The sequence below is a fragment of the Cherax quadricarinatus genome, chromosome 100, assembly GCF_038502225.1.
Source record: "Cherax quadricarinatus isolate ZL_2023a chromosome 100, ASM3850222v1, whole genome shotgun sequence".
Lineage (NCBI taxonomy): Eukaryota > Metazoa > Arthropoda > Malacostraca > Decapoda > Parastacidae > Cherax > Cherax quadricarinatus.
This window is the reverse complement of record NC_091391.1, coordinates 9,425,590-9,631,760: the sequence shown is the minus strand read 5'-3', so window position 1 is coordinate 9,631,760 and position 206,171 is coordinate 9,425,590. Positions and strand designations below refer to the sequence as shown.

At 42.0% G+C, this 206,171-nt stretch overlaps 1 protein-coding gene across 1 annotated transcript; it reads left to right on the top strand.

The window, feature by feature from the left end:
• The first annotated feature begins 35,618 nt into the window (after positions 1-35,618).
• On the top strand, positions 35,619-154,511 carry LOC128704700 (cytochrome P450 3A41-like). The gene is made up of 6 exons (XM_070079646.1): positions 35,619-35,798; positions 50,534-51,335; positions 55,562-55,780; positions 95,828-95,888; positions 125,726-125,916; positions 151,001-154,511. Exons 1-6 carry the CDS (start codon positions 35,619-35,621, stop codon positions 151,177-151,179), a joined length of 1,632 nt encoding a protein of 543 aa, XP_069935747.1. The 3' UTR covers positions 151,180-154,511.
• The last annotated feature ends 51,660 nt before the right edge of the window (positions 154,512-206,171 follow it).

Sequence of the window (206,171 nt, the reverse complement as noted above, 5' to 3'; positions counted from 1 at the left end):
ACTCTGGTAACTTACACTGTTGCCAGAACAACACTCTGGTAACTTACACTGTTGCCAGAACAACACTCTGGTAACTTACACTGTTGCCAGAACAACACTCTGGTAACTTACACTGTTGCCAGAACAACACTCTGGTAACTTACACTGTTGCCAGAACAACACTCTGGTAACTTACACTGTTGCCAGAACAACACTCTGGTAACTTACACTGTTGCCAGAACAACACTCTGGTAACTTACACTGTTGCCAGAACAACACTCTGGTAACTTACACTGTTGCCAGAACAACACTCTGGTAACTTACACTGTTGCCAGAACAACACTCTGGTAACTTACACTGTTGCCAGAACAACACTCTGGTAACTTACACTGTTGCCAGCTGGTATAACTTGCACTGTTGCCAGAACAACACTCTGGTAACTTACACTGTTGCCAGAACAACACTCTGGTAACTTACACTGTTGCCAGAACAACACTCTGGTAACTTACACTGTTGCCAGAACAACACTCTGGTAACTTACACTGTTGCCAGAACAACACTCTGGTAACTTACACTGTTGCCAGAACAACACTCTGGTAACTTACACTGTTGCCAGAACAACACTCTGGTAACTTACACTGTTGCCAGAACAACACTCTGGTAACTTACACTGTTGCCAGAACAACACTCTGGTAACTTACACTGTTGCCAGAACAACACTCTGGTAACTTACACTGTTGCCAGAACAACACTCTGGTAACTTACACTGTTGCCAGAACAACACTCTGGTAACTTACACTGTTGCCAGAACAACACTCTGGTAACTTACACTGTTGCCAGAACAACACTCTGGTAACTTACACTGTTGCCAGAACAACACTCTGGTAACTTACACTGTTGCCAGAACAACACTCTGGTAACTTACACTGTTGCCAGAACAACACTCTGGTAACTTACACTGTTGCCAGAACAACACTCTGGTAACTTACACTGTTGCCAGAACAACACTCTGGTAACTTACACTGTTGCCAGAACAACACTCTGGTAACTTACACTGTTGCCAGAACAACACTCTGGTAACTTACACTGTTGCCAGAACAACACTCTGGTAACTTACACTGTTGCCAGAACAACACTCTGGTAACTTACACTGTTGCCAGAACAACACTCTGGTAACTTACACTGTTGCCAGAACAACACTCTGGTAACTTACACTGTTGCCAGAACAACACTCTGGTAACTTACACTGTTGCCAGAACAACACTCTGGTAACTTACACTGTTGCCAGAACAACACTCTGGTAACTTACACTGTTGCCAGAACAACACTCTGGTAACTTACACTGTTGCCAGAACAACACTCTGGTAACTTACACTGTTGCCAGAACAACACTCTGGTAACTTACACTGTTGCCAGAACAACACTCTGGTAACTTACACTGTTGCCAGAACAACACTCTGGTAACTTACACTGTTGCCAGAACAACACTCTGGTAACTTACACTGTTGCCAGAACAACACTCTGGTAACTTACACTGTTGCCAGAACAACACTCTGGTAACTTACACTGTTGCCAGAACAACACTCTGGTAACTTACACTGTTGCCAGAACAACACTCTGGTAACTTACACTGTTGCCAGAACAACACTCTGGTAACTTACACTGTTGCCAGAACAACACTCTGGTAACTTACACTGTTGCCAGAACAACACTCTGGTAACTTACACTGTTGCCAGAACAACACTCTGGTAACTTACACTGTTGCCAGAACAACACTCTGGTAACTTACACTGTTGCCAGAACAACACTCTGGTAACTTACACTGTTGCCAGAACAACACTCTGGTAACTTACACTGTTGCCAGAACAACACTCTGGTAACTTACACTGTTGCCAGAACAACACTCTGGTAACTTACACTGTTGCCAGAACAACACTCTGGTAACTTACACTGTTGCCAGAACAACACTCTGGTAACTTACACTGTTGCCAGAACAACACTCTGGTAACTTACACTGTTGCCAGAACAACACTCTGGTAACTTACACTGTTGCCAGAACAACACTCTGGTAACTTACACTGTTGCCAGAACAACACTCTGGTAACTTACACTGTTGCCAGAACAACACTCTGGTAACTTACACTGTTGCCAGAACAACACTCTGGTAACTTACACTGTTGCCAGAACAACACTCTGGTAACTTACACTGTTGCCAGAACAACACTCTGGTAACTTACACTGTTGCCAGAACAACACTCTGGTAACTTACACTGTTGCCAGAACAACACTCTGGTAACTTACACTGTTGCCAGAACAACACTCTGGTAACTTACACTGTTGCCAGAACAACACTCTGGTAACTTACACTGTTGCCAGAACAACACTCTGGTAACTTACACTGTTGCCAGAACAACACTCTGGTAACTTACACTGTTGCCAGAACAACACTCTGGTAACTTACACTGTTGCCAGAACAACACTCTGGTAACTTACACTGTTGCCAGAACAACACTCTGGTAACTTACACTGTTGCCAGAACAACACTCTGGTAACTTACACTGTTGCCAGAACAACACTCTGGTAACTTACACTGTTGCCAGAACAACACTCTGGTAACTTACACTGTTGCCAGAACAACACTCTGGTAACTTACACTGTTGCCAGAACAACACTCTGGTAACTTACACTGTTGCCAGAACAACACTCTGGTAACTTACACTGTTGCCAGAACAACACTCTGGTAACTTGCACTGTTGCCAGAACAACACTCTGGTAACTTACACTGTTGCCACAACAACGCTATGGTAACTTACAGTGTCGCCAGAACAACACTCTGGTAACTTACACAGTTGCCAGAACAACGCTCTGGTAACTTACACTGTTGCCAGAACAACGCTCTGGTAACTTACACTGTTGCCAGAACAACACTCTGGTAACTTACACTGTTGCCAGAACAACACTCTGGTAACTTACACTGTTGCCAGAACAACACTCTGGTAACTTACACTGTTGCCAGAACAACACTGGTAACTTACACTGTTGCCAGAACAACACTCTGGTAACTTACACTGTTGCCAGAACAACTCTCTGTTAACTTACACTGTGGCCAGAACAACACTCTGGTAACTTACACTGTTGCCAGAACAACACTCTGGTAACTTACACTGTTGCCAGAACAACACTCTGGTAACTTACACTGTTGCCAGAACAACACTCTGGTAACTTACACTGTTGCCAGAACAACACTCTGGTAACTTACACTGTTGCCAGAACAACACTCTGGTAACTTACACTGTTGCCAGAACAACACTCTGGTAACTTACACTGTTGCCAGAACAACACTCTGGTAACTTACACTGTTGCCAGAACAACACTCTGGTAACTTACACTGTTGCCAGAACTCTGGTAACTTACACTGTTGCAAACTTACACTGTTGCCAGAACAACACTCTGGTAACTTACACTGTTGCCAGCACAACACTCTGGTAACTTACACTGTTGCCAGAAGAACACTCTGGTAACTTACACTGTTGCCAGAACAACACTCTGTTGACTTACACTGTTGCCAGAACAACACTCTGGTAACTTACACTGTTGCCAGAACAACACTCTGGTAACTTACACTGTTGCCAGAACAACACTCTGGTAACTTACACTGTTGCCAGAACAACACTCTGGTAACTTACACTGTTGCCAGAACAACACTCTGGTAACTTACACTGTTGCCAGAACAACACTGTTGCCAGAACAACACTGTGGTAACTTACACTGTTGCGAGAACAACACTCTGGTAACTTACACTGTTGCCAGAACAACACTCTGGTAACTTACACTGTTGCCAGAACAACACTCTGGTAACTTACACTGTTGCCAGAACAACACTCTGGTAACTTACACTGTTGCCAGAACAACACTCTGGTAACATACACTGGTAACTTACACTGTTGCCAGAACAACAAACTTACACTGTTGCCAGAACAACACTCTGGTAACTTACACTGTTGCCAGAACAACACTCTGGTAACTTACACTGTTGCCAGAACAACACTCTGGTAACTTACACTGTTGCCAGAACAACACTCTGGTAACTTACACTGTTGCCAGAACAACACTCTGGTAACTTACACTGTTGCCAGAACAAACTTACACTGTTGCCAGAACAACACTCTGGTAACTTACACTGTTGCCAGAACAACAACCTGGTAACTTACACTGTTGCCAGAACAACACTCTGGTAACTTACACTGTTGCCAGAACAACACTCTGGTAACTTACACTGTTGCCAGAACAACACTCTGGTAACTTACACTGTTGCCAGAACAACACTCTGGTAACTTACACTGTTGCCAGAACAACACTCTGGTAACTTACACTGTTGCCAGAACAACACTCTGGTAACTTACACTGTTGCCAGAACAACACTCTGGTAACTTACACTGTTGCCAGAACAACACTCTGGTAACTTACACTGTTGCCAGAACAACACTCTGGTAACTTACACTGTTGCCAGAACAACACTCTGGTAACTTACACTGTTGCCAGAACAACACTCTGGTAACTTACACTGTTGCCAGAACAACACTCTGGTAACTTACACTGTTGCCAGAACAACACTCTGGTAACTTACACTGTTGCCAGAACAACACTCTGGTAACTTACACTGTTGCCAGAACAACACTCTGGTAACTTACACTGTTGCCAGAACAACACTCTGGTAACTTACACTGTTGCCAGAACAACACTCTGGTAACTTACACTGTTGCCAGAACAACACTCTGGTAACTTACACTGTTGCCAGAACAACACTCTGGTAACTTACACTGTTGCCAGAACAACACTCTGGTAACTTACACTGTTGCCAGAACAACACTCTGGTAACTTACACTGTTGCCAGAACAACACTTAACTTACACTGTTGCCAGAACAACACTCTGGTAACTTACACTGTTGCCAGAACAACACTCTGGTAACTTACACTGTTGCCAGAACAACACTCTGGTAACTTACACTGTTGCCAGAAAAACACTCTGGTAACTTACACTGTTGCCAGAACAACACTCTGGTAACTTACACTGTTGCCAGAACAACACTCTGGTAACTTACACTGTTGCCAGAACAACACTCTGGTAACTTACACTGTTGCCAGAACAACACTCTGGTAACTTACACTGTTGCCAGAACAACACTCTGGTAACTTACACTGTTGCCAGAACAACACTCTGGTAACTTACACTGTTGCCAGAACAACACTCTGGTAACTTACACTGTTGCCACAACACTGTTGCCAGAACAACACTCTGGTAACTTACACTGTTGCTAGAACAACACTCTGGTAACTTACACAGTTGTGGTAACTTACACTGTTGCCAGAACAACACTCTGGTAACTTACACTGTTGCCAGAACAACACTCTGGTAACTTACACTGTTGCCAGAACAACACTCTGGTAACTTACACTGTTGCCAGAACAACACTCTGGTAACTTACACTGTTGCCAGAACAACACTCTGTTGCCAGTAAACTTACACTGTTGCCAGAACAACACTCTGGTAACTTACACTGTTGCCAGAACAACACTCTGGTAACTTACACTGTTGCCAGAACAACACTCTGGTAACTTACACTGTTGCCAGAACAACACTCTGGTAACTTACACTGTTGCCAGAACAACACTCTGGTAACTTACACTGTTGCTTACACTGTTGCCAGAACAACACTCTGGTAACTTACACTGTTGCCAGAACAACACTCTGGTAACTTACACTGTTGCCAGAACAACACTCTGGTAACTTACACTGTTGCCAGAACAACACTCTGGTAACTTACACTGTTGCCAGAACAACACTCTGGTAACTCTGGTAACTTACACTGTTGCCAGAACAACACTCTGGTAACTTACACTGTTGCCAGAACAACACTCTGGTAACTTACACTGTTGCCAGAACAACACTCTGGTAACTTACACTGTTGCCAGAACAACACTCTGGTAACTTACACTGTTGCCAGAACAACACTCTGGTAACTTACACTGTTGCCAGAACAACACTCTGGTAACTTACACTGTTGCCAGAACAACACTCTGGTAACTTACACTGTTGCCAGAACAACACTCTGGTAACTTACACTGTTGCCAGAACAACACTCTGGTAACTTACACTGTTGCCAGAACAACACTCTGGTAACTTACACTGTTGCCAGAACAACACTCTGGTAACTTACACTGTTGCCAGAACAGCACTCCGGTAATTTACAAAACTGCCAGAACAACACTCTGGTAACTTACACTTCTGCCAGAACAACACTCTGGTAACTTACACTGTTGCCAGAACAACACTCTGGTAACTTACACTGTTGCCAGAACAACACTCTGGTAACTTACACTGTTGCCAGAACAACACTCTGGTAACTTACACTGTTGCCAGAACAACACTCTGGTAACTTACACTGTTGCCAGAACAACACTCTGGTAACTTACACTGTTGCCAGAACAACACTCTGGTAACTTACACTGTTGCCAGAACAACACTCTGGTAACTTACACTGTTGCCAGAACAAACTTACACTGTTGCCAGAACAACACTCTGGTAACTTACACTGTTGCCAGAACAACACTCTGGTAACTTACACTGTTGCCAGAACAACACTCTGGTAACTTACACTGTTGCCAGAACAACACTCTGGTAACTTATATTGTAGCCAGAACAGCACTCTGGTAACTTACACTGTTGCCAGAACAACACTCTGGTAACTTACACTGTTGCCAGCACAACACTCTGGTAACTTACACTGTTGCCAGAAGAACACTCTGGTAACTTACACTGTTGCCAGAACAACACTCTGGTAACTTACACTGTTGCCAGAACAACACTCTGGTAACTTACACTGTTGCCAGAACAACACTCTGGTAACTTACACTGTTGCCAGAACAACACTCTGGTAACTTACACTGTTGCCAGAACAACACTCTGGTAACTTACACTGTTGCCAGAACAACACTCTGGTAACTTACACTGTTGCCAGAACAACACTCTGGTAACTTACACTGTTGCCAGAACAACACTCTGGTAACTTACACTGTTGCCAGAACACTGTTGCCAGAACAACACTCTGGTAACTTACACTGTTGCCAGAACAACACTCTGGTAACTTACACTGTTGCCAGAACAACACTCTGGTAACTTACACTGTTGCCAGAACAACACTCTGGTAACTTACACTGTTGCCAGAACAACACTCTGGTAACTTACACTGTTGCCAGAACAACACTCTGGTAACTTACACTGTTGCCAGAACAACACTCTGGTAACTTACACTGTTGCCAGAACAACACTCTGGTAACTTACACTGTTGCCAGAACAACACTCTGGTAACTTACACTGTTGCCAGAACAACACTCTGGTAACTTACACTGTTGCCAGAACAACACTCTGGTAACTTACACTGTTGCCAGAACCACACTCTGGTAACTTACACTGTTGCCAGAACAACACACTGGTAACTTACACTGTTGCCAGAACAACACTCTGATAACTTACACTGTTGCCAGAACAACACTGTGGTAACTTACACTGTTGCGAGAACAACACTCTGGTAACTTACACTGTTGCCAGAACAACACTCTGGTAACTTACACTGTTGCCAGAACAACACTCTGGTAACTTACACTGTTGCCAGAACAACACTTTGGTAACTTACACTGTTGCCAGCGCAACATTCTGGTAACTTACACTGTTGCCAGAACAACACTCTGGTAACTTACACTGTTGCCAGAACAACACACTGGTAACTTACACTGTTGCCAGAACAACACTCTGGTAACTTACACTGTTGCCAGAACAACACTCTGGTAACTTACACTGTTGCCAGAACAACACTCTGGTAACTTACACTGTTGCCAGAACAACACTCTGGTAACTTACACTGTTGCCAGAACAACACTCTGGTAACTTACACTGTTGCCAGAACAACACTCTGGTAACTTACACTGTTGCCAGAACAACACTCTGGTAACTTACACTGTTGCCAGAACAACACTCTTACACTGTTGCCAGAACACACCAGAACAACACTGGTAACTTACACTGTTGCCAGAACAACACTCTGGTAACTTACACTGTTGCCAGAACAACACTCTGGTAACTTACACTGTTGCCAGAACAACACTCTGGTAACTTACACTGTTGCCAGAACAACACTCTGGTAACTTACACTGTTGCCAGAACAACACTCTGGTAACTTACACTGTTGCCAGAACAACACTCTGGTAACTTACACTCTGGTAACTTACACTGTTGCCAGAACAACACTCTGGTAACTTACACTGTTGCCAGAACAACACTCTGGTAACTTACACTGTTGCCAGAACAACACTCTGGTAACTTACACTGTTGCCAGAACAAAACTCTATTAACTTACACTGTTGCCAGAACAACACTCTGGTAACTTACACTGTTGCCAGAACAACACTCTGGTAACTTACACTGTTGCCAGAACAACACTCTGGTAACTTACACTGTTGCCAGAACAACACTCTGGTAACTTACACTGTTGCCAGAACAACACTCTGGTAACTGTTGCCAGAACAACACTCATGTAACTTACACTGTTGCCAGAACAACACTCTGGTAACTTACACTGTTGCCAGAACAACACTCTGGTAACTTACACTGTTGCCAGAACAACACTCTGGTAACTTACACTGTTGCCAGAACAACACTCTGGTAACTTACACTGTTGCCAGAACAACACTCTGGTAACTTACACTGTTGCCAGAACAACACTCTGGTAGAACAACACTCTGGTAACTTACTTACTTACACTGTTGCCAGAACAACACTCTGGTAACTTACACTGTTGCCAGAACAACACTCTGGTAACTTACACTGTTGCCAGAACAACACTCTGGTAACTTACACTGTTGCCAGAACAACACTCTGGTAACTTACACTGTTGCCAGAACAACACTCTGGTAACTTACACTGTTGCCAGAACAACACTCTGGTAACTTACACTGTTGCCAGAACAACACTCTGGTAACTTACACTGTTGCCAGAACAACACTCTGGTAACTTACACTGTTGCCAGAACAACACTCTGGTAACTTACACTGTTGCCAGAACAACACTCTGGTAACTTACACTGTTGCCAGAACAACACTCTGGTAACTTACACTGTTGCCAGAACAACACTCTGGTAACTTACACTGTTGCCAGAACAACACTCTGGTAACTTACACTGTTGCCAGAACAACACTCTGGTAACTTACACTGTTGCCAGAACAACACTCTGGTAACTTACACTGTTGCCAGAACAACACTCTGGTAACTTACACTGTTGCCAGAACAACACTCTGGTAACTTACACTGTTGCCAGAACAACACTCTGGTAACTTACACTGTTGCCAGAACAACACTCTGGTAACTTACACTGTTGCCAGAACAACACTCTGGTAACTTACACTGTTGCCAGAACAACACTCTGGTAACTTACACTGTTGCCAGAACAACACTCTGGTAACTTACACTGTTGCCAGAACAACACTCTGGTAACTTACACTGTTGCCAGAACAACACTCTGGTAACTTACACTGTTGCCAGAACAACACTCTGGTAACTTACACTGTTGCCAGAACAACACTCTGGTAACTTACACTGTTGCCAGAACAACACTCTGGTAACTTACACTGTTGCCAGAACAACACTCTGGTAACTTACACTGTTGCCAGAACAACACTCTGGTAACTTACACTGTTGCCAGAACAACACTCTGGTAACTTACACTGTTGCCAGAACAACACTGGTAACTTACACTGTTGCCAGAACAACACTCTGGTAACTTACACTGTTGCCAGAACAACACTCTGGTAACTTACACTGTTGCCAGAACAACACTCTGGTAACTTACACTGTTGCCAGAACACCACTCTGGTAACTTACACTGTTGCCAGAACAACACTATGGTAACTTACAATGTTGCCAGAACAACACTCTGGTAACTTACACTGTTGCCAGAACAACACTCTGATAACTTACACTGTTGCCAGAACAACACTCTGGTAACTTACACTGTTGCCAGAACAAAACTGTTGCCAGAACAACACTCTGGTAACTTACACTGTTGCCAGAACAACACTCTGGTAACTTACACTGTTGCCAGAACAACACTCTGGTAACTTACACTGTTGCCAGAACAACACTCTGGTAACTTACACTGTTGCCAGAACAACACTCTGGTAACTTACACTGTTGCCAGAACAGCACTCTGGTAACTTACACTGTTGCCAGAACAACACTCTGGTAACTTACACTGTTGCCAGAACAACACTCTGGTAACTTACACTGTTGCCAGAACAACACTCTGGTAACTTACACTGTTGCCAGAACAACACTCTGGTAACTTACACTGTTGCCAGAACAACACTCTGGTAACTTACACTGTTGCCAGAACAACACTCTGGTAACTTACACTGTTGCCAGAACAACACTCTGGTAACTTACACTGTTGCCAGAACAACACTCTGGTAACTTACACTGTTGCCAGAACAACACTCTGGTAACTTACACTGTTGCCAGAACAACACTCTGGTAACTTACACTGTTGCCAGAACAACACTCTGGTAACTTACACTGTTGCCAGAACAACACTCTGGTAACTTACACTGTTGCCAGAACAACACTCTGGTAACTTACACTGTTGCCAGAACAACACTCTGGTAACTTACACTGTTGCCAGAACAACACTCTGGTAACTTACACTGTTGCCAGAACAACACTCTGGTAACTTACACTGTTGCCAGAACAACACTCTGGTAACTTACACTGTTGCCAGAACAACACTCTGGTAACTTACACTGTTGCCAGAAAAACACTCTGCTGGTAACTTACACTGTTGCCAGAACAACACTGATAACTTACACTGTTGCCAGAACAACACTCTGGTAACTTACACTGTTGCCACAACAACACTCTGGTAACTTACACTGTTGCCAGAACAACACTGTTGCCAGAACAACACTAACTTACACTGTTGCCAGAACAACACTGGTAACTGTTGCCAGAACAACACTAACTTACACTGTTGCCAGAACAACACTCTGGTAACTTACACTGTTGCCAGAACAACACTCTGGTAACTTACACTGTTGCCAGAACAACACGGATAACTTACACTGTTGCCAGAACAACACTCTGGTAACTTACACTGTTGCCAGAACAACACTCTGGTAACTTACACTGTTGCCAGAACAAGACTCTGGTAACTTACTGTTGCCAGAACTGTAACTTACACTGTTGCCAGAACAACACTCTGGTAACTTACACTGTTGCCAGAACAAACTTACACTGTTGCCAGAACAACACTCTGGTAACTTACACTGTTGCCAGAACAACACTCTGGTAACTTACACTGTTGCCAGAACAACAATGTTGCCAGAACAACACTCTGGTAACTTACACTGTTGCCAGAACAACACTCTGGTAACTTACACTGTTGCCAGAACAACACTCTGGTAACTTACACTGTTGCCAGAACAACACTCTAGGAACTTACACTGTTGCCAGAACAACACTCTGGTAACTTACACTGTTGCCAGAACAACACTCTGGTAACTTACACTGTTGCCAGAACAAAACTCTGGTAACTTACACTGTTGCCAGAACAACACTCTGGTAACTTACACTGTTGCCAGAACAACACTCTGGTAACTTACACTGTTGCCAGAACAACACTCTGGTAACTTACACTGTTGCCAGAACAACACTCTGGTAACTTACACTGTTGCCAGAACAACACTCTGGTAACTTACACTGTTGCCAGAACAACACTCTGGTAACTTACACTGTTGCCAGAACAACACTCTGTTGCCAGAACAACACTAACTTACACTGTTGCCAGAACAACACTGGTAACTTACACTGTTGCCAGAACTGGTAACTTACACTGTTGCCAGAACAACACTCTGGTAACTTACACTAACTTACACTGTTGCCAGAACAACACTCTGGTAACTTACACTGTTGCCAGAACAACACTCTGGTAACTTACACTGTTGTAAACAACACTTGGTAACTTACACTGTTGCCAGAACAACACTCTGGTAACTTACACTGTTGCCAGAACAACACTCTGGTAACTTACGCTGTTGCCAGAACAACACCCTGGTAACATACACTGTTGCCAGAACACTGTTGCCAGAACAACACTCTGGTAACTTACACTGTTGCCAGAACAACACTCTGGTAACTTACACTGTTGCCAGAACAACAGAACAACACTCTGGTAACTTACACTGTTGCCAGGTAACTTACACTGTTGCCAGAACAACACTCTGGCCAGAACAACACCCTGGTAACTTACACTGTTGCCAACTTACACTGTTGCCAGAACAACACTCTGGTAACTTACACTGTTGCCAGAACAACACTCTGGTAACTTACACTGTTGCCAGAACAACACTCTGGTAACTTACACTGTTGCCAGAACAACACTCTGGTAACTTACACTGTTGCCAGAACAACACTCTGGTAACTTACACTGTTGCCAGAACAACACTCTGTTAACTTACACTGTTGCCAGAACAACACTCTGGTAACTTACACTGTTGCCAGAACAACACTCTGTTGCCAGAACAACACTAACTTACACTGTTGCCAGAACAACACTCTGGTAACTTACACTGTTGCCAGAACAACAGAACAACACTCTGGTAACTTACACTGTTGCCAGAACAACACTCTGGTAACTTACACTGTTGCCAGAACAACACTTACACTGTTGCCAGAACAACACTCTGGTAACTTACACTGTTGCCAGAACAACACTCTGGTAACTTACACTGTTGCCAGAACAACACTCTGGTAACTTACACTGTTGCCAGAACAACACTCTGGTAACTTACACTGTTGCCAGAACAACACTCTGGTAACTTACACTGTTGCCAGAACAACACTCTGGTAACTTACACTGTTGCCAGAACAACACTCTGGTAACTTACACTGTTGCCAGAACAACACTCTGGTAACTTACACTGTTGCCAGAACTTACACTGTTGCCAGAACAACACTCTGGTAACTTACACTGTTGCCAGAACAACACTCTGGTAACTTACACTGTTGCCAGAACAACACTCTGGTAACTTACACTGTTGCCAGAACAACACTCTGGTAACTTACACTGTTGCCAGAACAACACTCTGGTAACTTACACTGTTGCCAGAACTACGTTTGGGTAACTTACTCTGTTGCCAGAACAACACTCAGGTAACTCACACTGTTGCCAGAACAACACTCTGGTAACTTACACTGTTGCCAGAACAACACTCTGGTAACTTACACTGTTGCCAGAACAACACTCTGGTAACTTACACTGTTGCCAGAACAACACTCTGGTAACTTACACTGTTGCCAGAACAACACTCTGGTAACTTACACTGTTGCCAAAACACTCTGAACAACACTCTGGTACTTACACTGTTGCCAGAACTGGTAACTTACACTGTTGCTGGTAACTTACACTGTTGCCAGAACAACACTCTGGTAATTTACACTGTTGCCAGAACAACACTCTGGTAACTTACACTGTTGCCAGAACAACACTCTGGTAACTTACACTGTTGCCAGAACAACACTCTGGTAACTTACACTGTTGCCAGAACAACACTCTGGTAACTTACACTGTTGCCAGAACAACACTCTGGTAACTTACACTGTTGCCAGAACAACACTCTGGTAACTTACACTGTTGCCAGAACAACACTCTGGTAACTTACACTGTTGCCAGAACAACACTCTGGTAACTTACACTGTTGCCAGAACAACACTCTGGTAACTTACACTGTTGCCAGAACAACACTCTGGTAACTTACACTGTTGCCAGAACAACACTCTGGTAACTTACACTGTTGCCAGAACAACACTCTGGTAACTTACACTGTTGCCAGAACAACACTGGTAACTTACACTGGTCTGGTAACTTACACTGTTGCCAGAACAACACTCTGGTAACTTACACTGTTGCCAGAACAACACTCTGGTAACTTACACTGTTGCCAGAACAACACTCTGGTAACTTACACTGTTGCCAGAACAACACTCTGGTAACTTACACTGTTGCCAGAACAACACTCTGGTAACTTACACTGTTGCCAGAACAACACTCTGGTAACTTACACTGTTGCCAGAACAACACTCTGGTAACTTACACTGTTGCCAGAACAACACTCTGGTAACTTACACTGTTGCCAGAACAACACTCTGGTAACTTACACTGTTGCCAGAACAACACTCTGGTAACTTACACTGTTGCCAGAACAACACTCTGGTAACTTACACTGTTGCCAGAACAACACTCTGGTAACTTACACTGTTGCCAGAACAACACTCTGGTAACTTACACTGTTGCCAGAACAACACTCTGGTAACTTACACTGTTGCCAGAACAACACTCTGGTAACTTACACTGTTGCCAGAACAACACTCTGGTAACTTACACTGTTGCCAGAACAACACTCTGGTAACTTACACTGTTGCCAGAACAACACTCTGGTAACTTACACTGTTGCCAGAACAACACTCTGGTAACTTACACTGTTGCCAGAACAACACTCTGTTGCCAGAACAACACTCTGGTAACTTACACTGTTGCCAGAACAACACTCTGGTAACTTACACTGTTGCCAGAACAACACTCTGGTAACTTACACTGTTGCCAGAACAACACTCTGGTAACTTACACTGTTGCCAGAACAACACTCTGGTAACTTACACTGTTGCCAGAACAACACTCTGGTAACTTACACTGTTGCCAGAACAACACTCTGGTAACTTACACTGTTGCCAGAACAACATTAACACTGGTAACTTACACTGTTGCCAGAACAAGATTCTGATAACTTACACTGTTGCCAGAACAACACTCTAGTAACTTACACTGTTGCCAGAACAACATTCTGATAACTTTCACTGTTGCCAGAACAACACTCTGGTAACTTACACTGTTGCCAGAACCACACTCTGGTAACTTACGTAACTTACACTGTTGCCAGAACAACACTCTGGTAACTTACACTGTTGCCAGAACAACACTCTGGTAACTTACACTGTTGCCAGAACAACACTCTGGTAACTTACACTGTTGCCAGAACAACACTGGTAACTTACACTGTTGCCAGAACAACACTCTGGTAACTTACACTGTTGCCAGAACAACACTCTGGTTGCCAAACTTACACTGTTGCCAGAACAACACTCTGGTAACTTACACTGTTGCCAGAACAACACTCTGGTAACTTACACTGTTGCCAGAACAACACTCTGGTAACTTACACTGTTGCCAGAACAACACTCTGGTAACTTACACTGTTGCCAGAACTTACACTGTTGCCAGAACAACACTCTGGTAACTTACACTGTTGCCAGAACAACACTCTGGTAACTTACACTGTTGCCAGAACAACACTCTGGTAACTTACACTGTTGCCAGAACAACACTCTGGTAACTTACACTGTTGCCAGAACAACACTCTGGTAACTTACACTGTTGCCAGAACAACACTCTGGTAACTTACACTGTTGCCAGAACAACACTCTGGTAACTTACACTGTTGCCAGAACAACACCAGAACAACACTCTGGTAACTTACACTGTTGCCAGAACAACACTCGGGTAACTTACACTGTTGCCAGAACAACACTCTGGTAACTTACACTGTTGCCAGAACTTAACTGTTGCCAGAACAAAACTCTGGTAACTTACACTGTTGCCAGAACAACACTCTGGTAACTTACACTGTTGCCAGAACAACACTCTGGTAACTTACACTGTTGCCAGAACAACACTCTGGTAACTTACACTGTTGCCAGAACAACACTCTGTTGCCAGAACAACACTAACTTACACTGTTGCCAGAACAACACTCTGGTAACTTACACTGTTGCCAGAACAACACTGGTAACTTACACTGTTGCCAGAACAACACTCTGGTAACTTACACTGTTGCCAGAACAACACTCTGGTAACTTACACTGTTGCCAGAACAACACTCTGGTAACTTACACTGTTGCCAGAACAACACTCTGGTAACTTACACTGTTGCCAGAACAACACTCTGGTAACCAGAACAACACTCTGGTAACTTACACTGTTGCCAGAACTACACTCTGGTAACTTACACTGTTGCCAGAACAACACTCTGGTAACTTACACTGTTGCCAGAACAACACTCTGGAACAACTGTTGCCAGAACAACACTCTGGTAACTTACACTGTTGCCAGAACAACACTCTGGTAACTTACACTCTTGCCAGAACAACACTCTGGTAACTTACACTAAACTTACACTTTTGCCAGAACAACACTCTGGTAACTTACACTGTTGCCAGAACAACACTCTGGTAACTTACACTGTTGCCAGAACAACACTCTGGTAACTTACACTGTTGCCAGAACAACACTCTGGTAACTTACACTGTTGCCAGAACAACACTCTGGTAACTTACACTGTTGCCAGAACAACCTCTGTTTACACTGTTGCCAGAACAACACTCTGGTAACTTACACTGTTGCCAGAACAACACTCTGGTAACTTACACTGTTGCCAGAACAACACTCTGGTAACTTACACTGTTGCCAGAACAACACTCTGGTAACTTACACTGTTGCCAGAACAACACTCTGGTAACTTACACTGTTGCCAGAACAACACTCTGGTAACTTACACTGTTGCCAGAACAACACTCTGGTAACTTACACTGTTGCCAGAACAACACTCTGGTAACTTACACTGTTGCCAGAACAACTCTGTTAACTTACAACACTGTAACTTACACTGTTGCCAGAACAACACTCTGGTAACTTACACTGTTGCCAGAACAACACTCTGGTAACTTACACTGTTGCCAGAACAACACTCTGGTAACTTACACTGTTGCCAGAACAACACTCTGGTAACTTACACTGTTGCCAGAACAACACTCTGGTAACTTACACTGTTGCCAGAACAACACTCTGGTAACTTACACTGTTGCCAGAACAACACTCTGGTAACTTACACTGTTGCCAGAACAACACTCTGGTAACTTACACTGTTGCCAGAACAACACTCTGGTAACTTACACTGTTGCCAGAACAACACTCTGGTAACTTACACTGTTGCCAGAACAACACTGATAACTTACACTGTTGCCAGAACAACACTCTGGTAACTTACACTGTTGCCAGAACAACACTCTGGTAACTTACACTGTTGCCAGAACAACACTCTGGTAACTTACACTGTTGCCAGAACTTACACTGTTGCAAGACAAAACTCTGGTAACTTACACTGTTGCCAGAACAACACTCTGGTAACTTACACTGTTGCCAGAACAACACTCTGGTAACTTACACTGTTGCCAGAACAACACTCTGGTAACTTACACTGTTGCCAGAACAACACTCTGGTAACTTACACTGTTGCCAGAACAACACTCTGGTAACTTACACTGTTGCCAGAACAACACTCTGGTAACTTACACTGTTGCCAGAACAACACTCTGGTAACTTACACTGTTGCCAGAACAACACTCTGGTTGCCAAAACAACACTCTGGTAACTTACACTGTTGCCAGAACAACACTCTGGTAACTTACACTGTTGCCAGAACAACACTCTGGTAACTTACACTGTTGCCAGAACAACACTCTGGTAACTTACACTGTTGCCAGAACAACACTCTGGTAACTTACACTGTTGCCAGAACAACACTCTGGTAACTTACACTGTTGCCAGAACAACACTCTGGTAACTTACACTGTTGCCAGAACAACACTCTGGTAACTTACACTGTTGCCAGAACAACACTCTGGTAACTTACACTGTTGCCAGAACAACACTCTGGTAACTTACACTGTTGCCAGAACAACACTCTGGTAACTTACACTGTTGCCAGAACAACACTCTGGTAACTTACACTGTTGCCAGAACAACACTCTGGTAACTTACACTGTTGCCAGAACAACACTCTGGTAACTTACACAGTTGCCAGAACAACACTCTGGTAACTTACACTGTTGCCAGAACAACACTCTGGTAACTTACACTGTTGCCAGAACAACACTCTGGTAACTTACACTGTTGCCAGAACAACACTCTGGTAACTTACACTGTTGCCAGAACAACACTCTGGTAACTTACACTGTTGCCAGAACAACACTCTGGTAACTTACACTGTTGCCAGAACAACACTCTGGTAACTTACACTGTTGCCAGAACAACACTCTGGTAACTTACACTGTTGCCAGAACAACACTCTGGTAACTTACACTGTTGCCAGAACAACACTCTGGTAACTTACACTGTTGCCAGAACAACACTCTGGTAACTTACACTGTTGCCAGAACAACACTCTGGTAACTTACACTGTTGCCAGAACAACACTCTGGTAACTTACACTGTTGCCAGAACAACACTTACACTGTTGCCAGAACAACACTCTGGTAACTTACACTGTTGCCAGAACAACACTCTGGTAACTTACACTGTTGCCAGAACAACACTCTGGTAACTTACACTGTTGCCAGAACAACACTCTGGTAACTTACACTGTTGCCAGAACAACACTCTGGTAACTTACACTGTTGCCAGAACAACACTCTGGTAACTTACACTGTTGCCAGAACAACACTCTGGTAACTTACACTGTTGCCAGAACAACACTCTGGTAACTTACACTGTTGCCAGAACAACACTCTGGTAACTTACACTGTTGCCAGAACAACACTCTGGTAACTTACACTGTTGCCTGAACAACACTCTGGTAACACTACACTGTTGCCAGAACAACACTCTGGTAACTTACACTGTTGCCAGAACAACACTCTGGTAACTTACACTGTTGCCAGAACAACACTCTGGTAACTTACACTGTTGCCAGAACAACACTCTGGTAACTTACACTGTTGCCAGAACAACACTCTGGTAACTTACACTGTTGCCAGAACAACACTCTGGTAACTTACACTGTTGCCAGAACAACACTCTGGTAACTTACACTGTTGCCAGAACAACACTGTTGCCAGAACAACACTCTGGTAACTTACACTGTTGCCAGAACAACACTCTGGTAACTTACACTGTTGCCAGAACAACACTCTGGTAACTTACACTGTTGCCAGAACAACACTCTGGTAACTTACACTGTTGCCAGAACAACACTCTGGTAACTTACACTGTTGCCAGAACAACACTCTGGTAACTTACACTGTTGCCAGAACAACACTCTGGTAACTTACACTGTTGCCAGAACAACACTCTGGTAACTTACACTGTTGCCAGAACAACACTTTGGTAACTTACACTGTTGCCAGAACAACACTCTGGTAACTAACACTGTTGCCAGAACAACACTCTGGTAACTTACACTGTTGCCAGAACAACACTCTGGTAACTTACACTGTTGCCAGAACAACACTCTGGTAACTTACACTGTTGCCAGAACAACACTCTGGTAACTTACACTGTTTCCAGAACAACACTCTACTAACTTACACTGTTGCCAGAACAACACTCTGGTAACTTACACTGTTGCCAGAACAACACTCTGGTAACTTACACTGTTGCCAGAACAACACTCTGGTAACTTACACTGTTGCCAGAACAACACTCTGGTAACTTACACTGTTGCCAGAACAACACTCTGGTAACTTACACTGTTGCCAGAACAACACTCTGGTAACTTACACTGTTGCCAGAACAACACTCTGGTAACTTACACTGTTGCCAGAACAACACTCTGGTAACTTACACTGTTGCCAGAACAACACTCTGGTAACTTACACTGTTGCCAGAACAACACTCTGGTAACTTACACTGTTGCCAGAACAACACTCTGGTAACTTACACTGTTGCCAGAACAACACTCTGGTAACTTACACTGTTGCCAGAACAACACTCTGGTAACTTACACTGTTGCCAGAACAACACTCTGGTAACTTACACTGTTGCCAGAACAACACTCTGGTAACTTACACTGTTGCCAGAACAACACTCTGGTAACTTACACTGTTGCCAGAACAACACTCTGGTAACTTACACTGTTGCCAGAACAACACTCTGGTAACTTACACTGTTGCCAGAACAACACTCTGGTAACTTACACTGTTGCCAGAACAACACTCTGGTAACTTACACTGTTGCCAGAACAACACTGATAACTTACACTGTTGCCAGTAACTTACACTGTTGCCAGAACAACACTCTGGTAACTTACACTGTTGCCAGAACAACACTCTGGTAACTTACACTGTTGCCAGAACAACACTCTGGTAACTTACACTGTTGCCAGAACAACACTCTGGTAACTTACACTGTTGCCAGAACAACACTCTGGTAACTTACACTGTTGCCAGAACAACACTCTGGTAACTTACACTGTTGCCAGAACAACACTCTGGTAACTTACACTGTTGCCAGAACAACACTCTGGTAACTTACACTGTTGCCAGAACAACACTCTGGTAACTTACACTGTTGCCAGAACAACACTCTGGTAACTTACACTGTTGCCAGAACAACACTCTGGTAACTTACACTGTTGCCAGAACAACACTCTGGTAACTTACACTGTTGCCAGAACAACACTCTGGTAACTTACACTGTTGCCAGAACAACACTCTGGTAACTTACACTGTTGCCAGAACAACACTCTGGTAACTTACACTGTTGCCAGAACAACACTCTGGTAACTTACACTGTTGCCAGAACAACACTCTGGTAACTTACACTGTTGCCAGAACAACACTCTGGTAACTTACACTGTTGCCAGAACAACACTCTGGTAACTTACACTGTTGCCAGAAGAACACTCTGGTAACTTACACTGTTGCCAGAACAACACTCTGTTGACTTACACTGTTGCCAGAACAACACTCTGGTAACTTACACTGTTGCCAGAACAACACTCTGGTAACTTACACTGTTGCCAGAACAACACTCTGGTAACTTACACTGTTGCCAGAACAACACTCTGGTAACTTACACTGTTGCCAGAACAACACTCTGGTAACTTACACTGTTGCCAGAACAACACTCTGGTAACTTACACTGTTGCCAGAACAACACTGGTAACTTACACTGTTGCCAGAACAACACTACTTACACTGTTGCCAGAACAACACTCTGGTAACTTACACTGTTGCCAGAACAACACTCTGTTGACATAACAACACACTGGTTACTTACACTGTTGCCAGAACAACAGTCTGGTAACTTACTCTGTTGCCAGAACAACACTCTGGTAACTTACACTGTTGCCAGAACAACACTCTGGTAACTTACACTGTTGCCAGAACAACACTCTGGTAACTGGTAAGAACTCTGGTACACTGTTGCCAGAACAACACTCTGGTAACTTACACTGTTGCCAGAACAACACTCTGGTAACTTACACTGTTGCCAGAACAAACTTACACTGTTGCCAGAACAACACTCTGGTAACTTACACTGTTGCCAGAACAACACTCTGGTAACTTACACTGTTGCCAGAACAACACTCTGGTAACTTACACTGTTGCCAGAACAACACTCTGGTAACTTACACTGTTGCCAGAACAACACTCTGGTAACTTACACTGTTGCCAGAACAACACTCTGGTAACTTACACTGTTGCCAGAACAACACTCTGGTAACTTACACTGTTGCCAGAACAACACTCTGGTAACTTACACTGTTGCCAGAACAACACTCTGGTAACTTACACTGTTGCCAGAACAACACTCTGGTAACTTACACTGTTGCCAGAACAACACTCTGGTAACTTACACTGTTGCCAGAACAACACTCTGGTAACTTACACTGTTGCCAGAACAACACTCTGGTAACTTACACTGTTGCCAGAACAACACTCTGGTAACTTACACTGTTGCCAGAACAACACTATTGTAACTTACACTGTTGCCAGAACAACACTCTGGTAACTTACACTGTTGCCAGAACAACACTCTGGTAACTTACACTGTTGCCAGAACAACACTCTGGTAACTTACACTGTTGCCAGAACAACACTCTGGTAACTTACACTGTTGCCAGAACAACACTCTGGTAACTTACACTGTTGCCAGAACAACACTCTGGTAACTTACACTGTTGCCAGAACAACACTCTGGTAACTTACACTGTTGCCAGAACAACACTCTGGTAACTTACACTGTTGCCAGAACAACACTCTGGTAACTTACACTGTTGCCAGAACAACACTCTGGTAACTTACACTGTTGCCAGAACAACACTCTGGTAACTTACACTGTTGCCAGAACAACACTCTGGTAACTTACACTGTTGCCAGAACAACACTCTGGTAACTTACACTGTTGCCAGAACAACACTCTGGTAACTTACACTGTTGCCAGAACAACACTCTGGTAACTTACACTGTTGCCAGAACAACACTCTGGTAACTTACACTGTTGCCAGAACAACACTCTGGTAACTTACACTGTTGCCAGAACAACACTCTGGTAACTTACACTGTTGCCAGAACAACACTCTGGTAACTTACACTGTTGCCAGAACAACTCTCTGGTAACTTACACTGTTGCCAGAACAACACTCTGGTAACTTACACTGGGAACTTACACTGTTGCCAGAAAAACACTCTGGTAACTTACACTGTTGCCAGAACAACACTCTGGTAACTTACACTGTTGCCAGAACAACACTCTGGTAACTTACACTGTTGCCAGAACAACACTCTGGTAACTTACACTGTTGCCAGAACAACACTCTGGTAACTTTGTTTGTTTCTTTGTTTGTTTGTGTGTGTGTGTGTTTGTTTGTTTGTTTGATTGTTTGTGTGTGTGTGTACTCGCCTATTTGTACTGACCTATTTGTGGTTGCAGGGGTCGAGTCACAGCTCCTGGCCCCGCCTCTTCGCTGATTGCTACTAGGTCCTCTCTCTCCCTGCCCCTTGAGCTCTATCATACCTCGCCTTAAAACTATGTATGGTTCCTGCCTCCACCACATCACTTTCTAGGCTATTCCACGGCCTGACTACTCTATGACTGAAGAAATACTTCCTAACATCCCTTTGATTCATCTGAGTCTTCAACTTCCAATTGTGACCTCTTGTGTCTGTGTCCCATCTCTGGAACATCCCGTCTTTGTCCACCTTGTCTATTCCGCGCAGTATTTTATATGTCGTTATGATGTCTCCCCTGACCCTCCTGTCCTCCAGTGTCGTCAGGCCGATTTCCCTCAACCTTTCTTCGTAGGACAATCCTCGTAGCTCTGGGACTAGTCTTGTTGCAAACCTTTGCACTTTCTCTAATTTCTTGACGTGCTTGACTAGGTGTGGATTCCAAACTGGTGCTGCATACTCCAGTATGGGCCTGACGTAGATGGTGTACAGAGTCTTAAACGAATCCTTACTGAGATATCGGAACGCTATCCGTAGGTTTGCCAGGCGCCCGTATGCTGCAGCAGTTATCTGATTGATGTGCGCCTCAGGAGATATGCTCGGTGTTATGCTCACCCCCAGATCTTTTTCCTTGAGCGAGGTTTGCAGTCTTTGGCCATCTAAACTATATTGTGTCTGCGGTCTTCTTTGCCCTTCTCCAATCTTCATGACTTTGCATTTGGCAGGGTTAAACTCAAGTAGCCAGTTGCTGGACCAGGCTTGTAGCCTGTCCAGGTCTCTTTGTAGTCCTGCCTGTGGAGAAATTTTCTCCAGGAGGGGGGTATCAGCCCCCTTCAGCCCTTTCAGCCCTGAGGAGCCAAGCCCTCTCAGAAGGGGCGAGCGTCTTGTTTATTGCTAGAGTGAGTAATTGATCAGAGATGCTATGCCACGTAGTCAAGTGACTTCTGCTCCTTGCAACGGTGTTGCAAAGTGTATTTTTATAAGAGACAGTACATCTCTTACTTAGCAGGACAATTAAGGAAAATCCTGCTCCCACTTTATTACCATAGTAAAGATAGTGTACATTGTTGTCTATGATTAAGACAGCAAGAAACAAACATTCTGCTTTGCTTCGCACGTGCAGCGCACGTGCAAATAAAGATGTAGCAAGTCTTAATGACTGTCTGATGACCGGACCCTCACTAACTGAGAAGCTTGGAGACGTGCTTATGAAATTTCGCACAAAATTTCCAAGGCTTTCTTAAGAGTAGGACTACAAGAAATAGATAGAGATTATACTCGATTCTTGTGGCCTGAAAATCCACATGATTCTCAAAGTCCTGTGAAAACTTATCGTTTCAAATCAGTATTATTTGGTGCAACATCCTCTCCATTCTTACTAGAAGCTACTCTAAATACACATTTGAAGAAATCTGAAAGTCCCTTCAAAGAAATCTTAAAGAAAAGTTTCTATGTGGACAATCTTCAAGGTACTGTGAATAAAGAGGAGGATTTGAAATCCTTATACAGAGAAGCTAACAAGGAGATGAAAGAAGCAAATACGCCTCTAAGGATGTGGAATACAAATTCAAAGCAATTAAGGGAACTTATCAAAGAAGATTTCCCTGAAACTGAAATTCCTGATTGCAACAATATGCTGGGACTTAATTGGAACACACAGGAAGATACTCTGAGTCTCAAAAGGATAAACAATAAATCATGCAGTACACTCACTAAACATAGTTTACTGTCAGAGGTATCACAATGTTTTGCTCCTCTAGGACTCGTCTCACCAATTACCATAAAAGGTAAAATGCTTATGCAAGATGCATGGAAACTCAAAATTGGATGGGATGAGAACTTGCCTCTAGAAATGAGTCAAGCATGGGATGAAATATCCAAGGAGTTTAAACAACTTCATCAAATTAAACTTCCCAGACAAATAGGTCAAGAGGGAAACAAGTACACATTACATGTGTTCTGTGATGCGTCAACCAGAGGTTATGGCGCTGTAGCTTACATGAGTAATGCTGAAGGAAGTACACTAATTACTTCAAAGGCCAGGGTAGCACCCTTGAAGGTCAGAACAGTACCACAATTGGAACTGACAGCACTCTATGTAGGTACAAAATTAGCTGTCTATCTCAACAACGTACTTGATCATCTCACTATTGAGAAAACCGTGATCTGGAGTGATAATGAGGCAGTTCTCCAGTGGTTAAGAAATAATAAGAGTAAGTTGGTCTATGTACAGAACAGAGTAGCAGAAATAAAAGAGATGCAGAGAAATTATCTCTTTCTCCACATCTCTATCCAAAGGAATCCAGCTGACATGTTGTCACGTGGTGTCCCACTCTAGAAATTTGTGGATAATAAATTATGGCTCCACGGACCGAACTGGCTCTCTAATGAAAATAACTGGCCTCAGCAAAACGCTCACATTATGCCAGAAGAAACAGTCTGTTTGAACACAGCAGAAGTAAGTTGTGTAAATACTGCAGACTCACCAGAAATAGTCATTGATGGATCTAAATACTCATCTTTGGGTAAACTATTAAGAGTTACAGCTCTTGTCTTTAAATTCATTAAAGGAATGAAACCTGATTATGAATGTCTTGAACTCATTAAATACTGGGTGAAACTAATACAGAAAGACGTTTTCTCTACAGAATATAAATTTCTAGAAACACAAGATAAATCCCCAAAGAAACCTGTTATGATTAATTCTTTAGGACTTTATCTCGACTCAGAAAAGATTATAAGATGTCGAGGAAGAATTCATAATTCTTCACTACCTAAAGAAGCCATACAGCCAATATTGATCCCCAAGAATCATTGGCTAACAAAACTGATTGTGCAAAACGCCCACAGTAACGTGTTACATGGTGGGGTAGCTGACACACTTTGTCATATACGACAATCCTACTGGATACCTCAAGGTCGACAAAGTGTGAAAAAACAAATAAAAGACTGTATTACTTGTCGTCACTACGATATGCGAGTATGTCAGTAACCAGGTCCACCTCCATATCCCTCTGAAAGAGTTTGTCATATCACTCCATTTGAGGTGACAGGTGTAGATTACACTGGACCAATAATTTTAACCAAAACAGTTGACAAAGTTCCCATCAAGGTGTACATCTGTTTGTTCACTTGTGCTACAACTAGAGCAGTACATCTAGAAGTAGCCACTGACATGTCTGCTGAAACCTTTATCAAATTATTCAGAAGGTTTGCAGCCAGAAGGGCATGTCCCAGACTGATGATATCAGATAATGCAATGAACTTTGTTGCTGGTGCGGCTTATATAAGCAAGATCTTTGATCAACCAGAAGTACAACAGATGCTGAATCAACGCAGATGTCGTTGGAGATACATTCCTCCTAAATCTCCATGGCATGGCGGATTTTATGAAAGAATGATCGGCATTGTAAAACGTTGTTTAAGGAAGACTCTTCATCGTCAAAGAATCGACTTAGAAGAATTCCGTACAGTTGTGACTGAAATAGAAAATAGAGTCAACAACAGACCTCTAACTTATGTTACCGATGATCTGGACAATTTAGAAGTGTTAAGTCCATCTCATTTATTCCATGACAGAAGGCTCGAACCTGTTCCTCCCATGAATGATAAAGAAATCATAGAGGATCCTACTTATTTCGAACCTGAGCAACTCAGACGTAAATTCAAACACCTTAATAAAGTGATTGAACACTGGGAGAAAATTTGGCGAGAAGACTATCTCACCTCATTGAGAGAACACTTCTATGGAGCTGGTGTTCCTGAAAATCATAAGTCCTTAAGACCTGGTGACATAGTGATTATCGACAATGATGGTCCGAGGTCCCAATGGCCACTTGGAAAAATTGTGACCATATATCCTGATGCAAATGGAATCATCAGGACAGTTGATGTTTTAAGCAAAGGTGTAGTGAATAAGCGGACAATAAATAAACTAGTGCCGTTAGAATTACACATCAAATTAATGTTAAGTGATGAATAGTTCACCTGCAGCTAACCTCCGCCGCCCCCCAGTGTGGAGAAATTTTCTCCAGGAGGGGGGTATCAGCCCCCTTCAGCCCTTTCAGCCCTGAGGGGCCAAGCCCTCTCAGAAGGGGCGAGCGTCTTGTTTACTGCTAGAGTGAGTAATTGATCACAGATGCTATGCCACGTAGTCAAGTGACTTCTGCTCCTTGCAGCGGTGTTGCAAAGTGTATTTTTATAAGAGACAGTACATCTCTTACTTAGCAGGACAATTAAGGAAAATCCTGCTCCCACTTTATTACCATAGTAAAGATAGTGCACATTGTTGTCTATGCTTAAGACAGCAAGAAACAAACATTCTGCTTTGCTTCATCGAGGAGGTGACAAGGATGCAAGGTACTAGGTCAGCGTTTTTTTTGTGTATTAGGGCAGTGACGGCTTGGGGCGCTGTGGCATCGCCAGACTATCTTTGGCTCTAGGGAGAGTGACACTGACGCCAGGATAACTAGCAAAGAACACTGATCTGTGCGTTAGTGTGAACAAAGTGTCTCAAACACAATAAACATAAGAGAAGTGTGATCAGCTTCTCTTGTGATACATTGTGAACAATAAAGACAAATCTTGTGGAACATAGTGTACCAGTGTGCGTTTCCTAGACAATGGAAGACGTGGACATCCAAGGACACTTCAGCTTCTATCAAGTCACCGATACCTGTCGAAGGTGTTGAGAACACCATAGCTCACGTTACAAAGAGCAAGGTATGTTACGAATTTCTTGTAGATCGGGGGATTGCGCAATTCTTGAGTCACAAGGAGTTTGTAATCAACCTATAATCGGCAGTAAGGTGTGGACTTTTGAGTCCAAACAAGTAGGTATTTCGTCAGCCATCATCGAATGAAATATGCTGACATAACACCCCCTAGGGGTAATTTATACTTAAAAATTGTATCTCTTGACAGCCCAATGTTGTGATGCCTTCGACAGCTTCTAGACCTCGTCTGCAGGGGCGGCTGTGTAGACGATTTGCTGTCATTTATCAGCTAAGTGTTCATTATATATAGTTATAATTTAAACACAGCAGGTAAGGCCAAAATCTTCAACACTGCCTGATCCTCATCCGATTTGATTCTTCTCATTAACTTCGCATCATCTGCAAACAAGGACACTTCTGTGTGTGTGTGTGTGTGTGTGTGTGTGTATGTGTGTGTGTGTGTGTGTGTGTGTGTGTGTGTGTGTGTGTGTGTGTGTGTGTGTGTGTGTGTGTGTGTGTGTGTGTGTGTGTTGTGGTGTCAGGGGTCGACAGTCATCTCCTGGCCCCGCCTCTTCACTGGCCGCTGCTCAGTCACTCTACCAGCGTGTGTGTGTTAGAGAGAGTGGGTAACATCGCTGCGTCACTTGGAGTGGAGAGTGCGTGTGAGAGAGAGAGTGAGTGGGTAACGTCACTTGGAGTGGAGACTCAGAACACAACAGTAGTCACAAAGTCACCTGCCAGATTAGCCTTCAAACACAAGGTGACGTTTGTCTGTTTGGAAAAGTTATTGAATGAATGATTTCTTCAGAGCTGAAGTTGAAAGTGTGAGAAACATTGTAAAGTGTTTGAGAATTATTGTTAAGATAATGGACGTCGATGATCAGTTTCCTGTGTGAGAAACATTGTTCATGGTGAGAGTTTTTGTAGTGTGTACGCTGGCTGAGTGTGAAAGTACGGTGCTTCAACCACTGTAGAGCGGGCGAATGTACAGTGGGCGAGAGTGAATGTACAGTGGGTGAGAGTGAATGTACAGTGGGTGAGAGTGAATGTACAGTGGGTGAGAGTGAATGTACAGTGGGTGAGAGTGAATGTACAGTGGGTGAGAGTGAATGTACAGTGGGCGAGAGTGAATGTACAGTGGGTGAGAGTGAATGTACAGTGGGTGAGGGTGAATGTACAGTGGGTGAGGGTGAATGTACAGTGGGTGAGGGTGAATGTACAGTGAGTGAGGGTGATTATACATTGTGTGAGAGTGAAAGTACAGTTGATGAGAGTGAATGCAGAGTTGGTGAGGGTGAATGTACAGTGTGGAGAAAATTTCTCCAGGAGGGGGGTATCAGCCCCTGTCAGCCCTTTCAGCCCTGAGGGGCCCAGCCCTCTCAGAAGGGGCGAGCATCTTGTTTACTGCTACTGCAAGTAATTGATCCCAGATGCAATTCAAGTATGTGACGTGGTCAAGCGACCGACACTCCTTGCATGAGTCCAGTGTTGCGATGTGTAGTTTAATAAGAGACAGTCCATCTCTTACCTTAGCAGGACAATTAAGGAAAATCCTGCTCCCACTTTATTACCATGGTAAAGATAGTGGACATTGTTGTTTATGCTTAAGACAGCAAGAATCAAGCATTCTGCTTTGCTTTATAGTGGAAGTTTAGCAAGGTGGGAATAGCGGGAGCTGGACTTACCCTACCTTAACAAGTAGCCAGCAATGAAACTATTGTTACTATATATTCCCTCGCTACTCCTATTTATTGAACTTTTCCCTCACAGGGGAGACAGGGCAGGTGGAGTCAGGTTAGTGTTGTCACCATGCTTTAGGCCTTGTGCTAGGTGATGACAGGATAGTGTTATCACCTAGCACAGGGACATGTGCTAGGTTGTGTAAGGTTTGTTTTATCACCATGCATGCATGGTGATATGTGGTATTTGTAGTTAGGTTAGTGTTACCGCAATGCATTAGGACATGAGGTATGTTGAGTCAAGTTAGAGTTATGACCATTCATGCATGGTTATATGTAGAAGGCACAGTCAGACTGGTGTTATCATCATGCATGTGGACATGTGGTAGGTGGAGTCAGGTTAGTGTTGTCACCATGCAATGGGACATGATGTGGGTGGAGTCATGTTAGTGGTATCACAATGCATAGGCATATGTTGTAGGTGGAGTCAGGTTAGTATTATCACAATGCACGAGGACATATGCGATGTGGAATCAGGTTGGTGTTATCACCATGCATAAGGACATGTGGTAGGTGGATTCAGGTTAGTGTTATCACCATGCATGAAAGGTGATATGTGGTTTGTGGAGTCAGGTTACTGTTATCACCATGTATGCATGGTGATATGTGGTAGTTTCAGTCAGGTTAGTGTTACCATCATGCATGGTGATATGTGATAGGATGAGTCTGGTTAGTATTATCACCATGCATGGGGACAAGTGGTAGGTGCAGTCAGGTTAGTGTTATCACCATGCATGCATAGTGATATGGTGTAGTTGGAGTCAGGTTAGTGTTTTCACGATGCATTAGGACATGTGGTAAGTGGAGTCAAGTTAGTGTTATTACTATGCAGGCATGGTGATATGTGGAAGATGCAGTCCGGCTAGTGTTTTCACTATGCATGCAAGGTGATACGTAAACAAACCATACCACGTGCCGGATTTGAACCCGCGGTCAGAGAGTCTCAAATCCCGCCCGTGGTATGGTTTGTTTGCAACCGTGTCATTACGATTTCGTGAGTCAAGGTGATATGTGATAGGTGGTGTCAGGTTAGTGTTTTCATCATGTCTGCATGCTGATATGTGGTAGATGGAGTCAGGTTAGTGTTATCATTATGCATGGGGACATGTGGTAGGAGGAATGAGGTTAGAGTTGTCACCATGCATGGGGACATGTGGTAGGTGGAGTCATATTAGTGGTAACACCATGCATGGGGGCATGTGGTAGTTGGAGTCAGGTTAGTGTTATCCTCATGCACAGGGACATGTGCTAGGTGGTGTCAGGTTAGAGTTATCACAATGCACGCATGGTGATATGTGGAAGGTGTAGTTAGGCTAGTGTTACCACAATGCATGAGGACATGTGGGAGGTGGAGTCAAGTTAGAGTTATCACCAGTCATGCATGGTGATGTATGGAAGGTGCAGTCATGATGGTGTAATCACCATGCATGGGGACATGTGGTAGGTGGAATCATGTTAGTTTTATCACCATGCATGAGGACATGTGCTAGGTGGAATCGGATTAGTGTTATCAACATGCTTGTGGACATATGGTAGGTGGAGTCAAGTTAGTGTTATCACCATTCATGGTGATATGTGCTAGGTAGTGTCTGGTTATTGTTATCACTGTGCATGGGAACTTATGGTAGGTGGATTCACGTTTGTGTTATCACTTTGCATGGGGACATGTGTTATCTGGAGTCAAGTTAGTGGTATCACCATGCATGGGGACATGTGGTAGGTGGAGTCAGGTTAGTGTTATCACTGTGCATGGTGACACGTGGTAGGTGGAGTCAGGTTAGTGTTATCACCACGCATGGTGACATGTGGTAGGTGGAGTCAGGTTAGTGTGATCACCACTCATGGGGACATGTGTTAGGTTGAGTCAGGTTAGTGTTATCACCACGCATGGGGACATATGGTAGGTGGAGTCAAGTTACTGTTATCACCAGGCATTGGGACATGTGGTAGGTAGAGTCAGGTTTGTGTTATCACTGTGTATGGTCACTTGTGGTAGGTGGAGTCAGGTGAGTGTTATCACCTTGCATGGGGACATGTGGTAGGTCGAGTCAGTATAGTGTTATCACCATGCATGCATGGTGATATGTGGTAGGTGGAGTCAGGTTAGTGCTATCCCAATGGATTCATAGTGATATGTGGTAGGTGGACTCAGCTTAGTGTTATCACCATGCATGGTTATATGTGGTAGGTGTAGTCAGGTTAATGTTATCAACGTGCATGCATGGTGATGTGTGGTTGTTGTACTCAGATTAATTTTATAACCATGCATACATGGTGATACGTGGTAAGTGGAGTTAGGTTAGTGTAATCATCATGCATGCTTGGTGATATGTGATTGGTGGAGTTAGGTTAGTGTTATCACCTTGCATGGTGATATGTTGTATTTGGAGTTAGGTTAGTGTTATCACCATGTATGGGGACATGTGGTAGGTGGAGTCATGTTAGTGTTATCACCATGCATGGGGATATGTGGTAGGTTGAGTCATATTAGTGATATCACCATCCATGCATTGTTATATGTGTAATAAAGTTGGTAGAATTACCGACAATATGTAAAGTAAAAGGACACAAGTGCAACTAATGTGACATTTATTGTGGCAACGTTTCGCTCTCCAGGAGCTTTATCAAGCCATTACAAACAATACATGGACACAGAGGGTATATAAAGGCTCAGAGTGAGGTGAATACTAGTGAGGTACCATTTCGATGTTCACTAGTGGTAGTAGTAGTAGTAGTAGTAGTAGTGGTAGTGACAAAAGTAATACAATATGGTGAACACTGAAACAAGCTGCCTCATTCCAGTTTATATTTGTCCAACCTATTTTTATGTTACCCAAGTAATAGCTTTTATATCCTTTTACTCATGTACGAATTAATTGCTCTACCATATTGTATTACTTTTGTCACTACCACTACTACTACTACTACTACTACCACTAGTGAACATCGAAATGGTACCTCACTAGTATTACACCTCACTCTGAGCCTTTATATACCCTCTGTGTCCATGTATTGTTTGTAATGGCTTGATAAAGCTCCTGGAGAGCGAAACGTTGCCACAATAAATGTCACATTAGTTGCACTTGTGTCCTTTTACTTTACACATTGTTATATGTGGTACGTAGAGTCACGTTAGTGTTATCACCATGCATGCATGTTGATATGTGGTAGGTGGAGTCAGGCTAGTGTTATCATCATGAATGGGGACATGTGGTAGGTGGAGTCAGGTTAGGGTTATCACAATACATGTGGATATGTGGTACGTGGAGTCTGGTTAGTGTTATCACCACGCATGGTGACATGTGGTAGGTTTAGTCAAGTTAGCGCTATCAGCGTGCACGGGGACAAATGGTAGGTGGAGTCAGGTTAGTGTTATTACCATGCATGGCGACATATGGTAGGTGGAGTCAGGTTAGAGTTATCACCATGCGTGGTGACATGTGGTAGGTGGAGTTAGGTTTGTGTTATCACCATGCATGGTGACATGTGGTAGGTGGAGTCAGGTTAGTGTTATCACCATGCATGGTGACATGTGGTAGGTTTAGTTAGGTTTGTGTTATCACCATGCATGGTTACATATGGTAGGTGGAGTCAGGTTAGTGTTTTCACCATGCATTGGGACATGTGGAAGGTCGAGTCAAGTTAGTGTTACTAGCATGCATGTCGACATGCGGTAGGTGGAGTCGGTTTAGTGTTATCACCATGCATGGGGACATGTGGTAGCTGGAGTCATGTTAGAGTTATCACCATGCGTGGTGACATGTGGTAGGTGGAGTTAGGTTTGTGTTATCACCTTGCATGGTTACATATGGTAGGTTGAGTCAGGTTATTGTTATCACCATGCATGGGGACATGTGGTAGGTGGAGTTTGGTAAGCGTTATCACTATGCATGGCGACTTGTGGTAGGTGGAATCAGGTTAGTGTTATTAAGATGCATGGGGACATGTGGCAGGTGGAGTCAGGTTAGTGTTATCACTATGGATGGGGACATGTGGCAGGTGGAGTCAGGTTAGTGTTATCACTATGGATGGGGACATGTGGTAGGTGGAGTCAGGTTAGTGTTATAACCATGGATGGGGACATGTGGTAGGTGGAGTCAGGTTAGTGTTATCACCATGGATGGGGACATGTGGTAGGTGGAGTCTGATAAGCGTTATCACTATGCATGGCGGCATGTGGTAGGTGGAGTCAGGTTAGTGTTATCACCATGCATAGTGATGTGTCGTAGGTGGAGTCAGGTCAGTGTTATTAAGTTGCATGGGGACATGTGGTAGGTGGTGTCAGGTTAGTGTTATCACCATGCATGGTGACATGTGGTAGGTGGAATCAGGTTAGTTTCTTCCATAAATGTTCCCATATCTTGTAAGTGTCTCAATCTTCAACATTTCGGTTTTAAACCATTTATCACATCTGGAATTATCTTCCCCTTGTTTGGTACTATATATGACCACTATGGTCTTGGTGCATCCATCTGAATAAAATGTAACAATCCTGGAGTTCATTAATCTTAAATAGTTGATATAATGAAAATGGATGGAACGTTACACGGGTTTATGCTGTGGTGCCACAAATTTTGTTGGATTTCGAGCAATATCTGTGAAACTAACATTTTGTTCAGCTTTAAGATTTTAGTGCTGATGAGTTTTTCTCTAAGTAAAGAAACTCTTGGTGTTGTGATAATTGGTAAAAAAAAAAATACCCGACAATTGAAGATTGAAACACTTATGTTATATATGGGAATCTTTATTCAGGAAACGTTTCACCACACAGTGGCTTCATCAGTCCAATACAAATCAGAAGGGTGTAAGGAGAGGAGGATTTTGAGGTAATCAGTCCCTCAACCTGAAATCGATGTGTTCAGTCCATCAGTCTTGTACAAAGTACAGCATGGGGCTGTATACATGGCTTATATACTGTAGTCAGGCGAGGCGAAGCAGGAGGAGGCTTGGTCATAGTGGTACCACTAGTCTAAGTGTTGTTAGAGTTATTATGTGCTAATTCTGTTAATTAAATTAATGTCTGATATATATAATTAAGGACTGTTCATTCTGATCAGAAATAAGTCACAGAATATGACTTTATTTTGTAATTCTAGGTAGTCCTTTTATGTGTCTATAACTTCTATGTTTCCTCAAGGTCATTCTTAAAACTTACTGACTTACTGACTTAATTTCTTAAAGCTGCTCAATCTTTCTGTGAGAAAAGTTTTCACTGACTTTGGTTTGTATTCATGACTCACGAAATCGTAATGACACGATTGCAAACAAACCATACCACGGGCGGGATTTGAACCCGCGGTCAGAGAGTCTCAAAACTCCAGACCGTCCAGTGGCTAACGCGACGGTCTGGAGTTTTGAGACTCTCTGACCGCGGGTTCAAATCCCGCCCGTGGTATGGTTTGGTTTGTATATATATTTTTCATGCAACATTTCTGATTGCCTCATCTGATTAGCTTTAACACTTCAGTGCTGATTACTTGATGATGCAAAAATCTGTCCTGAGTCGCTGGGATATGGTGTGTATATACCCTAAATTACCATTTTATTTAAGAAATATGAATATTAGTTCTCCATATGATGACTTGTTAATGTCTGCTCTGATTCCCTTCAGATATTCAAACTGCATTATCAACTTGTGATGCAAGGTGATAATGCAACAATTGCAATAACTGGAGAATAACTAACTATCTTCCAGCAATTTTGCGTAGTGATTAGTGAAACTATTTTAATAGAAACATAATACTGATAAATTTAATAACTAAACAATGTCTATAAATCTAGTTTACTGATGCCATTTAGGATAAGATAATTATCTTTAAGTTTAAGCTTTGAAGGTGCAAATTTGCTTTGTTGTTTCTTTTTATCAATTTAGGAGGAAAATCACTTTATCTGATACCTATTACAAGTTGTAACTGCTGAGCTTAATTGTATCATTTTTCTTTCAGTAACTTGGTCTAGTATGTGTCATGCATAGGAGAATAAATTTTGTGATTTTTTCTCAATAATCTATTGGTTTAGGTAATATGAGAGACTCACTAGCCATGGGTTCAAACCCCACCCGTTCCATGGGTTTCTTCATCGGTTATGCTTCTTGCACCTCTTAAGGGAGGTTCCTCGACGCTGGTGAGGGGCTCTTGATCATGGAAATTGGATCTGTGATCCAGTTCCCTGAAGTGAGCCCCATAATTATAATTATAACTAAGCTTCTTGCATGCCTCGAGGTACAACCAGCTTTAGTTATAACTTCAGCTCTTAAATCTGACAGCAGTCGAGATAAGTAGCTTTATTTTGGCTACAGGATGAGTGTGGAGGTGTGGTTGTTGGTGGCAGGACTGGTGTTGGCAGCCTGGGTTTACTCTGGTTGGCGCCACAGTTACTGGTCATCCCGTGGAGTGACAACACCTCCTTGTTTACCAGTCCTCGGCCACATGCACAAGCAATTATCACTCTTCCAATCTCGGATGGCTTATTATGATGAGGTTTGTACTTAACACTTAATGTTCTTTATTAAAAGTATTTTCAATAAAAATTCAGACTTTTAAACCATGTCAGAGCAAAATAATCAAGGGTATTACTGTAGTAAAACCTGTGGACTCATGCAGAGAAGTTTTCTCAAATCAAGTGATTTTAATTTACGTATTTTTAGAACATAAGAAAGAAGGAACACTGCAGCAGACCTACTGACCCATGCGAGGCAGGTCTATGTTACTCCCCAGCTTATACCAGTGACCCACCTAGTCAGGCCACCTCCACTTAAGGAAGGAGCACAGCATAAGACCTAGTAGCACAAGCTAATTATTTCCCACTCACACCCACTCACACCCACCCACACCCACCCACACCCACCCACACCCACTCATGTATTTATCTAACCTATTTTTAAAACTACACAACGTTTTAGCCTCAATAACTGCACTCGGGAGTTTGTTCCACTCATCCACAACTCTATTACCAAACCAGTACTTTCCTATATCCTTCCTGAATCTGAATTTTTCCAACTTGAAACCATTGCTGCGAGTCCTGTCTTGGCTGGAAATTTTCAGCACACTATTTACATCCCCTTTATTTATTCTTGTTTTCCATTTATACACCTCAATCATATCCCCCCTAATTCTACACCTTTCTAGAGAGTGCAGATTCAGGGCCTCAGTCTATCCTCATACGGAAGATTCAGGGCCCTCAGTCTATCCTCATAGTGCAGATTCAGGGCCCTCAGTCTATCCTCATAGAGCAGATTCAGGGCCCTCAGTCTATCCTCATAGTGCAGATTCAGGGCCCTCAGTCTATCCTCATAGTGCAGATTCAGGGCCCTCAGTCTATCCTCATAGTGCAGATTTAGGGCCTTAGTCTATCCTCATAGTGCAGATTCAGGGCCTCAGTCTATCCTCATAGTGCAGATTCAGGGCCTCAGTCTATCCTCATAGTGCAGATTCAGGGCCTCAGTCTATCCTCATAGTGCAGATTCAGGGCCTCAGTCTATCCTCATAGTGCAGATTCAGGGCCTCAGTCTATCCTCATAGTGCAGATTCAGGGCCTCAGTTTATCCTCATAGTGCAGATTCAGGGCCTCAGTCTATCCTCATAGTGCAGATTCAGGGCCTCAGTCTATCCTCATAGTGCAGATTCAGGGCCTCAGTCTATCCTCATAGTGCAGATTCAGGGCCTCAGTCTATCCTCATAGTGCAGATTCAGGGCCTCAGTCTATCCTCATAGGGAAGATTTCTGATACATGGGATCATCTTTGTCATCCTCCTCTGTACGTTTTCCAGAGCATTTATATCCATTCTGTAATACTAGTACCAGTACTAGTACCAGTACTAGTACCAGTACTAGTACCAGAACTAGTACCAGTACTAGTACCATTCTGTAATACTGTGACCAGAACTGAGCAGCATAGTGCTACTAGTACCAGTACTAGTACCAGTACTAGTACCAGTACTAGTACCAGTACTAGTATCAGTACTAGTGCCAGTACTAGTACCAGTACTTGCACCAGTACTAGTATCAGTACTAGTACCAGTACTAGTACCAGTGCTAGTACCAGTACTAGTACCAGTACTAGTACCAGTACTAGTACCAGTACTAGTACCATTCTGTAATACTGTGACCAGAACTGTGCAGCATAGTACTACTAGTACCAGTACTAGTACCAGTACTAGTACCAGTACTAGTAACATTCTGTAATACTGTGACCAGAACTGTGCAGCATAGTACTACTAGTACCAGTACTAGTACCAGTACTAGTACCAGTACTAGTACCAGTACTAGTACCAGTACTAGTACCAGTACTAGTACCAGTACTAGTACCAGTACTAGTACCAGTACTAGTACCAGTACTAGTACCAGTACTAGTACCAGTACTAGTACCAGTACTAGTACCAGTACTAGTACCAGTACTAGTAACATTCTGTAATACTGTGACCAGAACTGTGCAGCATAGTACTACTAGTACCAGTACTAGTACCAGTACTAGTACCAGTACTAGTACCAGTACTAGTACCATTCTGTAATACGGTGACCAGAACTGAGCAGCATAGTACTACTAGTACCAGTACTAGTACCAGTACTAGTACCAGTACTAGTACCAGTACTAGTACCATTCTGTAATACAGTGACCAGAACTGAGCAGCATAGTCTAAATGAGGCCTAACCAAGGATATATAGTGTTGAAGAACAACCTGAGGACTTCTATTATTTATACTTCTAGATATGAAGCCAAGAATTCTGTTAGCTTTATTGCGAACACTAATGCACTGTTGTCTTGGTTTCACATTATTGGTTACCAAAACTCCTAAATTCTTTTCACAATCAGAAGTATTAAGATCTACATTATTTAGTTTATATGTGACATGGTTATTTACTTGTCTAACATTTAGAACTTTGCATTTGTCTATATTAAACTGCATCTGCCACTTCTCCGACCATTGCGTCAGTCTATTCAAATCATCCTGGAGTGCTCTAGTGTCCTCATTAGAATGAATTGTACAGCCTATTTTGGTGTCATCAGCAAATTTGCTTGTGACACTATTTATTCCCTCATCTATGTCGTCTATGTAAACTGTGAACAACAACGGGCCCAATACTGACCCCTGAGGAACACCACTTGCGACGTGCCAACATTCTGTTTCTCCCTTTTTATGCAAACTCTCTGCTGTCTATTTGTCAGCCACGCCTCTACCCAGAAAAAAATTTCTCCTTCTATTCCGTGTGCCTTAAGTTTCCTCAATAGCCTCTGGTGTGGAACTCTATCGAAAGCCTTACTGAAGTCCATATACACAATATCATATTCATTACCATACTCTACCTCCTCAAACACCTTAGTAAAAAAGTCAGTAAATTCGTAACACAGGAACGCCCCTTTGTAAAACCGTGTTGAGATTCATTAATCAGTTTATTCCTTTCAAGGTGGCTACGAATTGCCTCTGCAATTATTGATTCAATAAATTTTCCCACTATGGAGGTAAGGCTTATTTGTCCATAGTTCGAAGCCAAGGACCAGTCACCTGCCTTGCCAATAGGAATTACATTTGCTCTTTTCCACTTATCAGGCACTATGCCAGTTTGTAGTGATATGTTGAAAAGATTAGTCAAAGGTATGCTAAGTTCCTCTTTACGTTCCTTTAACACCCTTGCAAACAGTTCATCAGGACCTGGGAATTTGTTAGGTTTTAATTTCTCTATTTGCCTGAGGACAATGTCACTAGTTACTGCAATCGTGCAGAGTTTATTATCATCCTGTTCTGCATAACCTATTATTTCAAGAATTTCGCTAGTATTTTCCTGGGTAAAAACTGAGAGGAAGTAGGTATCGAGAATTCCACATATATCCTTATCACTGTCAGTTATCTGACCAGAGTTACTCTTAAGTGGGCCTATCTTGTCCCTAATCTTACTTCTGTATACCTGAAAGAACCCTTTTGGGTTAGTCTTTAAATCCCTTGCGACCTTAGCCTTATAATCCCTTTTTGCTTTTCTTATTCCTTTTATAATTCTTTAATTGAATATATTGATTTCTTAACTACCTATTTTCTCTTTTGATAAGCTAAATATGCCTCTCCTTTGACCAGTGAGATGTTGTAATCTATTATTCGTCTATTTGGGATTATTTTTCTTAGATCTAATTTCCCTACTTGGAACAAAAGTTGTCTGGGCAGCTAGTACTGTGCTCAGAAAAAGTCAAATTGGCAACCAACACCACCTACCTGACCAACAGCAGGTCACCCCAATTTAGCCCACCGAGGTAATTTCTAAGTCCAATGAAATCGGCCAATGTTGTTAGGTAAGACACATATGCAACAGTTAGACAACTTTATTCCGAAACGTTTCGCCTACACAGTAGGCTTCTTCAGTCGAATACAGAAAGTAGGCAGGAACAGTAGAGATGTGAAGACGATGTAATCAGTCCATCACCCTTAAAGTCGTAGAATTTGAGGTTGTCAGTCCCTCGGCCTGGAGAAGTTCAGTTCCATAGTCAGGAACTATCTGAAGATTAAGCGACAGTGCGGAGACTTAAATACTGTCGGAAGGAGAGGTGCAGGGTAGTAGTAGTAGTAGTAGTAGTAGTAGTAGTAGTAGTAGTAGTAGTAGTAGTAGTAGTGAGAGGCAACTGAGAGGTCATGTCCCTCTCAGATCCAACCCTTCTCACTTGAAAAGCTTGTCCAAGGTGTTTTCTGTACCAAGATGCCACGTGTTGCAGTGTCTGACAAGATGAACATCAAAATGGTATACAATACCGACAGGTTGTTAGGTAAGACACATATGCATATGTGCATATGTGTCTTACCTAACAACCTGTCGGTATTGTATACCATTTTGATGAAATCGGCCAAGCAGAAGTCTGGGACAGAGACTTGATTGCAGTTCACTGGGTAATTCCATATTATATTGAAACTAAGTGATTTTTGATCACTTTCCCCAAGCTCATCATTAACCTCAAGCTTACTAATTAGTGACTTTCTGTTGGCAAAACCCAAGTCAAGCAGATTGTTTCCTCTAGTTGGTTCTGTTACAAACTGTTTCAAAAAACAATCCTGAACCATATCAGGAAAGTCACGAGACTCAAGATTTCCTGTCATATTGTTCCAATCAATTTGTCTAAAGTTAAAATCTCTCATTAACACATTTTCATATCTAGATGCCATTTGAATTTTGTTCCAAAGCAGCTTACTGCATTCCCTATTAAGGTTTGGGGGGGCCTATGAATCACAGCCAAAAATTAGTTTTTCACACCACTGGGGAAACTGTAGCCAAACAGATTCTGTGTCTGATGTTTCTAGTCTTATATCATGTAAAACAACATTTTAAATGATCTCTGACATATATCATCACTCCACCACCCTTCCTGTTGACCGTATCAGTGTGGAATAGTTTATAACCCTCTATGTTGCATTCGGAAGGCATTTCTCTATCTTTCAGGTTGTACCAGGTCTCTTTTATAGCAATAATATCTAAATTACCTCCACTTGCAAGTAATCTTAGCTCATCTATCTTATTTCTTAGACTCCTACTACTTGTGTAGTAAACCTTAAGGGAGCTAGTCACTCGTTGCCATCTACTATCTCTCTTTATTTGTTGATCATTTGCTTTGACTTTTGCAACTTTATGTTGAATATCGTCTTTTAAACATATCCCTGAGGTATCCTGGTTATATCTGCTGTTTCCAACCCTAATACTGCAGCCTGACTGTTTCCCACAAACACCCATACCTCTGTAATCTATGTGGAGTTTACCTTGAGAGAGTTCCGGGTGTCAACGCCCCCGCGGCCCGGTCTGTGACCAGGCTTCCTGGTGGATCAGAGCCTGATCAACCAGGCTGTTACTGCTGGCTGCACGCAATCCAACGTACGAGCCACAGCCCGGCTGGTCAGGTACCGACTTTAAGTGCTTGTCCAGTGCCAGCTTGAAGACAGTCAGGGGTCTATTGGTATTCCCCCTTATGTATGTTGGGAGGCAGTTGGACAGTCTCGGGCCCTTGACACTTATTGTATTGTCTCTTAACGTGCTAGTGACACCCCTGCTTTTCATTGGGGGGATGTTGCATCGTCTGCCAAGTCTTTTGCTTTCGTTGTGAGTGATTTTCGTGTGCAAGTTCGGTACTAGTCCCTCTAGGATTTTCCAGGTGTATATAATCGTGTATCTCTCCCGCCTGCGTTCCAGGGAGTACAGGTTCAGGAACCTCAAGCGCTCCCAGTAATTGAGGTGTTTTATCTCCGTTATGCGCGCTGTGAAGGTTCTCTGTACATTTTCTAGGTCAGCAATTTCACCTGCCTTGAAAGGTGCTCTTAGTGTTCAGCAATATTCCAACCTAGATAGAACAAGTGACCTGAAGAGTGTCATCATGGGCTTGGCCTCCCTAGTTTTGAAGGTTCTCATTATCCATCCTGTCGTTTTTTAGCGACTGATACAATGTTATGGTCTTTGAAGGTGAAATCCTCCGACATGATCACTCCCAGGTCTTTGACGTTGTTTTGTCGCTCTATTTTGTGGCCGGAAATTGTTTTGTACTCTGATGAAGTTTTACTTTACTCGTGTTTACCATATCTGAGTAATTGAAATTTCTCATTGTTGAACTTCATATTGTTTTCTGCAGCCCACTGAAAGATTTGGTTGATGTCCGCTTGGAGCCTTGCAGTGTCTGCATTGAAAGACACTGTCATGCAGATTCGGGTGTCATCTGCAAAGGAAGACACGGTGCTGTGGCTGACATCCTTGTCCATGTCAGATATGAGGATGAGAAACTAGATGGGAGCGAATACTGTGCCTTGTGGAACAGAGCTTTTCACCGTAGCCGCCTCGGACTACTACTGTTGACTACTTCTCTTTGTGTTCTGTTTGTGAGGAAATTATAGATCCATCTACCAACTTTTCGTGTTATTCCTTTAGCACGCATTTTGTGCGCTATTACGCCATGGTCACACTTGTTGAAGGCTTTTGCAAAGTCTGTGTATGTTACATCTGCATTTTTTTGTCTTCTATTGCATCCAGGACCTTGTCATAGTGATCCAATAGTTGAGACAGACAGGAGCGACCTGTTCTAAACCCATGTTGCCTTGGGTTGTGTAACTGATGGGTTTCTAGATGGGTGGCGATCTTGCTTCTTAGGACTCTTTCAAAGATTTTTATGATATGGGATGTTAGTGCTATCGGTCTGTAGTTCTTTGTTGTTGCTTTACTGCCCCCTTTGTGGAGTGGGGCTATGTCTGTTGTTTTTAGTAACTGTGGGACGACCCCCGTGTCCATGCTCCCTCTCCATAGGATGGTAAAAGCTCGTGATAGGGGCTTCTTGCAGTTCTTGATGAACACGGAGTTCCATGAGTCTGGCCCTGGGGCAGAGTGCATGGGCATGTCATTTATCGCCTGTTCGAAGTCATCTGGCGTCAGGATAACATCAGATAGGCTTGTGTTAACCAAATTCTGTGGCTCTCTCATAAAAAATTCCTTTTGATCTTCGACTCTCAGTCTGGTTAGCGGCTTGCTAAAAACTGAGTCATAATGGGACTTGAGTAGCTCACTCATTTCCTTGCTGTCATCTGTGTAGGACCCATCATGTTTAAGTAGGGGCCCAATACTGGACGTTGTTCTCAACTTTGTTTTGGTATGGGAAAAGAAATACTTTGGGTTTCTTTCGATTTCATTTATGGCTTTTAGTTCTTCCCACGATTCCTGACTCCTATAAGATTCCTTTAGCTTAAGTTCGATGTTTGCTATTTCTCTGACCAGTGACTCCCTACGCATTTCAGATATATTGGCCTCTTTTAGCCGCTCTGTTATTCTTTTCCGTCGCCTGTAAAGGGAGTGCCTGTCTCTTTCTATTTTACATCTATTCCTCCTTTTTCTTAAAGGAATAAGCCTTGAGCATACATCGAGTGCCACCGAGTTAATCTGTTCTAGGCATAAGTTGGGGTCTGTGTTGCTTAGTATATCTTCCCAGCTTATATCGGTTAGGACTTGGTTTACTTGGTCCCACTTTATGTTTTTGTTATTGAAGTTGAATTTGGTGAATGCTCCCTCGTGACTAATCTCATTATGTCGGTCTGGGGCTCCACGCATACATGACTGAACCTCAATTATGTTGTGATCTGAGTATATTGTTTTTGATATGGTGACATTTCGTATCAGATAATCATTGTTAGTGAAGATGAGGTCTAGTGTATTCTCCAGTCTAGTAGGCTCTATTATTTGCTGGTTTAAGTTGAATTTTGTGCAGAGATTTAAAAGCTCGCGTGAGTGTGAGTTTTCATCAGAGCTGCCTCCTGGTGTTATTACTGCAACAATATTATTTGTTATATTCCTCCATTTTAGGTGCCTTAAGTTGAAATCCCCCAGGAGCAAGATGTTGGGTGCAGGAGCTGGAAGATTTTCAATACAGTGGTCAATTTTTAACAGCTGTTCCTGGAATTGCTGGGACGTTGCATCCGGAGGCTTGTAGACTACCACAATGACTAGGTTTTGGTTCTCGATCTTTACTGCTAAAACTTCCACTACATCATTTGAGGCATTAAGCAGTTCTGTGCAAACAAGTGACTCTGCGATATACAGGCCAACCCCCCCTTTTGCCAGTTCACTCTGTATAGGTTGTAACCTGGGATCCATATTTCGTTGTCCAAGTGATCCTTTATGTGGGTCTCCGTGAAAGCCGCGAACATTGCATTTGCCTCTGCAAGCAGTCCACGGATGAAAGGTATTTTGTTGTTCGTTGCTTGCTTTAGACCCTGTATATTTGCAAAGAAGAATGTCATCGGACTGGTGGTATTGGTGGTACTGGGGGGGACTTTTTTTTCTGGCATTAGTATCTGTATCTGTTGGTTTGGAGTGGAGGCCATCGACTGTGGTTCCACTCCAGGAATGACTGGATTTGGTGTACGATTTCTGCCATTTCCTGCCAGTTTTTTTTCCTTCCTGGCACTAAAAAAAACCTCTCCCTCTTGAGTGGCTGTGGCTACCCAGGTTTTCCCATGGCCTGGATGTTTTGTATCTTTTTGTCCCCTTTAGATGGTATGCCTGGCAATTTAAGTTATAGCACAGTCTTTCCTGTACTGAAGAGGGACACATTTCAGGGTGAAAAAGTTTACAGGACAGGGAATTTGCATTTTCCTGTTGTCATATGGGCACGGCATTTTCTAGGGCTATCAAAGTTGCACGTCCTATCTGTTTTTCCAGATTTCCCATGCCTACAGATACCAAGTGCATAGTATGTGCACAGGCTTGGTTTTCATTTACCTTGGGTTTCTGTGACTGTATTCCCTGTTGGTGCATGTTTACCTGTCTCTTTCCTATCCTCACTAGCACTAACAATGGGGCCCTCACCAGTTGGTTTTGGTAATGTATCCTCACTAAGGCTAGTGGAGTCCCCTTGTTTGCTATTTCCTGTGGTATTACTAGCTTGTAATATTGGTTTTATTTTGTCCTTCACTACACTTGTTTCCCCACTACAGCTCCTGTCTCCCTCGAGGTCATTTATATGTATTCCCTCCTGCGTACATTTACTGACTACCTGGACAGCATCTCCAACCTCACCATTACTGTCTCCCAGGACAGCACTGTCAGCCCCATATTTACTGACTACCGGGACATCACCTCCAGCCTTACAGTTTCTGAATACATGGCCAGTATCAAGGGCAATACCATCCAGCCCAGACTTTTTATTTTCCCATTTGTTATAGAATGCTTCCAGGTTTTCCATGAAGGCTGTTTTGATGTTATCCTCTTTTAATACCAATGTCTACAGATTGCTCTCATTTGGGCATACCCAAAAACACAGTTTAAAGTCCTAGACAAGTCCTCAATTACCTCCTCAATTGAACTGACTAATGCAACTGCTCTAGCCCCAGAGAGATGAACCCCATCCCTTGCATACATATCACGTTTGCCAAAGAATTTGTCCCAGTTATCAATGAATGGGATTGCAAGTTTCCTTGAAGTACCTGTCCAGCCAGCAATTTATACCAATTGCCCTAGACATCCATTCATTGCCTACTCCCCTTCTAGGCAAAATGCTACATATGACTGGGATCCCTCTCTTAGACCTGACTACTACTATGGCTGACCTGTACTTATCCAGTAGCTCCTGTCTCTTGCCCTCCCCAATGTCTTTTCCACTGGCACTAAGACAGATACAGAGTGTGTTCCCATTACCTCATGTAATATTATCCAACCTGCTGACTATGTCACCAGCACCAGGTCCTGAGAGGCACACCCTCTGTCTGACCTTTCTATCTCTGTTACAAAAAGCATGGTCCATATAACTTACCTGAGAGTCTCCCATACTCAGAATATTCTTACCTTGATTAGTATGGGAGTCAGTGGTATCTTTAACCTCACTAACCACTGAAGTACACTCATCCAGGAGAATAGAAAATCGATTTCCCACCTTCACAACTTCTCTGTTAACCTTCCTTATCTTCCTTCTACCTGAATTGTGAACCACTTGCAACTTAAGGCCAACCCATGACTACGTAGCAGACTGCTCGTCTCATCGTTATCTCTAGTGTTATCCCAGTGATTTCTCAGATAATTTTTAAAACTGAATTCTTCTAACTTGAAGCTTTTTTTCTAGTTTTCTTAAATATTCTTAGTATCCTATTCATATCAAATTTGTTTAAGACAGCCTATCCCCAACATTCTTCAGTCAAATTTACATACGTTCTTGAATGTTTTAGTTATCTACATAAAATAATATTTAATTATTGGAAATTATTTAATTATATAAATTATTTAATTATTTAAAATATTAAAATATTTAAAAATTTAAATTATTTAATTATTTAAAATATGTCAATATTCGAAAAGTTGAAAAATTACCTCAAGCAGGTAGAGTATGGTGATAAGTATGAGTGAGGGAGATAAGAGTATGGTGATAAGTATGAGTGAGGGAGGTAAGAGTATGGTGATAAGTATGAGTGAGGGAGGTAAGAGTATGGTGATAAGTATGAGTGAGGGAGGTAAGAGTATGGTGATAAGTATGAGTGAGAGAGGTAAGAGTATGGTGATAAGTATGAGTGAGGGAGGTAAGAGTATGGTGATAAGTATGAGTGAGGGAGATAAGAGTATGGTGATAAGTATGAGAGAGGGAGGTAAGAGTATGGTGATAAGTATGAGTGAGGGAGATAAGAGTATGGTGATAAGTATGAGTGAGGGAGGTAAGAGTATGGTGATAAGTATGAGTGAGGGAGATAAGAGTATGGTGATAAGTATGAGTGAGGGAGGTAAGAGTATGGTGATAAGTATGAGTGAGGGAGATAAGAGTATAGTGATAAGTATGAGTGAGGGAGGTAAGAGTATGGTGATAAGTATGAGTGAGGGAGGTAAGAGTATGGTGATAAGTATGAGTGAGGGAGGTAAGAGTATGGTGATAAGTATGAGAGAGGGAGGGAAGAGTATGGTGATAAGTATGAGAGAGGGAGGTAAGAGTATGGTGATAAGTATGAGTGAGGGAGATAAGAGTATGGTGATAAGTATGAGTGAGGGAGGTAAGAGTATGGTGATAAGTATGAGTGAGGGAGGTAAGAGTATGGTGATAAGTATGAGTGAGGGAGATAAGAGTATGGTGATAAGTATGAGTGAGGGAGGTAAGAGTATGGTGATAAGTATGAGTGAGGGAGATAAGAGTATGGTGATAAGTATGAGTGAGGGAGGTAAGAGTATGGTGATAAGTATGAGTGAGGGAGATAAGAGTATAGTGCTAAGTATGAGTGAGGGAGGTAAGAGTATGGTGATAAGTATGAGTGAGGGAGGTAAGAGTATGGTGATAAGTATGAGTGAGGGAGGTAAGAGTATGGTGATAAGTATGAGTGAGGGAGGTAAGAGTATGGTGATAAGTATGAGTGAGGGAGGTAAGAGTATGGTGATAAGTATGAGTGAGGGAGGTAAGAGTATGGTGATAAGTATGAGTGAGGGAGGTAAGAGTATGGTGATAAGTATGAGTGAGAGAGGTAAGAGTATGGTGATAAGTATGAGTGAGGGAGGTAAGAGTATGGTGATAAGTATGAGTGAGGGAGGTAAGAGTATGGTGATAAGTATGAGTGAGGGAGGTAAGAGTATGGTGATAAGTATGAGTGAGGGAGGTAAGAGTATGGTGATAAGTATGAGTGAGGGAGGTAAGAGTATGGTGATAAGTATGAGTGAGGGAGGTGAGAGTATGGTGATAAGTATGAGAGAGGGAGATAAGAGTATGGTGGTAAATATGAGTGAGGGAGGTAAGAGTATGGTGATAAGTATGAGTGAGGGAGGTGAGAGTATGGTGATAAGTATGAGAGAGGGAGATAAGAGTATGGTGGTAAATATGAGTGAGGGAGGTAAGAGTATGGTGATAAGTATGAGTGAGGGAGGTGAGAGTATGGTGATAAGTATGAGTGAGGTAGGTGAGAGTATGGTGATAAGTATGAGTGAGGGAGGTAAGAGTATGGTGATAAGTATGAGTGAGGGAGGAAAGAGTATGGTGATAAGTATGAGAGAGGGAGATAAGAGTATAGTGATAAGTATGAGTGAGGGAGATAAGAGTATGGTGATAAGTATGAGTGAGGGAGATAAGAGTATAGTGATAAGTATGAGTGAGGGAGGTAAGAGTATGGTGATAAATATGAGTGAGGGAGATAAGAGTATAGTGATAAGTATGAGTGAGGGAGGTAAGAGTATGGTGATAAGTATGAGTGAGGGAGATAAGAGTATAGTGATAAGTATGAGTGAGGGAGGTAAGAGTATGGTGATAAGTATGAGTGAGAGAGGTAAGAGTATAGTGATAAGTATGAGTGAGGGAGGCAAGAGTATGGTGATAAGTATGAGTGAGAGAGGTAAGAGTATATTGATAAGTATGAGTGAGGGAGATAAGAGTATAGTGATAAGTATGAGAGAGGGAGATAAGGGTATGGTGGTAAGTATGAGTGAGGGAGGTAAGAGTATGGTGATAAGTATGAGTGAGAGAGGTAAGAGTATGGTGATAAGTATGAGTGAGGGAGGTAAGAGTATGGTGATAAGTATGAGTGAGGGAGGTAAGAATATGGTGATAAGTGTGAGTGAAGGAGGTAAGAGTATGGTGATATGTATGAGTGAGGGAGGAAAGAGTATGGTGATAAGTATGAGTGAAGGAGGTAAGAGTATGGTGATATGTATGAGTGAGGGAGGTAAGAGTATGGTGATATGTATGAGTGAGGGAGGAAAGAGTATGGTGATAAGTATGAGTGAAGGAGGTAAGAGTATGGTGATATGTATGAGTGAGGGAGGAAAGAGTATGGTGATATGTATGAGTGAGGGAGGAAAGAGTATGGTGATATGTATGAGTGAGGGAGATAAGAGTATAGTGATAAGCATGAGTGAGGGAGGTAAGAGTATAGTGATAAGTATGAGTGAGGGAGGTAAGAGTATGGTGATATGTATGAGTGATGGAGGTAAGAGTATGGTGATATGTATGAGTGAGGGAGGTAAGAGTATGGTGATAAGTATGAGTGAGGGAGGAAAGAGTATGGTGATAAGTATGAGTGATGGAGGTAAGAGTATGGTGATATGTATGAGTGAGGGAGGTAAGAGTATGGTGATAAGTATGAGTGAGGGAGATGAGAGTATAGTGATAAGTATGAGTGAGGGAGATAAGAGTATAGTGATAAGCATGAGTGAGGGAGGTAAGAGTATGGTGATAGTATGAGTGAGGGAGATAAGAGAATAGTGATAAGTATGAGTGAGGGAGATAAGAGTATGGTGATAAGTATGAGTGAGGGAGATGAGAGTATAGTGATAAGTATGAGTGAGGGAGGTAAGAGTATGGTGATAAGTATGAGTGAGGGAGATGAGAGTATAGTGATAAGTATGAGTGAGGGAGGTAAGAGTATGGTGATAAGTATGAGTGAGGGAGATGAGAGTATAGTGATAAGTATGAGTGAGGGAGATAAGAGTATGGTGATAAGTATGAGTGAGGGAGATGAGAGTATAGTGATAAGTATGAGTGAGGGAGGTAAGAGTATGGTGATAAGTATGAGTGAGGGAGGTAAGAGTATGGTGATAGTATGAGTGAGAGAGGTAAGCGTATGGTGATAAGTATGAGTGAGGGAGGTAAGAGTATGGTGATAGTATGAGTGAGGGAGATAAGAGAATAGTGATAAGCATGAGTGAGGGAGATGAGAGTATAGTGATAAGTATGAGTGAGGGAGATGAGAGTATAGTGATAAGTATGAGTGAGGGAGGTAAGAGTATGGTGATAAGTATGAGTGAGAGAGGTAAGCGTATGGTGATAAGTATGAGTGAGGGAGATAAGTGTATGGTGATAAGTATGAGTGAGGGAGATGAGAGTATAGTGATAAGTATGAGTCAGGGAGGTAAGAGTATGGTGATAAGTATGAGTGAGGGAGGTAAGAGTATGGTGATAAGTATGAGTGAGGGAGATAAGAGTATAGTGATAAGTATGAGTGAGGGAGATAAGAGTATAGTGATAAGTATGAGTGAGGGAGATAAGAGTATAGTGATAAGTATGAGTGAGGGAGATAAGAGTATAGTGATAAGCATGAGTGAGGGAGGTAAGAGTATGGTGATAAGTATGAGTGAGGGAGATGAGAGTATAGTGATAAGCATGAGTGAGGGAGATAAGAGTATAGTGATAAGTATGAGTGAGGGAGATAAGAGTATGGTGATAAGTATGAGTGAGGGAGATGAGAGTATAGTGATAAGCATGAGTGAGGGAGATAAGAGTATAGTGATAAGTATGAGTGAGGGAGATAAGAGTATGGTGATAAGTATGAGTGAGGGAGATAAGAGTATAGTGATAAGTATGAGTGAGGGAGATAAGAGTATAGTGATAAGCATGAGTGAGGGAGATAAGAGTATGGTGATAAGTATGAGTGAGGGAGATAAGAGTATGGTGATAAGCATGAGTGAGGGAGATAAGAGTATAGTGATAAGTATGAGTGAGGGAGATAAGAGTATAGTGATAAGTATGAGTGAGGGAGATAAGAGTATAGTGATAAGTATGAGTGAGGGAGATAAGAGTATAGTGATAAGTATGAGTGAGGGAGATAAGAGTATGGTGATAAGTATGAGTGAGGGAGATAAGAGTATAGTGATAAGTATGAGTGAGGGAGGTAAGAGTATGGTGATAAGTATGAGTGAGGGAGGTAAGAGTATGGTGATAAGTATGAGTGAGGGAGGTAAGAGTATAGTGATAAGTATGAGTGAGGGAGGTAAGAGTATAGTGATAAGTATATACACGTTGTAATGCCAGGGTATATTTCCAGGTATACCACAAGTATGGAGGAACAAGACTGTGTGGATTATATGATCTGTTTCGTCCTGTTTTGATGATTGGAGATCCTAAGCTTCTCAAAAACATCTTGGTTAAAGACTTTGATCATTTTGTTGACATACGAAAATTTCTGGCTGAAGAAGGAAGCATTACGAACGAAATGCTTGGTAACAAGTCTGGAGATGAGTGGAAGGCTCTCCGGGCAGCACTGAGTCCAACTTTCACCTCGGGCAAGATGCGTGGGATGTTTCCTCTTATTTGTGACAAGGCCGATGCTCTAGTTTCTTTTTCTCTTAAAGAAGCTGCTAAGAAACCTTATGTTGATATGAAAGTAAACTTTGGAAGATTTACTATGGACACAATTGCTTCGTGTGCTTTTGGTATTGAATGTAACTCCTTTGGTAACGAGGAACCAGAGTTTGTCAAATATGCAACAACGTTCTTCAACTTTTCATTTTTTGGGACCATAAAATCTGTCTTTTTCAACATGTACCCAAGATTTTTTAACGCACTGAGAGTCAAAATAGAGACAGCATCTGTGCCCTTTTTCCAATCTGTTGTGGAACAAACCATAGCAGCGAGGAAGGCGGGACATAAAAGGGGTGACTTCCTTGACCTCCTCCTGGAAGCAAGAACTAGTTACGTCCCGCCCAACATTACTCATAAATCAACTGAAAAATACGACCAAGACACCGCAAGTAATGAATTGACTTGCTTGGGGAATGACAGAAGCTTTACTGGAGACTCTTCTCGCGGTGGAACTCATAATATATCTATCACCCCATCTAAACAAGGTCAGTGCAGATATATTATTAGCATTGATTTCATAACTCTCCTAAGATAATGAAACCCCTAACATTATATTTATTTAAACATTTGCATATTTCATTAAGTAATACTCAGATTGTTTCAGAAATTTAATAATAACAAACCATGAAATTATGGATGTGAATGACACGGTTCAACTGATTTGCTAAAACTAAAACAAAGACAAAAGCTTTACTGTAAAAAAATTTTTGCTTTTATAACAGGAATGAACCTTGCTTTCAAGGTCAAGTTCGTCGATTTGACTTATTCAGATATATATATATATATATATATATATATATATATATATATATATATATATATATATATATATATATATATATATATATATATATATATATATATATATATATATATATATATATATTTTATTATTATCACACTGGCCGACTTCCACCAAGGCAGGGTGGCCCGGAAAAGAAAAACTTTCACCATCATTCACTCCATCACTGTCTTGCCAGAAGGGTGCTTTACAATACAGTTTTTAAACTGCAACATTAACTCCCCTCCTTCAGAGTGCAGGCACTGTACTTCCCATCTCCAGGACTCGAGTCCGGCCTGCCGGTTTCTTGAACCCCTTCATAAATGTTACTTGCTCACACTCCAACAGCACATCAAGTATTAAAAACCATTTGTCTCCATTCACTTCTATCAAATATGCTCAGGCATGCTTGCTGGAAGTCCAAGCCCCTCGCACACAAAACCTCCTTTACCCCCTCCCTCCAACCTTTCCTAGGCCGACCCCTACCCCGCCTTTTTTCCACTACAGACTGATACACTCTTGAAGTCATTCTGTTTCGCTCCCTTCTCTCTACATGTCCGAACTACCTCAACAACCCTTCCTCAGCCCTGTGGACAACAGTTTTGGTAATCCCGCACCTCCTCCTAACTTCCAAACTACGAATTCTCTGCATTATATTCACATCACACATTGCCCTCAGACATGACATCTCCACTGCCTCCAGCCTTCTCCTCGCTGCAACATTCATCACCCATGCTTCACACCCATATAAGAGCATTGGTAAAACTATACTCTCATACATTCCCCTCTTTGCCTCCAAGGACAAAGTTCTTTGTCTCCTCAGACTCATAAGTGCACTGCTCACCCTTTTCCCCTCATCAGTTCTATGATTCACCTCATCTTTCATAGACCCATCCGCTGACACGTCCACTCCCGAATATCTGAATACATTCACCTCCTCCATACTTTCTCCCTCCAATCTGATATCCAATCTTTCATCACCTAATCTTTTTGTTATTCTAATAACCTTACTCTTTCCTGTATTCACTTTTAATTTTCTTCTTTTGCATACCCTACCAAATTTATCCACCAACCTCTGCAACTTCTCTTCAGAATCTCCCAAGAGCACAGTGTCATCAGCAAAGAGCAACTGTGACAACTCCCACTTTATGTGTGATTCTTTATCTTTTAACTCCACGCCTCTTGTCAAGACCCTCGCATTTACTTCTCTTACAACCCCATCTATAAATTTATTAAACAACCACGGTGACATCACACATCCTTGTCTAAGGCCTATTTTTACTGGGAAATAATCTCCCTCTTTCCTACATACTATAACTTGAGCCTCACTATCCTCGTAAAAACTCTTCACTGCTTTCAGTAATCTATCTCCTACACCATACACCTGCAACATCTGCCACATTGCCCCCCTATCCACCCTGTCATACGCCTTTTCCAAATCCATAAATGCCACAAAAACCTCTTTAGCCTTATCTAGATACTGTTCACTTATATGTTTCACTGTAAACACCTGGTTCACACACCACCTACCTTCCCTAAAGCCTCCTTGTTCATCTGCTATCGTATTTCCGTCTTACTCTTAATTCTTTCAATAATAACTCTACCATACACTTTACCAGGTATACTCAACAAACTTATCCCCCTATCATTTTTGCACTCTCTTTTGTCCCCTTTGCCTTGATACAAAGGAACTATGCATGCTCTCTGCCAATCCCTAGGTACCTTACCCTCTTCCATACATTTATTAAATAATTGCACCAACCACTCCAAAACTAAATCCCCACCTGCTTTTAACATTTCTATCTTTATCCCATCAATCCCAGCTGCCTTACCCCCTTTCATTTTACCTACTGCCTCACGAACTTCCCCCACACTCACAACTGGCTCTTCCTCACTCCTAAAAGACGTTATTCCTCCTTGCCCTATACACGAAATCACAGCTTCCCTATCTTCAACATTTAACATTTCCTCAAAATATTCCCTCCATCTTCCCAATACCTCTAACTCTCCATTTAATAACTCTCCTCTCCTATTTTTAACTGACAAATCCATTTGTTCTCTAGGCTTCCTTAACTTGTTAATCTCACTCCAAAACTTTTTCTTATTTTCAACAAAATTTGTTGATAACATCTCACCCACTCTCTCATTTGCTCTCTTTTTACATTGCTTCACCACTCTCTTAACCTCTCTCTTTTTCTCCATATACTCTTCCCTCCTTGCATCACTTCTACTTTGTAAAAGCTTCTCATATGCTAACTTTTTCTCCCTTACTACTCTCTTTACATCATCATTCCACCAATCGCTCCTCTTCCCTCCCGCACCCACTTTCCTGTAACCACAAACTTCTGCTGAACACTCTAACACTACATTTTTAAACCTACCCCATACCTCTTCGACCCCATTGTCTATGCTCCCATTAGCCCATGTATCATCCAAATCTATCCTCCAATAGCTGTTTATATCTTACCCTAGCTGCCTCCTCTTTTAGTTTATAAACCTTCACCTCTCTCTTCCCTGATGCTTCTATTCTCCTTGTATCCCATCTACCTTTTACTCTCAGTGTAGCTACAACTGAAAAGTTATCTGATATATCTGTGGCCCCTCTATAAACATGCACACCCTGAAGTCTACTCAACAGTCTTTTATCTACCAATACATAATCCAACAAAGTACTGTCATTTCGCCCTACATCATATCTTGTATACTTATTTATCCTCTTTTTCTTAAAATATGTATTACCTATAACTAAACCCCTTTCTATACAAAGTTCAATCAAAGGGCTCCCATTATCATTTACACCTGGCACCCCAAACTTACCTACCACACCCTCTCTAAAAGTTTCTCCTACTTTAGCATTCAGGTCCCCTACCACAATTACATGTATATATATATATATATATATATATATATATATATATATATATATATATATATATATATATATATATATATATATATATATATATATATATATATATATATATATATATATATATATATATGTATATATACATCTAATGGCTAAGCTATTCATTTAAGCACTAGACACATAAATCAGTACTTGCCGACATTGTAGTGACACTCATATAGTCCAAGACTATGAGTGTCAGTCGATGAAAAAAAAAAGTCTCTCGGCGACGCCAAGCTAGAAGTGTTTACATTTTGATCTCTCGACCAATGGGAAGCGAGCAGACGCCATGATCACTTAGCTGGAGCGACTCACAGCAGGTTTGTGATTGGTCAAAAACAGAGAACGGGAACCCAGATGCATAGCAAGAGTAGGAGGACATGCGCAAAAAAACATGCTTTTACGTCTTAGTAAACGCATGTAATGAAAATTAATGGCTTCATTGGTTCTGGATCTCTGTTTATCTTGAATTTCAAGTTAGCTAATTGGTTTAGAGGTTTAACTTACATAGATTCCAAAGCATTTATATGTTTTATTATCAAAGATTAGCCGGTAGTCTCCCGGCCCGGGCCTTTTCCAAGTGGTGGCCCGGCCTTGGCTCCCTCTTTAAGGAGTGTCTGAGACCTAAGTCTCCCATGGGAGGAGGCACAAGTACCTCCTCATCTTTGGGACCAACTGTCCCCAGACCTAGCCACAAGCTAGGCCTCTCTGGTCTGCCATCCCCACCCCAAGGGGGCAAATGGGAATGACAGTCTTATGAGCTAAAGGCTCGGGCTCAGGCACCTACCCTACCCTAGAAGGGTTAGGCATGGTGTCGAAGCATTTATATGTTATCTTCTTCATTTACAAACTAGATAGCGTACTGAAAAAATCTAAGGACTTGGTACATATGCTAATTTTTATGTTAGAGCTGTAACATGCAGCTTGGATGAGATACCTGTTTAACTTATGTTACATTATATTTGTAAAGAAAAAATACAAAAATCTAGAGAAAAAGAACATAAGTTGAGTTTTCATTTCAGTTTTGACGGACAAAAGTATTGTAGCTCAGAGTATATTGTTCCTTGTGGCTGGCTACGAAACCACAGCCTCCGCTCTGTCTTTCGTGTCTTTCCTGCTCGCCAAGAATCCCATACACCAGCAGCGTCTCCGCCAGGAGGTCCAACAGATAGTTCAAGAATATGGCAATATTACCTATGAGGGCATCATGGAAGCCAAGTTCCTCGACGCTTGTATAATGGGTAAGAATATTCTTTATGCTATTGGTGAAAATCTTGTCTAGATGTTAAGTCTGAATCATTATACTTGTGGCATGCAAAGAGTACGTAACCTTTATTCGGCGCATGTACACACCCTCATTTACAGGCTATCTCCCCCAACCAGCGAACCAGGTTACTGAGAGTTGACGATGGGGCCCCGTCGTTCAACCAGTGACCAGGTTCTAGCCAATAAGAAGATGGTTTTGGCAATCGCAGAGGTTATGTGGGTACCACTATCCTGTCTGCCCTTGTCATTCCCATTCTAGAGCTGGTTGAAGCACGGTCTGCTATCTAGTGGCTTCTATTCTGCCTTGCTTACCGTGGAGTGCACTAATACCTATCACTGTACATAGTGCATATAGTATACATACTGCTGTTCTAAATTGGTGAAGGATAAAACAAGTCAAAAGTTTTCTGCTGTGTTTATTTTGCTCCCTTTACACCCAGGATAATAGGCCACTTGGACTCCTGGGTTGTAATAATACTTATAACTTAAATGTTTAGTTGATTGCTGCTTGTATCACACATATTAATGTGTTTTAATGTGTTTATAACTGATGTACATAAGAAAATGCTTTTCCGGGTTTGTATGCTCGAGGTGACCCATTTCTTCTTTCTCATTTTTCCCAATTTTCCGAGTTTTTTAAAAAGTTGAGTCGAATCTTAGGCGACAGAAACCAAGTGGCGAGTTTATTATTATGATAACCAAGTGGCGAGTTTATTATTGTGATAACCAAGTGACAAGTTTATTATGATAACCAAGTGACAAGTTTATTATGATAACCAAGTGACAAGTTTATTATTATGATAACCAAGTGACAAGTTTATTATTATGATAACCAAGTGGCAAGTTTATTATTATAATAACCAAGTGACAAGTTTATTATTATGATAACTAAGTGGCGAGTTTATTATTAAGAACAAGGTTTTAGTGATAACATTGTCATTGATCATAATGTGCTCTTTGTAAATTCTGAGGAGAAGTTACAAAGTTACGTGCGCGAGTTTGGCAGAGTTTGTCAAGTAAGTTGAAAGTGAACATAGAAAAGAGTAGGTAATGAGAAATTGGATATCATATTAGAGGAGTAAGTGAATTTATTCAGATATTTGGTTTTGGACGTGTCGGTGGATGGGTATGTGAGTGACGTGGTGAACCATAGAACTGATAAAGGGAAAAAAATTGGGTGGGGCGTTGTGGTATCTGTGGAGAAATAGATACTTATCCATGTAGGGAAAGAGGACATTGTATGAGTGAATAGTGCTACCAACGGTCTTGTGTGAATGTGGAAGATGAGTTGTGAATGTTACACAACGGAGGAGGTTGGAGGCAGTGGAGATGTCTTATCTGAGGGCAATGTGTGGTGTAAATATTTAGTGGAGGGAGCAAAATAGGATGACTTGGAGAGTGTATAAATCTGTAGTGGAGGGATGGCAGAGTAAAGGTCGTCCTAGGAAAAGATAGAGAGAGGGGGTAAAGGAGGTATTGTATGTAAGGGGCTTGGACTTACAGCAGGCATGTGAGAACATTTTAGATAGGAATGGCGACAAATGGCTTTTGGAACCTGATTTGTTGTAGTGTGAGCAATGCAAAATTTTGGGAAGCTACTCAGGGTACCCGGTTAGCCGCACATAACTCCTGGAAGTGGGAAGTACAGCTCCTGCACCTTAAGGAGGGGTTTCGGAAATTTAATGTTTGGAGAGATATCTGTGAATAATGATGAAAGAATACATATGTCGTGCCGAATAGGTAAAACTAGTCAATTAGCAAGAACTCATTTAAAATTAGGTCATTTTTAAAATTTCCTCTTATACTTTTTTGCTTATGTTAACCCAAAAATTATTTTTTTTTCCAAAAAAAAATGAGAAAACTTACCTAACCTTATTATAACAAGTGCAATTTAATTTAGCCTCATCCAAGTAAATATATTATAGATAAGTCTTCAATAATTTAAGCAGACTCTTCCTGATGATCTGACGTTTATCTGGAATAAAAAAATTATAGGTTAGAATATTTTCACATTGTTGATATAATTCCTTTCATTAAATATTAAATTATTGAAAAATATAATTAAAATCTTTATTAACACCATTTGTATACACAAAACGTTACTATATTACATATACACGAGTTATGGCTATGTTCCCTGTTAACTGAGGGTAGGTACGCAATATGTTACAAAATAGACCTAATTTGATGTACCTACTGCTATTTTCGAATTCAAGAACTCCAAAAATATCCTAAATACATTCGAACATCATTGGCAACGAATTTCTTTTGTTGTTGACTAGTGAACTGCCGAGGGTATTGGCAGCTACCTTGTAGGACGTAAATTGTTTAATGAACCTCATCATGGTTTGACAAATGGGCGTCTAGCCTTACGATTTACTTTTTCAGCAAGATATTTGAGGAGGGGTGTTAATGTTGCAGTTTAAAAACTGTAGTGTAAAGCACCCTTCTGGCAAGACAGTGATGGAGTGAATGATGGTGAAAGTTTTTCTTTTTCGGGCCGCCCTGCCTTGGTGGGAATCGGCCAGTGTGACAATAAAAATAAAAAAATAATATTTGAGGAAGTATATTACAACCCAGGAGTCCAAATGGTCTGTTATTGGCTGGAACCTGGTTATTGGTTGAACGACGGGGCCCCATCGACAACCCTCAGTTACCTGGTTCGCTGGTTGGGGAGTTAGCCTGTGAATGAGGGTGTGTGTATGCGCCGAATAAAGGTTACGTACTCTTTACATGCCACAAGGTAGATCATAGTAATGAATATGATATTGTGAATATGGACTTCAGGAAGTCTTCTGGTATAGTTCCACATCGGAGAGTGTTGATGATGGCAGAGGCTCACGGGATAGGAGGATAATTTTGTTCATGGATAAAATCATGGTTGACAGATAGGCAACTGAGAATTTGAAGATTGAGACACTTACACAACATTTGGGAACCTTTATTTAGGAAACGTTTCGTCAGGTGAGGCGAAGCTTCGCCTCACCTGACTACAGTATATAAGCCACGTCTACGGCCCTTTGCTGTACTTTCTACAAGATTGATGGACTGAACACATCGACTCCAGGCTGAGGGACTGATTACCTCAAAATCCTCCTCTCCTTGCACCTTTCTGCTTTGTATTGGACTGATGAAGCCACTGTGTGGCGAGACGTTTCCTAAATAAATATTCCCAAATGTTACATAAGTGTCTCAATCTTCAACACCTCGGTTTTCAAAGCCATTCATCACAACTGAGAATTTGCATAAACAGAGTGAAATTAGAGAGGGGACGCGTATACGGTGTTCCACAGGGGTCAGTGTTGGTCCCTGTGTTGTTCACAATTTACATAAATGGCATACCTGGAGTTTACCTAGAGAGAGTTCCGGGGGTCAACGCCCCCGCTGCCCGGTCTGTGACCAGGCCTCCTGGTGGATCAGAGCCTGATCAACCAGGCTGTTACTGCTGGTTGCACGCAAACCAACGTACGAGCCACAACCCTGCTGGTCAGGTACAGACTTTAGGTGCTTGTCCAGTGCCAGCTTGAAGACTGCCAGGGGTCTGTTGGTAATCCCCCTTATGTATGCTGGGAGGCAGTTGAACAGTCTCGGGCCCCTGACACTTATTGTATGGTCTCTTAACGTGCTAGTGACACCCCTGCTTTTCATTGGGGGGATGAAGGAATAGATGAGGGAATAAATAGCGACAAAAGCAAGTTTGCCAACGACACCTAAACACGCCGTCGAATTAATTCTGACGAGAACAAAAGAGCACTACAGGAAGGTCTATTAAGACTGAGGAAGTGGTCGGAGAAGTGGCAGATGCAATTTAATATAGACATATGCGAAGTTCTTTGCATTGATAAGGAAAATAACCATAGAACGTATACACTAAATAATGTAGATCTTAATCACTCTGATTGTGAAAAAATTTTAGTTCTGGTTATCAGTGAGCTGACACCATGAAAACAGTACAAACCATACCACGGACGGAGATAGATCGCGGGATCTATCCCCGTCCGTGGTATGGTTTGTTTGTAATCGTGTCATTACGACTTCGTGAGTCATGAAAACATTACGTAAGTGTTCGTAATAAAGCGAATAGAATTTCTGGCTTCAAATCAAGAAATATAAATACCGGGAGTCTTAAGGTTATTCTTAAAGTATATATATTGTTAGATAGGCCTCATTTAAATTATGCTGCACACTTCTGCTCACCGTATTACAGAAGTGATATACATGTGTTGGAAAACGTATCAAGATGGATGACAAACTTGATCCCATCTATCAGAAATATTTCCTTCAAAGACAGACTGAGGACTGAATCTGCGCTCTCTAAGAAGGTGCGGAATTAGAGGGATGATATGGCTGAAGTGTATAAGAGGAAAACAGAAATAAGGGAAGTGAATGTAAATAACCTGTTAAAAATATCTAATCATCATAGGATTCACAGAAATTGGTTTAAGTTGAAAAATTATTGATTTTGAAAGGACATAAGAAATCACTGGATTGCTAATAGAGTTGTGGATGAATGGAACAAACCCTCGAGTAACATCACATAAGAACATAAGAACGAAGGAACACTGCAGCAGGCCTACTGACCCATGCGAGGCAGGTCCAAGTCTCCTACCGGCTTAAGCCAATGCACCCAACCTAGTCAGGTCAGGTCACATTGACTTAAGGGAGGAACACGGCAACCGACCTGGTAGCACAAGCTATCAGGTCCAACTCACACCCACCCACATCCACTCATGTATTTATCCAACCTATTTTTAAAGCTACACAACGTTCTGGCCTCTATAACTGTACTCGGGAGTTTGTTCCACTCATCCACAACTCTATTACCAAACCAGTACTTTCCTATATCCTTCCTGAATCTGAATTTTTCTAACTTAAAACCATTGCTGCCAGTCCTGTCTAGGCTAGATATTTTCAGCACACTATTTACATCCCCTTTATTTATTCCTGTCTTCCATTTATACACCTCAATCATATCCCCCCTAATTCTACGTCTTTCTAGAGAGTGCAGATTCAGGGCCCTCAGTCTATCCTCATAGGGAAGGTTTCTGATACATGGGATCAACTTTGTCATCCTCCTTTGTACATTTTCCAGAGAATTTATATCCATTCTGTAATACGGTGACCAAAACTGTGCAGCATAATCTAAATGAGGCCTAACCAAGGATGTATAGAGTTGTGCAAGAAAGGTATAAAATACCGACAATATGAAAGTTAAGACACATGTGCAACATCTGGATATCTTTATTGTAGACGTTTCGCCATCCAGTGGCTTTATCAATACAAATTCTAGGACATAATAGGAAGACAGTAGAACTATATACAAAAGATGAGGTAATCAGTCCCTCGGCCTTGGAGTTAGTGTTCACTGCATCGTGGTGGAGGAGAATCTGGAGCAAAGGCAAGAAGACTGGCGTTTATATAGGCGTCAGTGGAAGGGACGGGCAGCAGACGAGGGCAGTCACTGGGGAATCCCGCCTACCAGTGACTGCCCTCGTCTGCTGCCCGCCCCTATCCACTGACGCCTATATAACCGCCAGTCTTCTTGCCTTTGCTCCAGATTCTCCTCCACCACAGTGCTGTGAACACTAACTCCAAGGCCGAGGGACTGATTACCTCATCTTTTGTATATAGTTCTACTGTCTTCCTATTATGTCCTAGAATTTGTATTGATAAAGCCACTGAATGGCGAAACGTCTACAATAAAGATATCCAGATGTTGCACATGTGTCTTAACTTTCATGTATAGAGTTGAAGAACAACCTGAGGACTCCTATTATTTATGCTTCTTGATATGAAGCCAAGGATTCTATTAGCTTTATTGCGAACACTTATGCACTGTTGTCTTGGTTTCAGATTACTGCTAACCAGAACTCCTAAATCTTTTTCGCAATCCGTATTATTAAGATCTACATTATTTAGTTTATATGTGGCATGGTTATTGTCCTGTCCAACATTTAGAACTTTGCATTTGTCTATATTAAACTGCATCTGCCACTTCTCCGACCACTGCATCAGTCTACTCAAATCTTCAAATCTTCCTGGAGTGCTCTAATGTCCTCGTCAGAATGAATTCGACGGCCTATTTTGGTGTCATCAGCAAACTTGCTGATGTCGCTCTTTATGCCCTCATCTATGTAGTTTATGTAGATTGTGAACAGCAGGGGGCCCAACACTGACCCCTCTGGAACACCGCTCGTGGCGCTTCCCCACTCTGATTTCTCCCCATTTATGCAAACTCTCTGCTGCCTATTTGTCAACCATGCCTCTATCCAGGAAAAAATTTCTCCTCCTATTCCATGTGCCTTAATTTTCCTCAATAGTCTCTGATGTGGGACCCTGTCAAAAGCCTTACTGAAGTCCATATACACAATATCATATTCATTACCATGATCTACCTCCTCAAATACCTTAGTGAAAAAAGTTAATAAATTCGTAAGGCAGGAACGCCCCTTTGTAAAACCATGCTGAGATTCGTTGATTAATTTATGCTTTTCAAGGTGGCTACGAACTGCCTCGGCAATTATTGATTCCATAAATTTTCCCACTATGGAGGTTAGGCTTATTGGTCTATAGTTTGAAGCTAAGGACGTGTCACCTGCTTTGAAAATAGGTATCACATTTGCCATTTTCCACTTATCTGGCACCATGCCAGTTTGTAGTGATATGTTGAAAAGATTAGCCAAAGGTTTGCTAAGCTCCTCTTTACATTCCTTTAGAACCCTTGCATACAGTTTATCAGGGCCTGGGTATTTGTTAGGTTTTAATTTATCTATTTGCCTAAGGACCATGTCACTTGTGACCCTAATCGTGCAGTTTATTATCGTCCTGTTCTACATAATTTATCATTACTGGAATATCGCTGGTATCCTCCTGTGTAAAAACTGAGAGGAAGTATGTGTTAAAAATTCTACACATTTCCTTATCACTGTCAGTGAGCTGACCCGAGGAACTTTTGAGTGGGCCTATCTTGTCCCTGATCTTACTTCTGTATACCTGAAAGAATCCTTTTGGGTTAGTCTTCGAATCTCTTGCAACTTTAACCTCATAATCTCTTTTTGCTTTTCTAATTCCTTTTTTTATTTTTCTCTTTAACTGAATATATCGATTTCTTAATTGCCCCTCTCCTCTTTTGATTTGCCTATATATGCCTCTCTTTTGACCAATTAGATATTTTAATCTATTGTCATCCATTTAGGATCATTTTTGTTTGATCTGATTTCCCTATTTGGAACATAATTTGACTGAGCAGCTAGAACTATGCCCTGGAAAGCGTCATATCGGCATCCATCACCACCTACCTGACCCTTAGTCAGGTCATTCCAGTTCAGCCCACCTAAGTAATTTTTCAGTCCTATGAAATCAGCCAAGCAGAAGTCAGGGACAGATACTTGATTGCCATTATTAGGGGAATTCCATGATATATTAAAACTGAGTGATTTGTGATCACTTTCCCCAAGCTCATCATTAACCTCAAGATTATTAATTAGTGTTTCCCTACTGGCAAGAACCAAGTCAAGGAGGTTATTTCCCCTAGTTGGCTCTGTCACAAACTGTTTTAAAAAACAATCCTGGATCGTATCAAGAAAGTCACCTGACTCTAAATTTCCTGTCAAATTGCTCCAGTCAATCTGTCTATAGTTGAAATCTCCCATTGGCACAACATTTTCGTATGTAGATGCCTTACGAATTTCGTCCCATAGAAGTTTACTGCACTCCCTATCAAGATTTGGGGCCCTGTAAATCACACCCAAAATTAGTTTTTCTCGGCCCTCGAGAAGCTGTAACCAAACAGATTCAGTGGCTGACGCTTCTAATTTTATATCTTGTCTAACACAACAATTTAAATTGTCTCTGACATACATCGCTACTCCACCACCTTTCCTCTTGACCCTGTCAGTGTGAAATAATTTATAGTCTTGTATGTGACATTCAGAGGGCATCTCTCTATCTTTCAGATTGAGCCAGGTCTCTGTTATAGCAATAATATCTATGTTTCCTGCACTTGAATTTAATCTTAGCTCATCTATCTTATTTCTTACACTCCTGCTATTAGTATAGTAAACCTTAAGGGAGCTAGTCCCTTGCTGTCCTCTGCTGTCCCCCTTTGTTTGCTGACCTGATCTATTGTTTTTATTTATAACTTCATGCTGAATGCCTTTTATACATTTACTGTTTCGAACCCTAGTGTTGCAACCTGCTTGTTTCCCACACACACCCATACATCTATCTTCTATCAGTTTAAAATCATAGGCATTTCACCAATGGCCTTCTCAACCGAGTCTGCAAGTGCTACCACCCCAGCCCCAGAGAGATGTACCCCATCCCTTGCATACATATCATGTTTGCCATAAAAGTTGTTCCAGTTGTCAATGAATGGGATTGCAAGTTCCTTGCAGTATCTGTCTAGCCAGCAATTTACACCAATTGCCCTAGACATCCATTCATTTCCTACTCCCCTTCTAGGCAAGATGCTACATATGATTGGGATCCCTCCCTTAGACTTAATGAAAACTATAGCCTGTGTAGCCTCGAAAACAGGTTAGATAAATACAGGAGTGGGTGTGGGTGGGTGACAATTGCAGCAGGCCTACTGGCATCCTGCAATTCTCCTTCCTTTTCGAGCGGGTGTGACTTGGACCTGCCCAGCATGGGCCACTTGGCCTGCTACAGTGCTCCTATCTCCTTACCTCATGTTCTCTCACATGACCCAATACGCAGAGGGTGGGAGAGTAGTCATGTAAAATTTATAAGTGACATATATAGCTGAGATTATGAGAAGCCATCTCGATAAGCATAGCTTGATTAAGGATACTCAGCATGGATTCACAAGAGGCCGGTCTTGTCTAACTAATTTATTAACTTTCTTCAGTAAAGCTTTTGAGGCTGTTGACCACGATAAAGAATTTGATATTATTTACTTAGATTTTAGTAAGGCTTTTGATAGAGTTCCGCACCATAGACTGTTAAAGAAAGTGGCAGCTCATGGCATTGGGGGAAAAAGTGCTCTCGTGGATCGAGTCATGGGTCACTGACAGGAAGCAGAGAGTGTCCATAAATGGGGTTAAATCCGAGTGGGGATCAGTAACAAGTGGCGTTCCACAGGGATCAGTCTAGGGCCCGTTATTGTTTATAATATATATCAATGATCTTGATGAGGGAATTACTAGTGATATGAGCAAATTCGCCGATGACACAAAGATAGGTAGGATAATTGATTCAAACGTAGATGTTATGGAACTTCAGGAGGATTTAAACAAACTCTATTCTTGGTCAGAAAAGTGGCAGATGCAGTTCAATGTAGATAAATGCAAGGTTCTGAAGCTTGGGAGTGCCCATAACCCTAGTACTTGTAAGTTAAATGATGTAGAACTTAGCCATACAGATTGCGAAAAGGACTTGGGGGTTATGGTAAGCAGCAACCTTAAACCAAGACAGCAATGCCTAAGCGTACGTAATAAGGCAAATAGATTACTGGGATTTATATCAAGAAGTGTAAGCAACAGAAATCCAGAGGTCATGCTGCAGCTTTATACATGTGATGAATGGTTTGAAAAACCGACAAGTTGAAGATTGAGACACTTATGCAGCATATGGGAATCTTTATTCAGGAAACGTTTCGCCACACAGTGGCTTCATCAGTCCAATACAAAGAGGAAGGCTTAAGGAGAGGAGGAGAATGAGGTAATCAGTCCCTCAACCTGGAGTCGATGTGTTCAGTCCATCAATCTTGTAGAATGTACAGCATAGGGCCGTAGACGTGGCTTATATACTGTAGTGAGGTGAAGTGAAGCAGGCGGAGGCGGGGTCATAGTGGTACCATCCACTAGTCGAAGTAGGTCTTCGTCCAAAGGTTGAACAAGTGTTGAAGAATTCTTTGTAACAAGATCCCATGATGCTGCAGTGTCTGACAGTTGTGATGAATGGTTTGAAAAACCGACAAGTTGAAGATTGAGACACTTATGCAGCATATGCTGCATAAGTGTCTCAATCTTCAACTTGTCGGTTTTTCAAACCATTCATCACAACTGTCAGACACGGCAGCATCATGGGGTCTTGTTACAAAGAATTCTTCAACACTTGTTCAACCTTTGGACGAAGACCTACTTCGACTAGTGGATGGTACCACTATGACCCCGCCTCCAACTGCTTCACTTCACCTCACTACAGTATATAAGCCACGTCTACGGCCCTATGCTGTACATTCTACAAGATTGATGGACTGAACACATCGACTCCAGGTTGAGGGACTGATTACCTCATTCTCCTCCTCTCCTTAAGCCTTCCTCTTTGTATTGGACTGATGAAGCCACTGTGTGGCGAAACGTTTCCTGAATAAAGATTCCCATATGCTGCATAAGTGTCTCAATCTTCAGCTTTATACATCATTAGTAAGGCCTCACCTAGATTATGCAGCTCAATTCTGGTCTCCATATTACAGAATGGACATAAATTCGTTAGAAAACATTCAGCGTAGGATGACTAAATTAATACATAGCATTAGAAATCTTCCTTATGAAGAAAGATTGAAGACTCTTAAGTTACATTCACTTGTTAGACGAAGAATGAGGGGAGACCTGATCGAAGTGTATAAGTGGAAGATAGGTATTAATAAAGGGGATATTAACAAGGTCTTGAGGATGTCTCTCCAAGAGAGAACCCGCAGTAATGGATTTAAATTAGATAAGTTTAGATTTAGAAAGGACATAGGAAAGTATTGGTTTGGAAATAGGGTAGTTGATGAGTGGAACAGTCTACCTAGTTGGGTTATTGAGGCTAGGACTTTGGGTAGTTTCAAATTTAGGTTGGGATCGTCACGACGAACGACAAGGAAGGTAAGAATATTGTTGTTGTTGGGGATAGCCAGGTTAGATACATGGATAGGGCATTCTGCTTGAAGGACAGGAGTAGGAGACAAAGGGTATGCTTTCCTGGGGCTGGGATGGAGGACATTGTTAGCCGGCTTGACAACATCATGAACGGTAATGGGATCAATCCTATTATTTGCCTCAGTGCTGGAGGCAATGATGTAGGCAAGCGTAGAAGTGAGGATTTAGTTAGAAAGTTCAGGACAGCTATAGACATGATTAGGAAGAAGGGGGGGCGCCCTGTTATATGTGGCATTTTGCCAAGAAGAGGTGTTGGTAATGAATGGTTGTCCAGAGCAATTGGTATTAATTGTTGGCTGGATAAACACTGTAAGGATAATGCAGTACCATTCATTGACAACTGGGACAACTTCTATGGCCGAAATGACATGTATGCCAGGGTTGGGTTCACTTATCCAGGGCAGGTGTGGGTTTTCTTGCTAACTCAGTTGAGGGGGTTGTTAGGACTTTAAACTAGGATTAGTTAGAGGTATGGGTTTAGAAATAATTAATAATGAGTATGGATATATTGACTTATGCTCTGATATTAAGAATCTTAATAGTAACTGTCATGGAGTAACTCTGGGTAATGATAATTTCAGAAATTGTGTAAAAACAAAGATGAATAGGAAAAATGTGCAGAAGAAAAAACATATGATGGTATTTTATGCTAACAGTAGAAGTGCAAGAAATAAAATTAATGAACTACGTTTGGTAGCATGTGCTGGGAACTTTGATATCATTGCATTAACTGAAACGTGGTATGATTTAAAGAGTCGGGATATGACTGCTGAGTGTAATATTCAGGGATTTAAGTTATTCAATGTGGATAGATGTAATGGGAAGGGGGGAGGAGTTGCATTGTATGTTCGAGAAAATATTAATTGTTGCCTAAAAAAAGGTATAAAAATAGATGGAGCAGTAACAGAGTCTGTTTGGGTAGAGTTCGTGGAGGGTCAAGAAAAACTAATTCTAGGTGTATTATACCGACTTCCAGGCTTGGATCACGATAGAGGGAGACTTCTTTGGGACGAAATTGATAGGGCTTCTGTACACAGTAACGTAGTCATAGTAGGGGATTTTAACTTTAGCCAAATTGACTGGAATTCTTTGACAGGTAATCTAGAGTCCAGTGACTTCATGGAAACAGTTCAGGACTGTTTTCTGAAACAGAGTGTAACTGAACCTACCAGGGGTAATAATTTGCTAGACCTAGTCTTGTCAAATAAGGAAACACTAGTGAATAATCTGGAGATCACTGAAGAGCTTGGCGCAAGTGATCACAAATCCATCACCTTTAGCATTAATTGGGAATGCAAGAATAATGATAATATAGTAAAAATCCCCGATTTTCGTTCTGCCGATTATAATGGACTTAGAGAACATATGTCTAATCTTGATTGGGGTTATCTAGCTAATGATTTTATTGACGATAATCATACTTATGAATATGAAGGGATCTGCTTTTATGATTGTTTTCTTAATAATGTACACAGTGCCCAGAGTATATACATTCCCAAGAGAGAAATTAGGTCAAATAATAACGATCCCAAATGGGTTAACAGGAGGTTAAAGCATCTATTAGGGGTGAAAAGGGGAATTTATAGGCGCATCAGAAGAGGAGAGGTTAACCTTACTGACCAATATGTTCAGCTTAAAAGAGAAGTAAAAAAGGCGATTAGAAAGGCTAAACGTGACTATGAAATTAGAGTCGCTAATGAATCAAAGACTAATCCAAAGGGGTTCTTTCAAGTGTATAGGACGAAGGTGAAGGAAAAAGTAGGACCTCTGAAATCTGGGAATGGACAGCTGACGGATAATGAACTGGAAATGTGTTCCTTATTTAATGACTATTTTTTGTCAGTTTTTACACAGGAAGATGTAAATGAGATTCCAGTAATTAACAATTATTTAGTTCCTGATGAATATAAGTTAACTAATATTACTGTCACGAGGGACATGGTTATTAAACAGATAGACAAACTGAAACAAAATAAGTCCCCAGGACCCGATGAGTTGTTTTCAAGGGTACTTAAGGAATGCAAGATGGAGCTTAGTCAGCCATTAACGAGTGTATTCAATGCGTCCATCCTTACCAGTGTTGTGCCAGAGATGTGGAAGATGGCTAATGTGGTTCCTATATTCAAATCAGGGGATAAGTCCACTCCTTCAAATTACCGTCCAATAAGCCTGACATCTATAGTGGGCAAGTTATTAGAATCAATTATAGCTGACATTATCAGAAGTCACCTTGAAGAGCATAACTTGATAAATGAATCTCAGCATGGATTCACGAGAGGTCGTTCCTGCCTGACAAACTTACTGACGTTCTTCAATAGAACATTTGAGGCAGTTGACAGTGATAAGGAATATGATATTGTTTATTTGGATTTTAGTAAAGCCTTCGACAGAGTACCTCACAAGAGACTCTTAAGAACATAAGAACATAAGAACATAAGAACATAAGAACATAAGAATGGTGGAACACTGCAGAAGGCCTACTGGCCCATACGAGGCAGGTCCTTATCAAAACGACATCTACCTAAAGCTACTCAAGAAACAACTCCCGCACCCCCCAACACCAATCAAACCCAGCCCCTCCCACTCATATATTTGTCCAGTCTCTTCTTAAAGCTACCCAAGGTCCTAGCCTCTATCACCCCACTGGGAAGACTGTTCCACGCATCTACAACTCTGTTAGAAAACCAGTACTTACCTATGTCCTTTCTAAATCTAAATTTATCCAACTTAAATCCATTATTCCTGGTTCTTACCTGGTTCGACACCCTCAGTACTTTATTAATGTCTCCCTTGTTTATGCCCGTCATCCACTTATACACTTCAATGATATCACCCCTCATTCTACGCCTCTCCAGAGAGTGGAGATTTAAGGCTTTAAGTCTATCTTCATACGGGAGGTTCCTTACACAGTAAATCATTTTAGTCATTCTTCTCTGTAAGTTCTCTAATGAACACATATGCAACAGTTAGGTATCTTTATTTTGAAACGTTTCGCCTACACAGTAGGCTTCTTCAGTCGAGTACAGAAAAGTTGATAGAAGCAGAAGATACTTGAAGACGATGTAATCAGTCCATCACCCTTAAAGTTTTGAGGTGGTCAGTCCCTCAGTCTGGAGAAGAGCATTGTTCCGTTGTCTGAAACAATATGAAGTTGAAGTGACAGGATGGAGTCTTTTATAGTGCCAGGAGGTGAGACGTAGGTTGCGTTGGGAGGGCAGGTCCCTCTCAAACCCAGCCGTTCTCACTTGTAGAGATTGTCGAAGTTGATGGTCTGTACCAAGATACCCTTGTGTTGCAGTGTCTGACAGAATGAACATTAAAATGGTATAAAATACCGACAGATTGTTAGGTAAGACACATATGCAACAGTTAGGTATCTTTATTTTGAAACGTTTCGCCTACACAGTAGGCTTCTTCAGTCGAGTACAGAAAAGTTGATAGAAGCAGAAGATACTTGAAGACGATGTAATCAGTCCATCACCCTTAAAGTTTTGAGGTGGTCAGTCCCTCAGTCTGGAGAAGAGCATTGTTCCGTTGTCTGAAACAATATGAAGTTGAAGTGACAGGATGGAGTCTTTTATAGTGCCAGGAGGTGAGACGTAGGTTGCGTTGGGAGGGCAGGTCCCTCTCAAACCCAGCCGTTCTCACTTGTAGAGATTGTAGAGATTGGTATTTTATACCATTTTAATGTTCATTCTGTCAGACACTGCAACACAAGGGTATCTTGGTACAGACCATCAACTTCGACAATCTCTACAAGTGAGAACGGCTGGATTTGAGAGGGACCTGCCCTCCCAACGCAACCTACGTCTCACCTCCTGGCACTATAAAAGACTCCATCCTGTCACTTCAACTTCATATTGTTTCAGACAACGGAACAATGCTCTTCTCCAGACTGAGGGACTGACCACCTCAAAACTTTAAGGGTGATGGACTGATTACATCGTCTTCAAGTATCTTCTGCTTCTATCAACTTTTCTGTACTCGACTGAAGAAGCCTACTGTGTAGGCGAAACGTTTCAAAATAAAGATACCTAACTGTTGCATATGTGTCTTACCTAACAATCTGTCGGTATTTTATACCATTTTAATGTTCATTCTGTCAGACACTGCAACACAAGGGTATCTTGGTACAGACCATCAACTTCGACAATCTCTACAAGTGAGAACGGCTGGGTTTGAGAGGGACCTGCCCTCCCAACGCAACCTACGTCTCACCTCCTGGCACTATAAAAGACTCCATCCTGTCACTTCAACTTCATATTGTTTCAGACAACGGAACAATGCTCTTCTCCAGACTGAGGGACTGACCACCTCAAAACTTTAAGGGTGATGGACTGATTACATCGTCTTCAAGTATCTTCTGCTTCTATCAACTTTTCTGTACTCGACTGAAGAAGCCTACTGTGTAGGCGAAACGTTTCAAAATAAAGATACCTAACTGTTGCATATGTGTCTTACCTAACAATCTGTCGGTATTTTATACCATTTTAATGTTCGTTCTCTAATGAGTCTATGTCCATCCTGTAGTAAGGGGACCAAAACTGAGCAGCATAATCTAAATGAGGCCTCACCAGTGATGTATAGAGCTGTAAAATAACTTTTGGACTTCTGTTACTTATACTTCTTGAGATAAATCCAAGTAATCTGTTGGCCTTGTTGCGCACACTGAGGCACTGCTGTCTTGGCTTTAGATTTCTGCTTACCATGACTCCCAAGTCTTTTTCACATTCTGTATGACCAAGCTCTACTTCACCTAGATTATAGCTTCGAGGGTTATTTTCATTACCAAGGGCAAGTACCTTACACTTATCCACATTAAACTTCATCTGCCATTTCTCAGACCAAGACATTAATTTGTTCAAATCGTCCTGGAGTTCATTGATATCCTCCTCAGAGTGAATTATACGGCCTATCTTTGTATCATCAGCAAACTTACTCATGTCACTAGTAATCCTTTCATCAAGGTCATTAATGTAAATTACGAACAAGAGAGGGCCTAAAACTGATCCTTGTGGAACGCCACTAGTGACAAATCCCCATTCAGATTTCACTCCATTAATGGTAACTCTCTGCTTTCTATTGGTAAGCCATGCCTCAATCCATGCTAGAACTTTACCTCCTATACCATGAGCTGCCACTTTTCTTAAGAGTCTCTTGTGAGGTACTCTGTCGAAGGCTTTACTAAAATCCAAATAAACAATATCATATTCCTTATCACTGTCAACTGCCTCAAATGTTCTATTGAAGAACGTCAGTAAGTTTGTCAGGCAGGAACGACCTCTCGTGAATCCATGCTGAGATTCATTTATCAAGTTATGCTCTTCAAGGTGACTTCTGATAATGTCAGCTATAATTGATTCTAATAACTTGCCCACTATAGATGTCAGGCTTATTGGACGGTAATTTGAAGGAGTGGACTTATCCCCTGATTTGAATATAGGAACCACATTAGCCATCTTCCACATCTCTGGCACAACACTGGTAAGGATGGACGCATTGAATACACTCGTTAATGGCTGACTAAGCTCCATCTTGCATTCCTTAAGTACCCTTGAAAACAACTCATCGGGTCCTGGGGACTTATTTTGTTTCAGTTTGTCTATCTGTTTAATAACCATGTCCCTCGTGACAGTAATATTAGTTAACTTGAATTCATCAGGAACTAAATAATTGTTAATTACTGGAATCTCAGTTACATCTTCCTGTGTAAAAACTGACAAAAAATAGTCATTAAATAAGGAACACATTTCCAGTTCATTATCCGTCAGCTGTCCATTCCCAGATTTCAGAGGTCCTACTTTTTCCTTCACCTTCGTCCTATACACTTGAAAGAACCCCTTTGGATTAGTCTTTGATTCATTAGCGACTCTAATTTCATAGTCACGTTTAGCCTTTCTAATCGCCTTTTTTACTTCTCTTTTAAGCTGAACATATTGGTCAGTAAGGTTAACCTCTCCTCTTCTGATGCGCCTATAAATTCCCCTTTTCTCCCCTAATAGATGCTTTAGCCTCCTGTTAACCCATTTGGGATCGTTATTATTAGACCTAATTTCTCTCTGGGGAATGTATATACTCTGGGCACTGTGTACATTATTAAGAAAACAATCATAAAAGCAGATCCCTTCATATTCATAAGTATGATTATCGTCAATAAAATCATTAGCTAGATAACCCCAATCAAGATTAGACAGATGTTCCCTAAGTCCATTATAATCGGCAGAACGAAAATCGGGGATTTTTACTGTATTATCATTATTCTTGCATTCCCAATTAATGCTAAAGGTGATGGATTTGTGATCACTTGCGCCAAGCTCTTCAGTGATCTCCAGATTATTCACGAGTGTTTCCTTATTTGACAAGACTAGGTCTAGCAAATTATTACCCCTGGTAGGTTCAGTTACACTCTGTTTCAGAAAACAGTCCTGAACTGTTTCCATGAAGTCACTGGACTCTAGATTACCTGTCAAAGAATTCCAGTCAATTTGGCTAAAGTTAAAGTCCCCTACTATGACTACGTTACTGTGTACAGAAGCCCTAACAATTTCGTCCCAAAGAAGTCTCCCTCTATCGTGATCCAAGCCTGGAGGTCGGTATATTACACCTAGAATTAGTTTTTCTTGACCCTCCACGAACTCTACCCAAACAGATTCTGTTACTGCTCCATCTATTTTTATACCTGTTTTTATGCAACAATTAATATTTTCTCGAACATACAATGCAACTCCTTCCCCCCTCCCATTACATCTATCCACATTGAACAACTTAAATCCCTGAATATTACACTCAGCAGTCATATCCCGACTCTTTAAATCAAACCACGTTTCAGTTAATGCAATGATATCAAAGTTCCCAGCACATGCTACCAAACGTAGTTCATTAATTTTATTTCTTGCACTTCGACTGTTAGCATAAAATACCATCATATGTTTTTTCTTCTGCACATTTTTGCTATTCATCTTTGTTTTTACACAATTTCTGAAATTATCATTACCCAGAGTTACTCCATGACAGTTACTATTAAGATTCTTAATATCAGAGCATAAGTCAATATATCCATACTCATTATTAATCATTTCTAAACCCATACCTCTAACTAATCCTAGTTTAAAGTCCTAACAACCCCCTCAACTGAGTTAGCAAGAAAACCCACACCTGCCCTGGATAAGTGAACCCCATCCCTGGCATACATGTCATTTCGGCCATAGAAGTTGTCCCAGTTGTCAATGAATGGTACTGCATTATCCTTACAGTGTTTATCCAGCCAACAATTAATACCAATTGCTCTGGACAACCATTCATTACCAACACCTCTTCTTGGCAAAATGCCACATATAACAGGGCGCCCCCCCTTCTTCCTAATCATGTCTATAGCTGTCCTGAACTTTCTAACTAAATCCTCACTTCTACGCTTGCCTACATCATTGCCTCCAGCACTGAGGCAAATAATAGGATTGATCCCATTACCGTTCATGATGTTGTCAAGCCGGCTAACAATGTCCTCCATCCCAGCCCCAGGAAAGCATACCCTTTGTCTCCTACTCCTGTCCTTCAAGCAGAATGCCCTATCCATGTATCTAACCTGGCTATCCCCAACAACAACAATATTCTTACCTTCCTTGTTGTCGTTCGTCGTGACGATCCCAGTAGTAGACTCACATTCGTCGGGTAGCACCGAGAATGCGTTGGAGGTTTCCACGGGAGTTTCCACAGCAGTCTCTTTCTTCTTCATCGTTTCTGGCTTTCCATTCGTCTTCTTGATCGTCAACTTCGTCGTCCCCTGCTGTCCAGCCACTGACCACGATCCCTTCTTGACCTGAGGACTCGAAACAGGAGGACTACTACGAATCCTCTTGTTTTCCTCGGTCAATCGCCGTATCTCCATCTTCGCTGCCCTCAATTCTTCCTTAAGTTGGCAATATAAACACAAATGCAGTATAATGTGATCCTTTATTGACTACGTTTCGCCCACACAGTGGGCTTTTTCAAGTCACAAACAGAACTGTTTGTGACTTGAAAAAGCCCACTGTGTGGGCGAAACGTAGTCAATAAAGGATCACATTATACTGCATTTGTGTTTATATTGCCATTGTGTCGGTATTTTATACCATTTATTTCCATCTTCCTTAAGTTGCTGGTAAAGTTGCTCGATGGAGGGCATCTTGGTTCAGTCCACGGGAGCAAACAAGACACTTCTTCACAGAGTTAAGTACAGGTCAGCACTCAAAGTACAGGTCACCACTCAAGAGCACACAAACAGGTCTTCACAGAGCTAAGTACACGTCACCACTGGCAGCTCATGGTATAGGAGGTAAAGTTCTAGCATGGATTGAGGCATGGCTTACCAATAGAAAGCAGAGAGTTACCATTAATGGAGTGAAATCTGAATGGGGATTAGTCTCTAGTGGCGTTCCACAAGGATCAGTTTTAGGCCCTCTCTTGTTCATAATTTACATTAATGACCTTGATGAAGGGATTACTAGTGACATGAGTAAGTTTGCTGATGATACAAAGATAGGCCGTATAATTCACTCTGAGGAGGATATCAATGAACTCCAGGACGATTTGAACAAATTAATGTCTTGGTCTGAGAAATGGCAGATGAAGTTTAATGTGGATAAGTGTAAGGTACTTGCCCTTGGTAATGAAAATAACCCTCGAAGCTATAATCTAGGTGAAGTAGAGCTTGGTCATACAGAATGTGAAAAAGACTTGGGAGTCATGGTAAGCAGAAATCTAAAGCCAAGACAGCAGTGCCTCAGTGTGCACAACAAGGCCAACAGATTACTTGGATTTATCTCAAGAAGTATAAGTAACAGAAGTCCAAAAGTTATTTTACAGCTCTATACATCACTAGTGAGGCCTCATTTAGATTTTGCTGCTCAGTTTTGGTCCCCTTACTACAGGATGGACATAGACTCATTAGAGAACATACAGAGAAGAATGAACATAAGAACATAAGAAAGGAGGAACACTGCAGAAGGCCTGTTGGCCCATACTAGGCAGGTCCTTTACAATTCATCCCACTAACAAAACATTTGCCCAACCCAATTTTCAATGCCACCCAAGAAACAAGCTCCGATGTGCAAGTCCCACTCAAATCCAACCCCTCCCACTCATGTACTTATCCAACCTAAATTTGAAACTACCCAAAGTCCTAGCCTCAATAACCCAACTAGGTAGACTGTTCCACTCATCAACTACCCTATTTCCAAACCAATACTTTCCTATGTCCTTTCTAAATCTAAACTTATCTAATTTAAATCCATTACTGCGGGTTCTCTCTTGGAGAGATATCCTCAAGACCTTGTTAATATCCCCTTTATTAATACCTATCTTCCACTTATACACTTCGATCAGGTCTCCCTCATTCTTCGTCTAACAAGTGAATGTAACTTAAGAGTCTTCAATCTTTCTTCATAAGGAAGATTTCTAATGCTATGTATTAATTTAGTCATCCTACGCTGAATGTTTTCTAACGAATTTATGTCCATTCTGTAATATGGAGACCAGAATTGAGCTGCATAATCTAGGTGAGGCCTTACTAATGATGTATAAAGCTGCAGTATGACCTCTGGACTTCTGTTGCTTACACTTCGTGATATAAATCCCAGTAATCTATTTGCCTTATTACGTACGCTTAGGCATTGCTGTCTTGGTTTAAGGTTGCTGCTTACCATAACCCCCAAGTCCTTTTCGCAATCTGTATGGCTAAGTTCTACATTATTTAACTTATTTAACAAGCTACCTTTCCTCGACGTCCTTATTCACAAAGTAGACAACAACCTAAGATTTCAAGTTTATCGGAAACCCACCAATAAAAATGATCTCACACACTTCTATTCCAGTCAAGATACCAAGACCAAAAGAGGCATCATCATCGGGTTTTTCCTAAGAGCATACCGAATTTGTAGTCCTGAGTTTCTTGACGAGGAATGTACTTACATTCACCAAACATTCACTGAGTTACAATTTCCTTCTTTTTTCATCAAAGACTGCAAGAAAAGAGCTCTTCAGATCATCAATTCTCCACGCATCAACACCGCTCCCAACAAAGTCATAATTCTTCCCAACAGCCAGGTTGCACTAAACGTCTCAAAAGTACTTTCACAAGCTAACACCAGAGTCGCCATCGCTTCTACCACTTCAATAAAGGATCTAACCAGGACAAAACCCAAGCACCACGAACCAGTCAATGCAGGAGTTTACACTATACCCTGTGGAGGCTGTGACAAGATCTACGTAGGTGAAACAGCAAGAAACCTCGACACCCGCCTCAATGAACACATATACGCATGTAGGAACGACAACTTAAACAACGCCTGTGTACAACACCGAAATTCCACCAATCATCTTATGAAATTCAGAGACGCCCAATTAGTGATAAAAGAAACTAATTTCCGCACACGCAAGTGCCTTGAATCAGCACTGATCGCTGTTTCGAATACAATTAAACAAAACAACGGCAGCTTCACCATCTCCGAAGTCTTAGCAAGAATCCTCCTGAAAACAGTAAACCCTGCCATCACATAGTCTCTCCTGTTATACTACACAAAGCACAGAGAGTGAACACTGAAACAACCTGCCTCATTCCAGTTTATATTTGTCCAACCTATTTTTATGTTACCCAAGTAATAGCTTTTATATCCTTTTACTCATGTACGAATTAATTGCTCTACCATATTGTATTACTTTTGTCACTACCACTACTACTACTACTACTACTACCACTAGTGAACATCGAAATGGTACCTCACTAGTATTCACCTCACTCTGAGCCTTTATATACCCTCTGTGTCCATGTATTGTTTGTAATGGCTTGATAAAGCTCCTGGAGAGCGAAACGTTGCCACAATAAATGTCACATTAGTTGCACTTGTGTCCTTTTACTTTACATATTGTCGGTAATTCTACCAACTTTATTACAACTTATAAGTGCTAGGGTTATAGACACTCCCGAGCTTCAGAACCTTGCATTTATCCACATTGAACTGCATCTGCCACTTTTCTGACCAAGAGTAGAGTTTGTCTAAATCCTCCTGAAGTTCCCTAACATCTACGTTTGAATCAATTATCCTACCTATCTTCGTGTCATCGGCGAATTTGCTCATATCACTAGCAATTCCTTCATCAAGATCATTGATATATATTATAAACAACAACGGGCCCAAGACTGATCCCTGTGGAACGCCACTTGTTACTGATCCCCACTCGGATTTAACCCCATTTATGGACACTCTCTGCTTCCTGTCTGTGAGCCATGACTCGATCCACGAGAGCACTTTTCCCCCAGTGCCATGAGCTGCTACTTTCTTCAACAGTCTTTGGTGCGGAACTCTATCAAATGCCTTACTAAAATCTAAGTAAACAATATCGAATTCTTTATCGTGGTCAACAGCCTCAAAAGCTTTACTGAAGAAAGTTAATAAATTAGTTAGACAAGACCAGCCTCTTGTGAATCCATGCTGAGTATCATTAATCAAGCTATGCTTATCGAGATGGCTTCTTATAATCTCAGCTATAATTGACTCTAGCAACTTGCCTACAATTGAGGTCAGGCTTATTGGGCGGTAATTTGACGGTAACGACTTGTCCCCTGTTTTAAAAATAGGAATCACATTAGCCATCTTCCACATATCAGACACTACACCTGTTTGAAGAGATAAATTAAAAATATTAGTTAATGGTTCACAGACTTCCATTTTGCATTCCTTAAGAACCCTTGAAAAAACCTCATCAGGACCCGGTGACTTATTTTGCTTCAGTCGGTCTATCTGCTTCACAACCATTTCACTAGTGACTGTGATGTTACATAATTTATCTTCTTCTGATCCACTATAAAAATTAATTACCGGGATATTATTAGTGTCTTCCTGTGTAAAAACCGAGAGAAAATAATTATTTAAAATCGAGCACATTTCATTCTCTTTGTCAGTAAGATGCCCATAGTTATTTTTAAGGGGACCTATCTTATCTCTGACTTTTGTTCTATATACCTGGAAAAAACTTTTTGGATTAGTTTCAGAATCCCTAGCAATGATTTACTGTGTAAGGAACCTCCCGTATGAAGATAGACTTAAAGCCTTAAATCTCCACTCTCTGGAGAGGCGTAGAATGAGGGGTGATATCATTGAAGTGTATAAGTGGATGACGGGCATAAACAAGGGAGACATTTGTGATGAATGGTTTGAAAAATCGACAAGTTGAAGATTGAGACACTTATGCAGCATATGGGAATCTTTATTCAGGAAACGTTTCGCCACACAGTGGCTTCATCAGTCCAATACAAAGAGGAAGGCGTAAGGAGAGGAGGAGAATGAGGTAATCAGTCCCTCAACCTGGAGTCGATGTGTTCATCTAAAAGATTGATGGACTGAACACATCGACTCCAGGTTGAGGGACTGATTACCTCATTCTCCTCCTCTCCTTACGCCTTCCTCTTTGTATTGGACTGATGAAGCCACTGTGTGGCGAAACGTTTCCTGAATAAAGATTCCCATATGCTGCATAAGTGTCTCAATCTTCAAGGGAGACATTAATAAAGTACTGAGGGTGTCGAACCAGGTAAGAACCAGGAATAATGGATTTAAGTTGGATAAATTTAGATTTAGAAAGGACATAGGTAAGTACTGGTTTTCTAACAGAGTTGTAGATGTGTGGAACAGTCTTCCCAGTGGGGTGATAGAGGCTAGGACCTTGGGTAGCTTTAAGAAGAGACTGGACAAATATATGAGTGGGAGGGGCTGGGTTTGATTGGTGTTGGGGGGTGCGAGAGTTGTTTCTTGAGTAGCTTTAGGTAGATGTCGTTTTGATAAGGACCTGCCTCGTATGGGCCAGTAGGCCTTCTGCAGTGTTCCTACATTCTTATGTTCTTATGTTCTATAAGTACACGAGTGGGAGGGGTTGGATTTGAGTGGGACTTTCACATCAGAGCTTATTTCTTGGGTAGCATTGAAAATTGGGTTGGGCAAATGTTTTGTTAGTGGGATGAATTGTAAAGGACCTGCCTAGTATGGGCCAGCAGGCCTGCTGCAGTGTTCCTCCTTTCTTATGTTCTTATATCAGCCGTAGTTTAAATTGTTTAAAAAATCTATTAGTTATAAATGAATCTAATTAAATTATAATTAAATGAAAATTTATTCGACTGTATTTTGTTAAGATATAGACCAACTTAATACAACTTTCTTGGTTTTTTGAAAATCAATTATGATCTTGTAAAGTCTAACATGAATAAACAGAATATTAGACCCATGTCCAGGTCTAATGTTAGACCCATGTCCAGGTCTAATGTTAGACCCATGTCCAGGTCTAATATTAGACTTGTCCAGGTCTAATGTTAGACCCTTGTCCAGGTCTAATATTAGACTTGTCCAGGTCTAATATTAGACTTGTCCAGGTCTAATATTAGACTTGTCCAGGTCTAATATTAGACTTGTCCAGGTCTAATATTAGACTTGTCCAGGTCTAATATTAGACTTGTCCAGGTCTAATATTAGACTTGTCCAGGTCTAATGTTAGACCCTTGTCCAGGTCTAATATTATATGTATGTTTTTTTCAATCTTAATTAAAAACTTCTCCAGTTTGACCATAATAAATTTTATTTTTTTCACAGTGTCATCAGCATTTTTGAAGGAATTTTTAACTGAATGGTTTTACTAAATCATGATTTTCAAATTCAACTTTGATTTTAAAAATCTTAATTTGAAAAGTTATATCAAGAAGGTCTTCAAGATAATTGAGAACCAACATATTTTTGGTTCAAAATTTTTTGATGTCCTTTTTTAAATAGTTAAATGCACTTCTCGCAATTTTAAAATATTTCCCAATTAATAATTCATAATTAACAGATATTCAAAATTTCCTCATCTGTGAATAATTGACTGAAAATTCCCAGAACTCTCCAAAACTTGACTAAGAAAACAAGAACAAAATGATCTCTGTAATAAAGTTGGTAGAATTACCGACAATATGTAAAGTAAAAGGACACAAGTGCAGCTAATGTGACATTTATTGTGGCAACGTTTCGCTCTACTACTACTACTACCACTAGTGAACATCGAAATGGTACCTCACTAGTATTGCACCTCACTCTGAGCCTTTATATACCCTCTGTGTCCATGTATTGTTTGTAATGGCTTGATAAAGCTCCTGGAGAGCGAAACGTTGCCACAATAAATGTCACATTAGTTGCACTTGTGTCCTTTTACTTTACAAAATGATCTCTGTTATGAAGTTAAAAATAGTGTATATTAGAGCAGTTATTGGTTGGGTTGTAGCTCCTGTTTCTTATATTTTTAATTAAAAGCAAGAATCAGAAGCATCATAATAGTTTCGTTGTTTGAACGAGCTGGACATATAAAATGTCTACGACAAGTAACATATATAATGACACATTGTGATGCCACAAATATATGACAGCTGTATATCAGCAAGTTAATTATCACTGTTTAAGCCACAATATTATCTAACAATCACTGTTTAAGCCTCAATATTATCTAACAATCACTGTTTAAGCCACAATATTATCTAACAATCACTGTTTAAGCCACAATATTATCTAACAATCACTGTTTAAGCAACAATATTATCTAACAATCACTGTTTAAGCCTCAATATTATCTAACAATCACTGTTTAAGCCACAATATTATCTAACAATCACTGTTTAAGCCACAATATTATCTAACAATCACTGTTTAAGCAACAATATTATCTAACAATCACTGTTTAAGCCTCAATATTATCTAACAATCACTGTTTAAGCCACAATATTATCTAACAATCACTGTTTAAGCCACAATATTATCTAACAATCACTGTTTAAGCCACAATATTATCTAACAATCACTGTTTAAGCCACAATATTATCAAACAATCACTGTTTAAGCCACAATATTATCTAACAATCACTGTTTAAGCCACAATATTATCTAACAATCACTGTTTAAGCCACAATATTATCTAACAATCACTGTTTAAGCCACAATATTATCTAACAATCACTGTTTAAGCCACAATATTATCTAACAATCACTGTTTAAGCAACAATATTATCTAACAATCACTGTTTAAGCCTCAATATTATCTAACAATCACTGTTTAAGCCACAATATTATCTAACAATCACTGTTTAAGCCACAATATTATCTAACAATCACTGTTTAAGCCACAATATTATCTAACAATCACTGTTTAAGCCACAATATTATCTAACAATCACTGTTTATCAAAATCACTGTTTAAGCCACAATATTATCTAACAATCACTGTTAAAGCCACAATATTATCTAACAATCACTGTTTAAGCCACAATATTATCTAACAATCACTGTTAAAGCCACAATATTATCTAACAATCACTGTTTAAGCCACAATATTATCAAACAATCACTGTTTAAGCCACAATATTATCAAACAATCACTGTTAAAGCCACAATATTATCTAACAATCACTGTTTAAGCCACAATATTATCAAACAATCACTGTTTAAGCCACAATATTATCTAACAATCACTGTTTAAGCCACAATATTATCTAACAATCACTGTTTAAGCCACAATATTATCAAACAATCACTGTTTAAGCCACAATATTATCTAACAATCACTGTTAAAGCCACAATATTATCTAACAATCACTGTTTAAGCCACAATATTATCTAACAATCACTGTTAAAGCCACAATATTATCTAACAATCACTGTTTAAGCCACAATATTATCAAACAATCACTGTTTAAGCCACAATATTATCTAACAATCACTGTTAAAGCCACAATATTATCTAACAATCACTGTTTAAGCCACAATATTATCAAACAATCACTGTTTAAGCCACAATATTATCTAACAATCACTGTTAAAGCCACAATATTATCTAACAATCACTATTTAAGCCACAATATTATCAAACAATCACTGTTTAAGCCACAATATTATCTAACAATCACTGTTTAAGCCACAATATTATCTAACAATCACTGTTTAAGCCACAATATTATCTAACAATCACTGTTTAAGCCACAATATTATCTAACAATCACTGTTTAAGCCACAATATTATCTAACAATCACTGTTTAAGCCACAATATTATCTAACAATCACTGTTTAAGCCTCAATATTATCTAACAATCACTGTTTAAGCCTCAATATTATCTAACAATCACTGTTTAAGCCTCAATATTATCTAACAATCACTTTTAAGCCACAATATTATCTAACAATCACTGTTTAAGCCTCAATATTATCTAACAATCACTGTTTAAGCCACAATATTATCTAACAATCACTGTTTAAGCCACAATATTATCTAACAATCACTGTTTAAGCCACAATATTATCTAACAATCACTGTTTAAGCCACAATATTATCTAACAATCACTGTTTAAGCCTCAATATTATCTAACAATCACTGTTTAAGCCTCAATATTATCTAACAATCACTGTTTAAGCCACAATATTATCTAACAATCACTGTTTAAGCCTCAATATTATCTAACAATCACTGTTTAAGCCACAATATTATCTAACAATCACTGTTTAAGCCTCAATATTATCAAACAATCACTGTTTAAGCCTCAATATTATCTAACAATCAATGTTTAAGCCTCAATATTATCTAACAATCACTGTTTAAGCCACAATATTATCTAACAATCACTGTTTAAGCCTCAATATTATCTAACAATCACTGTTTAAGCCACAATATTATCAAACAATCACTGTTTAAGCCACAATATTATCTAACAATCACTGTTTAAGCCACAATATTATCTAACAATCACTGTTTAAGCCACAATATTATCTAACAATCACTGTTTAAGCCTCAATATTATCTAACAATCACTGTTTAAGCCACAATATTATCTAACAATCACTGTTTAAGCCACAATATTATCTAACAATCACTGTTTAAGCCACAGTATTATCTAACAATCACTGTTTAAGCCTCAATATTATCTAACAATCACTGTTTAAGCCACAATATTGTCTATCAATCACTGTTTAAGCCTCAATATTATCTAACAAACACTGTTTAAGCCTCAATATTATCTAACAATCACTGTTTAAGCCACAATATTATCTAACAATCACTGTTGTCAAGCCGGCTAACAATGTCCTCCATCCCAGCCCCAGGAAAGCATACCCTTTGTCTCCTACTCCTGTCCTTCAAGCAGAATGCCCTATCCATGTATCTAACCTGGCTATCCCCAACAACAACAATATTCTTACCTTCCTTGTTGTCGTTCGTCGTGACGATCCCAGTAGTAGACTCACATTCGTCGGGTAGCACCGAGAATGCGTTGGAGGTTTCCACGGGAGTTTCCACAGCAGTCTCTTTCTTCTTCATCGTTTCTGGCTTTCCATTCGTCTTCTTGATCGTCAACTTCGTCGTCCCCTGCTGTCCAGCCACTGACCACGATCCCTTCTTGACCTGAGGACTCGAAACAGGAGGACTACTACGAATCCTCTTGTTTTCCTCGGTCAATCGCCGTATCTCCATCTTCGCTGCCCTCAATTCTTCCTTAAGTTGGCAATATAAACACAAATGCAGTATAATGTGATCCTTTATTGACTACGTTTCGCCCACACAGTGGGCTTTTTCAAGTCACAAACAGAACTGTTTGTGACTTGAAAAAGCCCACTGTGTGGGCGAAACGTAGTCAATAAAGGATCACATTATACTGCATTTGTGTTTATATTTCCATTGTGTCGGTATTTTATACCATTTATTTCCATGCTGGTAAAGTTGCTCGATGGAGGGCATCTTGGTTCAGTCCACGGGAGCAAACAAGACACTTCTTCACAGAGTTAAGTACAGGTCAGCACTCAAAGTACAGGTCACCACTCAAGAGCACACAAACAGGTCTTCACAGAGCTAAGTACACGTCACCACTGGCAGCTCATGGTATAGGAGGTAAAGTTCTAGCATGGATTGAGGCATGGCTTACCAATAGAAAGCAGAGAGTTACCATTAATGGAGTGAAATCTGAATGGGGATTAGTCTCTAGTGGCGTTCCACAAGGATCAGTTTTAGGCCCTCTCTTGTTCATAATTTACATTAATGACCTTGATGAAGGGATTACTAGTGACATGAGTAAGTTTGCTGATGATACAAAGATAGGCCGTATAATTCACTCTGAGGAGGATATCAATGAACTCCAGGACGATTTGAACAAATTAATGTCTTGGTCTGAGAAATGGCAGATGAAGTTTAATGTGGATAAGTGTAAGGTACTTGCCCTTGGTAATGAAAATAACCCTCGAAGCTATAATCTAGGTGAAGTAGAGCTTGGTCATACAGAATGTGAAAAAGACTTGGGAGTCATGGTAAGCAGAAATCTAAAGCCAAGACAGCAGTGCCTCAGTGTGCACAACAAGGCCAACAGATTACTTGGATTTATCTCAAGAAGTATAAGTAACAGAAGTCCAAAAGTTATTTTACAGCTCTATACATCACTAGTGAGGCCTCATTTAGATTTTGCTGCTCAGTTTTGGTCCCCTTACTACAGGATGGACATAGACTCATTAGAGAACATACAGAGAAGAATGAACATAAGAACATAAGAAAGGAGGAACACTGCAGAAGGCCTGTTGGCCCATACTAGGCAGGTCCTTTACAATTCATCCCACTAACAAAACATTTGCCCAACCCAATTTTCAATGCCACCCAAGAAACAAGCTCCGATGTGCAAGTCCCACTCAAATCCAACCCCTCCCACTCATGTACTTATCCAACCTAAATTTGAAACTACCCAAAGTCCTAGCCTCAATAACCCAACTAGGTAGACTGTTCCACTCATCAACTACCCTATTTCCAAACCAATACTTTCCTATGTCCTTTCTAAATCTAAACTTATCTAATTTAAATCCATTACTGCGGGTTCTCTCTTGGAGAGATATCCTCAAGACCTTGTTAATATCCCCTTTATTAATACCTATCTTCCACTTATACACTTCGATCAGGTCTCCCTCATTCTTCGTCTAACAAGTGAATGTAACTTAAGAGTCTTCAATCTTTCTTCATAAGGAAGATTTCTAATGCTATGTATTAATTTAGTCATCCTACGCTGAATGTTTTCTAACGAATTTATGTCCATTCTGTAATATGGAGACCAGAATTGAGCTGCATAATCTAGGTGAGGCCTTACTAATGATGTATAAAGCTGCAGTATGACCTCTGGACTTCTGTTGCTTACACTTCGTGATATAAATCCCAGTAATCTATTTGCCTTATTACGTACGCTTAGGCATTGCTGTCTTGGTTTAAGGTTGCTGCTTACCATAACCCCCAAGTCCTTTTCGCAATCTGTATGGCTAAGTTCTACATTATTTAACTTATAAGTGCTAGGGTTATAGACACTCCCGAGCTTCAGAACCTTGCATTTATCCACATTGAACTGCATCTGCCACTTTTCTGACCAAGAGTAGAGTTTGTCTAAATCCTCCTGAAGTTCCCTAACATCTACGTTTGAATCAATTATCCTACCTATCTTCGTGTCATCGGCGAATTTGCTCATATCACTAGCAATTCCTTCATCAAGATCATTGATATATATTATAAACAACAACGGGCCCAAGACTGATCCCTGTGGAACGCCACTTGTTACTGATCCCCACTCGGATTTAACCCCATTTATGGACACTCTCTGCTTCCTGTCTGTGAGCCATGACTCGATCCACGAGAGCACTTTTCCCCCAGTGCCATGAGCTGCTACTTTCTTCAACAGTCTTTGGTGCGGAACTCTATCAAATGCCTTACTAAAATCTAAGTAAACAATATCGAATTCTTTATCGTGGTCAACAGCCTCAAAAGCTTTACTGAAGAAAGTTAATAAATTAGTTAGACAAGACCAGCCTCTTGTGAATCCATGCTGAGTATCATTAATCAAGCTATGCTTATCGAGATGGCTTCTTATAATCTCAGCTATAATTGACTCTAGCAACTTGCCTACAATTGAGGTCAGGCTTATTGGGCGGTAATTTGACGGTAACGACTTGTCCCCTGTTTTAAAAATAGGAATCACATTAGCCATCTTCCACATATCAGACACTACACCTGTTTGAAGAGATAAATTAAAAATATTAGTTAATGGTTCACAGACTTCCATTTTGCATTCCTTAAGAACCCTTGAAAAAACCTCATCAGGACCCGGTGACTTATTTTGCTTCAGTCGGTCTATCTGCTTCACAACCATTTCACTAGTGACTGTGATGTTACATAATTTATCTTCTTCTGATCCACTATAAAAATTAATTACCGGGATATTATTAGTGTCTTCCTGTGTAAAAACCGAGAGAAAATAATTATTTAAAATCGAGCACATTTCATTCTCTTTGTCAGTAAGATGCCCATAGTTATTTTTAAGGGGACCTATCTTATCTCTGACTTTTGTTCTATATACCTGGAAAAAACTTTTTGGATTAGTTTCAGAATCCCTAGCAATGATTTACTGTGTAAGGAACCTCCCGTATGAAGATAGACTTAAAGCCTTAAATCTCCACTCTCTGGAGAGGCGTAGAATGAGGGGTGATATCATTGAAGTGTATAAGTGGATGACGGGCATAAACAAGGGAGACATTTGTGATGAATGGTTTGAAAAATCGACAAGTTGAAGATTGAGACACTTATGCAGCATATGGGAATCTTTATTCAGGAAACGTTTCGCCACACAGTGGCTTCATCAGTCCAATACAAAGAGGAAGGCGTAAGGAGAGGAGGAGAATGAGGTAATCAGTCCCTCAACCTGGAGTCGATGTGTTCATCTAAAAGATTGATGGACTGAACACATCGACTCCAGGTTGAGGGACTGATTACCTCATTCTCCTCCTCTCCTTACGCCTTCCTCTTTGTATTGGACTGATGAAGCCACTGTGTGGCGAAACGTTTCCTGAATAAAGATTCCCATATGCTGCATAAGTGTCTCAATCTTCAAGGGAGACATTAATAAAGTACTGAGGGTGTCGAACCAGGTAAGAACCAGGAATAATGGATTTAAGTTGGATAAATTTAGATTTAGAAAGGACATAGGTAAGTACTGGTTTTCTAACAGAGTTGTAGATGTGTGGAACAGTCTTCCCAGTGGGGTGATAGAGGCTAGGACCTTGGGTAGCTTTAAGAAGAGACTGGACAAATATATGAGTGGGAGGGGCTGGGTTTGATTGGTGTTGGGGGGTGCGAGAGTTGTTTCTTGAGTAGCTTTAGGTAGATGTCGTTTTGATAAGGACCTGCCTCGTATGGGCCAGTAGGCCTTCTGCAGTGTTCCTACATTCTTATGTTCTTATGTTCTATAAGTACACGAGTGGGAGGGGTTGGATTTGAGTGGGACTTTCACATCAGAGCTTATTTCTTGGGTAGCATTGAAAATTGGGTTGGGCAAATGTTTTGTTAGTGGGATGAATTGTAAAGGACCTGCCTAGTATGGGCCAGCAGGCCTGCTGCAGTGTTCCTCCTTTCTTATGTTCTTATATCAGCCGTAGTTTAAATTGTTTAAAAAATCTATTAGTTATAAATGAATCTAATTAAATTATAATTAAATGAAAATTTATTCGACTGTATTTTGTTAAGATATAGACCAACTTAATACAACTTTCTTGGTTTTTTGAAAATCAATTATGATCTTGTAAAGTCTAACATGAATAAACAGATTATTAGACCCATGTCCAGGTCTAATATTAGACCCACGTCCAGGTCTAATATTAGACCCATGTCCAGGTCTAATATTAGTCTTGTCCAGGTCTAATATTAGACCCATGTCCAGGTCTAATATTAGACCCATGTCCAGGTCTAATATTAGACCCATGTCCAGGTCTAATATTAGACTTGTCCAGGTCTAATATTAGACTTGTCCAGGTCTAATATTAGACTTGTCCAGGTCTAATATTAGACTTGTCCAGGTCTAATATTAGACTTGTCCAGGTCTAATGTTAGACCCTTGTCCAGGTCTAATATTATATGTATGTTTTTTTCAATCTTAATTAAAAACTTCTCCAGTTTGACCATAATAAATTTTATTTTTTTTCACAGGAAATCTTATAGACAGTGTCATCAGCATTTTTGAAGGAATTTTTAACTGAATGGTTTTACTAAATCATGATTTTCAAATACAACTTTGATTTTAAAAATCTTAATTTGAAAAGTTATATCAAGAAGGTCTTCAAGATAATTGAGAACCAACATATTCTTGGTTCAAAAATTTTTGATGTCCTTTTTCAAATAGTTAAATGCACTTCTGGCAATTTTAAAATATTTCCCAATTAATAATACATAATTAACAGATATTCAAAATTTCCTCATCTGTGAATAATTGACTGAAAATACCCAGAACTCTCAAAAACTTGACTAAGAAAACAAGAACAAAATGATCTCTGTAATAAAGTTGGTAGAATTACCGACAATATGTAAAGTAAAAGGACACAAGTGCAACTAATGTGACATTTATTGTGGCAACGTTTCGCTCTACTACTACTACTACCACTAGTGAACATCGAAATGGTACCTCACTAGTATTGCACCTCACTCTGAGCCTTTATATACCCTCTGTGTCCATGTATTGTTTGTAATGGCTTGATAAAGCTCCTGGAGAGCGAAACGTTGCTACAATAAATGTCACATTAGTTGCACTTGTGTCCTTTTACTTTACAAAATGATCTCTGTTATGAAGTTAAAAATAGTGTAGATTAGAGCAGTTATTGGTTGGGTTGTAGCTCCTGTTTCTTTTATTTTTAATTAAAAACAAGAATCAGAAGCATCATAATAGTTTCGTTGTTTGAACGAGCTGGACATATAAAATGTCTACGACAAGTAACATATATAATGACACATTGTGATGCCACAAATATATGACAGCTGTATATCAGCAAGTTAATTATCACTGTTTAAGCCTCAATATTATCTAACAATCACTGTTTAAGCCACAATATTATCTAACAATCACTGTTTAAGCCACAATATTATCTAACAATCACTGTTTAAGCAACAATATTATCTAACAATCACTGTTTAAGCCTCAATATTATCTAACAATCACTGTTTAAGCCACAATATTATCTAACAATCACTGTTTAAGCCACAATATTATCTAACAATCACTGTTTAAGCAACAATATTATCTAACAATCACTGTTTAAGCCTCAATATTATCTAACAATCACTGTTTAAGCCACAATATTATCTAACAATCACTGTTTAAGCCACAATATTATCTAACAATCACTGTTTAAGCCACAATATTATCTAACAATCACTGTTTAAGCCACAATATTATCAAACAATCACTGTTTAAGCCACAATATTATCTAACAATCACTGTTTAAGCCACAATATTATCTAACAATCACTGTTTAAGCCACAATATTATCTAACAATCACTGTTTAAGCCACAATATTATCTAACAATCACTGTTTAAGCCACAATATTATCTAACAATCACTGTTTAAGCCACAATATTATCTAACAATCACTGTTTAAGCCTCAATATTATCTAACAATCACTGTTTAAGCCACAATATTATCTAACAATCACTGTTTAAGCCACAATATTATCTAACAATCACTGTTTAAGCCACAATATTATCTAACAATCACTGTTTAAGCCACAATATTATCTAACAATCACTGTTTAAGCCACAATATTATCTAACAATCACTGTTTAAGCCACAATATTATCTAACAATCACTGTTTAAGCCACAATATTATCTAACAATCACTGTTAAAGCCACAATATTATCTAACAATCACTGTTTAAGCCACAATATTATCTAACAATCACTGTTTAAGCCACAATATTATCTAACAATCACTGTTTAAGCCACAATATTATCTAACAATCACTGTTTAAGCCACAATATTATCAAACAATCACTGTTTAAGCCACAATATTATCTAACAATCACTGTTTAAGCCACAATATTATCTAACAATCACTGTTTAAGCCACAATATTATCAAACAATCACTGTTTAAGCCACAATATTATCTAACAATCACTGTTTAAGCCACAATATTATCTAACAATCACTGTTTAAGCCACAATATTATCTAACAATCACTGTTTAAGCCACAATATTATCTAACAATCACTGTTTAAGCCACAATATTATCAAACAATCACTGTTTAAGCCACAATATTATCTAACAATCACTGTTAAAGCCACAATATTATCTAACAATCACTGTTTAAGCCACAATATTATCAAACAATCACTGTTTAAGCCACAATATTATCTAACAATCACTGTTAAAGCCACAATATTATCTAACAATCACTATTTAAGCCACAATATTATCAAACAATCACTGTTTAAGCCACAATATTATCTAACAATCACTGTTTAAGCCACAATATTATCTAACAATCACTGTTTAAGCCACAATATTATCTAACAATCACTGTTTAAGCCACAATATTATCTAACAATCACTGTTTAAGCCACAATATTATCTAACAATCACTGTTTAAGCCACAATATTATCTAACAATCACTGTTTAAGCCACAATATTATCTAACAATCACTGTTTAAGCCACAATATTATCTAACAATCACTGTTTAAGCCACAATATTATCTAACAATCACTGTTTAAGCCACAATATTATCTAACAATCACTGTTTAAGCCTCAATATTATCTAACAATCACTGTTTAAGCCACAATATTATCTAACAATCACTGTTTAAGCCACAATATTATCTAACAATCACTGTTTAAGCCACAATATTATCTAACAATCACTGTTTAAGCCACAATATTATCTAACAATCACTGTTTAAGCCACAATATTATCTAACAATCATTGTTTAAACCACAATATTATCTAACAATCACTGTTTAAGCCACAATATTATCTAACAATCACTGTTTAAGCCACAATATTATCTAACAATCACTGTTTAAGCCACAATATTATCTAACAATCACTGTTTAAGACACAATATTATCTAACAATCACTGTTTAAGCCTCAATATTATCAACAATCACTGTTTAAGCCACAATATTATCTAACAATCACTGTTTAAGCCACAATATTATCTAACAATCACTGTTTAAGCCAATATTATCAATCACTGTTTAAGCCACAATATTATCTAACAATCACTGTTTAAGCCAATATTATCAATACTGTATCTATTACAATCACTGTTTAAGCCTCAATATTATCTAACAATCACTGTTTAAGCCTCAATATTATCTAACAATCACTGTTTAAGCCACAATATTATCTAACAATCACTGTTTAAGCCACAATATTGTCTATCAATCACTGTTTAAGCCTCAATATTATCTAACAATCACTGTTTAAGCCTCAATATTATCTAACAATCACTGTTTAAGCCACAATATTATCAATCACTGTTTAAGCCTCAATATTATCTAACAAACACTGTTTAAGCCACAATATTATCTAACAATCACTGTTTAAGCCACAATATTATCTAACAATCACTGTTTAAGCCACAATATTATCTAACAATCACTGTTTAAGCCACAATATTATCTAACAATCACTGTTTAAGCCACAATATTATCTAACAATCACTGTTTAAACCACAATATTATCTAACAATCACTGTTTAAACCACAATATTATCTAACAATCACTGTTTAAGCCACAATATTATCTAACAATCACTGTTTAAGCCACAATATTATCTAACAATCACTGTTTAAACCACAATATTATCTAACAATCACAATCACTGTTTAAGCCACAATATTATCTAACAATCACTGTTTAAGCCCACAATATTATCTAACAATCACTGTTTAAGCCACAATAAGCCACAATATTATCTAACAATCACTGTTTAAGCAACAATATTATCTAACAATCACTGTTTAAGCCACAATATTATCTAACAATCACTGTTTAAGCCACAATATTATCTAACAATCACTGTTTAAGCCACAATATTATCTAACAATCACTGTTTAAGCCACAATATTATCTAACAATCACTGTTTAAGCCACAATATTATCTAACAATCACTGTTTAAGACACAATATTATCTAACAATCACTGTTTAAACCACAATATTATCTAACAATCACTGTTTAATCTAACAATCACTGCCACAATATTATCTAACAATCACTGTTTAAGCCACTATAGTATCTAACAATCACTATTTAAACCAAAATATTATCTAACAATCAATGTTTAAACAACAATAATAACTAACAATCACTGTTTAAACCACAATATTATCTAACAATCACTGTTTAAGCCACAATATTATCTAACAATCACTGTTTAAGCCACAATATTATCTAACAATCACTGTTTAAGCCACAATATTATCTAACAATCACTGTTTAAGCCACAATATTATCTAACAATCACTGTTTAAGCCACAATATTATCTAACAATCACTGTTTAAGCCACAATATTATCTAACAATCACTGTTTAAGCCACAATATTATCTAACAATCACTGTTTAAGCCACAATATTATCTAACAATCACTGTTTAAGCCACAATATTATCTAACAATCACTGTTTAAGCCACAATATTATCTAACAATCACTGTTTAAGCCACAATATTATCTAACAATCACTGCTTAAGCCACAATATTATCTAACAATCACTGCCACAATTTAAGCCACAATATTATCAACAATACTGTTTAAGCAACACTATTATCTAACAATCACTGTTTAAGCCACTATATTATCTAACAATCACTGTTTAAGCCACAATATTATCTAACAATCACTGTTTAAGCCACAATATTATCTAACAATCACTGTTTAAGCCACAATATTATCTAACAATCACTGTTTAAGCCACAATATTATCTAACAATCACTGTTTAAGCCACAATATTATCTAACAATCACTGTTTAAGCCACAATATTATGTAACAATCACTTATAACAATCACTAAGCAATAATATCTAATAATCACTGTTTAAGCCACAATATTATCTAACAATCACTGTTTAAGCCACAATATTATCTAACAATCACTGTTTAAGCCACAATATTATCTAACAATCACTGTTTAAGACACAATATTATCTAACAATCACTGTTTAAACCACAACATTATCTATCAATCACTGTTTAAACCACAATATTATCTAACAATCACTGTTTAAACCACAATATTATCTAACAATCATTGTTTAAGCCACAATATTATCTAACAATCATTGCTTATGCCACAATATTATCTAACAATCACTGCTTAAGCCACAATATTACCTAACAATCACTGTTTAAGCCACAATTTTATCTAACAATCACTGTTTAACCCACAATATTATCTAACAATCACTGTTTAAGCCTCAATATTATCTAACAATCACTGTTTAAGCCACAATATTAACTAACAATCACTGTTTAAACAGCAATATTATCTAACAATCACTGTTTAAGCCACAATATTATCTAACAATCACTGTTTAAGCCACAATATTATCTATCAATCACTGTTTACCACAATATTATCAACTCACTGTTTAAGCCACTAACAATCACTGTTTAAGCCACAATATTATCTAACAATCACTGTTTAAGCCACAATATTATCTAACAATCACTGCTTAAGCCGCAATATTATCTAACAATCACTGCTTAAGCAACAATATTATCTAACAATAACTGTTTAAGCCACAATATTACCTAACAATCACTGTTTAAGCCAAAATATTATCTAACAATCACTGTTTAAGCCACAATATTATCTAACAATCACTGTTTAAGCCACAATATTATCTAACAATCACTGTTTAAGCCACAATATTATCTAACAATCACTGTTTAAGCCACAATATTATCTAACAATCACTGTTTAAGCCACAATATTATCTAACAATCACTGTTTAAGCCACAATATTATCTAACAATCACTGTTTAAGCCACAATATTATCTAACAATCACTGTTTAAGCCACAATATTATCTAACAATCACTGTTTAAGCCACAATATTATCTAACAATCACTGTTTAAGCCACAATATTATCTAACAATCACTGTTTAAGCCACAATATTATCTAACAATCACTGTTTAAGCCACAATATTATCTAACAATCACTGTTTAAGCCACAATATTATCTAACAATCACTGCTTAAGCAACAATATTATCTAACAATCACTGTTTAAGCCACAATATTATCTAACAATCACTGTTTAAGCCACAATATTATCTAACAATCACTGTTTAAGCCACAATATTATCTAACAATCACTGTAACAATCACTCACTTTAAGCCACAATATTATCTAACAATCACTGTTTAAGCCACAATATTAAGCCACAATATTATCTAATCACTGTTTAAGCCACAATATTATCTAACAAATATTATCTAACAATCACTGTTTAAGCACTGTTTAAACCACAATATTATCTAACAATCACTGTTTAAGCCACAATATTATCTAACAATCACTGTTTAAGCCACAATATTATCTAACAATCACTGTTTAAGCCACAATATTATCTAACAATCACTGTTTAAGCCACAATATTATCTAACAATCACTGCTTAAGCCACAATATTATCTAACAATCACTGTTTAAGCCACAATATTATCTAACAATCACTGTTTAAGCCACAATATTATCTAACAATCACTGTTTAAGCCACAATATTATCTAACAATCACTGTTTAAGCCACAATATTATCTAACAATCACTGTTTAAACCACAATATTATCTAACAATCACTGTTTAAGCCACAATATTATCTAACAATCACTGCTTAAGCCACAATATTATCTAACAATCACTGCTTAAGCAACAATATTATCTAACAATCACTGTTTAAGCCACAATATTATCTAACAATCACTGTTTAAGCCACAATATTATCTAACAATCACTGTTTAAGCCACAATATTATCTAACAATCACTGTTTAAACCACAATATTATCTAACAATCACTGTTTAAACCACAATATTATCTAACAATCACTGTTTAAACCACAATAGTATCTAACAATCACTGTTTAAACCACAGTAGTATCTAATAAAACATACTGAGAGATGGACAGCTAGTCAAGAGAGTCCAGAAATTTTTTAGATTGTTTCTCCTCTGGAATTAAAATTTAATGCAGTTTTTATTCATATATTCCGTGTTGATGGATATGAAACTGAAAAGCCTAATTATATTTCAGAAACACTGAGACTGTACCCGCCGGGTCCCTATGTGGAACGTGTGTGCACCAAACAATACAAGTAGGTGGTGCGTGTTCGATCATATTCCTTTGTGTTTGTTTGAAAGAAATGAGAAATTCTGCTGGGTTCGATTCCAGGCGAGGGTAGAAACAATGGGTGTGTTTCTTCGTACCGTTCGTCTATGTTCCCCAGTAGTAAAATGGTACTTGGGTGTTAGTGGACTGGTGTGGGTTACATCCTGGGTGTTATTGGACTGGTGTGGGTCACAGCCTGGGTGTTAGTGGACTGGTGTGGGTCACAGCCTGGGTGTTAGTGGACTGGTGTGGGTCACAGCCTGGGTGTTAGTGGACTGGTGTGGGTCGCATCCTGGGTGTTAGTGGACTGGTGTGGGTTACATCCTGGGTGTTAGTGGACTGGTGTGGGTCGCATCCTGGGTGTTAGTGGACTGGTGTGGGTTACATCCTGGGTGTTAGTGGACTGGTGTGGGTTGCATCCTGGGTGTTAGTGGACTGGTGTGGGTTAAATCCTGGGTGTTAGTGGACTGGTGTGGGTTAAATCCTGGGTGTTAGTGGACTGGTGTGGGTTACATCCTGGGTGTTAGTGGACTGGTGTGGGTCGCATCCTGGGTGTTAGTGGACTGGTGTGGGTTACATCCTGGGTGTTAGTGGACTGGTGTGGGTCGCATCCTGGGTGTTAGTGGACTGGTGTGGGTTACATCCTGGGTGTTAGTGGACTGGTGTGGGTCACATCCTGGGTGTTATTGGACTGGTGTGGGTCACAGCCTGCGTGTTAGTGGACTGGTGTGGGTCGCATCCTAGGTGTTAGTGGACTGGTGTGGGTTACATCCTGGGTGTTATTGGACTGGTGTGGGTCACAGCCTGGGTGTTATTGGACTGGTGTGGGTCACAGCCTGCGTGTTAGTGGACTGGTGTGGGTCGCATCCTAGGTGTTAGTGGACTGGTGTGGGTTACATCCTGGGTGTTAGTGGACTGGTGTGGGTCACATCCTGGGTGTTATTGGACTGGTGTGGGTCACAGCCTGCGTGTTAGTGGACTGGTGTGGGTCGCATCCTAGGTGTTAGTGGACTGGTGTGGGTTACATCCTGGGTGTTATTGGACTGGTGTGGGTCACAGCCTGCGTGTTAGTGGACTGGTGTGGGTCGCATCCTAGGTGTTAGTGGACTGGTGTGGGTTACATCCTGGGTGTTAGTGGACTGGTGTGGGTCACATCCTGGGTGTTAGTGGACTGGTGTGGGTCACATCCTGGGTGTTAGTGGACTGGTGTGGGTCACATCCTGAGTGTCAGTGGACTGGTGTGAGTCACATCCTGGGTGTTAGTTGACTGGTGTAGGTCACATCCTGAGTGTCAGTGGACTGGTGTGAGTCACATCCTGGGTGTTAGTGGACTGGTGTGGGTCGCATCCTGGGTGTTAGTTGACTGGTGTAGGTCACATCCTGAGTGTCAGTGGACTGGTGTGAGTCACATCCTGGGTGTTAGTGGACTGGTGTGGGTCACATCCTGGGTGTTAGTGGACTGGTGTGGGTCACATCCTGGGTGTTAGTGGACTGGTGTGGGTCACATCCTCGGTGTTAGTTGACTGTTGTAGGTCACATCCTGGGTGTTAGTGGACTGGTGTGGGTCACATCCTGGGTGTTAGTGGACTGGTGTGGGTCACATCCTCGGTGTTAGTTGACTGTTGTAGGTCACATCCTGGGTGTTAGTGGACTGGTGTGGGTCTCATCCTGGGTGTTAGTGGACTGGTGTGGGTCACATCCTGGGTGTTAGTGGACTGGTGTGGGTCTCATCCTGGGTGTTAGTGGACTGGTGTGGGTCACATCCTGGGTGTTAGTGGACTGGTGTAGGTCACATCCTGGGTGTTAGTGGACTGGTGTGGGTCACATCCTGGGTGTTAGTGGACTGGTGTGGGTCACATCCTGGGTGTTAGTGGACTGGTGTGGGTCACATCCTGGGTGTTAGTGGACTGGTGTGGGTCACATCCTGGGTGTTAGTGGACTGGTGTGGGTCACATCCTGGGTGTTAGTGGACTGGTGTGGGTCACATCCTGGGTGTTAGTGGACTGGTGTGGGTCACATCCTGGGTGTTAGTGGACTGGTGTGGGTCACATCCTGGGTGTTAGTGGACTGGTGTGGGTCACATCCTGGGTGTTAGTGGACTGGTGTGGGTCACATCCTGGGTGTTAGTGGACTGGTGTGGGTCACATCCTGGGTGTTAGTGGACTGGTGTGGGTCACATCCTGGGTGTTAGTGTACTGGTGTGGGTCACATCCTGGGTGTTAGTGGACTGGTGTGGGTCACATCCTGGGTGTTAGTGGACTGGTGTGGGTCACATCCTGGGTGTTAGTGGACTGGTGTGGGTCACATCCTGGGTGTTAGTGGACTGGTGTGGGTCGCATCCTGGGTGTTAGTGGACTGGTGTGGGTCACATCCTGGGTGTTAGTGGACTGGTGTGGGTCGCATCCTGAGACAAAACTGACCTAATTTACGGGAAATGCTCAACATAACTCGGTAATTTCTATATAGTAGTATGTCACTGATGTCAGCTATAGTCTGTATACCTTGTACATGTACTTGTGTTCCTCGTACATGTACTTGTATACCTTGTACTTGTACTTGTATACCTTGTACATGTACTTGTATACCTTGTACATGTACTTGTATACCTTGTACATGTACTTGTGTTCCTCGTACATGTACTTGTATACCTTGTACTTGTACTTGTATACCTTGTACATGTACTTGTATACCTTGTACATGTACTTGTATACCTTGTACATGTACTTGTGTTCCTTGTACATGTACTTGTATACCTTGTACTTGTACTTGTATACCTTGTACATGTACTTGTATACCTTGTACATGTACTTGTATACCTTGTACATGTACTTGTATACCTTGTACATGTACTTGTATACCTTGTACATATACTTGTATACCTTGTACATGTACTTGTATACCTTGTACATGTACTTGTATGCCTTGTACAAGTACTTGTATACCTTGTACATGCACTTGTATACCTTGTACATGTACTTGTATACCTTGTACATGTACTTGTATACCTTGTACATGTACTTGTATACCTTGTACATGTACTTGTATACCTTGTACATGTACTTGTATACCTTGTACATGTACTTGTATACCTTGTACATGTACTTGTATACCTTGTACATGTACTTGTATACCTTGTACAAGTACTTGTATACCTTGTACATGTACTTGTATACCTTGTACATGTACTTGTATACCTTGTACGTGTACTTGTATACCTTGTACATGTACTTGTATACCTTGTACGTGTACTTGTATACCTTGTACATGTACTTGTATACCTTGTACATGTACTTGTATACCTTGTACATGTACTTGTATACCTTGTACAAGTACTTGTATACCTTGTACATGTACTTGTATACCTTGTACATGTACTTGTATACCTTGTACATGTACTTGTATACCTTGTACATGTACTTGTGTTCCTTGTACATGTACTTGTGTTCCTTGTACATGTACTTGTATACCTTGTACTTGTACTTGTATACCTTGTACATGTACTTGTATACCTTGTACATGTACTTGTATACCTTGTACATGTACTTGTATACCTTGTACATGTACTTGTGTACCTTGTACATGTACTTGTATACCTTGTACATGTACTTGTATACCTTGTACATGTACTTGTATACCTTGTACTTGTACTTGTATACCTTGTACTTGTACTTGTATACCTTGTACATGTACTTGTATACCTTGTACATGTACTTGTATACCTTGTACATGTACTTGTATACCTTGTACTTGTACTTGTATACCTTGTACTTGTACTTGTATACCTTGTACATGTACTTGTATACCTTGTACATGTACTTGTATACCTTGTACATGTACTTGTATACCTTGTACTTGTACTTGTATACCTTGTACTTGTACTTGTATACCTTGTACATGTACTTGTATACCTTGTACATGTACTTGTATACCTTGTACATGTACTTGTATACCTTGTACATGTACTTGTATACCTTGTACATGTACTTGTATACCTTGTACATGTACTTGTATACCTTGTACATGTACTTGTATACCTTGTACATGTACTTGTATACCTTGTACATGTACTTATAGAAATAAGGATATTATTATTATTATTATTATTATTATTATTATTATTATTATAAGTAATATGTCCTTACTCTTTTTGTTAAGAGAAATAATTTGCACAATCTAATGATCATAATAATAATAATGATCATAATAATAATAATGATCATAATAATAATGATCATAATAATAATAATGATCATAATAATAATAATGATCATAATAATAATGATCATAATAATAATAATGATCATAATAATAATGATCATAATAATAATAATGATCATAATAATAATAATGATCATAATAATAATGATCATAATAATAATAATGATCATAATAATAATGATCATAATAATAATAATGATCATAATAATAATAATGATCATAATAACGCTAAATTTCCCATCCTCGTCTTCGATTAAGTTCATTAAATAATTAGCAGTAAGTAATTAGCAGTAAGTAATTAGCAGTAAGTAATTAGCAATAAGTAATTAGCAGTAAGTAATTAGCAGTAAGTAATTAGCAATAAGTAATTAGCAGTAAGTAATTAGCAGTAAGTAATTAGAAATAAGTAATTAGCAGTAAATAATTAGCAGTAAGTAATTAGCAGTAATTAATTAGCAGTAAGTAATTAGCAATAAGTAATTAGCAGTAAGTAATTAGCAGTAAGTAATTAGCAGTAAGTAATTAGCAGTAAATAATTAGCAGTAAGTAATTAGCAGTAATTAATTAGCAATAAGTAATTAGCAGTAAGTAATTAACAATAAGTAATTAGCAGTAAGTAATTAGCAGTAAGTAATTAGCAATAAGTAATTAGCAGTAAGTAATTAGCAGTAAGTAATTAGCAGTAAGGAATTAGCAGTAAATAATTAGCAGTAAGTAATTAGCAGTAATTAATTAGCAATAAGTAATTAGCAGTAAGTAATTAACAATAAGTAATTAGCAGTAAGTAATTAGCAGTAAGTAATTAGCAATAAGTAATTAGCAGTAAGTAATTAGCAGTAAATAATTAGCAGTAAGTAATTAGCAGTAAATAATTAGCAGTAAGTAATTAGCAGTAATTAATTAGCAATAAGTAATTAGCAGTAAGTAATTAACAATAAGTAATTAGCAGTAAGTAATTAGCAGTAAGTAATTAGCAATAAGTAATTAGCAGTAAGTAATTAGCAGTAAGTAATTAGCAGTAAATAATTAGCAGTAAGTAATTAGCAGTAATTAATTAGAAATAAGTAATTAGCAGTAAGTAATTAACAATAAGTAATTAGCAGTAAGTAATTAGCAGTAAGTAATTAGCAATAAGTAATTAGCAGTAAGTAATTAGCAGTAAGTAATTAGCAGTAAGTAATTAGCAGTAAATAATTAGCAGCAAGTAATTAGCAGTAATTAATTAGCAATAAGTAATTAGCAGTAAGTAATTAACAATAAGTAATTAGCAGTAAGTAATTAGCAGTAAGTAATTAGCAATAAGTAATTAGCAGTAAGTAATTAGCAATTAGTAATTAGCAGTAAGTAATTAGCAGAAGCAATAAATATAAGTTTTAATTCTGAAGACAGTAAAGTGCACCATTTTGTAAGTTATTGATAAATAAAGACTGAACCAAGACCGGTTATGTAATTCAGTCTAGACAAACCAAACAAATAATCTTCCTTAAGTCACTCCATTGTTAAATTAGACACATGTGCAACTCTTGGGTATCTTTATTGAGGAAACGTTTCGCCACACAGTGGCTTCATCAGTCCATACAGAGGATAAACTTGAAGAACAGGAGGAGAATGAGGTAATCAGTCCCTCAACCTTGAGTCGATGTTGTCAGTCCATCAATCTTGAATAGAATACAGCATATGAGCGGAGAAGCAGCTTATAAACCGAATGGCAGGAGAGGTGCAGCAGTGGTAGGTGGTGTCCCATTTGTTCAATGTGGAAGTAGGTCGTGCCCAAGGTCGTGCCCAAGGTCGTGCCCAAGGTCGTGCCCAAGGGTTAGGCAAGCGAAGAATTCCCAAGTATTAAGATCCCAAGAAGTTGCAGTGTCTGACAGGACTGTAGATGAATGGTTCAGAGAACCGACATGTTGATAAATTAGACACATGTGCACATGTGTCTAATTTATCAACATATCGATTCTCTAAACCATTAATCTACAACCAAGCCACTCCAGCTCCAGATCTGAATAGTTATAACTTTGTTAAATAAATGATAAATATTACCACGACTCATCAACACACAAATAGGAAATGAAACCTAAATGGGTGGCCCGGTGGCCTGGTGGCCTGGTGGCCCGGTGGCCTGGTGGCCCGGTGGCCTGGTGGCCTGGTGGCTTGGTGGCCCGGTGGCCTGGTGGCTAAAGCTCCTGCTTCACACACGGAGGGCCCGGGTTCGATTCCCGGCGGGTGGAAACATTTCGACACGTTTCCTTACACCTGTTGTCCTGTTCACCTAGCAGCAAATAGGTACCTGGGTGTTAGTGGACTGGTGTGGGTGGCATCCTGGGGGACAAGATTAAGGACCACAATGGAAATAAGTTAGATAGTCCTCGATGACGCACTGACTTTCTTGGGTTATTCTGGGTGGCTAACCCTCCTGGGTTAAAAATCCGAACGAAATCTTATCTTATCTTATCTTAATATTGTCATTGTTCGCTAAACTTCCTCTGTTAATGTTAAATATTTAATGGTATTTCATAGTGATTGTTCAAAGTGAGAAAACTTGTTATAGTGATGAGTTTGAACAGCAATAATTCTAACTGAATGTTCGCATTGAGAAATTTCAAGACGAGGTTAAAGTAATTTATCCGAAGTATCGCCAGATATTCTTAAGAAACTGACTGAGTGATCATCGTAGCTGATCTATAATGTTAATATTCTGATCTGTAATGATATGTTACTTTAAGATTATTATATTATAATACTGCTAGGACCAACTCACGGTATTGTTGAAGACTTAGTTAGCTTTCTTTAGTGGCTTATGTCTGGTGTTTGTGGCTTACTTCTGGTGTTGTTAGAGCGTTATGTCTGGTGTTTGTGGCTTACTTCTGGTGTTGTTAGAGCGTTATGTCTGGTGTTTGTGGCTTACTTCTGGTGTTGTTAGAGCGTTATGTCTGGTGTTTGTGGCTTACTTCTGGTGTTGTTAGAGCGTTATGTCTGGTGTTTGTGGCTTACATCTGGTGTTGTTAGAGCGTTATGTCTGGTGTTTATGGCTTACATCTGGAGTTGTTAGAGCGTTATGTCTGGTGTTTGTGGCTTACTTCTGGTGTTGTTAGAGCGTTATGTCTGGTGTTTGTGGCTTACATCTGGAGTTGTTAGAGCGTTATGTCTGGTGTTTGTGGCTTACATCTGGTGTTGTTAGAGCGTTATGTCTGGTGTTTATGGCTTACATCTGGAGTTGTTAGAGCGTTATGTCTGGTGTTTGTGGCTTACTTCTGGTGTTGTTAGAGCGTTATGTCTGGTGTTTGTGGCTTACATCTGGAGTTGTTAGAGCGTTATGTCTGGTGTTTGTGGCTTACATCTGGAGTTGTTAGAGCGTTATGTCTGGTGTTTGTGGCTTACTTCTGGAGTTGTTAGAGCGTTATGTCTGGTGTTTGTGGCTTACATCTGGTGTTGTTAGAGCGTTATGTCTGGTGTTTGTGGCTTACATCTGGAGTTGTTAGAGCGTTATGTCTGGTGTTTGTGGCTTACATCTGGAGTTGTTAGAGCGTTATGTCTGGTGTTTGTGGCTTACTTCTGGTGTTGTTAGAGCGTTATGTCTGGTGTTTGTGGCTTACATCTGGTGTTGTTAGAGCGTTATATCTGGTGTTTATGGCTTACATCTGGAGTTGTTAGAGCGTTATGTCTGGTGTTTGTGGCTTACTTCTGGTGTTGTTAGAGCGTTATGTCTGGTGTTTATGGCTTACATCTGGAGTTGTTAGAGCGTTATGTCTGGTGTTTGTGGCTTACTTCTGGTGTTGTTAGAGCGTTATGTCTGGTGTTTATGGTTTACATCTGGAGTTGTTAGAGCGTTATGTCTGGTGTTTGTGGCTTACATCTGGTGTTGTTAGAGCGTTATGTCTGGTGTTTATGGCTTACATCTGGAGTTGTTAGAGCGTTATGTCTGGTGTTTGTGGCTTACTTCTGGTGTTGTTAGAGCGTTATGTCTGGTGTTTGTGGCTTACATCTGGAGTTGTTAGAGCGTTATGTCTGGTGTTTGTGGCTTACATCTGGAGTTGTTAGAGCGTTATGTCTGGTGTTTGTGGCTTACTTCTGGAGTTGTTAGAGCGTTATGTCTGGTGTTTGTGGCTTACATCTGGTGTTGTTAGAGCGTTATGTCTGGTGTTTGTGGCTTACATCTGGTGTTGTTAGAGCGTTATGTCTGGTGTTTGTGGCTTATATCTGGAGTTGTTAGAGCGTTATGTCTGGTGTTTGTGGCTTACATCTGGTGTTGTTAGAGCGTTATGTCTGGTGTTTGTGGCTTATATCTGGTGTTGTTAGAGCGTTATGTCTGGTGTTTGTGGCTTACTTCTGGTGTTGTTAGAGCGTTATGTCTGGTGTTTGTGGCTTACTTCTGGTGTTGTTAGAGCGTTATGTCTGGTGTTTGTGGCTTACTTCTGGTGTTGTTAGAGCGTTAAGTCTGGTGTTTGTGGCTTACATCTGGAGTTGTTAGAGCGTTATGTCTGGTGTTTGTGGCTTACATCTGGTGTTGTTAGAGCGTTAAGTCTGGTGTTTGTGGCTTACATCCGGAGTTGTTAGAGCGTTATGTCTGGTGTTTGTGGCTTACTTCTGGTGTTGTTAGAGCGTTATGTCTGGTGTTTGTGGCTTACATCTGGAGTTGTTAGAGCGTTATGTCTGGTGTTTGTGGCTTACTTCTGGTGTTGTTAGAGCGTTATGTCTGGTGTTTGTGGCTTACTTCTGGTGTTGTTAGAGCGTTATGTCTAGTGTTTGTGGCTTACTTCTGGTGTTGTTAGAGCGTTATGTCTGGTGTTTATGGCTTACATCTGGAGTTGTTAGAGCGTTATGTCTGGTGTTTGTGGCTTACATCTGGTGTTGTTAGAGCGTTATGTCTGGTGTTTATGGCTTACATCTGGAGTTGTTAGAGCGTTATGTCTGGTGTTTGTGGCTTACTTCTGGTGTTGTTAGAGCGTTATGTCTGGTGTTTGTGGCTTACATCTGGTGTTGTTAGAGCGTTATGTCTGGTGTTTGTGGCTTATATCTGGTGTTGTTAGAGCGTTATGTCTGGTGTTTGTGGCTTATATCTGGTGTTGTTAGAGCGTTATGTCTGGTGTTTGTGGCTTACTTCTGGTGTTGTTAGAGCGTTATGTCTGGTGTTTGTGGCTTACATCTGGTGTTGTTAGAGCGTTATGTCTGGTGTTTGTGGCTTACATCTGGTGTTGTTAGAGCGTTATGTCTGGTGTTTGTGGCTTACTTCTGGTGTTGTTAGAGCGTTATGTCTGGTGTTTGTGGCTTACATCTGGTGTTGTTAGAGCGTTATGTCTGGTGTTTGTGGCTTACATCTGGAGTTGTTAGAGCGTTATGTCTGGTGTTTGTGGCTTACATCTGGTGTTGTTAGAGCGTTATGTCTGGTGTTTGTGGCTTATATCTGGTGTTGTTAGAGCGTTATGTCTGGTGTTTGTGGCTTACTTCTGGTGTTGTTAGAGCGTTATATCTGGTGTTTGTGGCTTACTTCTGGTGTTGTTAGAGCGTTATGTCTGGTGTTTGTGGCTTACTTCTGGTGTTGTTAGAGCGTTAAGTCTGGTGTTTGTGGCTTACATCTGGAGTTGTTAGAGCGTTATGTCTGGTGTTTGTGGCTTACATCTGGTGTTGTTAGAGCGTTATGTCTGGTGTTTGTGGCTTACATCCGGAGTTGTTAGAGCGTTATGTCTGGTGTTTGTGGCTTATATCTGGTGTTGTTAGAGCGTTATGTCTGGTGTTTGTGGCTTACTTCTGGTGTTGTTAGAGCGTTATATCTGGTGTTTGTGGCTTACTTCTGGAGTTGTTAGAGCGTTATGTCTGGTGTTTGTGGCTTACTTCTGGTGTTGTTAGAGCGTTATGTCTGGTGTTTGTGGCTTACATCTGGAGTTGTTAGAGCGTTATGTCTGGTGTTTGTGGCTTACTTCTGGTGTTGTTAGAGCGTTATGTCTGGTGTTTGTGGCTTACTTCTGGTGTTGTTAGAGCGTTATGTCTAGTGTTTGTGGCTTACTTCTGGTGTTGTTAGAGCGTTATGTCTGGTGTTTGTGGCTTACTTCTGGTGTTGTTAGAGCGTTATGTCTGGTGTTTGTGGCTTACTTCTGGTGTTGTTAGAGCGTTATGTCTGGTGTTTGTGGCTTACTTCTGGTGTTGTTAGAGCGTTATGTCTGGTGTTTGTGGCTTACTTCTGGTGATGGTAGTGTCTTACTTCTGGTGATGGTAGTGTCTTACTTCTGGTGATGGTAGTGTCTTACTTCTGGTGATGGTAGTGCCTTACTTCTGGTGATGGTAGTGTCTTACTTCTGGTGATGGTAGTGTCTTACTTCTGGTGATGGTAGTGTCTTACTTCTGGTGATGGTAGTGCCTTACTTCTGGTGATGGTAGTGTCTTACTTCTGGTGATGGTAGTGTCTTACTTCTGGTGATGGTAGTGTCTTACTTCTGGTGATGGTAGTGTCTTACTTCTGGTGATGGTAGTGTCTTACTTCTGGTGATGGTAGTGCCTTACTTCTGGTGATGGTTGTGTCTTACTTCTGGTGATGGTAGTGTCTTACTTCTGGTGATGGTAGTGTCTTACTTCTGGTGATGGTAGTGTCTTACTTCTGGTGATGGTAGTGTCTTACTTCTGGTGATGGTAGTGCCTTACTTCTGGTGATGGTAGTGCCTTACTTCTGGTGATGGTAGTGTCTTACTTCTGGTGATGGTAGTGCCTTACTTCTGGTGATGGTAGTGTCTTATTTCTGGTGATGGTAGTGTCTTACTTCTGGTGATGGTAGTGTCTTACTTCTGGTGATGGTAGTGTCTTACTTCTGGTGATGGTAGTGCCTTACTTCTGGTGATGGTAGTGTCTTACTTCTGGTGATGGTAGTGTCTTACTTCTGGTGATGGTAGTGTCTTACTTCTGGTGATGGTAGTGCCTTACTTCTGGTGATGGTAGTGTCTTACTTCTGGTGATGGTAGTGTCTTACTTCTGGTGATGGTAGTGTCTTACTTCTGGTGATGGTAGTGCCTTACTTCTGGTGATGGTAGTGTCTTACTTCTGGTGATGGTAGTGTCTTACTTCTGGTGATGGTAGTGCCTTACTTCTGGTGATGGTAGTGTCTTACTTCTGGTGATGGTAGTGTCTTACTTCTGGTGATGGTAGTGCCTTACTTCTGGTGATGGTAGTGTCTTACTTCTGGTGATGGTAGTGTCTTACTTCGGGTGATGGTAGTGCCTTACTTCTGGTGATGGTAGTGCCTTACTTCTGGTGATGGCAGTGTCTTACTTCTGGTGATGGTAGTGTCTTACTTCTGGTGATGGTAGTGTCTTACTTCGGGTGATGGTAGTGCCTTACTTCTGGTGATGGCAGTGTCTTACTTCTGGTGATGGTAGTGTCTTACTTCTGGTGATGGTAGTGTCTTACTTCGGGTGATGGTAGTGCCTTACTTCTGGTGATGGTAGTGTCTTACTTCTGGTGATGGTAGTGTCTTACTCCTGATGTTGTTAGTGGCTTACTTCTGGTTTTCTTAGTGGCTTACTTCTGGTGTTGTTAGTGGCTTACTTCTGGTGTTGTTAGTGGCTTTCTTCTGGTGTTGTTAGTGGCTTACTTCTGGTGTTCTTAATGGCTTTCTTCTGGTGTTGTTAGTGGCTTACTTCTGGTGTTCTTAGTGGCTGACTTCTGGTGTTGTTAGTGGCTTACTTCTGGTGTTCTTAGTGGCTTTCTTCTGGTGTTGTTAGTGGCTTACTTCTGGTGTTCTTAGTGGCTTACTCCTGGTGTTGTTAGTGGCTTACTTCTCGTGTTGTTAGTGGCTTACTTATGGTGTTGTTAGTGGATTATTTCTAATGTTGTTAGTGGCTTACTTCTGGTGTTGTTAGTGGATTTCTTCTGGTGTTGTTAGTGGCTTACTTCTTGTGTTCATAGTGGCTTACTTCTGGTGTTCTTAGTGGCTTACTTCTGGAGTTCTTAGTGGCTTACTTCTGGTGTTGTTAGTAGCTTACTTCTGGAGTTCTTAGTGGCTTACTTCTGGTGTTGTTAGTGGCATACTTCTGGTGTTCTTAGTGGCTTACTCCTGGTGTTGTTAGTGGCTTACTTCTCGTGTTGTTAGTGGCTTACTTATGGTGTTGTTAGTGGATTATTTCAAATGTTGTTAGTGGCTTACTTCTGGTGTTGTTAGTGGCTTACTTCTCGTGTTGTTAGTGGCTTACTTATGGTGTTGTTAGTGGATTATTTCTAATGTTGTTAGTGGCTTACTTCTAGTGTTGTTAGTGGCTTACTTCTGGTGTTGTTAGTGGCATACTTCTCGTGTTGTTAGTGGCTTACTTATGGTGTTGTTAGTGGACTATTTCTAATGTTGTAAGTGGCTTACTTCTGGTGTTGTTAGTGGCTTACTTCTGGTGTTGTTAGTGGCTTACTTCTTGTGATCATAGTGGCTTACTTCTGGTGTTCTTAGTGGCTTACTTCTGGAGTTCTTAGTGGCTTACTTCTGGTGTTGTTAGTGGCTTACTTCTGGAGTTCTTAGTGGCTTACTTCTGGTGTTGTTAGTGGCATACTTCTGGTGTTCTTAGTGGCTTACTCCTGGTGTTGTTAGTGGCTTACTTCTCGTGTTGTTAGTGGCTTACTTATGGTGTTGTTAGTGGATTACTTCTAATGTTGTTAGTAGCTTTCTTCTAGTGTTGTTAGTGGCTTACTTCAAATGTTCTTAGTGGCTTACTTCTGGTGTTCTTAGTGGCTTACTTCTGGTGTTGTTAGTGGCTTACTTCTGGAGTTCTTAGTGGCTTACTTCTGGTGTTGTTACTGGCTTACTTCTGGTGTTCTTAGTGGCTTACTCCTGGTGTTGTTAGTGGCTTACTTCTCGTGTTGTTAGTGGCTTACTTATGGTGTTGTTAGTGGATTATTTCTAATGTAGTTAGTGGCTTACTTCTGGTGTTGTTAGTGGCTTACTTCTAATGTTGTTAGTGTCTTACTTCTGGTGTTGTTAGTGGCTTACTTCTAGCGTTCTTAGTGGCTTACTTCTTGCGTTCTTAGTAGCTTTCTTCTGGTGTTGTTAGTGGCTTACTTCAAATGTTGTTAGTGTCTTACTTCTGGTGTTGTTAGTGGCTTACTTCTGGCGTTGTTGGTGGCTTACTTCTGGTGTTCTTAGTAGCTTACTTCTGGTGTTGTTAGCGGCTTACTTCTAATGTTGTTAGTGTCTTACTTCTGGTGTTGTTAGTGGCTTACTTCTGGTGTTGTTAGTGGCTTTCTTCTGGTGTTGGTAGTGGCTTACTTCTGGTGTTGTTAGTAGCTTACTCCTGTTGTTGTTAGTGGCTTACTTCTGGTGTTGTTAGTGGATTACTTGTAATGTTGTTAGTGGCTTACTTCTGCTGTTGTTAGTGTCTTAGTTTTGGTGTTGTTAGTGTCTTCTGGTGCTGTTAATAGCTTACTTCTAGTGTTGTTAGTGTGTTTCTTCTGGTGTTGTTAGTGGCTTAGTTCTGATGTTGTTAGTGTCTTACTTCTGGTGTTGTTAGTGGCTTACTTCTGGTGTTGTTAGTGTCTTACTTCTGGTGTTGTTAGTGGCTTACTTCTGGTGTTGTTAGTGGCTTAGTTCTGATGTTGTTAGTGTCTTACTTCTGGTGTTGTTAGTGGCTTAGTTCTGATGTTGTTAGTGTCTTACTTCTGGTGTTGTTAGTGGCTTACTTCTGGTGTTGTTAGTGTCTTACTTCTGGTGTTGTTAGTGGCTTACTTTTGGTGTTGTTATTTTCTTTCTCCTGGTGTTGTCAGTTGCTTACTTCTAGTTATGTTTGTGTCATACTTCTTGTGTTATTAGTGGCTTAGTTCTGGTGTCGTTACTGGCTTACTTCTGGTGTTGGTAGTGGCTTACATACGGTGTTGTTAGTGGATTACTTCTTGTGTTGGTAGTGTCTTCTGGTGTTGGTAGTGTCTTACTTCTGGTGTTGTTAGTGGCTTACTTCTGGTGTTGGTAGTGGCTTACTTCTGGTGTTGGTAGTGGCTTACTTCTGGTGTTGTTAGTAGCTTACTCCTGTTGTTGTTAGTGACTTACTTCTGGTGTTGGTATTGGCTTACTTCTGGTGTTGTTAGTGGATTACTTTTAATGTTGCTAGTGGCTTACTTCTGGTGTTGTTAGTGTTTTACTTTTGGTGTTGTTAGGGTCTTCTGGTGCTGTTAATGGCTTACTTCTAGTGTTGTTAGTGTGTTGCTTCTGGTGTTGTTAGTGGCTTAGTTCTGATGTTGTTAGTGTTTTACTTTTGGAGTTGTTAGTGGCTTACTTCTGGTGTTGTTAGTGTCTTACTTCTGGTGTTGTTAGTGTCTTACTTCTGGTGTTGTTAGTGGCTTACTTCTGGCGTTGTTAGTGGCTTACTTCTGGTGTTCTTAGTAGCATACTTCTGGTGTTGTTAGTGGCTTACTTCTAATGTTGTTAGTGTCTTACTTCTGGTGTTGGTAGTGGCTTACTTCTGGTGTTGTTAGTAGCTTACTCCTGTTGTTGTTAGTGGCTTACTTCTGGTGTTGGTAGTGGATTACTTGTAATGTTGTTAGTGGCTTACTTCTGCTGTTGTTAGTGTCTTAGTTTTGGTGTTGTTAGTGTCTTCTGGTGCTGTTAATAGCTTACTTCTAGTGTTGTTAGTGTGTTGCTTCTGGTGTTGTTAGTGGCTTAGTTCTGATGTTGTTAGTGGCTTACTTCTGGTGTTGTTAGTGGCTTACTTCTGGTGTTGTTAGTGTCTTACTTCTGGTGTTGTTAGTGGATTACTTCTTGTGTTGGTAGTGTCTTACTTATGGTGTTGGTAGTGTCTTACTTCTGGTGTTGTTAGTGGCTTACTTCTGGTGTTGGTAGTGTCTTACTTCTGGTGTTGTTAGTGGCTTACTTCTGGTGTTGGTAGTGTCTTACTTCTGGTGTTGTTAGTGTCTTACTTCTTGTGTTGGTAGTGTCTTACTTCTTGTGTTGGTAGTGTCTTACTTATGGTGTTGGTAGTGTCTTACTTCTGGTGTTGTTAGTGGCTTACTTCTGGTGTTGGTAGTGTCTTACTTCTGGTGTTGTTAGTGTCTTACTTCTGGTGTTGGTAGTGTCTTAATTCTGGTGTTGTTAGTGTCTTACTTCTGGTGTTGTTAGTGGCTTACTTCTAGTGTTGGCATGTCTTTCTTCTGGTGTTGGTAGTGTCTTACTTCTGGTGTTGTTAGTGACTTACTTCTGGTATTGGCAGTGTCTTACTTCTGGTGTTGTTAGTGGCTTACTTCTAGTGTTGGCATGTCTTTCTTCTGGTGTTGGTAGTGTCTTACTTCTGGTGTTGTTAGTGACTTACTTCTGGTATTGGCAGTGTCTTACTTCTGGTGTTGTTAGAGTCTTACTTCTGGTGTTGTTAGTGGCTTACTTCTAGTGTTGGCATGTCTTTCTTCTGGTGTTGGTAGTGTCTTACTTCTGGTGTTGTTAGTGACTTACTTCTGGTATTGGCAGTGTCTTACTTCTGGTGTTGTTAGTGGCTTACTTCTGGTGTTGTTAGTGTCTTACTTCTGGTGTTGGTAGTGTCTTTGTTCTGGTGTTGTTAGTGGCTTACTTCTGGTGTTGGTAGTGTCTTACTTCTGGTGTTGGTAGTGTCTTACTTCTGGTGTTGTTAGTGGCTTACTTCTGGTGTTGATAGTGTCTTACTTATGGTGTTGTTAGTAGCTTACTTCTGGTGTTGTTAGTGTCTTACTTCTGGTGTTGGTAGTGTCTTACTTCTGGTGTTGTTAGTGGCTTACTTCTGGTGTTGTTAGTGTCTTACTTCTGGTGTTGATAGTGTCTTACTTCTGGGGCTGGTAATGTCTTACTTCTGGTGTTGTTAGTGGCTTACTTCTAATGTTGTTAGTGTCTTACTCCTGGTGTTGTTAATGGCTTACTTCTGGAGTTGTTAGTGGCTTACTTCTGGTGTTGTAAGTGGATTACTTCTAATGTTGTTAGAGGCTTACTTCTGGTGTTGTTAGTGGATAACTTCAGATGTTGTTATTGTCTTACTTCTGGTGTTGTTAGTGGCTTACTTCTGGTGTTGTCAGTAGCTTACTTCTGGTGTTATTAGTGGCCTAATTCTGGTGTTGTTAGTGGCTTACTTCTGGTGTTGTTAGTGGCTTACCTCTTCCTGCCTATATATAGCCGTCCTGCTCCAACTCTGTTACATTCATCACACATTCAGTGTCAGAGTACACTTCAGCATCACAGTCCAGCACTACGTAGACAGACACATGGCTTCTGCCGAAAGGAAGAGGTCACGATGTTCCAGGGACACGACGGATGACTCGGATTTAGAAATGGACGACTCGGATTTAGAAATGTGGGGCGCAATCCTAGCGAAGAAGTTGCGAGACCACTCCGTGTCATCAGAGGAAAAGTCTCCAGTTCTGACAAGCCTAACCATGCAGCCAGAGAATACGGCAGGATGGATCAGTGTGAACAGTAAGACACGCCGTCCCTCCAAGGAGCAGGTAAACCAGCTCAAATCACCTTCCAGATTCAAGGTAAAGGCTTATGGGGAACACAAAACCCACTATGGCGTGGTTACACACCTGGAAACACGGCACAAACTGAGGTTCAAGATATGGTTCAACCTGAGGGGAGAACCAATACTGACTCCTATCAACAGGGAAATGCATATCACCTTGAAGAAAGTCATGGAGACAGACCGCTCCTTCACCCTGGAGGAACTGGATTCTCGGCAGAAGGTCACCAAGGGTGTAGTGATGCGATACCCGCTGATGATGCCCATCGAGGCAGTAGCAGCTCACCCCAGTGTCGTGTCAGCTCAGCGTCTCAAGGCAAAATCGGCAGGCAATGCACCAACCCGGCAGGTCCTCATTCAGCATGTAGGACCGCTGTCATCCCAGCTGGACCTTGGTTCTTGGGGCAGGTACGATGTCAGGACCTTCACGGCAGAACCAGTTCGCTGTTTCAAGTGCCAGCGTTACGGACACCTGGGTGCACTCTGTCCAAACAGAGTAATCTGCGGTGTCTGCAGCCAGCCCCACCCTACCGAGGAATGCATCACCAAGCTGAAGAATGCATCGCCACCCACTCCACGATGCCCGAATTGCAGGCAGAAACACCATGCCTGGAACCCTCGATGCTCTGAGAGGCTCACTAGAATTCGTGAGGCTTGGAAGACACCAACGACGAGACAGCAGGCTACGGCAGAGCATCACCCTCAGCAGACGATGGGTGCAGAGAATCCTTCCATACTGCAGAACTCTCATCAGTCAACCCAACTCAGTGCCCAGGAATTTCCGACCCTTGAAAACTCAACCAGGCGTCATGAAAAGGAGTATCCTCCTCCACTACCGCAACGAAGAAACAAAAACATGAGGAACAAGCGGCGCCAACAGGAAACATCTGGGCAACGCAATCAGCAGACGGCACTACACGAGCTCCCACCAGCCTCCTTGCCAGGCACAACCACTATGCAGGCTGTGGCTGCACCTCACCAGCAGATGCCGGGTACACAACCTGGCATGCAGGCTGTGGCTGCACCTCACCAGCAGATGACGGGTACACAACCTGGCATACAGCAACAGCCCACGGTGTGCACAGTGAAGAAATACAACCCTCAGCAGTCCCCACAGATTACGACAGCCCAGATAATGTCCACTGCTTCGAACCCACCGACAACGCAGGCCCTCAACAGAGAGGATCTCTTAACACTCATCAAGGCATTCACAGATATTATCTGCAACACAATCACCTCCACGGAACAACAGAGCATGTTCCGGCAGATGGTCAGCACACTCCTGAGGGTATGCTTACTGACAGAGCAGGAAACAGTGGATGCCATGAATCCGCAGATTATCAGAGAGAACAGAGCCCGGTCCCCAGCTCAGGAAACAGCTGAGATGGAGTAACTTCAGTCGCTTATGAGGCACACTAGCTGAACTGTCCGGAACAGTGCTTGAAAGAATAGTGAAATTCCAAACGCTTACATGCTGCAACAGTGAAGAATCAATTCTCCTTCAGGAGCCAGAGACGGGTCATCTCAAGATTAAGACCCGTGCCAGGACCCTGGTCCTGGCGAACATTATACATACATACTCTGTTACATTCATTGGACACACAGCTCCATCGACGAACGATCTCGCCTCTCTAATTACCCCGTGTTGAGTGTGACTATCCTCAGAGTGGTGGTTACTAAACCTTCGTCTTCACCTTCAGGATCGGTGCGTCGGTGGTTGCCTACCCAAGGGCAGGAAGCCTCCCTCTGCACTCCTGTTGCTATCTGTAGCCTCCACGCTCCAGATTGTACGTGTAGTCTACACGCTATACAGCCAGTGTTGCCTCTCCTCGCCGTTGTCTGAAGTCTCCACGCCTCAGCCTGTATGTGAAGTCTGCTCGCCATTCATTCATCGCTCACAGCTAGAGTTGTTCTCTTCACCGAGTGGTGGTTACTGGACCTTCGTCTTCACCATCAGGATTGGTGCGTCGGTGGCTGCCTACCCAAGGGCAGGAAGCTTCCCTCTGCACTCCTGTTGCTGTCTGAAGTCTCCACTCCTCAACCTGTACGTGTGGTCTGCACGCCTTACAGCCAGTTCAGGGCATACAGTCCTCCATCAAGCTACAGCTCACCTCCTCAGTGTCCTGTGCCTCCAGAGACGGACTCCACAAGAAACTTTAAAGTTATAGCCAGGCAAGTACGTGTGTCTACTTCACACGTACTTGCCTAGCCAATTTTTCTCACAGGATTGGCCCCCACATCTAATTTACGATGCATGCAATGCCTTCCACCTCCTTTCCCCTTACCGCTCCTCTACTGCCAACACCTGCCTCTACTCTGTCTACTCCTGCTTCTAAGGCCTACCCTGCCCCCACCTCTTCCAAGCCCAATTCTTTCTCGCTTAACCTCAAATACTCTAAATCTGATCATGCCACTATCTGTCCTGGAAATTTACTGTACCAGATCACTGGCGCTCCTCAGCATAAAGTCTTTAAAACCAACTCTGGATTCAAACTACTTCTTGACAGACATTCTTACGAAACGTACACCTCAACCGAGACCAGACAAAAACTTCTCAATGCAGGCTTCACTATTATTTGGACTCCTGAGCACCGCGCCAAATGCACAGTGATCGCAAAACACGTAGACTATTCTCTCCTGACTGCCTATGACACAGACAAAGAAGACTTAATCAAGGACATTAGTACTAAGAACAAAGTATCTGTTGACGATATTTATTGACCTGAAAACTCTACCATCCTCAAAATACGCTGTTCAACTCCTTCTGACGCCTCTACTCTCTTCAATCAAGGAATCCTTGCCAAGACCATCCGCATTCCTCCAAACACCCTCTTCACTCCAAACTTTCACCCCATCACACAATGTCTGAAATGCTACAAATTCGGCCACGACAAAATCTCATGCACTTCCACACAAACCTGCTCCAGATGTTCAGCAACTGGCCACTTCTGGAACACTTGCAACCTCCCCCTTAAATGTTCTAACTGCGGTGGGTCACACACTGCAGTTGCAAATTCCTTCCCTACTAGAAAAGACATTCTCTCCACCCTCAGAGAAAGCCAACCTCCCTCCCTCCCCAACCCCTTCCCTGCACCTCCCCCTCCTACAATACCTTCCACCCCTACCCCCAATGCCTGGGTAACCCCACGCACTTGATCTACCCCTCCTACTCTACACACTTCAAACACCAACACACAGACTACAATCACCTCTCCTTCTACACCCACACTAGACTACAAAACTAACTGCCAACTCGCCACTGCTGCCCACTCTGCGATGGTAATCTCTCAAGCCTACCAATCAGACTACTCACATGTCCTTAACCTAATCTTGTCTGCTAACAATCTTCCCTCTTTAATTATCCCTCCTTCCTGCTTCTCTTCTAAGCCCCCTACAACCTCTACCTCCTCCCTCTCTCCCACCTCCCACTTCCTACACCCACCAGCTCTCCTCCCCCCCTACCCCTCTTCACTACTTCCACCCCTCCCACCAACACCTCTACTGCTGCTGCTACGACCACGCCTCCCCCGACCTCCTTACCCACTTCCTCATCCCCAACCAAAGCTTCTGCTTCCTTACCCAGTACCATAGCTTCCACTTCCTCATCCCCTACCAAAGCTTCCACTTCCTCTGCATCTACCTTCGCCCACTCCTCCACCACAACCAAAACTTCATCCAGGTCCAACTCCACCTCCTCCAGACAAAATCCACTCAAACCTAAACCTGCCCCAACTTCTGACAGACATACAAAAGAACATAAAAACAGATCCATCTCTTCCTCCCCCTCCAGGAAACGGGTCCGTAACACCTACAAACTCGCATCCACTGATGGCACCACTATCACGGGTTTTAATCCAAACTCCTCTGACATTAACTTTGCTATGACGAAACCATTAAATCATGTTTAAAGTGATTCAGTTCAACGTACGTTCTTACTTTACTATTAGACACCTACTGGCCGAGCTCCTTGAAACAGAGAGACCAGATATTGTTTTGCTAAACAGTACCTGCCTCAAAGCCCCTCAACGTATCCGCCATTATGGTTATACTGCACTACAGTCCCCCTATGATCCCCACGATGGGGTTGCCATCCTTGTCAAATCCAACATAAAACACGAATCTCTCCCAATCCCTTTTTTTCACCAACACTGTCTTGCAGTCAGAATACACACCCACCTTGGTTCCTTTATCTTTTTCACCACCTATGCTCGCCCAAACACTACTCTCAACATACACGACCTTTCCTTAGTCTTCAACTACACCAACATACCTACTAGCTGACATGAATGCCAAACACACTGCCTTTCATCACACCAGTAACAACCAACTTGGTCACCAATTACTCAACTTCATTAACCATAAACACCTAATTCATCTCGGCCCAGACTTCAATACCTTCTTCAATCACACGGGCTAAGGCAAACCAGACATCATCCTGGCAAACCGAGCCAGTTCTCTATTTCAACACTACATCTCACCTGGCCCTATTACAGGCTCTGATCACATCCCAGTCATCTTACACATCTCCTCCAACCCTATCCTCATTCCAACCACACCTTCCTTCTCCTACAAGAACGCTGACTGGGATGCTTTCAAACAACACATAGACAATATTAACCTCACCTATGACTATAACAACAAACCTATCTCTGACATCGATACTCAACTTGATCTCATCCAGGACACCATTACACAAGCTGCCAACATCGCAATACCAAAGAAAACTCACACCACTCGTTATTCCTTCAAACCATCACTCAGAACAAGAAGACTAATTATCTGCTACCACAACCGCTTCCTCTACAACACACACAGATTTAAGCAAGTTCGATTAGATCTCACTTACCTTAGAAACAACATTCTACACAGTCTAGACCAAGACCACAACAATTACTGGTCACACCTCATACAACAAGCTGACAAACAGCGTATTAAAAACACTAAAGCCTTCTGGAACTTTATCAAAAAAATAAGAGGCACTACTCCCACCAACAAATTCAAACACATCATCCACAACAACACACACATCTCAGACCCGCAGGCTGCTACCAACATCTTCAAACACATCTCGGAGAACATCTTCCACCCTCACCGACCTCACCCTGACGTTATTCAACACATTCAGAACATAGAACATTGGAACACTGCACACACACAAGATACAACACCAGATAGCCACATTCATCTAGACTCTCTTACCTCCTCCCAAGAACTCGACACTCCTTTCACCAACACAGACATTAAAACTCTCCTCACACACCTTCCTCCCAAGGCTCCTGGCGCCTCTGGCCTAAACCATATTATCCTAAAACACCTTCCTGACTCTATCATTACTGCCTACACAAACCTCCTCAATGCCTCCCTTGCCTCTGGATACTTCCCTTCCCTCTTCAAAGCTGCTACTGCTATCCTCCTTCCTAAACCCAAAAAAGACCACTCTGATCCTAGAAACTACCGCCCTATCAGCCTCCTCGAAACTTTAGGAAAACTCTTTGAAAAACTCATCAATCATCGCCTTCGCAGATACCTGGAACACAACTCTCTACTTTCTGATGGTCAGTTTGGGTTCAGAACACACAGATCCACACAAGATGCCATTAACATCATTCTCAACTACATCCACATAAACACAGAACAAAGAAACAGGACAGCCCTGGTTGCAAAAGACGTTGAAAAAGCTTTTGACACTGTCTGGCACCAAGGGCTCAAGTACAAACTCTGCACTAACTTTAACCTGCCTCTCACTACTCGTAAACTCCTCTGCAACTTCCTAGACGGCCGTACCCTGAGAATCAAATTCCAAGGCTGTTACTCTGACTACTTCACACTAAATGCTGGAGTACCCCAGGGATCTGTCCTCTCCCCTACCCTCTACATTTTATACACTAACGACATTCCAACACCTGTATACCAAAACTCCATCACACTAGCCTATGCAGACGACATTACACAACTTATCACTCATGCCAATATAGATACACTCACACACAAAACACAAAATGAGGTCGACAGGATAGCCATCTGGGAACAAAAATGGAGGATCAAAACCAATGCAGCTAAATCCAGCATTACATATTTTAACTACAGAAAACGTGATCCTCCATTACCTGTCGAGCTCAGAACAGCTGACACCCGCACTTACATCCCCATGACACAATCTGTCACTGTCCTTAGCGTTAATCTTGACTACCTTCTACGCTTACACGGACACATTCACTCAAGGCATGCAATAGCTAGTAAGGCCCTTGCGGGCCTCTACAAGCTGAAACATGCCTCTCAACGCACCAAACTACACCTCTACAAATCCCTTATACGTCCTCTGATGACTTACTCTCCTCTAGCCCACTCTCTTGCAGCAAAAACAAACTTACTTAAACTGCAGCGTGTTCAGAACAAGGCGCTGCGCTGGGTGCTTGATGTCAGATGGGAGGACTTCGCCACATGCGAGTCTCTACATGCCCAGTTAGACATCCCTGCTCTGAATATGTACTGGAAGACGCTCTGTGACAGACAGATTGACAAACTTGTGACACATGACTACTGGACCTCTCTCCTTGACGAAGACATTCACAGACCCACAAACCAACACAACCTTTTCTACTCCTTGCATGATCCTGCTCCTAACCCTATTTACAAATAACCTTGGATTCTCCGAGAGGTACCTTCTATGACAGGTACCATTCTCTGATCCACGTTCGCCTTACCCTTTGGGTTAAGACATGGCTCAGTTCTACACTCCTCTCTAGCTCTAAACGTCGCATGTCCCTTCCTTCCCGCTCACCCCACCGGAGTCCCAACAGAAGAACCTGAATTTCTCTTCTCAATATCTGTCCCACGATCGCCTCGATCGTTCCAGTCACGGTATTGTGCCTTTTTCTTATTTATTTTTACACTGGATGAATTAAATGCATGCGCCGCCAGTTCTTCATTGCAAAAATACGCACTGCAGATCTTTATCAGCTCAACGGTTCTCCACCCATGCTCCGTACCTAACGTCCCCCGCACCCAGGACCCCACCTCCAAAAGTTTGGATTTTTCTCTATTAATGCGCATGGACGACGCATCACTAAAAAACCTTATAACCTTATTTACGAACGCTAAACCATTCCTATGAACCAAGATGGTGGTATCGTCCACATAACCTAAAATTCTTACTGCTTCTCTCTGCACACAATCCTCCCCCCTACCCCACCCATTACCAATCTATAAAAGGGGTCGTGTAAACAGGCAAACAAAAGTTGCAAGAGGGGACACCCCTGCCGCAGCCCCCACCCGATGCCTTCCGCGGACCCCAACCTCCCATTGACCTAGACTCATACCTGTGCCTCCGTACATAACATACGTACCCACGCTACTATTTCTTCCCCAAAACCCTGCTTCAATAATATTGCTAATAATATTTCCCTATCCATATTGTAAAAAGCCTTTTCCCAATCTAATCCTACAACTCCACCTTCACTACAATCCTTCACGAAACATTTGAGGCGTCGATGACCATCTCTCATAGATCGTCCAGGAATCCCGTATTGCCCTTCCCATATTACCTTGTCCAAAATTCGTTTCATCCAGTTTGCCAAAATCCGCGCAAAAATCTTATAATCCGCCCCCATCAACATGATGGGCCTATATGCCTCCAAAGATTCACAGACCTCGGCCTTTGGTACCAACACTACAACACCCAACCCTGCCTCACCGCTCATGCTACCTCTAATTTTCATTGAATTGTAAAGTCGAACCAACATGTGTTTTAACAGTTCCCAATGAACTACACAAAAATCACCTGGTATCCCATCCCAACCAGGTGATTTCCTCAGTGCCTGCCCCTGAACAGCGTTGTAAACCTCCTCCTCCTCCGATATACAACCCTCCATGTCCTCTCGATCCACGCCTCTCAAATTCGCCACTATGCCACGCAGTAAAGCTTCCCTCGCCTCTCGATTCCCCTCTCTACCCTTCCATTTTCTCTCAAACCATTGGTCTGCATAGGTCCCTGTGCTCTCAGTAGTAACTAGCCTTTGTCCTTTATGATAACCACCCAAGTCATCACCGACCACTACTGACAAAACTGTCGTCGCCATACGTCTCATTCTGAAACTACGCAGAACCCCAACAGAGGGTTTATCCCCCCAAAGCACCTCCTCAATCCCCACTCGCACCCTCATAGTCCAAAAATTATCATTCTGAATTTCCCGTAATTGACTACGAAGGCACTCTATTTCCGATAGGTCATACCTCCTGCCTGCACCATAACAATCCCGCAGCTGTCCCTCTAAATACTTTTGCTTCCCATATCTATAACATGCCTCCTCCTTCCCTAACCTTCTATAAAAACCCTGTATTGCATTTTTCGCCTTTGAATGCCACCACTCTACAACATCCTCTATCCCATTCCCTTCGTTCCAGAATCCAACCCACCATAACCTGAAAGCTTCCACAGCATCGACTCCTTGCAATAAGTTGACATTTAATTTCCAATAACTAGAAAAAACACGGATAGCGCCCCCCCCCCCACTCGAGTGTTACCAGAACACCACGGTGATCTGAGAAACCCAGATCAACACAATTAGCCCTGCCACTACAGATTAAGCTAGTGATATAAACCCTGTCCAACCGCGCAGCGTAATCCCTCCTACTAAACGTGTGTTCCACATTCCACCCGTCACTACCCACTACATCCACTACACCAATCGCCTGCAGTACCTCCCATAAAACCCTTAAATTACACCCCCCACCACGCGGTTCAACATCTTTTTCCCAGATCACACAATTCCAATCACCTGCAACGACAGAAACTAAGGGAAGACTTCTGAGAAAATAAACCAAAACATCACATACAAAATCCTCCTTTACTCGTCGATTTGTTGTCGCTGACATATATACTCCCACGAAACCCACCTGAGTGTTTCCCCACGAACCCACCACACGCACAATCTGGCCCCCTCCGCCCCACTCCCATGCTACGAGCTTAAAAGTGCTGGTCTCCCTTATGCCTGTCACAACCCCACCCTTGAGATTATCCGAATTCCCTGCATAACGCCTATACCCTTGCACACGTAATTCACTACCACACCAAAAATTGTGTTCCTGCATAAAAAACCGTCGACATCCATACGTCTGAGCGATACCTCTACCCAACGCTTCTTACCTCTGCTCTGAGGCCATTGACATTCATTGTTATACACTTGAAACCTCCAGTTAGGTTTTCTCATTGCGTTTTCCCATCACCTTTAAACCTGACTTGGACTTGCCACTGCTGCACATGCCCGTCTTCCCCACACTCCCACTTGACTTCTCTAAGGGAAGTCCCTTAACGCCCTTGGCTACATCAGCCCACACCATTTTACAAGACCTTTGACCCAGTGTTAAGACATCGTCCTCCACCGGTGTACTGGGCCTCTTACATGACACTCCCTCATAATCCATCAGCCCATCACCGTCCGTCCTATGCACCTCTACATCCGTCACCACCACTGTCGTACAAGTCATACGCCTTTCCTCATCTCCAACACGTCCTGCTAGACCATGGTCGACCACAGGCGCCGCCGCCAACGTAGGCGGTAAATCCACTGTCGCAGGGCTGTCGAGGATCCTCTGTAAGTTCTCAAAACTGGGCAATATCAATGGCGCGTGCACCTCCTCTTCCACCGGAGGCGACGCGCTGTCCACACACCCAATCTCCTCGATCTCCGACGCCGGTGGTAGCGTCGAGACGTTCCCCTCTGCAGCATCCACTGCTGCACTCCACTTCACATCCGCTGGTAAAACCTGCAGCACATCATCCACCATCGTATCTTTCGATGCAATGTCTGTCAGGTTGTTTCCCTCGTCGTTGTTCACAAGACGCCGCCATATGCCCCGTTGCACCACACAGTTGGCACGTCCGAACCTGGCATGGGTAGGTTACGTAGACCTGCGTCCGAAAATCATGACAAACGAGGGAATTGGATGTCTCAATGGTGTTTTCATAGAAAAAGAACCCTCGAGCATGCCAGCATAAAAACCCTGGGACCAACGCCCAACTTGCACAGCTTGTATGGTGCCATAGCGCCCAAAAGTCCGACGAATGTCTACCTCGTCTGCCTCGAAGGGTATATTACGTAGACGAACTCACGTATAACATGCCGAGACATCACGCAGGAGCACCTCCAGACCAGTGTTGATGACGATCTGTTTTTCTTGAAAGGCATCCACAACTCTCACATAAGCAGCAGACGACACAAATTTCACAAAAATTCTTGCGTTGCCGTTCAAAGAAATCCCATATAAATCCTCACTTGGGATTCCATACGTATCTCTTATCACAAGAGGCAGAATGACGTCAGTGGTGTCCTGGTACATTGCACCTTTCAACAGTTCCACACAGACAGTGTTGACTCTTCTTCTGCGCTCCGCCATCTTGAGAAAACAAAGCTTCTCAATACAGACACCAGAGGGCACCAGCCGCACGCTCTGCGTCCACCCTCACCAACAGCTGGGTGAGAACTGGTAATATCCATATTACCTACACTTGCAAGTAATCTTAGCTCATCTATCTTATTTCTTAGACTCCTACTATTTGTATAGTAAACCTTAAGGGAGCTAGTCACTCGTTGCTGTCTTCTGTTGGCCTGCATACGTTACTAAGACATGTGTACGAAACTGCACAATTATTAATGTATGATGGTACTGAATGTCTTAATACTATTTTAAACACACATGCCCCATTTAATAAACCTTCTAATTTTACGTCTAGTATCTCACCGCACTTTCCAAAACGTACCACGTAAATCCACTCATCAGCTTCAAAGAGTAATCCACAGATACGGATCCACAGGTCTGTAGTAGATACATATTTTAGCTTCACTTTCTCTAACCCATTTATATACATTTCAGCGTACTGAAAAGAGGACACTTAACGAGAGTATTCTGCCTTGTCGTTCAACTTCACAAGCGTCCTCTGGTGATTCACTATCGCAATACCGCGAATATATTCTTCCATTATTTCATATTTATCGTGAATTATCCTTACAAGTAATTCTACTGAACTGTGATGCAGGAAAGACCCTTGACTTATAACCAAAGCCACAGCCCGAACATTTCAAGAATAATTGCCTTCCAGTGTGGAACAAGCAGCTTCCCGAGCAAAACTTTACTGCAGAGGTGTTGCTAGCACGGCTACCAAGCAGCGAATATCACATTAGAATGTATGACCCGGGTCTTAATCTAACACATTAGTATGTATGACCCGGGTCAAACGTGTAGCTCATGCTACAAGCCAAGGTATTATCCAGTGTGGGTAGATTGGTAAAGCACTGCGTACCTTGTCCTAAGGTTCGTAGGTTCGAGTCTCCTTCAGCCAGAGATCAGTGTTTGTGTATATTTCGCCTGCTTTTGCGAATTCCTTGCATTGTTAAAATCTCTAGTAAGGCTGATGCATGCAGAGGATGAGATGAAAAGCTGTAAGCCTTCTCCCTGAAAGCTGGCTGCCTTGGATCAAACGTGTAGCTCATGCTACACGCCAAGGTATTGTCCAGTGTGGGTAGATTGGTAAAGCACTGCGTACCTTGTCCTAAGGTTCGTAGGTTCGAGTCTCCTTCAGCCAGAGATCAGTGTTTGTATATATATATATATATATATATATATATATATATATATATATATATATATATATATATATGTCGTGCCGAATAGGCAGAACTTACCATCTTGGCTTAAATAGCAACGTTCATCTTGCCATATAGAACAAGTGAAAATTTGTGTAAGCAATAATTTCGCCAAAATCATTCTAAACCTAACGAAAAAAAATATATTTCACTGTGTTTGTTTAGTATTAAATTATTGTAAACAAATCTAAAATATATTTAGCTGGGTTAGGCTAAAATAAATTGCGCTTCTTATAATAAGGTTAGGTAAGTTTTCTAAGATTCTTTTGGTGCAAAATTATAAAATTTTACATCAACATTAATGAAAAAAATATATGTTTAAACGTATAATAGAAAATTTCGTAAAAGACTTAATTTTAAATGAGTTCTTGCTAATTGACCAGTTTTACATATTCGGCACGACATATATATATATATATATATATATATATATATATATATATATATATATATACAGAGAAAGTACCGGTAATTAATTTAGCCAACCAATCACCATCGTCGTTACAAACAGCGCTAATTCAGTCATGAAAAGAGTCTGTTTACTTCGTCTGAGTTGCCAGATATTATTTTTGTTCATGAGTGTTCAGAAACTTTTAAGATAAGATAAGATATGATTTCGTTCGGATTTTTAACCCCGGAGGGTTAGCCACCCAGGATAACCCAAGAAAGTCAGTGCGTCATCGAGGATTGTCTAACTTATTTCCATTGGGGTCCTTAATCTTGTCCCCCAGGATGCGACCCACACCAGTCGACTAACACCCAGGTACCTATTTGCTGCTAGGTGAACAGGACAACAGGTGTAAGGAAACGTGTCGAAATGTTTCCACCCGCCGGGAATCGAACCCGGGCCCTCCGTGTGTGAAGCGGGAGCTTTAGCCACCAGGCCACCGGGCAACTGTACATAAGACTATTCATAGGCTTGACATAAACGTAAAAGGAAAAACCTGTAGCTGAACGATGGACATAAACATGAAGGAAAGGAAGTAAAGAGTTAGATTCCTATTCAGCTTTAAACGTGATGGAAGGAGCAAGATTGTTAAGGTCATCGAAATGTGGCCAGAGAGCTGGAGGGAAGCTCGCTCACCAGTACTAGGAGGAACAACAGTTTCGATGCATTTCTTAAACAGGTTAGCATGAACAGGCTACAGAGGAGAGCTCTTAGGGACACCGAAGATTTGATAACGTAATACGCTTTTAAAGAAAAAAGAGTTAGAGTCGACACAACTACGACTAAGATCAAGAATGACATCAGTTCTTACAGAGAGATGAAAAAACCTCGCAGTTGCCTTCACCGAGAATATTAACATCACCAAGAGGGAGTAGTGTAGAGATACTCATCGTCAAGGATCAGCTTCTTACAAACTGGAAGACAGCGAACCTGCTATATTCACCCTGAACCCTATTATTGTTATTGTTGTTGCTGTTATTATTATTATTATTATTATTATTATTATTGCTGTTATCATTATTAAACACATAAACCAAACCCAAAATACTGATCATCCTCAAGCAGTGACACTAAAAAAATTCAGCAGAATCCCTGGCACCGACATCATTATGAATCCTGGTGACGAGGTGATCCTGCCATTCTGGAGTCTGCATCACGACCCTCGTTACTGGACACATCCTGAAGTCTTCCTGCCAGATCGCTTTCTGCCGGAGAATAAAGTCAACATTATTAGCTTTACTCACATGCCCTTTGGGATGGGTCCAAGGAACTGCATAGGTAGGTGAAGTATATAATATATATATATATATATATATATATATATATATATATATATATATATATATATATATATATATATATGCAAAACAACCACTCTGAAAGAATAGAGAAATTCCAAGCGCTTTCGTGACTACTCACATTATCAAGGAACTAATGTGAGTAGTCACGAAAGCGCTTGGAATTTCTCTATTCTTTCAGAGTGGTTGTTTTGCATATATATATATATATATATATATATATATATATATATATATATATATATATATATATATATATATATATATATATATATATATATATATATATATATGTGTGTGTGTGTGTGTATGTGTGTGTGTGTGTGTATGTGTGTGTGTGTGTGTGTGTGTGTATGTGTGTGTGTGTGTGTATGTGTGTGTGTGTGTGTATGTGTGTGTGTGTGTGTATGTGTGTGTGTGTGTGTGTGTGTGTGTGTGTGTGTGTGTGTGTGTGTGTGTGTGTGTCTGTGTGTGTGTCTGTGTCTGTGTCTGTGTCTGTGTCTGTGTCTGTGTCTGTGTCTGTGTGTGTGTGTCTGTGTGCGTGTTTGCAAAATAAGGCACTAGGTATAAGTGTTCTGCACTTGCGTGCCTCAGACAGATGTCGCAGCTTAAGGTCACAAAAGCTTCGTCAGAAGCTTGCTGCAACTTCTACATACTTCTCATAATTATTAATAACTTTTAGTACTTTCCTCATCACATAGTTCTTGAAGAAGGACTGGTGACATTATGAAAGTTCTTGACTTGAAACTTCTACTCTTTACTGTTTTTTTGTTCGTATTTATTCTTTGTTTACGATTGCAGTCAGAATGATAACAAATTCCCACTCCAGGCTAACATTCTCCACCAATATTCAAAACTCTAAACTTTCTCACTGTACAAAACATCCATACTTATTGTTGTGCTTACTACACATATAGAACACTAAACTAAGATATAAACCCTCCCCTCAAACTTCTCCTTACCAACCTCAACCACTAAACTAAGATATAAACCCTCCCCTCAAACTTCTCCTTACCAACCTCAACCACTAAACTAAGATATAAACCCTCCCCTCAAACTTCTCCTTACCAACCTCAACCACTAAACTAAGATATAAACCCTCCCCTCAAACTTCTCCTTACCAACCTCAACCACTAAACTCAGATATAAACCCTCCCCTCAAACTTCTCCTTACCAACCTCAACCACTAAACTCAGATATAAACCCTCCCCTCAAACTTCTCCTTACCAACCTCAACCACTAAACTCAGATATAAACCCTCCCCTCAAACTTCTCCTTACCAACCTCAACCACTAAACTAAGATATAAACCCTCCCCTCAAACTTCTCCTTACCAACCTCAACCACTAAACTCAGATATAAACCCTCCCCTCAAACTTCTCCTTACCAACCTCAACCACTAAACTCAGATATAAACCCTCCCCTCAAACTTCTCCTTACCAACCTCAACCACTAAACTAAGATATAAACCCTCCCCTCAAACTTCTCCTTACCAACCTCAACAGAACACATGACCATAACACAAGGCACAGATCACTCTTTGATGTTCCTCGTGTCCATCTCACACTATGCAAAAACTCAATGCACATAAAAGGCCCAAAAATCTGGAATTCATTACCTGTGAATATAAAAGAAATACTGTCTGTTTATCAGTTCAAGACTCTTCTTAAAAACCACTTACTCACCCACAACTAAATAAATACTGAATAACTGTATCTCATAAATGTATAACCTATGACCCTCTCAACTATGTTTTTAATTATATTACCTAACAGAATAATCCATTCTCTTCAATACACAGTAACTCATCTAATGACCTCATGACCTGTTTCTGCACTTAAAATCATTGATTTTATTCGAGTTGATCGGATTAATAAATTGTACGACTACATATAGTAAATTGATCATCTTGCTACATTATTCATGTAAAGTAAAAGGACACAAGTGCAACTAATGTGACATTTATTGTGGCAACGTTTCGCTCTCCAGGAGCTTTATCAAGCCATTACAAACAATACATGGACACAGAGGGTATATAAAGGCTCAGAGTGAGGTGAATACTAGTGAGGTACCATTTCGATGTTCACTAGTGGTAGTAGTAGTAGTAGTAGTGGTAGTAGTGGTAGTGACAAAAGTAATACAATATGGTGAACACTGAAACAAGCTGCCTCATTCCAGTTTATATTTGTCCAACCTATTTTTATGTTACCCAAGTAATAGCTTTTATATCCTTTTACTCATGTACGAATTAATTGCTCTACCATATTGTATTAGTTTTGTCACTACCACTACTACCACTACTACTACTACTACTACTACCACTAGTGAACATCGAAATGGTACCTCACTAGTATTCACCTCACTCTGAGCCTTTATATACCCTCTGTGTCCATGTATTGTTTGTAATGGCTTGATAAAGCTCCTGGAGAGCGAAACGTTGCCACAATAAATGTCACATTAGTTGCACTTGTGTCCTTTTACTTTACATATTGTCGGTAATTCTACCAACTTTATTACATTATTCATTTTAATGCTACGAATTTGTACAACTATAATGGTTCATAATTGAAATGTTCAAATTTCATTGTTTAAAATACTTAAATGTATCTTATATAGCAAATTGCTTTCTGTAATTTTTACCACTGAATATATTGCTTAGTTAATCTTAAGATAATTTTAAGCTGCCCATAATTCTCTATATATAATGCTCTTGTACAACTATGTATCATATCCTATTATTATTATTATTATTATTATTATTATTATTATTATTATTATTATTATTATTATTATTATTATTATTATTATTATTATTTGCGTAAGTATGAGTGTTTGTGTGTGTGTCTGTGTGTTAGGTGTGTGTATGTGTATGTACTCACCTGTAAGTGTCTGCAGGGTTCGATTCACAGGTCCTGTGTGTTTGTGAGATATCTCCGTGAGGCGTGTGTTTGTGTCAGGTCTGTGTGTGTGTGTATTTACCTATATGAACTCACCTAAATTTGGTTGCAGGGGTCGATTCACAGCTGCTGGCCCCGTCTCTTCCCTAGCCACTGCTAGGTCACTCTCTCTTCCCGCCCCTAAGCCTTGTCATTCATCCTAAGGTTATGTATGGATCTTGCCTCCACTACTTCACTATCCAGATTATTCCACTTCCTGACATCTATAAGGCTAAAGAGATACTTCCTAACATCCCTATGACTCATTAGAGTTTTCAGTTTCCAGCTGAGGCCCCTTGTTCCTGTGTCTCATCTCAGAAACATTCTAGCCCCTTGTCAATTCCTCTCAGTATTTTATACGTCCTTATCATATCCCCCATATCCCGCCTATACTCTAGTGTCATCAGGTTGAGTTCCCTTAACCTCACTCATCAGACACACCCCTCAATTCTGGGACTAGTCTTGTTGCTAACTTCTGCACTTTCTCCACTTTCTTGACGTATTTGACTAAGTGTGAGTTCCGTGCTGGTGTCGCATACTCCAAAATGGGCCTGACGTACACGGTTTATATTGTTGTGAATGACTCCTTTCTAGATATTGAAATGCTGTTCTCAAGTTTGCCAGGCGCCCATTTGCTGCAACGGTTATCTGATTGATGCGAGCCTCAGGGGATGTGCTCGGTATAATGCTTACACCAACATCCTTCTCCTTACGTGAAGTTTGCAGCCTTTGACCCCGTAGCCTGTACTTCGTCTGCGGTCTTCTTTGTCCTTCCTCAAGTTTCATAGCTTTGTTTCCTTCCTGTCAGGCATTCACTGATCTAATGCAGTGCTTTTCCTACTATTCCTACTTGCTCCTTTAATTTTTGAGCCAGTCTCTTGTGTGGTACCGTGTCAAAAACCTTCTTACAGTCCCAAAAGATGCAACCTACCCATCCCTCTCTGTCATGTCTTACTTCTGTTACCTTGTCGAAGAATTCAGGAAGAATTTTGACAAAGGATTTCCTATCACTAAAACCATGTTGATTGTTATGCATGAGCCCAGTCCTTCACATGTGCTCCACGACTCTTCTCCTGATAATCTTCTCCATGACTGAATATTATACATGTCAGTGACGCTGGTCTGTAGTTTAATGCCTCATGTGTATCACCTTTCTTAAAAATTTGGACTTCATTTGCCATGTACTATACCTCCGGTAGTTGCCCAGTTTCAATGGATGTGTTGAAGATTGTTATTAGTGGCATACACAGTGTCTCTGCTCCCTCTCTAAGGACCCACGGAAAGATGTTTTCTGGTCCCATCGCCTTTGAGGTGTCTAGTTCAGTTAGCAGTGTGTTTGTGTGTGTGTGTATGTGTGTGTGTGCTCACCTGGTTGTGGTTGCAGGGGTCGAGTCATAGATCCTGGCACCGTCTCTTCACTGGTCGCTACTGGGTCACTCTCCTTAAACCATGAGCCTTATCGTACCTCTGCTTAAAGCTACGAATGGATCCTGCCTCCACTACATCGTTTCACGAACTATTCCACTTCCTGACTACTCTGTGACTGAAGAAATACTTCCTAACATCCCTGTGATTCGTCTGTGTCTTCAATTTCCAACTGTGTCCCTTGTTGTTGTGTCCCATCTCTGGAACAGTCTGTCTCTGTCCTCCTTGTCAATTCCTATCAGTGTTTTATATGTAGTTATCATGTCCCTCCTATCTCTCCTGTCTTCCAGTGTCGTCAGGTCGATTTCCCCTAACCTCTCCTCGTAGGATATACCCCTTAGCTCTGGGACTAGTCTTGTTGCAAACCTTTCATATTCTCTGGTTTCTTAACGTGTTTGGCTAGATGTGGGTTCCAAACTGGTGCTGCATACTCCAATATGGGCCTAACGTACACAGTGTACAGGGTCCTGAACGATTCCTTATTAAGATGTCGGAATGCTGTTCTGAGGTTTGCTAGGTGCCCATATGCTGCAGCAGTTATTTGGTTGATGTGCGTCTCAGATGTTTCCGGAGTTATACTCACCCCAAGATCCTCTTCCTTGAGTGAGGTTTGTAGTCTCTGACCCCTTAGACTGCCTTCTTTGCCCATACACAGTCTTCATTACTTTTGCACTTGGTGGAGTTGAACTCCAGGAGCCAATTGCTTGACCAGGCCTGTCCCTTTGTAGTTATGCCTGGTCCTCGTCCGATTGAATCCTTCTCATCAACTTCACATCATCTGCAAATAGGGACACTACTGAGTGTATTCCTTATGTCATGTCGTTCACGAATACCAGAAACAGCACTGGTCCTAGGACTGACCCCTGTGGAACCCCGCTCGTCACAGGCGCCCACTCTGACACTTCGCCTCGTACCATGACTAGCAGCTGTCTTCCTGACAGGTATTTCCTGATCCATTATAGTGCCTTCCTTGTTATCCCTGCCTGAGCCTCACGTTGTGTGTGTATGTGTGTGTGTGTGTGTGTACTCACCTAGTTGTACTCACCTAGTTGAGGTTGCAGGGGTCGAGTCCAAGCTCCTGGCCCCGCCTCTTCACTGGTCACCACTAGGTCACTCTCCCTGAACCATGAGCTTTATCGTACCTCTGCTTAAAGCTATGTATGGATCATGCCTCCACTACATCGCTTCCCAAACTATTCCACTTCCTGACTACTCTGTGGCTGAAGAAATACTTCCTAACATCCCTGCGATTCATCTGTGTCTTCAGCTTCCCTTGTTGATGTGCCCAGTCTCTGGAACATCCTGTCTTTGTCCACCTTGTCAATTCCTCTCAGTATTTTGTAACTCGTTATCATGTCCCCCCTATCTCTCCTGTCCTCCAGTGTCGTCAGGTTGATTTCCATTAGCCTCTCCTCGTAGGACATATCTCTTAGCTCTGGGACTAGTCTTGTGGCAAACCTTTTCACTTTCTCTAATTTCTTTACATGCTTGGCTAGGTGTGGGTTCCGAACTGGTGCCGCATACTCCAATATGGGCCTAACGTACACGGTGTACAGGGTCCTGAACGACTCTTTATTAAGATGTCGGAATGCTGTTCTGAGGTTTGCCAGGCGCCCATATGCTGCAGCAGTTATTTGGTTGATGTGCGCTTCAGGAGATGTGCCTGGTGTTATACTCACCCCAAGATCTTTTTCCTTGAGTGAGGTTTGTAGTCTCTGCCTCCCTAGACTGTACTCCGTCTGCGGTCTTCTTTGCCCTTCCCCAATCTTCATGACTTTGCACTTGGTGGGATTGAACTCCAGGAGCCAATTGCTGGACCAGGTCTGCAGCCTGTCCAGATCCCTTTGTAGTTCTGCCTGGTCTTCGATCGAATGAATTCTTCTCATCAACTTCACGTTATCAGCAAACAGTGACACCTCAGAGTTTATTCCTTCTGTCATGTCGTTCACAAATACCAGAAACAGCACTGGTCCTAGGACTGACCCCTGTTGGACCCCGCTGGTCACAGGTGCCCACTCTGACATCTCGCCACGTACCATTACTCGCTGCTGTCTTCCTGACAAATATTCCCTGATCCATTGTAGTGCCTTCCCTGTTATCCCTGCTTGGTCCTCCAATTTTCGCACTAATCTCTTGTGTGGTACTGTGTCAAACGCCTTCTTGCAGTCCAAGAAAATGCAATCCACCCACCCCTCTCTCTCTTGTCTTACTGCTGTCACCTTGTCATAGAACTCCAGTAGGTTTGTGACACAGGATTTCCCGTCTCTGAAACCATGTTGGCTGCTGTTTATGAGATCATTCCTTTCTAGATGTTCCACCACTCTTCTCCTGACAATCTACTCCATGACTTTGCATACTATATATGTCAGTGACACTGGTCTGTAGTTTAATGCTTCATGTCTGTCTCCTTTTTAAAAGATTGGGACTACATTTGCTGTCTTCTATGCCTCAGGCAATCTCCCTGTTTCGATAGATGTATTGAATATTGTTGTTAGGGGTACACATAGCGCCTCTGCTCCGTCTCTCAGGACCCATGGAGAGATGTTATCTGGCCCCATTGCCTTTGAGGTATCTAGCTCACTCAGAAGCCTCTTCAGTTCTTCCTCGGTTGTGTGCACTGTGTCCAGCACATCGTGGCGTGCCACACCTCTCCGTCCCTCTGGAGCCCCTTCTGTCTCTTCTGTGAACACTTCTTTGAATCTCTTGTTGAGTTCCTCACATACTTCACTGTCATTTCTTGCTGTCTCTCCTCCTTCCTTCCTTAGCCTGATTACCTGGTCCTTGACTGTTGTTTTCCTCCTGATGTGGCTGTATAACAGCTTTGGGTCAGATCTGGCTTTCGCTGCTATGTCGTTTTCATATTGTCGTTGGGCCTCCCTTCTTATCTGTGCATATTCGTTTCTGGCTCTACGACTGCTCTCCTTATTCTCCTGGGTCCTTTGCCTTCTATATGTCTTTCATTCCCTAGCACACTTGGTTTTTGCCTCCTTGCACCTTTGGGTGAACCATGGGCTCATCCTGGCTTTTTCATTATTCCTGTTACCCTTGGGTACAAACCTCTCCTCAGCCTCCTTGCACGTTGTTGCTACAAATTCCATCATCTCATTAACTGGCTTCCCTGCCAGTTCTCTGTCCCACTGAACTTCGTTCAAGAAGTTCCTCATTCCCGTGTAGTCCCCTTTCCTGTAGTTTGGTTTCATTAGTCCTGGCCTTCCTGCTTCCCCGTCCATTTGTAGCTCTACTGTGTATTCGAAGCTCAAAACCACATGATCACTGACCCCAAGGGGACTTTCATATGTGATGTCCTCAATATCTGCACTGCTCAATGTGAATACTAAGTCCAGTCTTGCTGGTTCATTCTCTCCACTCTCTCTTGTAGTGTCCCTTACGTGTTGGTACATGAAGTTTTCCAGTACCACCTCCATCATCTTAGCCCTCCATGTATCTTGGCCCCTATGTGGCTCCAAGTTCTCCCAGTCGATCTCCTTGTGGTTAAAGTCGCCCATGATCAGGAGCTTTGCCCTGCAAGCATGAGCTCTTCTGGCCACTGCAGCCAGTGTGTCAACCATCGCTCTATTGCTCTCGTCATACTCATGCCCTGGTCTCCTGCTGTTTTGTGGTGGGTTATACATCACTGCAATTACCACCTTGAGACCTCCAGAGTGAAGCATTCCCGCTATGTACTCACTTTCTTCTCCGCAGTCTCCTCTCTCCAGCTCATCAAAATTCCATCGGTGTTTGATCAGCAGTGCCACTCCTCCACTCCCCCCTGTTCCTTCTGTCTTTCCTCATGATCTGGTATCCCGTTGGAAAGATGGCATCTGTTATTATACCCGTAAGCTTGGTTTCTGTGAGCGCTATGATGTCCGGTGATGTCTCTTTGACTCTTTCGTGCCACTCCTCCCACTTGTTTGTTATTCCATCAGCGTTTGTGTACCATACCTTCAGTTTCCTTTCCAATACTGTGGTTTGGGGGCCTGTGGGGGTGGGAGACCTGGTAGCATACTGTGGGATTCTATGGTTGGGGAGTTGGGTGGAAGCTGTGGGTATGGATTGTAGTGTGTGTTGGGATGGTGTGATAGGTTGTGTGGTTCTGAGGATAGTTGTGTGTGTGCTTGCCCTTGCTTCTCTGTTCTGCTCTGACTGACCTCTGCTGGTTCCATCCTTGTTTCCTTTCCTAGCTCCTTTCGCTTTTTTGTCCTCTCCCTTTGTTGAGAAGATGTGCAGACCAGCTAGCAGCACCTCTAACTCGCATCTTTAAGCACTGCCTAGTACAGTGTAAATGGCCCTCTCTATGGAAAGAGGCAAATGCAGTCCCTGTTCACAAAAAGAAGAGCAGAGCAGAAATCAGCAAGTACAGACCAGTGTCACTCCTGTCAATCACTGGTAAGATCCTTGAGACAATAATCTCAAGACAAATGACAAATTTTTTTGACTACCACTCACTACTTTGTGATCGTCAATATGGCTTCAGGAAAGGTTACTCTGCTGCTGATCTGTTGTTAAACCTCTCCACTAAGCGGCACCAGTCACTGGATGAATCCAAAGTCAGCTGTGTGGTAGCACTGGACATTGCTGGTGCTTTCGACCGGGTGTGGCACCAGGGCCTCTTAGCAAAACTTCAAGCACTGGGAATTGCAGGCTCTACGCTATGTCTCCTCAGTGATTACCTTCATGGTAGATCTCTAAGTGTAGTCCTCAATGGAACGGAATCAGCAAGGCATCCTATTGGGGCAAGCGTTCCACAAGGAAGCGTGCTGGGTCCATTGTTATGGAATGTCTACTTCAACGACCTTCTTCATCTCATCCCAGAATCACATGCATATGCAGACGACTGTACACTGACATTCACTTATCCAAGAGAAGAAATGCCAGCTGCTCTAAGCTACATCAATCACCAGCTGAGAGCTATATCAGCTTGGGGAAATAGATGGCAAGTAACATTTGCACCTGAGAAAACGCAAATGATGATCGTCTCTAGGCACCATGATGGTAATGCTGGTGCAGTAGTAAGGATGAATGGGAGGATGTTGGCACCTGGAGAAGAAGTTGATATCCTTGGGGTGAAATTTGACTCCAAACTAACCATGAAGAACCATGTTGTAAATCTTGCAAACAAGGCAGCCAGGAAGCTTACAGCACCTCGCCGTATCTCGCAACTGCTTGACAGTAGGGGTTGCAAGATCCTGTACGAGGCACAAGTACGCTCACACCTTGAGTATGCTCCACTTTCTTGGTTTGCCTGCCCCCTCTCTCATCTGCGACTGTTTGACAGAGTAGAGAACAGAGCAAGACGTCTCATCTCTCGCCTGGACCCATCCTGGATAGATCTGTCATTTCAGCATAGCCTTCAACATAGGAGGGATGTGGGTGGCCTTACTGTTATGTACAAGGCCAATATTGTCAAAATACCACACTTGGATCCACTTCGAGGACAGCGTGAAACAAGCTTTTATGCCACAAGACGGGCAGAAAGCAGCAACTTCACTCTGGCTGTACCCTTCTCCAGAACATCACTCCATCTGAAATCATACATACCCAGGATGACTCGAGTATGGAACACATTCGTACAGCATAATGATGTCAACGAGATAAAGTCAGTTGATCAAATGAAAATGCTGGCCCACAGATGGCTCCAACTTCATCCTGTTCCCTACTTGTATGTCTCATAACAATAAAAATGCTTTCAAATGAGCTGATGTAGGTAACAGCTCTTAGCTTGCCAATAAAGTTAGGAATCCTTAACCTGTAATATAGCTGTCAATAAAGCTAGGGATCCTTAACCTTGTCAAACCCTGTGTAAAAAAAAAAAAAAAAAAAAGAGAGAGAGAGAGAGAGGAAGAAAGAGAGGAAGAGAGAGAAGAAGAGAGAGAGAGAGGAAGAGAGAGACAGAGGAAGAGAGAGAGAGAGGAAGAGAGAGAGGAAGAGAGAGAGAGAGAGGAAGAGAGAGAGGAAGAGAAAGAGGAAGAGAGAGAGAGGGAGAGAGAGAGGAAGAGAGAGAGGAAGAGAGAGAGAGGGAAGAGAGGGAGAGGAAGGGAGAGAGGAAGAGAGAGAAGAAGAGAGAGAGAGAGGAAGAGACAGAAAGAGTAAGAGAGAGAGGAAGAGACAGAAAGATTGAGAGAGAGAGAGAGAGAGAGAGAGAGAGAGAGAGAGAGAGAGAGAGAGAGAGAGAGAGAGAGAGAGAGAGAGAGAGAGAGAGAGAGAGAGAGAGAGAGAGAGAGAGAGAGAGAGAGAGAGGAAGAGAGGAAAAGAGACAAAGAGACGGGGAGAGAAGGGAGGGTTAGAGAGTCAATTCACATGAAGGTGTGAAATCCTGTATATGTGTGTGTGTGTGTGTGTGTGCGTATGTATGTGTGTGTGTATGTGTGTATGTGTGTGTGCTACAGCTATTCAAGCACCTAACAGCAGATCCTGTACTCACCTAGTGCGTGTGTTTATGTAAGCAGTCCTTATTTCCCTCATATGTACTACATATGTTTTGCATATGTACCCAATCTCTTGGTTCCCACTGTACTGTCTTGTGTGCCTAAAATTACGTTCAATTCTGTATGCTAGGCTTTGCTAGGCTACCTCTCATACTAGGCTACCTATCATTAACTGCTTAACTCTCCTACACCTCAATAAATTCAATTAAATGCCAGTAAATGCTGCTTATTCTAATTCTGATAGCTCAAGGAGAGTGACCCCCAATTTCCAGCTAGAGACTGGTGCTGTTGACCCCATGCAACTCAAACTAGGTGAATATTACGTGCGGCTGGCAGTGGAGTAATGTTGTCGTCCATCCTGGGTCCCACGTAGTTGAAGATGCTTGATGCTTCTCGGTAATTTTTCCACTAACTCCCTATAGGCACTGTAGTCTCTAGCTCATCTAATTTTTTCACTCACTCACTGTATTTACTGACACATCTACACATATCTCTTATCTCCCTGGTCTTGAGTCGCACTTATTATGGCAACACTATTTAGGCCTGACACACTTAGCACTTCCACTATTTACTATGTTTTCTTTTCTGTGATCACTTATATTTCCTTTTTTCGGGGCTTAAGTGATTATATGCACTCTCATGCGTGCACACGCCTATATCCCACACTCTATTCCTTATGGTACAGTCAGAAATTACCACCAAAACACGAGCTCAAACCGCGTGACTCCACGAATGTGTGTGTGTGTGTGAGTGTATTTGTGTGTGTACTCACCTAGTTGAGGTTGCAGGGGTCGAGTCCGAGCTCCTGGCCCGGCCTCTTCACTGGTCGCTACTAGGTCACTCTCCCTGAACCGTGAGCTTTATCATACCTCTGCTTAAAGCTATGTATGGATCCTGCCTCCACTGCATCGCTTCCCAAACTATTCCACTTACTGACTACTCTGCGGCTGAAGAAATACTTCTTAACAGCCCTGTGATTCATCTGTGTCTTCAACTTCCAACTGTGTTCCCTTGTTACTGTGTCCAATCTCTGGAACATCCTGTCTTTGTCCACTTTGTCAATTCCTCTCAGTAGTTTGTATGTCGTTATCATGTCCCCCCTATCTCTCCTGTCCTCCAGTGTCGTCAGGTTGATTTCCCTTAGCCTCTCCTCTTAGAACATACCTCTTAACTCTGGGACTAGTCTTGTTGCAAACCTTTGCACTTTCTCTAGTTTCTGTACGTGCTTGGCTAGGTGTGGGTTCCAGACTGGTGGCGCATACTCAAATATGGGCCTAACGTACATGGTGTACAGGGTCCTGAACGATTCCTTATTAATGTGTCAGAATGCTGTTCTGAGGTTTGCTAGGCGTCCATATGCTGCAGCCGTTATTTGGTTGATGTGCATTTCAGATGTTCCTGGTGTTATACTCACCCCAAGATCTTTTTCCTTGAATGAGGTTTGTAGTCTCTGGACCCCTAGACTGTACTCTGTCTGTTCTCTGCTTTGCCCTTCTCCAATCTTCATGACTTTGCACTTGGTGGGATTGAACTCCAGGAGCCAATTGCTGGACCAGGACTGCAGCCTGTCCAGATCCCTTTGTAGTTCTGCCTGGTCTTCGATCGAGTGAATTCTTCTCATCAACTTCACGTCATCTGCAAACAGGGACACCTCAGAGTCTATTCCTTCCGACATGTCGTTCACAAATACCAGAAACAGCACTGGTCCTAGGACTGACCCCTGTGGGACCCCGCTGGTCACAGGTGCCCACTCTGACACCTCGTCACGTACCATGACTCGCTGCTGTCTTCCTAACAAGTATTCCCTGATCCATTGTACGTGTGACTTAACCTGACTCCTTATTTTTTATTTTTATTTTTCTTCTCCCTCTTCCCCTTTCCTCTTTCCTTTTCTCCTCTGCGTTGTCTTTCTCTCTTCTGTCTCGTGTTTCTGTTTCTTCTTCATTTATTTCACCACTTCCCCTTTCATGCACCTCTATGCGCTTGCTCTCCCTCAGCGGGCACCTAGCTCTCTTACAGTGCTCCCCTTCCTTTTGTATTTGACTGGCTCGTCCTCCTTATTCCCCACTTCTACCCCTACCACTACTACTACCTCTTCTACTACCACTACAACTACTGATGAAATTAAGGCACGTGTGCGGCATCTGGTTGTCTTTGTTGTGGACGTTTTGCCATCCAGTGGCTGGCTGGATGGCGAAACGTCTACGATGGGGATGCCCGGGTGTTGCGCATGTGTCTTAATTTCATCTTGTCGGTATTACATACCATTCTTGTTCTACTACTACTACTACCACCACCTCTTCCTGCCTATATATAGCCGTCCTGCTCCACTTCTGGTTAGTGTGACTTTGTCAATGGTCCAAGTCGGACCGAAACGTGGTCGTAAGCTTCTCTCTTTTATGTGCAGGTTATTTGTGTATACGTGTGAGTGTGTGTGTGTGTGTGTGTGTGTACTCACCTAATCGTACTCACCTAATTGTGGCTGCAGGGGTCGAGACTCAGCTCCTGGCCCCGCCTCTTCACTGATTGCTACTAGGTCCTCTCTCTCTCTGCTTCCTGAGCTTTATCATACCTCTTCTTAAAACTATGTATGGTTCCTGCCTCCACTACTTCACTTAAGAACATAAGAACGAAGGAACACTGCAGAAGGCCTACTGGCCCATGCGAGGCAGGTCCAAGTCTCCTACCGGCTTAAGCCAATGCACCCAACCTACTCAGGTCAGGTCACATTGACTTAAGGGAGGAACACGGCAACCGTCCTGATAGCACAAGTTATCAGGTCCAACTTACACCCACCCACATCCACTCATGTATTTATCCAACCTATTTTTAAAGCTACACAACGTTCTGGCCTCTATCACTGTACTCGGGAGTTTGTTCCACTCATCCACAACTCTATTACCAAACCAGTACTTTCCTATATCCTTCCTGAATCTGAATTTTTCCAACTTAAAACATAAGAACATAAGAAAGGAGGAACACTGCAGCAGGCCTGTTGGCCCATACTAGGCAGGTCCTTTACAATTCATCCCACTAACAAACATTTGACCTACCCAATTTTCAATGCTACCCAAGAAATAAGCTCTGATGTGCAAGTCCCACTCAAATCCTACCCATCCCATCTAGGCTAGATATTTTCAGCACACTATTTACATCCCCTTTATTTATTCCTGTCTTCCATTTATACACCTCAATCATATCCCCCCTAATTCTACGTCTTTCTAGAGAGTGCAGTTTCAGGGCCCTTAGTCTATCCTCATAGGGAAGGTTTCTGATACATGGGATCAACTTTGTCATCCTCCTTTGTACATTTTCCAGAGAATTTGTATCCATTCTGTAATACGGTGACCAAAACTGTGCAGCATAATCTAAATGAGGCCTAACCAAGGATGTATAGAGTTGAAGAACAACCTGAGGACTCCTATTATTTATGCTTCTTGATATGAAGCCAAGGATTCTATTAGCTTTATTGCGAACACTTATGCACTGTTGTCTTGGTTTCAGATTACTGCTAACCAGAACTCCTAAATCTTTTTCGCAATCCGTAATATTAAGATCTACATTATTTAGTTTATATGTGGCATGGTTATTGTCCTGTCCAACATTTAGAACTTTGCATTTGTCTATATTAAACTGCATCTGCCACTTCTCCGACCACTGCATCAGTCTATTCAAATCTTCCTGGAGTGCTCCAATGTCCTCGTCAGAATGAATTCGACGGCCTATTTTGGTGTCATCGGCAAACTTGCCGATGTCGCTCTTTATGCCCTCATCTATGTCGTTTATGTAGATTGTGAACAGCAGGGGGCCCAACACTGACCCCTGTGGAACACCGCTCGTGACGCTTCCCCACTCTGATTTCTCCCCATTTATGCAAACTCTCTGCTGCCTATTTGTCAACCATGCCTCTATCCAGGAAAAAATTTCTCCTCCTATTCCATGTGCTTTAATTTTCTTCAATAGTCTCTGATGTGGGACCCTGTCAAAAGCCTTACTGAAGTCCATATACACAATATCATATTCATTACCATGATCTACCTCCTCAAATACCTTAGTGAAAAAAGTTAATAAATTCGTAAGGCAGGAACGCCCCTTTGTAAAACCATGCTGAGATTCGTTGATCAATTTATGCTTTTCAAGGTGGCTACGAACTGCCTCGGCAATTATTGATTCCATAAATTTTCCCACTATGGAGGTTAGGCTTATTGGTCTATAGTTCGAAGCTAAGGACCTGTCACCTGTTTTGAAAATAGGTATCACATTTGCAATTTTCCACTTATCTTGCACCATGCCAGTTTGTAGTGATATGTTGAAAAGATTAGCCAAAGGTGTGCTAAGCTCCTCTTTACATTCCTTTAGAACCCTTGCATACAGTTCATCAGGGCCTGGGGATTTGTTAGGTTTTAATTTATCTATTTGCCTAAGGACCATGTCACTTGTGACCCTAATCGTGCACAGTTTATTATCGTCCTGTTCTACATAATTTATCATTTCTGGAATATCGCTGGTATCCTCCTGTGTAAAAACTGAGAGGAAGTATATGTTAAAAATTCTACACATTTCCTTATCACTGTCAGTGAGCTGACCCGAGGAACTTTTGAGTGGGCCTATCTTGTCCCTGATCTTACTTCTGTATACCTGAAAGAATCCTTTTGGGTTAGTCTTCGATTCTCTTGCAACTTTAACCTCATAATCTCTTTTTGCTTTTCTAATTCCCCTTTTTATTTCTCTCTTTAACTGAATATATCGATTTCTTAATTGCCCCTCTCCTCTTTTGATTTGCTTATATATGCCTCTCTTTTGACCAATCAGATATTTTAATCTATTGTTCATCCATTTAGGATCATTTTTGTTTGATCTGATTTCCCTATTTGGAACATAATTTGACTGAGCAGCTAGAACTATGCCCTGGAAAGCATCATATCGGCAACCATCACCACCTACCTGACCCTTAGTCAGGTCATTCCAGTTCAGCCCACCTAAGTAATTTTTCAGTCCTATGAAATCAGCCAAGCGAAAGTCAGGGACGGAGACTTGATTGCCATTATTAGGGGAATTCCATGATATATTAAAACTGAGTGATTTGTGATCACTTTCCCCAAGCTCATCATTAACCTCAAGATTATTAATTAGTGTTTCCCTACTGGCAAGAACCAAGTCAAGGAGGTTATTTCCCCTAGTTGGCTCTGTCACAAACTGTTTTAAAAAACAATCCTGGATTGTATCAAGAAAGTCACCTGACTCTAAATTTCCTGTCAAATTGCTCCAGTCAATCTGTCTATAGTTGAAATCTCCCATTAGCACAACATTTTCGTATGTAGATGCCTTACGAATTTCGTCCCATAGAAGTTTACTGCACTCCCTATCAAGATTTGGGGCCCTGTAAATCACACCCAAAATTAGTTTTTCTCGGCCCTCGAGAAGCTGTAACCAAACAGATTCAGTGGCTGACGCTTCTAATTTTATATCTTGTCTAACACAACAATTTAAATTGTCTCTGACATACATCGCTACTCCACCACTTTTCCTGTTGACCCTGTCAGTGTGGAATAATTTATAGCCTTGTATGTGACATTCAGAGGGCATCTCTCTATCTTTCAGATTGAGCCAGGTCTCTGTTATAGCAATAATATCTATGTTTCCTGCACTTGCAATTAATCTTAGCTCATCTATCTTATTTCCACTGACCCTTCTGTCCTCCAGTGTCGTCAGTTCGAGTTCCCTCAACCTTTCCTCGTACGACATTCCCCTGAGCTCTGGGACTAGCCTTGTTGCAAACCTTTGTACTTTCTCTAACTTCTTGATAAGAACATAAGAACATAAGAACATAAGAAAGGAGGAACAGTGCAGCAGGCCTGTTGGCCCATACTAGGCAGGTCCTTTACAATTCATCCCACTAACAAACATTTGACCTACCCAATTTTCAATGCTACCCAAGAAATAAGCTCTGATGTGCAAGTCCCACTCAAATCCAACCCATCCCACTCATGTATTTATCCAACCTAAATTTGAAACTACCCAAAGTCCTAGCCTCAATAACCCAACTAGGTAGACTGTTCCACTCATCTACTACCCTATTTCCAAACCAATACTTTCCTATGTCCTTTCTAAATCTAAACTTATCTAATTTAAATCCATTACTGCGGGTTCTCTCTTGGAGAGATATCCTCAAGACCTTGTTAATATCCCCTTTATTAATACCTATCTTCCACTTATACACTTCGATCAGGTCTCCCCTCATTCTTCGTCTAACAAGTGAATGTAACTTAAGAGTCTTCAATCTTTCTTCATAAGGAAGATTTCTAATGCTATGTATTAATTTAGTCATCCTACGCTGAATGTTTTCTAACGAATTTATGTCCATTCTGTAATATGGCGACCAGAATTGAGCTGCATAATCTAAGTGAGGCCTTACTAATGATGTATAAAGCTGCAGTATGACCTCTGGACTTCTGTTGCTTACACTTCTTGATATAAATCCCAGTAATCTATTTGCCTTATTACGTACGCTTAGGCATTGCTGTCTTGGTTTAAGGTTGCTGCTTACCATAACCCCCAAGTCCTTTTCGCAATCTGTATGGTAAAGTTCTACATTATTTAACTTATAAGTGCTAGGGTTATGGACACTCCCGAGCTTCAGAACCTTGCATTTATCTACATTGAACTGCATCTGCCACTTTTCTGACCAAGAGTAGAGTTTGTCTAAATCCTCCTGAAGTTCCCTAACATCTACGTTTGAATCAATTATCCTACCTATCTTCGTGGGTTCCAGACTGGTGTTGCATACTCCAGTATGGGCCTAACATACACAGTGTACAGTGCCTTGAACGATTCCTTATTAAGGTATCGGAACGCTATTCTCAGGTTTGCCAGGCGCCCGTATGCTGCAGCGGTTATTTGGTTGATGTGTGCCTCCGGTGACGTGCTCGGTGTTATGGTCACCCCGAGGTCTTTCTCCCTGAGTGAGGTCTGTAGTCTTTGTCCACCTAGCCTATACTCTGTCTGCAGTCTTCTTTGCCCCTCCCCAATCTTCACGACTTTGCATTTCGCAGGATTGAATTCTAGAAGCCAGTTACTGGACCACATGTCCAGCCTCTCCAGGTCTCTTTGCAGTCCTGCCTCATCCTCATCTGATTTAATTCTTCTCATCAACTTCACATCATCTGCGAATAGGGACACTTCAGAGTCTATTCCTTCCATCATGTCGTTCACATATATCAAAAATAGCACGGGTCCTAGAGCTAACCCCTGTGGGACCCCGCTCGTCACAGGCGCCCACTGTGATACCTCTTCAATACCATGACTCGTTGCTGCCTCCCTGTCAGGTATTCCCTGATCCATTGCAGTGCCCTCCCTGTTACATGCACCTGATTCTCCAGCTTCTGCACTTATCTCTTGTGGGGAACTGTGTCAAAGGCCTTCCTGCAGTCTAGGAAAACGCAATCTACCCACCACTCTCTCTCGTGTCTTACTTCTGTTACATTGTCATAAAACTCCAGGAGGTTTGTGATTCAAGATTTGCCTTCCATGAACCCATGCTGGTGTTCATTTATAATCTTGTTCCGTTCCAGGTGTTCGACCACTCTCCTCCTGATAATCTTCTCCATGACTTTGCACACAATACATGTCAGAGACACAGGTCTGTAGTTTAGCGCCTCGTTTCTGTTTCCTTTCTTAAATATGGGGACTACATTTGCTGTCTTCCATTTCTCAGGTAGTTGCCCAGTTTCAAGGGATGTGTTGAAGATTGTGGTTAGAGGCACGCACAGCATCTCTGCTCCTTCTCTAAGGACCCATGGGGAGATGTCTGGTCCCATCTCCTTTGAGGTATCAAGGTCACTTAGGAGCTTCTTCACCTCCTCCTCGGTTGTTCGTATGTCATCCAACACTTGTTGGCATATTCCCTCTTGATGTTCCCTTCTGTGCTGTCTTCCCACAGCCCTTCCTGTCTCTTCTGTAAAAACTTCCTTAAATCTCCTGTTTAGCTCCTCACATACCTCCTGATCATTTCTTGTGAGTTCTCCACCTTCTGCCCTTAATCTGATCACCTGGTCTTTGACTGTTGTCTTCCTCCTGATGTGGCTATACAACAGTTTCGGGTCAGTCTTGATTCTCGATGCTATGTCATTTTCATACTGTCGCTGGGCCTCCCTCCTTACCTGTGCGTACTCGTTCCTGGCTCTGCGACTGGTCTCCCTATTTTCGTGTGTTCTCTGCCTTCTGTACTTTTTCCATTCTCTATTGCACTTTGTTTTTGCCTCCTTACACCGTCGGGTAAACCAGGGTCTCGTTCTGGTCTTCCCGTTGTTTCTGTTGCCCTTGGGAATAAACCTTTCCACTGCCTCCTTGCATTTTGTTGTTACATATTCCATCATTTCGTTTACTGGCTTTCCTGCCAGTTCTCTGTCCCATGGAACCTCCTGCAGGAAGTTCTTCAACCCTGTGTAGTCCCCTCTTTTATAGTCAGGCTTTTCCCATTCAACTCCTGTTACTCTCTCCACTTGCAGCTCTACTATGTATTCAAATACAGAACCACGTGGTCGCTAGCTCCTAGGGGACTCTCATACTTGATGTCTTCAATGTCTGAGCTGCCCAGGGTGAACACAAGGTCCAATCTTGCTGGTTCATCCTCCCCTCTCACTCTGGTAGTGTCCTTAACATGTTGGTGCATGAGGTTTTCCAGCACCACGTCCAACATCTTGGCTCTCCATTTTTTGGGACCCCCATGTGGCTCCAGGTTTTCCCAGTCAATCTCCCTGTGGTTGAAATCTTCCATAACCAGCACCTTTGCTCTGCTGGAGTGAGCTCTTCTTGCCACCTCAGCAAGTGTGTCCACCATTGCTCTGTTGCTCTCTTCATATTTCTCTCTCGGTCTTCTGCAGTTCTGTGGTGGATTATACATCACTGCAATGACCACCTTGTGTTCCCCAGACTGAAGTGTACCTACTATGTAGTCTCTTTCTCCCGTCTCATCTATGCCTTCCATTTTCTCGAATTTCCATCTGTTTTTTACGAGATGAGCAACCCCACCTCCCCCTCTGCCCCTTCTATCTTTCCTCTTGATCTGGTATCCTTGTGGGAGGATTGCATCTGTTTTTATCTCCGTGAGGTTTGTTTCTCTAACTGTTATGATGTCTGGGGACGTCTCATTGATTCTTTCTTGCCATTCCTAATGTTTTTTCGTTAGTCCATCTGCATTTGTGTACCAAACCTTCAACTTCTGTTCTAATACTGTAACTGTGGTGCGGGGGGTGGGAACAGAGGGATCGGTGTGTGATGGTTGGTTTGGATTGCTCAGTTGCCTTAGGGGTGTCGTGGCTGGAGTCCTTCTGCAGGTGTTTCTGGGGAGTGTGCTTGTCCTTCCATTTGTTCCTGGGTTATTCTGCTCTCCTTTTTCATTTCCTCCCATTTCTCCTTTCGTTTTTGAACTCTCTCTTTCATCGTCTTTCTTTCGTCCTGTGTTCTGTCTCGGTCGAGGTACACACTCTGGAACTCCTGCTTGCCTCTCAGCCGTGCTTTCTCCTGCAGGATCATGGTTCGAGTTGATTCTGCCTTGAAAATTACTTTGAGAGGCCGATTCCTTTTCTTTGTGAACCACCCGATTCTCCGAAAATTTGCCACCTTGGTCATGTCCCGCTCGCCTATCACCTTCATGATACCTTCAATCGCTTTTTTCTCCTCCTGCTTTCTTTCATCACAAGTTTCCCCTTTAGCTTCGTCTAGCCCATAGACAAACGCTGATCTTTCCCTTTCCGCCTCCCACTGTGACTCCCATTGCATCCTCTGATGTGTTTCAGTTCCTTCCCGTGGAGTGTTCCTTCCTTCAGTCCCTTCCCTAGTTATGGCCCCTATGCTCCTTGGTTTGTCCTTCCTGCTCACCTGTTCCTGGCCCCCACAGGTATCTGGTAAGGTCCCTGCACATGCCCTAGTTCCGTCAATGTCTTCCAACCTCTCATTCTGTCCTAGTGTGCTCCCTGTCTTTGTTTTGGCCCCATGTGGGTTTGACAGGACCTCTGCATACAGTTTAGTTTCCATGTTCCCTTCAGACCTGTTGTCTGTGTCTGATGTAGCCATTACCGATGCTACTTCTGTAATATCTTTGTCTCTATACTGTTTCAAATGTCTCAGATGTTGAGAAGTCAGGTCCCTCTCAAATCCAGCCCCATCGTCTTCAAGTATCTTCTGCTTCTATCAACTTTTCTGTACTTGACTGAAGAAGCCTACTGTGTAGGCGAAACGTTTCACAATAAAGATACCTAACTGTTGCATATGTGTCTTACCTAACAACCTGTCGGTATTTTATACCATTTTAATGTTCAATCTGTCAGACACTGCAACACAAGGGTATCTTGGTACAGACCTGCAATCAACTTCGACAACTTCCACTAGTGAGAGGGGCTGGATTTGAGAGGGACCTGACTTCTCACCATCTGAGTTCTTACCTCTCCTAGTGGCCTACGTCTCACCTCTTGGCGCTATAAAAAGCTCCATCCTGTCACTTCTTCTCCATATTGTTTCATACTATGGAACAATGCTCTTCTCCAGACTGAGGGACTGACCACCTCAAAACTTTAAGGGTGATGGACTGATTACATCGTCTTCAAGTATCTTCTGCTTCTATCAACTTTTCTGTACTTGACTGAAGAAGCCTACTGTGTAGGCGAAACGTTTCACAATAAAGATACCTAACTGTTGCATATGTGTCTTACCTAACAACCTGTCGGTATTTTATACCATTTTAATGTTCAATCTGTCAGACACTGCAACATAAGGGTATCTTGGTACAGACCTGCAATCAACTTCGACAACTTCCACTAGTGAGAGGGGCTGGATTTGAGAGGGACCTGACTTCTCAACATCTGAGTTCTTACCTCTCCTAGTGGCCTACGTCTCACCTCTTGGCGCTATAAAAAGCTCCATCCTGTCACTTCTTCTCCATATTGTTTCATACTATGGAACAATGCTCTTCTCCAGACTGAGGGACTGACCACCTCAAAACTTTAAGGGTGATGGACTGATTACATCGTCTTCAAGTATCTTCTGCTTCTATCAACTTTTCTGTACTTGACTGAAGAAGCCTACTGTGTAGGCGAAACGTTTCACAATAAAGATACCTAACTGTTGCATATGTGTCTTACCTAACAAGCCACGTCTACGGCCCTATGCTGTGCATTCTACAAGATTGATTGACTGAACACATCGACTCCAGGCAGGAAGTTCCTAATACCAGTGTAGCCCCCCGTTTTACAGTTTGGCTTTTCCCATTCAACTCCTGTTACCCTCTCCTCTTTTAACTCTACTATGTATTCAAAGCACAGAACCATGTGATCACTAGCTCTTAGGGGCCTCTCATATGTTATGTCCTCAATTTCTGAACAGCTCAGGGTGAACATGAGGTCCAGTCTTGCTGGCTTATCCTCCACTCTCTCTCTGGTAGTGTCCTTAACAATTTGATGCATATGGTTTTCCAGTACCAAATCCATCACCTTGGCTCTCCATGTTTCAGGACCCCTGTGTGGCTCCAGATTTTCCCAGTTGATCTCCCTGTGGTTGAAATCGCCCATAACCAGTAACTTTGCTTTGCTCGAGTGAGCTCTTCTTGCCACCTCAGCCAGTGTGTCCACCATTGCTCTGTTGCTCTCTTCATATTCCTCTCTTGGCCTCCTACAGTTCTGTGGTGGATTATACATCACTGCAATGATCACCTTATGTTCCCCAGACTGAAGTGTATCTACTATGTAATCTGTTTCTCAAATCTCGTCCACGCCTTCCATTTCCTCAAACCTTCATTGTTTATTTACGAGCAGTGCATCCCCTCCTCCTCTCTGCTCCTTCTATCTTTCCTCAGGATCTGATATCCAGGTGGGAAGATTGATTCTGTTATTGTGTCAGTGAGTTTCATTTCTGTGATTGCTATGATGTCTTGGGACTTCTCAATGATTCTTCCATGCCGCTTCTCATATTTGTTCATTATTCCATCTGTGTCTGTGTACCAAATCTTCAACTTCTTTTTCAAAACTGTGGTCCTGAGAGAAAATTGGGTTTGGGAGCAGGAGCCCTGGGGCCTATGGGGGTTGCAGTTGGGGTGGAGGTGGAGGCAAAGTTTCTGTAGGGGGCTGCTGTAGGGGCGGGTTTTATGGTGTGGGGGTGGGGACATAGGGAAAGATGTGTGAGTGCTGGTTTAGATTGTTCAACTGCAGGTGTCTGTTAGAGTCTTTGCATTTATCATAGCTTCTTCAATGTCTTCAGACCTCTCATTTGTTCCTAGTGTGCTCCTCGTCTTTGCTTTGGTCCCACATGGGTCTGATAGGGCCCTTGTATACACTATAGCTTCTTTTCTCCCTCTAGGCCCCTTATCTGGGCCTGATGCAGAAGTTCCTGATGTTATGTATGTACTGTCATTTTTCTCTTTAAGCTATTTCAGGTTTCTCAGTTCCTCTTCTAAGCACTGTATCTTAACTTCTGCTACTATGGCTCCTTGCTCCCACTTCCTGTTCTCTGCATCTATCCTCTCCTCCATTTTCCTGTCAAGCTCTTCTAGTTTCCTTCCCCAGTCTTCCTCCCTTTTTTTGAGCTCTGCCTCCCAACCTTCCCTCCCAGGTTAGTCCAGGTTCATGTGTGTATGTGTGTACTCACCTAGTTGAGGTTGCGGGGGTCGAGTCCGAGCTCCTGGCCCCGCCTCTTCACTGATCGCTACTAGGTCACTCTCCCTGAGCCGTGAGCTTTATCATACCTCTGCTTAAAGCTTTGTATGGATCCTGCCTCCACTACATCGCTTCCCAAACTATTCCACTTACTGACTACCCTGTGGCTGAAGAAATACTTCCTAACATCCCTGTGATTCATCTGTGTCTTCAGCTTCCAACTGTGTCCCCTTGTTACTGTGTCCAATCTCTGGAACATCCTGTCTTTGTCCACCTTGTCAATTCCTCTCAGTATTTTGTATGTCGTTATCATGTCCCCCCTATCTCTCCAGTCCTCCAGTGTCGTCAGGTTGATTTCCCTTAACCTCTCCTCGTAGGACATCTCTCTTAGCTCTGGGACTAGTCTTGTTGCAAACCTTTGCACTTTCTCTAGTTTCTTCACGTGCTTGGCTAGGTGTGGGTTCCAAACTGGTGCCGCATACTCCAATATGGGCCTAACATACACGGTGTACAGGGTCCTGAATGATTCCTTATTAAGATGTCGGAATGCTGTTCTGAGGTTTGCTAGGCGCCCATATGCCGCAGCAGTTATTTGGTTGATGTGCGCTTCAGGAGATGTGCCTGGTGTTATACTCACCCCAAGATCTTTTTCCTTGAGTGAGGTTTGTAGTCTCTGACCCCCTAGACTGTACTCCGTCTGCAGCCTTCTTTGCCCTTCCCCAATCTTCATGACTTTGCACTTGGTGGGATTGAACTCCAGGAGCCAATTGCTGGACCAGGTCTGCAGCCTGTCCAGATCCCTTTGTAGTTCTGCCTGGTCTTCGATCGAGTGAATTCTTCTCATCAACTTCACGTCATCTGCAAACAGGGACACCTCAGAGTCTATTCCTTCCGTCATGTCGTTCACAAATACCAGAAACAGCACTGGTCCTAGGACTGACCCCTGCGGGACCCCGCTGGTCACAGGTGCCCACTCTGACACCTCGCCACGTACCATGACTCGCTGCTGTCTTCCTGACAAGTATTCCCTGATCCATTGTAGTGCCTTCCCTGTTATCCCTGCTTGGTCCTCCAGTTTTTGCACCAATCTCTTGTGTGGAACTGTGTCAAACGCCTTCTTGCAGTTCAAGAAAATGCAATCCACCCACCCCTCTCTCTCTTGTCTTACTGCTGTCACCATGTCATAGAACTCCAGTAGGTTTTTGACACAGGATTTCCCGTCCCTGAAACCATGTTGGCTGCTGTTGATGAGATCATTCCTTTCTAGGTGTTCCACCACTCTTCTCCTGATAATCTTCTCCATGATTTTGCATACTATACATGTCAGTGACACTGGTCTGTAGTTTAATGCTTCATGTCTGTCTCCTTTTTTAAAGATTGGGACTACATTTGCTGTCTTCCATGCCTCAGGCAATCTCCCTGTTTCGATTGATGTATTGAATATTGTTGTTAGGGGTATGTGTGTGTATGTGTGTGTGTGTGCGTGTGTGTGTGTGTGTGTGTGTGTGTGTGTGTGTGTGTGTGTGTGTGTGTGTGTGTGTGTGTGTGTGTGTGTGTGTGTATGTGTGTGTGTGTGTGTACATTTATTTATACATATAGAGCAATCCATAAATTAATTTGTACTTGTTTCCATAGCCATGAGATTTGCCTTGATGGAGACCAAAGTTGCTCTGGCTAAGCTGGTGTTGGCAGCAGAACTGCACCTGGACGTCGGTTGTGAGGAACTGAAAGTAGAACAATCTCTTTTTCTTTTGAGGCCAGATGGAAGTGTAAATATCGTGATCACACCTCTCACGGCCGACATACAAAGCTAAATACTCATAAACATTGACTGGTCAAGACAGATAGTAATTTCTAGAATCGATGCAAGATTATTTTGTCCTATCTTTGTTTTGTCAATGCCGATTTTTTAAGGAAAATTCTATTTGCTTGTAAGTGAATGGCAGGGATGGTTAGGTCTCTATATGAAGGACTTTTATCTCTCCTTAAATATTAGAACAAAAAATAATAGATAAAAAAACATAAATCAGGCTCTGACTGAGGAATTTTATAACAGAAAATGAAAGATGTACACCTGAAAAATCCGAAAATTCTACATAAATAATTCCTCTTCGTGATTTCAACCTTACAAATGTAAAACTCTTAAATTACATTCACTTGTTAGACGAAGAATGAGGGAGACATGATCGAAGTGTATAAGTGGAAGATGGGTATTAATAAAGGGGATATTAACAAGGTCTTGAGGATATCTCTCCAAAAGAGAACCCGCAGTAATTGATTTAAATTAGATAAGTTTAGATTTAGAAAGGACATAGGAAAGTATTGGTTTGGAAATAGGGTAGTTGATGAATGGAACAGTCTACCTAGTTGGGTTATTGAGGCTAGGACTTTGGGTAGTTTCAAATTTAGGTTTGACAAATACATGAGTGAGTGGGGTTGGATTTGAGTGGGACTTGCGTATCAGAGCTTATTTCTTGGATAGCATTGAAAATTGGGTTGGGCAAATGTTTTGTTAGTGGGATGAATTGTAAAGGACCTGCCTAGTATGGGCCAACAGGCCTGCTGCAGTGTTCATCCTTTCTTATGTTCTTATGTTCTTAAAACAGAAAATGCTGGGAGAAAATAAACCAGAAACCAGGAAACCTTTCCAGAGTTCTCATAATGATCACTCTCAGTCCAAGTCATTGTATAAAAAATATAATGCAGAAATGTTGAAGGTTGGTATAAATACACAACGATATTATCAAACTTTTTTTTTTCTTTCTTTCTTTCTTTGTGTGACCTCTTCTTCAAGGGGGGCTCCTTGGCGTGGTGAAGAGGCTCTTGGTCTGAGGAATTAGACCTGTCGGTCTTCTTCCTCAGACCGAACCTAATTACCCCCCAATTCTCCCTTCCCTATCCCATCCTCCCCATCCTCCCCTTTTCCCTTTCCTCCTCCCCCTCCCCACACCTCCCTTTTGCCCTTCCTCTTTTTGGCCTTTGGGATTTTTCCCACAGGCACGCTAGTTCCTAGGTAGGGGAAAGGGTACCAGGGTCCATCCCATTCCGTTGAGGTTCTTGGCAGTGGTGTTGTTTGCCATGGAATCTGGATCGCCTGGGGATGTCACGATCCCTCTCCAGTATCCCGGAGAGTGGCTTTGAGTGTCTTTCGGGCGACGGGTGTATCTCTGCAAGCCACCTTTTGGATTCCGGGGGTGGTGGCTGAAGGAGGTATGCTTTGTGGCAGATATCCGGCTGCCCTCTCTTTTGTCCACCGAGGTAGCTCAGCAGATGTGAGGTTGCTATCCCGGATTGCTTGTTTACTGGCATGATGGGTAGGGTATGGCACGGGTTCCATGCTGCATCTACGCTACTTGAGGTTCTGAGGTCCTCTTGGGCATGGAGGGAGATTTCTTGCCCTTTCATTCCTCCTAGGAACTATCCCTCCCCAGTCCCCCCTTTTTTTTATTCTTTTTTTTATTTTTATTTTCTTTTCTTCTTTCTTTTTTTTTCTTAAAAACAAACAGAAAGAAGTAACCTAACCATGGCAGCCCTAGTCCATGAACCTGATTCCCCCGGGCCCCTTCTTGATACCGCACCCCGTTCTGACCCCACCTCGTCTTTGGACCACTCTTCGGACACTCCCCATGCCTCTGTACCTCTTGCCAGTGCTGTTTCCTCACCCGCTTCAGGTACTGAGGTCTCGACTGACTCCTTTGATTTATCTGACCTCCGCTCTCCTTTGACTATGCTTCCGGCCTCTCCCTCTACGGTGCGGCAATTTTCGAATTGCCGGCCCGTTCCGTGTCAGACCAATTCTGGTCCCACGCCTAAACGCCAATGACAGTTACCTGCTGATGATACTTCTCCACCTTCTCGTTCTTCTCAGAAACGATCGACACGTCCTTCACTACCTTTCCACGCTCAGTTTCAGACTGAACAATGGACTAAATTCTTCACTTTATGACCGACTTCCTCTACTGCCTATCTTTCTGACCACAGTATTGGCAAGGCACTCCTACGCCATGTTGGTAAAGATATTTCTTTTCATGCTCTTAAGAGTGGTACGCACATTATCACTGTACAGAATGCTACCCAGGCTCATGAGCTTTCTCGTCTTTCCCATATCGATACTGTTCCTGTCACTATTGAAAAACATCATTCCCTCAATTCTTGTAGTGGTACTGTCATTCTGACCCATACCATAGTTCAACAAAATTTCCAGACATGTGGCAATGACATTCTTGAACAGCTGGAACTCTAAGATCTCCCAATCCTCAAGGTAGACACTTATGTTCTTCCAGCCTGCAGGCAGAGACGATACCCTAGCAATGTGGCTAGTTTAACTTTTGGCAGCCGTGAACTCCCATCCTCAGTTTATGTGGCAGGACATCGGTTAAAAGTTTGAAAGGTGATCCCTACACAGCAGCAGTGTAGAAATTGCTGGTGATTTGGCCATCCAGCTAAATATTCAGATCCATAGCCGAATGCCCAGTCTGCAGTGCCGATGCCCATTCTAATACGTCTTGCAATCGACCTCCCTCTTGCCTTAATTGTCATGAGGCTCACCCTTCGCACTCTCGCCATTGCCAAGTCTACTTAAATGCGCGGGAAATCCGTTACCTCAAAGAGGCAGAAGGTCTCCCTTATGCCATGACAGTTTCTCATCTCCGCCTCCAAGGGAGACTACCTCGTGTTTCTTATTCCCATGTTTCAAAACGTCCCCCCCTTCTGGGGTCTCATCTTCTGCAGCCTCCTCTGTGGTTACCTCTCCCATAGTCACTCCTGTATCTAATTCTTTTGCTGTCCTAGGCTCAGACGTCCCTACTTCAACGCCTCAGTCTGTTCACGCTTCTTCGTGTTCTCCCTCACAAGCCTCAGTATCGACGAGACCTCGTAAGACACCTCCTCCCAATCGTCCCTCTACTTCTCAGAAGTCAAAAAAGGGTCATTTAACCCCTCCTTCCCTACTTCCACCACCTCATTTTATCTTCCCTGTCTCTGTACCGGTTTCTTCCCCTCTCACTGGCTCTGTTACAAGTGTAGAGGTTCACCCTCCTCGTACTATACCTACCTCCCCTGTTCCCTCCCAGGTTTCTTCCTCTTCTGCCACCTCCCAGGTTTCTGCCTCCTCTGCCCCCTTCCATGCTTCTCCAGTTCCCTCCACCCTTTCTCCCCCCTCTACCTTGGTACAGTCCATTACCATTCCAATCTTTACTCATCCTCCCCCTACCATCTCCAATATTGTCTCCCATACAACGTCTCTGAATTCCGAAACACTTGAAGCAATCTCTGAATATATTGCAGAGACCAAACCATCAATTGACACTGATCCACCCTCTGTTCCTTCTCTCTCCTCTCCTCCATCTGCACAAAAACTCCTTTCTTCACAGCGCACAGTTCCTTCACTGCTTGAACGTTTTCCGCTGCCTCCACATGTGGACTTTTCTAACCTCTCTAGTCCATAGGAACCCTTACCTGCGGATTTCAAGTATCTTTATCATTGCCAATCATGGCCTATTTACAGTGGAATATACGTGGCCTCAGGGGTAATCGGGGTGAGCTTCAGATGTTACTCTCCCAGTTTTCCCCTGTTGGTGTTTGCTTACAGGAACCAAAATTACACTCTGCTGTTATCTCTCCCATCTCAGGCTATAATTTATTGTATTCGTCAGATCCTTTTCCTGGTGGGACCTATAATGAAAGTGCCCTTCTTCTCCGCACTGATATTCCGTACCATCAGCTATTTGTTCGTACTTCGCTGCATTACACAGCAGCCCGTATCCACTTGCATAGGTAGTATACGCTCTGTTCTTTATATCTCTCTCCTTCTCGGGCATTATCTATTCTGGATATTGCCTTTCTTGTTTCGTCATTACCGCCACCCATTCTGTTACTTGGCGATTTTAATGCCCATCATTTCCTCTGGGGGGGTCTCACTGTGATTCCCGTGGCATTCAGTTAGAGGCTTTTCTTGCCACCTACCCCTTCCATGTTTTAAATACAGGTACTCACACCCATTTTGATACTCGGACTCACTCTCTCTTGCATCGATCTCTCAGTCTGCTCTTCCTCCGCCGCATTAGACTTCACTTGGTCTGTTCTCCTGGACTTACATGACAGTGATCATTTCCCAATCATTCTTACTTCCCCTTCATATTCACCACCTCTTCGCATCCCACGCTGGCAATTTGATTAGGCAAATTGGAACCTTTACTCACACCTAACTGTTTTTAGAGAGGTTCCTTCTTCGTCCTCCATTCATGAGCTTTTACACCTCTTCTCATCATCCGTTTTAACCGCCGCTTCTAATTGTATACCCCAAACTTCGGGCAGGCATTATAAGAAATGCATGCCTTGATGGTCTCCTGCTTGTGCTCGTGCAGTACGTTTGAAACGCGCTGCATGGGGCAGGTACCGGTACAATAGAACCACGGAGAGACTTCTTGATTTTAAGCAGTAGCATGCGATCGCTCGCCGTGTCATCCGTGACGCTAAACAATCTTATTTGGTCACAAGGAGTTCTTCCACAGCTGTGGAAATCTGCCATTGTTCTCCCTTTCTGCAAACCAGGCACTACGGGACATGAAACCTCCCACTATCGTCCCATTGCTCTTACCAGTGCAGTTTGCAAAGTGATGGAACTCCTGGTAAATAGACGTTTAGTGTGTTATTTAGAGACACACAACAGTCTCTCCACTCGTCAATATGGCTTTCGTAAGGGACGTTCTACCATAGACCCCTTACTACGCTTGGATACGTATGCTCGTAATGCCTTTGCGAATAACCACTCAGTTATTGCCATATTTTTTAACCTTGAGAAGGCATATGACACAACTTGGAGGTATAATATTTTAGTCCAAGCCCACTCCTTAGGCCTTCGAGGCAATCTACCATCCTTCCTTAAGAACTTTTTAACTGACAGGCATTTCCGTGTTCATCCCGGACTTCATCCAAGCTGAAGGTGTCCCCCAGGGATGTGTTTTGAGCACAACACTTTTTCTCCTTGCTATTAATGATTTGGCCTCTAGTCTTCCATCACATATTTGGTCATCACTCTATGTTGATGACTTCGCTATTGCCTGTGCAGGCGCTGACTGTCACCTCATTACAGTTTCTCTCCAACATGCGGTCGATCGTGTTTCCAATTGGGCCACCGCACATGGGTTTAAATTTTCCAGCACTAAAACCCACCAAATTACTTTCACTAGACGCTCTGTCATCTCCGATCATCCTTTGTACCTCTATGGCTCCCGTATCCCTGAATGTGATATGGTCAAGTTTCTGGGCCTCCTCTTTGATCGTAGGTTATCCTGGAAACCTCACTTTACCTCTCTGAAGGCAACTTGCCACAGCCGGCTGAACCTTCTTAAAACCCTTTCTCATCTCTCATGGGGAGCTGATCGTCGAACCCTCCTTCGCCTACATTCCACCCTCATTTTATCGAAACTTGATTGTGGTGACCAGATCTATTCAGTGGCATCTCCTGCTACTCTCTCTAGCCTTAACTCCACTCATCACCAAGGATTACGTTTATGCCTTGGTGCTTTTCGCTCTTCCCCTGTCGAGAGCCTCTATGCAGAAGCGAACGTTCCATTCTTATCCGATCGCCGTGATGCCCATTGCCTTCGCTACTATGTACGCTCTCATGATCTCCGCAATCCTTCCATTTATAGAATGGTCACTGATATTAGTAGACATTCTTTATTTGTTCGCCGCCCCTGTTTACTCCATCCCTTCTCTCTTTGCCTACATTCGCTCTTGTCTTCTCTTCAATTACCACCTTTCTATGTTCATGTAGCATCTCACTTTTCCCTACCCCCCTGGGAAGTTCCAGCTGTTCGAGTGTGTTCTTTCTCCCTCCCTTGCTCGAAAGCCCAACTGTCTACGGTAGCTTCCCGCTCTCTTTTTCTTGACCACTTTCACTCTCATTCTCATGCCATTGCTGTGTACACAGATGGCTCTAAGTCTTCTGACGGCGTAGGATTCTCAGCAGTGTTTCCGGACAGCATCGTACAAGGGCATTTACTATCTTCGGCTAGTATTTTTACTGCTGAATTGTATGCCATCCTTGCAGCACTTATCCGTATTGCATCTATGCCTGTGTCATCATTTGTGGTTGTCTCAGACTCCCTTAGTGCTTTACAGGCTATACAGAAATTTGATACACCTCACCCCTTAGTCCTCCATATCCAACTTTGGCTACGCTGCATCTTTACCAAGCATAAAGATATTGTTTTTTGTTGGGTCCCTGGTCATGTTGACGTACAGGGCAATGAACAGGCAGACACTGCTGCGCGGTCAGCAGTACATGACCTACCAGTTTCATATAGAGGTATTCCATTTACGGACTATTTTGCTGCAATATCTTCCCACCTTCACACCCGTTGGCAACAACGTTGGTCTACTATGCTCGGCAACAAACTTCAATCTATTAAACCGAGTATAGGTTACTGGCCGTCTTCTTATCACCAGTGTCGAGGTTGGGAGACTACTCTCTCCTGTCTTCGCATTGGCCATAATCGTTTTACTCATGGATATCTCATGGAGAGGCGTCTTGCTCCTCTCTGTGAGAATTGCCAAGCTCCATTATCAGTCAGCCACATTCTGTTGGACTGCCCACTTTATCAACGAGCACGCAGAATTTACCTCTGTCGTCGTCTTCGCTCCGCTGCTCTCTCTTTACCTTCCCTTCTCGCTGATGGACCCACCTTTCATCCGGACTCTCTCATTGACTTTTTGACAACAACTGACTTACTTCACAAACTCTGATGATACCTTCAGCCTTTTCTACCTCAATCTCTTGCTACCCTCTACCCCTGCACTATCCCCTGCCCCGCAGTTTTCTGTAACCTACTGATCATCCCTCCTCCCTCCTGCCGCCCAATACCCTCGCTTCCTTCCCTACCCTGCAGCGCTGTATAGCCCTTGTGGCTTAGCGCTTCTTTTTGATAATAATAATAATAATTTGTGTGACCTAATTCATGTTTGTATAAATAACTCATTACTATTGTAACCAGATATAAACATGTAAATAGCTCATTACCACTGTAACTTGTTCATTACCACTGTAACTTGTTCATTACCACTGTAACTTGTTCATTACCACTGTAACTTGTTCATTACCACTGTAACTTGTTCATTATCACTGCAACTTGATCATTACCACTGTAACATGTTCAATACCACTGTAACTTGTTCATTACCACTGTGATTTGTTCATTACCACTGTAACTTGTTCATTACCACTGTGATTTGTTCATTACCACTGTAACTTGTTCATTACCACTGTAACTTGTTCATTACCACTGTAACTTGTTCATTACCACTGTAACTTGTTCATTATCACTGCAACTTGATCATTACCACTGTAACATGTTCAATACCACTGTAACTTGTTCATTACCACTGTAACTTGTTCATTACCATTTTAACTTGTTCATACCGCTGTAACTTGTTCATTACCACTCTAACTTGTTCGTTACCACTGTAACTTGGTCATTACCACTGTAATTTGTTCATTGCCACTGTAACTTGTTCATTACCACTGTAACTTGTTCATTATCACTGTAAATTGTTCATTACCTCTGTAACTTGTTCATTACTACTGTAACTTGTTCATTACCACTGTAACTTGTTCATTACCACTGTAACTTGTTCATTACCACTGTAACTTGTTCATTAATACTGTAACTTTTTCATTACCACTGTAACTTATTGAATACCACTGTAACTTGTTCATTACCACTGTAACTTGTTCATTACCACTGTAACTTGTTCATTAATACTGTAACTTTTTCATTACCACTGTAACTTATTGAATACCACTGTAACTTGTTCATTGCCACTGTAACTTGTTCATTGCCACTGTAACTTGTTCATTACCTCTGTAACTTGTTCATTACTACTGTAACTTGTTCATTACCACTGTAACTTGTTCATTATCACTGTAAATTGTTCATTACCACTGTAACTTGTTCATTACTACTGTAACTTGTTCATTACCACTGTAACTTGTTGATTACCACTGTAACTTGTTCATTACCACTGTAACTTGTTCATTACTACTGAAACTTGTTCATTACAATTTAAAAATTTTCATCACCACTGTAACCTGTTTATTACCACTATAACTTGTTCATTACCACTGTAACTTGTTCATTATCACTGTAACTTGTTCATTACCACTGTAACTTGTTCATTATCACTGTAACTTGTTCATTATCACTGTAACTTGTTCATTATCACTGTAACTTTTTCATTACCACTGTAACTTGTTCATTTCTACTGTAACTAGTTCATTACCACTGTAACTTGTTCATTACCATTGTAACTTGTTCATTACCATTGTAACTTGTTCATTACCATTGTAACTTGTTCATTACCATTGTAACTTGTTCATTACCATTGTAACTTGTTCATTACCATTGTAACTTGTTCATTACTACTGAAACTTGTTCATTACAATTTAAAAATTTTCATTACCACTGTAACCTGTTTATTACCACTATAACTTGTTCATTACCACTATAACTTGTTCATTACCACTGTAACTTGTTCATTACCATTGTAATTTGCTCATTATCACTGTAACTTTTTCATTACCACAGTAACTTTTTCAGATACCATAACTTTGTGGCCCAGTCCCAGGATCCATTATGTACCTCTGTAATGTAGAGGTACAATCCCTGAACCCATTGTGTACCTCTGTAATGTTGAGGTACAGTCCCTGGCCCCATTACGTTCCTCTGTACTATTTGAGGTACAATCCCTGGACCCATTATGTTCCTCTGAAATGTTGAGGTATACTCCCTGGACCCATTATGTACGTCTGTAATGCTGAGGTACAGTCCCTGGACCCATTATGTACCTCTGTAAGGTTGAGTTATATTACAACCCAAGATTCCAAATGGCCTGTTATCCTGGGTGTAAAGGGAGCAAAATAAACACAGCAGAGAAGTTCTGACTTATATTATCCTTCACCAATTTAGAACAGCAGTATGTACACTATATACACTATGTACAGTGATAGGTATTAGTGCATTCCACCGTAAGCAAGGCAGAATAGAAGCCACTAGAGAGCAGACCGTGCTTCAACCAGCTATAGAATGGGAATGACAAGGGCAGACAGGAGAGTGGTACCCACATAACCTCTGCGATTGTCAAAACCATTTTCTTATTGGCTGGAACCTGGTTACTAGTTGAACGACGGGGCCCCATCGTCAACTCTCAGTCACCTGGTTCTCAGTCACCCCGAGAAGGCTCAGGATTAGGATGCCACCTCCCAGTGGTAATCGTGCCGCCATGGCACAAAATAATGGGACCGCCTTTCCTCTTAACCATCTAACTCTTAGATAGAGCTTAGCTTTTCTCGTGACAAAAAGCCAAACCCTAAACTTAAAGTGAGACAGCAAACAGTCGGGCTAGCTTAGGTCCAAGATACAGGTGGACGGTAGCCCGCATCCCCTCTCTAAAAAAAACCCCACACTAGGGGATAAAAAAAAAGAGCATGAAAGGGGTTACCACAAATAACCTAACATCATAACCTAATATATATAATTAAATAATATAGTTAGACTCTAGATAAAGAGTCTGCCAATATATTTTCTTTGCCGGCAATATATTTAATTCTGAGAGAGTAAGATTGCAGTCTTAATTCAAGCCCAAAGCATGAGTCTTGTGTTGTGGTTCTTCATGGCTTACAGATATACTAGAGGATTGTGATCACTGTAGACGGTGACCACCTGCGATGTCTGGCCCACATAAACATCGATATGCTCCAAAGCCAGTACCAGCACGAGGGCTTCTTTTTCAATGGAAGAGTAAGCCCTCTGATGCGGCTGGAACTTTGCCGAGAAGAAGGCTACAGGCTGCAACTCCTCGTTACCGTTTTGCAATAGTACTGCCCCAACCCCAGACTCACAAGCATCAACCTGTAATGTAAAAGGTTTGGAGGAGTCTGGAGACAAAAGAATGGGTGCAGTACACAATAATCTTTTCGCTTTGTCAAAAGCATTCTGACATTCTGGGGTCCAATTAAAGGGAACTTTGTGACTGGTAAGAGAAGTAAGAGGGGCTACAATATCTGAGAAATTCTTAAAGAATCTTCTGTAAAATCCTATCAGGCCTAGGAAACGTTGAAGAGATTTCCTATCATGAGGAACTGGATAATCTTTAATAGGTAAGAGCAGGTAAGAGCAGCATGCCAAAGCCACTTATATAGCAAAACTTTAGCAAGTTAAGGAGCAACTTTACCACTACCTACTTCATGGCCTAGAAAAGCAACAGTGGCCTGGCCAAAGGAAGATTTAGATAAATTAAGAGTTAAATGGGAACTCTAAAAGGTCTTAAAAAGAGCCTTAAGTCTAAATAGGTGTGGATCCCAAGTTTCAGACACCACAACGATATCATTCAGGTACGCTGCCGTGCCTTCAAGTCCTTTAATAGCCTGATGGATAAGTTTCTGGAATGAAGAGGGGGAGTTTTTCATTCTGATGGGGGTAACTGTATATTGATAATGACCTCCTGGAATTACGAAGGCAGAGATTTCCTTCGCCTTATCCGTCAAAGGTACCTGATAGTAACCTTTAAGGGTGTGTACATGCGCCAAATAAAGGTTACGTACTCTTTACATGCCACAAGGTACAGTCCCTGGATCCATTACATACCTCTGTAATGTTGAGGTCCAGTCCCTGGACCCAGTATGTACCTCTGTAATGTTGAGGAACAGTCCCTGGACTCATTATGTACCTCTGTAATGTTGAGTTGCAGTCCCTGGACTCATTATGTACCTCTGTAATGTTGAGGTACAGTCCCTGGACCCATTATGTACCTCTGTAATGTTTACATACAGTCCCTGCACCCATTATTTACCTCTGTAATGCTGAGGTACAGTCCCTGGACTCATTATGTACCTTTGTAATGTTGAGGTACAGTCCCTGCACCCATTATGTACCTATGTAATGTTGAGGTGCAGTCCCTGGACCCATTATGTATCTCTGTAATGTTGAGGAACAGTCCCTGGACTCGTTATGTACTTCTGTAATATTGAGTTACAGTCCCTGGACTCATGTACTTCTGTAATGTTGAGGTACAGTCCCTGGACCCATTATGTACCTCTGTAATGTTGAGGTCCGGTCACTGGACCCATTATGTACCTCTGTAATGTTGAGGTACAGTCCCTGGACTCATTATGTACCTCTGTAATGTTGAGGTACAGTCCTTGCACTCATTATGCACCTCTGTAATGTTAAGGTACAGTCTCTGGACTCATTATGTACCTCTGTAATGTTGAGTTGCAGTCCCTGGACTCATTATGTACCTCTGTAACGTTGATGTCCAGTCCCTGGACCCATTAGGTACCTCTGTCATGTTGAGGTTATTGCGACCCCTGAATGGGTCACAATGTATATAATGTATATTACTTGTTCATATAATTTTATATTGCTTAAATTTGTGATAATAGCTAAATCGTAAATATATTGCTTTATATTATTATTTGACTTAGTTGTATTATTAGGTAGGATGTAACATTTATATATATTATTCAGTGCTCATAGTTCAAGTCTTGATTGCCTAACTACTGTAATAATCGCTAGTTGCTCGTTACTCTGCCAGCTTCTCTGTGTTGCTGGGCAGCAGCAGCATGGAGTCACGTGATCAGGGGGGTGATCACACCTCACCTGGAGTAGTCTGTATGGGCTTCTCAGTCTCTTGTCGGTTGGACTTCCTCTTAACAAGACGTACCTTGCTCTCCCTTGCTGGCCCTTGTTGGAGGATCGTCTCTGTCGCTTTCTTGTTGGTTCTGTGTAACTCTGTTCACAGAACATAGCCTAGACTTAGTGATTTTCGACTTTGTACTGAGGTTGTGTGTCACATAGACACTCTGAACAACTCAGGTCCTGAGTTGTAGCTTCTGACCTAATTTGTACTGGTATCTGTGCACTGTCACAGTCGGGGATTTTCTTATGCTGAACTTAGATTCAGTAGTATGGAAGTTTTATGACTTTTGTGGAGGATTTGCCGATAGTCCCTACTTAGTGTCATTATATTATCTCCTTGTTCCTGATGCTGTGTTGCTGTTGTTTGTTGTATTGCTGTTCGGCTTATCAGTCATTTTATTGTTCAATCAAGCTGTTCTGATTGCCAGGTTGGTCAAGAAGTTAGTTTATGTGAGGACTTTTAGTCAGTCACTGGTTAAGTCTAGTAGAGTCTCGAGACATAGCGAACTACTTAGAACACTTACACACATACACACAAATTTACTTGTATATATTTGTATTATGTTGTCAGATTCTAATAATGTACCAGAGGGTACTTATAAGTCATAAAGATGTGATATGTGCCTTCAGCACAATACTACTGTACATGAGAGAAGTGATTATTATTATTTTGTTTATATTGAATAATTTAATTTAATTTGATAAGATACGCCTAGACAACTTTATAAATAAACTTATTAAATGTTAATTTCTTTATTCAGTAGCCTACCAGTTGTAATCCTGAAGCACTATTGAATCTTATTGAATTCTAATGGATAATTGGACCAGGATACTGACTAATTGTTACAAAAACCCAGTAGCAGGCTGGATGCTAGAAGGGCAGTCCTTTCTAGTATTCACTGGAGATCTCTATGCTTATTAGAAATCGCGTTTTTTGTAACAAATGGGGGGACCTGTCCGGGATGCTCTTGATCCAAGGTGTTGGAGAAATTGTCCAGTTTGACCCACTAGTAACTCTATGGTCAAACATTTTGAGTACTTTCCTAATCTGAAAACTTTGAGTTTTGTCTTGTACAACATAATAGGTGGATGTATGTACTTGACTGAGTCTCTTGATCCAAGGAGATGGAAATACTGTTTATGAGTTCTAGCTCTAAGACAACCAACACTAAAATTCCAATCAGGATTATAGTTTCCCATAATCACTCTCTCGTAGTACAATTATTTTCGTGATGTATGCCAAAGTGAAACAGTTAATTGATACTCTGACTCTGTCTGAGTTAAGTACATTAAAACTTCAGACATGTTGGCACGTAGCCAAATATCTCGGTGTGACGTATAACAGGAATTACACAGCTGAAACTGTCAGAGCATTAATTAAAGATATATTGTTTCCTGCTCATACAGAGATGTCTGATTATGATGCAGATACAGAAAGCACTGATGAAATTTTTCTCCAAGGTTGGATTGCCACGAGAGATACAATCAGATCAGGGATCTAACTTCTCTTCTAAGATCTTTTGAGAAGCATTATCCCACCTAGGAATAAAGTCTGTACTTTCAACCAGTTATCATCCACAGTCACAAGGTGCTCGAGAGAGATTTCATCAGACACTGAAGTCCATGATGAGAGCTTATTGTGAACATTTTTCTAGAGACTGGGATGAGGGTATATCTTTTCTTCTGTTCGCTATGAGAGAAAGTGAGCAAGAAAGTCTCGGGTTTAGTCCGTTTGAACTAATATTCGGACACCAAGTGCGTGGTCCTCTCGCAGTGTTAAAAGACGTGTGGACAGGAAAATCAAATCCATCATTGAGCACTTCACCTTCATTAATGCAGCAACATTTGACAGCCACCAGAGAGCTAGCTTCGAAAAACCTAGTTTCAGCCCAAGCTAGAATAAAACAACATTATGACAAGCGTGCTATCTCTCGCTCTTTTAAACCAGGAGATAAGGTGATGGCTCAGAAATTAGTACCAGGTCATGCTCTACAAGCCAGGTATGATGGTCCCCTGGAAGTAGTGAAAAAGCTTAGCGACGTAAATTATTTAGTGTGTACTCCTGGGAAGAAGAAATCTAATCATGTGTACCATGTTAACCAGCTTAAGACATACTACGCTAGTCCTCTACCTACTATATCTGTTCTTCCTAGGACAGAGGAAGAAAACGTCAGTCTACCTGACATTTCTAGAGGTATAGAGGTGCATTTAGAAAATTCAGTGACTCTACAATCACTAGACGATTTTCTTAGTAACCTTGGGATTGATAAAGCTGGTGATATTAAAAACATGATTTTGCAGTTCCCTGAATTGTTCGGTGATGTTCCTAAACGATGTACTCTGGGTGTACATGACGTTGATGTACAGGGAGCATCACCCATTAAGCAATCACCATATAGGATGAGTCCAACGAAGCATAAAGCATTGACAGAAGAGGTTGATTTTCTGCTATCTCACGGACTTATTGAGCGCAGTAAAAGTCCATGGGCATCTCCCTGTATTTTAGTGCCTAAACCTGACGGTAGTTTCAGGATGTGCACTGATTACAGGAAAGTGAACTCTGTCACCTTGCCTGATGGTTATCCTCTACCTCGCATTGACGACCTTATTGACCGTGTGTCAGGAGCCCAGTTTGTCAGCCGTTTAGATCTCTTGCGAGGCTATTATCAAGTCCCGCTTACTGAACGTGCTCAAGAAATATCTGCTTTTACTGTTCAAGATGGATTGTTTAACTACCTCGTCACCCCCTTCGGCCTATGTAACGCAGCTTCTTCATTCCAACGTATAATGAATGAGTTGTCCCACAACTTAGAACGAGTAGAAGCATACCTTGGCGACTTAGTGGTGTACAGTGACGAGTGGGAACAACACTTAACGCGTCTCAGAGCATTGTTTGAGAGACTGGCGCACTACAACTTCACTGTTAACTTGGCTAAATGTAGTTTTGGTCAAGCCAAGATTACCTATCTAGGCTTTTGTATCGGCCAAGGTGAGGTTGCTCCTATTGAGGCTAAGGTTCGTGCTATTTCTGCATTTCCAGTGCCACAGGATAGGAAAGGAGTACAGAGATTCCTGGGCATGGCAGGATATTATCGCAGGTTCTGTCTAAACTTTTCTCAGATTGCTGCTCCTCTCACTGAGCTTACTAGTAGCAAAGTTCAGTTCATCTGGACTAGAGATTGTTCAGACTTGTTCAAAAGATTGAAGCATTTGCTTTCCTCTGCTCCTGTGTTGAGGAGTCCTAATTCAATCTTCCCTTCTTTTTACATGTAGATGTGAGTGGCTATGCAGTGGGTGCTGTGCTGCTCCAACAGTCAACATCCACTGACATTCTCCATCCTATATGTTACTATTCATCTAAGCTCAAACGACACCAGAAAAATTATGCCACTATTGAGAAAGAGGCTCTAGCTCTTGTGGTATCTTTAGAACATTTTGACATGTATTTGGGCACTTCCCCATTTAAGATTAACGTTTTTTTTTCAGACCACAATCCACTCACCTACATAAACACAATGAAGAGTAAAAATGCTAGGATCATGAGGTGGGCTCTCAGAATCCAAACTTACTCTATTAGTATACAACATAACAGTGGTCATTGTAATGTAATTGCTGATGCTCTGTCACGTCCTTAATTATCATTGTTACATTTAAATTAACATAATTTTATGCCCAAATACCTTTTGTTACTTGCTACGTCAAATTCAGTAAAGTAACATAATCTCTCCAGCCCATGTTAACTATGTATACTCATGTCATGTCTAATTATTCTATTTATATATTCACAGTAGTGGTGATATATGTGTGTGAGGAGGAGACAGTTGGAGACAGAAGCTGAGTGTTGAGTGTGTAATGTTGTGTGGGTGATGTTAGTTACTGAGTGGCGGAAGAGTCCTGCCACAGACCCCCCTCACTACATACCATTAAGTTACTGCACTCAAGCCTCATACACAGATGTCCATACTGCCTTGCTTTCCACTACCACTATTTAAGAGTGGAATGCCGTCTCCTGTCTATCACACAAGACTACTGTTCAAATAGTCTCCACTACTATGATCGAGCCTCAACGTGTCATGCTTGTCTACGCTATCTTGTCTCCACACTGATGTACATAACCACGAGTACGCAGAGATACGATACTGTGTACTGCCCTAGTACCAGGGGCATAACTTAGTGAAATAGACACTGTGAAATATAAGAAGTGTTGGCACAAGAGTGATTTATTTTTATATTAAATTGCGTTATTAAAGTGACATGAGTAATTATAAGAGTAATCATGTGAAAGACATTAACGCAACTCCTAGTGCGGCCGTTTGTCGTGTTGGGGGGGTTGTTGCAACCCCTGAATGGGTCACAATGTATATAATGTATATTACCTGTTCATATATTTGCGATAATAGCTAAATTGTAAATATATTGCTTTATATTATTATTTGACTTAGTTATATTATTTTTTTTATATTTTATTCAAAACGTCATTTAACAACATATTAATATATAAAAAAACATCTTTCATTAAACAGGTATACAAAACATACCACATGAACATAATACACCATATAAAGTACGCTGTATTCACACATCCGCTATTTACACCTAAGCCAACTAGTATTTCCCTAAACTATACATGAAACATTATGACAAAAATTAAAGCCTTAAACATTAATACATAAATAAATGATATATAATTAAACATGTATCCTTATACTTGGACAACATTCATTTCTTGCATTATATGTCTTACAGTATGAGACACAAGGTCCAGTGACCTTTCTAACCAACCATCCAACAACACGTTGGTTCATTTTAATACAATGGTCTTCCATGACAATTCCTCTATGGTATATACACATGGAAGAAATTACATTTGCGATAAACATATCACATTTGACAACTGGATTAACCGAATGTGCTGAAACCAGCAACATAAACCATAACAGAAAAAGAAACACACTCCATCCGAAATACATAATGCACTGCATAATACCTCTATGTTATTCTCTTTTTATATTTTATTTGAAACAGTATAGAACAGTAAATTAAAATGCAGGACCTATCTGGCAACAGATGTAATAACCTTCCATTGCTCAATAATTCACCACACACACAACCCGTGTGGGCTCCTAACACCTCCCACTTATCCCCCTTCTATTCTAAATCAAACAGGTTTGCCACAGCAACCTGCATCAATCTTACAGACATGTTGACATATATACATTAACATTACAGTTGTCTTGCTCGTCCAAAGTGTATTACACCTATCACTAAAATTCTCTCCATCATCAAACGTGTGGGAAGCCTCAATACATAGGTATAATATACAATATACTCAATCTACACAGACCCCACCCCATAATATTACAACATAACATAATAGTCCAAATTTCATACACACACCAGCGGCATAATCCTATACTGGGAACATGCCCTGCCCTCAAGGTGCATGCAAACTGGCGCCCCAAGACACACATGCCAATAATTATCCCTTTACCGGGCAGGTCCGAGTGTACTCGGACCTGAATGTATGGTTTTTGCGCATGTCCTCCTACTCCCCCTGTGCATCTGGGTTCCAATTCTCTATTTCTGACCAATCACAAACCTTCCCTGAGTCGCTCCAGCTAAGTGGTGATGGCGTCTCCTTGCTTCCCATTGGTCGAGAGAGCAAAATGTAAACACTTCTAGCTTGGCATCGCCCAGACTCGTTTTTTTCGTTGAGTGCTCCTCATATGCTCTTGCATTTCACCCTCTGCAATGTTGGTAAGTACTGATTTGTGTGTCTAGTGTGTAAATGAATAGTTTAGCTATATTTTGATATATATATATATATATATAAAGATGTTGTGAAGCATAATAAGAGTGCACCATGCAAATTAAAAAAGTGCAACAAAAGAGGTCCGAGTACACTCGAACCTGTCCGTTTAGGTGCTATTTTCAAGCTTCAGTATATAAATATTTCCATAAAATTTGGTAATGTATATATGAATTCAGTAGTGGTCTGGGTGTGTACAGAACTTTTTTATTGTCCTTCCAGGTCAATCAGAAACTGTTCTATGGTGAATCCTCCAAGGATAAGTCGAAATTTGTCTGTGTTTGGAACGAGAGTGACTCAGATCAAGAGCCAGGTGATCTGGAATAGGTGGACACTGATGATGAATACTTGCCACCAGATGCAGAGGTGTCAACAGATGAGGAGGAGGAAGCTGGGCCACCAGCCAAAAAGCAGAAACTGAACAAGAAGAAGAAACGTATTATGGTAGAGGAGTCCCCTGATGAAGAAGTGCTTCAAGATGATCTTGCTTCTCAAGCACACACTCAGTAGAAGAATGATGACATACAGACTGACTCTTTGCCTGCATATGAACATGTAAAGCCTATTGAAATTAGGTCTGCATATGATTATTTTACAAACTTTTTTACTCAAGACATGATACACAACATTACATTTCAAACTAATTTGTATGCCAGGCAAAAAAACATACAAACTACTTTTCAAACACATTCTGAGGAAATTACTAGGTTCATAGGTATTCTGTTGTATATGGGTAACACTGTACAGCCATCCATTGAGCACTGTTGGGAAAGTGCAAGTAAGGTACATCAAGTTACAGAAGTAATGGGATCAAAGAGGTTTAGGTTGTTGAGGCGTACGATTCTTTTCAATGATAACACACAAAAGAGGGGTAATGACAGATTCCACAAAAATAAGGCCTCTTTACAATGCACTAACTAAAGCTTGCTTGAAAGTTCCAGCTATACCCAAGCAGTCTGTTGATGAAGTTATGGTTGCTTTCAAGGGCAAAACTGCTGGAAAACTAAGTCAATATATCAAAAACAAACCAGACAAGTGGGGTTTCAAACTCTTCTGTCGTGCAAGTGAAGATGGAATCATACATGGTATACTCATGTATCAAGGTAACCCGTAACTTTTGAGAACCATCACATGAAGTTGCCAAATGAAGAAAATAAACTCCCAATGAGTTCCAAGATTGTTCTTGTACTTGCAGGATCTCTCTCTACCAAAGAAATACATCAGCAATCTATGTTGATAATTTCTTTTGAAGTCTACCTTTGGTCAAGGTACTGAGAGACAAGTATAACTGCAGGTACACTGGAACAGTACGTGATAATAGATGTGGTAAGCCACAACTGATGCCTGTCAAACAAATGGAAAAGAGCAATGTGGTCAGGGGCACTTTTGAGTTCAAAAGCAATGATGATATCCTTCTTGTAAGATGGAAGGACAACAAAGTTGTGACTCTAGTGACAAATGATGTGGGAGTTTATCCTCTGAGACTTATTGAAAGATATGACCACTTTGAGTGCCCAGGAATCATCAAGAACTACAATGCACACATGGGAGGTATTGACAAAAGTAACATGTTTGTGCATCCTTACAAAACACCACTGAAATCAAAACGTTGGTACATGCGGCTGTTTGCTTATGTTCTGGATGTTGCTGTTGTGAATGCATGGCTTCTTTACTGTCGTGATTGTCGGTCACTAAAAATGCAATGCAAGCCGCTGAAGGTATTCAGGCTTGACATCTCTGTCACTGCAAGATCCAAAGGACAAAAGTGCAACTGCACCAGCATGAGACTAACTCCAAGAGGTTCACCCAGTACTTCTTTGGTTGACAGTAGTGATGAATTGTCAAACGTGGAATTCCCATCTGGATTTCGGTTCCAACGTGCAGAAAGGCCAGATGACAGTGTGAGGTTGGATAGTGATGTAAAATGACTGTTCTTTTTCAGGAAACTCAGAAATATTTCATTTGTAAGTTGTATCCCATTGCAATGTGTCATTGTTGATAAGTAGTTCCTATTTCTATTTTTTTAATGCTTACAAAATGTTCAGAACCAAGTTCCATTTATGTTTTTTATATTGTCTACTTGTATAATAAATTTAAAAAAATAGTTTTTTTTTTTTAACAATTGCAACCTTGCAACATTTTTAAATTGTTATACCCTTAACGGGCAGGTCCGAGTTTACTCGGACTTTGCATATCTACAATTGCTCGACACGTAACTTTTACAACTCCATTTATATGGCCTCATTGATCTTACATCGAGCGGCTCTATCCCCTCATACGAAATCACTTTCAAATTCGCATTTTGGTCTGCCTTGCCTATTCGTATCATATTCGTACCCTGTGTTCCACAGGGTTGATAATGTGCTGTTCTTTAGTAAGCAAAACTGGCTGAGCAAAACACAGCTCTGAGCAAAATAGATCACAAGAGGGGAAGTATCAGACCCAAAAAATCTGGGTTATCTCAAATATATTTTGTTAGTGGGACTCTGGCCATAAAGAAAATACTATACTCATCAATGATAACCTTCAGAAGGTGGGTCTTGAAGGAATCCTGTAGTCACCCCACATTTGTGATCCACAAAACAGGTGTGTCCTGGAGAAACATAATTGTCATGTGAACTACCAGTGTCTTAACATCGAGACTTCTTTACTAGTACCGAACTTGCACACGAAAATCACTCACAAGGAAAGCAAAAGACTCGGCAGACGATGCAACATCCCTCCAATGAAAAGCAGGGGAGTCACTAGCACGTTAAGAGACAATACAGTAAGTGTAAGGGGCCCGAGACTGTTCAACTGCCTCCCAGCATACATAAGGGGATTACCAACAGACCCCTGGCAGTCTTCAAGCTGGCACTGGACAAGCACCTAAAGTCAGTACCTGACCAGCCGGGCTGTGGCTCGTACGTTGGACTTCGTGCAGCCAGCAGTAACAGCCTGGTTGATCAGGCTCTGATCCACCAGGAGGCCTGGTCACAGACCGGGCCGCGGGGGCGTTGATCCCCGGAACTCTCTCCTGGTAAACTCCAGGTAATATCTATACAGAACATTCAAGATCTCAGCTGTCACCTAGATCTCAGGAACAAATCCATTGTCAACTTCTGTATTCATAATATTTCTTCAATTTCTTTCAGTTAGGTTTAATTAGAGTTTATATTTTTCTGTTTACTTTTGAAATAATCTTAGATTTTAACTACAATATTTAAATCTTTATATGATTATTATTAATTGGATTTATATAATTTTTCTATCATTTTGTTTTTATAAGAGAAGAAATTCTAAGATATCTACTCCTTTTGTGGGTTTCGTTCCTCACAACCCGTACACACTTGTACATCAATAAACTGTGGACACGATATTGACTGTCTTGTAAACATGGTAAACATGGGCGCCACACCCTTCCAGCTGTTCTCTTAGAGAATTAAAAGTTATGCAAAATCAATTTCAGTTGCCTCCCAGACACAGAGAAGAGTGGATTGTAGTGCACCAAATGAGAGAAATGTCTACCAGGTGATCCAGGGAGCCACAAAGTGTGCCAGTTTTACACCAAGTGGGCCTGATGCCTTCCAAGTAAGCCAGGTTACCTAAACCATCCATCAATACCATTAGCTATTACTAGCACAAAGTGGTATTCAATACTATAGTATTAAATATGGACTCGAGGGTTCCATCATTGGTTCGTGTACTAAGGGTGTGTGTGTGGTTGACTAGACTCCTGGGAGGCTTTCCTTACCGTTGGGACCAACACACCATCAAAGCTGATGACTCAGGTAGCATCAAGTATGTTCACGAACACTCTCTCAATGCTTGGATCTTCCACATCTCGTCAGACGATACAACTGTTCCTGCTCGTCATCTCGTTCATCACCAAAAGAGACATAATGAACGCAACACTCTACGTAGAAAAAGCTGGAGAAGGGTCACATTAGAAGACGAAGAACGTGAGTGTGGTACCATGTTCCCAGGGCTGCGTCCCGCCAAGTCTCTCACACTTTGGTCTAACTTCATGTTATTGTTTAACATGGCGTTATTGGTCCTAAATGTAGTATATGAATTAAGCAATCAGGATATGTTTTTTTCCCCATCAAATACATTAGTCACGATGGCCGCTATCTCTGAAGTGGTGCAAATGCTAGTGATATTATGTGTGTGTTTACTCCTGTTGATGAGTCGGACAAGTCTCGCCTTACTGCTGGCACACCTGCACCACATGACGCCTCATTCTCTTACTTCTACCTGGACCATCACAAAAGATGTGTTTATCATTTTGATATTATTATCCCATGCTGTTGTGGAAGTTGTTTTTACAATTACATTAATAGTCACTGTTCTCGAGCCCTCATCAATACTAAAAGTGATTTTTTTAACTTCGAGAATAGTCCTGACGAATATTGTTTTCTTAATATCATTTTTAAACACTATTTTATTTTACGTAATCTGTTATCTGGTTGCTGCTCTGCTGAAAGATATAAATCATCGCATTAAATACACAGATGAGGTTCACATAAATAAGGAAGCGGCAAATACGAGAGAAATATCAGCGGAGGATAGACTGGAGAGGAAGACTGTGAAGGTTGTGCTGGCTGCTACAAGACGAGTGTCACAACTGTGTCACTCTCAAATATTGATCAACAAACACTTCTCGGCTCCTATATCCGTTTTCATGGCACAAAACATTGGATTAATAATATTCGGCATTTACACTGTTATTACTCAAGAGTTTTCGATAATAAAACTCCTATATGGATTTCTTTTGGCCAAATGTGGAGTTGAACTTACCAGCGTGTGTTGTGCTCCAGATTTCGTCACTACTGAGGTAAATTATGTTTTCAAAAAAAGTCTTGTGACTTTATTACCCTAATGTTCACCTTTAAACTTAATATTTCCATATGGTAAATTAAGAGTATTTCAAAACTGAGATACATTAGTACCACATTGATCTCACTGTCAATGTCTACCCAACTAACTAAGGTCTTAGATTGCATCTGAGCAGAAATATTAAGTTTAAAGTTGAATATTAAGAATAATCAACAGCAACTTTTAGACACTAGTATTCAGAGGAGTTAGAAATATGTCACTCTTTAAATTATACAGAAATCAACATAAACGGATTCTGATCAGCACGATTTTCTTCTCACCACCCAAAAAGAGACAGATGCTTAAGAATACTGAATATATAATTCACACGAGACTGAGCACATTTATATCACTTTTCCTACAATACATTGTTACTTGAAAACTGTATGGTTCACAGGTTGGATTAATGCAGTATTAGCCCCACTCACAACTTGTTCTATATTAGTTGGTAACGTTAAAGGTGCCGTTCTTCCTTCTGAGGATGACCTTTCGTCACACCCTTAGACCTCAGTTTTCCAGCTCCTCTTCATTGCAAGTTAGATAAGCCACTTAATCCGCTCTGGAAGCTGCATTGTCTCATAATAATATTCATTTGGAGGCAGAAACAGATGATACTGCTCTCTCGAGAGAGGTAGCAGAATAACCTGTTCACTTGTCAGGTGAAAGTAAGGGTATCGCCTCTGGCACTATAAATGTCTTGACTACGGCTCAGATTAAAACCCAGGCTTCTCCTACTTCTACTTCTCCTCCTCCTACCGTATGTCCTTTCGTTTTCCCAGATTTTATGTCCATGGATGACTTTGTCAAGTTACAGCAGGATTGCCTTTCATTTCTGTAGTCCAATGTGTGATGGGATCCATAGCAATTGTACATTAATTCCTTTGTATAGATACTCAAAAATTAGGGACAAAGGAATTAATGTACAATTACTGTGGATTCCATCACACATTGGACTACTCCTTCATGATAAAGTTAGCCAAGAAGAGTACCCACAAGGAGAATGTAGAATATAGAATATAGGTAGTAGGTTGGTAGACAGCAACCACCCAGGGAAGTACTACCGTCCTGCCAGATGACTGTGAAACAAAAACCTGTAACTGTTTTGCATGACGGTAGGATTGCTGGTTTCTTTTTCTGTCTCATAAACACGCTAGATAACAGGGATATCTTGCTACTCCTACTTACACTTTGGTCACACTTCACAGACACGCACATGCATATATATATACATACATCTAGGTTTTTCTCCTTTTTCTAAATAGCTCTTGTTCTTTTTTATTTCTTCTATTGTCCATGGGGAAGTGGAAAAGAATCTTTCCTCCGTAAGCCATGCGTGTCGTATGAGGCGACTAAAATGCCGGGAGCAATGGGCTAGTAACCCCTTCTCCTGTATACATTTACTAAAAAAGAGAAGAAGAAAAACTTTATAAAACTGGGATGCTTAAATGTGCGTGGATGTAGTGCGGATGACAAGAAACAGATGATTGCTGATGTTATGAATGGAAAGAAGTTGGATGTCCTGGCTCTAAGCGAAACAAAGCTGAAGGGGGTAGGAGAGTTTCAGTGGGGGGAAATAAATGGGATTAAATCTGGAGTATCTGAGAGAGTTAGAGCAAAGGAAGGGGTAGCAGTAATGTTAAATGATCAGTTATGGAAGGAGAAAAGAGAATATGAATGTGTAAATTCAAGAATTATGTGGATTAAAGTAAAGGTTGGATGCGAGAAGTGGGCCACAATAAGCGTGTATGCACCTGGAGAAGAAAGGAATGCAGAGGAGAGAGAGAGATTTTGGGAGATGTTAAGTGAATGTATAGGAGCCTTTGAACCAAGTGAGAGAGTAATTGTGGTAGGGGACCTGAATGCTAAAGTAGGAGAAACTTTTAGAGAGGGTGTGGTAGGCAAGTTTGGGGTGCCAGGTGTAAATGATAATGGGAGCCCTTTGATTGAACTTTGTATAGAAAGGGGTTTAGTTATAGGTAATACATATTTTAAGAAAAAGAGGATAAATAAGTATACACGATATGAAGTAGGGCGAAATGACAGTAGTTTGTTGGATTATGTATTGGTAGATAAAAGACTGTTGAGTAGACTTCAGGATGTACATGTTTATAGAGGGGCCACAGATATATCAGATCACTTTCTAGTTGTAGCTACACTGAGAGTAAAAGGTAGATGGGATACAAGGAGAATAGAAGCATCAGGGAAGAGAGAGGTGAAGGTTTATAAACTAAAAGAGGAGGCAGTTAGGGAAAGATATAAACAGCTATTGGAGGATAGATGGGCTAATGAGAGCATAGGCAATGGGGTCGAAGAGGTATGGGTTAGGTTTAAAAATATAGTGTTAGAGTGTTCAGCAGAAGTTTGTGGTTACAGGAAAGTGGGTGCAGGAGGGAAGAGGAGCGATTGGTGGAATGATGATGTAAAGAGAGTAGTAAGGGAGAAAAAGTTAGCATATGAGAAGTTTTTACAAAGTAGAAGTGATGCAAGGAGGGAAGAGTATATGGAGAAAAAGAGAGAGGTTAAGAGAGTGGTGAAGCAATGTAAAAAGAGAGCAAATGAGAGAGTGGGTGAGATGTTATCAACAAATTTTGTTGAAAATAAGAAAAAGTTTTGGAGTGAGATTAACAAGTTAAGAAAGCCTAGAGAACAAATGGATTTGTCAGTTATAAATAGGAGAGGAGAGTTATTAAATGGAGAGTTAGAGGTATTGGGAAGATGGAGGGAATATTTTGAAGAATTGTTAAATGTTGATGAAGATAGGGAAGCTGTGATTTCGTGTATAGGGCAAGGAGGAATAACATCTTGTAGGAGTGAGGAAGAGCCAGTTGTGAGTGTGGGGGAAGTTCGTGAGGCAGTAGGTAAAATGAAAGGGGGTAAGGCAGCCGGGATTGATGGGATAAAGATAGAAATGTTAAAAGCAGGTGGGGATATAGTTTTGGAGTGGTTGGTGCAATTATTTAATAAATGTATGGAAGAGGGTAAGGTACCTAGGGATTGGCAGAGAGCATGCATAGTTCCTTTGTATAAAGGCAAAGGGGATAAAAGAGAGTGCAAAAATTATAGGGGGATAAGTCTGTTGAGTGTACCTGGTAAAGTGTATGGTAGAGTTATAATTGAAAGAATTAAGAGTAAGACGGAGAATAGGATAGCAGATGAACAAGGAGGCTTTAGGAAAGGTAGGGGGTGTGTGGACCAGGTGTTTACAGTGAAACATATAAGTGAACAGTATTTAGATAAGGCTAAAGAGGTCTTTGTGGCATTTATGGATTTGGAAAAGGCGTATGACAGGGTGGATAGGGGGGCAATGTGGCAGATGTTGCAAGTGTATGGTGTAGGAGGTAGGTTACTGAAAGCAGTGAAGAGTTTTTACGAGGATAGTGAGGCTCAAGTTAGAGTATGTAGGAAAGAGGGAAATTTTTTCCCAGTAAAAGTAGGCCTTAGACAAGGATGTGTGATATCACCGTGGTTGTTTAATATATTTATAGATGGGGTTGTAAGAGAAGTAAATGCGAGGGTCTTGGCAAGAGGCGTGGAGTTAAAAGATAAAGAATCACACACAAAGTGGGAGTTGTCACAGCTGCTCTTTGCTGATGACACTGTGCTCTTGGGAGATTCTGAAGAGAAGCTGCAGAGATTGGTGGATGAATTTGGTAGGGTGTGCAAAAGAAGAAAATTAAAGGTGAATACAGGAAAGAGTAAGGTTATGAGGATAACAAAAAGATTAGGTGATGAAAGATTGAATATCAGATTGGAGGGAGAGAGTATGGAGGAGGTGAATGTATTCAGATATTTGGGAGTGGACGTGTCAGCGGATGGGTCTATGAAAGATGAGGTGAATCATAGAATTGATGAGGGAAAAAGAGTGAGTGGTGCACTTAGGAGTCTGTGGAGACAAAGAACTTTGTCCTTGGAGGCAAAGAGGGGAATGTATGAGAGTATAGTTTTACCAACGCTCTTATATGGGTGTGAAGCGTGGGTGATGAATGTTGCAGCGAGGAGAAGGCTGGAGGCAGTGGAGATGTCATGTCTGAGGGCAATGTGTGGTGTGAATATAATGCAGAGAATTCGTAGTTTGGAAGTTAGGAGGAGGTGCGGGATTACCAAAACTGTTGTCCAGATGGCTGAGGAAGGGTTGTTGAGGTGGTTCGGACATGTAGAGAGAATGGAGCGAAACAGAATGACTTCAAGAGTGTATCAGTCTGTAGTGGAAGGAAGGCAGGGTAGGGGTCGGCCTAGGAAGGGTTGGAGGGAAGGGGTAAAGGAGGTTTTGTGTGCGAGGGGCTTGGACTTCCAGCAGGCATGCGTGAGCGTGTTTGATAGGAGTGAATGGAGACAAATGGTTTTTAATACTTGACGTGCTGTTGGAGTGTGAGCAAAGTAACATTTATGAAGGGATTCAGGGAAACCGGCAGGCCGGACTTGAGTCCTGGAGATGGGAAGTACAGTGCCTGCACTCTGAAGGAGGGGTGTTAATGTTGCAGTTTAAAAACTGTAGCGTAAAGCACCCTTCTGGCAAGACAGTGATGGAGTGAATGATGGTGAAAGTTTTTCTTTTTCGGGCCACCCTGCATTGGTGGGAATCGGCCAGTGTGATAATAAAAAAAAAAAAAACTTTGGTATAACTGTGTCTAGCATTACGAATAATATTAGGAGAGACGTAAATAATGAAAATGATTGTTATAGGAATGCAGTTAGAAGCCTGAGTAGATCTATAACCCACTATGATAACATGAACGTAGATAAGTATGTTTATGGAGCAACTTGCAATGTGAACACTGACTGATGTTGTAGTGGCCAGGCTTAGGCTTGGTTACAAGTACTGACTGATGTTGTAGTGGCCAGGCTTAGGCTTGGTTGCAAGTACTGACTGATGTTGTAGTGGCCAGGCTTAGGCTTGGTTACAAGTACTGACTGATGTTGTAGTGGCCAGGCTTAGGCTTGGTTACAAGTACTGACTGATGTTGTAGTGGCCAGGCTTAGGCATGGTTACAAGTACTGACTGATGTTGTAGTGGCCAGGCTTAGGCTTGGTTACAAGTACTGAGTGATGTTGTAGTGGCCAGACTTAGGCTTGGTTACAAGTACTGACTGATGTTGTAGTGGCCAGGCTTAGTCTTGGTTACAAGTACTGACTGATGTTGTAGTGGCCAGGCTTAGGCTTGGTTACAAGTACTGACTGATGTTGTAGTGGCCAAACTTAGGCTTGGTTACAAGTACTGACTGATGTTGTAGTGGCCAGGCTTAGGCTTGGTTACAAGTACTGACTGATGTTGTAGTAGCCAGGCTTAGGCTTGGTTACAAGTACTGACTGATGTTGTAGTGGCCAGGCTTAGGCTTGGTTACAAGTACTGACTGATGTTGTAGTGGCCAGGCTTAGGCTTGGTTACAAGTACTGACAGATGTTGTAGTGGCCAGGCTTAGGCTTGGTTACAAGTACTGACTGATGTTGTAGTGGCCGGACTTAGGCTTGGTTACAAGTACTGGCTGATGTTGTAGTGGCCAGGCTTAGGCTTGGTTACAAGTACTGACTGATGTTGTAGTGGCCAGGCTTAGGCTTGGTTACAAGTACTGACTGATGTTGTAGTGGCCATTCTTAGGCTTGGTTACAAGTACTGACTGATGTTGTAGTGGCCAGGCTTAGGCTTGGTTACAAGTACTGACTGATGTTGCAGTGGCCAGGCTTAAGCTTGGTTACAAGTACTGACTGATGTTGTAGTGGCCAGACTTAGGCTTGGTTACAAGTACTGAATGATGTTGTAGTGGCAAGGCTTAGGCTTGGTTACAAGTACTGACTGATGTTGTAGTGGCCAGGCTTAAGCTTGGTTACAAGTACTGACTGATGTTGTAGTGGCCAGGCTTAAGCTTGGTTACAAGTACTGACTGATGTTGTAGTGGCCAGGCTTAGGCTTGGTTACAAGTACTGACTGATGTTGTAGTGGCCAGGCTTAGGCTTGGTTACAAGTACTGACTGATGTTGTAGTGGCCAGACTTAGGCTTGGTTACAAGTACTGACTGATGTTGTAGTGGCCAGGCTTAGTCTTGGTTACAAGTACTGACTGATGTTGTAGTGGCCAAACTTAGGCTTGGTTACAAGTACTGACTGATGTTGTAGTGGCCAGGCTTAGGCTTGGTTACAAGTACTGACTGATGTTGTAGTGGCCAGGCTTAGGCTTGGTTACAAGTACTGACTGATGTTGTAGTGGCCAGGCTTAGGCTTGGTTGCAAGTACTGACTGATGTTGTAGTGGCCAGGCTTAGGCTTGGTTACAAGTACTGACTGATGTTGTAGTGGCCAGGCTTAGGCTTGGTTACAAGTACTGACTGATGTTGTAGTGGCCAGACTTAAGCTTGGTTACAAGTACTGACTGATGTTGTAGTGGCCAGACTTAGGCTTGGTTACAAGTACTGAATGATGTTGTAGTGGCCAGGCTAAGGCTTGGTTACAAGTACTAACTGATGTTGTAGTAGCCAGGCTTAAGCTTGGTTACAAGTACTGACTGATGTTGTAGTGGCCAGGCTTAAGCTTGGTTACAAGTACTGACTGATGTTGTAGTGGCCTGGCTTAAGCTTGGTTACAAGTACTGACTGATGTTGTAGTGACCAGGCTTAAGCTTGGTTACAAGTACTGAGTGATGTTGTAGTGGCCAGGCTTAGGCTTGGTTACAAGTACTGACTGATGTTGTAGTGGCCAGGCTTAGGCTTGGTTACAAGTACTGACTGATGTTGTAGTGGCCAGGCTTAGGCTTGGTTACAAGTACTGACTGATGTTGTAGTGGCCAGACTTAGGCTTGGTTACAAGTACTGACTGATGTTGTAGTGGCCAGGCTTGAGCTTGGTTACAAGTACTGACTGATGTTGTAGTGGCCAGACTTAGGCTTTGTTACAAGTACTGACTGATGTTGTAGTGGCCAGGCTTAGGCTTGGTTACAAGTACTGACTGATGTTGTAGTGGCCAGGCTTAGGCTTGGTTACAAGTACTGACTGATGTTGTAGTGGCCAGGCTTAGGCTTGGTTACAAGTACTGACTGATGTTGTAGTGGCCAGGCTTAGGCTTGGTTACAAGTACTGACTGATATTGTAGTGGCCAGGCTTAGGCTTGGTTACAAGTACTGACTGATATTGTAGTGGCCAGGCTTAGGCTTGGTTACAAGTACTGACTGATGTTGTAGTGGCCAGGCTTAGGCTTGGTTACAAGTACTGACTGATGTTGTAGTAGCCAGGCTTAGGCTTGGTTACAAGTACTGACTGATGTTGTAGTGGCCAGGCTTAGGCTTGGTTACAAGTACTGACTGATGTTGTAGTGGCCAGGCTTAGGCTTGGTTACAAGTACTGACTGATATTGTAGTGGCCAGGCTTAGGCTTGGTTACAAGTACTGACTGATATTGTAGTGGCCAGGCTTAGGCTTGGTTACAAGTACTGACTGATATTGTAGTGGCCAGGCTTAGGCTTGGTTACAAGTACTGACTGATGTTGTAGTGGCCAGGCTTGAGCTTGGTTACAAGTACTGACTGATGTTGTAGTGGCCAGACTTAGGCTTTGTTACAAGTACTGACTGATGTTGTAGTGGCCAGGCTTAGGCTTGGTTACAAGTACTGACTGATGTTGTAGTGGCCAGGCTTAGGCTTGGTTACAAGTACTGACTGATATTGTAGTGGCCAGGCTTAGGCTTGGTTACAAGTACTTCTGGCAGTTTGGGAGACACATAGATGATCAAATTAAATGTAAATTATGTGATCAGGTATATGGCCACTGTCTTGAACACTATGTGCTTAATTGTCACTTATTGAGGAATACAGAGACAGACAGTATAATAACCTATGTGACATGTCAAGATATCTTATTAATGAAAATAAGATACCAGATATACTAAGCAAATTTCCTAAATATGCTTGTAGCAGATAAGTGAACTATAGATATGTAGATATAAATCCATATGTATTCCTGTTAACCCTTTGAGGCCTAGTTCCTAGGCCTTTTGTGCTACCGTCCACAGGATGGATATGGGGTGCACAATAAACTAGCCACTTCGGTGGCAAAATCTGGATTGTCATAATCACACATTTAACAACAAAGTTATCCAAGGGAGATACTTATCACATAAATTTGAATATATTAATGGCATCTTATATAAATTTGCATTTAAATTTAATTCATCATCGCTAGATTATTCTCTCCTTGTTGTTCCGAGCCAATGCCACGAGACAGTTCTTCAAATGGCTCATGACCTGCCAGTGGCTGAACACTTGGCTCATCATAACACATGGCAGAAAATTAAGCACACTTATTTTTGGACACACATGTACTCACAGGTTACAAAGAAGTATAGGTCATACAATAGGTGTCAAGGGCTTACAGCACAAAATACACACTATCCTACTTCCTGTATATTTTCGAAGTCTAAAAACTCACTCCTGCAGAAAGGAGATACTCAACCATACAAAAGGGATGTTTAGCCCTGGTGTGAGGTATCTCCAAACTTAAATTTTATTTACTGGGTAAGGAATTAATTTTAGAGACGGATCACAAACCTTTGATATACCTAGAAACTTTTAAGGGAACCAACAGTCTCCTCTTGAGGTGGAGATTGGCACTCCAGGCTTTTAAGTTCCATATTGTGTATATCAATGGTCCATCCAAATTTTTTTTATACTTTGTTTAAAGCACAATACATAGCTAACATCAAACCCCTTAAACATAAAAACCCTTTAACATTTAATATAAATAAATTATGAATCTCAGTCCTTCAGGGGGTACAATAGCAGCTTATCAAACACTGAACGTTAACAGCTCCAATAAAGGTTACAAAGATACTCACTAGAACAATATCACTTACAACAAAATGTAACATTATAAAGAATGGGAAAAAATCAACCCCATGTACACAAGAACACAAGAACATAACATGCAGGCGACCCCAGTAACAAAATGTAACATTATAAAGAATGGGAAAAAATCAACCCCATGTACACAAGAACACAAGAACATAACATGCAGGCGACCCCAGTAACAAGAACACAAGAACATAACATGCAGGCGACCCCAGTAACAAGAACACAAGAACATAACATGCAGGCGACCCCAGTAACAAGAACACAAGAACATAACATGCAGGCGACCCCAGTAACAAGAACACAAGAACATAACATGCAGGCGACCCCAGTAACAAGAACACAAGAACATAACATGCAGGCGACCCCAGTAACAAGAACACAAGAACATAACATGCAGGCGACCCCAATAACAAGAACACAAGAACATAACATGCAGGCGACCCCAGTAACAAGAACACAAGAACATAACATGCAGGCGACCCCAGTAACAAGAACACAAGAACATAACATGCAGGCGACCCCAGTAGCAAGAACACAAGAACATAACATGCAGGCGACCCCAGTAACAAGAACACAAGAACATAACATGCAGGCGACCCCAGTAACAAGAACACAAGAACATAACATGCAGGCGACCCCAGTAGGAAGAACACAAGAACATAACATGCAGGCGACCCCAGTAACAAGAACACAAGAACATAACATGCAGGCGACCCCAGTAACAAGAACACAAGAACATAACATGCAGGCGACCCCAGTAGCAAGAACACAAGAACATAACATGCAGGCGACCCCAGTAACAAGAACACAAGAACATAACATGCAGGCGACCCCAGTAACAAGAACACAAGAACATAACATGCAGGCGACCCCAGTAACAAGAACACAAGAACATAACATGCAGGCGACCCCAGTAACAAGAACACAAGAACATAACATGCAGGCGACCCCAGTAACAAGAACACAAGAACATAACATGCAGGCGACCCCAGTAACAAGAACACAAGAACATAACATGCAGGCGACCCCAGTAACAAGAACACAAGAACATAACATGCAGGCGACCCCAGTAACAAGAACACAAGAACATAACATGCAGGCGACCCCAGTAACAAGAACACAAGAACATAACATGCAGGCGACCCCAGTAACAAGAACACAAGAACATAACATGCAGGCGACCCCAGTAACAAGAACACAAGAACATAACATGCAGGCGACCCCAGTAACAAGAACACAAGAACATAACATGCAGGCGACCCCAGTAACAAGAACACAAGAACATAACATGCAGGCGACCCCAGTAACAAGAACACAAGAACATAACATGCAGGCGACCCCAGTAACAAGAACACAAGAACATAACATGCAGGCGACCCCAGTAACAAGAACACAAGAACATAACATGCAGGCGACCCCAGTAACAAGAACACAAGAACATAACATGCAGGCGACCCCAGTAACAAGAACACAAGAACATAACATGCAGGCGACCCCAGTAACAAGAACACAAGAACATAACATGCAGGCGACCCCAGTAACAAGAACACAAGAACATAACATGCAGGCGACCCCAGTAACAAGAACACAAGAACATAACATGCAGGCGACCCCAGTAACAAGAACACAAGAACATAACATGCAGGCGACCCCAGTAACAAGAACACAAGAACATAACATGCAGGCGACCCCAGTAACAAGAACACAAGAACATAACATGCAGGCGACCCCAGTAACAAGAACACAAGAACATAACATGCAGGCGACCCCAGTAACAAGAACACAAGAACATAACATGCAGGCGACCCCAGTAACAAGAACACAAGAACATAACATGCAGGCGACCCCAGTAACAAGAACACAAGAACATAACATGCAGGCGACCCCAGTAACAAGAACACAAGAACATAACATGCAGGCGACCCCAGTAACAAGAACACAAGAACATAACATGCAGGCGACCCCAGTAACAAGAACACAAGAACATAACATGCAGGCGACCCCAGTAACAAGAACACAAGAACATAACATGCAGGCGACCCCAGTAACAAGAACACAAGAACATAACATGCAGGCGACCCCAGTAACAAGAACACAAGAACATAACATGCAGGCGACCCCAGTAACAAGAACACAAGAACATAACATGCAGGCGACCCCAGTAACAAGAACACAAGAACATAACATGCAGGCGACCCCAGTAACAAGAACACAAGAACATAACATGCAGGCGACCCCAGTAACAAGAACACAAGAACATAACATGCAGGCGACCCCAGTAACAAGAACACAAGAACATAACATGCAGGCGACCCCAGTAACAAGAACACAAGAACATAACATGCAGGCGACCCCAGTAACAAGAACACAAGAACATAACATGCAGGCGACCCCAGTAACAAGAACACAAGAACATAACATGCAGGCGACCCCAGTAACAAGAACACAAGAACATAACATGCAGGCGACCCCAGTAACAAGAACACAAGAACATAACATGCAGGCGACCCCAGTAACAAGAACACAAGAACATAACATGCAGGCGACCCCAGTAACAAGAACACAAGAACATAACATGCAGGCGACCCCAGTAACAAGAACACAAGAACATAACATGCAGGCGACCCCAGTAACAAGAACACAAGAACATAACATGCAGGCGACCCCAGTAACAAGAACACAAGAACATAACATGCAGGCGACCCCAGTAACAAGAACACAAGAACATAACATGCAGGCGACCCCAGTAACAAGAACACAAGAACATAACATGCAGGCAACCCCAGTAACAAGAACACAAGAACATAACATGCAGGCGACCCCAGTAACAAGAACACAAGAACATAACATGCAGGCGACCCCAGTAACAAGAACACAAGAACATAACATGCAGGCGACCCCAGTAACAAGAACACAAGAACATAACATGCAGGCGACCCCAGTAACAAGAACACAAGAACATAACATGCAGGCGACCCCAGTAACAGGGTCCATAATATATTTTAAAACATCCATTAAATCTATGATCCTTTCAGGTATAGACTGTGTACATAACATTACCGTGACATATGACCGAGTCACAATAAGATAAGAACATTCCCGAAGAATATATCGGTTATGCACAACCAGCACATTAATCAATAAGTGAATTAACCTTCATTTATATAAAACAAAGTACATACTCTTACCCAGTTAACCCCCCATTGCTGTAAGTTCCCTACAATCACACAGACTCGCCTCACCCAGTTAACCCCCCATTGCAGTAAGTTCCCTACAATCACACAGACTCGCCTCACCCAGTTAACCCCCCATTGCAGTAAGTTCCCTACAATCACACAGACTCGCCTCACCCAGTTAACCCCCCATTGCAGTAAGTTCCCTACAATCACACAGACTCGCCTCACCCAGTTAACCCCCCATTGCAGTAAGTTCCCTACAATCACACAGACTCGCCTCGCCACAAGCCATATGAGTCAGTTACAAAACTAGAAAAGTCATAAGCCAAGCATTCTGCACCCATCCACAGGATGAGCACATTATATGAAATAGTAAGAAAATCCCAGTACAATCAAAACATAACCCCGTGTGCCAGGGCAATACATAGAGGAAATACACAGTACATCATTATGTGCTGACGTAAAACAGACATAACACTTTACATGAATAACATGAAATGCAACAATCTAATCGTGATAAGCATATCGCACATGGAACACATGGAACATATCCACAAGGCTGTATATGCACAGCCAACATAAACCTAAATACACCTACAAGGTCTTACACCTACAAGCACAAACACCATTCACACTTATTACAATAAGAGGATCATTACAAGTCTTCAAGCCCCACAAGTCTATGTGACATGACAACCACAAGATTGACATGAACCCAGAGAACACACCGGGACAAGCCCAATAGAACCAATGACTATTCAGACTCGGTCTATATCCAGAACATACATACTACACAACAAGGAGACCCCACCCCCATATGCTAGGTTCCTACAAGGAACCTTAACCCCAAACACACAATCACACAGACCTGCACTGGCACACTCCTCAGGCACACAATCCCTTTCCCCCAGAAGACCAGCCCATCGTTACCCCTGACACCTCTATAAATTCCAGAAATTCCTTGTCATGAAAGCCCAGTAACCCACCGGAAAATCCCTCCCCCCATATAGGTCCCTATTACGACTCTTCGTCCTATAAAACGTCGCAGCTAGGGCCATCCTACCTTCCACCATCCCTTTATATCTCATTGCCCAAGAGATAAAAACAAAATCCACTACCAAGTATGTCACAGCTCTCTTAACCTGCATCCCACCCCACCTAAATCTAAACTTAGTACTCCCCCCAACAAAACGGATCACCCGCCCCAACCATTCCTGCACAACCCCTCAACATTCACAAAAATATACTACATGGAAAGCCGTTTCATCCCCCCACACTCGGCACACCCGTCCCTCCCTAATCCGTCTATTACGTAAAACCACCCCCGACGGCAAGACCCCATGGAGGAACCAGTACATGACCTTCCTCACATGCGGCCATATGTGCAACCTCTTAAACTGACCCCAAATGTCCTTCCATGCATATATAGGTTATGCCCCTTCCACGGCAGCCGCCTCCCTAGGCCTCACTGCCCTCTCAATGACCCCGACCCTCATATGCATCGGATCACTAACAAGCATTAATACTTGTAACATGTCCTCACGTTTCTGCAAATCCCAACCTCTCCACCACCTCCAGATATCTTCGTGCACGAGGATATCTGGAGGTGGTGGAGGGGTCTAACATCCCACAACCCCACACACCCGCAGGAACCTGCACTTCACATAAACACTCTTCAATATGCACTCTAAAGGAATTACCTCAGCCTGCCCTGGCCTATCGGGAGCGTTACCACCCCCCTTAATAACCAGTCACAACTTGATCCCCAAATGAAATAGAATACCCTACCCAGCAATCGCTGAACATCCCTCGGCACCAAAGGGTACATCACTGCCATGTGCCATATTTTGCTATAGAGAAGCACATTGACCACTATTACCCTTTGGTGTAGTGTGAGATGAGTAGGCTGCAAACCATCTAATCTCCCCAGTATGTGATCAACAACACTCCTCAAATTAACCTCCCTCACTGCCCGGACATCCCTCAATATACATGACTCCACAAATCTTTACCTGATCCAAAACACACCACCTCCCACTGGCACCCCCACCTACCCTCCGATCCCAGTCCCCAATCCCCATGAACTTCGACTTATCCACATTTACTTTCATACCTGTTGCCTCCCCAAAAACATACACAACCCTCCCCACGCCCCCCAATCCCTCCCACCCCTGCATGAGGACCGCCATATCATCAATGTAACCAATGATGCCAGGTCTCCCACGACCCTGATCTTCCCTCACCCCCTCCATCACACACTGTTCCACTCCCCTATAAAGCGGATCTTGTATTACAACCCAGGAGTCCAAATGGCCTGTTATCCTGGGAGTAAAGGGAGCAAAATAAACACAGCAGAAAACTTTTGACTTATATTATCCTTCACCAATTTAGAACAAAAGTATGTACACTATATACACTATGTACAGCAATAGGTATTAGTGCATTTCACGGTAAGCAAGGCAGAACAGAAGCCACTAGAGAGCAGACCGTGCTTCAACCAGCTCTAGAATGGGAATGACAAGGGCAGACAGGAGAGTGGTACCCACATAACCTCTGCGATTGCCAAAACCATCTTCTCATTGGCTTGAACCTGGGTACTGGTTGAACAACGAGGCCCCATCGTCAACCCTCAGTCCCCTGGTTTGCTGTTTGGGGGAGATAGACTGTAAATGGGGGTGTGTACATGCGCCGAATAAAGGTTACGTACTCTTTGCATGCCACCCCCCCCACCCCAAGAAGGCTCAGGATTAGACTCCCACCTCCCAGTGGTAACCGTGCTGCCATGGCACAAAATGATGGGACCGCCTTTCCTCTCAACCATCCAACTCTTAGATAGAGCTCAGCTTTTCTTGTGACAAAGAGCCTAACCCTAAACTCAGAGCGAGACAGCAGACAGTCGGGCTAGCTTAGGTCCAAGACACAGGCGGACGGTAGCCTGCATCCCCTCACTAAAAACAAAACCACACCGGGGGATAAAAAAAAGAGCTTGGAAGGGGTTACCACAAGTAACCTAACACATCCTAACCTAATATATAATTGTTATAAATAATATTGTTAGACTCTAGATAAAGAGTCTGCCAACATATTTTCTTTGCCGGCAATATGTAAAATTCTGAGTAGGGTTGCAGTCGTAGACTCCATCTCATGAGCCTAGTATTGTGGTTCTTCATGGCTTGGAGATATACTAGAGGGTTGTGATCACTATAGACAGTGACCACCTGCGAAGCCTGTCCCACGTATACATCAAAGTGCTCCAAAGCCATTACCAGCACGAGGGCTTCTTTTTCAATGGAAGAGTAAGCCCTCTGATGCGGCTGGAATTTGGCAGAGAAGAAGGCTACAGGCTGCAACTCCTTGGCCCCGTTTTGCAATAGTACTGCCCCAACCCCAGACTCAAGTATCAACCTGTAATGAGAAAGGTTTGGAGAAGTCTGGAGACAAAAGAATGGGTGCAGTATACAATAATCCTTTGTGACTGGTAAGAGAGGTAAGAGGGGCTACAATATCTGAAAAATTCTTATAGAATCTTCTGTAAAATCCTATCATGCTTAGGAAACGTTGAAGAGATTTCCTATCTTGTGGAACTAGATAATCTTTAATGGCAAGAACTTTAGCAAGTTTAGGAGCAACTTTACCACTACCTACTTCATGGCCTAGAAAAGTAACAGTGGCCTGGCCAAAGGAAGACTTAGATAAATTAACAGATAAATTGGAACTCTGAAAGGTCTCAAAAAGAGCCTTAAGTCTAAACAGATGTTGATCTCAAATATCAGACACCACAACAATATCATCCAGGTACGCTGCCGTGCCCTCAAGTCCTTTAATAGCCTGATGGATAAGTTTCTGGAATGAAGAGGGGGAGTTTTTCATTCCGAAGGGGGTAACTGTATATTGATAATGACCTCCTGGAATTACGAATGCAGAGATTTCCTTCGCCTTATCCGTCAAAGGTACCTGATAGTAACCTTTAAGGAGATCTAACTTGGACACAAAAGTAGCCTTACCCACAAAGTCGATTACGTCATCCAGACAAGGAAGAGGGTAAGCATCTGTGATTGTGACCTCATTCACCTTATGGTAGTCTGTACACATACGAAACCCTCCATCAGCTATTTTAACAAGGATGCACGGTGAAATAGCAAACAGAGAAATAGCAAACATCGAACTTAAGCTAAAGGAATCTTATAGGAGTCAGGAATCGCGGGAAGAACTAAAAGCCATAAATGAAATAGAAAGAAACCCAAGGTATTTCTTCTCCTATGCCAAATCAAAGTCGAGAACAACGTCCAGTATTGAGCCCTTACTTAAACAAGATGGGTCCTACACAGAAGACAGCAAGGAAATGAGTGAGCTATTCAAGTCCCAGTATGACTCAGTTTTTAACAAGCCGCTAACCAGACTGAGAGTCGAAGATCAAAATGAATTTTTTATGAGAGAGCCACAGAATTTGGTTAACACAAGCCTATCTGATGTTATCCTGACGCCAAATGACTTCGAACAGGCGATAAATGACATGCCCATGCACTCTACCCCAGGGCCAGACTCATGGAACTCAGTGTTCATCAAGAACTGCAAGAAGCCCCTATCACGAGCCTTTACCATCCTATGGAGAGGGAGCATGGACACGGGGTCGTCCCACAGTTACTAAAAACAACAGACATAGCCCCACTCCACAAAGGGGACAGTAAAGCAACAGCAAAGAACTACAGACCGATAGCACTAACATCCCATATCATAAAAATCTTTGAAAGGGTCCTAAGAAGCAAGATCACCACCCATCTAGAAACCCATCAGTTACACAACCCAGGGCAACATGGGTTTAGAACAGGTCGCTCCTGTCTGTCTCAACTATTGGATCACTACGACAAGGTCCTTGATGCACCAGAAGACAAAAAGAATGCAGATGTAATATATACAGACTTTGCAAAAGCCTTCGACAAGTGTGACCATGGCGTAATAGCGCACAAAATGCGTGCTAAAGGAATAACAGGAAAAGTCGGTCGATGGATCTATAATTTCCTCACTAACAGAACACAGAGAGTAGTAGTCAAGAGAGTAAAATCCGAGGCAGCCACGGTGAAAAGCTCTGTTCCACAAGGCACAGTACTCGCTCCCTTCTTGCTCCTCATCCTCATATCTGACATAGACAAGGATGTCAACCACAGCACCGTGTCTTCCTTTGCAGATGACACCCGAATCTGCATAACAGTGTCTTCCATTGCAGACACTGCAAGGCTCCAGGCGGACATCAACCAAATCTTTCAGTGGGCTGCAGAAAACAATATGAAGTTCAACGATGAGAAATTTCAATTATTCAGATATGGTAAACACGAGGAAATTAAATCTTCATCAGAGTACAAAACAAATTCTGGCCACAAAATAGAACGTAACACCAACGTCAAAGACCTGGGAGTGATCATGTCGGAGGATCTCACCTTCAAGAACCATAACATTGTATCAATCGCATCTGCTAGAAAAATAACAGGATGGATAATGAGAACCTTCAAAACTAGGGAGGCCAAGCCCATGATGACACTCTTCAGGTCACTTGTTCTATCTAGGCTGGAATATTGCTGCACACTAACAGCACCTTTCAAGGCAGGTGAAATTGCTGACCTAGAAAATGTACAGAGAACCTTCACGGCGCGCATAACGGAGATAAAACACCTCAATTACTGGGAGCGCTTGAGGTTCCTGAACCTGTATTCCCTGGAACGCAGGCGGGAGAGATACATGATTATATACACCTTGAAAATCCTAGAGGGACTAGTACCGAACTTGCACACGAAAATCACTCACTACGAAAGCAAAAGACTTGGCAGACGATGCAGCATCCCCCCAATGAAAAGCAGGGGTGTCACTAGCACGTTAAGAGACCATACACTAAGTGTCAGGGGCCCGAGACTGTTCAACTGCCTCCCAGCATACATAAGGGGGATTACCAACAGACCCCTGGCAGTCTTCAAGCTGGCACTGGACAAGCACCTAAAGTCGGTTCCTGACCAGCCGGGCTGTGGCTCGTACGTTGGTTTGCGTGCAGCCAGCAGTAACAGCCTGGTTGATCAGGCTCTGATCCACCAGGAGGCCTGGTCACAGACCGGGCCGCGGGGGCGTTGACCCCCGGAACTCTCTCCAGGTAAACTCCAGGTAAACTCCTCCACTAACTCTAACAGAAATTCTACTTCCTGCTGAAGTAACCTTTGCTTTTCAGGATTAGCTCTGTAGGGGGAGAGTTTAATTGGTTTAGAGTTTCCCACATCTACATCATGATAACCTAACGTACATTTTTTCGGCACATCCGAAAAAATATCAGGATATGACTGTAGAAGCTCAGTTAAACTTGTTGCTTGAGTTTCAGGTAGCCCCACAATTAAAGGGCTAGGGTTATTGTGGAGGACAGAGTTTGGAAGTTTGACATTAATTTCAGAAATAGAGTGCAAAAAGTCAGAGTCTTCCTCAGAGGTAGAGGACAGAGTCATTACTGGGACTATCTGGTGTATGAAAAGATTTTAATTGATTAATGTAGTAAGTTTTAGTTTTTGAGGTCTTATCAAGGGGAGCTACCACATAATTTACATCAGATAATTTACTTACAACTTGCATAGGTCCCGTAAATCTAGCTTTCAAGGTGTGGTCAGGTATAAGTTCCTGCACCAACACCTTGTCTCATGGACGGAAGGAGCGGAATTGTGCATTTCTGTCATACCTCTGTTTCATCTTACTTTGAGCTGTCTTTAGGTTAGCCTTGGCTAACTGACGTGCCACCTGCAACCTTGAAGACGGGTTGTAGAGTGTTGAGCTAACGTCTTCTCCCATCCATCCTTCTTTGAGCACCCGAAGAGGACCTCGTACATTGTGCCCAAAGATCAGCTCAAACGGACTATACCCTGTAGACTCTTGCACCGTCTCTCGTACTGAGAACAGCAACAAAGGTAGTGATTCATCACAGTCTGTAGGAAAATTCATGCAAAAAGTTCTCATCATGGTTTTTAACGTCTAATGGAATCTTTCCAAGGCGCCTTGGGACTGAGGATGATAGGCAGTGGATAAGTTGTGGATTATCCCTAACCTAGTTAATGCTTCCTAAATGCTTTGGCAGTGAAGTTAGTGCCTTGATCACTTTGAATAGTTTTAGGAATGCCAAAACAAGAAATAAATCTTGTTAAAGCTTTGAGAATAGCTTTAGTATTAATACTGTGCATGGGAATTGCTTCAGGGTATCTAGTTACTCTATCCATAATGGTAAATAAATACTGATTTCCAGACTTTGACCTAGGTAGTGGACCTATGCAATCTATAATTAAATCTGCAAAAGGTTCTCCATCAGCAGGTATAGGGTGGAGAGGTGCAGGTTTAATGGAATGTCCAGGTTTCCCTACTTGCTGACATTCTCGGCAACACCGGATATGATTCTTCACATCTTGCTTTAATTTTGGCCAATAAAATTCTTTTGTGATTCTATATAAGGTTTTTGCAATTCCTAAGTGACCTCCTAATGAAGTATTATAAGCTATTTTCAATATTTGAGGTCTAAACTTTGTTGGAATTACTAACCTGTCAGACAATTGCCGGCCCTCTATCTCCTTACCAGTCTCAGTGCAGATCAAACAGTCATTTTTAAGTTTATACTTGACCGGATGATCCAAAGAGGATTTACCTATGGCTGCCTGGAAAGCAAAATTTAAAGAAGGGTCCTTTCGTTGTTCCTCCCGGAAGGACAGTCCCTCGGGCATGGAAACAGATTTCTGGCAATCCTGCAACCTTGGAATAGGAAGGCTTGATCTGGGTCTGTTCACTTGATCTACGAAGCTCTGGCCAGTTTTCCTCGTAAAACAACGTGGCTATTCCGAGATCGGAGTCGTCCAAGGATAGGTCAACATTCTCGCCAGACAACCCTTGGGATGTTGCCTGAGTTATGGCCAACACCGGAGAAGAATTAATCATTATGGGTTCAGGACATACACAAGCAGTGGTAATGTTATTACACAGTAATAACATGGCATCTTTCATGGGGAATCCTTCGGATACACCCACAGTCAAGTAACCAGTGTAATATTTGCACTGTACGTAAATTTTATGCAAAGGGACAGAATATATAGCTCCTCCAGATGCTTCCAACAAAACAGAGAAATTTAAGGAGGTATTCTTTGAAAGGGGTAATATTCCCTCTCTTATAAGTGAGCAATATGCTCCAGTATCTCTAAAAGTTTTGACTTCAGTTGTTTTTGGAGTTTTCCTGAATGGAAATAAGACTTACAGTAAAAAGGGGCCATCTCTTTTTCTATTTCTTTCAGGGACATGTTACTAGGGATATTAGAGATTTTCCCAATGGGTTGGGGTTTATGGGGGCAGTTGGGACGGATGTGACCTACTTTATTGCACAGGTAGTAGACGACAGGTTTACCTTTAACTCCCTGCTGACGTTGCAACCGGTGTCGCTCTGGCTGGTGTCTCTCTGGATACTGTTGTCGAGTTGCACCATGTTGAGTAGTTTGTCTCTCACCAGGTGGACCATATGTTGAGAAGCGTGGCTCACCAGGTGACTTAGCTGACGTAGACGTTCTCCCTCCGGCTGGCACTTCATCCTCCAAGGTTGACAATCTCTTCTCATGCCAGGCTGTTGAAAAGAGAGATGGGGCTGCTCGGGCAAGGAGAGGTTAGTTTCAAAGGTATCAGCCAACCTGGCTGCCTCCAATGCAGTGGTTAAGTCACGATCCTGCAGAAAGACTCGAGCCTCTGGTCCCACAGACTCCAGCAGGTTGTCAATCAGAATAAGCTGCACAAGATCATCAAAGGTAGCAACACCACTTGCTTTATACAAGCTGGTAAAAGCTTTGATCTGCTGTCGAACAAAATTAACCAGGGATTGACCAAGCTGTCGCCTGCCTAACTTAAAGATCTTTCTGTATTTAGCTGGGATACATGTATATGCTCCCAAAATTGTGGTCTTCACTACTTTATAATCGGAAAAATCATTGTCATTTAACACTGACGTAAATTCCTGTGCCTTACCAAACAATACTGTATGAACCAACGATGCCCAATGCTGTTCCGGCCACCTAAAGGCTCGAGCCTGATTTTCGAAAGCTTCGAAAAATTGTTCTGGTCCGACCTCATTGAAGCGGGGAACAAGCTGTACTGCTTTCTGTAAACTAAAGTCATTTACAGAATGCGAAAACTGCCCTTTTTCTTTTTCCCTATCAAACTCTTCTTTTGCAAATGCTCTCTGTTCCCTAGTCTGCTCAAGATTGATTTTTGCCAGCACAAGTGCCAACGCTGCTGATTCACTTTGAGACAACCCTGCTGCACTATACTGACCATTTTGCTCCGTTGATGTATCATCTTCTTCCTGCGAGAACATAGGAGTTTTATTCCTAGCTCCCGCAGTGGGAGGAGTCTGATGTGCCATCTCTTCTTCTCGAAGTTTGTCAGCAATCAGTGAACGCAGCTGTGCAGCTGTGAGAGTGCGTTCGTAATCAATGCCAATGGAACGAGCAATTTGCCAACAACGCTGTAGGGACAATTTAGGTAGGTTAAACAAAGTATATGCCGACACCAGACGTCTGACTCATCTAGGTGGCATACCACAATGTATAAGTTATTTGCTATGCACAGTACGATTGCAGAATACCCCAACGTAACTCGTTATTTGCAGAACACGCTTAGCTATGCACAGTACGATTACAGAATACGCATACACTTACAAGGTGGATATGCAATAGCCAAGCTGACTGCAAAATCTTCACACCGAACAAGCTAGTAGTGAGCTTCTATTCCCTGCTCAGACGCTGTGCTGAGCGGTCGTCAGCTGTCTCTCCTCAGTCCCGACACCTGGTGGAGGAGCTTTGAGACGACAACAACAATGGCGACGGGTTATCGAAGAAGAGTTAATACTGTGTGTATTGACCTTATAAAGGGCACGATCCCCAGCTCATCGATTAATGTGTTGGTGCCGATGATCATCTGCGATGTATATGGCATCCAGCGTGAATCCCTGTGTGGCGTTGCCTTAAATGGACTATCACGGATATTCGTCAAGTTTTGCGATACCAAGACCAACGAGCAGATTGTCAACCAGTATCAGGATGTTAGCAAGCAAGTAACCCCAGCAGTCACAGTTAAGTTGCACGACGTTTCACATTACTATACATGGGTACGTGTGCGAAACGTGCCTTTTGAGGCTAACGAAGTTGACATACGTGACGCCTTCAAATACTATGGGACGATCCACCAGGTTACTATGTGTCGGTGGTCTGATGGCCGCTTTGCTGGTTTACAGGAAGGGTCGTTTACGTTAAAAATGTCCCTGCGCCAACCAATACCTTCGTACATAAACCTAGAGGAGTTCCGTACCCAGGTGTACGTTACGTATCCTGGTCAGAGACGAACTTGACGCCTTTGCGGAGCATTGGACCACATTGCTGCACAATGCGTCAAGCGCCAGCCGCCCTCAGGAAGTGGTCATCGTCCGGATGGTGAGGCTCCTCGACGGAATTTGGCAGATGAAGTAATCGAGGACTTACCGCGCCTGAAATCGTGGAGTGATGAGGTGGATCGGGCCATGCCCGTGGAGTCATCCTGCGTGACTCTACCTGGTACGGTCAACCACGATGTGGTAGAATATGGTGGACGTGAGAGCCCTCAAGCAAGAGAGGATGCTGACATGGACGCTAACATTGTATCGACATTGAGCGACCTTTTAGCTTCGCAGGAGTATGATTCTGTGCCGTGTGTGCCTGCGTTGGAGTGTTCAGATGAGGAGAGACCACAGTTAAAGGACGTCGATCAGTTAATTAACGTGAGTGAGGTAGAAGGTCCGAGAGTTCATACTGTTGTGGTAGAAGTTCACAAGGAGAACATTACAGGTCCTGATAAAGTTGAGGATGCTGTTTCTAGGAAGCGTGCGGCTACCCCGCCCGACTCCGACGATGTCTTGACCCCTGGACAGCGCTCAGGGAAGAAGACGTGGTCGGAAGTCACGGGTGGGGCGTCGCGTGGTTCCAGGACAGCGAGTAATATAACAAAGAATGTACAAGGTAAAGGTGGCGCCTTTGGCGTTAGTCAACATAAAGGGAAAAGGGGTGTGGTGGTCCCTCGAGGAAAGCCACCGTTAGCAAAGTTAGGTGTATAACCATAAATGTTAATGGTATGAAAAATATCAGAAGGCAAGTGCAGGTACATGAGTGGTTGCATCGCTTTGCAGTAGATGTATGTTTCGTGCAAGAACATAACCATAAAGTTGGAAGTTCGTTTGCGATAGATGGTTATGATGTTTATATGGCTCACTCGAGTCGTTTGAAAGGTGGTGTAGCTGTGTTGATAAAAGCGACCAGCCCGTTCGTGATGAAACATTGGGAGGAAGGGGGGGGGGGTCGCGTGGTACGCGTCATAGGTGAGTGGGGTACTCAACGGGTGGGTTTTGTAGGAGTATATGGGCCAGCTGAACATGATGTTAATATTAAAAATACTTTTGTTAACGACGTTCTTGTGTACTATTTGAGATCTCTGCCTGATATAACAGTAGTTGGTGGCGACTGGAACTGTGTGGTGCGCCGTAAAGACGTAGAACCGAGGGGAGCGGGTTATTGTTCGATTATTTTGGATGATTTGTTGTCTGGGCTGGGGTTGGTGGATGTAAGTGGAAGCAGTGACTTAGGGATTGAGCACACTTTCGTGCGTAAGGACTATGCTGCGCGCTTAGACAGGGTATATGTGTCTCGGCGCGTAGTTGTAACCAAAGTGCGTGTGTTAGATGTGTATTTCTCCGACCATCGCGGTGTTCTCGTAGAGCTTGATTGGAGAGGTCTCCCGACTCGTTTTAAAGGATATTGGAAGTTAAATACTCGTTTACTTCAAAGTGATGAAGATAAGACACTCTTCACGCACTTATGGACGTCTATGGGAGTAGACTCCTTGGAAGGTAGTGATTTAGTGCGACAATGGGACGAGGTTATGAAGCCTCGCATTAAGGATTTTTATGTACATCGGGGTAAGGAGGCCTCTCAATTGGAGTATGGATTTTTGAGGTACCTGGAGGGTTCTTTACAGCACTGTTATGCGCAAGGGGAGGTAACTGGAATTTACCCTGTGGACGAGATTGACAATCTAAAAGACCACATCCAGAAGCTGAAAAATACGGTTTTTGATGGGGCGCGTATTTCGAGTGGAGCTGAGGAGGCTGTGTGGGGTGATAAGCCGTCAGCTTGTGTCTTACGTAGTCAGACACAAAGGAGGAAGGCGACCGAAATCGTGAGTTTAGTGGTTCAGGATGGCGTTGAAGGGTATAGTGAGGGTCAGGTTGTAACAACAACTGAAGGAATAAGCTATTACGTTGATAAATGGTTTAATATCAAAATGCTAAATAAAGAAGTAAGCGTGGATGCAATACGGGAATTGGGGCAGAATGTACGATGTGAGTTGAATGATAATGATCGCTTTCTCATGGGTGGGCCTATAACTGAAGCTGAGGTGTGGGAGGCTTTGCAGGGAATGTGCAAGGGTAAGGCGCCAGGTATTGATGGCATTCCATGTGAATTTTATATTCAACATTGGGAGGTCATACGGACTTTTCTGGTACGTTTACTCAATGCGATGAAGGAGGGGGGTCGTTTAGGTATGTCTCAGAGTACGGCGGTTTTGGTGTTAGTTAAAAAATGTGACATACCCGTATCACTCAAGGATTACCGACCAATATCACTAATGTGTAGTGATTATAAATTATATGCAAAAATTTTAATGAATAGGATTAAGAAAGTGTTTGACAAGGTAATACATAAGGGTCAGTTAGGCGTGCCAGGTAGGACAATGTATGATGGTCATGGGCATATCAGGGAGTTTGTCGAGGAATGCGGAACGAGGGGCGGGGGTGGTGTTTTGGCTATAGACTGGCAAGCTGCTTTTGATAGTGTAGAAAGGGATGTGCTGTGGAAGTTTATGAGATGGCAGGGTTTTGGTAATGAGATCATCATGTGGGCCCGCTCTTTGTATAATGGTGCTGGGTTTAGAGTACAAATTAATGGGAAGTTAGGAGACTTAGTCAATTTGAATAGAGGCATTCGACAGGGATGCCCTATGTCTCAAATGCTCTTTGCTTGCATGCAGGACCCTTTTTATTGGACAGTTTGTGGGCGGGGTGTAGATTCGTCGTGGGGTTCGAGTAGTGATCGACCTGCCATAGTAGGTTATGTAGATGATAGAACTGTCCTAGTACGTACGAGGGAGCAGTTGAGTTGTGTAGGAAGATTTGTAGATATATTTGGTAGAGCAACAGGAATGCGAGTTAACAAAGAAAAATCAAAGATTATGAAGTTGGGAGATTGGGCGAGGGAGGAGGTAGGTATAGAGACGTGGACGGTGGTTGACTGTGTTACTATATGTGGTATACAGTATATGAGAGAGGTTGATGAGACGAGGGCATGTAATTCGGGGAGGGTGGTAAATAATGTTTTGAGGCGTTTAAATAGTCTAAGGCCACGACATTTAACCCTACACCAGCGAGCGATAGTAATTAATGTTCTTCTTTATAGTAAAGTTTGGCACGTTGCTGCGCTGTATCCACTAATAAAGGGGGATATCAAACATCTTTTAAATAGTTTATAGATTTCTGTGGGGTTCAGGGTGCGACTGGCTCACAAGAGCGGTGGTCACACAAGAGCGGTGGTAGAGACACCAACAGAGCGCTCAACATGGCCGACGCGGCAGGTTGTGTAGCGGGCTAGCTGCGGGATTTTCAAGGATAGCTCTTGGTCAAAGAGGCTGACCAGGTCCCTACTTAACAGAACTCAGTGTGAATGCTTTGAGAAGATACCAGAGCAGCGAACGGACTTCCCAGTGCATCGTTTCAGCGTAAATAGTTGAAGTGTTGTGCAGAAGGTTTGGTGTTGTCGAGTCAGGACCAGTCAGCGCCTCCCCCCCTCTCCGCTGGGGGGGAGGGGGAGGGCGTGTGTAGTAAACAGTGACCCTCTCATAACGCCTCGCCCCTGCCCGTCTCCCCCGCCTCACCCACCCAACTCCCAGCGCCACCCCATCTATAGAGGGTACTTCTCCCCTAACCCACGATGTCAGCGATGGCACTGCAGGGAGTGCCGGGCTCACAGGAACTTCCACTACAGGGACAGCATCGTGGAGTTCGACCGCGAGGCAGCTGTCAGGTGTGCCACAGGCAGTGTGTACTCAGTTCCTCAAGCTTCAACATCCGTGCACACGAGGGCCTGGGATCTTCAGTCAACTTGGCGTCCACCAGGACGTTGCCATGTCCCTAGGGGAGCTCTCCATCGGGCTGCTAACGGAGTCACTGGCTTCTTGGACCTCTTGGAGAGGGTCGATGGTGCTCGTGCAAGCAGCAGATCCCGGGGCAACTTGCTGCTGTTTGCAATGGCTGTCTGCCGAGGAGAGACAGGCACCTAGCAACATCTGTTGTTGGGGCAATGGATGAATTCCCTGCTATGTTTATTAACTGCTCATTACTCTGTAATTTGTCTATGATTGTAATCATGTGATAACGTGTTTATCATTCATTACCTTTGAAACTTGTCATGATTTTGACTAGCTCTACCTGGAGCTCATTACCTTTGTAAATTCTCATGATTAATGTGTTTATGATTCATTACCTTTGCAATTATTCATGAGTGTGACCAGCTCTACCTGGAGCTCATTACCTTTGTAACTTGGTCATGATTGTGACCAGATCTAGTTCATTACCTTTGTAACTTGCTCAGCTATCAAAACTTTGGAGTCCAGTCCCTGGACCAATTATGTACCTCTGTAATCTTTTGACTACCGCCCACAGGATGGGTATGGGGTGCATAATAAACATATTAAACGAACGAAGAGACACCAATGCGTCAAGGAGGGTTAGGTCTTGTTCCTTTAAGAGACCGAGTCATTGCTTGTTACGTGAAACGTCGTTTTCTCCGACTGGGTGGCAGGCATGGTGGTTTAACAGAAATGTATCGTGACCTGCGCAGGTGGTGGAGACGGACAGATGTAATCAAGTGCGATACGATGCTACGTGTGTTACTGTGCATGCGAGACGTGCGGAGCGTTAAATTGAGTACTTTGGAAAGAGTGGGTATGGTGAAAGTTGAGGTGAGAGTTCAAGGAATGTTCCCCATGTACGCGTGGTGTGATATATGGAAGCGAGTTCATCAGTTACATCTCCTTCCTCGAGTACGCGAAGTGGTTTTTAAATTTTTGCACGGGATTCTGCCGTCCAAGGTGGTGTTGTCTAATCGGCGTGTAGAGGAGGACCGGAGTTGTTCAGTGTGCGGGGAGGATGAATCAGCGTTTCACGTTGTGTATTTCTGTGAAAATTTAGGTATAGTACGTGCGTGGTTAAGCAGGGTTTTACGAATGGTAGGGGGGGGGGAGGTTTGTCTGTAATTAGGGCGTTGAGTTTTGATGTGGGTGGGGTCGACATCTGTGTACAACGTGCAGTGTCGTATGTCGTAGCCGATTATATATATGTGTCATGGGCTATGAGACATGTTGAAGGTAATAGCAGAATCCGGGTTTTAGCGGGAACAATTCTTAGAACTAAGTGTCGAAATCAGTTAGTATATGAGGGGAGATGGGAGGAAGATTTCCCGTCTGCATACAGAGCGTTAGAGTTAAAGGATTTGAGATAATTTGTGTTTGTTCAGTGGGTAATCTTACGGGCTGGTCAGCTGCGTTTAATTGTATGTATGTCTCTAATGTTGTATATATGTCTCCAATGTTGTATGTATGTCTCCAATGTGATGCCCTTTTTATTCTTGTATACCAATCATTGGTATTTGTATAGACGTGTTTTCCTATTACATGTAATATATGATATTGCATGTAATTGGATGTTTTCGTCGTCGATCCATTAATACCTATGTCTATGTTGACGTGTATGAGTGTGCTTGTGTGTGTGTGTTATTGTGTGTGTTGGTTTTTTAACACGTTATTATGCAGTCTATATACTTACCCATGTGTGCTTGCCATTTGTATATACACCAAGTTAGACAAGTTCTTTAATAATGTATAATGTGTTGTGTCTGAGTATAAAACCATCGTCAATACTTTGTGTGTAGGTGTATTACCATTATATTGTACAGCATCGTTTGTCGTGTGATTATGATGTGGACGGATCTTGTTAATGTAATTTGACTATAGGAAATACTTTCTAACCAACGTTAGAAATCAAACTGTTCTATATTTACATAATGTACTTATTGCACTTGCAGTTTGTTTTGTAAGTCGTGAGGCAGTTATATCCTTTACCATTACAAGTTTAGGGAACAGATGTATCATTGTGTTTTATGCTTCATATTCTTACGTGTCGTAAGATTCATACTTTTGGATATGCATTATAGATGTGTTAGGGTTAACTTAATTTATTGTGCACTCTTGTGGGTCTGATTTTATGTTGTACTTTTCAGATAGGGGGAGGTTCTGTATAGGGAAGGGGGGGGGTTCTGTCTAGGGAAGGGGGGTTCTGTCTAGGGAAGGGGGGTTCTGTCTAGGGAAGGGGGGGTTCTGTATAGGGAAGGGGGGGTTCTGTCTAGGGAAGGGGGGTTCTGTCTAGGGAAGGGGGGGTTCTGTCTAGGGAAGGGGGGTTCTGTCTAGGGAAGGGGGGTTCTGTCTGGGGTAGGGGGGGTTCTGTCTGAGGAAGGGGGGTTTTAGTTTGCAGGGCTACGGTATGTAACATACTGTGCTCTTTTGAGTTAGTACCTTATGATGTTCAGTCATAGTACAGAATATCTGGTTTTACTTTTGATGTAGTTAGTACGGCAGTATGTATCAATTCTCTCCTTACTTTGGTTACTGTTGGTGTTTTCATTAGATAATTTTTGTTGCATGATGTATAATTATTATATCTGTATGTGGTATTACATGGCCATGGAAAGTTTATTACATTTGTTGGCAGATAAAGCCTGTTATTTTTTATGTGCTGTGATGTACTTTTAAATAAAATATATAAAAAAAAAAAAAAAAAAAAAAAAATGCATTGGGGATGAGGGACAGTTTGTGTTAGCACAAAGTTAAATGTCTGTGTGCTTTGTTAATGAAATTTATAATTCTGTGTAAGAACTGATAATGTGTTCTTTTATCTATTTAATGTATTGTTTTAAATAAAATATAAAAAAAAGTAGTGAGCTTCTGAACGATCGCACAATAGCAAAGCAACTGACACGCAAAGTTTGTAGAGCGTTGGCAAAGCTAATGCAATGCCAGACAGCAAGCTACACAATGTTCCTGCTTCCAGCTTCACCCTAAGCTCAACCCTTTCTCTAAGTCCAGCTCCAGCTCTCGGACAGGCTACCCATATTACAACCTAGGAGTCCAAATGGCCTGTTATCCTGGGTGTAAAGGGAGCAAAATAAACAGCAGAAAACTTTTGACTTATATTATCCTTCACCAATTTAGAACAGAAGTATGTACACTATATACACTATGTACAGTGATAGGTATTAGTGCACTCCACCGTAAGCAAGGCAGAACAGAAGCCACTAGGCAGCACTTGGCAGACGATGCAACATCCCCCCAATGAAAAGCAGGGGTGTCACTAGCACGTTAAGAGACCTTACAATAAGTGTCAGGGGCCCGAGACTGTTCAACTGCCTCCCAGCATACATAAGGGGGATTACCAACAGACCCCTGGCAGTCTTCAAGCTGGCACTGGACAAGCACCTAAAGTCGGTTCCTGACCAGCCGGGCTGTGGCTCGTACGTTGGTTTGCATGCAGCCAGCAGCAACAGCCTGGTTGATCAGGCTCTGATCCACCAGGAGGCCTGGTCACAGACCGGGCCGCGGGGGCGTTGAACCCCGGAACTCTCTCCAGGTAAACTCCAGGTAAACTCCAGACCGTGCTTCAACCAGCTCTAGAATGGGAATGACAAGGGCAGACAGGAGAGCGGTACCTGTAAATGAGGGTGTGTACATGTGACATGCAAAGAGTACATGTTATGCACTCTTTGCATGCCACATCTTGTGAATATGCAAATAACAGTTGTGAAAGAGGACAACCTGGCCCCAATCCCCTGCCCATCCGAACACACCACCCCACCCTCCCATCCGAACACACCACCCCACCCTCCCATCCGAACACACCACCCCACCCTCCCATCCGAACACACCACCCCACCCTCCCATCCGAACACACCACCCCACCCTCCCATCCGAACACACCACCCCACCCTCCCATCCGAACACACCACCCCACCCTCCCATTCGAACACACCACCCCACCCTCCCATTTATCTGTACACACACACCCGCTTCCTGGTATAAAGTACGTGCCCAATGCACAATCTCCTCCCCAAAACCCTGCCACCTCATACTTCACAATGCTTCCTTTTATACACTATCATAAGTCGCCCTCCAGTCCAGCACTAACAACCCTCGCCCCCCTCCTCTTGCATACTCTCTATAATCCTCCTAATGACCCCATGCCCCTCATACATTGACCTTTCCAACCATAACCTAACCAATGACTTTTTTCAACCGATTACCCAATATTTTTGTTAATAATTTATAATCCACACACGAGTGATATTACCCGACAGTCCCTCACCATTGACTGATGTTCCCCTTTTAAGACCAAGACCACAATTGCCATCGCTTGCAAATCCCCCAACACACCTCTCTCCTTCATGACATTGATCAATCTCACTAAAAACCCTTAATGCTGTACATTGAGGTCACTCAGCAGCCTGTCTATCCCCGGCACTTTACCCTTACTCATGTCCATCAATGCTGTTTATACCTCCTCCTCCACGATATTTCCACCTAACTCATCCCTGTCCTCCCTTTCAAGTACACATTGCACCCAACTCCCCATATCCCATAAAGCCTCCTCACTCACACCAACACTCCTCATATATGACCCATACCACACATCCACATATCCTCCTTTATCCTCCATCATGACCAACTCTTGCTCCTCCCTATACCCCTCCATCTCCTCATGCACATACAACCCCACCATTTCCATAGCCATGCGCCGATGCCTCTACCCTCGCAGGACACACACTGATGGCCTGTCACCCAATATCACCTCTTCTAACCCCCGCAACAAACATGTCATATCGAAGCTTTCATTTTGCAATACCCTGATACTGTCTTTCAACCCCTCAAATTCTGCAACATGGTATCCTGAGCTCCCTCTCTCCCACATCAATCTCTTAACTTCCCCTCAAGATACCTGGTAAGCCCATAGGCTAACTGAGTCTCATGCCTTCCCCATCGAACATAGAATTCCTGGATCCTCCTCTTAGCTACCGTATCCCACCAACTAAGCACATCCCCCTCCACACTCACCCCAGGCCAAAACCGTTCCCACAATTGCACAAAAGAATCCCTCCCCTCCACATCATTAAGCAACCAGACATTCAATTTCCAATAACTCCCATACCTGTTAGGCAGTTCCTCCCACTCCAGTTCCACCAAAACCCCCCTGTGGTTGGAAAAAACCACATCCAACACAGTCTCCGAACTTCTGCCTTCCTAGACACACATAACCGATCCAGCCATGCTGCATACCCTTGCCACACATAGGTGTGTTCTTCCTCACACACAGATCCCCCTATATCTATACCAACCCCACCCCTGTTAACAGAGCCCCCAAAACAACTGAACAATACCCTGCCCCCCTCGGTTCCACATCCCTATGACATATCACACAATTCCAATTGCCTCCCACTACTGCGACCGCAGGAAGCGATCGCATGTGATATACCAAAACATCCCTCACAAAATCATTCTTAACTCTTCTGTCCCCCACCACCGGGCTATAAACACACACAAAGGCAACCCTATCCCTCCCCCACAACCCATCCACCCTTGAAACCCTCCCCTCCTCACCCTCCTTACTACAATGCACAACAAATGGGCTAGTCTTTCGCAGCAATATAACTACACCCCCTTGCAATCTAATCAAGTGTGCCACTAAAAAATTATACCCCTCAATCATCAACATTCATCCCAGTTTGTGATTGTGTTCTTGCACAAACACAACATCTACACCGTACCTTACTAAAAATTCACTGAACCATTTACACCATCATATTTTGCAAACCATTGATATTTTCAGTTCGACTTCTGAAGCTGACATGGGAGGCTTCCCTTTAGGCACTGGCACACCCCTTTCCACTTTCCCTCTATTACCACCTTGGACACCATCCTGCCCCCAAGAACTACCTTTCACGGGTCTCTGGTCTTTCGATCCCCCAGAACCACTCTTCACTACATCCGCCCAAACCTTTTTACCAGAATGTTGTGCCGATGTTAGCACATCATCCATATCAGATAGAGTAGCTGCTCTCTTCCGCAGTCCAAATTCCTTCTCCATTACTTCCTCCTGAAGGCCATCACTGCTGCCTCCACAGTATAGTTCCTCATAGCAGTGGCTACTCCTTCCTCTGACATTCCTTCCTCCATGTCCCTCCAATCCACAGCAGACTCGAGGTCA

Bases quoted from the DNA above. Each gene is read 5' to 3' on its own strand.
- LOC128704700 (XM_070079646.1), top strand. From the start codon at position 35,619: ATGAGTGTGGAGGTGTGGTTGTTGGTGGCAGGACTGGTGTTGGCAGCC. The intron at 95,889-125,725 runs GTAGGTGGTGCG...AAAATTCAGCAG, and splicing joins GTGTGCACCAAACAATACAA to AATCCCTGGCACCGACATCA. The intron at 125,917-151,000 runs GTAGGTGAAGTA...TTGTTTCCATAG, and splicing joins GGGTCCAAGGAACTGCATAG to CCATGAGATTTGCCTTGATG.